This window comes from Pinus tabuliformis, chromosome 7 (genome assembly GCF_031772625.1).
Source record: "Pinus tabuliformis cultivar Carrire ecotype Pingquan chromosome 7, CPIR1, whole genome shotgun sequence".
Lineage (NCBI taxonomy): Eukaryota > Viridiplantae > Streptophyta > Pinopsida > Pinales > Pinaceae > Pinus > Pinus tabuliformis.
Genome location: NC_142293.1, coordinates 1,533,584,768 through 1,533,873,125, shown reverse-complemented (window position 1 = coordinate 1,533,873,125; position 288,358 = coordinate 1,533,584,768).

Sequence of the window (288,358 nt, the reverse complement as noted above, 5' to 3'; positions counted from 1 at the left end):
TGCTTATGCAAGTGAATGGCATGAAGAGATTCCTGGTTCATGAGGAATCAAGTGGGAAGAGTAGCTTGGCATATCTCTGAGCATGAAGTGTGACATGCTAGGATAAGAATGGATGACTGAGAGACACTGGAAGCAAGGTTTCTTGGTAGAGACAATGTGGGTTTGGATGTGTGGTACTATTGTTGTGCATACATTATATAGGTTGTACATGTTGCATTTGTGATGTTGTACGCATGTGCTATTGTGTATATATAGTGTGTGTACTTGTTGTTATCCAATGTTATGTACAGGGTAGTACAAATAGTGTTTTGTGAATATTTCATATGCAGTGTTGGGCATAGATGGTGCTATGTACATGTTGGATATGCAGAGTTGTGTGCATATGGTGTTGTGCGCATGTTAGATATACAGTGTTATGTATAGATAATGCTATGTACATGTTGGATATGCAGTGCTATGTGCATGCGGTGTTGCGTCCATGTTGTACATGTGGTTCTATGTACATATGGTGTTGTGTGCATGATTGTACAAGTGGTGCTGTGTACATGTTATACTTATGGTGTTATGTGCAAGCAGTGTTGTGTACATGTCGTGTCATGTACATGATGTGCATGTGGTGGTGTGTACGTCTAGCATTGTGTACATGTTGTACAGGTGGTACGATGTACATGTGGCATTGTGTACATGTTGTACAGGTGGTACCATGTACATGTGATGTTGTGTACATGTTATGTAGGTGGTTTTGTGTATAGGTGGTACTGTGTACATGCGGTACATGCAGTATTATGTGCATGTCGTACATGTTGTGTTGTGTACATGCGGTATTATGTATGTGCATGGTGTAGTCATGCTACCATGACACGTGTATTCATTGTGTTGTACTCTGTGTACGTATATGTATTGTGTTGTACATCAGGTGTAGGTGTATGTATTGTGTTGTGTTGTACAATGGGTGTAGGTGTATGCATTGTATGTAAGGTATAGGTGCAAGTATTGCATGGCGTTGTAAGTCATGTGTGTTCGTATGTGTGTGATGCACACTATGTGTATGTGCACATGGTTGAGGAGAAGGCATTGGGTGTTTTTCGGGTGTGGAAATTGATCCAGAGTGCGTACGGAATAAAGACAAAGGTAATAGTTAAGGATTGATTAAAGGATAAGTATCAGTATTTTATTTCAATTTTATTATGCGTGTGAAATATGATTCTCGTTTATGATGGTTACATGTGCTTTATGATTATGATCTATGATGGTTGTGTTTTGAGGTAACCTGATGTGATATATTTATACATGATGATTTGGTCAAAGATGCTAGTTTGGCTTGTTGTGGCAGGAAGTAAATAGGATTGAAAGTGTACCTTATTGATGAGCTACCAATGAGGTATGATTTGCAGTTATTTAAATTTATTTTAATCCAATGGAAGTATTTGATTGATATAGGAAGCACAAAAATTGATGGTTGGGTGGTTGAAATCGACTACAAGCATTAGCAGCAATGACAAAGGAACTTGGAACATGCAATAGTGTGGTGGTAAAGAACTTTAGCAGCATGGCCATTATGGGACGCTAGTACCCAATAGTGTCCATTGATTTTCACGAGCATGCTATGATCGACATGATGGTTTGAGGCAGGTATATTCATTGGTTGTTTGACTTTCCGATGCGAGGAAGCCTTGAAAAGGGATGGATTGCCCAGGATAGGGGATGTAGGGGAACTTGGAAGGTGAGTGACTATATGGAAGGGGTGATTGGATTGCTTGAGGGATTGTGTAACAGAGAAGGGAAGGTTGGGGATATATTTATTTTTGTCATTAGGATTTCCAGATTGAACCAAATTCACATTGGGAGTGCGCCCTAGAACAATGAGCCAATAATTGTTCGCTGAGAGGACAAGTGACATAGGATTATAGTGCTGGACATTGGATGCATTTTCACTGTGGTAGTGGATTCTGGAGTATCTAGGAAGGAAGTGAATCCTGGTATTACTTTCAGGGAAGAGGTGTCAGCCTACTGATTTCATTGTTGCAGATGCAAGCATCATATTCTTTTATTTTCCGGTTTAGAAAATGTGCATAGGTGTATATGTCATTATTGTAAATATCTTAATGAGATGCGTTACAAAGCTCTAGTAAGCAATATGGTTGTTATCTGATCATGTTGTCATGATGCTTTTCTTTTTAGAAGGTATTTCATTGTAAATACTAAAACGAGCTAAGTACTAAAGCTCCATGGGCCGTATGTTATTTTTTTCAGTGATTTTGTTGAGGTCTTGGTGTGGTTTAACACGAAGGATAGTGTTCCCTAAGGCAGAGGTTTCTATAACAACCCTCGTGAAAATTCCATCTAATAAAAGTTAATAAAGGAAAAATAAGACCATGGTTAATGGACACTTATTCCAAGATAAATGTTGGGCAAAGATATCCTAGTGGGCATCACTAGATGTGTTTATGACTAAAGGAAATTGGCAAAGGAAAAAAGGAATTTTTGGCACACTTATTTATGAAAATAAAGGAAAATAGGAGAAAAGGGAGGTGAAAGGTCACATATTGCATGTGAGGAGGAAAATGAAGGAAAATAATGGAAAATGAGGAAAATGGAGGCCTAATTGATAAAAAGGATTTTAAGGATCAGTTGGTAGGATTGGCTAGTGTAAGATTAGTTAGTTCAGTTTTGGATTTCTCTCATTATTCTCTCTCTCTCTCACTGTTGGACACTTAGATTTTTCTTGTTTCACACTAGATTTGGAGCAAGGAAGGAAAAGAAAGTAAAGGAAAGACAAGGAAAGGAAAGGAAAGAAAAGAGAAAGAAAGGAAGAGCAGGATCAGGTAGCTTCAGCAAGAATACTTGTAGGTGACATATTGCATGTGTAATTTCCTTACTGGTTTCAAGATGCGGCTTTTCATGTCGGTATACGGTTATTTTAAGGTCGATGGCATGATTTTTCTGGGTTATGCTAGTGGTTTTCAGCCTAGCCTTTACTTTTTTTAGATTCCATAGTGTGTTGGCATGTTGATCTTGGTTTTGAGCGTTGGAGTTACAGGATGGATTTCGGAATTCGGGGTGGAGGTGGTCTCAAGGTTAATTCCCAAAGGCTTAGGAATCCCTTGACTAGTTTTAGTGGGACACGCAGTAAAGCCTGAGGGAGGTGTCTCGGTTTAAGGCCTGGTGATCCAGGATTGGATTGTGGTAAAGCTTGAGAGACAAGGAGATGGAAAATTACTCAAGGATAGCGATGGATTCCTGATGGAATTCCATGTTCGGTTTTGTTTTGTGATTGAAGCACTGGTTTTGGTGTTATGACGGATTGGTAATGGTGGAGGTGGTTTAACCTATGGATTTCCTTGGTTATTTTTGGAATGTTTTTTCCATAAGAGCCCACATTCATGCTTGGAATATGTCATGGGAGTGACTAGCTGAAAGATTGATTTGGTTCAACCATTTCTATGGTTGGGTCATACGTGGAAGTCCCAAACCTGATCGAATCTTCCTATGTTTAATAAAATCTAAGTTCTATTTCTTTTTAATTATTAATATGTGGATTTAATGGTTGATATATCACTGTTATTTTCATGGTTTAATGTTAGTTATAAGCATGGTTATATGACTGGTTATTGTCATGGTTATTTCATGTATTTACTTGAAATTGTCTAAATGATGGATGCAAGACCTAATTGATGTCATAACAATTCAATGGAGAAGGTAGTGATCCTTCTTTTCATGTCTCGTAAGATTTTTTAGTCAGTCATGCTCTGTCTTGTATCCTAGACCTGTATATTGCATTTATGCCAAGTGTTTGACAGAATATTAGTCCTAGTTGGGGATGGCCAGGCTTAGTACTGGAGCTATTTTTTGGTTTATTAGCCTTATCATCATGTGTCTAATGGATTCTGAAAGTTACAACAAGTTCTGGGCAGTGAATGAAATTATGGGTTTAAAAAGTGCCTTAAATCTCATGGACTTTAGCATCGGTCTACTGGAAATAGTCCCTGGATGTAGGAATGTTGGCTTGTGGGAGCATCCAGAGCTTTTTCGATGCTGACATGCCCATAACATGGGAGCATGCAGAGGTTTAGTAGCTTAAAAACTCAGTGGGATGCAGGGGCATGATACTTGTGTGGTTGGGAAGGCTCCTGGAAGTGTTGCTGTTGATGTGGAAGGTATGTTTGATGTGTTTTCATCGATTCCACTTCCTTATGGACACCTAGGAGGTTGAATCATATCATAGTACCCTCTCATCACATGTTTACCGTGGTTGACCAGTTACTTGGGTAGATATGGGAGGATGGTGTTACAAATACAATAATAGAAATTTAATAAATCAATATCTAGGGCTTGGTAAGGGTATTCAGGGTTAACATGGGCATTGTCTATGGCTTAATAATATCTCTTGCCATAAGCTCTAGCTTCGGATATGATCTTAGATTTCATTCTTGAATCAAATTTACCACAAAAAAAAAGTTTTGTTATTAATTTTTAATGATCCCTAAACTATAGTAGATATTCCACTAGACATTTCATCATAATAGATTTGATAAAATTATATTTAAAATATGAAATTCTAGACTATTAAAATTTTATTTCTTTTGATATTTCTAGATATGTAGATTATTGTTGTAGTGTATGCATGTGACTTAAAATTATGCAAAAAATAGAGAACAATGAAATAAAATCTCACAAACACAATGACATAAGATATGACGTAGGAAACCCTTTGAGGAGAAAAACCCAGTTGAAAGTTAAGGTTGCTCTTCTCTCTTTCTCTGAATAGAAAATGGTTACAAGTACACTGAAGTATGGGCTATGGACCGTGGGCTGCTACAATGCAAAAATCCTCTTTGTGTAGAGTTTTATATCCTATCCATTTCAGCTATGGAAAAATGCACTCAAAAGAATGTGACATTTTCCTCCTAGTGGCTTGGTTATAATAGAAGTCAATAACCTACTACTGGTTAGGTTTGACTACCATAACTCTTAACTAGTGTTACAATATAAAGTCTTCTAGAGTATTATTCATCATTATCATGTGGATATCCCCCTTTTTCATGAATAACAAGGGCTGACATGGAATAGTCTCAAATTATGGTGTTGAAAACAGGAAGATCAACTTCTAAGTGGCATAATTTTTGCACAATCACTCTAATTTGTGGGTTTCTTGTGCATTAGAAATGTCTCTATATATACAATAGTAAAAAAAAAATGTTCTTGATTGGAAATGTTTTACCCCCAAAAAAAATTGTTTGATTCCTAAAAATACTCCCACAAGGTTTCATACCCTAATTTTCCCAACTGTGTCCCATTAATAAAATGGTCCCAAGAGTTATTTCCTCCACTTTTTCTTCTTTGAGATAATTGAGATGGATGAAAAACAATATAACATCAAATATGGGTCACACCACCCAATGTTTGGATTTTTTTGGTCCCCAAAAGCTTCTACTGAATGAGGTGAGGAAATTTCTCCTCCACCTTCTCGTAGGTGTACCATTTAGCTTTACGCGGAGATTTTCCTTTCAACTCAATCTACCAAAGGTGATGCTTTTGATGTCTCATAGTTCTAGACTTATTCTACAAAAATGTAAATTTTGTCAACTCTACCTAAGCATCTGGTGCAAAGTCCTCCATAGAAGGGATGACCTATTCTTCTTCCTGATCTAGCATGGAAGGCTCATAGAGTTTTAGATTCTATAAATTCACAACTGAGTAAATGTGCATGTATGGTGGTAAATAGAGTTGATATGCATTATCACCCACCTTTTCTAGTATCTCGAAGGGACCATATTACAGAGCCTTGATTTTCTTACTAGGACCCTCTAGCCTCTCTTTGTTCAACTCTAGCCATACTCTATCCTCTACCTTGAACAATTTCTCTATTCTGTGTTGATCATGCTTGGCCTTATATTTCTCCTACGACTTCTACACTGTCTCTTCTACTTGGATATGGATCCACCTAATATTTTCTAGAAACTTTTGAACCCTCAAGGCATCCCCTGTAAGATCCTCCCTCACTCCTCCTTTCTACCCATATGTAATATCCAAAGGTGAAGGCTAAAAATATCAAAAATACGTTTCAAATGGGGACTTACCAGTAGATGTGTCAATTGCTCTGTTATAAGAGTATTATATATTTACAAGAGTTTCATCCCAGGTCTTTGGTTTCTTCTAATTATATCCCCTCAGTAGTTACACCAAAGTCCTTTTGACTATTTATGTTTATCCATATGTCTGTAGATGGAATTCTATAGAAATCTTCAACTTTGTGTCCATATTTTCCGACAATGTAGTCCAGAATGTATTGATAAATATTATGTGCCTATCTGAAATGATTCTCTTTGATATCCTAAATTGCACCCATACTTGTCCAAAGAATAAGTTATTTTCTTCTTGTCCACTAATGGTATTTTTATAGGGCATCAAAACAAACATCATGCCGAACCTGCAAACTACCACGAACATGTAGTCATGTCCCTTCGTGGTTGTTGGTAAACCTCCTACAAATTCCATGGAAATTATTTCCCAAGGAAAAGTGGGTATAGGTAAAAGATGACATAGACCTTGTTTCCTATTGCTAGTCTTGCTAGTACAATAAAGTATGCATCCTCTTATGAACCTAGCTACATGTTCTTACATCTTGGGCCATTATACATACATGTACAAGTTGCCTTCTTCCCTACACTAAATTTCCCTTCATCCTTAGAGGTGTGAGCCTCTTTAATCAATTGAAAGTGCTCACCTTTAGGAACACATAGTTTATCTAGCCTATAGAGAAACCCATCCTAGAGATGGTAGTTAACAGTGATATTTCAATCATGCACATGAATTCGACCCTGAAACTACTAAAACACCTCCCTAAAGTCCTCATCTTTTGAATATGCCTCTATATATGCATCTTAAAACACCTGCCTAAAGTCCTCATCTTTTGAATATGCCTCTATATATGCATCTTGGGTTAATAGCTCCATGTGCATCAAAGGTCACAAAGTTATGATCTTTGATGTGGGTGGCATTGAAAGTAGGTTGGCTTGTTTGCACTTCTCTTCTTGTACTTAATCACTAAATTAAACTTCTATAGAAACCTCATCCACGTGTAATTCCTACTTTGTTGTAGCTTACTTTGGGACTATAGGTACCATAGTGGTTGGTGATTTGTGTGGTTTACCATTTCCTTTCCCATCAGATAGAGCTTCCATTTCTTTAGAGCTTGCATTAGGGCATAGAGCTCCTTATCATAGGTTGGGTTGTTAAGAAATTTCACTTGAAATACTTCAAAATGGTATCATAGAGGCCTTCCTCCCTACATCAAGACTACTCTTATAACATACCCAATCGCATATATCTCCACTTCAAAGGGTTGTTACAATTTTGTTAATGTCGGAACTAGTGCTTAACTGGTCTTCTTCTTTAGCTCCTCGAAGGCTGTCTACTAGCCCTTTCCCCACTAGAAACTCTTTCCACTCACTTTTATGCTGTGGAGTGGTGATGATACCACTGAAAACAAGGTTATGAATTTCCTCAGGTATTATGCTTCCCCAATGAAACTCCTAACTTGAGAAACATTAGTAGGCACTCTCCATTTCATGATGGCCTCCATCTTGGAAGGATCTATCTTCATATCTCTTCCACTTATCGCATACCCCAAATACACCAATGAATGATGTGAAAACTCATACTTCTTGAGATTTGATAGTAGCTGGTGCTTTTTTAATTTCTCCAACACCTACATTAAATGTGAGATTTTCTCCTCCCAAGTAGCATTGTATACCAGTATATCATCCAAAGAGATAATAACAAATGAATCTATTAAAGGGCATAGTAAATCATTAATTAATATAATAAATGTAGTTGGTGCATTGCATATTCCAAGTGGCGTGACTAACCACTCATACAAACCTTACCTAGTTTCCAATGCAGTCTTCCAGGTATCTTCTTATCTAACTCGAACATGGTGATATCCAGACTTTAAGTCCATCTCGATGAAGTAATTTTCTTGTTGTAATTGATTGAGTAGGTCATCTATCCTAGGCATGGGGTACCTATTCTTGAGCCCGATCTTGTTTGATTCCCCGTAATCTATACACATTCACCAAGTCCCATCCTTCTTTGGCACAATGATGATGGGTGATCCACATGTTGATGTACTTAGTTGAATGACACTTTGTTCTAGTAGATGTTTCAATTTTTTCTTCCCCTCACTTGATTATATAATGGACTACCTATAAAGCCCAATGTTTGGCAATTTGGAGTCCAAAAATAGTTAGATCTCATGCTCCACTTCCCTCTTAGGTGGTAACCCTTTAAGCTCCTAGAACACATCCTTTTATGCCTATAACAACTCTTCTAGTTTTTCTTTTTTTTCTTAGTACACCTCTCCAATGATTCCTTGCTTCTTACTCACTCTTCTACAGACTAATTTTCTCTTAAAAATAGTAAAAAATATTTCTCGTTGGAACTGATCCATTTCTTGGCTTTCTTGGCACTCATTAACGAAAATTTTGACTCGCCTTTGTGCACATTGATGGTGAACAATTTTCCATCCTTCATGAGATGATACTAGTTGGTTCTCTGCATGAATATGCAACCCATATTTATATGTAGGGGCTCCCAAAAATGACTGCACATACATCAATGTGAATCACATATAGTTCTACGTCATCAATAAAATAAGCACTAATGGAAAATCTAATTTTGCATTGCATTGTTACCTTCAACTCTTCATCCTTATTTACCCATCCCAATGGATATGGGCTTCGATGATCATGAACTTCCAATATGTTGATGGTAATGGATATTGCACCAATAGTTAGGGGGTGTCCCAAGTGTGAAGTCCCAATTATACCTCACAACATTTGGGATAGGAGCCCCATCTAGTTTGTGGGCCCAATGGCTGCCATGTGTGTGTGTTACTCTTAGCTTTAAAATGTAGAGAAAAAAAAAAGTGAGACCAACTGTAAAATTCCAAAACAGGGAGGATGATATTAGCTCTCCATTGATGGATAGCAGAACATAATACAAGAAAGTAGAAACAAAACATCGGGAAGGATCATATCTTATGGAAAAATCAAATAGTTGAGACTAAATAAGACATACATGAATAGGAAAGTGCTAGGAAACAACTGCAAATTAGTTCACAATTGACTGCTAACATTTACATGGAATGAAGAGAAAAGATTCAAAGCAAACATCTCAGCTATATTCGACAAATTAGTTCATAAACACCTAATCAATAAGTAGACACACATGGATACATGATTGGAATATTAGTTAGCTAATATAACCAATAGAGGAGTGCATAGGGACCAACACATGAATTGAAAATCTTCCCATTAATACTACTGAAAAATCCAAGAACATGCACTGCAAGCCTCTCAAAATCAAATAGTGGAATTAAAGCAGTTCATGTCATCTCTAAAACACAAACGCTAGCCTCACAATCATTCAACCTAATAACTACCAAGAGTAGATGCACTCAAAGCCTTTAATATTATAGTTATGATTAGATTCATGTGTCAAAAACCGCTTACGAATTATGCATAAGGGTATTTATGAAAATGGGTGGGTGACTATTCACCTCTCCCATGGCTTTTCAAATTCCCTTATTACTCATTCAACTCTAAATCTTTTCAATTCTAAATGACTCTTGGACTACTTTTATTTCTAATCATAGATCATTAAAGGAATTCTAATGTAAGAAATGGGCCTAAAAACAAATATGTACAACAAAATCAACTTTATAAGAACCAACAAGATTCAATATGATGATGTAAACCATGGGGGATGATTCACAATTTTTGGAGTAAAAAGGTAAAAAAAGCAAAACTAAAAAAAAAAATTCAACTCGTATTTTAAGGTTATCTCCCAATGGTTTTACTCAAATTTCTAGTGGAAGCACTCGATGGATGTAGAATTTAATTTTTAATTGAAGGAGTACCCATGTTTCATACTTTCGATGGACCATACTATGTGAAAAATGTAAAATACATCCTAAAAAAAAAAAAAACCCCATCATTGCAATAAAAATTTTCATGTATTTCACATTTTTCATGCAGTAGGGCCCATCAAAAGTATGCAACATGGTACTCCTTGGATGAAAACTTAAATTTTGCATCCAACAAGTGATCCCGCTTGAAATTTGTGTAAAATTGTATGGAGATAAGTTGAAAATACTAGTTGCAAAAGTAGTTTTTTCATTTTTCCTTCCAACATTTGATGAAATAATCTAATCTTATTTTATTATTTCCATTCTTATTTTAAAATATTCCTTAGGAGACCCACTTTAGACCTAAATTTTTTTCTAATGTATATTATTATAATATAATAAATAAAATAAGACAGGATTTCAAACTAGCGCACGCAAATCATTATAACCCACAACCTTCCAAATAATTTGACTTTTAAATAGTACCAAGTTCATCTTGTTGAGTATTTATACATTAGAGATCACATGAGAAACAACTTCAATATGTGAACTAGAGCAGTATGCACATTTGTTTACAATAATCCTACATACCAATTAAAATCTTGTTAGTTTATTCATCAAGGTTCATCTTGACACTACAAAAGTCTACATTTAAATATCCTAATGTTGTTACATGAATAGTTGGACTCTAATAAGTTAAATGATGAAAAGAAAAATAAGAAAGGGAGATGATCACTGCCAAAAGCGAAAGCATAGCCTCCAAAACATGTCACATTATGTTCTAATAATTTTTAAAGGAATTTAAGCTTCTAAAACCTTCTCATTGTTTCTCTATGCATCCCTATGACTATAGTCGTTAGGATTCATGACACTCTCATGAATAATAAATCCTTTACATGACTCCAAGAATTTAACCTTTTATAAATAGAAAACAATAGTGTTTATAATATATCAAGTAGGGTAGCCCACTGGGCTTTGGATTGATGGTGAATGGGTGCGCTGTTAAGGCACTCCTTGCGATAGGTCACCGGTTCAAATCCCCCGTGGGTACTTAAGTTAGTCTTAACTAAAAAAAATAAAAAAATATATCAAGTAGGGTATAAGAGATTTAATGCCACAATGAGCGAATCCGTGTGACGCAATAGGCTTCCAACCATCTTCATTCCTGCAAGCAATAGACCAATAATTAAGGCACTAGATAAAATTGTCAGGCCAGGAGGTAACTCCTCAAAAATGAGATTGTATTATTCATTTAGGTTGTTCATTATTATATATAAGAGGGAGTTACTATTGAGTTTCATCTCCCGATGACTCTCCATTTTCTCTATTATTTATTTACACTATTTACAATTGTTCACCCAATCCCTATGATTAGGTGTCAACATTCCCCCCCCTTAATCTGAAGGGATGTTGATGAGTCCAAGCATCGTTTTGAATCTTTCAAGATTTTCTCTCCCAAGTGCTTTGGTGAAGATGTCTGCAATCTGCTCATTAGTTTCTTTGTTCGATCATGGAACTTTGGGTTCTTGGCCAACTTTATTGTTGAGGTATTATCAATCACGAGTGGAGTCGAATGTACTTGTTTTACCTGCAAATATTCCAAAATTTTCCTGAGCCACATGATTTCTTTTGTTGCCTTAGCTGCTGCCACATATTTTGCCTCTGTTGTGGAATTTGTTGGAACTGATTGTTTGCGTGATCTCCAGGAGACGGCTCCCGATCCAAGACTCATAGCATAACCCGAAGTAGATACCCCAGTTTCTTTGTCTCCATCGAAGTCTAAGTCAGAGTATCCAATCAAGCTGAAGTCGCCCACCTGTGTATACTTGAGTCCAAAGTCTTGAGTTCCCTTCAAGTACTTTAGAACTCTTTTTGCAACAGACCAATGTCCCTCACAAGGCTTTTGCATAAACCTGGAGAGGATTCCAATAGCAAACGAAATGTCTGGTCTAGTAGTAGTCAGGTAGTTGAGACTTCCTACAAGTTGTCTATACTTTGTTGCATCCTCAAATTATTTTCCTTCAATGGATGTGAGCTTTAAGTTTTGTTCCATTGGAGTAGTCAGAGGATTGCATTTAGCCATGCCAAACTTATTCAACAGATCTCCAATGTACTTCTTTTGAGAAAGGAATATGGACTTCGGATGTTGAGTTACTTCAATACCAAGATAGTAATGAACATAACCCAAATCAGTCATTTCAAAACCTTTCCTCAGTTCCTTCTTTATGGATGCAATATAGCTCTCATTGTTCCCTATCATCAAGAGATCATCTACATATACCACAAGATATACAACGTTTTTGCCAATTTTCTTGAAAAACAAAGTTGCATCATCAAGATCATAATGTTTGAAATTGAGTTTCAGAAGATGCTCAGTTAGTTTTTCATACGAGGCTCACGGTGCTTGTTTGAGGCCATACAAGGATTTCACAAGTTTGCATACTTTATGTTCATGTCCTTTCATAGCAAATCCTTCAGGCTGGGACATAAAAACATTCTCTTTTAGATATCCATTCAAGAAAGCAGTTTTTACATCCATTTGATGGACCTTCCAAACATTTTGAGTTGCTAGGGAAAAGAGTGTCCATATGGTAGCCCATTTTTCTGTGGGGGAAAAATTCTCCTCATAATCGATCCCTTCCTTTGCAAAACCTTTTTCCACAAGCCTGGCTTTGTGCTTGTCAAGTGAGCCATCAGATTTATACTTGTTCCTGTAGACCTACTTGTAGCCAATTGGTTTGGTTCCCAATGGAGGATCAACTAGCTTCGAAGTGCCATTCTTTATCAAGGCATCATACTCCTTTTGCATTGCTTCTTTCCATTCATCATGAGATGCAGCTTCTTTGAAGGAAGTTGGTCCAAAATATGTAGACAAATTCAATTCACAATCATAAGAAACATCCATATCAACAGGTGAATCAGAGTCATCTACATCACCTCCATTTTTCTGAGTTGAATTTCTAGTTCCTCTCTTTCCAACCTCATTAGGATGAAAACTTTCAAGTGTCTTTGTCAACCACTTGGGGGGACCTTTCTAAGATGGTCCAGGCTTCTCAATTGATTGAATTGGGATTGAATCAAGATTAAGTCTCCCAATTATTTCAATCACATCACTCAAAGTATCATCCGTTGTTGAAGTTTCATGTGGGGGAGAGAGTGCTTCAGAAGAAGATCCTATAGGTTGATCTAGTATAGGAATCCCCCCTTCAAGATGAGGAATTTGATTATCAAATTCTTGAAATGATTTTTCATTTGTGAATCTATCCAAGCGATCAAGTTGTCGCTCAACAACATTGTCAGCTTTGGATGATTCAAGAAAGATTACATCTCTAGATACAACAAACATTTTATTGACTTCATCATAGAGATGGTATGCTTTGGAGGTGTTTGAATACCCCAAGAAGATACACTTATGAATCCTTGCACCAAGTTTGTTTCCATGTACCTTTAGTATCAAGGCATAACATGTGGAACCAAAGACCCTGAGATGCTTTACCGAAGGAATGTGCCCATACCACATTTCATAAGGAGCCTTGTTTCTAATAGCATTAGATGGACATCTATTCTTTACATATACAGCACATAGAACTACATCAACCCAAAACATCAATTTTACATTCTTGAAAAACATCATGGAGTGCACCATATGTAAGCTTGTCCTATTCATTCTTTCAGCTACTATGTTCTGTTCGGGATTATAAGGCATAGTTGTTTGATGTTTGATCCCATGTTGGTGAAGATAGTTTTCAAATTCATTTGAAGTGTATTCTTTTCCATTATCAATGCGAATAGAGCCAATATTAGATTGTGCATCATTTTCAATCCATGTATGAAAGTTCTTGAATGTTTGAAAATCATAAGATATGTTCTTCAATAAATAAACCAAACACATTCTGTTGTAGTCATCAATAAATGTCATCATATATTTATTTCCATTTGCAGAAGGAACAGGCATTGGACCACATAAATCTGAATGAGTTCAAGTTTTCTATGTTCTTTGGAATGTGAATCATGAAAAGACTGTTTGCTATGCTTTCCTAGAATGCAAGCATCACATTGCTTAAGTTTCCTAGGAATTGTAGGCAAACCAGTAACACCATTTCTTTTCAACAAGCAGAGGATGTCATAGTTCAAGTGTCGAAATATAACATGCCATAATAAATTTGATGGAAATGTACCTTCATCATAATGAGAATTGCATGAGAAATTTTGTGCACGAGCATTGGTACCCTGCAACTGAGAATCCTTTATTCTTCTATCCTTGTCATAACAAGTGAGTGGTCTGATGATTTTCTCACCTCAACCTTGCCATTAAACATGTGAATGGAGTGTCCTTGCTAGCAGATGTGGACCAAGGACAACAAGTTTCTCATTAGCTGTGGGAGATATAAAACATGATGTAGAAGAAAGTCTGGAAGACCAGGCAATTTAGGCCTGATTGTGCCAAGCCTTGATGGCTTGAGTTTTGATTTGTCTGTAAAGTATACTGCTCCATCAACATTGTCAGTAAATTCTTCAAAAAAATCTCTTCTAAAAGTCATGTGGCAAGTTTCTCCTGAATCAAGCATCCAATCGTTTTTCCAAGAAGCAAGTGAAACATTAAATAAGTCTTCATTTACTCCAATATTACAGTGTGCCACAAAATAGTGAGCGGATTTAGGTACTTTACCTTTCTCTTTGTCATTATTTTTACCTTTGGGTTGGTTTCTTTCCTGCTCAATTCTGTCCCAAGGAAACTTGCATGTGGATGCATCATGTGATCCATCTCTTTTGCAATGTATGCAATGCAAATATGACTTTTCTCCTTGAGAGTGTTTGCCCCCCTGCCTCTGAAATTTCTTCCTCTTCCTCTTCGACCACGTCTTCCTCTAGAAGAATCTTGAGCAAGATTCTTCTCTCTATGTGCAAGACACACAACCTCTTCAGAATACTAAGGAGCTACCTTCTTCCCAAAAGCTTTCTCTCTTTCAGCAAATTGTTTTATAAGGGAGTCAAAGGTAATATCTTTGAGGTTTCCATTTTCTTACAATGACTCAAGATAATTTGAGTAAGTGGGATAAAGTGCCTTGAGAAAAGTTATCAGAGGAATTTTCAGTTCAACATTAGTGACTTTGATATCATGCATAATAGATTTTACTTCTGATGCAAGAGCAAGTGGATCATCATTTTTTAATTCAAGGTTGAACAATTTAATCATAAGTTGAACAACTTCAAGTGCAGAGTGTGAGTTATAGAGTTCCTTCAGTTTTTGTAAGGCTTTGAAAGCATTTGAAAATGGTGAAATATGGTGACTCACCTCTTCATTTACTGATGTTGCAATCAATGCATAAGCCTTACTGTTATTATTTTCCCAAATGGTGAATTCCTTATCTGAGGTAGGTTGTTTTGGCTCTTTGTCTCCATCTCCAACACACACTCCATTCCACAGCTCATTAGAAATGAGAGTGTGTTTGATTTTCTGAGACCACTCAACATAATTTTCCTTCCCATTGAGGACCACTCCTACAATAGATATTAATGAGTGCATTTTAAAAAAAACTATGAACTGTAAAAAAAAATATACTTCTACTGTCAATGTATAAAATTGTACTTCTGGTGGAGAAAAAATGCAGTTCTGGTGTAAATATTTATTCAAACAATTGCACTCTGATATATAGGATAGAGGGGAAAACACAAAGCTTTAGAGAACCACAGAACCTCAAGCTAGAAAACTCCTGAAATGTACCAAATCGACGAAAATCAACCAATCTGAATGCAAAGAGAGGCAAAAGCTGGTCAGGATGCTGCTTATATGCAAGAGGTTATATCACTATGGAAGGTTATGGCATGAAATTGGGAGTGGATAGGCATAATGCCGTGGGGATAGGCATGATGTCTGCGAGGGTATTTTGTGAACTATGGAGGGGAGTCGACTGTAGAATCAATGGTGAGAGGGAGCATTGTATGGAAACGTTCAAACAATGCATATGAGAGCAGAGGTATGGGTAACGATCACACAATGCGGAAATTATTCAATGTTCAACGTAGGCCATACATTATGCCAGAGGCCAACGTTATTGGGAATGGAGAGAGTAGTGTATGGAGCGTGCTACAAAAAAGATACAAACAAGTGTATTTGGGAGCATGTTACAAACAAGCTGCAATGAAACACTGCTACCAGGGGAGAAATAGCGAAATGCTGCGTATGGGAATGCAACAGTCTAGTTTTGAACGCCTGGAGAATAGCAACACAGTCCAGTCTTGAACGCTTTTTGAAATAATTGGAGAGGGTGGTTTTCAAAATAATTGGAGCAACATTAACTTATGCGATATCACCAAATATGCACTCATCGCACCACAATACCATGTCAGGGATGTCAGTTCTACAATATGGGCAGAACATAGGCAGAATAGGCAAATAGGCAGAAAGGGAGTTACAAGGGCAGGAATGCTAAAAATAGAGCTGGCTCTAATACCATGTCAAGCGAAGAGGTAACTCCTCAAAAATGAGATTGTATTATTCATTTAGGTTGTTCATTATTATAGACAAGAGGGAGTGACTATTGAGTTTCATCTCCTGACGACTCTCCATTTTCTCTATTATTTATTTACACTATTTACAGTTGTTCACCCAATCCTTATGATTAGGTGTCAACAAAAATGTTCCAATAAAATATAAGGATAATAATAAGCATTATATCTATGGAGTGTTCCATTGAGATCATTATGAAAAGGTTGCAAAATATCTTGCATAAGGTCGAATAGGTTAGTAGGCATCACTTTCTCCACTTAGAATCTTGGACATAATTAAAATTCCTCATTCAAAAATTATTGTATAAATGACGAGAGTAATTCCCTTGTGAATGTGTTCATATTGAGGACTAACAATACTAGATCCATTGTCTTCTTCTCTTATGTTCATGAATACACAAATAAATATTGAAGAATTCTCCACCTTCCTTTTTACCTTTGGATAAGCCTTAGAATAACCAATATGGATATTGAAATGTATTTAGGGTTGTGGCATAGTTGGTCATGCCTAAATGGATGGATCACATTAGATGTAGAGTAGGTGAATCATCTTGCTGAGAAAGAAAGGGAAGCACTGAGGTTTACACATAGACATGTATGATTATCCAAAACCCTAATACTGGTTGCACTTACTTTACTATTGCCTTTCCCTAGCCCATTATTTTAAAGCCCTAAATGTCACATTGAGGAGAAAGGTTGTCGAGTACCTTGTCGTTGTTGTAAACTCAACAACTATCCATACAAGATTCTAAATATGGTTGCATTATAAGATTTTGTATGGTATTGTCACATACATGCATGTAAACAATTTTCCTTTAATATTGTTTTCATTACAGTATTTGATGACTTCCTTAATATCATTATTGCCTCTTTTAATATAATACCATGGTAATCTATTCCAATACATATTGGAAGCAATTATCCTCCAATATTATTTCAACATAATGCTTATATTCTCCCTCAACACAACTTGCTATCCTTTTCAATGCAATGTGATATGAAATCAATGCATTACAACCCATTGTTATATTGGATACAACCACATTGATACACCTGCGATGCATTGTTAATAGAGTACCACTCTTTCGATACCACTACAAAACATCCAACGCATTTGCTATCACTGGATCGATATACATGCATTTGTTTTATATATATTTATAACCACCCAACTACCCACCGCAATATGATAATACCCATGCACTTCAATATGATAATATCCAACTCACTTTTGATATAACACCCAACGCATTTGATATAACATATCAATGTAGATTCCAACATTTTAATAATATGATATATCACATAGAACAACGCTTTAATGATATGACATACCTTGCAGATAAATAATATATATCCAATGCATTAATAATCCAACTCCAACCTTAGGTGTACCATGCAGGTAATAAAGACATTTCAAACCAGATAATAGGAATTTCAACTCGTAGATGACACACCATGTAGGCAATGCCATATGCATGTTTTTAATATTCCAAGGTTGGCTTTGTAATAATGTTTAAGTGAAAGCTTTGTAATTGCTCCTTCCACGCTCTTTTATTTTCTTTCAACGGCCCTTTTAATTACTCACAACATTGTCCTTTTAAATTGCTTTCAACGTTGGCTTTTAAATGCTCTTTGAAAGCTGACATCGTGAACCTTTTATCACAATCCTTTGTATTATGCTTTCTCACCATTGATATAACTCTTATATTGCATCCTTTTAATAAAATCCCCATTGCATATTCACCTTGATTACGCACTCCAAATATTTCGACAATTATTTCTTCTACTTAAGATTGTTTTGTAAGCATATTACCATTGAAACACTATTCTTTATGCCCCTTAATTTCCCAAGAGCATCATATGCATGCATATCATTACTTTTATCTCCTTCTCAATAGAGTTGTTTTGTATTTTCGGTTGTAACTTTGAAATCTGGATCATGCTCAAAGTATTCAGCAAATTGATGAGTTTATTCATAACAATTTGCGTTTTCTGGCAGGTCAAATGTCATGTTATTTGAGTTGCCATACTACCAAAGGTTTAACAATATAAGAAATTTCATCACCATAAGTTTAGGGAGGCCATGGCAATCGAAAGGAGGCCAAACAATATAAACATGGACAATAGTTGAAAAATTAGCAGTTGTTAGATCCCCACCCTTTCCTCTTAGCATTTTTATTTCATTTCTTGATTCATTTGGTGGTATCAATTTCTATTCTATTATTTATATTTATATTATTGTTTTTTATTTTTTATTTTTTTATTTACTTTTATTTTTATTTATTTATCCACTCAAACCCTAAATCTTTCAATATGTTCCCTTAATTATTTGTTAGTTAATTTTGACCCTTTGGTTGATTCCCTTTTATTTTTAGTTTATTTAATTTAATTTATTCTATTTTTTGTATTTTTTATATTCAACCATTTGAATTTGGTAATTTATAATATATTTTAGGAATACTTATTAATTTAATTAAACTATGAAATAAAAATAATATTGAAATCAACATTATTTATGTTAAATAAAAAAAATTATACCTCCTATTTGGTCATAAAAAAGAATCCAAGACACTCATATTATGAATTAGGTGAAAATTTTATCATAATTCCAAAATATTATATATATCTATATCTATCTATATATATATATATATATATATATATATATATATATATATATATATATATATATATATATTTCGTTAGTTACTTATTTATATTTTTTAATTTAAAAGAAATATCCCTTATTTTTTGGTCCAGTCAAAAGTAATTGTTACATTCTAGTTGTTGGAATGATCTGTCTCTCCATCCAATCTCTCTATTTAACCTGATGCCAAGAATTGATTATGCAACTTTTCCTCATGATGAACCACACTGGTTTGTTTGAAATGTGACGACAAATGAATTTTGATGTGATTATCACCAAAAACATCTCTTAGAAATCAAGACATGGATCACATAAACCTAAATTCGATCAATAAAATAGTTATTATCAATACCATATATCCTCATTGTTAAAAAAAACACTCTGATATACCCTAGGAATACCATCTCTAATGTCACTCTTATTCGAAAAGAGAGAGATGCAAATTTTCAATGCTTAATATGATGCTTTATAAGAGACACAAATATGCATTTAATGAGTTGGAACGTGGAGGTTTCATATACATGATAGAGGAAAAGATTGAAAATGCAAGTTAGTTGATATGCCTCACATGCCTTTACAACTACAATACATAATGTGAAAATTGAATATTAACTCTTGAATTCATGACTATATATATATATATATATATATATATATATATAGATACTCTCTTCTCTATTCATATTCGAGTTGACTTATGGGAATTTAATTCTTTCATCATCATCACATTCCTTTTAGCACAACGATATGCAATAATAAAAAATAAAGTGCTAGAAGTTACATTAATTTGGAGAAAGATATTTGAGTTTGAAAACCAATTAATATTCAAGCACATGGACCAACTTAATAACTAGAAAGAATCAGTGTAGAATGAAATCTGCAAGAATGATGATGCAATAACATGACTTTACAAATTCCATGAAATGCTTATAAAGGTTGAGGCTTGAAGATGCAAATCAGAGAATGAAAACCAAAGTGAATAATAGCTAGCAAAAAAATATGCCTACCTATAATTTGCAATGCGTATTATGGAGACATAAAGTTTGAAGGTGCATCATGAAAGCAACAAATTCACAAACCCTAATCCATTCAAAAGAACATGAACCAAGATTACTCAAGAGGTGGATATATGTAATCTACATTATGAGAGCATGATCAATTATCATATTTGATGACAACTAGTTCATTGAAAGATCTAATCAATTTAGTACATATACATAACCATTGGAACCTTGTAAAGAAAAGGGGGACCGAAAATTTGAGTGTTAGGCTAACAGTTTTGGGTGTTGTTCTAACAACTACAATAAAATCCCAATTTCTTGAGAAAATATATTGCAATGGGATTCTACTACAATCTTGAGTCAAACAAAACATCAATCTTGGTCTTCATGACCTCTATCTTGATGTGGAGGAGTTTGGTAATTTCTCTTTCTTCTTGTTGTTGAAGGATACTCAGGTTCACTTCCATTTTCACTGATGTACAAACAATCTTCTTATCCATGTATCAGATACTTTTAAATCGGTTGCTCAAATAATTGGCCATGAGATTATTCTTCTTATTCTCTTTCTTTTTTTTCTTCAGGTTAAGCTCTAGATGAAACTTCCAATACTTCTCCTTTGTATGGTTGTAAATGTTGCAGTGGTTGCAATAGTTGTTTGGATTTTTTCACTAATGTGCCATGGATATTGTACCTTTATCTTTTCCCAATTTCTTCTTCTTACGCACCTCCTTAGAATCATCATGTAGCTCCTTATACTTTTATCAACTTTATTACCCTTTCTTCAATCATATGTTATCTAGGAATTGTTCCTGTACACAAGCCTCATCCACCGATATGAGATTGAATAACATCACTTTCTTTCGTAAACGGAAGTGCAGACCCAAAAATACTTGAGGATTACATTTTGGTTCTTTGTTGAGATACCCAACATTATGGCCATCATTCTAAACTCTATGGTGTACTCCTACATAGTTTGCCCCTACTTTTGCCTAAAGTAGTGCCATTGAATCCATTAGTTCTCTACATACCAAATAGGCTAAAAATCCAACTTTATGAGGCTTTTTAAATCCTCCCAATTCATCACCAGAGGCTCTTCCTCCAACCTCAAGGCCTCCGTGTGGCTTTCTCACCAAGTTAGGGCATGGCCCTCTAATTTTAGCCATGCAAATGAAATCTTATGTTCCTCCTCTATATGATGAAATCTAAAATACACTTCAAAATGTTGTAACCAATGATTTAGCTATAGAGCATCAATATTTATTTGGTATTTCTTGATATAGACCTTCTATTCCATTTGGAATAAGGACTATGAATGATTCATGGAACTCAAACTAGGTTGATACTTTTTGGGTCCTTTCTTCGACTCATTCTCCATTTCTTCCCAAAACTCTTGATCTCACCTCTAATTTTTCCTTTGTATTAGAACCCCCATATTATTCGAATATCCCAAGCTTATTTCTTAAGGCCATCAAAAGGACATTTAAATTACAATTTAATTCCATGACTAGTTGTTCCAGCCACAAGAACCTATCCTCTACAAGATCATGAGGGTTATTCACGAATTCATTGGCCATGATTAAGATTTATAAATTTTGACGCACCGATCTAGATCCCCTATAAATCTCAATTATATACAAAAGGAAACCTACTCTCATACCAATATGATCCGTAAGTTTCCATGGATACTCCACTGGATAGTTCATCACAACATATTTGATACAATTATATTTAAAATATGAAATTCTACATTATTACAATTTTATTTGTTTTTATATTTCTAGATCTATAGATTGCTGATAATAGTGTATGCATGTGAATTAAAATTATGTAGAAAATAGAGAATAACAAAATAAAATCTCATAAATACATTTGACACAAGATATGAACTATCAAACCCTATCAAGAGTGAAACTCTGCTGGAAGGTGAGCTTGCCCTGCTCTCTTTTTTTGAATAGAAAATGGTTGCAACTACGAAGAAGTATGGGTTGTGGTCTATGAGTTACTATAGTGCACAAATTATCTCTTTTGTTTCTATCTCCTATCCCTCTTGTCTAATTTTTTTTTAACTATGGAACAAATTAACTCGAAAGAATGAAGCCCTTTTCATCCTAATGGTTGAGTTATAACATAGCCCGATAGCCTACTAGTGGTTATGTTGCCTACCTCAACTCTTAATCATAGTTAAAATATATACTTTTCTAATTTTTTATTCAAAATAATCTTGTTTCCAACCCCTTTTTCATGAATTATAAGGGCTGATGTGGCATCCTCTCAAATTATGGTGAAAATAGGAAGGTCAACTTTTGAGTGGCATAACTTTCACATATGGACTCTGATTGATGCAATTCTTGCATTGTTGAAAATGTATCTATGTGTAGAATATGAAAGAGAGGTGTTTTTCTTGAGCGACAAATTTTTACCCCAAAAAATGTAATTTGATGCCTCAAAACACTCTCAAAAGGTTTCAAACCCCAATTTTCCAAACTGGGTCGCGCTGTTAAAATTTTCTTGAGAGCCGATTCCTCCAATTTTTCCACTCTTAAAGCATCAATACGGGTGAAATACAATGTAATGATCCAATATAGATCACTTATTTTTGCGAAATCCGTAGTTTCATACTATACAATCAAAATTCATTTCCATCACTCCCAAACTTGGAGTTGGTCCATCTTATTAGTCAATACAACCTTGTTGAATAATGGCCAATGTTTCTTCATTGAGATATTAATACATATGGGCTTATGCAACAACCCCACAAAAAAAGATATGGTCGACTTTATTTTACTAAGATAAATTTCTTCCTAGCATTGAAACAACTCTTTAGCACTTTCACATTATTAAAGGCATTTTGTCTCTATAACAATGCCATTTGGATGGAAACTTTTCTGTGCAGCCAAAACTTATCATCCAAAGTTTCCATGGAGTTCTCAAGAATTCCCCAAGGTCATCAACTTCCATGCATCAATCTCTAGAACATCATGATGAAAATTTTATTTTAATGTGATATTAAAAAAACAATTAGATAGTAGATACTCTTTCCATTAAAATAATTTTTTATATTATTGATTTCATTTAGTTCTTCCTATTCCACTGAATTAAGTATTGGTTTGGGGAAGTGTTCTTGCCATTACTCCTTTAAAAGAAATCTAACTAGTGGGATGTATCTTTCTTCCCTAAGTAAGATGTTGCAAGATGGGATTTCTTCCCCAAAAATGAGCATATCTTTAGGTGTTAATAGTTGGTAGCATTATGGCCTTTCCTCTAGCAATATTGACAAACAAGGGATTTCTTGTTTGATTTAGACCCATGATTTTTCTTCTTATTTTATTGACCAATCTCATTATTTCTTTTGAGTGTAGATGTAGGTTGATTCTTTGTACTCTTGTTATCAATACCATTCTATAATTTTCCATAAGAAGGCTAACGTGGTAGCAGGATACCACCTTCATGTACTATTTCTCTTTCTTCTAATGAGTCGGCCAACTCTGCCATATTCTTTTCCTTCACAAATGTGATCTTGGATTTCATGGTCTTTTCCAAAGGAACCTTGTCCTTCAAGTTTGGTCATTTATTAAATTAAAATGGGTCTTTTGGTTTTGTGTCTTATCTTTCCTATTAATTTTCCATCATGGATAATCTTCCTTAATAATTTCAATCTAATTTCGTTAGTATTCTTTTCAAAATCACCAAATTTGTATTAATAAATGTTTATGGAATATGAGCTTCCCATAGTTTCTTGGCCATGTAGTTGGATTCAATAGTGTCAACTGATTTGTAATTTTTTGTGGATATTCCACTATATAGTTTCTCACAACATATTTCATTAAATAATACTTAAAGTTTAAAATCTAGACTATAGGGGTTTATTTCTCCTTATATTTTTAGATCTATTAATTATTGTTTATTGTGTACGCATTCAAATTATAGTTATGCCTAAAAGAAATAATAATGAAATAAAATTCACTAAGCACAAATTAACATAAGATATAACCTAGGAAACCATTTCAGGGGAAAACACAACTGGAAGGTGAGGCTACTCTGCTCTCTTTCTCTAAACGGAAAAATGGATGCAGGTACAAAGAAGAAAGGCTTTTGACCCATGGGATGGTATATATATATATCTCCTCACTCACACTTACTCTACTCATATATGAAACAAAATTCACTCAAATGGAATCAAACCCCTTTTCCTCATAGTGGTCTGATTATTACATATCTTGATAGCCTACTAGTGGTTAGGTTTGATTCCTTCAACTTTTAACTAAAGTTGCAATATGGACTCTCCTAGAGTATTCTTCATTATTGTCATGTGGCTAGACCATTTTACATGAATAATGGGTTTTGACATGGCATCCTCTCAGTTATGGTAGTCAAAATAAGAAAGGAAACTTTTCTATGTCATAACCTTTGCACATACACTCCAATTGAGGTGATTCTTACGTTGTTAGAAAGGCCTCTATGTGTATAGTATCACACTAAGTTGTTGCACTTAAGAAAAAAATTATACCCTGCACAAAGCACCATTTGATTCCTTGAACTCCTCTACAATGTTTTAGAGTCTAATTTGCCAAAAGTGGAGCCAACTAGTAAAATTAGTCCCAGGAGTTGATTCCTCCACCTTTCCCACTCTCTAAGAATCAATATGGATGCCAAAAAATACAATTATTTAATTTGGATAAAAAAATCATCAATATCGATGATAAACAATATAGTGATCCAATATAGATAATGACCAAAAGAAGGATTTTCTTCACTATGATCTTGGATAGCTTCTTGGTCATTTAAATGCTTCTTCCTTCACTACCAACTATTATTGTCGTATAACTGAACATATCCTCCTACCAATTTTCCATCTAGATGACCGTCTCTCCCAAGTGTACAAGATGAACATTGATCTTATGTTAATCTACCATAACTATAATGAGGGAGTCTTGAATTCAAAAAATTCCTTCTTTAGCAATGGCAACAATTTGGTCAAGACATCAAGGTTCTCCTCCATCTCTACCATCCTCTAGTTAGATATATTTACATGTTCCTTCAAGTGTTTGTTATCATCATAAAATCTAACATTGATGGTATATAGGTCTTCCAATGCACTCTAGGTCTATATTTTTTTGGTAGCTGCAGCATAGTCAAGGATTAAGCTTATTTGATACCATATAATTCATAATTGAGAACCTTATAGTCCACTCACTTCACTAGCATGGATGATTTGTAGAATTTAAACTTTGGTTTTTTCTCTTACATTATTAGCACTAATATTATGCTTGTTCAATCACTATTTGGATATAATGCTTTTGTTCAAGACTTGGTTGGTTTCTTGGAATATTTATTATATTTTTAAGGCCAATTGTTAAGTTTTGGTATGTTCTATGCTAGAGCAATTTTTTTAAATTTTCACAGTTAGCAATCACATCAGTATTAACATAAACTGCAGATAGAACATAAATATAAATCGCAGAAGACAATCCAAGGCAAGAGGACACAAGATATGGCGCGAGCCAGGGACAAACCCCACAATGTGTGGGGAAACCCTTTGATCAAATCTTCTTTTATCTTCAAAGTTCAGCAGAGAGAGAGAGAGAGAGTACAATTACAATAGAAGTCAACACTTTGACTTTTGATATTTGAAGGCATATTGCTTCAACTGATTCTCTAAGGTGACTTCTTCACCTATCTTAGAGCTACATCTCGTCCATTTGCTGCACCCTGCTATGTAGCACCATCATGCTATCCTTATGCTGCTCGTACATCATGCTGCCCTGATCATCAGTATGCTGCTCCTTACTTAATGTGCCCATTATGCTGCTTCTTTCATCATCATGATCTGAGACTGTTCATCCTTATCATTCTCATTATGTTGAGACTGTGTCCTTTTATTGGTATGCCAAGGATCTCTTGACCATCATCGAAACCTATTTCGTTATCAGAGTTATAGATCTATCACTGTTGTTCATTGTGTTTGGGCTGCTACAGGTATGCCACCGAGGTTTATATACCAAGACAATATTATACCCTCGTCCGAGTTCTTCTCTACTTCAAGTCATAGGTATGTCGAGACTGTATTTGGTCCAGAACTTCAGTCAACACTGCGTCCTCATCACACCTCCTAGATCTGGTACACCATGTTACTGTTGTACAAGATGTTTGTATTGTCATAAGGATTTCACTAAGATCTGTATATATATAGACTGTTGTGCGAGATATCAACACAGTCCATTTGTCCGAGATCTTCATCCAACCGAGATCCTTACAAGTATGTCGAGGCCATTGGTTATTCTATTGTGATATGCCTATACAGATCCGAATGTTGTTATACCATACTGAATTACAGAGCCGTAGCTGGAGATATCATCATGTGCGATCCTTTGTCATGAAACAGGTTCAACGAGGATGTGATATATATATGAAGTCGAGACTGTAATAGATACACAGTCCTCTTTGTCCATTCGAGATTACTGAGCCATAGCTGGAGATATCATCATGTGCGATCCTTTGTCATGAAACAGGTTCAACGAGGATGTGATATATATATATATTAGTATGCCGAGATCAAACATGAAGTCGAGACTGCAATAGATACACAATCCTCTTCGTCCATTCGAGATTACTGAGCCGTAGCTATTGCTGTGATGAAGGACTCTTCATTAACTGCGTTGAATCGAGATGTCCTCACGTTGAAGTGTGTAATGATTCTGTAGACTGTCTTGTCTTCATGCTGTACGTATAAGTTCCTACCCTTACTACGGCTAGGTGGAGGATGGATCTTTATGACCTGCGTATTAATCTTGTGCCCTGCGAAACCCTAGACTATGTGTAACCATGAACAACTTCATGTCCAGCGCATGTATCTTATGCCCTGTGTAACCCTAGACGCGTGTATTCATTTCTATGAGTTGCTGCCCAGCGTATTGACTAGCATAACATATGACTGCGTGGTTCATTCCCATATGCATATTATACCTTTATGTATTGCGTTCTCCTCATGATCAGCGTATAATTGCTGCGGCTCTTCAATATGACAACGAAGCAGATTTATCATGAGACAGTCTTGCGTGTAAGGAACAGCCTATTCCCAGATCTGCGTATCAATGTACAACATCAGCTTATTCCCTAATCTGCGTATTAATGGTCTCCATTAACACCATACAAGGTCTCTGTGTGCATCCTCATAAGCCTGCGGCTGCGGCTAGGGCATTACAGCAGTTAGGGCATCATAGTGGCAACTACTCTTAGCGTTTTCTCCTTCTCCAAAAACCCAGATGTGGAGAGGAGATCACCTAAAGAGTGTGTCTAAATGACATCAAATCCTCTTATATTTATACTAAAATGAGGGTGATGAATAGACACGTCGGTTGGGCTTCTAGAGCCTACATAAGAGCTGGTTGGCTTGATAATAATTACATAAACAAAATAAATTTATATCTCCATAAATACTTATCCGAATCGGATGATCTTTGGATCAATCCTACACCTCTCGACGAGAGGGATCCAATAAAAATATCAGCTGCCATAAATAAACTGATCCACATGGAGTTTGGCCCTAGTTTCCAATTTAACACTCCCTCTCAACTAGGGAGAACTCCATCTGCTGATCCATATGTACGACTGTACTATCTCTGCCATCAGTGCCCTGCACTGCTCTGCCCATCTTTTCTCAGCCCTGCTGGCTCTGCTCTACTCTGCTGGCTTTGCTTTGCTCTACTCAACTCTGCTGGCTCTGCTAGCTCGGCTCTGCTCAGCTTTGTTGGCTCTGCTAGCTCTACTCTGCTTTGCTCAGCTCTATTGGCTCTGCTCAGCTCTACTGGCTCTGCTCTGCTCAGCTCTGCTCAGCTCTGCTGGCTCTGCTCTGCTCAGCTCTGCTGGCTCTGCTAGCTCTGCTCTGCTTTGCTCAGCTCTGTTGGCTCTACTCTGCTCTGCTCAGCTCTGCTGGCTCTGCTCTGCTCAGCTCTGCTGGCTCTGCTAGCTCTGCTCTGCTCAGCGCTGCTGGTTCTGCTAGCTCTACTATGCTCAGCTCTGTTGAACTATGAAGAAGAAGAATTGATCGAGAATGTCTCATACCATTCTCCACTGACCCAAAGTCAGACTCAGAGTGCGTAACACTAGTCCCAGACCAGTCTCAACTGACCCAAAGTCAGCATCATAGTATGTACGACTCTCACTGGTCCCAGACCAGTCCTGCACTGACACGAAGTCAGTCTCGGAGTATGTACCACTGGTCCCAGACCAGTCTTAGCCGACCCGAAGTCAGCGTCATAGTATGTACAACTCCTACCACTGGTCCCAGACCAGTATCATTGATCCCAGATCAATGGAGGTCATCCTAGCGTAGGGAGTACGGTAGATACAACGATGCGTCCATCGGTACTACTATGGTCACTAACTTCATTTCCCTACTCATTGATCAGATGAGAGGTACTTCCCATTAGTCCCAGACTGCATGGGTAGGATGCCTCGACAGGAGAACTTAATCAATCCTGTCCTCACAGGAGAACACATCAATCCTGCTACAATCGCCATGGAGAACACATCAATCCAGGCCTCACAGGAGAACTAATCAATCCCGCTACAATCGCCATGGAGAACACATCAATCCTGCTACAATCACCATGGAGAACACATCAATCCAGGCCTCATAAGAGAACTAATCATCCTGCTACACAAGAGAGCGTATCATCATGTCCCACAAGAGAGCGAATCATCTTGTTCCAGTACGCACCACGAGGGGAGGGTGAGTCACCCTGTGGTCGTATGTTGCTCCAATAGAACTGCAAGCCCCCCAGAGCTCCCAGAGCTCAATGTATGCAACATGCAGGACCCTTTTACAAAGGTCTCTCGATGACTCCAAGTCGTTCGGGAAAATCACAAATTTGATCTTTCCTCAGGGCTCTGTCCTGTACATCATCTTAGTGCGATGGAGCCTCCTTGATCATCGACTTACCATATCCCAGATAAGGCAGTATTTGATGTCTATCTGCTGGAGAAATTGTCGAATATGAGATTCCTCAATAATCGAATCCCACCTCTAGTTGTCACAGAGAATCACAGTGGTATTCATCATGTGTACAAATAGCTCACTGAAGAGTTTGAACAACCAGACTGCCTCACAGAAGGCCATGCTATCAGCAATGTATTCTACTCAGAGTCACTGACTTCTGCTTCCTGCTCATCCAGGATATCAAGGCAGATTCCAAAGAGAAACAGCACTGGGAAGTGCTCTAGTGATCCTCCATACTGCCTGCCCACTCATCATTCGAATAATCATGTGGTTTCATATTTCCGCCAGTGTATCTCAATCCATGAGAGATTGTGCCCTGAAGATATCTCAGAAGATTCTTGGCACCAATCCAGTGAGGCTCAAATATGAGCTCACCATGCTAACTGCATCCCATATGTCCAGACAGAGGTTCTCCAAGTACATCAATGTGAATGAGTTTATGAAACTCAAAGGCATTTCCCAAATCTGGTCCGACATCATTACCATATAACTTCTGAAAGTTAAGATCCTCGAGGCAGTCACAAGCTTGCAGCTTATCTTCTCACATTAAGAATCCAACTCCCTCTATCTCCTATAAATGAGAGGGTCTGCACCTGTCAGACATAGGTGCCGGTACGAGAGGTTTATCATCCACAACCTTCGAGTAATGGTTTGGATCGGTTTCACTCCTAGTGAATCTCAGTTGCATTAAACAACTATCAATCCTCTCATACTATGCCCAAGGTGTTTTTCTTCAAGCCATAGAGGGTTTTCTTCCATCAAACTCCTTGGGTTGTTCCAAACCTGTGAACCTACTGCATGAGGGGAAAGGTTCCCTTATAATATTTTCCTTCGGTACATTTCAGACATGTACTTTCATGCTTCTTTTTGAATTCAAGCATCCTAGACACCATCTGACTCACAGACCTCCAGTGCTGAGTCAATGGACATGGTCCCTAGTGGACTTCCTGCAACTTGATACAACCCTGAACTCAAAACATCTTTAAAAGATCTATTTTCAAACACATACCTTTCATCGATAAGTGCCACCCTGTAACCTTTGACTCCCATTTCCGAGATGGACATCAGGTTCGATCAGGTACATAAAAGAGATTTGGGGTTCCTTGCTTTCCTGGAAGAGCCGACCATTTCCTTGATGACCTGCATTACCAGTCATTCTTTTGATCATTGAAGATGTCCCAAGAATGATTGTTATCTTCATCAAGAGATGTGTCTTGGCCATTTGAACACTCCTTCGCATAATGGCCGAACTTATTTCAACAAGGCATCCGCCTTTCCTTTCACCCTTAGATCCGAACTTCCCAATGAAGTGATCTTAAGATGGACCATCATAATCTTCCGCTGCGCCATTCTGATAACATTCTCTACTTTGACTTCACCCTAGGTGAATTATGAGGAACCCATTGATCCTTCTGTCTTGTCCCAACTGTCTTCGGTGATTGCTCTTTCACTCTTGCTTGGGCATTGTCTTCACCTCAACTCTGATACCATGTTAAGTTTTGGTATGTTCTATGCTAGAGGAATTTATTTAAATTTTCACAGTTAGCAATCACATCAGTATTAAGATAAACTGCAGATAGAACATAAATATAAATCACAGAAGACAAGCCAAGGCAAGAGGACACAAGATATGGCGCGAGCCAGGGACAAACCCCACAATGTGTGGGGAAACCCTTTGATCAAATCTTCTTTTATCTTCAAAGTTCAGCAGAGAGAGAGAGAGAGAGAGAGAGAGAGAGAGAGAGTACAATTACAATAGAAGTCAACACTTTGACTTTTGATATTTGAAGACATATTGCTTCAACTGATTCTCTAAGGTGACTTCTTCACCTATCTTAGAGCTACATCTCGTCCATTTGCTGCACCTTGCTATGTAGCACCATCATGCTATCCTTATGCTGCTCGTACATCATGCTGCCCTGATCATCAGTATGCTGCTCCTTACTTAATGTGCCCATTATGCTGCTTCTTTCATCATCATGATCTGAGACTGTTCATCCTTATCATTCTCATTATGTTGAGACTGTGTCCTTTTACTGGTATGCCAAGGATCTCTTGACCATCATCGAAACCTATTTCGTTATCAGAGTTATAGATCTATCACTGCTGTTCATTGTGTTTGGGCTGCTACAGGTATGCCACCGAGGTTTATATACCAAGACAATATGGTACCCTCGTCCGAGTTCTTCTCTACTTCAAGTCATAGGTATGCCGAGAGTGTATTTGGTCCAGAACTTCAGTCAACACTGCGTCCTCATCACACCTCCTAGATCTGGTACACCATGTTAATGTTGTACAAGATGTTTGTATGTCATAAGGATTTCACTAAGATCTATATATATATATATAGACTATTGTGCGAGATATCAACACAGTCCATTTGTCCGAGATCTTCATCCAACCGAGATCCTTACAAGTATGTCGAGGCCATTGGTTATTCTATTGTGATATGCCTATACAGATCCAAATGTTGTTATACCATACTGAATTACAGAGCCGTAGCTGGAGATATCATCATGTGCGATCCTTTGTCATGAAACAGGTTCAACGAGGATGTGATATATATATGAAGTCGAGACTGTAATAGATACACAGTCCTATTCGTCCATTCGAGATTACTGAGCCGTAGCTGGAGATATCATCATGTGCGATCCTTTGTCATGAAACAGGTTCAACGAGGATGTGATATATATATATATATTAGTATGCCGAGATCAAACATGAAGTCGAGACTGTAATAGATACACAGTCCTCTTTGTCCATTCAAGTTTACTGAGCCGTAGCTATTGCTGTGATGAAGGACTCTTCATTAACTGCGTTGAATCGAGATGTCCTCACGTTGAAGTGTGTAATGATTCTGTAGATTGTCTTGTCTTCATGATGTGCGTATAAGTTCCTACCCTTACTACGGCTAGGTGGAGGATGGATCTTTATGACCTGCGTATTAATCTTGTGCCCTGCGAAACCCTAGACTACGTGTAACCATGAACAACTTCATGTCCAGCGCATATATCTTATGCCGTGTGTAACCCTAGACGCGTGTATTCATTTCTATGAGTTGTGGCCCAATGTATTGACTAGCGTAACATATGACTGCGTGGTTCATTCCCATATGCATATTATACCTTTATGTATTGCGTTCTCCTCATGATCAGCGTATAATTGCTACGACTCTTCAATATGATAACGAAGCAGATTTATCACGAGACAGTCTTGCGTGTAAGGAACAGCCTATTCCCAGATCTGCGTATCAATGTACGACATCAGCTTATTCCCTAATCTGCGTATTAATGGTCTCCATTAACACCGTACAAGGTCTTTGTGTGCATCCTCATAAGCCTGCGGCTGCGGCTAGGGCATTACAGCAGTTAGGGCATCATAGTGGCAACTACTCTTAGCGTTTTCTCCTTCTCCAAAAACCCAGACGTGGAGAGGAGATCACCTAAAGAGTGTGTCTAAATGACATCAAATCCTCTTATATTTATACTAAAATGAGGGTGATGAATAGACACATCGGTTGGGCTTCTAGAGCCTACATAAGAGCTGGTCGGCTTGATAATAATTACATAAACAAAATAAATTTATATCTCCATAAATACTTATCGGAATCGGATGATCTTTGGATCAATCCTACACCTCTCGACGAGAGGGATACAATAAAAATATCAGCTGCCATAAATAAACTGATCCACATGGAGTTTGGCCCTAGTTGCCAATTTAACACCAATGCTCATAAGAAAATCAAAGTGAACTCTGATCTAGATTCTTGCAAAATATCAACCTATGATAAATATAAATGGGCAATCATAGTGTTATCAATCAATGGAAATAGAATACGAACTTTAGGTGTTCTTAAAACAAAAATGCAGTAGTTTGAATGTATATTCCTTGCACTTGAATGAGGAATATATAATTTCTAGTTTTTACTAGCATAATGCCCACTCTATAAAATCATTCAAGAAAATAAGGACTATGTTATGATAGTGCCTTGTGGTTTTTATATTTTCACATAAAACTCCAATTGTTAATCCATCCTTGCACACATTTATGGTCACATATCCGTGAATAGTTTTATTATGTCGGCTTGGAAGAACTTTCTAACTCCCCTAAAAACACTTTAGTTTTATTATAGTTAAACAATTATCATGTATATAGTGTCTTTCCTTAATGACCTTGGTTGATTATTCTTAGACACTTTTTCAATGCAAGGCTTGACCAATAGAGTAAATTAACTCAATGCGCACTTTTCTTAGAGATTCTCCAAGTTCCATGTCTTCTATATTCAAACGAAATTCAAATTTATTCTAGCCACAAGTTACCAACATACACAAGATGAAATTATAATTTTGAAAATTCAACAAAGATCTTTGAGAGGAAAAGGAATAAGAGAATTAATTTTGAAGGAGTTCATAGGACATAAGTTTTTTTATTCATTTGAACAAGCCAAGCCAAAGCTAGAGATTCCAAGCTAAAAAATTAGATTACCCCTACACCAGTGTAATAATTACATAACTAAGTATTGTCATGGACGGCCCCATACATCATGTCAACCAATGAGATAAATGGTTGTATGAATTATAGTTTTGAGAATTGAGTCTACCACTTGTAGGATGGCTTCTTGAGGTTTTTTTCACAACACACTAACCCTCAATGAACTATAGATTGAAAAATAAAGCTTCAATATATTATATGTAGCTCATGGAGGACCTACAAAATCACAATGGTGGTTTTACTCATTTCTAAAAGTTAAATTCATTAGAGGAACTTATTTAGAAACTTCATACAAAATTATAACATCGATACAATTATGTCCACATATATATAATGTTAGAAATCAATGAATGATGGATGATAGGGATATGTTGGATTATGTATTTACTCATAAAATACTATAAACATGAATGAAAACTTCAATACAATAGTGATAAATGAAATCTTATCTCAATAAATAAAAGCAACGACCAATAAATATTTAGAGAAGTAGTTAAAAGTGCATAATAGATTCATTAGACTGTAATTACAAGTTAATCCAGCAAAATAAGGAACAAATACATTTAAATCAATCCACATGGATACATTATTTACCCTAGAAAACAAAAATATAAAAGCAACATTCAATGGTTGTTCTTGCCACTGTATATGTTTTCTAGTTTTTAAGAATTTGTTTGGAGGTAATTTCTATATAGGGTTACTACACAATGCATTATTTATTTAATTTTAATTAATTCATAATTTTCTTCTCATTTGTTTCTTTAAACAATACTTTTGATTACCTTCCAGATATTTTTTTTACTAGAGAAATCGACAACTGGGTTGGACCCATACTCACATGACACAAAGTTGATTTCGACTACTACAACCATAGCCTCTAAGTTTTCTGCACTATCCCTAGCATGTGGCCATGGTTAAGAATTCATGGATTTGAACATGGGATGTTGTACTCACATTTACTTCATATTTTCACAACCTTTCCAACTGAACTCGCCCGACGTGGCTATTATATTCTGGATAGTTATTAATGTTCCTTGACTAAAAAATTTCCTTGTATACTAAAACTTACAACCCATTCTTTATGTTTAGATCCATTTTGGATCATAAGTTTGATCTATTATTTCATGTTATTTCATATGAGATAGATATGCTTATTGTGGAGTACAAAAGAAGGTATGTTTTTATTGATTATTTTGTCATCTTTTCTTTAAAACTCACAACCTATTTGAATCATGAACTAGGTAGATAATAAGAAATCATGCTAAAATCCAATGGATTTATACACAACACAAAACTACTAATAATTTCCATTTCTTATGCAGAAAAAGGGAAAAATGAAAGATCCTTGTCCCAAAGGAAAAGACAAGGCAAAGTTAACTGTTGTCCCTTTGGCAGGGAACCACATGCAAACAAGGTGATCCAAATTGAAGCATATCAGCCAAGGAAGGGAAAAGGAGATATTGAATCAGTGCAAGAAAACAAATGAATAACTGGGAATTAACAGTTTGGCAAATCCCTAAGGATCCTTTGATCCTGAGGGATCGCTATCTTAACTATTTTTGCATCATTAATATCTCCACTCAACTGTTATAAAAAGGGGCAGCACTGCTAGCCTGGGGGGACAACCTGTTGTTGTTTTTATGTAATTTTCCTTTGTATTTGAAACATTGATCATCGAATCTCATTAAGAAGTGATCCACTGTAACTCTACTTTGATGCTTTATTATAAATATGGTTGCTGTTCCATATTTGATCCTGGAATAATCTCAAGCGGTGTGTCCCTGGAGGATAAGGGTCCGGCCCTGGTGGAACACTTGCTCCTGTACCACTATCTTTAATTCGTGCGTTGTTTTCATTATTAGCGTTGTTCGGTAATCTGACGTGGTTTGTTATTTTACATCATGGTTCTATTATATTTGATTTATGTTCGACTGAGTAATATCGTTCTTTGTGATAGGAATGTCGTATTTCTAACCTTGTAACATATTGTTGTTCCTTTAATCATTGATATAACATTGTTGGTCCTTACAGAATGCTATTGTTGTTCAATTGCAGAGTAACCGTGTTGTAACATTCATAAGTTGGTATTACTGTATTCATCTATGGTTTACACTTAATCATGATTGTTGTTCAATTGACATTGTTGTTCCATTACGAATTACAATCGTTATTCTTTGTAACTGAGATTGATATTTGTGGTATCAAAGTCAGATTACTGTTTCTCTCAATATTAAAGTGTGCCATGTGTGTTATTTATTCTGGTTCATTGTACATTTACATTTGGCTCTAAGTGCTGTTCAATATTTCATTGCTAATCAGTTGCCGTTCTATTTCTGTTTGCTGTCCGATTTATTCTTAGAGTAAAGATTGCTATCTGATTTCTGTAGGATACGATTGCCGCACCTATTTTTGTATAATAAGGTTTTGTTGTTTGTAAGAACTAGTTGTTGTTCCATTTCCTAGTTCCAGTTCCATTTCCTAGTTGTTGTTCCATTTCCTGTTATTTGCGTTATCATTGCTTTGGTGTGTAGAACAATCTGAAACTATAGTGAGCGTTGACATTTGTTGTCTAGTTCCCAGGTTGATGATCTGTTCCTTGATTATCTTTAGTTGCATCAGTTTATAGAGGGATGAGTTACTGTTACTGTACCCTTGAATGATAATTTACTTAGTTTTCTGAATACATGATTTAAGTCTTAAAGTGCTTTACTGTGAGTAGATCTTGTTTTAAGCATTCGTTTACTCTTGTATTCTGAACACTATACTACTAGCATTACTCTGACAAATGACCGCCTCAAACCGAGTACACTCTTTGAGATAACAAATCGTTCCTGGATTAATAAGTTAATGTGAGGTAAATAGAGGTGAAAAAGACCCTTTTTACTGCTCGACATTTTGGCGCCGTTGTCGGAGAAGAGTGTATCCATTTGTTTCTGTTCCAGAGTAGTGTAAGAACCTGTTAGGAAATAATTGGGTTTTAAAAACAGAAGGTAAGAACCTGCGTGTGGAGTATGTAATAGCCCTGCTCCCCTGCCCGCTTTCCTATAGATTTGTTGCTGTTTTTTTTGGGTAGAACTTAGTAGTTGATTTGTGTGCATGACTAAGCAGAAAAAGCCTGAAAAGAATCCTAAACCTCTACACAAGCCCAATAAAGCTAAGGGTCCAGTGACCCTTGGCCAATCGACCTCTATAGACGAAATCCCGAAGAAAGCAGAATCTCAGCCTTCAGTAGGACCTAGAAAAGTTACTTCTAGACAGCCTACTAGTTCCCTTCAGGCCCCAGAATCACCATCTGTAGCCTTTGCTGAGGTGCATAGTCAAACTGAAGAGCAAGATTTTCAAGAAATTGAAAATTCTGGCCCAAAATTATTACAAGAAGGGAAGCTTAGCAACCTTTGTGAAGGAAGAGGAGAAACAGGAGAGACTGAAGAACCAAGATCTCCTCTTGGGGTAATTCAGCTGCTAAGCAGCCCATATAAGGGAAGTGCTGCAAAAATCATTTATAACGAAGTTGAAGAAACTCAAGAACCTAAACCCCCCTAGACATTAGGCACTCTCATCATCCCAGATAAAGGAAGTGCTGTTAAGGCCATTCCCGTTAGAGCCATTCCCCCTCGACAACCTAGGAATACCCTCCTAGATATCCCAGAAGGTTATTGGCATATATTTGACCAAATGGCCCAGAACCAGCCAAACACCCAAACCTCTACACTGCAATACCCCATTGTGGATACTGTAGCTAATGCACCTATGAAAGAAATTCCTCTCCAGCATATCCCTACATTCCATGGCCTTACATCAGAAGATCTGGATGCATTCTTATTCGAATTCGATGTGTTGTGTAGAGGATATGACTATACCACCGATCCCCAGAAACTGAAATTATTTCCCTCTACATTAAAAGGGGCTGCTCTAAGATGGTTTATGGGATTGGGTGGTGGTGTTATAAATAACTGGGACCAAATGAAAGAGCCTTTTCTAAAAAAATATCAGGATTATTGTAGGTCTAGAGAGTTAAAAGATGAAATATTTCAGATGGTAGCTAGACCAAATGAAACATTAGAAGAGTACGTTGAACGTTTCTAGTATAATCTTCAAAGATCTCCTTATGCATCATTACCCTTACCTGATAATGTATTAAAAACATCATTAATTAGGGGAATGAAGGAACAATGGATTGAAACACTAAATATTATGGGAAAAGGAGATATTTATCAGGAAAATTTTGCTGACATTATTAATCTATGTATCAGGAGCTCGAGAGGCAACATGAGGTTGAAACTAACAGAACATGATGGATTTGCAAGAGAACAGAATTTTGGCAGAAGGAGTAACTCGTGCAGAAATTGGAAATTTATTAGAAAATTTTAAAACTGACATATTGGGGACATTGACAACACAACTTGATATTATGCAGGCCAAACAAAAGCAAGCAGAGGCAGAACAGAATTTGGCAATCTTCTGTCCCAGATGCAGAAAGAAACACAACCATAAGGAGTGTCCATTAGATGCAGTCCAAGTTTGTGCCATTTGTACAAAAGACCACTCTACAGAGAGCTGTCCCTCACTTCCTGGATTGAAAGCAGTATACAAGGAAGCAAAAGAAGAGCTAGAATCGATGTATCTACTCAATCAACACCGTCAATGGCAGCCGCGACAATCAGGTATGTTCTCAGAACTAGCTTCTTCTTTTCAACCCCCACAATATCATGCTCAACAATATAATACAATATGGCAAAATCAACCTCCCTTCCCGAATTGGTCTCAACAATCATTTCCTTCATCATCTCCATGGCCAAATCAAGCAAGCGAACCCAATTGGCCAAATTTTCACTATACCCCACCATATTGGCAAAACAATGTATATCCAGCACAATGGACCCCTCCTACTTCACAGAGTCAAGCCTGGCAGAAAAACTAGCAAAGACTGATGAATCAGCTAGTAGAAACCATCCTGCTCCATCAACCTACATTGCCAGCATTACAACAAAACCCCCAGTTTAACTTAAGACCACAACTCCCAGCCAACCCAACCCCAATCCAAATAACAGACCAGTCCAATCCATTCAAATCATTGAAACACCAGAGATAGGAACCGATCTAAGGGAGTGTAATGACCTTCAATTAAGATCTGGGCGCATCATTGAAATAGAGGGAGATAAAACAGCTCAAGTTGAAAAGCAGTTACCTATAGAACAACCGCTATAAGAAGAGGACATGACTAGACAAAAAGTTCATGATCCAGCAACCACATCCTCTCCCCCATTCCTAGAACAATTAACTATACCTCGACCTATACAATATCCTCATTTTGAAATTCTGGGAGAACTAGAAAACCTGTACATAAAAATCCCACTCCTCCAAGCCATTCAAGATATCCCGATATATGCAAAGACTATCAAAGAGCTATGTATAAAGAAACCAAGGAGGAAAATAAAAAATAACCCAAGAGTCCAAGTAGTTGGCACTTTATCTGACTTATTATCAGGAAAAGAAACACTCGTTAAATACGAAGACCCAGGAAATCCAATAGTAATTGTAAAAATCAATGGACAAACCTTCTCAAATGCCTTAGTTGATCTAGGAGATACAATTAATATCTTAACAACCACCACTTTCCAAAAACTGGGCATTACATCAGTAGAACTGACCTCCATTTTACTAGAACTGGATGACTGATCTGTGGTTAGGATAGAAGGCACACTACATGATGTCATGGTATCCGTTGACTCTTGGGAGTATCCGGCTGATTTTCTGATAATAAATCCCAAAAACCGACTTAATGGACATCCATTGATTTTAGGCAGACCTTGGCTTGCAACTGCCGATGCTTATATTGGCTGCTGACAAGGCAGTATGACCATAACTAGGGGGGAATATCAAGAATCTAGCTTTATATCCCCCAGTGAAGCCAAGTGTCACAATAATAAAAACTAACAAGCATCCTATATCATACCTCACCGAAAATATTAGATCTCCATTAACCATAGAAGAGGCCCTTGATTTCAAAGACCAAATAGAAGATGATGCCATTAACAAATTTATTAGTCAAGTTGAATCCAGATCCCACATACAATGTCACATGATAGAAGCAACATTTGATAATGAATTAGAAGAAGATCCTCTTAAAGATACACACGATCAAACAATACCTACTACCTCTGTCTCAAATAGCAAAATTGTAGAAATTGAGCCAGGAAAGACTTTAAATATTAATGCCAACCTGACTTCCGAACAAGAAGAGAAGCTCATCCAACTACTGAGGAAATACAAAGAAGCATTTGCATGGGACTATCCTGATATGAAAGGAATTGATCCCCAGTTATGTACACACCACATTTACATAGAAAAAGATGTGAGACCTGTTCGCCAACCACAAAGGAGACTTAACCCTCATCTAAAAGACATTGTAAAAGCTGAACTTCAAAAACTTTTAGATGTGAACTTCATCTACCCTATCTTCGATAGTAAATGGGTCTCTCCACTTGTTGTGGTACCAAAGAAGAATGGAAAGTGGAGGATTTGTGTAGATTATAGAGAGCTAAATAAAGCAACACAAAAATACCACTTTCCCCTTCCATTCATTGACCAAGTATTAGACACTTTGGTAGGAAAGAAATTCTTTTCTTTCTTAGATGGCTTCAGTGGATACAATCAGATTCAGATTGCCCCTGAAGACCAAGACAAAACCACTTTTACTTGTCCTTGGGGAACATTTGCCTACAGAGTTTTACCTTTTGGCCTATGCAATGCTCCTGCCACATTTCAAAGGGCTATCCTCAACATCTTTTCAGATTTAATAAATGAAGGGCTTGAAGTATACATGGATGATTTTACACCATACGGAGACGATTTTGACCCAGCATTGGACACACTGGAAAAAGTCCTGCAGCGCTGCATTGCCACCAGGCTTTGTTTGAGCCATGAAAAATGCTATATGATGATGACTGAAGGACTTATTCTAGGCCATTATATCTCAACAACTGGCATATAGGTAGACCCAGCCAAAATTCAAATAATTTTGCTAATTCCCACTCCTACCACTCAAACAGAGGTATGCAGTTTTCTTGGATTTTCTGGTTATTATAGAAGATTTATAGAACATTTTTCGCATATTGCTACACCTCTATATGCATTGATAGGTAATGTTGACTTCCTTTGGACAGAAAAATGTGACCGTGCTTTCTAGGATCCGAAGAAGCTTGTGTCAATAGCCCCAGTCCTCCGAGGTCCAAATTGGGACCTGCCATTTCAAATTTCATCAGATGCTTCAAATACAACTATTGGAGCAGTTCTTGGGCAGGAAGAAGATAAAAAACCATATGCAATTTATTATATTAGCAAGAATTTATCCCCTGTTGAATTGAATTATACTTTTACTGAAAAATAATTTCTAGCTGTAATACATGCTGTCAATAAGTTCAGGCATTACATTACTGGATATCATGTTATCTTGTATACAGATCACTCTGCCATAAAATATTTAGCAAATAAACCAATCACAAATGGTAGAATAACTAGATGGCTGATTTTATTGCAGGAATTTGATATCACAATCAAGGACCGACCTGGAAAAGAAAATCCTATAGCTGACTTTCTCTCGCGAATGCCAAAACTAGTGGACGCAGCAGCAGTTGAAGATCAATTTCCAGATGAGCATTTGTTTGCTCTCACTGTTAAAACACCATGGTATGCTAATGTTGTGAATTAATTAGTAGTAGGCAAATTACTCAAACATCTGACCCCCAATGAATGAAAACAGATTGTCCATCGAAGTGCTCGATTTTCTTGGATTGGGGGCTACCTGTTCCATACAGGGGCAGATATGCACATCAGGAGATGTGGCCGGGAGGATGAAATTTTCGACATTTTGAAAGCTTGTCACAACAGACCATGTGGCGGACATTTTTCCGATCGGAGAACTGGACATAAGGTGCTGCAAACAGGGTATTAGTGGCCCACGATCTTCAAAGATGCAAAGAAGTTCGTTTAAGCTTGTGATAGTTGCCAAAGAGCAGGACGCCCTGGTCAGTCTAATGAAATGCCGCTAAATCCATAACTAGTTATTGAACCATTCGAGCGATAGGCCCTTGATTTCGTTGGTCCAATTAACCCATCCTCGAACCAGAAAACATATATTTTGGTAGCAACATAATATGTCACCAAATGGGTTGAAGCAGAGGCATCGCCCAGAGCTATAGATAATTCCATCATACAGTTCTTGTTCCATATATTTGTGCGATATGGGCTTCCAAGAGATATTATTACAGATGGTGGACCACAGTTTGCTGGTAACAAGATTGTTGCAACACTAAAAGATTATCATATCCAGCACAAAATTACCTCTCCATACCACCCACAGGCAAATGGTCAAGTAGAAAGCAGCAATAAAATAATAGAAACAATCTTAACAAAAACCATTGCGTCACATAGACGCAATTGGGCTGCAAGATTACCAGAAGCCTTATGGGCTTACAGAACAACATGGAGAAGCACTACCGGCTATTCACCATACCAATTAGTGTTTGGAAAGGAACCCACCTTTCCCATAGAATTCAAAATCCAAACACTGCGAACAACACAAGAAGTCGGTCTAGATCTAAACCAGGCATAGATTAATAGATTACAGCAGCTCAATGAGTTAGATCAAATCAGGCTCTCTGCCCTTCAAAACACTACATTAATCCAACAACAGCGAGCTAAATGGAATGACGCTGTCATTAAAAATAAAGTCTTTTGCAAAGGAGATTAGGCACTCTTATACAATTCCAGGTTTCAGGATTTTCCCTGGAAGCTTCAGACTCGTTGGCTAGGGCCATATGAAATCCAGGAGGTACATGATAATGGAACCCTTACTCTAATCACCATTGACGGATCTAGACATACTTTCAAGTCAAACGGCCACCGAGTTCGACTATACCGTAAACCACTTACTCGGGAATCCTTCTACCAGCAACTCCGCGAAGACTCCGACATGCAAATTTTGGAGGAGGAAAAGAAATCTTCCTCACCTGTGGTTCATTAAAGTGAATCTTCAACTATTCTTACATTTTGTACATAATTCCTTTGTTTTGTTAACATAAATTATTCTCTGTAAATATTTTTTTCACTTTGTTGTTCCTTTTTGAAGAATCAACAATTCTATTGTTTTTGCTGTTCCTTTTAGAAGGAACAACACCTTCACTATTTTGTTGTTCCTTTTTTTTCAAAAAGAACAACACTTGCATTTTCTGCTGTTCCTTTTTTAGAAGGAACAACACTGTCGTTTTTGTTGTTCCTTTTCTGAAGGAACAACATTTGTGTCCACTTTCGTTTTTCTGTTGTTCCTTTTCCAAAGGAACAACACTTTCGTTTTGTTGTTCCTCTTCCGAAGGAACAACACTTTTTGTATTAGCCATTTCTTTTTCACTTTTCATTCCATTGTTCCTTTCCCAAAGGAATGGCACTTGCGTTTTCTGCTGTTCCTTTTCCAAAGGAACAACACTTTTGATTTTTGATGTTCCTTTTCCTAAGGAACGACACTTGCGTTTTCTGCTGTTCCTTTTCCAAAGAAACACCACTTTTGATTTTTGATGTTCCTTTTCCAAAGGAACGTCACTTGCGTTTTCTGCTGTTCCTTTTCCAAAGGAACAACACTTTTGATTTTTGCTGTTCCTCTTCCAAAGGAATGGCACTTGCATTTTCTGCTATTCCTTTTCCAAAGGAACAACACTTTTGATTTTTGTTGTTCCTTTTCCAAAGGAACAACACTTGCGTTTTTTGTTGTTCCTTTTCGAAAGGAACAACACTTTTGATTTTTGTTGTTCCTCTTCTAAAGGAACGACAGTTGTGTTTTTTGCTATTCCTTTTCTAAAGGAACAACACTTTTGGTTTCTGCTATTCATTTTCCAAAAGAATGGAACTTGCGTTTTCTGTTGTTCCTTTTTCAAAGGAACAACACTTGTATTTTCTTGCTCTTCCTTTTTGAAATGACAATATTCTCGTATTCCTTTTATTTATGCTTGTTCTCCTTGCTGTTCTAGTTAAAGGACTGTTGTTATTCCTCTCAATATATAATAATTTCGAGTCTTTTGGAGCACAACTATACACTTATGCAATGGATACAAAACTAGAGCATACTAAAATTAGCAAATTATATAAAATCACTATTTTTACAAGTAATTGCTTTGAATTGATAGGAGGAAAGAGGAAAGGACACAATTATTCATCTGTCATTATCTTACTAACACTGATATCATTGGATATCTTTATCATGATGGTTCTTTTTTATTTTTTTCCCATAATCTTCTTTGATCATTATTATGGAATAAGAACAAAGGGTATATTTTTCTATTGAGATGTTAAGAATTCTTCCACCATTCCTACTCTTAAGGAGTGCTAAACCACCCTTTATGTATAAATAGGAAAGTACTTTATAAAAAAGAAAAAAAGAGAAAAATGTTTATATGACTTGTCAAATGTAGGATAGGGGGTCTCATCAAGAGCCAACCTACCATTATCATAAGGAAGAAAGTGAAGTCACATTTCCACTATGGCCACCACACCAGGGATATGATCCAAGAGACACATCAGAAAAAATAAAGAGTCCTTGGAATAGGAGGTCTCATCATGAGCTGGACTACCCACCTTTCACTCCTTCCTGGTGAATGGCATTATGGTTTAACTGGTTACCAAGCTAGCATAATGACCTCCATTTTGACATTGCATAACACTTCCTAAGCATACACAAAGGATCATGGTTCCATGGGTGAAACAAACAACTCTATCAAGGTTATGGACACCTGTCGGCAGCAGAGCTCTATTAATGGTATTGAAGTCACATTCCTTATACACCAATAGCAATCATCAACACCCTTCTTTATCTTATACCTTTGTACTATGTCAAATAAGATTATGTATATCATTTCCCTGAACCATTAAACACGTGAAAATCTATTATAACCAATCATGACAGAAAAGTCGATCATGACTGCATTAAACTTTTTGTGCACGTTAGCTGTCCTATCTTCCCAGCCTCGCATCATACCACAACATTCTCTTATTTGTTATTGCGATCCTATTATACACCTTGATTTCGGCAACCTTCTCCTTTTGTAAACATGGCATTTCGGCATACATTGTTCCTTTATGACTCTGTACCATGGCAGTTCGGCACGCCGCTCCCTCATTTGACAGCCGAGGGCGGCCTATCACATTGAAGGGGGGAGGCAGGTGACCTCATAATTTGCTGGTATACGTGTCAGACTATTATTCGGAAAATTTTTACTTGGGATTAGCAAGGTTTAATGGTATATCATTTTTCAATTTGCATGGCTTGTTGTTCCTAAGCTATTTCCGTATTATGCTCTGCAGCAATTAGCAAGTGACTCAGGATTTGAACGAGCCTTGCTGTTTCGTTATTTTCTCTGTGTTTCTAACAGTTTGAACAGCCTGCTGTTCCATTGCTGTCTCTGCATTTTACAGTGAGCTAAAACATGGGAGGAAGATCAATTCGGAGAGAACCACAGGTATTGACAGTGTCTGATGCTGCACTAAAAATCCTGGCAAGGGCAGGATGACTAGTTTATCTTAATCGTTTACAGGAATCCAACGAGACCGTAGCAATAGAATTCTTGCAGAACTTGCAAGAATATCACTCCACAGTAAGGGGGAGACACATAGCAGTCAGCAATGACATAATTGCAGAGGTATTGGGATAGCCAGCCACTGGACCTGTGTGGACTCTAAAGAAGGAGAGGCTGCAAAAGATCATAAAAATATTCCAAGATGAAGGTCGAAACCTTATAGTCAAAGGGAAAGGGAGTTCTACCAGTAGCGTTAGGGGAGCCGTGGGCAGAATTGGTGAAGATCATCTAGAGATACATCACATGTGAAGGTAGGAAAGACGTGGTAAGACCATGACACCTTAAACTTTTAGCCATCTTAAAACAGAAATGCTCTGTGGACTTACCTACATTTTTAAATTCATTACTTCATGATGTTACCCGAAGCATAAAAAAATCACAGCATGTAGAATCAGTAGTAAGTCACCATGGGTTGATATGACTGATAGTTAGCCATAGTCTTGCTTAGCAACAGAGCAGTTGGGAAGAGCTAATTGCCACGATAGATGGGGGACTAACTCTGTCAGCCCCAAAATTAAAACATGCTACCAGTACACCAAATAGACCATTGAAACAAAGGATATTAGTTAGATTGGCATGGATTAGAGGGAGGTTGGAAAAATCCCAAGGGAACACCAGCCAACCAGTGGAGATAGATGATTCAGGGTATGAGCAACCCCCACAATTGGAAGGAGAAGAGAATGAGAAAGAATTGGAAGGAAACGAGGAAGGAGAAATGGAGGAAGATACCGAGCAACCCGGGCAGGCGGGGGAAGAGACAGAGCAATGCGAAGAAAGCCCATTGCAAAATCCATTGCAAGAGAACGAATTGGCCCAAATTCTGGCCAATATGGGTGAATATGCCCAACCTCTCAGCCCACTAGGCCTCCATATTGAAGAAGAACCAAAAGAGCATTCTGCTCAGGAAAAAATGCACTCAAAGAATTATGCGACGAGAAAGAAAAAGAAGAGAATCATTCCATTCATGATGAAAGTATGACAAGAGAGGAAAGTGATGAAGATGCAGAAGAGGAACAATTTTTTCCCAGCTAGACTACACCAGAAGAATTTCAGGGAAAAGAAGGGGTGGAAAAAGAAGTCACCCAAGAAATAACAGAACCAGCTAGGGTTTTTATTCTTGAGCAACCCAAACAGAATAATGAAGGAGCACCCCAAGAAGAAACCCAGGGAATTGGCCAAGATGATAGTCCAAGCCTGAGTAAACAGACAACTGTTCCTTCTAAGAAAATAGATGAAATTAAAATATTACAGAAAGAAAAACAAATATTGTTGAATGTGAAAGCATGAATTCGACAACAAATCAGGGTTTTGAAAATGAGAAAGAGAGCAAAAAGGACTTCGGGGGTAAGACATGCAACCACTTTGGCGAGACCCCTTAAGAAAAAGGTAAGGAGGACTCAACTCCAGCTTTCCGTTCAAAACCAAAAGGAACAACATTCAGCTATTACCCATGTTGAAGTGCAAACAGATGATATATCGGCCTGTGACAAAGAAGTTCAGATAGAGGCACAACCCTCTAAAGAAATGTGAACCATAAACACGAGATGACGCAATAACAAGATTCAAGTGAACCTTCTGCTTACCACTACCATGTGGGACAGTGATCCGAGGACAATAACCCTACAAGAGGGTTTGATGCAAGCTCAACAAGCAGTAGAAAAACTCACAGAACAAACGGCTTCTCGAGAAAGGTATGAAGAATTACAACAATAGCTAAGGAATGTCAATCTATCTGAAAGCCAGGCTTTTGAAGGATGACGAAAGGAAGAAGAAAAAGTTGCAAAGGTAACTCATAGATTAGATGTAGTTATGAGAAAAATGGATACCTTATGCTCTTTGTACACTGACGTCCTAGCATGTAGAGCTCCTGCTAAGAATTATGCCTTGTTTTTAATGGAACGATATTTGCAATTGAAAATTAAGGCTGTCAAAGCAGGAGTCCCTATACAAATTAATACTATTGATGATTTTATAAATTGTTGCAAGCACTATGGAGTAAAGGTTCAAAGATTATTGTGTGAATTCTATCTGCATAACCTTGTGTTAGATCAAGATACAGAGTAGAACCTTGACCCTTTCATTGGGGATATCCAACTGCAGGAATTTATTTTGTTTGGAGTTAATCAAATCAAATGGCTTAAAGCCTATAATGCCTTCCAAAGGCAAGAAAACGGATTAGATTTATGGGTAAGAGCTAAGCCTAGAGATCCATTACAGTTGTGGAATAAACATAGGAACCTCATGAGGACTCCAGGCATGATTGAAGCATTAGGACCCATTCATACAACAATCAATCGGCAAGGGATAGAATACTTCTTTACCATCAAGGACCTTGCCATTGCAGTTGCTAAATTTCGATATCAGACCTCTAATTCGAATATCAAACTTAGGGAACATTTAATTATGAGAAATTTAAATTAGCCGCTGATCGCTTGAGCCTCTATGGTGAAGTTATCTTGAGGGCAGGGCCATCTTGGTGAGGATATAGGTTCCGGAGTTCGATTATTTGGCACCCTGCACTTGGATACCAAGCCCTGTATGAGATGCCTGAGGGTCAGACAGGCCATCTTTCTAAACACCTAGTTAGGCATCATGGTTGTAGACCACCACATGAGATTCCGTCTCTGGCCTACTCTCTCACCGCCTTACATGTCAACTACAATGTTTTCATGAGGGCATGAAAAAGGGTAAGTAGGGGGGTGTGTGGAGTACAAAAGAAGGTACGTTTTTATTGATTATTTTGTCATCTTTTCTTTAAAACTCATAACCTCTTTGCATCATGAACTAAGTAGATAATAAGAAATCATGATAAAATATAAGGGATTTATACGCAACACAAAACTACTAATAATTTCCATTTCTATGGAGAAAAAGGGAAAAACTAAAGATTGTCGTCCCAAAGGAAAAGACATGGCAAAGTTAACTATTGTCCCTTTGGCAGGGAACCACATGCAAACAAGGCGATCCAAATTGAAGCGTAACAACCAAGGAAGGGAAAAGGAGATATCGAATTGGCACAAGAAAACAAATGGATAACTGGGAATTAATAGTTTGGCGAATCCCTCAGGATCCTTTGATCTTGAGGGATCACTATCTTAACTATTTTTGCATCATTTATATGTCCGCTAAGCTATTATAAGAAGGGGCAGCACTACTAGCCCAGGGGGACGACCCGTTGTTGCTTTTATGTAATTTTCCTTTGTATTTGAAACTTTGATCATCGACTCTCATTGAGAAGTGATCCACTATAACTCTTCTTTGATGCTTTAATATAAATCTGGTTGTTGTTCCATCTTTGATCCTGGAATAATCTCAAGTGGTGTGTCCCTGGAGGCTAAGGGCCCGGCCCTGATGGAACACTTGCTCCTGTACCATTATCTTTAATTCGTGCATGGTTTTCATTATTAGCATTGTTCGGTAATCTGATGTGGTTTGTTATTTTACATCATAGTTCTGTTATATTTGATTTATGTTTAACTGAGTAATATCGTTCTCTGTAACAGGAATGTCGTATTTCTGACTTTCTAACTCATTGTTGTTCATTTAATCATTGATATAACATTGCTGGTCCTTATAGAATGCTATTGTTGTTCAATTTCAGAGTAACCGTGTTGTATCATTCATAAGTTGGTATTACTGTATTCATCTATGGTTTACACTTAATCACGATTGTTGTCCAATTGACATTACTGTTCTTTTACGAATTACAATCGTTATTCTTTGTAACTGAGATTGATATTTGTGGTATCAAAGTCAGATTACTGTTTCTCTCAATATTAAAGCGTGCAGTGTGTGTTATTTATTCTGGTTCATTGTACATTTGCATTTGGCTCTAAGTGATGTTCGATATTTCATTGCGAATCAGTTGTCGTTCTATTTCTGTTTGCTATCCGATTTATTCTTAGAGTAAAGATTGCTATCTGATTTCTGTAGGATATGATTGTCGCACCTATTTCTATATAATAAGGTTTCACTGCTTGTAAGAACTAGTTGCCGTTCCATTTCTTGTTATTTACGTTATCATTGCTTTGGTGTGCAGAACGATCTGAAATTGTAGTGAGTGTTGACATTTGTTGTCTAGTTCCCAGGTTGATGATATGTTCCTTGATTATCTTTAGTTGCATCAATTTACAGAGGGATGAGTCACTGTTATTGTACCCTTCACTGATAATTTACTTAGTTTTCTGAATACATGATTTAAGTCTTAAAGTGCTTTGCTGTGAGTAGATCTTGTTTTAAGCATCCGTTTACTCTTATATTCTGAACACTATACTACTAGCATTACTCTGACAAATGACCACCTCAAACTGAGTAGATTCTTTGAGATAACGAATCATTCCTAGAATGATAAGTTAATGTGAGGTAAATAGAGGTGAAAACGACCCTTTTTACTGCTCGACACTTATCATCTATAAAATTGTCATCAAATATGGAGATATTGGCAACTTCTTATAATAAATAGTTTTGGTTGATTTTATGTAGCTTAAGTATGAAATTATGTAGCTTAATCTTGCAACCAAGGAAACCGCATAGATAAATAAGCAACATTACCATGTCCCCACAATTCTAGATCTATTTAAAAGCTATCTTACTGCAATTATGTAAGTTTTGAATCCACATAGAAAACTAGATTTTCAAATATCACTAGTCCATGCTACATTTTCAAATATCTCTATTTCATTTGAATGCTCCCATATTATTACAACTTTATAAATGTATCCATTTTTTTTAATATAAAATGCAAGTTTTATACATTTTTTTAATATAACAATGCTTTAATGTGTGTCTTTGTTAAACCATTACAACCATATTAAACATTGTTTGAAAAATATATATTCTTTGTTCTTTAATTCCAACACATATTTTCATCCTTCAATAATTGAAATCAATTCAATATATGTATTGTATGCAGAATAATGTTATCTAGTTGATGTTTAGTGGTTCAATAAATTTTCCATATCCCACAAGTGATATGATCATATGTGTTGATTTTTCAATAGGCCTTAGATCTAATTTGAGGCTAATCATGCACATGAACAAACTAGGAACCCCCAACACACTAGCACCTGTCATAATGGAAATATACAGTAGTGAAATCAATAAAGCACATGTTGGGTTGTGTTATATTCTTTCCATGACTAGTCCACATAGTTAACTGGGGGTTAGAGGGGGGGAGGTCACAGGGGGTTTGAGGTGTACTCGTAACCCCACTTTATGGGGTCTGGGGTAGCGCCCTGGAAAATTTTGGTTTTGGACCCTATGTTAGGTTGGGTGGACCCACCTATGGTTTTGTGCATGATTTTCGCACATGTTTTTTGGACGCGATGGTTTTCAGTCCATGGTTTTGTACACGATGGTTTTTGGTCCATGGTATTGGATGCTTTGGCATGTATAAATATGTATTATAACATTGAAAGGAACATAATTAAAAATCAAGCTGGTAGTCTCGGTTTTGGGATCCATGGGAAAATATCTGTGTATATGTTTTTTATGTGTTATGCTCTCACATTGTTTATTTTCTGTGTTTTTAGAATTCATATACAGGTAATTTCTGTACGAGGTTAGAACCTACATTTGGTATTGGAGCAGTTTTGGCTTCAAGGGGACACCTTTGTTGCTGAGGGGTTTCACTCGGGCCTGTGGTAGGTCTTGATTAGTGGGAGATCTGTGAGATTGATTCTAGTGGTGAAAGAAGATGGCGAGCAGTGGAAAGATAGAGATCGAGAAATTTAATGGTTAGAGTTTTGAGTTGTGGAAACCCAAGATGGAGGATTTGTTGGTGGATAAAGATCAGTGGATCATGGTAGATTCGGGTACTAAACCAACAGGAGTGTCCGATGAAGAATGGAAGAAGTTGGATCAGAAGGCAAAGAGCACAATGCGATTGTGTGTCTTAGATTCAGTATTGTTGAATGTATCAGGGGAAGCTACGACGAAGGCTTTGTGGGACAAGTTAGGGACTTTGTGCCAATCTAAGTCTTTAGTGAATAAACTGTTCTTGTGGAAAAAGTTGTATAACCTGAGGATGAAAGATGGAGACTCGGTGACAGAGCATCTGAACACATTTTATACTGTGGTCAGTCAGTTAGAATCTGTTGATATTAAAATTTCAGATGAAGATAAGTGCATCAGTTTGTTGTGTTCTCTACTAGATTCATGGGATAGTCTGCTTATTGCAATAGGTAGCAATGCAACTGCCTTGCAGTTTGATGAAATAGTCTTAGCCTTGCTGACGGAGGAGATGAGATGGAAAAATATAGAGAGCTAGAATGGTGATGCCTTGTCTGTACGAGGACGGTCCTGGAATAGAAACAAAAATAAATCATCGAGTGGGAGATCCAAATCTAGAGGGAGATCTAAATCTCCAGGAAAACCTGTAAAGGTGGTGTGTTGGAAATGCGGAAAGGAAGACACTTCAAAAGGGACTGTAAATATAAATCTCCTGAAAAAGGAAAGGGATCTGATGAGGCTCCTTCTGTAGAGGTGAAAACCACCTTAGATGAAGGTGAGGATGTGTACTTGGCTTCTTCAAGTACACATGTAGATCATGAGGCATGGTTGATTGACTCAGGTGCATCCTTTCACTTCACTCCCCATAGAGAGTGGTTCTATGAGTATGAGAAATATGATGGTGGTGATGTCTTCTTGGGGGATGATAGGAAGGCTAGAATCATTGGTCATGGAAAAGTAAAGTTGAAGCTGCAAGGTGGAAGGGTTAGAACACTTCCGGGTGTTCTGCATATTCTTGCATTAGCCAGAAATCTAATTTATGTTAGCAAGCTGGATGATGTAGGTGTAAGAACAGTGTTTGAGGAGGATACCTAAAAAATGGTTTGTGGAGCACTGGTATTAATGCGGGAGTTCGAATTGGAACTCTGTACAAGATGCAAGGTATCACTGTTATTGGTGGGTGCAACAGTTCTATGGTTCTTGAAAGTGGAGCAGAAAATCTAGTGGTCTCTGGAGAGAAGACCATGTTGTGGCATCAAAGGCTTGGACATATTGGAGAGAAGGGCCTTTTAATACTTCATGGTAAAGGTATGATACAAGGTATGAGTAATAGCTCTCTGGATTTTGATTTCTGTGAAAATTGTGTATATGGGAAGCAGAATTGGATGAGTTTCCCCTCTGGTAGTAAGAGGGCGAAACTGATATTAGAACTTGTGCACAGTGATGTGTTTGGACCTATGAAGGTTCCATCACTAGGTAAGTATGTGTACTATGTATCATTTGTAGATGACTTCTCAAGGAATACATGGATATATTTCCTTAAGAAGAAATCTGAAGCCTTTGATAGGTTTAAAGAATTTGAGGCTCTCGTGGAAAATCAGATAGAGAAGAAGATAAAGGTGCTGAGGACAGATAATGGTGTAGAGTTTTGCACCAAGAAATTTGAAGAATTCTATAAGAAGTGTGGTATAGCACGACAGAAGACTACTCCATATACACCTCAGCAAAATGGAGTTGCAGAAAGAATGAATAAGACGTTGATGGAAAGGGCAAGAAGCATTCTCAGTGGTGCTGGGTTAGGACGTGAATTCTGGGTAGAGGCGGTGGATACTGCATGTTACCTGGTCAACAGGTCACCTTCATCAGCGTTGGAGGATAAGACTCCACAAGAGATATGGACTAGTAAGAAACCCTCGCTTTCACATCTGAGGATATTTAGATGTGATGCATATGTACATGTTCTAAAGGAGAAACGAACCAAGTTGGATAGTAAATCTGAAAAGTGCATCTTTATTGGGTATAAGGATGGTTTAAAGGGTTATAAGCTTTGGAACCCAGTCACATGGAAGGTTGTGTATAGCTGAGATGTGGTGTTCATAGAGGTAAAAGATGTTATTAAACATGAAGTCCAACCAAAGGAACCTGAGAAGATAGAGTTGGAGCTTAAGGAGGAAGAATCAGACTCTACAACAGAGGAGGAATCAGAAGATGAAGAGCCACAAAATCTAGGTGTGAGAAGGTTAGTTTGAGAAAGAAGGCAGCCAGAAAGGTATAGTCCATCTGCTTTGTGTTCAAATTTTTCTTTATCTATTACTGACAATGATCCCAGAACTGTGAAGGAAGCAGTAGAATCAGAGGATGGCAAACTCTGGAAAGAGGCCATGGTTGATGAAATGGCATCTTTTCACAAAAATGAGGCTTGGGATCTGGTGGAGTTGCTGGCTGGAAGGAAACCCATTGGCAGCAAATGGGTGTTCAAGAAGAATACAAATGCAGAAGGAAAGGTGGAGAAATACAAAGCTTAATTGGTAGCAAAAGGTTATTCCCAGGTGCCGGGAATTGATTTTGCTGATATTTTTTCTCTTGTTGCTAGGGTAACTTCTATTAGATTAATTTTATCTGTTGTTGCTGCTTTTGATTTTGAGGTAGAACAGGTGGATGTGAAGACAACATTTCTTCACGGGGATCTGGATGAGGAAATATACATGAAGCAACCTGAAGGCTTTGCGGTGAAGGGTAAGAAAGAATTGGTATGCAAGTTAAAGAAGTCTCTATATGGGTTAAAACAGTCACCAAGGATGTGGTATCAGAAATTTGATACATATATACGGGGACTTGGCTTCACCAGAAGCAAAGCAGATCACTGTGTGTATTTTAAATTAATTTGTGACAGTGTTATTTATCTGGTCTTGTATGTGGATGATATGTTGCTGGTTGGAAATGACAAAGAAATTATCCAAGATTTGAAGACCCAATTGTCCTCCAAATTCGACATGAAGGATCTTGGTGCTGCAAACTATATTTTGGGCATGGAAATTAAAAGAGATCGGGCAAAGAGGAAGCTCTGGATAAACTAGAGGAAGTATGTTGAGACAATACTACAGAGGTTTAATATGCAGGATAGTAAACCGTTGAAGGTTCCTATTCCTGTAGGTGTGAGGTTATCTACTGAACAATGTCCCAAAACACAAGAAGAGGAAGAGGACATGTCCCATGTTCCATATGAAAGTACAGTTGGTAGCTTGATGTATGCAATGGTCTGTACTAGACCAGAAATTGCACATGTAGTGGGAGTATTGAGCAGGTTTATGTCAAAACCAGGGAAGGAGCACTGGACAATAGTGAAGCGGGTTTTTAGGTATTTGCATGGCACTAGTGATTATGGTTTGTGCTACCAAGGAAGATCAGGATTGGACACAATGTTTGATATTCGTGGCTTTTTTGACGCAGAGTGGGTTGGAGATATGGATCAGAGAAGATCTAAAAGTGGGTATGTGTTTATCCTATTTGGAGGTGCAGTCAGTTGGATGAGTAAGAAACAATCTGTAGTGGCACCATCAACTACAGAGGCAGAATACATGACAACCACTCATGCAAGCAAGGAAGCAGTTTGGTTGCAAAGATTGTGTTCAAGTATGGGGTTAGTATAGGAAGCTATAAGGATAGACTGTGACAACCAAAGTGCAATTTTCTTGGCAAAGAACCCTGCATATCATTCAAAGACAAAGCACATTGATGTTCAATATCACTTTGTGAAGGATAATATGATAGAAGACAAAAAGGTGTTGCTGGTAAAGGTGGACACTTTGAAGAATTCTATAGATGCATTGACAAAATCTGTGAGCTCTGAGAAGTTCTCTTGGTGTAGAGAGACAATGGGCATTTCAGGGCTGGATAAATGACTAAGCTCTCTTGTGGCCCCCTGTGAAAAGAAAACAACAAGCGGGAGAATGTTGGGTTGCGTTATATTCTTTCCATGACTAGCCCACATAGTTAACCGAAGGTTAGAGGAGAGAAGTCATAGGAGGTTTGAGGTGTACCCGTAACCCCACTTTATGGGGTCCAGGGCAGTGCCCTAGAAAATTTTGGTTTTGGACCCTATGTTAGGTTGGGCGGACCCACCTATGGTTTTATGCATGATTTTCGCACATATTTTTTGGATGCGATGGTTTTCGGTCCATGGTTTTGGACACGATGGTTTTTGGTCCATGGTATTGGATGCTTCGGCATGTATAAATATATATTATAACATTGAAAGGAACATAATGAAAAATCAATCTGGTAGTCCCAGTTTTGGGATTCTTGGAAAATCTTTGTGTGTATGTGTTTTATGTGTTATGCTCTCGCATTGTTTATTTTCTGTGTTTTTAGAATTCGTATGCAGGTAATTTTTGTAAGGGGTTAAAACCTACAGCACATAGATATTTGAGCCCAAATTTGAATTATTTTATTAGTCTATCAATAAAAGAATCATGCCGCACCCATACAAGTGATCATGGCGCTTGATCACTAGTACAACTAGTATACATAATATACAAAACTAGGGCTTGCGATATGCTTCTTCAAATCTACAAATCTACATAATTGAACAAGAACAAATACACATGAATTACTTGTTGATACAGTCCATTTAGCACCAACATTTCTTGTCCTAATTTGTTAATGTTACTAGGTTTGTGTTTTCCACTTTCACACAATGATCTGGCTGCTTCCAAATTTATGTCACATTAGTTGCTCACAATGATCTATTCCTTCGAATCTCACATATATCATCCTAAAAAATACGTTAGCTACATGCAATAAATTTCATCCATGAAAATCACTGCATATTTTCCTTATACACTTTTTGTTCAAGGGTACTTTCTTGAACATAATTTAAATACTACACTTTACAACTCAAATTCTTCAGAACAATATCTCTTACAGTCCTATGTTGGCCTCTTCTTAGCCTTATAATTACTCGGTCCTCTTTTACAGGTCCTAAGCACCTCTTAGCCCTCTTTCTTAACTATGACCTAGCTTCAAACAACTACAAACCTTCTTTGTATTTTCATCTGAGGCCTTTTGACCCGTCTGCATAGAATTCTAGGGCTTCACCCCCACACAAGACACAAATCTGAACTAGCAACATTGCTTCTCCTTGTCTAGGACCTCCGCCAGAACTTGGCAGTCGCAAGGACTCTTAACATTAGCTATTTTTGTACCTTCCATCAGACTAGCCATTGGAGAAATAATTTTAGCCTCCAAGGGGTGATATACTTCCACTTGAAATTTGCAACTTCCCTCTTATATTATGCTCTCACAATATGAGTTGTTATAATTTAGCATTGTTCTCAACCATGGAAAACCCTCTAATTCTCCCTTGATCCTTCCTCAACATTTTTATTCACACTAGGTGAGGTACTCATCCTCCTTCAAAGTTTGTAACAACATGGACATATCTCCTTCATTAGCTTTGATAATTCGCTAAACAAAACTTGGCCTGATCTTTAGCCCTCCAAAACCTCAACTCTCTTTCTCTTCAACTGATCTTTAACACAACCTCATAGAATAGATGATAACCTTGCTACAATCTTCCTCAAAGAGTAGATCTAGGCCTCCATGAGAAAAAATCATCCCTCCTAAGGAACTCCTAGCACAAGAGAAGTCACAACTCTCTTTCACACAATGAGCCTCTCATATATTCATCCTTTTCCTTTGGGTCATTTAGGAAACCACTAGAACTTACGATTTTCGCCTCTCTGCCCTTTAGGATAGGTCCTAAACCTACATTCTTGGGTCCAAAACCCCACTTTTGGGTAAATTACCCAACAAACTACTTTTTGGTGGGTATGCTTCTTTAAAATACCTTTCGAGCTACCCAAAAGTCCAACAATATGCTAGTGAAGAGGCACTTGATTTATGGTCCCCAATCATGTTTCCTAATAGACTTGACTATGTAGTGATGAAATCAATAACTTGGATCAATACACCTTGTTTTGGCCTAGTAGAGGAATAATGAAATATTCCAGAACCACATAAATGGTCGATGAAGCTTGAGATCATAAATTTGCTAATCATCTTATGAGGTTTTCCATGGAACAACTTATTTTCTTTACGATAAATTTTAGATAAAAAATGGGTCATATATATATATATATATATATATATATATATATATATATATATATATATATATATATATATATATATATAGATAGAGAGAGAGAGAGAGAGAGAGATATCTATATATAACCAACTTTAAGAGAACCAATAGGACCCAAGATGATGATGTCAATCACAAAGGTAAATATTTTTGGAGAGAAAAGAAAAAAAATATTTTTTAATCATATCATTGATATAACCTACCATAGGTTTACTCGAATGTCAAGTTTATATACTTAATGCATGTAGAATTAAATTCTACATTGAAAAAATACCTATACTTTTATTTGATTAAATATATAAAGAGATAATTGGAAAATACGATTGAAATAGTAGTTTACATTCTTTTCCATTAAAAATGCATAGCTCTTATTTTAATATTTTAGCTATTATTTTATTATTTTCCTTAAGATATCCCTTTTAGACCTTAATTTCCCCCTAATGGTCATTAATCACTTATTGTCACCAAACATTATCATTGTGCCCATAATAAATTAATAGAACAAAGCTTATTTATATAGTGTTTCTATAGTAGACTGAGACTTTCTACATGGTGGATGAACCTTAAATATAATTTCAAAGATTTAGGACCAGACATTTTAACGTCAAACATGGATTCATTAGGGGAATGGGAGTTCTAAATGGTCCTCCTAAAGAAAATAATAAAATAATAGTTTAAATGAAAAATAAGAGTTATTAATTTTTAAAGAAGAAGAAAGGAAACTATTTTTATTTTATTTTATTTTCGACTTATCTCCTTGTATGTTTACTCAAATGTCAAGTGTAGACACTCGTTGGATGCAAAATTAAATTCTACATCCAATGAGTACCCAATCTGCATACTTTTGAGGAGACGCACATCGAATAAAATTGAAACTACATGAAAAAACATGTTGAACACACCTTTTCATGTATTTTGACTTTTTTTCAATGTGGGCCCTACTTAGATGTATAGTGGGTACTTGCTGGATGTGGAATTTGGTTCTGCACCCAATGGGTGAATACACTTGATATTGAGTAAACATACAATAAGATAAGTTGAGAATACTATTGAAAAAATAAGTTTTCTTCTTTTCCCTCCAAAATAATCTCCCTTGAGGATGACATCATCAACTTGAGTCCTATTGGTTCTTTTAAAGTTATTTTTGTTAGTATATGTTTTGTTTTTAGGTCCATATTTTATGTGAAAATTCACCTAATACTTCCCAAGGAGTCGACCCTTGTGTAAAAAGAGTCAAATTATTTATATGTTTTCACCTTGTAATAATGGTTCCATTTGCAGGGCTTTATGATTTGTTTGGAAGTGGCACATGGCCCATGAGCCCCATAGTAAAATATTCATGTTTATGAATTTTGGACCTAAATAATGGCTTGGGCATTGGGAAACATTACCTTGTTATGAAACTTGAAATAATCACTACATTTTTCTTATAAGCCAAAGATTCCATACTAGGGCATATGTAATGGCCCATGGCTCTATATAAGGTTGAAAAAAAACCTAATACATTTTATTTTGGGTTTGAACCATGGAAAATACATTGATGGCCATCCCCAGTATGCCAATATTCAAAATCATGACCATATATTATATAAAGGTTGAATATTTGTTGTACATTGTGTATCTTGTGGAATGTGGCATCACATATTGCCCATAAATTCTTGAGGAAATTTGTAGACATTGGACCCTATATTTTCACTGTAAATTATAACATTGAACTTGGGATCGATCGATAATATTGAAAGTACTATTTGTCCACCATATCCAACTTTCAACACAACTATTATCCATGTATGACCTATGTGATGACTAGTGACCACATATATGGCCCATGAATTCCACAACTGAATTTGATGACTTCATATTCTTGATATTTACCCTAAATCATGGATCATGCCATGAGAGTCATGATGTATAAAACTTGAAATGAACACTATATACTACTCAAGTGGAAAATATCCTCTATGTAAGTTTTATTGAGTGATATAAGACCCTATGAGTGACATGTGAGCTCTGGAGACAAATTCCAGCATATTACCATATTTTTTGGCCTAAGCCTTGTGAACCATTGTTAACAAGATAATGACTACCTACTCAGGGAATGTTTGGTGGCTTATGACCTTGTAGATAATCATTAAGCTCACAAATAAATCTATGCCCTAAGACGTTTTATTTGGTCTTAAACTAATAAATATGCCCCAAATACCATAATTTCTGTGCCAAACATCTAAATGGTCACTTTATATCACTCTTAGGCCAAAGTTTCCCTATTGAGTGCATGTGTGATGGATTAGGGACCAACACTAGAAAATGATCCCTAAATGATGGTATTTTTGCCTAAAACTTTTGATTTTGTCCTTGGACCATATCATAAGCCCCAAGAACCATACACTTTCCATGCCAACATTGAAACTTGGATAGTATATCACTTGTAGGATAAAGATTCCATATGTAGTGGTTATATAGAGGTGAAAGGAAAATTGGAAGTCCCATGAGTCCTACTTGAAACTCATGTAGGATCATCTCAGTTGAAAGATGTTTTACGCACATGAATACTTTCCTTTTTGTAATTACTATAATTTGTGATATTTATCTAAGAGGACTTATGTTAGTTCACTTATGATGATGAGGTGTCATTATGGGACAAATGTAAATATTATATTAGGTGAAGTGGCATTTAGCTTCTAGAATAGGAACATTTATAGGAGTTCTACAGGGCTATTAGTTTTGTCTTAATGATATTTTTCTTAGCATATAGAATTACGAGAGAGATGAAGAGAGGGAGAAGAAATTTTCACTATAGCCTGTGTGATTGTCTAGATTTGTGTAGTAGAAGTATTGAACCTTGTGTAGTTGATTTTTTTTCAGAGTAATATTATAAATTCAGTTTGAGTTGTACTTTTTTTTCACTATGTTTGATCATTGTAACATTTTGTTAATATTTCATGGAGTGATCTATTGATTGGCTGACATGTTTATATTAGAGGCGGACAAATTTCAAAATTATTTAAGTCTTCACAGTTCTTAAGTTGAGTTCTTGTTTTACGCCGAGATGTAATTTCCAACTTTGCATCAGTTAACGTGAAGGGGTGATATTGTTAATTCCTCATATTTATTTCTTTTTGTATGTGTTTCTAGAGTCATAGGACCCAAAATGTTAAAACATCTAGTGTAGTTCATCTAGATACAACTACATCTAGTTTGTGGAGAATCTAGTGAATGAAGAAGTGACAAGAAACGTGTAAGGCCATATCCCTTGAGCTCCAGCTTAAAGCCTCATCATGAGGTGAATATATATCGAGTATGTCCCACACTGGATCATATAATAGTTATCCAGGCACAACAGTGAGATGAGGTTCCACTAGAATAATGTTATGAGAAACTAGAGTGGTTTCCACAGGAGGGTGTGAAAGCGGTAAGCCATAATGAGAGAGGGGGCCCCACAATAATTTGATACTTTCCACATATGCCCATAATATTTAGGGTGGTTTCCCACATGGATCCCATTAAGAGTTAAACCTTGACAATACTAGAGGCCCCGCAATTCATTGATTGAGTAGCATCATGATCACATTGTCAAATGAAGGTTGGTTGTTAATAGAGGATGATCTAATAGAAACGGGAGGTCTTGTCAATAGATAGTTTTGACATACGGAATATTCCCATTATTTTTCACTGCCCCCACTACCACATTGTGAGAGAGCACCAGTATGTGAGCATCGATGAGTGGTGGGTTGTCTTGCTAGTTAAGGAGATCGAAAGATATAATTTTTTACCCACAACTATCATCTAGTATTTGTAGTGAAAATTACATTGATCTACAAGTAATATGAGGTAGCACCCTATCAAGTGTTATCATAACATAATTTCTCTTACACATGGTAGAAAGGAACATAGAAGTAGTGGGAAAGAGAATTCCTATAGAAAATACAACCCTAGAAGAGGAGTTGAGTCACATTCAATGGAGCTTGGTTGTAATGGAACCACCCAAAACTGCATTATGGGAATTTTGAGGTAAAAAATGGGCCTTAAAACAAAAAATGTACTATGAAAATGACATTTATCAGAACCATTAGGATTTAATATGATGATATCATCCCCATGGGTAGATATTTCATAGGGAAAAGAAGAAAACTACATTTTTTAATTGTATTTTTAGCTTATCTCCTTATATATTTACTCAAATCTCATGTGTAGACACCTAGTCTATGTGGAATTAAATTCCACATCCAACATGTACCCACTGTGCATACTTTTGAGCAGTGTTGAAAAAAATGGCATCAACAAAAAATCAGTAAGGGCCGAGAAAACATACGTTTGGAAGCATCAACGAAACAATTTGTAAAATTTGGGAAAAATCATGAAAAATCAGAAAATTTTGGGAAATTTTGGCAAAAATCGGGAAAATTTGGCAAAAAATAGGAAAAGTTTGTCAATGGAAAAATTCACGATTTTTTCAGGCCGAACAATTAGTTGGATGAAAAAATCATGATTTTTCAGCACATCGTCGAAATATCAATGATTTTATCAACACTATTATTGAGTAGACCCATTTCATAAAAAAATTGAAAATACATGAAAAATGATGTTCAACATGTTGTTCTGATGTATTTTAATCTTTTTGAATATGATTTACTCATAAGCATGGAGATCAGGTAATCGTTGGATGTGGAATTTAATTCCACATCCAAGGAGTGCCTACACCTGACATTTGAGTAAACTTATAAGGAGATAAGCCAAAAATACAATAAATAAGTACCTTCCTTCCTTTTCTTTAAAAATTCACAAACATTATTCTATTATTATAACTATTATTTTATTATTTTCCTTAGGAGGCCCATTTTAGACCTGAAAATTCCCGTAATGAAGGTTCTTACACTAGAGATGCCAATGAAGTCGAGGAAGAATCTTCTTTTGAAGAAGTAGAGGGAGGAGAATCAATATAAGAAAGAATGTTGAGGATGATAGCGACATTAGGTGCCAAACCATAGATGAAAGTACTTGCATATGAAGGTAATTTGAATGTTGATGAGTTAATGGATTGAATAAATGCCATGGACAAGTATTTTGATTATGAAGAAGTAAATGCAAAAGATAAGGTGAAGTTTGTTGTTACAAGGTTGAAAGGACATTCAAATTTATGGTGGGATGAAGCACAAGTTGATAGGAAAACCACAGACAAACCTAACATTAGAAGTCGGGGTAGAATGATGGAAAAAATAAAAAACAAGCTTATACGTGAGGATTAGCAACTAAACATTTTCAAGCAATTAAAAAACCATCGACATATGTCTATGATGGTGAAATAATATACTAAAGGACTGTATAAACTAAATGTTAGAGATGGAAATATTGAAGAGGAATTTGAAAAGGTTGCATATATCTTAATGGTTTGAGGTGTGAGATTCAAGGTGATATTTTAATTTTAACTCCAGACATAGTTGGGGATAATTATGAAGCTACTTTGAAAACTAAGGTGAATATTTCCATAAAACAAAGTCAAAGGAGTAGAGGAAAAGGTAATGCTAGAGGCAAAGGACAATCAAGTAGGAGGGAAAGATTTCAGTATTTGAAAGAAAAAGGAGGGAGTCAAAGTAAGAAACCCCCAAGAGAAGTTCACTTTAAAGGAATAAGATCTTTCTCTGGAGGTAAAGTTAGAGGCAAAGACTAGAAACCTAGATGTTACATATGTGGGAAGTTGAGCCATATGTCATTGGAATTCCTAGAGAATACTCCAGTAGGACAAAGGAGTGTACATGTGGCAAAAGCTAGAGAGGAAAATGCAGGTACAATAACAACTAAAGAAGTGACTGAAGCAGGAGAATCCCTACTATTGAAGAAAGTTCTAATTAAACTGGAGAAGGAAACTAAAAAACCAGCCTAAAGGAGAAGTTTGTTTGAGATATGTGCAAATCAAGAGGTAAGTTTTGTGAGGTTATGATCAATAGTGGTAGTATATATAATATTGTGTCTATAGAGATGGTAGAGAAACTATATTTAAGAATAACGTTACATCCTACCTGTTATAAACTTTTGTAGTTGCAAAAATGTCATCAAAACTTAGTTGGCAGACAATGTAAGGTGTATTTCCTATTGATGTTTTCCATATTTCTCGGAAGGAAATGAAAGTTTAATAGGAGAAATCTCAATGATAGCACAAGGAACACTTACACACTTGAAAAAGATTGTCACATGCATACACTACTACCTTTGCAATATGAAGGAACAAAAGAAAAAGTTGTTCGTAGTGTATTGCTAATGAGTGGAAATGAACTATTGCAAGAGGTCAAAAGGAAGGAAATCCAATTGTCCTTGAATGGCAAGCCTAAGATAATTATCACCAACACAATTTTAGAGATTTTCTTCAAAAATTTAAGGATATTTTGGATGATTCAGTTGATTTAGTTATGGATGAATTACCAAGTAAATTAACCCCTTGTTTAAAGCATCAATTGTCATATATATTTGGTTCTCGAAGTAAGTCTTCCAAACAAGGTGACCTACAGAATAACTCCTCAAGAAAATGAACAGATAAGAAAACAAGTACAAGAGTTTTTAGATAAATGTATTATCATAGAAGGTTTAAGTCCATGTGTTTTTCCAACACTCCTTCATCCAATTAAGGATGGTGGATGGGGGTTGTGCATTGATTTGAGGGCCATCAACAAAATCAAAATTAGGTATATATTTCCTCTTCCATGCACTAATGATTTAATTGATCGTTTGAGTTATTCTAGATAATTTTTAAAAATTGATTTAAATAGTAGGTATCACCAAATTGGAATGAGAGAAGGGGATGAGTGGAAAATAACCTTTAAGACTAATGATCGATTGTATGAGTGGTTAGTAATTCCTTTTGGTCTTAATAACAAACCCATCACTTTTATGAGACTGATGAAGTATCACTCCCTTCTAACACCCTAGCTTAAACTAACTCAATGGAAGGTGTTACTTTCATTTAACCCAACCTCCATAGTCCTGTCATGGAAATGGGGTCATAAAAATTCCTCATTTTTCAACTTCTTCAAAACCTAAACCAAACATCACCATCACATCCAACTCGTTGAGAGCTTTATGGTGATATAAATTTATCGAAAACCAACTTGAAGATCAAAAGTTATTGATGTTTAATGTATGGCATTTTTAATCCTACCACATCATCATTCTCCACCACATAGCACCCATGTGAGATCCCACACAGTTCCGGCACGATTTCTCTACCACTCATGTTGGTCCACATCGTTCCAATAACCTGACGAATATATCCATGTAGCGTGCGCCAAGTCGGTTTACCCACTTGGCCCCACTAGTTGGCTACCACAATGGGTTTAAGTAATTATATATATATATATATATATATATAGACACACACACACACACACATATATATAGGTTCAATGTTCAGGTCTTAGGAGGGTCTTCCCGATGGTTTTAGAAATTAGGGCCTAAACCATACATCTATCTATATATATATATATATATATATATATATATATATATATATATATATATATATATATATATATATATATATATATATATCTATATCTATATCTATATAGATATATATAGATATAGATATAGATATAGATATATAGATATATATATATATATATATATATCTATATCTATATCTATATATATATATATATATATATATATATATATATATATATATATATATATATATATATATATATATATATATATATATATATATATATATATATATATATATATATATATATGCTTTTGGCCCTAATTTCTAAAACCATCGGGAAGACCCTCCTAAGACCAGAACATTGAACCCCTCAATAGTTTAAGGCTTTTTCATCTCTGAACAATGACCCATTTGGTCCTAAACAAGCTAGTTGGGAGTTCGAGCCCCAACGGGGAAACCACCAACCAATCACTCCTGACCCCAAACTCCTTATGCTAGGGATGAAGTGAAGTTGACATCACCTTGCCCATGTGTCTCATCATGCGAGCACCATGAGTCATGCATTTATGGTTCAATTAGCACTTCGAAATGGCCAATAATACTCGCCACGTTGTAGGCCATCTTCTTGCCACATCATTCTTGTGGGCACATCACTGGGCCACAAGGGCTATGGTTTGGGTCGCACTTGACTGGCCCTTAACTGGTTTTACAATGATTTCACATTATAAGGAAATTTTGAACCTTTTTATAGTTTTCATCCTTATGTCTTCCATCCTTGGACTTCGACCATTAATTGTGTTTGGGCACCACTGTAACACCCTCCTCCCACACTTAACCAAGTTTACTCGTCCACCAGGGTAAATATGTGATGAAGAGTTAATATGATATGATTCAACCTCCTAGGTCACCTTAAGGAAATGGAATGGAAAAAACAAAACCTTAACGGCCTTCCTTAGGTGCTACAGGAACCCCAAGGGCTAAAACCCCCTTTTAGGAGTCCAAACACTCAGTTAACTTGCCTTTTCACTGATCGATACTCCTAGTCGCATGCACAAGCCTGGATCCATGATATTGTAGGCCTACAGTCACATGCATATCCACTACCAGGGTGCCACTGTAGTCTTTTTCAGCCAATTCTATTCCTAAGACTGTGAAATGTGTGCCACCTTTTCAAGACTAGTTTCCAAACCACTGCACAAAACTTGATGAGACTTTCCAAGGTAATAAATGACACCAAGATAAATCCTCTAACATAAAACTTGATCAAGGACTTGAGCTAACCAAGCCTAACCATGACAGACATTCCGTCAAACACATGACGAGCATGAAATCTACAGGTCCTAAATACACATTTGAACATAGGGGTCTCATACTTATCTGTGAATCTTTAAGAAGGTCTAATTCCCCCTCATATTAAAGCTACAATAATATCTATTAGGTCATGAATTCGATAACCAATCACATATTCATCAAACATGTCAAGAACCATAAAACATTACATCATATAACCAACATATAACCATCTAATAACCAACATATAAACCAATAATAACTGTTGGGGAAATTATATGTGTTATAATTCCAACATTAAATTATCAATCCAGGACTCGTAAGCTTCGAGGCACAAGTGCAGGTAATGCAGGATCAAAGTGTCTAATTGAAACTAAGATCATGAAATTGAAATATATTCCTAGATTAAATACAAAATTTTTATTCCTAGTTTGAAATTAATCTATTGATAAATAAAGGAATAACTCCAATCAAATAATGAATTAATTAAAACTTACTGATAAATCAGGGAAAATAATGAATGATATATTCAAATGAGTGCTACTTGATTCAAAACAACTTGACATGCAAAAGATAAAATTTATGCCTAAAGCTAAATGTTAACACAACGCAATTTATTAACAAATGGTCTCTAATTCCATAAACTACACAATAAACAAATGATTAACTATGATAATTACTCTATTGAAATCACACAACTCACGCTTCCAAACTAGATTTTTCTAATTAACTAAATCGGAGCTATTCTGAGTACATAATGTAGTTGAGTACAGAATGTGGTCGAGTGCAGAATGCAACCGAGTACAGAACGTGGTTGAGTACAAAATATGATTGAGTGCAGAATGCGGCCGAGTATAGAATGTGATAGATTTCTTACTCCACAACCTCTAAAGTGAAACCAATAACAATGCACTCGCTGCCCTCTACTCTGATCTACAAAACATAAATGAATCTAGAATACAAATTGAAGTGCTGGAATTATGAAAACTATTTAGCGAACAACTTCAAAATGAAATATAAATCTATTGACTGAAACAAAACACACTTCCTAAAAATATTCTCGGGATCACATTATAAATCAGGAAGCAATTACATAATATAAAATGAAGAAATAAATTGCAAAAATAAATTGACAAAACAATTAAATATAATTCAATCCATTTGCAAGAAATTAAATATAAAAAGGAAATAAACACACTTACATAATCTATGTTAACCATGCAAACACGATGGGTTCAGGAAGCCTTTCCTGTCCATGTGTTGCAGGTCTAAACTCAACCCATAAAATGGAAACCAAAGCTACAACAACTTCATCATCCTTTATTCATCCAACAACAAATTTTTAATATACAACAACCACCAAATGTAATTGTGCTTCCTCTCCTATGTAACTCTATGTAACTCCTTGTGTCTCAATGAATAAAATATATATTGTGCTTTTACAATTTTAGATCCCAAGCTTAAGGGTCTGATCTGAACCAAATGATAACAAAATTAAAAAAATACATTCCAAATGATGTTTTTGGAAATGGTTATGGCAAATTTGTCTTGGGAAATCTCATGATCCATGCATATTATGACTGATCTATAGAATATATGATAAGGAACAAAATAGATCTTCAACCCAAAATGTATGGACATGTGGTTGATCCAAAATTGTCAAACCCAACGAATTTGTACTTAACTCAGAATTTCAGCACCAATTTTGTACTTAACTTTCACTAGAATATTCCCCTGACCATAACTTCTTCTCAATGACGAATTTTTCCAAACGATTTTTGGGTTACCTGAATGAGGGTGCTCTGAACAAAACTCGTGTGTCATAATTTAAATATTTTTCCTCATTTGATCATAAATTGAGATTTTAAGTTATAGCCATTATGTACCTAACCTGTAGAAACTAGTTTAATTGACTTATGAAGAATTTTGGCAATGAATCCCTACAGTAAATAAAATTGGAAAAACCATCATTAGTAAATCATGACAAAATAATGTCTAATGACTGAAAAGTCAAGAAAACTAACGATAATCAACCACGAAGTGTAGGATATGAATTAACGACAAAGTGTGGAATTAGTGTGTGAAATGAGTTAAAAACATAGGAATTTAGGGTATAAATAATGGTATCTGTATGGTGAAAAAAATGGTCATATTTGAGGCCCAACATCCCCCCCATGCCTGAGGGTTTGTATGTCCTCATGCAAACAAATCCCTTTCTTATTGACAAATTCTTGACATTGCTTTGCAAATGTTGGTTCTTGTGGGACAACATTGCTTGAATATTTGAAGGTTTTGGTTCTTCTGGAGAAGAACTACTTGAATACTTGGACGTGCTGGTTCTTGTGGAGCAATACTACTCAGATTTAATATATCACACTAATTAAAGAGCAGTACAAATTGAGGACAAGAAAGGGGTGGATGAGGGATAGATGATGGATGAAAATGTGATGATGATGGAGATGGTGAATGGGTGCTTACATACTCTGTCTTCATAAGGCCAATGTCTATAGGTGGGTTCCTTTATAATTTCATGGTAGTAATGACTTAATCCTCTCATTTTGTTTCATGGGAATAGAGGACACTAAAGATATTACTTTTATACAACAAGGGTTTTACTTTTAACATTGTCTTGTAGTCAGAGTATAAGCGTAATGAATGGAAGGAAATAAAAGGATAATGGTTTATGAAAGATGAAATTCGTGGAATGAGAAGTGGTGAATCATTAAGTTTCTTTAACCTTTATAATGAATTAGAGAATCATAAGCCAAATTTACCTCAAGTTTTACCTTGTTGTTGATGTGCTCAGTGCCGCAAGATGAAGTGGAGGATGGAATGGTTGGAGCTAATGTGACTACTGATATGATCTGTTGAATAAGGTTGAAGGATGAAGGATGAACTAAATGTTACCTTCTCCCCCATGCCTGAGGAGTTGTATGTCCCTAAACAACTGAGGAAAGGTGTTTGCTGCTATAAATGAAAATGGGATTTTTGATACAGAAAATCCAAAATGCTGCAAACATGTGTTGAGATCTCAAAACCATACAGTATTCAATCGTTACACACCCATGTGCAATATTTCATATGTGAATAAATGGTGTCGATGTCAAACACAAGAAAAAAACACTAGATTACCGACCATTGAGGATGTCGTTAACCAATGCAAGATATCCCACCTATGATGTTGATGGGAATCAAGGCACTAGGTACATTCTAATAGCCATGAATGGATTTGTCGAAGTCGAATGGACTGCAGAATTCATCCACCAACAAACATTGATGCATTTCCTTAGTAGATGACAAGGATACATGCCATTAAGGCATGCAGGCTCCTAGGTACCTTATGTAACCCTAACCTTGGTCCCTGATAATTTGTTCATGTTGATGGGACAAGGTTTGTTGGCAGGTGCACCTTAGGGGATCCCACATCAATTAGCACGAGTACAAGACACAATGACTTGAAAGATACATGATTTAAAGAACTCATATAGATTTACAAACTTTATTGGGAACTTTGCCTGCCAATTACCTGGTTTTCAAGCAAAGTCCCTGTCTAGTTGTGCCAGACAAGATGGTTTTCACCAAAGGACTTATTTTTCTCTTTTTTATTTTCATTTGTTTATTTACAATACTAACTTTGATAATATAATATAGAAGAAATTTCCTCCTTCAAGTGAAAGAGAACTTCTAATGAGGCCATGTGTGGATCAGGTACAAAGATATATTCATGCCCAAATTTAACATATAAAATTTAGAATGTACATGAGCATGAAAAATCAATAGGTTTGAAAGATGTGATACAAAGAGTACTTTAAGATGATAGTGGTACTTTGACAGGATTGTGATTTGGAACCAATTCTCGATGTAATCATGGTGGTATTGTCCCATTTCTTCATTTGAACCACTCTGAATTCCCTCCTCGGTTATGCCAGGAAAACCTGGATAATTGGTCTTCGAAATGCATATAAGGCTTGTTGTTGGGCATGGTGAGAGTTCTCCAATCTCAGGTTCAGAAGGATGCTCCTAATCATATTTGGTACATGATTTCTTGATCTCCTTTGTAGATAGGCAATAGGAACCAAGGGAGACTTCCAAATCCTTTTCTGGTTGTGGAGAGATAGATAATTTGCTGAATGCGGTTAGGATGAACTCTTCCTGAGAAGTGGATACCCCAGCTACTGCAAGGATTTGAGAAAGTGATTCGAGGGAAACTCTTCAAGCTCTCAATATTTCTTTGAATTTCTCATGCTAATTGATGATCCCTGTCTCGCAACATGGATCAGTACCTGGGGGTTCTTAAAACACCCCAAAAAATGTTTGATCTTTAAAGAGCTTGAATTTTTAATCTAAATGAATTAAAAAATGCTAATTACAATAAAACTCACCAAAGCTTTTTATTTAGACAACCAAACTTTGGATTAACCCTGCAATAGTGGATGTGTGGCTCTTCACTCACGCCTTACCATACACTCTCCGCCCTCTGATTTCCCTACAACTAAGATCACACAAAAAAATTGTGAAAGAAACTAAGCTCTAATCCCTTTAGCACCTCTTGAGCAGCGACGCCAAAAATGTTGGGGAAATTATATATCTTATACTTCCAACATTAAATTATCAAACTGGGACTCGTAAGCTTTGAGGCACAAGTGCAGATAACGTAGGATCAGAGCATCTAATCTAAACTAAGATCATGAAATTTGAAATATATTCCTAGATTAAGTACAAAATTTCTATTCCTTGTTTGAAACTAATTTATTAATAAGAAAAGGAATAACTCCAATCAAATAATGAATTAATTAAAAATTACTGAGAAATCAGGGAAATAATGAATAATCTATTCAAATGAGTGCTACTTGATTGAAAACAACTCGACATGTAAAAGATAAAATTTATGCCTAAAGCTAATTGTTCACACAACACAATTTATTAACAAATAGTCTCTAATTCCATAAACTGCAAAATAAACAAATGATTAACTATGATAATTACTCTATTGAAATCACACAACTCACGCTTCCAAACTAGATTTTTCTAATTAACTAAATCAAAGCAATTCTCAGCACATAATGCAACTAAGTACAGAATATGGTCTGAGTATAGAACGTGGCCTGAGTACAGAATGTGGTTGAGTACAAAATGTAGTTGAGTACAGAATGTGGTCGAGTGTAGAATATGGCCGAGTACAGAATGTGGTTGAGTACAAAATACGATCGAGTGCAGAATGTGGCCAAGTACAAAATGTAATCAAGTGCTTACTCCACAATCTGAAAAGTGAAACCAATAGCAATGCACTCACTTCCCTCTACTCAAATTGTTGCCCTCTACTCAGATCTAAAAAACATAGATGAATCTACAATACAAATTGAAGTATTGGAATTTTGAAAAATATTTATCAAACAACTCGGAAATGAAATATAAATCTATTGACTGAAACAAAACAAACTTCCTAAAAATGTTCCCAGGATCACACCATAAATTAGGAAGAAATTACATAATCTAAAATGCAAAAATAAATTGACAAACCAATTAAATGTAATTCAAGCCATTTGCAAGAAATTAAATATAAAAAAGAAATAAACAAACTTACATAATATATGTTAACCCTGCAAACACGATGGGTTCAGGCGGCCTTTCCTGTCCATGTGTTGCAGGTCTAAACTTAATTCATAAAATGGACACCAAAGCTACAACAACTTCATCATCCTTTATTCATCCAAAAAAAAAGTTTTAATATACAACATCCAACAAATGGAATTGTGCTTCCTCTCCTATGTAACTCTCTCTAACTACTTATCTCTGAATGACTGAAATATATACTATGCTTTTACAATTTGAGATCCCAAGTTGTAGGATCTAATCTTAGCCAAATGCTAACAAAATTACAAAAATACATTTCAAATGATGTTTTTGGAATTAGTTATGGCAAATTTGACTTGGGAAATCTCATGATCCATGCATAGCATGATTGAGATATAGAATATCTGATTGCAACTCCATATAGCTTGAAAAAGAAACAAAATAAATCTTCAACCCAAAATATATGGAACTACAGCTGATCCAAAATCGTCAAACCCAACGAATTTGTACTAACTCATAATTTCGGCACCGATTATGTACTTAACTTTCACTCTAATATTCACCTGACTATAACTTCTTCTAAATGAATTTTTGTTCCAAACAGTTTCTAGGTTATCTAAATGAGGGTGCTCTGAACAAAACCCATGTGTCAGAATTTCAAGATTCATCTTCATTTGATCACAAATTGAGATTTTAATCTACAGCCATTTTCTACTTAACCTGTAGAAACCATTTTAATTGAGTTATGAAGAATTTTGGCAATGAAGCACTGCAATAAATAAACTTGGAAAAACCATCATTAGTAAATCATGACAAAATCATCTATAATCAATGAAAAGTTAAGAAAACTAATGATAATGAACCACAAAGTGTAGGATATGAATTAACGATAAGGTGTGGAATTAGAGTGTGAAATGAGTTAAAAACATAGGAATTTAGGGTATGAATAATGGTATTTGTAGGGTGAAAAATGGGCATATTCAAGGCCAAACAATAAACAACATATAAACCATACCAATTGATCCATAACGTCACCATCATAATAAAAATATATGCTTATACATCACAATAGAAAATGTTGCTTATTGACATATGAAAATTCCAACGATGTCAGAGATTTCCACGTACCACATGACCATAGATTGGGCTAAACCAAAATTTTGTTTCAGCCAGTCACCCCCATGCCATATTCCAAGCACGAATGTGGGATCTCATGGAATAAATCAAACAAAACCAAACCATGGCTTCGAGAGTCCAAACCACCTCAAACCTCAACCAATGATTCCACCTCACTGTTGGACATCACTAACCATCACCAGATTGGTTTGTACCCAAGCTATCTAGGGTTCTATCAGATTTGTTTCTGCCTAACTCCAAGACTAGTAACTCAACCCACAGTTGTCACAGGGATCTAGATCATTTTTCTAACCAAGGCTTCAGGGCTCCTGATTCAACCCACTAAGGGCTCCAAACTGTTTGTCCAACCAAGGCTTCCAAGATTTGTAACTCAACCCAAGATGTTAGAGGGATTCCAAAGCGTTTTTCCAACCAAGGCTCCAGGAACTAATAACTCAACCTTTAGCCGTAACGAACATGAGCACCAGCTAGAAAATAAGGATAAAAACCACAACAGCATGGCTATCGAGGAAATGGAAAGGCTAGGCAAAACCATTGTCAATCCAGGCAATCCTCCATGCCAATGACAAATCATAACCATGAAACCACATGCATGATCCATGCATGTCAAACCTACCAAGGAAACCATACATTCAACTCGATACCTACAAAGCAATCCAATTGTAGTCACAGATCCATTGGCTCCCTTGCACTCTCCCTCTTTTCCTTTTCCTTCTTTCTCCAAATCCAAAGTATTCCACCATGCTCCAAGAGTGTTCCAAGAAACTCTAAGTATGCAAGAGTATGAATGAGAGAGAATAGAGAGAGAGCTCCAAGCTAGAACTAACAAAAGATTAACAAGAAAAAGCCATGAACTAATCCTCAAAAGCCTTTTTATCATTGAGGCCTTTATTTTATTTAGTTTCCTTCAATTTCCTCCTCACATGCAACCTATGGCCTTTCACCTTCATTTTCTCCTATTTTCCTTTATTTCATAAATACAATTCCAATTAATACCTCTTTGCCTTTGCCAATGACCTTTCCAATTTATTTACCCATAATAAACCCAAATGAATGCCCACTATTATGTTTTTCCCAACATTCAAATTGGAATATGTGTCCCATGACCTTGGTCTTATATTTGTTTTTAGCATGGAAATTCAACTAGGGGATGTTACAAAACCCTCCCCCTTGGGGGAACACCATCTTCAGTGTTCAATGACACTTATAATACAACAAACCAATGAAAACAAAACATATTTCCTATGGAGATTGATAACATGGCTCATTGCAATATTTATAATGACCACTACTCAAACATGACAAACATACCATTTGCTTGATTTTTATAACACATCTCATTATGATATTTACAATAACAACAACATCTACACTCATACATATTTGCTACAACCAAAAAATAACCATAGTGTCTATGGAATCCAGAGGCTCATGCCTCCACCCTCAAAGTAATACCAGAGATCACCTCCTTCCCAGGAAGCCCACAATCCACTTCCAAATTCAAAACTACATCCAATGTCCAATGCTACAATCATGCACAGCTTCTGCTCTCAATGAAAAGTTAACGACTCATTGTTCAAGGGCACACTTGCAATGTGCATATGATTCCATATGGAAATGCAAACGATCAAAATAAATGTATTCCCTGACCTTCCCTTCTATGGTACAAAGTCCCTTGGGAAATCCAGTCACCCCCTTCCATTTAGTCACACACATTCCTAGTTTCACAGGCATCCCCTTCTCTGCTACACAGTCCCTCGGGTGAACCCTCCCTTTGCGAGGCTTCCTTGCATCGAAAGGTCTGAAAACCAAGGAATATCCCTGCCTCAAATCCATGATATTGGTCATAGCATGCTCATGGAAGTTAATGGACATTATTGGGTACCAGTGTCCCAAAATGGCCCTGCTCCTGAAGTGTTTTACAAGAATAATTCTACCTTTTCCAATTCCTTCCACTAACACTACTAATTCTTGCAGTCGGTTTGAACCACCCAGTCTAGGGATTTCCATGATTTCCTCTACAAAGAACATAATTCCCATTAAATTCAAAATTATTTGAAATAAAATAAAAGCATACCTCATTGGTGGCATTCCAATAAGGTACAATTGCAATTTTGTCCACTTCGAGTAACAACAAGTCAAACTAGTTGTTTGATAAAATCATCATGTATAAACATATCACATCTCGTTAGCTAAAAACAAAACCATCATAAGTCATAATCATATATCACATGAAAGCATCATAAATCATAGTCATAGATCACATGCATAATAAAAATTGAAATAGAATATTGATACTTATCCTTCAATCGGTCCTTCGCTTCTACCTTTGTTCTTTGTCCTTTCTGTATACACACCAGATTGGTTGCAAACCCGATAAGCACTCATTACCTTCTCTTATCTTCAATCATGTACACATACATACATTTTAAATAACAAACATACACCCATGCACAACGTACAACACCACACCATACATACACCTAAACTCGATGTACAACACAACACAATACATACACCTACACCTGGTGTACAACACAATACATATATTTACAGATAGTACAACTCAATGAATACACATCATGATACAATGAATACACAATGCACATAACACAGTCGCACATGTATACAACACAACATGTACGTCATGCACACAATACCACATATACAACAGTACCACATGTACACAGAACCACATGCACAACATGTACACGACATCACAAGTACACGACACCACCTGCATAATATGTACACAACACCACGTGTACATTGCACCACCTGTACAAGGTGTACATAACAACACATGTATACAACACCACATTCATGACATGTACATGACATCAAATGTACACAACACCACATGCGCGAAATGTACACAACACCACCTGCACACAACACCACATGTACAACATGTACACAACACCACATGCACATAAAATCCCATGTACAATAATGCACACAACACCATATGTACATAGCACTACATGTACAACATGCACACAACACCATATGTACATAGCACCACATATACAATATGTACATAGAACCATATATTCACAATGTTGCATATTCAATATGCACACAACACCAAATATACAACAACCACACAACACCAAATGTACACAATAATAAATATTCTACATGTACACGACACCAATACTACACATCCTAAGACCACACTGTCCTTACCAAGTGACCTGGCTTCTAGTGTCTTATCCATGCTTGTACTAGCATGCCATAAAGCACACTACTTTCATTCTGTTGATGTATCCTTCAGTATAGTCTGCCCATAACATAAACATAGACATAGTATAGTCACATAATATCAATTCATAACCACATGAAATTGACCTCATATATTTTTCACGACTACTCTTCCCACTTGATTCCTCATAAGACCAGGAACCTATTCATGTCATTCACTTGCATAAGAAATCATTCCTCCACAAGAATTATGATGACCCCATCAGATAATGACATACATAGATACATATATACATATAAACATTAGAATAAAACAATCATGATTTCTGATGAACCTGTCATACAACGACATACATACATACGTGTATACATATATAGACAGCAACATAATCATGATCACAACATAATTACTAGATATCATAAGGTCAAGGTTAAGAGAACTCTCTTTATTCATGCATAACATGCATAACATTTAGAACAACCATTCCCAACATAGCCAAGGCATATGATGCCTCATATCCATTCGCTTTACCTTCCCTAATTACCTTCCTCATGAATGTCCTACCAAAATCCATTTACCACAATGGACTAAACGAATCTAATTGGTTGTCATATGCCTACCTTTAGTTGCCCTTTACTCTTGCATTGAGTTTCATCCAGGTCATACATTCCCTATTGAGTTTCATTAAGCTCCCTTGACCTCCATGAAATTTCCTCTTTCCCAACCAATTCCCAAGACCCTCAAACATAAAAGGCAAGAACAAGAAATAAAAAAGAAGAAAACCATGAAAGAAGAATAGCAATACAACACCAAAAACAAAGTGGCATGGCCATGCACCATACATAAACAAAACTGCAAGTCAAGTGCAAACAAATAACCTAGCACTGAAAGCATAAATTAACAACAGAGACCATGACTCACTCCCTACGGGTTCCAAAGCCTACAAGGTAAAGCTAAACCTAAGTCTTCTTCAAGATTTCATGGATGTCTCTCTTCCATGGAATTCCCCTACATCATACTACCATAAACACACAACAATAAGTGCATAAATAAATATAACAATATATTAGTTACCTTACCTTGTTGTGTCAAGCATGTTGCCTTGTAACTGAACTCGTGTGCATATAATTTCTCAAGGGATTCCTATTCCTTGATTAATCTAGCCATAACTAGAAACTAGCTAATATAGTCAAATACATGTTTAGGAATATAACATATATCCACATAATGTCAGAAAAAATCTAGGTTAATAAGGCTTCCTGTATTAATGAAAAGCACTCATTCATTTGGAATTATGGTTTCCAAACATAGCCAAAGGAATTCTCACCCAATTCATTTCCTTGAACCTTGCCTTACTGCTATTGAATCTTACTATGTACTATCAAATCACCCAACTATTACTTATATAAACAAATCAACCATTACCTTGTCATGCTATTACCAAGCATGTTTCCCTGTAGTTGTTCACACATGTCAATCATTTGTTCCAAAGATCAAGACATCATGTCAATTAATTATATTTTACCAAGACTAACAACCATGCCAAAATCAATAGTCAACTCACAATCATTAATGATAATACTAGAACTAGCACTCACTAGCATTCAAGTACATGTTAATTGTATTAGCACACATTGTGTTAGTATAACCATATTAAAACAAAATCATTCCTTCATGCAATGTTATAGACACACATACGCACATCATGCAATTAATAAAACATTCAAACAAACTATAAACGTACCATGTTAGATAAATTAACTAGATGACATAATTAGACACTCAAATACCAAATATATGACATAATCAAACTCATACCTCAAAGTCTCTAAGGGAAGGCTATCACATCTGCACAAGTCAGTCTATATTAGCATGATACATATAACATCAAGATACTAGTTGCAATGAACATCCTCATTATGCATATGACCGTAATGGATATAACAACAAGTTATCTACTAGACATGAATATCTAACGCACGTGAACGTGACCACACTTAACTAGCATATATCATGTATATATAACCACAAAAACAATAGATGATAGGCTTCCATATAGCCATAAGGCATATAAAAACCGTTAACAAACATACCTTCATGCCCAACATATAAATATGTATGACGATATCTTCTTAGCCTGATATCGAGTGTTGTAACCTTTCCTTTTGATCTGCATTTCCAACCCCATCTCAACCAACATTTCATCATGATGATGACCTAAGTTGCAACAATGATTATCAGAATGCATCTTTGACCTACTATATATGCATAACCATAACCATGAAAAGGAATGAATAACAACATATAGACACTGACATACATAAAAAATTCATATACAACTGACATGCATTCTGACAAACACATCCCAAAAAAATCATTATCAACTTCTACATGTCAACACAACTATAACAATGACCACTACCATGCATACGTAACAAGAACATATAAAACCTACATGCATGCAAGACAAACACATTCCACCCATCCAATCCAAGGGTTGAACCATGCTCTAATACCACTCTGTGGTATCAGATATGACCAAAGGAGAATGGAAACGAGACATCACCCAAAGAGAACAAAACCCGCCTTGATACTACTTTGTAACACCCTCCTCCCACATTTACCCAAGCTTACCTACCCACCAGGGTAAATATATGATGAAGAGTTACTATGATATGATTCAACCTCCTAGATCACCTTAAGGAAGTGGAATCGAAAAACAAAACCTTATTGACCTTCCTAAGCTGCTACAAGGACCCCAAGGGCTAATCAACCATTCCTAGTGTCTAAACACTGAGTTAACTTGCCTTTTCACTGATCTAGACTCCCAGTCACATGGACAAGCCTGGATCCATGTGATTGTAGGCCTCCAATTGGATGCATAACCATTGCAAGGGTGCATCTGCAATCTTTTTTAGCCAAATTTGTGCTTGAGACCATGAAATTTGTGCAACCGTTTCAGGGCTAGTCTCCAAAACACTACCCAGAACTTGATGAGACTTTACAAGACAATAAATGACACCAAGAAAAAATATCTAACACAAAACTTGGTCAAGGACTTGACTTGACAAAGCCTAACCATGACAGACAATCTGTCAAACATATGATGAACATGAAATCTATAGGTCATATATACACATTTAAACATAGGGTTCTCATACTTATCATAGAATCATCAAGAAGATCTAATGCCCTCTCATATTAGCTGCAATAACATCTATTAGGTCATGCATTCTATAACCAACCACATATTCATCAAAATTTCAAGAGCCATAAGAAATATACATCATATAACCAACATATAACCAGTTAGTAACCAACATATAAAATAGCAATAACCAACATATAAACCATGGAAACTTAGCCATAATGTCACTATCATAACCAGTACATATGCTCATAGATCACAATAGAAAATACCTCTTATGAACATATGAAAATTCCAACCAAGTCGGGGACTTCCATGCACGACCTACCATAGATTGGGCTAAACAAAATCTTTCTTTCATCTAGTTAGCCCTGTGCCATCTTCCAAGCATGAATGTGGGATCTCATGGAATAAAGAAAACAAAACCAAACCAAGGCTTCCAGAGGCCAAACCACCTCAACCCTCAACCAGTGATTCCACCTCACAGTTAGACATCACTAACCATCACGAGATTGGTCTCTACTCAAGTTGTCTAGGGATCTAAAGAATTTTTTCTTACCCGTCTCCAGGACCAGTAACTCAACCCATAACTATCGTAGGGCTCCAAAGTGTTTGTCTAACCAAAGCTCAAGGAATAGTAACTCAACCCACCAAGGGCTCTAGAGCGTTTGTCCAACCAAGGCTTCCAAGACTATAACTCAAATCAAGTTGGCAAAGGTCTATAGAGAATTTGTCCAACCAAGGCACTAGGAACTAATAACTCAACCCAGAACAATAAGTAACATGAGCACCAACCAGAAAACAAAGGTAAAACCCATAATACCATGGTTATCTAGGAAATGTTAAGTCTAGGAAAAACGACTATCAAGCTATAGCTGATAAAATCTTAACTAGAAAAAGCCATGAACTAATCCTCAGAAGCCTTTTTATCATTGAGCCCTCTATTTTCTTCATTTTCTTTCAATTTCCTCCTTACATCAAACTTGCGAATTTTCACCTTCCTTTTCTCCGATTTTCCTTTATTTCATAAATAAAATGGCAATTAATTCCTTTTTTCCTTTGCCATTTCCTTAGCCATAATAAAGCAAAATGAACACCCACTAAGATGTTTTTCCCAAACATTCAACTTGGAATATGTGTCTAATGACCTTGGTCTTATATTTTTTGTTACATGGAAATTCAATCAGTGGTTGTTACAACCACCACATAACCTTGAGGACCGAGACAAGATTTCCTTATCGAGCATGTCAAGTAAAATCTCAGTCTCGACCTTTGTCTCTTGCCACCACACTTATGCACAACACTCAGACTCTACGAGGTACAAGGACTTGAGTTCCTAAGCTAGGGATTCAATCACATTAATAGCCTAGAGATTTTCTCTATTTCAGCTCCCTTGCTCCGTTGAAACTTAGTATAATTCATTTGTGACTCCCTCTTTAGAATGAGGCATATACATACTTATATGTATACAATACAAGGACGTTGCGAAAGTTAGCCATTTTTTCTATCCATCCTAAGCTTATATATATATATATATATATATATATATATATATATATATAGATATATATATATATATATGAACAAGGACGCCCTTAGCAACCTTCCATAAAGGCCTACTATTACAACTCATTCTATCACAAGAATTAAATCAATAATAGATATTTACACATCTTGTAGTTCAAGAATTTAAATTGGATTCAAGCTCATAGATAAAACATATGAGTTAATCATTCCTCAAAAATCACATAGGAAATCAATACTCCACAAATTCCTATTTAGGAAATCAACATTCCTATTTATTAGCATATGAATCTTAATAGTACGATGAAAATTTATGTAACATTTGTAGACATAGGATATTATTAAAAATAGTTATCTTATAATGAGAGGTCTAGCAACTAAGATTGGAACTTCAACTCTCCATCCAACATTATATTGGCTTGCACTGCAATCTTTATTGTAATTGATAACCCCTAAGTGAGAGTCAAAGCTTGAGGAGTTAGTTTACTTAGGAATTCTCATAAATAGCTCACATATACTGGAAAAAGCATACTTTCTCAAGTGTTCTCAAGGTCTCCCATCCATTACACCATAGAGGCCTTTATCCAACAATGTTAAATGCATAGGTTTTGGCAGAGCACAAAGAATATAAGTCTAATACTAAATAGATATTTACATAAATAGAAAGGAGAGTTATCAATTGTGTTACCATTTTAGAAGTAAGAGAAAACATTCCCAACAACTTCTTAGTGGTTATACCCCCTTTTGTTTAGCCTCATGTTATTCTTGGTGTTATTAGCCCATCTATTATTGGAGTCGCTCAATCTACCAGCTAGTTATAAAGTTGGTTTATCTTCCTTAAAAGGATGTCACTGTTATGTAATTATCATCTACTAATCCCTCTCAAGATTTATTAGCTTGACTAACAGCATATCAACCTCATATCACTGAAATATATCTTGCATTCCCCTTCCTCACACCAGCATGCTTTGTATCTCCTCAAACAATATGCGTGTTTCTTCCTTTCTATAATGTTTTTGTCCTTTTGTTTCTAGACTTCCCCCAAGAGAATTATGGGCTCATACTCCCTATTGGATAATATCAGACACTTCCTCTACTTCATAAATGTGCAAGTCAACTTCATTTACATCCTTCCATTCATCCCCATGATTTTCATTAAATAACCAACTTCCTCCACTTTCCTAAGCAACGTCCTCCCCAAATCTCTGAAATCTAGGTCCCATCTCTCATCCATTTAATTGTGTTTATATTTTCATAATTTAATTACAATAATATTTATAATATTTACAAAAGGGGATTTCCTTAAAAGGGATATTACTGACCCCACCCCCTTGGAGGAATGCTATACTCGATTTTCTATACCTGAACACAATTACAAACATGCTTTGAACCAAGGATAAAGATTGTTGTGAGCTTTGTGTACTCATCTCTATACAATAATTTACAAGTTATTTACATTTGGTTAACTAGCAAATAAAAATGGATATGTTGCCTTCACTTGATCATCCATCTCCCATGTGGATTTATCGGGCCCAAATTCCTCCACTGCACTTTGAATTGCTCAATGACTTGATTTTGGAGCATGATTTTCCTCCAATCTAGGATGCACATAGGTTCTGACTAGAACCCTCCCTATGGTTCTACCTGTAACACCGACCGATCAATCACATGATTAGCATAATGTACATAATTATTTATAAAAAACATGGAAAACATGATGAACTTTAACTGCTAGTGGCAAGGCCATCTTATATGCCACTAGCCCTATAGTTTGAAGCACTTGAAATGGACCACAAGATTGTGGTGCTAGTTTAGCACATGATCCTACTTTTAGAGAAATTATTTTAGGTCGAATTAATAGTTATACATGCTCCCCATCTTTAAAATCCCTATCCACTCTATTTTGGTTCGCATAACTCTTCTATCTATGTTGGGCCACCTTTAAATTCTATCTGATGGTCACCATTTCTTACTCCATTTCTCTAAGCATATTAGGACCAATGAGGATATTTTTCACCAGATCAACCCAAATTATATGAGTATTACATTTTCTACCATAAAGAGCCGAGAATGAAATCATTTTCAATGACCGTTGGTAAGCGTTTTTGTAGGAAAAGTCTACTAGTGGAATAAACTCTTCCCACCTCGGTTTCTGCATGACATACATCCTAAGAATTTATTCCAACATTCTATTTTCCCTCTTGGTTGTTAAAATATAAAACTCCATAAAAGTTCCACTTGGATAGCTCATTTTAAGGATATAATTATTTCATTGAATTCCTCTTTTCGAGAGGACCAAAATCGACCTAAACATCACTCAAATCAAATAACAGAAACCGTACTTATTAAGAAAAGCCCACATGTGCATATTTGATAAGGTTGGCCCTAAAGAAAATTTGACACCATTGGAAGGTTATAAATACAAGTGACCTAAACGTCATTTTGAAATCATCGTGATACATTCTTCATTTCTATTTCTTGGCTTTTGGCTTGCACATATATGAGGCACGTCCGCAGAGGAATGGGTTCAATAGAAGACGAAGTTGCAGGGTTTAAAGCTAGCATCCATGTTTTAGGGTTTTGGGCCTAAGTCATAGACATGACACAGGAAGAACTAAATATTTTCATACTTCGCATGCTCAACGCCTCCTCCATGTGAACGACATCTAGGGTTTCTGAGTCTCAATTGCAAACTGCAATCACTGACTTAAATCCTCCAGGGAGTGATTGCAACCTTCCCAGTCACATGCATCTTGTTATGCTCTTAACCTGCAAAAAGATACCCAAATACAGAATATGCGAAGAAAGATACCCAAAACATAGAATAGTGAGAGACAACAGCAAACATTTTATTATTTAGAAAGCAATGTTCACTGGCCTCTTCGAGGGGGCAACCTCCAATAGAGCAGAGCTCGATTCAAAAATAAGACACGATGCTCCTCGCAGGGAGTCTATATCCTTTATATATGACTCATACATGCAATACCATGGATCAATACCATGGGTTTTATTAATACCATCTATCTAATACTACGGCCCTTTTGCAACTAACTGTGGTCCCATCAGTAATTGAGGGTTAACCACTTACAATTATTAATATGGGCTTTATTCACTCTTGACTATGGCTCGATCCCATTACATAAATAAGGGGGTTAGGGTGGGACCCTAACATGCCCTTCCCCTTAAGACTAGCCTTGTCCTCAAGGCTAAAGCTGTGGAAATTGCTAAAGAATAGTGGCTGCTTCCCAAGTTGCATCTTCCAAAGAGGTGTCTTTCCACTTGACGAGGACTTCCCTAATCATGCGGCCCCGCAGGTGCCTGTCTCGTGTGTCTAGGACCTATTCAGGTTGGTGCCAGATTGACCCTTCTTCGTCCAATTCAGGTAGACTGGTTTGAATTCTGCAATTGTTCCCAATCACTTTCTTGAGGCATGAGACATGGAAAACTGGATGGATTTTTGCAGTAGGTGGCAAAGCCAACTTGTAAGCCACTTCTCCAATGTGCTGAAGTACTTGATATGGTCCATTTTTTGGAGATAGTTTCTGACAACCCTTTTCTTTGAGTGATGTTTGCTTATATGGTTGCAGCCTCACAAAGACCTGATCCCCTTATTGAAATTGGTGCTCTAAGTGATGCTGGTCTACCTGTTGCTTCATGCGGTTTTGAGCTTGATGAATATTCTCTCTAAGATGGGCTAGCATGGTTGCGCGGTGTTGTAGGAGTTGATCCACTGCTTGTACCTTTGAGCACCCCTTGATATAAGAAGTAGGGGAAGGAGGGAGTTGACCATATACTGCTTCATAGGGAGTCATTTTTATACCACCATTCATCCAGAGGTAACCACTGTACCCAAAGATGTTGCTTTTCTGAAGTGAAACACCTAAGGTAGGTTTCCAGACATTTGTTGACGGCTTCTGTTTGACCATCCGTTTGTGGGTGATAGGAAGTACTGAGTTTTAGTTGAGTGCCTTGTAGCCTGAAGAGTTCCTGCCAAAAATTACTAGTGAAGATCGGGTTGCGATCGGACACAATAGAAGTGGGCATGCCATGCAATTTGAAGATCTGATCCATGAAAGATTGAGTGACCAAAGTTGGTGTAAACGGGTGGGGTAGGGCGCAGAAATGAGCATACTTTGAAAGTCTGTCCACAACCACCATGATGACTGACTTGTTGCCTGAATTTGGAAGACCTGTAATGAAATCCATAGAAACCTCCGTCCATATTGATGCCGGGATGGGCAACGGTTGTAATGTGCCTGGTGCATTAACGGTCTCCCCTTTGTGGCGTTGACAGACATCACATTCTGATATGAAAGTAAGGATGTCCTTTTTCATGCCTATCCAAAAAAATGATCTTCTGGTGTGAGCATACGGCTTCTGAAAGCCTGAATGTCCTGCAATGGGGGATGAGTGCAATTATGCCAAAATGAGACTTTTGAGGGTGGATGTTGGAGATATTACGACTCTGTCCCTGTAGTGAAGAATCTCATCCTGCCACGAGTAGCCCGGGATGTGAAAACCATTCCCTGTAAGCCTCTTCAATCCATTCTGGAATAGGAAGGGAAATTGCTAGCAGGGTACTTCCCTCCTCAAATTAGTGAGATAATGCATCTGCTACACTATTGTCTTGCCCTTTCTTGTAAATGATCTCATAATCATATCGCAGCATTTTGGCGAGCTATTTATTTTGTTGTGGCGAGGATAGGCGTTGCTCCAAAAAATATTTAAGACTATGATGGTCTGTGTGGATTTGGAAACGTCGCCCCAATAAGTAAGGTCGCCAGGTTTCTACTGTATGTAAGATGGCCATCATTTCCTTCTCATAGGTAGATTGGCCCAGATTCTTCCCACTTAGTTGTTGGCTTATGAAGGCCAAAGGTCGTCCTTCCTGCATTAAGACCGCCCCAATACCCGTACCCGAAGCATCACATTCAATGACAAAAGATTTGGTGAAAACAGGTAGTGCTAAGATTTGAGTGGAACACATGGCATTTTTGAGAGCTGTAAAGGCCTGTTGTGCATCCTCATTCCAGAAGAATGAATTTTCTTCAAGAGTTGAGTGAGGGGCTTCGCTATGCAACCATAATTGCAGACAAATTTGCGATAATAGCCTGTGAGACCCAAAAATCCTCTTAGGCTCTTCAATGTCCTAGGTTGAGGCCAATCCTGCATTGCCTAGATCTTTTTGGGGTCCACCTTGAAACCTTCACACCCCACAATGTGGCCCAAACACTCAACTTCTTCCATGCCAAACAAACACTTGGACATCTTAACAAATAATTTATGCTTGCAGAGCAGTTGCAAGAGTAGATCTACATGCTGAAGATGTGCGGCCCAAGTGCAACTATAGATGAGGATGTCATCGAAGAAGACAAGGACAAATTTCCTGAGATATGGTTTGAGAATGTGGTTCATAAGGCTCTGAAAAGTAGATGGGGCATTACAAAGACTGAATGGCATGACCAGGAACTCATAATGGCCTTCATGAGTTTGGAAAGCAGTCTTTGGAATGTTGACTTCCTTCATGTGAATATGGTGGTATCCTGAGCGTAGATCCAGCTCAGTGAAGAATTGAGCCCCATTGAGTTCATCCAGCAAATCATCAACCACCGGGATGGGAAATTTATCTTTGACTGTCAACTTATTGAGGGCACTGAATTCTGGACATATCCGCCACTCCCCATCTTTCTTGAGCACCATGACCGCCGGTGATGAATAAGGACTAATGCTGGGACGAATGACACCTGCTTCCAAAAGTTCCTTGATTATTTTTTCTATTTCATTCTTTTGGGTGAACGGATATCTGTATGGGCGCACATTTGGGGGTTGGGCCTGGAACGAAGGTGATGCTATGATCATGTTCCCCTCTCGAGGGTGGAAGCTCATGAGGCTTGTCAAAGACTGGCAGATGGTTATTTAAAATCTGTTGCATCTTAGGATGAATCTACAGAGACTTGGTTGCGACTACCTGGATGGCATTAAATTGAGCTATAACTCCATGATGGCCCTTTTTTAGCAATTTTTCCATCCTGTGCGAGCTGATGATAGAGGGAGCTCCCGCCTGGAGTCCACGGAGGGTATGTGTGGAGTTGTTTTGCTTAAAACTCATATATAACTCCTGGAAATCCATTGTGATTGGCCCAAGAGTACGGAGCCATTTAGTGCCAAGGACAATGTCGCACCCTCCCATGTGTATGGCAAACATGTGGGTCTTCAACTGATAATCCCCCATTTGAAGTTTGACATTTTCACAGCGGCCTTCACATTTCATTGTGCTCCCATCCGCAATTTGGACTTGGAAGTTAGAAATTGCTCATACAAAACAATGCATTGCTTCCGCGACTTTCTGATGGATGAAATTATGTGTACTTCCACTATCAATCAAAACTACTACTGGGCGATGTTTAATAAAACCTATGATTTTGAGAGTTTGAGGTGAAGAAATCCCTGCCAAAGCATGAAAAGAAATAATTGGTTCATCAGGGACATTGTCCTTTTGGTTGTCCTCTTCTACCGCCTCATGTTCCTCAAGTGGTGGATCTTCCTCCAATGAGCTGTAGTCAGTGGCATCAATTTGAAAAAATTTGGGCTCCTTGCATTTATGACCTGGGGGGTATTTTTCATCATAGTAGTAACATAATCCTTTCTTTCTTCTTTCGGCCATTTCTGCAGGTGACACCTTTTGGACCTTAAGTGTTTGAGTCGTGTTGTGAGCATGTGGGGGGCAACCCTTAGCGGAGAAATTTCGGCGACTCTACTAGGCTGCTAACGCACGTTCCATGTTATGAGCTACCTTGCAGGCCTCCATCCATGTGGGAGGGTGGTGCAGTAGGACTTGGGCTTTTATGGCTTCTTTAAGACCGCTGATAAAACATTCCATGTAGAACACATCTGAGAGACCCCTAGTGCAGAAGGCTAAAGCTTCAAAGGCTGTAATATATTCATCCACTGTGCCAGTCTGTCGGAGCTTAGTAAGACGACCCAAAAAAGAAGATTCCTGGTCAAAGCGGTCTGTAAGAGCTTTTTTGAAGTTGGTCCAAGCCAGGAAAGGTCCATTGCAACGTTGATGCCATTCCCACCATTGCCACCTTTAATTGTCCAAATACATGCTCCCCACCATAAGCTGAGTCTCATTATCTAAGATGTTATTCAGATTGAAATACTACTCCATTTGTGCTATCCATGCTGCTGGGTGAGAACCGTCAAATTTATGCATATCCAACTTGGGAGGTCGCTGAAGGGATTGTTGGTGGGTGCCCCAGATGCGAGGAGAGTGGCTAGACTCACCCTCACTGTGTCCATTGCCATTATACGCCTCCTCGTGGGCTTCCTCCTTACCCTTCGAGATTAGGCTAGATAGTCTATCAAGTTGACTTTGGATGGATTGCAAGGTCAGTTCAAGTTTGTCAATCCTCTCATTGGCCATAGCTTGAGCTCTAGTTTCTACCATGCACCGAGCAGATGTTCTTGAGATTTGGGGCCGCCGAAATTTTTTTTTAGTAAGAATTGAATAGTACCACTGTGCTCAGCTCGTCGTCCTGATTCTGATGGGATAGATCACCAATATGCTTTTTTCTATTTCTGAAAACTCCTGACGGAGTTTTACTCCTTCCTTATGAATACTGCAGTCGTGAAATCCTCAAAATGTCAATGCTGCCAAAAGTCCTGCGAAAATTATGCCCCGGTATAGGAACCCCACACAACTACTCAGATCTGGTGGATCTGAGAGATCTGAATGGCGGATCGGATAGCTCTGGGTGGCGGAACAGACTGCTGCTGCGGATCTGATGGATCTAATAGATCAGAATGGCTGGTCTGCTAACTCGGAACTACGGGACTGATGTCTGCTGCTGCTGCACCCCTTTGCACGAGCGGATCTGGTAGAGATGATGCGTGATCCCAAGATAGAAAAGGGAACTATGGTCTCGAGGAGTGTCAAGTGCTACAGATCGCAATATACATAAGGGTCTGACAGTAGTACTCGGCCCAATGTTTCAGGGCTCTAACTAAGGAGGATCAACCGTACCCTTAGCCATACAACCCGGCTACCCTGTCGTACGGGCAAGTAATCTTTCTGAGTGCTATTCTCGGTGTACTGTAGCAGCAAGACGATCGACAGTTTATCTATGGCGAGGTTGCGGAGGAGCTAAGGGGCTTCCGATATACCCAGAAGGTACTTGGAAGACAGTCCGTACACGGTTCTGTCTAATGCGCTACTACTCGAAGGGGTACCCACAGGGGTTACAAGGGAGTCCAACGAGCGTGACCACCACTTGTATTTCTTGCATGCATGCCTCCCCAAATCCCCAGGTTTATGCGCTTAACGACGGATGCCGTGGTTTAAAGACGCCGGAACACGTCTCTAGCCAAAAATTTTTTTTGCTAAGAAATGAAGATCCCACAGGCCCTGGAAAGTGCTCTGATACCACTTGTTATGCTCTTAACGTGCAAAAGGATACCCAAATACAGAATATGCGAAGAAAGATACCCAAAACATAGAATAGTGAGAGACAACAACAAATATTTTATTATTCAGAAAGCAATGTTCACTGGCCTCTTCGAGGGGGCAACCTCCAATAGAGAAGAGCTCGATTCAAAAATAAGACACGATGCTCCTCGCAGGGAGTCTCTATCCTTTATATATGACTCATACATGCAATACCATGGATCAATACCATGGGTTTTATTAATACCATCTATCTAATACTATGGCCCATTTGCAACTAACTATGTTCCCGTCATTAATTGTGGGTTAACCACTTACAATTATTAATATGGGCTTTATTGACTCTTGACTATGACTCGATCCCATTACATAAATAAGGGGGTTAGGGTGGGACCCTAACATGACTCCTCCTCCATGTGACCATGAGCTAAATGATGAAATTTTAGTTGTATGGATATTTCTCTTAGTGACCCCAATGTTCAGAATTTGACCGTAAACATGGACATTTCATTACAAGCTTCAAAATAAGTTTTTTTAGTATAATCATTGTTGTGTTCATTTCATGGACATTGTGTAGTTTTTATTTCTTGGATAGTTGTATGGATGAAGATATGGATCATTGTACTCTCTTTTTCTAAATCAATTGATGATAATCTAAGAAGAAGAAGATATTGAAAGGGTTTTCCCCATAGTGGGTTTTTCCCTAGTCTCTGACCAATCTTGGTGTCTCGATGTGTGAATGATTTTCTTCTATTATTCCTTTATGTTCAGTTACATTGATGGTGATGATATTTTTCTTTATATAGTTGCATATGCTTCTCAATAATGATGTAAATATGAATAATATTATGATGTTATGTGGTGAACTTAATGTGTTAATGAAGAAATGCAATCATCAAAACAAAGAACAATATAACCCTTAGAAAAATTAACGTGGTATTAGAGTTGGGCTGAAGAAAATTCATGGAGATCACCCATATGATGACACCATTGATGGAAGCAAGAGAGCATGGATGTGACCTAAAATATTTCTAGGGTTTGAATGAAACCTTATGTTGAGTCATGGAAAAGGTATGTATATATTATTTATTTTACTATCCTTTTCCTTAGTTATATCCCTTCTACACCCTAAAGTGTTAATATCACAAGGGATTATGGTAAAACTAAGGAAATTTTCCATCATCATGATTTAGCTAACTATTATCACTCTTCATGCAGGAAAATGACAAAATGGAACAACTACTATTCCCTAGCCAGGAAACAGTGTACAGGCAGCAAGCCAAGGATGGAGCGCACAGTTATGGATAAGAACAAAGAAGATCACATCATCACCGCAAAGATAGAGAGTTAATTGAAGATGGAAGATTGCGTGAATCCTTGAGGATCTCTTGATCTTGAGGGATCGCTGTTACTATTTCACCCTTCTTACCACTTGGCCATTATAAAAGGTAGCGATTGTAAAGAAAATGGGGATTGGAGATTATTCATAAATTACTATTGTATTTTTACTTTGATAATCGACTCTCGTTGTTGAAACATAGTATGAACTGGCTGTAACTATTTTGCAAATGATTAATATATGATACAATTGTTGTTCCTTCTCTCATACTGAAGTAATCCGACGGTGTTCACTGGTGGCTAAGGGCCCAGCCCTGGTGGATTCACTTGCTGTTCCTGTATCATTCTTTTACAATTTCTGTCGTGTGATGGTTTGGTTTGATTTCCATTTATTGTAATCACATCTCTTTTCTATTTCGTATTCTCAGAATTATTCTGTTTTACATGCTGCAGAGGTATTGGTTCAAGTCATTATTCAATTACCTATTTCAATATTTCTTTATTATTATTTCAGATTTAGTCATTTGAGTTTAGCATTCTATTTCCAATCTAGTAATTTAGTTCAGCGTGCTATCTTGAGACTCCCCACTGTAAAGAGCATTGACTACTATTGTCTACACTCTCAGACTGAGATCCCTGCTGTTCAGATTAGAAAATACGTTTGGAACATTGATCAGTTAAAAGAGAAATGAGTTATTGTTACTGTATTCTTGACTGATACTTGAATGAATGTTTGATTTGGTTTGGTTAGCAGGTTAAGCCTTCTTTTAATTGCAATTTGAGTTTACTAGCTGCATCCATTTATTCTTGCATTTGAAAGCACTGTACTGCAATCTAGAAACATTACTCTTGAGTAAATAGCCACCACATACTGTGTACACTCTTGAAATAGAAAATCTTGCCCGGATTGATAACTAATGTGAAGATAATTAGGAGTTAAAAAGACACCTTTTATACCTCGACATTTTTGCGTCGTTGCCAGGGAGAGTGTAGCCATTTCTAAGGAGTAGTGTGCATCTGATGAGTGCCTATGAGGAGAGAATCGAAAATTAAAAATGGGAAGTAAGAACCTGCATACGAAGCATGTAAAAGCCCTGCTCCCCCGCTTGCTTTCCAGCAGAATTGTTAAGAACTTAGGGTAGAAATAAATACTTGAGTTGTGTGTATGACTAAGAAGAAAAAACTTGAAAATAATCCAAAACCACTACCCAAACCCTACAAAGCTAAGGGACCGATGACCCTTGGTCAATCAACCTTCATAGACGATATCATTAAGAAAGATGAATATCAACCATCAATAAGCCCTAGGAAAGTTGCTTCCAAACAACCTACTGGCTCCCTTCGGGCCACAGACTCACCATCTATAGCCTTTGCTAAGGTGCATAGCAAAACAGAAGAAACTGAGCAAAATTTTTAAGAAATTGAAAGTTCTTGCCCACTTTCTTTACAAGAAGGGAATTCCAATAATCTTCGTGAAGGAGGACAAATAGGGGAGACAGAGGAGCCAAGATCCCCTCTTGAAATAATTCAAACACTCAACAACCTAGATAAGGGGAGTGTTGTTAAGATTATCCAAGAAGAAACAGGAGAAAATGAGGAGCCAAGGTCCCCCAAGGTGGCAGTTCAACAATGAACACTTATTGTCCCAGACTAGGGAAGTGTTGTTAAGCTCATTCCTATTTCTTCTAGTCATCCTAGGAATAACTCTTTGGAAATCCCAGAAGGGTATTGGCACATATTTGACCAAATGGCCCAGAACTAGCAAACACCTTAGACCTCCACACTGCAGTATCCCATTGTGGACACAGTAGTCAACGGACCTATGAAAGCCATTCCTCTCTAGAATATTCCTACCTTCCATGGGCTAACATTAGAGGATCTAGATGCATTTCTATTTGTGCTTGATGTATTGTGCTGGGGGTATGACTATACCACCGATCCCAAAAAACTAAACTTATTTCCCTCCACATTAAAAGGAGCAGCTTTACGATGCTTTATGGGGTTAGGTGGGGGCATTATAAATGACTGGGATCAAATGGAAACTGCTTTTCTAAACAAATATCAGGACTATTGTAGATCTAGGGAATTGAAGGATGATATATTTCAAATGACAGCAAGACCTAGTGAAACACTGGAGGAATATGTAGAACGCTTTCAATACAACCTCCAAAGATCTCCTTATGCATCTTTTCCCTTGCCTGATAATGTGTTGAAAACTACACTAATTAAAGGGATGAAAGAACAATAAACATTAAACATTATGGGTAAAGGTGACATATATCAAGAAAATTTTTCTGACATTATTAATTTGTGTGTCAGGTGTTCAAGAGGTAGCACAAGACTGAAGCCAGCAGAATGTGACATGATATAACAAAATCTTCGGTGGAGGTATAACCCGCGCAGAAATCGACAATTTACTAGAAGATTTCAAAACTGATATTCTAGGGACTCTGACAATGCAGTTGGCCGTTATGGAAGCCAAACAAAAGCAAGCAGAAGTAGAAAAAAACTTGGCGATATTATGTCCTAGATGCAGAAAGAAGCATAGCCATAAAGAGTGCCCGCTGGATACAGTCAAAATATGCATCACCTGTATGAAAGATCACGCCACAGAAAACTACCCATCACTCCCAGGACTAAAAACAGTTTACAAGGAAGCAGAAGAGGAAACAGAACCATTGTACCTACTAAATCAGTGCCACCAATGGCAGCCACGACAAATAGGTATGACCATTGATCCATCCTCTTCTTTTCAGCCTCCTTAGTATAATGCTCAGCAGTATAATGGAATGTGGCAGAATCAGCCACCTTTCCCCAGCTGGTCACAACAGCCATTCTCCATGTCACCATGGCCAAATCAAACAAATCAAACCAATTGGCCAAACTTTCCTTATTGTCCACCATTTTGGTAAAATAACGCATATTCAACACAATGGTCACCCTCCAACTCACAGAGTCAAAACTGGCAGTCGAACTGGAAAAGACCCATAAATCAACCAGCAGGAACAATCCCTCTCCCTCAATCCACACTGTTAGCACCTTATACATTGCAACAAAACCCCCAGACCAACTTAAGACCACAGCTCCTAGCCCAACCCAACCCGAACCCCAACAACAGACTGGTTCAATCTGTGCAAATTATTGAAGGACCAGAACCAGAAACCGAGTTAAGGGAGTGCAATGACCTTTAATTAAGATCTGGGCATATAATAGAATCAGAGGGGGATAAAAATGTTCAAATTGAAAATCCATTACCTATGGAACAAACACCACACGAAGAGAATCCGGTTAGACAGAAAACTCATGAACAAGCAACCACCTCTTCTCCGCCATTCCCAGAACGACTAATCATATGTCACCCAATAGAACACCCTGATTTTGATCTTTTGGGAGAATTGAAAATTTTATGTATAAAAATACCACAACTCCAGGCTATTCAAGATATCCCAATTTATGCAAAAACCATCAAGGAATTATGTATGAAAAATCCAAAGAGAAAAATAAAAACAAATCCGACTGTCCATGTAGTCGTACCCTATCTGACTTACTATCAGGAAGAGAAACACCTGTAAAATATGAGGATCCAGGAAATCCTATAGTCATGGTGCAAATAAATGGATGCTCCTTCCCCAATGCCTTAGTTGATTTAGGAGTAGAAATCAATATTCTTACAACCACCACTTGTCAAAAGCTTGGCATTACATCATTAGACCCAACCACAACCTTATTGGAGTTGGCTGACTGATCGATAGTAAGACCAGAAGGCACATTACATGATATAATGGTTTCTGTAGATTCCTAGGAATACCCTGAAAACTTTCTGATTATCAACCCTAGAAACCGACTTGATGGACACCCCTTAATTCTAGGTAGACCTTGGCTAGCAACTACGAATGCTTACATTAGCTATCGAACAGGTAGCATGACTATAACAAGAGGAAGCAGTGTAAATAAGTTAGCCTTATATCCTCCAGCTCAGCGAATTTTAACAATAATCAAGACCGGAAAACAACCTGTATCATATTTAACTGAAAACATTAGATCACCACTAACCATAGAAGATGCTCTCGAATTTAAAGATCAAACAAAAGACGACATCATTAACAGCTTCATTAACCAACCAGAGGCCGGATCCCATTTAAAATGTCACATAATCGAAGTAGCATTCGATAGTGAAGTAGAAGAAGATCCCCTAAAATATACTAACGATCAATCAATACCAACCACCTCTATTTATAATAGAAAAACAATAGAAATTGAGCTAGGAAAAACTTTGAACATTAACAAAAACCTGACTGCTGACCAAGAGCAAAAGTTGGTTCAACTCCTTAGAAAATATAAAGAAGCCTTTGCATGGGATTACCTAGACATGAAAGGAATTGATCCCGAGTTATGTACACACCACATCTATACAGAAAAAGGATGCTAGACCCGTTCGCCAACCCCAATGGATATTAAATCCTCATCTTAAGGATATGTGAAAGCTGAATTGCAAAAACTTCTAGATGTAAAATTTATCTACCCAATATTTGACAGCAAGTGGGTCTCTCCATTAGTAGTGGTGCCAAAAAAGAACAGAAAGTGGCGGATATGTGTTGACCATAGAGAACTGAATAAAGAAACCCAAAAAGACCACTTCCCCCTTCCATTCATTGATCAGGTCTTGGACACTTTAGTAGGAAAGAAATTCTTTTCTTTCCTAGATGGCTTCAGTGGATACAATTAGATTCAGATTACCCCTAAAGATCATGATAAAACTACCTTTACCTGCCCTTGGGGAACATTTTCTTACAGAGTCTTACCCTTTGGGCTGTGAAATGCACCTGCCACATTTCAGAGGGCTATACTCAACATTTTTTCAGATTTGATAAATGAAGGGCTCGAAGTGTATATGGATGACTTCACACCTTATGGGGATGACTTTGAGCTAGCATTACAAACATTAGAAAAAGTGCTGCAAAGATGCATTGCCACCAGGCTCTGTTTAAGCCATGAAAAGTGTCATATGATGATGACTGAGGGACTCATCTTAGGTCATTATATCTCAGCAGCTGGAATACAGGTAGATCCGGCTAAAATTCAGATAATTCTGTTAATACCTACCCCTACCACACAAACAGAGGTACGCAGTTTTTTGGGATTTTCTGGTTATTATAGAAGATTTATAAAGAATTTTTCTTAGATTGTTGCACCTTTATATGCACTAACATGAAATATTGATTTCATTTGGACAGATAAATGTGACAGTGCTTTTGAGGATCTAAAAAGGCTTGTATCAACAACCCCAGTGCTAAGGGGCCCAAACTGGGATTTTCCATTCCAGATTTCATCTGATGCTTCAGACACAGCAATCAGAGCAGTTCTTGGGTAGGAAGAAGATAAAAAGCCATATGCAATATATTATATTAGCAAAAATCTATCTCCTACTAAATTAAACTATACTATGACTGAAAAGGAATTTTTAGCTATAATATATGCTGTAAATAAATTTAAACATTTAATATTTAGCAAATAAACCTGTTACAAATAGAAGAGTGACAAGATGGTTGATTCTCTTGTAGGAATTTGACATCAAAATAAAGGATCGACCTGTAAAAGAAAACCCTGTAGCTGATTTTCTCTCACGAATACCAAAGCCAGCTAATGCAGTAGCAGTTGAGGATCAATTTCCTGATAAAATTTATTTGTTGTTACTGTCAGAACACCATGGTATGCGGACATTGCAAATTACTTGGCAGTAGGAAAATTACCCAAGCACTTATCACCTAATGAAGGAAAACAAATAGTGTAGCACAGTACCCAATTCTCTTGGATTGGGGGCTACTTATTCCACATAGGGGTAGATATGCACATTAGAAGATGCGTCTGAGAAGATGAAGTGTTTGACATTCTAAAAGAATGTCATGATGGGCCGTGCGATGGACATTTTGTAGACTGTAGAACCGGTCACAAAGTCTTACAAATAGGCTATTATTGGCCCACTATATTTAAAGATGCTAAAAAGTTTGTTCAAGCCTGTGATAGCTGCCAGAGGGCGGGACGCGCTTGACAATCTAATGAGATGCCTCTGAACCTGCAATTGGTAATCGAGCCTTTTGAGCGGTGGGCACTATATTTTATTGGTCCTATTAACCCATCATCCAATCAAAAGACATACATACTGGTTGCAACAGAATATGTTATTAAATGGGTTGAGGCAGAGGCGCTACCAAGAGCTAATGAGGATTCAATGATACATTTTCTTTTCCAATTATTTGTGCGATATGGCTTGTTGAGAGACGTAATTAAAGATGGAGGACTGCAATTCATGGGTAACAAGATTGCTGCAACATTGAGGAATTACCATATTCTCCACAAAATTACAACTGCATACCACCCACAGGAAAATGGCCAAGTAGAAAGCACTAATAAGGTAATTAAGGAAATACTTACAAAGATAGTTGCATCACACAGACGTGACTGGAATAAGAAAATAAAAGAGAAATTATCATTTTTAATGATATTTCTTTGTATTGATTAGAAAAGGGGAGGACACAACTATCTATATCACTTTGCTGTCCTTATTTTCACTATAACTCAAATTGATTGATTACTTGTACCATGCTGGTTCTTCCCTAATTCTCATAATTCTCTTTGCTTATTATCATTGAATAAGAATAAGGGCATATTTTCTTCTATTGATATGTTCAGACTTCTTCCACCATCCCTACTCTTAAGGAGTGTTGAGCCATCCTTTATATATAAATAGGAAGTGTTATGTAAAAGAAAAGAAAAAAAGAAGGAAGGAAAAAATATATATACGATTACTAACAATTCTATGATTTGTTAGATGGAGGACAGGGGTCTCATCATGAGCCAACCTACCATGATCATAAGGAAGCAGTGAAGTGGCATTCCCACTATGGTCACCACACTAGGGATATGATCCAATGGACACATCAGAAAAATAAAATGTCCTTGGAACAGGAGGTCTCATCACGAGCCAGCCTACCCACCTTTCACTCCTTCCTAGTGAATGGAATTGTGATCCATCTGGTTACCAAGCCAGCACAATGGCCTCCATTTTGACATCACAAGGCACTTTCCTAAGTATACATAAAGGATCATGGTTCCAAAGGGTGAAAAAGCAACTCTGTCAAGGTTATAAACACCTGTGGGCAACAGAGCTCTGCTAATGGTATTGGAGTCATATTTTTCAACATCAATAGTAATTATAACCCCTTTTCTTATTTCTTTATCTTTATTTCAAAAGAGATTATGTTCCCAATTCCTTTTGAACCTTTATGCATGAAATATCGTTTAAAAAGTCAATCATAATAGTTTAAGTGGAATAATGACCGCATAGCATCTTACCTACATCAGATGTCCTTTCCCCTTTTCACATCACTCCATGGTATTTGTAATTCTCATGCTATGCATCGATTTTAGCAACTCGATATTTTTGTGATCTTGTCATAAATATGTACATCATGCCATTTTTACCACTCTACGATTGCCATCAGTACGTTATTCCTCCATTTAACAGGTTGAAGGCGACCTATCATTTTTCAGGGGGCGCGGGTGACTTCCAAAGCACTTTTGCATATGTTTCAGTCTTTTATTTGGTTGTACCGGGCTACATGATATCCCATAATAGCAGGTTTTTAATGGTATCTATGTTAAAAAAGTATTATCCGAATTTAACAACTTGTTGTTCCATTGCTGGCTCTGTGTATTGCTGTGTTACCTGTGTTAAAGCTAACAGTGTGTAGAATTCAGAAAAAATGGGAGGATGATCAGTACACAGTGAGCCACAGACACTAGCTATTTCTGATGCCACCCGAGAAATTCTAGTACAAGCCGGATGGGTCACATATTTTACACGACTGCAACAACCCAATGAAACCGTGGCTATTGAATTTTTACAGAATTTGCAGGATGATCATTCTATAATAAGAGGAAGGTGAATGACAGTAACAGATGTAGTAATAGTGGAGGTGTCTGGATTACCAGCAGTCAGACCCATATGGATGCATAAAAAATTGAGGCTACAAGATGCCATTGCCGCCTTTCGGGATGAGGGACAAAACCTGATTGTCAAAGGCAAAGGAGTTCAACCCTCATCTCTGGGAGAACCATGGATAGAGCTGGCTAGAATTGTTCAGAGATATATCACATGCAATGGAAGAAAATATGTGGTAAGACCATGCCACCTTAAATTATTAGCAGTTTTAAAACAGAAATGTTCTGTAAACTTGCCTGCATATTTGAAATTCTTGTTGCATGACGCTGCTCAAAGCATAAAGAAATCTCGGCATATAGAAACTGTTGTAAGTCATCATTGCTTAATTATATTGATAGTAAGCTACAACCTAGCCCAACAACAAACCAGTTGGGAAGAATTAGTGTTTACTATGGGGCGAGGTTAGCCTTACCTGCCCCAAAAAAAAAGAACTACCAACACAGTAAATAGACCACAAAAACGAAGATGATCTGCCAAGACAAGTCAAGGAACAGTTGAAAACCTTCTGGGTAGCAGCAGCCAACCCTTAGAATTATCTAGCCCTGAAAATGAGCAACCTTTACAGTTGGAAGGAAGAGATAACCTAGAGTCAGAACTTGAGGAGGAAACAGAGCATACTAGTGAAGAGGAGAGGGATGAAACGGAAATTCCCTTAACTCTCACCACAAGTCCACCACAATATTTACTTCATGATGTAGAATTTGCCCAGTTTTTGACCAATATGAGTGAATATATACATCCTGAAAAGTCCGCTCAACCTCAATGTTGAAGCAGCACAATTGGAAGAAAACTCTGCCCACAATAGGAATATATCAGAAGAAATAATTGGTGAAGCAGAAACAAGGGTAGAAGCCACTCAAGAAGAGGTGGACCAAACTAGGGATACCCCTCTAGAAGAACCTAGTCAGGTCAATTTAAACACAAAAGATGTGGTCCAAACGGAGGAAATAGAAAACAGTCAGGGGAGAAACACATCCCTTGAAGAGAAAAGTCTAAATGAGCAATTGAACTCGGTAAGAGCAGAAACGGTTAGTGAAATAGTTGTTCCTCCCAGAAAGAATAAAAGCGAAATTCAGAGGTTGAGAAAGGAACAACAGAAGCTACAGAATCTAGTGAAAAGACTCAGAAAAAAGATAAGGACATTAAAAAGGGGGAAAATTTCAAGCAGAACCCCGAAAACGGTGAATGCAGCCATCCAAACTGAATTCCCTAATACAAAGGATATTGGAACTCAAACCGGGCCCATATTCATTCAAATTGGTAAGGAAGAGCATGCAACTATTACAGAAGTGACTGACCAAACAGAGAATGTACATTTTTTTAATGTAGCTATTAAAACGGAGGCAATATCCTCCAATAGCGCGGACACCCAAACAGATATCCAAGCCAAAGATGTTTTGATAAGCAGCAATCCTAGTATAACAAATCTTCAAGAGAATCTAGCACAGGCTCGGCTGACCATAGAAAGGCTTGAGGAAGAGACTATTCCCCAACAAAGGTACCAGGAATTATAGAGGCAATTGTGGGATATCAACGCATCAAAAAGCAAGGCCTTCGAGAAATGTCGGAGGGCAGAAGAAAGAACTGAGAAAATAAAGATCAGACTGGAGGTAGTCATGCATCAAAGGGATACTCTCTGTTCCCTATACACAGATGTTTTAGCATGCAGGTCCCCTACCAAGAACTATGCTTTATTTTTGTTAGAAAGGTATTTAAAGTTAAAAATTAAGGCTGTCATGGCAGGGAAATCCATAGAATTGAAAACTGTGGAAGATTTCATAAATTGCTGTAAACACCATGGAGTGAAAGTTCAACGATTACTCTGTGAGTTTTATTTTCATAATTTTATATTGGAAGAAGAAATGGAGAAGAATCCCATCCCTTTTGTGGGGGATATACAATTTCAAGCTTTCATTTCACTTTCTATTAACCAGTTGAAGTGGTTCAAAGCCCATAATACTTTCCAAAGGCAGGAAAATGGGTTGGACCTTTGGGTCATGGGTGAACCCAAAAACCCACTACAAATGTTGGTCAAACACAAAAGTTTGATGCAAAAGGAAGGAGTAATCCAGGTATTAGGGCCCATTCACAAAGAAATTGTCCAGCAGGGAGTAGAGTATTTTCTGTATATCAAAGACAACTCCTTGGCAGCAGCTAAATTTAGATGGACAGTTTCCAATCGTAATGTGCAAGATAGAGAACCATTCAACTATACAAACTTTAAATTGGCTACAGATCGCTTTGTTACGTATAGTAACCTCATCTTGAGGGAAGGGCCATATTGGCTAGGCTATTGATTTCATAGTCCTATTGTCTGGTATCCCGCAGAAGACTATAAAGCTATATATGAATTACCTAAAGGATAGACAAGACACATTTTTGAAACTTTGGCCAAGAATCATGGGTTCAGGCCACTTCATGACATCCTTCTCCAGCCTATTCTTTGACTGCTTTGCACACTGTTATAGACATATTTGGGCACATCAACACCAAACTTATATGTTGATGAACTAAGGCTCATCAACCCCTAAAGGAGTTGTTTCATACCCTAAAGGAACTTAGTCATCTAAGTGCATCATTCCCTAAAAGCTCCACTTCAAAAATCATCTAGAAAGAGCCTAAATTGGACCATACTAACTGCTCCACTAATAAACTACAATGCATACTGACTAGTACACTGTCAAGGTGCATGCATACTGTTTAGGCCTTCTATAGGGTGCGATGGGCGAGGATGGACCAATTTCAGGGACAATTTGTTAGTTGGTTGCTCATGGAATCTTCTAGAAACTTCTCTTGTGCCACTTGCCTCTCTAAATTTGCCCAAGGATGATCAAAGGAATTAGGAAACCATCTCCAATTCCCCTCTCTTGTGGCACAAATTGTAACAAGTGGAATGACACTAATCAAACCCCATGTGTTATAGACATTTTTGTGCCTTACAGCTATAAGCATGAAATGTCCATAATCTAAGGGATCCAAAGTCCCTAATCATGTTGTTCCTACCCCTAGAGGAACAAGGCTAACAAACCACAGCAATTCACAGAAGTTCTCCACCAGAAACTGCTCAAAAACAAGTCAATTCAGGATCAATTCAAGAGCTCCACTAGCTGTCTGCGTTGAAATGCAAAGTCTGAACTGGCTACCTGCACTGCAACGCAGGTAGAAGCACTACCAGGGTGTGCTGAGCGGGAATTGACAAATGGCAAGTTCATTCAACGAGGTGTCAAGACCCTGGAAGCTTCCAGAATCTTCCTCAATGACACTTGCCTCAATGAATTCGACTCATGATGAGTAAGAGGTTCTCAAACTCCAAGTGGAAGCAAGAACCTCCAAGTGGAAAGAAGAACTGACAGAGGGAGAGGACACTAGTCAGATCTCAAGCTGACTCATCCTCTCTCCAAACATCTATATATGGATCTCTCCTCCATGAGATCTAGGGGCTGGAATTTGGTTATTGCAAAGAATTGTTGTTGGTTTGAGATTGGACTCATTGGGTGCTTAATGCTTTGAAGGGAGGTGAAGATAGGAATTCCATTTGCTGGGAAGGAGATGCTGGATTGGAGCCTTCTTGGTTGTATCTCTTCCTGAACCTTGTTATTCATCAATAAAGCTATCTTGGTTTCTCCTATATACTGATGTATCTTTGATGTATGATTGCATTAGTATGTTTAGTTCATTTCTAATCCTGAACTAGTTATGAATATGAATCTATGTCTTTGTGTAGTGTTCTCTTCTTGTGATCTTGCAGAGACCTGTTGAAGCTGGGCGAGCGAGAAGGCAAGTAGCTGGGAACTCTCAAAGAGAAGAGAAACCGGATCGAGGGACAAACGGAAGACACCGGTTAGTCCATCCATCTCTCTTCATTCTTAATTCATAAAGGAAGAATACTAGAATAGCTGTCTCTGTTTGTTGCTAAGGCACTGTCACACCTTAGGTGGATAGGATCGTCCTGCATAGGCATTTTTCCCCACAACAAATTGGCGACTCCACTGGGGAGATCTGTTTAGTCATTTTATTTGTGTCTCTATCATTGTTTGTTTCATAGACTCAACAGCAACAATCGAACTGCATCTGCTATTCTCAGATGCAAAGTAGACAGCTGCTGCTTTGATCCAATCACTGGATTTGTCTATGATCTGAACAATGGACTCACAAATGATTTGATGATCCTTTGTGATAGATCTTAGTCCTCCCTCAAAGCATCCCTTTGATTGTACCTTGCTTGTTGCTTTTATTTGGCCTGAAACCGTAGATTAATCAGCAAACTGTGACCCAGAACCCAGTGAGAAACTCTCGTTTCTCCCTCAGCGCAGACCCTGTGAAGAAGTTCTGCATTTCAACGCAGGTCCCGTGAAGGCTACCTATGCTGAATGTCAAAACCCCTGTGTTGAGGGTGCGTTGATCCAGTTAGGCCTTGTGCAGCTAGGGTTCTCTGCTCTGTTTTGCCTTGTTTTGATCTCTGATTTTTGCAGCCTGTAACCAGCATAGGTACCAGTCTGATAACTCCTTTTCTCTGCTTAAATTCCGCCTCCTTTTGTACAAAAAGACTGTGAGTGTTTTTTTGTGTTTGTGGCGTCATTTACAGTTTCCCTTTGCATGAGTGAAATAATCATCCTGTAGCCCTTGATTCAGATCTATTGATTGTGATCTTAGGAGAGAGTTCATTGGCTGTTTACAGTTGATTATACATTTACTTTTGCTTTTGGTTTGAGTTTGTCTCTTTTAAGTGTCGAAACAAGTGTTCATTTCGAAAGTCGTAAAGTGTTGTATTCTCTTCTACCCTTTCTGATTTCGAAAAAATAAACTTGTTTGTATTTTTCATTTAAAAGCAAATTCAAAGTTGTACAGAAAGCTTTCTTTTTAGGCATCAATATTAAGAAAGCGGAAAACAAACACCTGCATTGTGCATTTGCATTTTGATAGTTTGCATGCTTGATTTAGGAAAAGTGCATTAGAGTGTGCTGATTGCTCTTTGAGAAAAGATGGTGTCTTTCTTTTCCCTTTGTAGCTAGGATTTTCATAGTTGAAAAGATATAAAGCTTGCTTATCATCTTTAGACTGCATTTAGGAATTGTATCATACATCTCGTGGTGATCCAGAAAGGCAAACTTCTAAAAAGATCAACCGAAAATAAATCGAATGAACTTAACAACGCTTTGCAACATAACGCACAACATAGAGGTCTAGGCTAGAGACGTGTTCCGGCGTCGTAAAGCCTGGTGACTGTCGATCTCGTTGATGGTGGGTGATTCCTCTTGAGGGACGATAGCGCCAGTACGGATTGTGCTCCCATGTACCGTCGCGTATATATTGGGAGACCCCTATAGGAATATAGCCTTTATCCATAGGAAGCCGTATCGGCCGCCCTACTGATCGCAATGCACTGAACACAGCATTCAGGAAGATCGACCGCCCGTACCCTAAAAAGTATTCTGCGGTTTTGCGAAAAGTTTGGCACACCCTCTGCCTAGAACTCCAGAGCAGTTCCTTTTGGCCTTTTTCAAACTCTATAACGGAAAAAGTCCATCCGAGCATTTGTCACTTCGGGCTCGTTAAAACATCGAAGGAGACTAGAGTCATCTTTAGCTTTTTCTCGACTCTTTAAAAGTGAAAAAGCAAGTTGTGTCTAAAGCATCTAAAAATTCATTTAATTCGGAAACACACTTTCCCCTTTTTGTATTTTGGTTGATTGAGTAATCCGCAATCATGGAAGAAAGTCAATTGAAACCCCGTCGTTCGCGGAGGCTTACGAGTCAACCGTCTTTGTCTCCGGAATCGAAAACAGTACGGACAAAGCGAACTCGTTTAACCGGTTCGAAATCTCCTATCAAAGTTAGAACAAGTGTTCCAACAACATCTGAGATTCCGGTTACTCCAAACATTTCTGGAAACCCTGCCTCTATAGAAGAAGTTCAACAGCCGCAGAGGGACAGTGACACTGATCCTAGTCTGAGAGCAAATACTTGCGTTACTGAACCAGTTCCATCTGCGACCGGTTCAGAGAGTCTTGCTCCTCAAACAACTGTCTCTGTCGAATCAACCCCTTCTTCGGCACCAAAAATATTTTACAGACCTGACGGTCTTCCTCTTCCACCTGGTTTGATTGCGATAGAGGAAATTGTAGAAGATCTGCAAGCAAGTACTCCAACACATTTTGGAGTCGGGGTCACTCTATTTCCTTCGACATCAGAAGTTAGTCTATCACCAGTGGAAGTTCCTGTAGAATCGCTAGGCAATCTATTGGATAGAATCAAAATGTCTGAACAACTGTCAACATCTAGGACTATGTCGAATGACACAGCGACAACAGAACTCCCTGCCGTCACTCCGACAATGTTTGCCGGCGTACCATCTGTCCCAACTAGCTCACAACCGCTAGAAGGAGTCCATCCAGGGACTTTTTCGACAGTGTGGTCCGTTCCTGTTTGTTCCTCTGGAATAATATCCGGCAACTCTTATGTTGAAACTCGACAAATTGATCCATTTGGAGGTCAATTTGGGTCATCCAGTCCCCAAGGGCAATCAATCCCCTTGAGTTCCGGGTTACCACCGTATGGGGGGCAGTATGCCCTTTCATTACCCCCTCCGAAAGGATATCCATACGGGAGTTCTCAATAGTATTCAGGTTATACTGGAGTTACGACAAGTGGTTGGGTACCTATGCTACCCCAACAACCAAGAGTTGTGTATTCTATGCAACAATGTGTACCTATGTCGAACATCCCGACAACGCCAGCTATTGTAACAGTGTCACAAGTTCAAGCGATGACTGTTGTATGTCAGCCTCAGATTTCTCAAGTTGTAATGCAACAGCCCCTTGACCTTGTGACTCAACCACAATCGCCAACTGGTGGGGCGACACAAGTCCAAACGGGTACGATTACCCCACATCTTGGTCCGACAGTTAGTATAGCACAACAGAACATGGCTTCATAACCGTGGCTGGTGCAATACCAACAACCACAATTCCAGCAAGTGTACCAAGGTTCTGAGCAGCAGATCTTTGCGAACAGTGGACAACCGTATATTCAAAATGGTCAAAATCAACCACTTTACAGTGGTCAGGTCCACCAACCGTATCAGTCATACCAGCATCAATTACATTATGCTGGTATGCAAAGGCCAACTGCTCAGGCGATTCCATCGTATCCTGGGTATGCTTCACCTAACCTGAATCAACAGTTACCATTCGTGGCAACTTTAGAGTTACCCGATTTACACCGGTTAACGAACGATCCAATTGCTTACGCCCCTTGGTGGCCAGCGATTCCTCACAAACTTCCATCGGACATTCCTAAATTTAATGGAAATCCAGGCGAAGACCCATCGAATCACGTGATGACATTTCATCTGTGGTGTTCATCAAACACCCTAAACGATGATTCGATAAGGCTTCGCCTTTTTCAGAGGACGTTAACGGGTCCAGCGGCAAAATGGTATATTGAATTACCTAGAGCTTCGTTCGACAATTTCAGCTCCCTAGCCACGACTTTCTTAACCCATTTTCAATTACCAATAAGGTATGAAACGGGAACGGAAATCTTAACCAACTTCAAACAGACAACGGCCACTCATATATCCGATCATATACATGAGTGGCGTCGTCGTCGTAGGATGGTAAAAACGTACGTTCCCGATCAGCTATTAGCTGAATGGTTCATCAAGTCGTTACTTCCTGCCATAACGGAAGATGTGGCCAAGGGGGGAGTCGTGACAGAGGAGCAAGTTATTGCTCGTGCACAATATCTAGACTTGGTCTACACTCAGTCTGGCACGCTCTACGAAAAAATACCTGACGCCCCTAGACCGGAATTCTCAATTCCTCCTCCTCCTAAATCAAATAGTGACTCTCATGCTGGTGATGGTGTGATTGGCACGACAAACGCGAAATCGACAAAGGCTGCCTCCAAGAAAGCCCGTAAGATTTTATATCAAAATGCAAAAGAAGAAATTCTTGCTTCGGAAGTAAATGCCGTATCAGCAGATAAAGGCAAAGAAACCAATCAACCAGGAAGCAAGAAGAAGCAAAACAAAGGGAAGAAGAAGAAACAGGGTGAGTCATCTCCCGGAAAAACTTCTTCAAACCCTCCTGGGAAAGGGAAACCGAAATATCCATGTCAAATATGTGATGAGGATCATCGGACGGGAGAATGTCCATACAAAGCTGAGATTAAAAGATTCTTTAAGAGTCCGAAAACCTCAGCTGTGTTAACTAATCCGTTCCCAAATCCAGGTACAAATCTGGTTGATAGTGGAAATGTTTCCCCGTCGCAAGTGCTAATGTTGTCGATCTCCAAGCAACAAAATGATGCTTTGATTTCGACAAGGAACAAAGATTACGGGAATCCGCAGCTGTCGAACGACAAAGGTAAAGATCAACCAAGTAGTTCGACAACAACTTCGACAGAAGTTGTACCACCCATCACTCCTGAATTAACAATAAAACCGCCAAAGGGAGTAGTACACAAGTTGACATTTAATCCTCGTGCCAGAGCGGCGCAGCATTATAACATAGTGGAAGATTTGGCCCAATCGCCATCCGCTATGTCAACTCTTGAAGTACTACAAAATTGTCCATCCCAAAGGCAGGCTTTGTTATCAGCCATTGGTGGGGTTGATCCAAAGGATTCCAATCTTGTATCCTTCGACCACAGAGGATACGATCCTCAGTTACCAGCTCAACTAGCCTTCCTTATTCAAGTGAAAGCCCTCAACAAAACTGTTCACAGAACAATTATTGATGAGGGGGCATCTACATGTATTATGTCGATGAGTTGCTGGAAAACTTTAGGATCTCCAACCTTGTCGCGATCTTCGACGACATTGAAAGCATTTGACGGAAGGACATATACCCCGTATGGTATCCTAAATAACTTGAAGGTTGAACTAGGGGGAAAAATAGTAGAAATAGATGTTGAAGTCATCGATGGGAATCTTGACTACAACATCCTACTGGGAAGACCATGGATATATGCCATGGCAGCTGTAGTGTCGACCTATTTTAGAAAGATCGCATTCCCTTTTCAAGGAGGAATTATGATCGTCGACCAACAAAACTTCCTCCCTAATGGTTCACAAGTTACAGGAAGCATTCCCATGATCCATGGAAGCAACCATTCGCTTCAGGATATCGGAGTAGGCCTACTGAAAGACCCCATATTAATGGGAACTTTCGCACTTCCACCTCCAATCTATATAGGAGAAGTAGCGTTGGTAGGAGCCTGCAACATGATATCTTCCACGAAGATCTCAAAATACGATATCGACATGGATCATGCAATGGTTCTGCCCCCAAGCCCAATAGAAATATTGTAGCAATCAATGTTTCGGGCATGGGAGGCGAACCCAAATCAACGCTCATCAAGCGTTTTGGTAGGTCTAGAGAATATGGTACCCCATTAGATCCTTGGTCGAGAGTGCATGGAACCGACGAAGGAATCTTACAATCAATGTTGATTGAGGGGGCACCATGGAATGATTGCCACCATCGTTCCCTTCTTCCAAATTATGAAGAAGATACTCAACATGACCTTTATCACCCTTCAGTTTTTGAATTCCTATCAAATACTGTAAATACGGTGGATTCCGAGCGAAACTTATCCAATATTGAAGAGACTATAGCCATAAATATGTCAACTAAAACAAATGTTGTAGAGAATATTTATGTCGGCAAAGGTTGTTCTCCTTCAGAACTGGAAATATATAACGCTCTTTTTCGCGAGTTCAGAGATGTCTTTGCTTGGTCATATGATGAAATGCCAGGCATTGACTCGAGTATCGTTGAACATGAAATTAAGATGTATCCTGATGTCAAACCAGTAAGACAACGGCTTCGGTAGGTGCACCCCAAGAAAGCCGCTGCCATTAAGGCAGAAGTTGAAAAACTTCTCCATGCTGGTTTCATCTACCTGGTTCCTCTAACCGATTGGGTATCGAATATTGTCCCTGTTATGAAGAAACAAGGAACAATTAGAGTGTGTGTCGATTATGGGGATGTAAACCAAGCTTGTCTGAAAGACAACTACCCTACACCCTTCATCGACCAGATAATTGATGAATGCGCCGGATGTGAGATCTTTTCATTTATGGATGGATTCTCCGGGTATAATCAAATAAATATCCGCCCACAGGACCAGTCAAAGACTGCATTCATTTGTCCGTGGGGCACATTCGCTTATCGAAAATTACCCTTTGGTTTAAAGAACGCAGGGGCGACGTTTCAGAGGGAAATGAATTATGCCTTCCATGACATCAAGAACATCGTTCAACCATACCTCGACGACCTTCTGGCTCATTCGCGAAAGCGGACTGATCATCCGCAGCATTTAAGAGCGATATTTCTACGTTGCCGACACTACAAGATAAGACTCAATCCACACAAATGTGTGTTTTGCATCAGTTCTGGTCGTTTACTTGGCTTTGTAGTCTCCAAGGATGGGATTCGTCTCGACCCTTGCAAGGTTCAGGCAATCATCAATTTGCCTCCACCTTCAAATTTGCTTCAGATTCAGAAACTCCAAGGGAAAGCAAACTTTCTGAGGAGGTTCATTCCAAATTACGCAGAACTTGCTAAAGGTTATACTCGTCTTTTGAAAAAGGATGTACCTTTTGTCTGGGATCAGGTGGTGCAAGCTTCCTTTGACGCTCTGAAGGATTCTCTAGTAAAAGCATCATTAATGTATGCCCCAGACTATCAAAAGGATTTTAACCTGTATCTGGCTACAACGGATACGACCATTGCGATGGTTTTAGTTCAAGAAGTCGACGGAATTGAACATCCTATATATTATTTAAGTAAAAACTTAAACGATACAGAAAGAAAATATTCTTATGTTGAAAAACTAGCGCTTGCAGCTGTTCAAGCGATTCAAAGATTTCGACATTATGTCCTCTTTCGGAAAACTACCATTTTATCAAATTGCAACCCCATGACTTATATATTGTCGCGACAGTTGCTGGGGGGCAAATATTCAAAATGGATAGCGATCCTTCAAGAGTTTGATCTAGAATTTGTAAAATCCAAATCAAAGAAAGCTCTAGTTTTCGCAGAATTATTGTGCGATCTCCCATCGTCGTCCAATGATGAAACATCCGAAGAATCAATCGTGGACGAGAATTTGTTTCTGATATCTGCAAGCAATGAGTGGTATGGAGATATAATAATTTATCTCCAAACCCAAAAGTTCAGGCTTGACACCTCACACTCTGAACAAAAACATATACGATACCAAGCAAAAGACTACATGATCATCGGTGATACGCTTTACCGTCATGGTATCGATACAGTTCTGAGGAGGTGCCTCACCCATGAGGAGGCCGAAAAAGCCCTGAATGAATGTCATTCAGGCGCGTGTGGGGGGCATCAATCTGGATATGCAACAGCACAAAAAATATTACGAGCAGGATACTTCTGGCCAACCATGTTCAAAGATTGCATAACCGCAGTCAGAAGTTGCCATGCTTGTCAAATTTTGATAGCAAAACTAGAAGACCACCCGCACCTTTACAGCCAATAGTTGCTGTTGGGCCTTTCGCCAAATGGGGCATCGATTTCATGACATGTAACCCCACCTCGATCGGGGGGCATGGGTATATTATAGTCGCCGTTGACTATTTTACCAAATGGGCCGAGGCGATGCCTACATTAGATAACACTGGTGAAACAATTGCCCTTTTCTTTTTCAATCATGTAGTCGCCAGGTTCGACATACCACAGGCTATAGTTACAGATCATGGATCGCATTTTCGCAATCACATGATGGTTGAATTAGCTGCCAAGCTAGGGCTATCTCACGACAGCTCTACCCCGTATTATCCGCAAGCCAACGGACAAGTTGAAGCGATCAACAAGGTCCTGAAGCGTATGTTGCAAAGGATGATTGGAGTTCACAAAAGAAGGTGGCACCTAATCCTGTACTCAGCCTTGTGGGCTTACCGAACATCAGTAAGAAATGCGACCGGGTTCACACCTTTCCAACTGGTATATGGCCTGGAAGCAGTCTTACCAATCTAGTGCGAAATTTCGTCTCTTAAACTCGCAATCCCCGGAACTTCAGAAGAAGAGGCCCTTTTCTTGGAATTAATCCAATTGGATGAAACCCGTCGTGATGCCGCTTTGGCTAACGAAGCCCATAAGAAACGAGTCAAGGCGCAGTTTGACAAAAATGTCAAACCCCGTGTCTTCTCAGAAGGTGACTTGGTCTTGCTTTACGACCAAGAATCCGATAAATTGGGAGCAGGTAAATTCAATTCTTTATGGATGGGCCCCTATATTGTTAAACGGGTGTTAGCAAAAGGAGCCTATGAGTTGATGGATTATGACGGAATTCCACTGGTGCAACCTCGCAATGGGTTGTACCTCAAGCGTTACTATGCTTAAATAGTAACCTATATGCTTTTGTTGTATTTTGTTTTCGCTAAAGTGTTTGTTTTGGTCGAGTAATCCACCTTTTTACATTTATTGCAGATGTCGAACCTTTTGGAGACATGTGTTGGATATGCCGACGAAGCGAGTCGTAGTTCGCGGAGCCTGTCCTCCGCAGCCTGGGCCATTTTTGATCCAAACGGCGAGTTAGTAAGTTTCAGAGGTGTATGTATTGGGCAATCAACGAATAACATCGCTGAGTATAGCGCGTTGATAGAACTACTCTCTGATGCCATCACCCATGGTATACACCGACTAATCGTTAGGCTAGACTCACAACTCGTAATACTACAACTCAATGGTATATATTCCGTCCGCAATCCAGCTATTTATTGTATGTTTCTAAGGGTTAAGATTTTGGAAAGACAGTTTGATTTAATTCAATACCAGCATATTTCCAGAAACTTAAACACATTAACCGACTCATTAGCAAACTATGTGTTAGATAGACATTTACGACATTTATAAAAAGAAATGCGTCAATCAATGTCGTACAAGTGGACCATATAACTCAACCAGAATAAACCCCGAAAATCAAAATATATATATAAGCTGTTTATCGTTTACATATAATGTTCTGTAACCAAGACAAAATTGGTCGCATGACCCAAAAATTCAAAAATGCTAGGGGGCACCCTAGCTTAGTGATGCTCATGATAGCACATCACGGCCTGTGCAATCATACGTAAGAGACGAGTCCATCGTCTAGGCACACCAGTAGTATGCCGCTGCAACTGTAGAGGTAACTCGTCAATCCTCACATCCGGAATGCCGAGAGTAAGGCTCTCAACCTGCTCCTGCACAGTGGTAAGGGTCTCGGCCACGTCAAGGTCGCAAAGAATAACCCTCCCAGCAGTCTCCCCTGCTGGGGCAGCGACTGGCACTCTCGGGCGAACTGCTGGACGAACAGGACCAACATCTACATGCACACATGAGTTTGATTAAAGTCTTGATAGAATAAAGCACAAGGACATTATAAATAAAAACAGTAAATATTGAAATGGTCGAAAATTTTACCAATAACGCCCCACTGTTCGCCATCCGGCAGTGCCAAATCCGGATCACCTCGGAAATCCATGCCAACATATGGATACTCGGAATAGACCATCTCCTGACGCTCGAACCACCTGAAAAAGGTATCAGTGAAAGAAATCTGAGATTGACCAGCATGCCTAGACATGTGATCAACCCATCTCTGCATGCGTGGCTCGGTAGGAGAAGGCAAGTCGAGTGCAATGTACTGAGGCTGCATCAGTGGTATCTTCTCCAAGGCAAAGGCAGTCAAAATAGAACCAAATCCAAAGTTCTTCAACTTCCCGTCCTTTACCTTGGTCAACTGACTTTTCATCTGAAGAAGTACTGCATCACACCAATTGAATATTTTCGGTTGGAGGCACTCCAAGGCGTGCTGCACATAGGATCTGTTGGCAACATGAAGAGATGCACTACCGGCCATCCTACCAATAGTATACAGAATGGACCTGAGAGACCTGTCAGTAATCTCACGGATAACGACCTTGCCGTCTCTGCTCGGCTGAGATCCTTCCCTGCAATACTGTCGGACATAATCTCTCACGGAGTCACTCCCTTGGGCCGAACCTGACAAAGAAATGGGGGCACCCCGCCTTGACAACCCAGTCAAGAAGTAAATGTCTACTATGGTCAAGGGGATGGATTTGCCCCTAATCTGGAATACTTGGTTGATAGGATCCCAAGCATCGAGAAAATACTGCAGTAGGGAGATCTGCGCTCTCATACTAGAGATACGGAAGAACTTCAGCAGGCCACAATTCCGCAGCGTGTTCACCGTGACAGGATCATGTAGGGCAATCATGTCCTCTTCTTCATGTTCTCGTTCTCGCCATGTAAGGGTCATTTTGCTCAAAGATCCCTGCAAAACAAACAAGAGAAGGAGTAAGATCCTGATTTTGATGCAAAACAGGCAAAATTTTCATCAAAAAATGAGCAACAAGTTCCTCTTTTTCGCCCAACGCACCTGCAGGAGTGGTTCACCTGCGTTGAATGTCAAACTGCCTTCATACTGGCTGACATTCAATGCAGGTTTCGCTAGGCACAGGGTGCGTTGATAAGAAAACGAGCTCATGAAACCCCAGGGGCTCAGAAAAACAGGAAAAGAGGCACATAATGCAAAAAGGAAACCATGAAAAGAAAGAGCTAGGGTTTAGCTCCTACCTAATCCAGACGGCGCCGAGAATCGTCCACAGAATCTCCCGAAATTAGCTGGTGAAAATCAAGGGGGAAGAGGCACCTCCAAAGCTTCAACAAACCAAGTTCAAATGAAATGGTAAAATGAGAGGTAAAAACAGTTTTTAATTGCTTTTTACGTAGTTCAAAGTGAAATATTAGGGTTTTAATCTCATTTTCAAACAAATGTTATTCATTTCTAACTAGTTTGATGCAGCAATTGAGGATACAGTACTATCTTTGAAAAGGGCAAAGCTAGTTATGGTAAAAATCAAAATTTGACCATATATTCGAGCAGTTTTAGCACACAGTTCATGCTCGTTAAAAAATAAATGCAAGATCTGAGCAGTTTTAGCACATAGTTCATGCTCGTTAAAAAATAAACATAAGATCGAGCAAGTGTTTCAATCCGCGTTTAAGCTCGTTAAAAAATGAACTACCCGGTAAATAACCACTGCGAATGAAAATTATCAGCCATTAAAGCCTTGGTCGTGTTTGCACCATCACCTCCACTTTTCCATTGGCCGATCATTCACCTCCATTTGATTGTTTACCCATTTTGAGGAACAACTGCGAAGAGTGATTACACTAGCCATCCTTGTGACACCGCCGTGATTGGAAAATTCCAACCTGTACCTGGAATCAGCTGCTAACCCATTTTATCACTCGTTCCTCAAAAGACGAGTCTTCTTTAAGCTCTTTTCATCTGACTCATAAAATATGAAAAGATTGCCGAATTTTGGCCTTCCAACTCGTTAAAGCGATCGGAAGTGCTATCCCTCCTCTAGATTTTAATCTTTTTGGACCTGAGGGATTATTGCACAAAAAGATCGAGCGCTTGTTTTGTTCGGCTCATTAAAACTATCGAAAATCCATCCCTTCTGTATTGTTTTATACTTTTTCGGACTTAAGGGATTAGATGACGAAAAAGGAACTTTGGAGTTATCTTTACGTACCTTTTCAGACTCTCTAAAAATGAAAAGGGACCGAGTTATCTTTGTCGTTAAACTCGTTAAAAAACATTAATAGCGACAAACTTGTCTTTAGACGAGAACGAGTTTCACTATCGCTAGGCTCGTTAAAACATAGCGATGGGCTTGCCCGAAGGGAAAGTTATAGAACAAGCATATGTTATCCTCCTCAAGCTTGACAAAAATAAAGAGGTACTGGTCAGCAATGACTGGGGAAAAATTGGGAGAAACTCAAGAAAACTTTGATGGTAGCAGGTCGCTCTTGAACATGACACTTTTCCTCCGTACCACAATCGGGTTGGGTTGTTTCATTCACCGGTCACATCACCATGGTCTCGCCATACCATCCATATTTGGGGTAATGCTACCGATCCATCGCATAAGTGTCGCCATATTTTCAAGAGAAGTCGTTCAGAGAAGTCAACCGTGTCCCATCCACTGCCATACATTATCCTTCATCCTTTCATGACTGCCACCCTGAATCATATTTCATCAGATCGTTTTCACCTCCATCAAAATCATTAGCTCCGTTCCGTGTCACTGATGTGGGATTCATCAAGGCCCTCCTTTGACGGATCGCTTCTTGTCGACATCAGCTCATTATCCAAGAAGTTGATCTAGGAACACCCCCTTCAGTACTTTGAAGCTTTCATGCCTCAATGGCAAGTTTCTCACTTCTGGCGACAGGTATACATCAATGACCTTCGACTGAAAGATTTTGCGTGGTGTTTGACACCAAGTCCTTTATTCACACCACGTGAATTGTACTGCAGTACCTTGAGGGTCATTATCATTATCGGTGATTCCTCTCGCGCTTGTTAACGGTTTACCTCATTGACCGGTAATCAAGCGATGTCTTTCCATGTTCGACTTCAGAACATTTCTCACATGGATCGACTTGTACTTAGAGTGAAGATCGAACGAGTTTGAAGACCCCGGATCTAGTTTCATCCATCCGGGCTGCGATATATATTCAGGAAAGATAAATACATTGACATGTACATCATTGCAGCAGATAATCATCCTATCAAAAAGGATGATGATTTCATCAAAATCATCAGTCTACCATCAGACGATTGTCTGTTCTATGTATAGAAAAATGAATTTATAAAGATGAGCATGGGAATGCCCGCCTCAGCTAGATCATGAAAGCAGTATGAAAAATAATGTATTGTATTGTATCTTATTACAGGTCTCCTCCCAGCATTGGATGAACTTCGGATCCTCCTGATAAAGCATTTCACCCGATAAACGACCTCATACTTTAGGGGGCAACTGTTATAGACATTTTTGTGCCTTACAGCTATAAGCATGAAATTTCCATAATCTAAGGGATCTAAAGTCCCTAATCATGTTGTTCCTACCCCTAGAGGAACAAGGCTAACAAACCACAGCAATTCACAGAAGTTCTCCACCAGAAACTGCTCAAAAACAAGTCAATTCAGGATCAATTCAAGAGCTCCACTAGCTGTCTGCGCTGAAATGCAAAGTCTGAACTGGCTACCTGCACTGCAACGCAGGTAGAAGCACTACCAAGGTGCGCTGAGCGGGAATTGACAAATGGAAAGTTCATTCAACGAGGTGTCAAGACCCTGGAAGCTTCCAGAATCTTCCTCAATGACACTTGCCTCAATGAATTCGACTCATGATGAGTAAGAGGTTCTCAAACTCCAAGTGGAAGCAAGAACCTCCAAGTGGAAAGAAGAACTGACAGAGGGAGAGGACACTAGTCAGATCTCAAGCTGACTCATCCTCTCTCCAAACATCTATATATGGATCTCTCCTCCATGAGATCTAGGGGCTGGAATTTGGTTATTGCAAAGAATTGCTGTTGGTTTGAGATTGGAATCATTGGGTGCTTAATGCTTTGAAGGGAGGTGAAGATAGGAATTCCATTTGCTGGGAAGGAGATGCTGGATTGGAGCCTTCTTGGTTGTATCTCTTCCTGAACCTTGTTATTCATCAATAAAGCTATCTTGGTTTCTCCTATATACTGATGTATCTTTGATGTATGATTGCATTAGTATGTTTAGTTCATTTCTAATCCTGAACTAGTTATGAATATGAATCTATGTCTTTGTGTAGTGTTCTCTTCTTGTGATCTTGCAGAGACCTGTTGAAGCTGGGCGAGCGAGAAGGCAAGTAGCTGGGAACTCTCAAAGAGAAGAGAAATCGGATCGAGGGACAAACGGAAGACACCGGTTAGTCCATCCATCTCTCTTCATTCTTAATTCATAAAGGAAGAATACTAGAATAGCTGTCTCTGTTTGTTGCTAAGGCACTGTCACACCTTAGGTGGATAGGATCGTCCTGCATAGGCATTTTTCCCCACAACACCATGGATGACTCACACCCTTGCAAACATCTATAAAAGGATCTCCCATCCAAGAGATCATGAGGCTGGAATGTTTTGAATTGCAAGTAAGTGCCCATAGTTTGTAATTGAGGAGAGAGCATTGTATTCTTGTTGGTGTGATCTTGCCATTTCATGAGGTGAAGAAGGATTGAAGCTGGGAGGATGGCGTTGGATCAGACAACTGGGTTGTAATTCTCATTTCTATTAATAAAGCTCTTCAAGTTTTCTCTCATATGATTGTGCAATTGTGAATGCTATCATTTTGTTCATTATATATATGATTATGTAATGTTTATGTTGTAATAGATCATGATGCTTTGACGGTTCTTTGTTGTTGTACTTGTGCAGGTACTCTCCAAGTGTATTAAGTACGGGGAGGAGTTGCAGGATCTACCAAAGGAGAGAGAGATCAAGCAAAGGATTAAGTGGAAATTCTAGGTTTGTTCCACTATCTTTCTCTTATCTGTTACACATAGGAAAAATCATTAAATTTATTTAAACTGTTGTTTCTAGGGTAGCTGCCAAACCTAGAGGGTTAGTTGTTCGATAAGACACTAATTTTCCCAGAAACAAATTGGCGACTCTGCTGGAGAATGAAAATATGTTTGTTTGTTGTTTTTGTTTGTTTTATGTTCAATTTTATAAACTATAGACAAATTCTGAAGCCAGCCAGGTAGCTTTCGAACTGCTCTTGCTCTGCAATAGCATAGTAGATAAATGCTGCTTTAGTCAATCTCTGGTTTAGTTTATGAATTAAAAATTTGACTTGAAAGCACATCTAGATGCCCTTTTGGTAGCTCAGTAACCTCTTAGGACATTCCATCATACTTTTCTTATCATTGTTCATCAAATCCAAGCTTGATTCATTGAAACCTACTCCAAATTTGAGCTAGAACACTTTCAGAAATCGCTCCCTGGACCATCGCACTGTCTTCCACTATGACTCACTATACATCTCACTTCCCGAATGGGCAACATGAGATGCATCTCATCCTCTTCAAAGGCCAGGTGTGATGATCATATTGTTGTCTCCAAAGGCCAAGTGCGATGATTGACTAAACTCAATTTCCCATCTAAGAGTTGAGAGTTTTTGACTTGTTTTCAGATTTGTTTGGTTGTTTTGCTGAATATGAACAATGTCTCTTCACTGAAGCTTACTTGCATCACTTAATTCAGCCCCACTTAGACTAGGATTGTTAAATGTTTCTTATGTATTACTTTATCATTTGCAATCTTTAGTCGAAAGTTGTTTTTCTTGTCGATTGATCTTTGTCGAAAGAAGTGTCATAAAGTCGTTCCTCTTTCGAATTCTGAATTGTTGTAAAGTCTTCATTCATTAAAGATAAATTGATTTATATGTGCATATGATTTATCTTTTCATTTAAAGTGTCGTATTTCTTCATCTCTTTAAAATCAAAAGTGTCGTAAAGTCTTCCTTTTCGTTTAAGAGAAATTGTCGTAAATCGTCGCTTTTATGAAAAGAGATTTTTGATCATTTGTGCATTAATTTTCCTTTCTGTATCATTCACATTAAGGGAAAATGAAAAGAAATACATGAATTTTGCATTATTCATATTAAATTTTATGAAGGATTGATAGGAATAGCTAGGGAAATTGCATTAGATGTGCTCTTTGCTCTTTGTCAAAGATCTTATTTCTCTATCCTTTAGTAGCTGAGGTTTTCATCATTCAAACTAAATCAAAAGTTTGTTTATCATGATAGTTGCATTTTAGGAATTGCGAACATACATCACGTGGTGAACCTTCAAAGGAAAATTTTAAGCAAGATCAACTTAAAATGAACCTCAATTAACTTGACAACGCTTTGGAATTTAACGCAACACATCTAGATGTTTAGGCTAGAGATGTGTTTCGGCGTCGTTAAAACTAGTGGCTATTGTTTTCATTGAAGGTTGGGTGATTCCTCCTTGTTACGAAAAGTGCTAGCATGGATTTGTACTCCCCGTAACATCATGTATATATTGGGAGACCCCCATAGGCTTAAATCTTTATCCATAGGAAACCGAATTTGCCACCTTATCGATCGCAATGCACTGAACATAGCATTTGGGAAGATTGACTGTCGTACACAAGTCCTTGGTAATTTCTCTTTAATTTATCACCAAGGTGTATATTGCAGTTTTGCGATTGGTCTGGTAAACCTTTTTGTCTAGATTCTCCAAAGTAGTCACTTTCATTCCTTTTCGACTCCTTAAAAGAAAAGGTCCATCTAAGCACTTGTCCTTTCAGGCTCATTAAAAATCGAAGGTGACTAGAGTCATCTTTAGCTTTTTCTTGACTCTTTAAAACTAAAAAAGCAAATTTGCGTCTAAAGTGTCGTTAAAATTAATTGACTACGAATAACATCCCTTTTCCTTAGTTGATTTTAGGTTGGAAAATATGGTGACAAATCCAGAATCCACCGATCAAGAATCCCTTTTGATGGAAATCCTAGTCCCTTTCCTTCTTTCGGAAATATTGATGCTCCTTATATGGTTACATTGTCCCTTCCTGGATTTACCATTGGCCTACCAGTATGGCTATTTTCAACCTCTTTGGTTCAAAATGTCGTGATTTCTCCACAATCGAGTACACCTCCAACTGGACAAAATCAACCTCCAGTTGATCCTAGAGTTGACCCTTTGCCTTCTTCCTCGGTTGTTTCTTCCTCCCCTTATTCCTCTTCGCCTGATGAAAGTATTGGTACTAGTAACCAGGTGGCTAAGAAGAAGAAGAAAGGGAAGAAGAAGAAGAAGAAGCAAATTCAGTAGAGGGGCAACCAAGCAGTCATTGCTTTGAATGCAACCACTGATGAGAAACCATCCGTTAAGCCACACAAATTTTGATATCCATGCATAATTTGTGCAGAAGACCATCTTCATCGAAATTGTCCTTACATTCCTCTGATATTGGAAGCATGGTCTTCCCATTCACACCATCTTGTGTCATCAACCGCTGGAGATCATGTTGGTAACACACCATTAACTAGTGATAGTAAAGTTCATGGATAGAAGGGAAAGGTCAAGTTTCCATGTAGGTTATGTGAAGGGAATCACCCCATTCACCTTTGTCCCTATCTGGATGAAGCCAAGCAAGTGTTGGATAATCGTCCTGCTTCACCGCAGCGACTTCCATCTAGTTACAGGAAACTCTCCCTAAATCCTTCACTAATTGATAAACCGACTGACCAAAATCAACCGTTGGTCAAAACCACTCTCTCTGAAAGTGAATCCAATGATTCTATACCTAACCCAAATCAATAGGTCAAGGCAAAAGTTGACCTGATTTCACCTTCAGCAAATCGTACCCTTTCCGAAGAGAGTGAAAATGATATCGCTCAAGTTCTTTTTGTTACTTCGGATTCTAACGAGCTTGGGGGCAATCCACCTGTTCCAGCAAGATAGGAGGAAAATCCTCCAGTTCTGGTAACTCAAGGGGTTAATTCTCCTGTTTCTACGGTACCTCCTCCATGTAGTCTAGTCACTTCCTTTGATTGGAATCGACTGGTAGGATTCCGCTTTCCTTCTTATGTGCCTTTCCAGATCATAGTACAAGTTTGTAAAATGATTGTATCTGGCACTATTATAGATGAAGGTGCATTAGTGAGTATCCTTTCCTTAACTTCTTAGCAAGCACTCGGTTTGCCATCGCTTGTGCCTGTTACACAAAATCTGTTGGGCTTTAACAAAGGAACCAGTCGACCGTTAAGGATCCTTCCTTAGTTACCTATCACTTTGGGAGGAAAAACCGTTTATCTGAATGTGATGGTAGTCCCAAGACCTTTAGATTACAATTTACTTCTTGGGAGTGACTATGTTTATCACATGGGAGCTATTGTTTCAACACTCTTTCGAGTGATTTTTTTCCCACATGAAGGCAGGATTTTCACTGTTGACTAGCTTTCATTTCCCGGTTCAAATATGGCTCCTAGTCAACCATCTTCCCTAAATGGTCCATTTGTACCAATGGTATCATCCCCGCCATGGGTTAATTATGTGACAACCTGTTCCATACCTACATCGATTGACGATCAATTCAATGATGTTGTACATTATGTATTGGGGGAATTGGAACCAGATCTCTCCTTCATGACCACTTATGAGTTCTGAACAAGGAGTCTGAGGATAGTTCATTGTCTTGTGTCAACCTAGTCAAAAAATGAAACCAAGGGTCTTCGAGGATAGTTCGTTATCTTGTGTCAACCTCGTTAAAAAATGAAACCAAGGGTCTCCGAGGATATTTTGTTGTCTTGTGTCAACCTCGTTAAAAAAAGAAACCAAGGGTCTCTGAGGATAGTTCGTTGTCTTGTGTCAACCTTGTTAAAAAATGAAACCAAGGGTCTCCAAGGATAGTTCATTGTCTTGTGTCAACCTCGTTAAAAAATGAAACCAAGGGTCTCCGAGGATAGTTCATTGTCTTGTGTCAACCTCATTAAAAAATTAAACCAAGGGTCTCCAAGGATAGTTCGTTGCCTTGTGTCAACCTCACTAAAAAAAGAAACCAAGGGTCTTCGAGGATAGTTCGTTGTCTTGTGTCAACATCGTTAAAAAATGAAACCAAGGGTCTCTGAGAATAGTTAATTGTCTTGTGTCAACCTCGTTAAAAAATGAAACAAAGGTCTATGAGGACAGTTCTTTTACTGTGTCAACCTCGTTAGAAAAAATGAAATAGGCCAATGAGCATAGTTCCTTGTCTTGTGTCAAGCTTGTTAAAAAATGAAACAAGGAATCTGAGCAGATTTCCTTGTCTTATGTCAAGCTCATTAAAAAATGAAACAAGGACCCCTGGAGAAAAGTTCCAAGTCAAGTCTTTGATTAGATATCGTAAAATCCCAGTCAAGTCTTTCACTTGATCTCGTAAAAGAACCTTCATTCCATCCACCTGATAGCCATGAGTAGTCTACTTAGGTGAATGTAATGAAGCTTGGGGGGCATGCACCTAATGGTAAAGATAAGTTTCCCTGTAGGTTATGTGATTGGTCTATCACACCATTCACCTTTGTCTATCTGGACGAAGCCAAAGAGGTGTTGGATAACCATCCTGCTTCATCACAGTAACTTCCATCTGGTTACAGGAGACTCTCCCTTTCATCAAGCTGAGGGCATGCAAACCAACTCAAGCATAATTTTTCGTTTCAAGCTTGTGTAAACATGAAACTGAATCCAAGCATAGTTCCCTATGGTTCAAGCTTGTCTAAAAATGAACCCATTTTCAATTTTTAACCCTTGTGATTTCCATTCTATCAGCCTTTTGAGCCTTGGTTGTGTTCATCCCATCACTACAATCCCTTTGGCCAATCATACGCTTTCACTTGGTTGTTTTACCCATTTTTTAGGAACAATTGCAATGAGTGGTCTTATTAGCCAACCTCTTCACATAAATCAACATGTTTTGAGAAGTTCCAACATCATCAGAACTAGTTGCTACCCTAGACACCACTCATTCCTCAAAATAGAGTCCTCTTTAAACCCTTTTCAAATTCATTAAACATGAAAAGATTTTTGAGCGCTTATCTTTTCTGGCTCGTTAAAGTACTCGAAACGTCATCCCTCCTGTATTATTTTATCCTTTTTTGGACCTGAGGGATTACTTTACGAAAAAGAACTTATGGAGTTTTCTTTTCATTCCTTTTCAAACTCTCTAACATGAAAGGGACCGAGTTATCCTTGTCGTTAAACCCGTTAAAATGATAGCGACAAAATTGTCTATCTAGACGAGACCGTGTTTCACTTTCGCTAGACTTGTTAAAACATCAAATAGCGAGGGGTTTACCCGAAGAGTGAACTATAGATCAAGCATATGTTATACTCCTCAAGCTTGAAAAAAATAAAGAAGTACTCGTTAGTAATGACTGGGGAAAAAGGGAAAAATCTTGAAGAGTTTATGGTAGCAAGTCGCTCTTGAACATGACACTTTCACTTCATCTCCATGATTGAGTTGGGTTGGGTTATTTCGTTCACCGGTCATCATACCATTGGTCTTTCATACCATCCATATTTTGGGGTTAACGCTACCAATTCATCTCAGTGTCGCTGACATGTTCAAGAGAAGTCATCCAGTTAAATGTCCCATACATTGCAATACCTCCAACCCTCATATTTTCATGACCGCCATTCCTGAACCTTGTGTCGTCAGTTCATTTTCACCTCCAAAAATCATTTGCTTCGTTTCGTGTCATAGATGTGGGATACATCAAGGCCCTCCTATGATGAGTTGCTTCTTGTCGACATCAGCTCATTATCCAAGAAGTTGACTTAGAAACACTCTTCCAATGCTTTGAAGCTTGTTTACATCAATGGCAAGTTTCTCACTTCCAGCGATAGGTTGACATCAATGGCCTTCGACCGAAAGATTTTGCATGGTGTTCAACATCGGATCATGTATTCACACCACGTGAAATGTATCATAGTACCTTGAGGATCATTATCATTATAGGTGATTACTCTCGCGTCTATTAACAGCTCACATCATTAGCTGGTAATCAGGCGATGCCTTTCCATGTTCGACTTCAGGACATCTTTTCACATGGTTTGACTTGTACATCGAGCAAAGATTGAACGAGTTTTGAAGACCCCAGATCTAGTTTCATCCATCCGGGCTGCGATATATTCAGAGATACAAAAACATAAAATGTACAAAGGCTCTACATAGATGGTCATCCTAATGATGGATAATGACTCTATATATGTAGAATCACCAGTCTGTATCTGCAGATGACTATCTGATCTATGTACATGAAATGAAATTTATAAAAGCTGAGCATGGGAATGCCTCCCTCAGCTAGATCATGAAAATCATATTATGATTATGTATTGTATTGTAACTTATGTAGGTCACCTTCCAGTTCAAAACTTCGGATCCTCATGATAAAGCATTTCACCCGACATGAATATTTACGACCTCATGCTTTAGGGGGCAACTGTTATAAACATATTTGGGCACATCAAACCCAAACTTATATGTCGATGAACTAGGGTTCATCAACCCATAAAATAATTGTTTCATACCCTAAAGGAACTTAGTCACCTAAGTGCATCATTCCCCAAAAGCTCCACTTCAGAAATCATCCAAAAAGAGCCTAAATTGGACCATACTGACTGCTCCACTAATAAACTGTGATGCATACTGACTGGTACACTGTCAAGGTGCAATGCATACTGTTTAGGCCTTCTATAGGGTACAATGGGTGAGGATGGACCAATTTCCAGGATAGTTTGTTAGTTGGTTGCTCATGGAATCTTCTAGAAACTTCTCCTGTGCCACTTGCCTCTCTGAATTCACCCAAGGATGACCAAAGGAATTAGGAAACCATCTCCAATTCCCATCTCTTGTGGAACCAATTATAACAAGTGGAATGACACTAATCAAACCCCATGGATGAATCACACCCTTGCAAACATCTACAAAAGGATCTCCCATTAAAGAGATCAAGAGGTTGGAATGTTGTGAATTACAAGTAAGTGATGATAGTTTGTAATTGAGGAGAGAGCATTGTATTTTTGTTGGTGTTGTTAGCGCTCAAATCTGCCTCAGGCTGAGGAAGGCAAAACTCGAGGCCACATCAAACCATGCTCAACCTCGTAGCTAGCCCTACAAGGACAGGAGAGGGCTCTCTCCAGTCAATCTTGATAAAATGAGCAATAGGGTGCGAGATGACTCTAGAATGGGAACTGATTTTAGGCTAGTAAATTGATAGGAAAATTTGATTTAGATTTTTTGGGTTTTTGTTGGAGAAATGGGAAAGAACAATTTTGGGTCCGGGGATTGAGGTCAGATCTTTGCAGAATTCGAGTTGGGGCGAGGTAGGCAATAGTCTTGATGCCTTTGATCAGGTGTATGGATGGATCAGAATGACAAGGAGCTGAAGAGGGCAAAGGAGAACATGGATCCTCTCCAAACTGGCGAAAACATGTAAAACTAAACAAATTTAAAGGAAGAGCACTGTAAACAATGAATTCAACCTCATTTACTCATTCATTTAGTTTCAGAAGCATAAGAAGGGAATGGAATACATTAAACATGAATAAACTTACAATAAACTGAGAGATAACACCATCAAGAACTGAAAGCCACAAGAATCCCAACAGGTGCTGCAAAACCTCTGATCTTTCCTTAGCCAAAATATGAAAAATATGTACAATAGTGTGCCAAGATCTTCCCAAGAGTCCAACCTGTGCTACTGAATGAAAATTTACATATATAGATCAAGCTAACCTCATTCCCTAACCTCTAGGGGTCGAGCTCCTCCTTCTAGGAGTAGTTTGAACAAATTCTAAACATGGAGCAAGAATCTAGGTGACCAAAACAACCTGCCTCTAAAAAGAAGGAAACTGATTCATTACATTAATTTCTTGCTAATTTGTGAATGAATCATCTAGAAGAAGGTAGACAAGTGCCATGTTACCTTACATACATCAAATTACATCATGTTGAGTCAAAAATCACATCAAGGAGTGAAACTGGTGAAAACTGGCCGAAATTCTGAGTTGGAAGGTGAAAAATTGGCCAAAATCCTCTATGCGCAGCGCACTTTTCAGGCTGATTTTGAGGCACTTCCCAGCATCCAAATTGAGCTCACGATAGCTCGTTGGAAAGCCCTGGATGTCTACTTTCCAACCCAAGTGGAATTTTCCAATTTGGAGCTCATTTTCCCTCTCAAAACTGCATTCTCCCAGAGGTACTTCCTGCTGTTGCAAAAGGTGGCAGCAAGGTGGTTTTCATGGTGTTTTTGTGCCTTTTGACCATCCAGAACTTGATGAAATACTTTGGAAATAGCTGAGCATACGTAACTTACCATGAAAAACCCAAAAATATAAAGTTTTCCTCCAGCAAGTGTCCCAATCAAAAGTGAGCGTGCATGCGCGCTGCGCGTACAACCAAAAAACTTGTTTTTGGGGACCAAAATTTTCAAAATGACAAAATTTTCTCCGAATTCGCTCAAATTTGGAGTGAAGACCCTCCATCATGTTTCATGCTCAGCCAGTGAAGCCTCGGCCAAAACTCGAAGTGGATCTAGCCTCTTTCGCCGTTTTAGTGCTTTGCTCAACCTCCTTTGCAAAATCTTCATTTTTGCTTTGCCAACATGCATGCGAGCCCAATAATGATTTTTCATGTGACGAAGCATGTCTTTGTCTCTATTGGCCTTCGCCAACAACTCCTCCAGATGTCGATTGACTTTCTCAAGCCAAAATTGCCGCTCAACAGGTGTCAAATCACCAGGTCTTTTTCGGGCTAGCCTTCGGTCCTCACGGATTTGTTGCAACTCTATAAGTGTGTGCTCATCCTCTAATTGTTTATTGTGCTGCTCCAAGTATTTGATTAGACATTTTGCCTTCAGCAAATTCTCATTCAAGCTATCAATCTCGGTATTTTTCTCTTGGATGATCTCTTTCAGCTTCGAGCTAGGAGAGCTCCTATCCACATCACCCAATGCAACATCAACATCATGACCACCTGAATGGACCTCCTCATAAATTGGCCTCTTGCCTCTGTCCTGAACCTGTACCTATACTGAAGAAGAAGGCGAGACCCCTTCCACACCATGTGGAGATAGTACTCGTCGTGTAGCTGCAAATAAGGCCTTGTGGCCTCGCTGATATGTCACATATGCTGGAGCATTGACATGCTCGGTCTCAGGAATGTCAAACTGATGTGAAGACCCTCCCTCATCATGAACTATCTCGGGAGGTGGCTGTGGCATTGTGAAAAAGTCACGAGAAATAAAATCCTCCCAAGTAATGCCCTGCTATGCCAACTGATGAACCACTACGATCTTGATCAACGCATAATGATAAATACTCCTATGCTGCTGTGCTGGGGTCTTCCTTTGTACTAAAACAACCATCCTCTCTATGTTGCGAAACATGAAGTATGGAATGTTCATCAGACGTACCCTTGTAAAATGCATCAACAAATGAACATGGTATGCATAAAGACGGGAGAATCTGCCCTCACAACTGAAATACCAAATGATGAGTTTCATCAAAGGTGCAAACTGATCATTCAGGTATTGGAAAGGAAAAACCCTTCTCAAGTGCCTCATATACCCAGGTTTGATGTATGGCTCATAATAGGACTTCTCTAGCTGCTGACACTTATTCCATTGCTCTCCAATATTTGGTATCCCAGTGGCCTCTGCAATAGTCTCTGGTGACAAAATGAAATTAACTCTGGCGAGGTTTACATGGCCATCATGTAAATGTAGAACAAACAAGCGAGCTAATTCACGATGATGCTGAATTTGTGAAATTAGCTCACAATAATGATAGCATGAATGACGACGAAAACAATCCATTGCAAGCGGGAAAGCCTGCAATTGAACCAAAGAAATAGGCTCTTCCCTGAGAGGCTTACCACCTTTGCCACCTCTGCGAGACCTTCGTGGCACATTACCCTCTGCTGTAGAATCACTGTCATACTGCTGCTCATACTCTGACTCCGTGTCTGACATGGCTTTGGTGTCAAGATGTCTGTGATATGTATAGTGATATAGGTGTGGTGGAGTCAAATTTCAATGTATACTCAAAACTCTACTATGTTTACCAAAGCATCATACAAACTATGCCATAATGATAATGCTCTATTTTCAATGAACTGGCACAAAACAGTCACTGCTTGACAAATGAACAAAAATATAATGTGTTCCCTTTAGAATGTTGACTAAGGTTTACAAATGAGCATGGAGCTGGTTTTCATCAATGGAGGATGAGAAATGTTCACCAAACCACCCACATATCTTTAAAAAACCCTTAAAGAATGATTTTATCATGAATCTAGGGTTTCATTTTCCAAGGCCCAATACATCAAATTCCTATTTTTGAAACACACTTCAAACATCCTAACATTGACTAAGCAGCAATAAAATATCTACTTGCAAGCTTGGAGTGGATTTGGTGTGATCTGGGCGCATGTACCAAGTTTTTTTGTTGCTGCTACCCAATGCGCAGTGCGCAAACCAAATGCGCAGCGCACCCTTCTATGCGCAGCGCCCTTGTAAATATACACTGGCCAGTGAGGCCCAATGCGCAGCGCACCACCCAATGCATGGCGCACACTTCCAACTCTGTCCACGGGTATGCAATCACAGTTTTCGGCCTTCAAACACTTGAACACGATCTTGCTTTGGGAATTTGTGAACAAATAGACTTGTTTTCCCTTTTATATACAAACAAAATATCTCACCAAATCTGATTTGATTTAAATTGATCCAATAACCCACTTTGTAATGTTTGGCACTTTTTCACCTTTGGTCTTTTAATACAACACTGCTTTTTGATTTTCTCATGCTTTTCTGAGGTTTGGACTAATCATTTTTTGTTGATTTTTGCAGGGATCTGGAATTTTGGCTTTGGAGAAGATCAGAGGCTTGCTCTGAAACCCTTTGAGATAAAACAAATATAATTTCTTACAATAACAATTTTTAGTTCCAAAACAGAGTTTTGGACCTAAAATGTTTTTAAATGCTTTCTGAGGAAACATATTAAGTGAAAATCTTGCGAAACCAACCTCATGGCCTGCGGGCTTTTATTATGTGTATGCACGGGACTCAAAACCCTAGACTCTAGGACTAAAGACCCTTTTTTAACAAAACTAATCATGTATGACGATGAATGAAATGACCATGTACTTTGGTGATTTTTTAAGAAATTTTTGACTAACCCTGCAGGGACAAGCATGAGGGAACACAAGACAACCAGACCCCCTCGTCAGTCAATGGCATGCCCCTAACGAAATGCAATGAAGTGGAACAAGTGAGACACCTAAAATGATATGCAAAAGCGAAAAGATCTCTGACGGAGGGCTGTAAGGACCGACTCTAACAGGTGTGATCTTGCCATTTCATGAGGTGAAGAAGGATTCAAGCTGGGAGGATGGTGTTGGATCAGACAACTGGGTTGTAATTCTCCTTTCTATTAATAAAGCTCTTCAAGTTTTCTCCCATATGATTGTGAAATTGTGAATGCTATCATTTTGTTCATTATATATCTGATTTTGTAATGTTTAGGTTGTAATAGATCATGATTCTTTGATGGTTCTTTGTTGTTGTACTTGTGCAGGTACTCTCAAAGCGTGTTAAGTACGGGGAGGAATTGCAGGATCTGCCAAAGGAGAGAGAAATCAAGCAAGGGATTAAGCGGAAGTTCTAGGTTGGTTACACTATCTTTCTCTTATCTGTTACACATAGGAAAAATCATTGAATTGCTTTAAACTATTATTTCTAGGGTAGCTGCCAAACCTAGAGGGTTAGTCGTTCGAAAAGACACTAATTTTCCTAGAAACACACACAAACTACATGGTTTTCATGAGGGCATGAAAAAGGGTAAGCAAGGGAGTGTGTTGAGTCATGGAAAAGGTATGCATATATTATTTATTTTATTATCCTTTTCCTTAGTTATATCCATTCTACACCCTAAAGTGTTAATATATCAAGGGATTATGGTAAAAATAAGGAAATTATCCATCATCATGATTTAGCTAACTATTATCACTCTTCATGCAAGAAAAGGACAAAATGGAACAACTGTTGTTCCCTAGCCAGGAAACAGCATACAGGCAACAAGCCAAGGATGGAGCGCGCAGTTATGGATAAGAACAAAGAAGATCACAGCATCAGCGCAAAGACAAAGAGTTAACTGAAGATGGAAGATTGCGTGAATCTCTGAGGATATCTTGATCCTAAGGGATCGCTGTTACTATTTCATCCTTCTTTATAAAAGGCAGCAATTGTAAAGAAAATAGGGATTGGAGATTATTCAGAAATTACTATTGTATTTTTACTTTGATCATTGACTCTCGTTGTTGAAACAGTGTACGAACTGGTTGTAACTATTTTGCAAATGATTAATATATAATACAGTTTTTTTTCCTTCTCTCATACTGAAGTGATTCAGCGATGTTCACTGGCGGCTAAGGGCCCAACCCTGGTGGATTCACTTGTTGTTCCTTTATCATTCTTTTACAATTTCTGTCATGTGATGGTTTGGTTTGATTTCCATTTATTTTAATCGCATCGCTTTGCTATTTCATATTCTCAAAATTATTCTGTTTTACTTGCTGCAGAGGTATTGGTTCAAGTTGTTATTCAATTACCTATTTTAGTATTTCTTTATTATTATTTCAGATTTATTCATTTGAGTTTAACATTCTATTTCCAATCTAGTAATTTAGTTCAGCGTGCTATCTTGAGATTCTCCACTGTAAAGAGCATTGACTACTGTTGTCTACGCTCTTAGACTGAGATCCCTACTATTCAGATTAGAAAATACGTTTGGAACATTGATCAGTTAAAAGAGAAATGAGTTATTGTTACTGTATTCTTGACTGATACTTGAATGAATGTTTGGTTTGGTTTCATTACTAGGTTAAGATTTCTTTTAATTGCAATTTGAGTTCACTAGCTTCATCCATTTATTCTTGTATTTGAAATCACCGTACTGCAGTTGAGAAACATTACTCTTGAGTAAATAGCCCCCACATACTGTGTACACTCTTGAAATAGAAAATATTGCTCGAATTGATAACTAATGTGAAGATAATTAGGAGTTAAAAAGACACCTTTTATACCTCAACACCCAAGGAAATTTTTGTATTAGTGTTTGATGGATATTATGAGGTTAGGGTTTGAGAGAAACCCTGGTTGATAAAAAGGATATTTGAGATATGAAATCTAGAAACCCTAGTAGGTACAATGTGAAGATGCTCAAGCACTTGTGTTAGAATTTATGAAGCCTTAGATGGGATAGTATTTATTAGTCCTGGTTGCTGATAAAGTTTGTTGAAATAATGAAGGAAATATTGACATATAGATAATAGACAGTGATGTCTCTTGAAGGTTGGTTCAAGAGGGGGATGATCACCTCTCATTGAAGATAAATACTTTTTGACCTATGATGCTAAATTAGATAAAATTTCAACTCAAAAATAGCCACCTAATGAAAAATTAATAATTTAATAAAATAATGTCACATAACCAATTTTTTAATATATCATTTTTATTATTTTACTTGTATCAAAATGACTCAAATAAAAATCACATTTATCAAAATAACCATATATATATTGTATTTAAATTAATTTATTAGCACAAGTTTTAATAAAATTTAAATTAAAAAAGTAAATTTAAAATTGAAATGATTTATGCATCATTATATATATATATATATATATATATATATATATATATATATATATATATATATAGAAAAGATGAGAGATATTTGAAATTATTTGAGACTCAAAAATGGCGCTGCTGCCTGTGGAGGAGTTAGGGTTTTTTGACCTACTGCCGCCGTTGCGCCTGCGGCAGCAAGGCCACCTCTGCTCTGTAGTTCCTGCTCTGCCTTGGGCGGGGACATCTTCGGCCTTCCCTTCTTCCTGCTAAACTGAACCGTTGTTCCATAGCGCGGCTCTATTCCTTTTTCTCGACTTCGGTTTTGACGTTCCAGGTTTGGAGGTCCACACTTCCTGCTTTCTGAGATCATCTGTAGAGTTCCCGGGGACTTTCTTCATGCATTAAGTCGGGAGGCAGCGGCGTGGGTTTTTACTTCCTGGTTCTCAGCGGATACCGCTCGCCTCTCCCCGCTACTCTGTTTTGGCGGACTATACCAAGGTTTTTGGTCTTTGGCGTTATTGGAACTGGTGCCGCGGCGCGGGTGTGGAGTGCTTCTGATCTCTAGTTTTTCTCTTCTTGGGGGCGAGGTGGCTGCCCTAGCCACCTCTGCCCCCGGAACGCCTCTGCTCTGGCTGGGACCTGAAGGTTTCCCCCGCTGAGGCTTTTGGTCCTATTTTTGGTCGAATGCAAGCATTCCTCTATAGTTATCTGGAGTGTTGAAGGAACTGGGATGTGGAGTCTATCTCTACATCGTTTCGTGCCACTTCATACAGCGGTTTCTGGTTTGTTTTTTTTGCGGGCTGCTGAGATATATGGGTGGCATCTTCCTATGGTTTCTTTGGTATTAGGAGGAGAGTTTTGAGGGGGTGGGGGAGGAGTGGCTATCTTGCTGCTCTCTACCTCATTTTGTGCCTCTCCTCCTTGTCTTGGCGGCCATTTGAATCTTCTACTCATTCCTCTAGAGCTGTTTTACTTTTCTGCTGTTTTTGTTTGTAATGGGTATGGCTATCCTCCTGGTCTGTCTGGAAACTAGTTTGGGGTTTACATAACCTTTTTTCTTGTTGCCCTATCTGAGGGCTTTTCTGTATACTTCTCTTGAAGTATAGTTATTGTAAGTGGCATTGCCCACACTTCTGCATATGCGCAAAGCATCTACAACATGTAATTTTCTGAAATTAATGGAAATTACGGATTCTTTTCCTCGGAAAAAATATATATATAGAAAATATTTAATGAAATTTAAATTTAAAATTTAAATTACCAAAATAAATGCGCTTTTAACTAACTAATTAACTAACTATATCATCATTACGAACTCACTCAGCCCATGATTTACCCTTCATTAATTTTTTTTTGATATTATAACTTTTATAGAATAAGATATTATTCTTATTTTTAATATTTAATGCAGTCTTGGGTCACTTGGGAACCATTAACACTTAACATAGGCAAATTATATTATTGAAAAATTTGTCAATGCCTAGTCAACCCGTATCTCTTTTGAATTTCAAAGGATTTTGATTGGCTTACACATTATGACACACAAATTCAATATTAATCTTTTCAAATCAAATTTCCTATAATCGTGCCTTTATATCTCTACTTTTAACTTATGGATCTAATTATTGATTTGATTATTGTATTATTTTACTTCCTACATTTATATTTGTGTATTTGGATGCTTCTAAATTCTTCATGAGATTTGATAAGTTGATACCTCTTGAGGATGATCTCAGATGTAGGAAAGATGGCAAGTGCAGGAAGAGAAGAAATAGCATTGGAAAAATTAAAGAGACACCTAATTAAAAGGTGACAAAGTGCTACAATCTGCCCGTGTTTAATAAGAAGGTGCATAGGTATTTAAATACTACAAGCTATGCATGGTATATTGTTTCAATGTTATGTTTCAGCTGTAATATTGAATGATAAGGTATGCCCTAAGGCATGATGAGAATGTCTCCAAAAATGGCTCATGTATGCATATGAAAGTGATTTGACTTCATGGTTCTTATGATGAAATGATGCACTAGATATTGAACAATTATCTTACCTTTTAGAGATGACGTTTGATATATTGGTATACTTGATGGCTAACATCTATCATCTTGGATATCTTGATATCATAATTAAGATTAGCACCTTGATTCTAATAGATGGTAACTTAATTCTATTGATATTGTTTGTGAAAAGCATGGTAGCCATGATGATAGAAGTATAACAATGAGATTTATATTCAAGATCTTTTGTTGACCATGGTTATGTTTTGATGTGTTTGGTAATTATGACATATGGTAAAATTGAATGCCTTGAATTGATGGATTGGGTTATGTGAGAAATAAGTAATGTTGTGATCATGACTCTCTAATTATACTCCTATAATATATTTGACACTAACCATTGATTTAAGATTGATGTCATGATGTAATGGTGAAATAGATTCTATGACCATGATGAATATGTGATATAGTCTGACTTTACGATCTAACAGATCTGCTGATGCATAAAAATTTTATAGACATGTGGATGACTTGAATGAAGATGACTAAAGTGGCTTCCCATTCAGAGGGAGAATCTCTCCATAATATCCTTACTCCTACTATCATTTGCATTATATGTATAAATTTCCTTTACTATTGAAGTATGATTTATGGGCATGAATAAAAAAATATTTGATATTGATTGATCTGTAGCAAAGTTATGATTTGAAAAGAGATGGTTTTCCCTTACTCCAGACCTCTAAGCCACACGAAAGTAACCTCAAGGGTGCGCCTGTACCCTCCCAACCACTCCGAGGAAGGCCTATGGGTGTGACTATGCCTATAGAACACAAGAGTGAAGTTTTGTTCTTGAAATAAGAAGTTCACCTGAAGGATGACAATCTTATAGACATGTAGCAGAAAACAATAAGTTCTATGAGTAGGGAAGTTTTGATGTGAAGGTGTTGACTAAACTTGTGTTTGTAGGTGACCAAGATATGCATATGAATATCTCATTATGATTTTGTATTTGACTTGTTGATTCATAATGACTTAGAACATTGAATTGATGTTTTGATATGTTTTGGGCTATAGATCTCTCTATGATAGAAAATTTGGACTTTACCTAATGACTAATGATTTGATTTGATGATTGATGATTTTTCTTGATAATAATGCTAAATGGGCATAGTATATTATAGTGGATAATATTGATAACGGTTTCTTTTTGTCCTGATTGTCCTTAGCACAATGGTTGAAGTATAAATAGGTGTGATTCAGTGTGAATTAATCTTACAATAAATGGACATAACTTGCATGACTTATCTTTGGTCTATGCATTTGCATCTAGTGAATTATATTATTATCATGAGGATGGCATGATAAGTTTGGTTTGATACTGATTGGTAAATGACAACTTGATGGCATGATAATAGATAAAGTCATAACTTGATACTTGAATGAAAGCTCTACCTGTCACCTAGCCTAAGGAATTGATACTGTGATATTGATGATTTTGATATTAGTTCTGATGTCATCTAAACTAGGATAAGATGGCATAATTTATTTGATTTCACAGTATTCACTTGTGTAAGGCTAAACATATTTATTTGATCAAGTGTTATGATTGTAGAAAGCATAGTTTGAAGAAAGCTACCTGATCTTGATATGTCCACATTAAAAGTTATCTGGTGTATCTAGGATTATGTGTAGATCCAAACCTCTACTTCAAAAATGGTCCAAGGTATGGCTTTGATTTTGATTTTATATATTTATGGTCTACTATTGACAAGTAATGAGCCTCTCATGATCAAAGTAAGAGGATGTTGGCTTTGAAGCTAGAAATAATGAATCATGACATGATGAATCAAATTTGAAATTGGGAAAATAAAATCTATATTGCAAAGCTATTAGAGAATTCTTGGAATGTGGAAATGAAAATCCTTGGACACTCTAATTGAATTTCAAGAAGTTATGAAAAGGTATTGTTTAACTTGTCTTGGAAATCGATAGTTGATTGAAGCATTGATGTTCCATTGAACACCTGTTCGTATATGTTGAGCATAGAACATGAGTGAATTCATGATTGAGCCCGATTCATACACATTGAGTTTCCACCAAGAACCCTTTGTGATATTTGCATGGGATGATCTATTTTTGGTCTAAGACATTCTTCCTATGTTGTGTGATTACATGGATGTACTGATGATGATTAGATCATTATTTATGAGATGAGCACATCTAAGTGCTGCCTTAGCATGAGATCTACCATGATGTTTTTGGATCTTAGGTTTGTAGCTTTAAGCACAACTGAGGTTGAGTATGATGTTACGAGCATGACTACTTATGAGGCAGGATACAAAAATCCTTTTGATATATGTTTGAACATGTTCTAGATGTGACATGGATACATTGTGATGAAAAAGGTTGGGAACCAGTTGGTAGATAATCCCATATATATGGATGGGAATGAGATACCTTCATTGAGATACTTTTGTTGTACAAGACAAGCTTAGGGTTGTGCTTGGCACCTCCTCGAGAGGGAGGATGACTATGACATCCTTTTTGTCATATACATATTTTTGTTCTAACTATTTGATTTGATTTCCTGAATGACCAGAAGACTGTTACTATTGCAGTAGATGATTAATATGATATCATATATGAGCATGATGATATGTTTGTGATCTACATAGAGTAGGACTCATTGAAGACACTAAGATAGATCTTCCCCCCTCTCTGAGCTCCCAGGGCGAGGAATTGAGATGGAGGGCTCATATGGTTGAGGGATCTCTGGAAAATAGAGTCGTAGATGTTGCTCCCCTATCTGTTACCCATAGGGTTGGAGATGTTTCTCCCCTATCTTGGTATTTGTAGAGTAAACCTTAGTTTGTATCATACCCAGAATTTGGGCTTGTTGGGAATACTACTCCCCAATTTGCCAACAGGTTGAGAGTGTACTTGGGGGTGTACATCCTAAGCTAATTATGACGCAAGTGTTTGACCACATAACTCTTGATTGTCATTAATGAGAATATCAGTGGGTAATAGGATGGTTCGACTAGTAGCTCCCCTATTTCACCAGTTGTTTGATATCGGGTTGTAGATGTTTAGCTCCCCCATGATATTTTAGGTCAAGATATGCTCCCCGATGTGGTTCTAGGTTGAGATGTTCTCCCTAATGATATTCTCTCCAATGTTGTTCCAAATTGAGCTAAGCTCTCTAATGTTGATTCAGGTCATAGATTTGAATCCCTGCTAATGTTTTTCTGGTGGTAGCATTGGGATCCCCACTGGAAGACATTTTGGTTGGTAGTAATGTCTCCTTGATGGATAGAGGGTGGTAGATTCAGTTTCCCTCCGATGTCATTTTATTCCTCTTTTAGATTAAAAAATATCCAACATATGAGTAAGGAAAATCAATATATAAGAAGCAGTAATAAAGAGATGAATCCATATGAACAGTGATGATACGAGATGATGAGATACATGAGATTGGATATGATTTGATGACAATATAGACATGACATGATGCAGGTTGAATTCTCCCTAGTTGAGAGGGAGTGTTAAAGTATGAAACTACGTTCAAATTCCAATTTGGACATTTAATTTTATCTATATAATTATTTCATTTAATTCCTATTTTTGAGAGGACCAAAATCGACCTAAATATCACTCAAATTGGATAAGGGAAAGTGTACTTATGAAGAAAATCCCACATGTGCATATTTGATAAGGTTGACCCTAAAGAAAATGGAATACCCTTGGAAGGCTATAAGTATAAGTGGCCTCAACCCAATTTTGACATAATCATGAGATATTATTCTATAATATTTCTTGGTTTTTAACTTGCAGAGGTCTGAGGCACGTCCATGGAAGAATGGGTTTGCTCGAAGATGAAATTGCAGGGTCCGAAGCTCACATCTCTGTTTTAGGGTTTTGGACCTCAATTATAGGCATGAAACAAGAATAACTCAACCACATTCACATGATAACCAGCTCATTCATGCGACTAAAGCTTTTCAGTTTCATCTCAACACCTCCTCCATGCAACAAACATCTAGGGTTTCTGAGTCTCAATTGTAGACTACAATCGTTGGCTTATAGGCTCTAGGGAGTGACTGGAACCTTCCCAGTGGCACAGATCACTCCTCCTTTGTACGAAGAAGACCTAAATGATGAAATTTTAGTTGTCCAAGTATTTCACTTAGTGACCACAATGTTCGGAAGTTGACCAAAGATAGGAATATTTCATTATAGGATTCATAATCAAAATTTTGAGTATAAGCATTATTGGGATCATTTCATGGATATTATGTATTTTTTTTTAATAGTTGTATGGATGAAGATATGGATCATTGTACTCTCCTTTTCTGAATCATTTTATGACAATCTAATAAGAAGAATAATTTGAAAGGGTTTTCCTTGGTCCCTGACCAATCCTGGTGTCTCTATGTGTAAATGTTTTTTTTCTATCATTCCTTTATGTTTCGCTGCATTGATGATGATGATATTGTTCTTTCTATATAATTTCATATGGTGATGAATAATGATGTAAATATGAATAATTTTATGATGTTATGCAGTGAACTTAATGTGTTAATGAAAAAATGCAGTCATCAAAGAAAATAACAATATAGCCCTTAGAACAATTAACATTGGTATACCCATATATATTTTCGATGGTATGTTGTATTAAGTGCCAATTTTGTCCCTAGGCCAATAAACAATTCCTTCAAAAAAATTGAAGTAAAATTTGCATCTCAGTCAAATAATTTTCTTAGGTGCTTCCTGCATCCTCACAATCTATTTTATAAATATGTTAGCCACATAACTTGCTTTTTAAGTAGATTTTACAAACACAAAGTGAGATTTGTTGCTCAATTTTTCGACCACAACCATGATGCCATTGGTTTGCTTGGTTGTCTTTGGTAAAAATGTGATAAAATGCAAGGTTATTACTTCCTATTTCCATTTTGCAATGGGTATCGGTTGCAATAGTCCTACTGCATGTTTGCATTTAGCCTTTACTTTCTAGAATTCTGTGCACTTGGAAATAATTTTGGCCATGTCCCTTTTCAAACTAGGCCAATTGTATGACCTCTTGATAGTGGTCATCATCTTTTGATATCTTTGGTGGTCAAAATAAGGCTTTTTATGAAACTCATTTAATAGGAGCCTCTTCAAGTCACTTTTGCAACAAATGTATACTTGGCCCTTAAATCGTAATAATCTATCCTTTGATAAGGATCAATTGTTAATTATCTTTTCTTTAAGATATTGTTATGATGAGCCCTTGTATTTCATCAAGGATGTTGCAAATTCCAAGGCTCTCAACTTAAAGTATCAACCCAGGGTTCGTACAATCTTAGAGGTGACAGTGGTATAGGCACAGTAGATTCAGTTTTACTCATGTCACCCTCAGTCATTAGTTCATATCAAGGTATACAGAGACCACTCCTTCAACTAACTACAAAGATAATTTCTATGAAATCATGTCATGATTGCAATGAAATGAACATGATTCTAACTAGAAAAATGAAAATGACATTCATTACATGTAAAGGCTAATTGTAATTGCATGAAAGGAATAAAATATTATAGTTGCATAAATAAACCATGCTACTCTATTTCACACTAATAAAATCAATATTATACTTGCATGAATCATTTATATAATTGCAACTTTCTTGAAAAGGAGGAATTCAATTCTCAACACAACCATGGAATTCATAAAACTAAGTTTAATTCTACTTGTTGTTTTGTGTTTCTAGTGAAGAAAAGATTGGGCCAGAGTGGTATGGGAGTCTCCTTAATCATGAAATCGAATCCTAGGGTCCATTATTCAACTTCAAAATGAAAGAATCAAGTTCTAGGGAAAATTTGGTTAGATTTAAGCAGTGATATAGGAAAACTATTTTGCTACAAGAGTGCCTTGTTGTGCTACAGGAGTTGGTCTGAGAGATTTCTGAGGTAAAGTATGGTGTCTTTAAGGTGGATCAAGGTGGATTAAGGTTAATGAAGTATGTGGGTGCCCATTTTCCAAGCCTAGTACCTCTCAGAAGCCTATTTTGCACAAATTTCATGCCCATGGCGTCCTTCATTGGCCCTGTAAGGGTTACCTTGGTGGTAGAGTTTGAGAGAACTATGAGGTGTCCAAAAGGGATATGAAATAGTCTAAGTGGATATCTATAAGTGTTTCAACCCCTAAAAGTCAGAAATAATCCATGTAGACCAACTAAGTGCATGCATTGAATGAGTAGATCAATATTACAACAAAATAAATCAAAGTGGAAAGGATGAGTTGAATTTTGTTTCTTTAAGATCTACTCTATCCTCACACATATACCTACACTAATTTCCAAATCAATGCTACTAACTTCTAAGTTGTAGGAACCAATCATGTAGAAGAGTTACAATCCAAAACTCAACAATTTCCAAGAAACCATAAAGACAAGTTTTTGGTTTTTTGTTGTAGATCCTCCAACCACACTTTTCACAATAGAGGTGGTGGTAAAACCTATAACTACAATTTTTGTAATATAATTCCTACTTAAAATAAGAAAAGAAATGCAATGACTTGAACAAGAACAAGGAAAGAATACATGATAGAGACTAAAGCATCTGGGTTGCGCCCAAACGCAAGGGTTTTAGCCCTACAAATTTAACTTAGGTGTATTCCAACAATAAGCATTTCACTGACAGAAAATAAATTTCACATACATCACAGGAAAGATGAAAATAACTGTATCAAGCACTAGGATCTCAATAGTTACTACTATCTCCAACAAAAGTTTGAATCCTAATGAGTCTTTAAGCTTTATTATTTATACAAAAAGTGGCTAAGGGGTAGGTCCCTTAAAAGAAGGGTTACTTCCCTCCAAAATATCAAAATTGGTGTATCTGGTTGCCTTGGATCTTCACATGCACTTTAGTTCTTTGACTTCCAATGGATTTTAGTTGTTGGTGTGGAGTTGTTGATCTCAAGCCGAGTTGGAGAGTTAATGTAGTGGAAAAACCTCTTATATTCTCTCTACATGTCTCCAACAATCCCTTGCATGGTGAATATCTCCAACATTACTTCTTTTGACTGCATATTAATGAAATTAAGCCATGAAATATGATAGACACCCTTTAGTCTTCCTACTAAGCATACTATGGATAAAAATGCAAATTAATGTGAGAAAAGGAGAGATTTAAGGGTTGGAGGACAGAAAAATGGGCCTCAAAATATACCTATTGATGTGACCCATAATGTTGCAAAGCCTCTTTTAATTGTATGTATTTATTATTATGTTAACCAACTATTTTAATATACTCTTATAAATTGGTTTCATATAAACTCACTATTGCTATATGAGAAAGTTGTAGCCTCGTGTTGAGTGCATCAATAACTTGGTTCTCATTTCCTTTGATGTATTTAATTTTGGAATCAAATTCACTAATTGTGGCTAGCCATATAGCCTTTCTGGAATTTAGTTTATGCTGATCAAATAAATACTTTATCCCTCCATGATTAGTAATCAAGGTGAATTTCCTTCTAATGAGATAATGCCTCCACGTCTTTACTACATGAACGATTACCACCGATTATAAATCATGTGTTGCATTATTTTTCTCATACGCATTTAACTTCATTGACTCATATAATATCACTTGTTGATCCTCCATCAAAACTTCTCTTAATCCTTCCTTGCAAGCATCTCTGCATATTACAAAATCTTCCTTTGAGTCTTTTATTCTTAGCATTGATGCATGAGTTAACAAATACTTCAGTTGCTCAAAACATATAGCACATTTAAATGTCTAGTCAAACTTGCAAGCTTTATTTTTTAAGGCTTGATTGGGTAACCTATCTTGGAGAATTTTTTTATAAATATCCTGTAGTAACCTGAAATTCCCATAAATGATCTTATTTCATATACATTTCTCGGTGTAGGCCATTCCATGGTTTCTTTAACTTTCTCTAGGTCAACTGTCACACCCTCATTTGAGAGAATATGTCCTAAATACTAGATATGGGACTCAAAGAACTCAAACTTGCTAACATTTTCATAGAGTTTGTTCTCCCTCAATAGTTGTAACACTACAGTTAAGTATTCTTCATACTCCTCATTTTTTGAATAAACTAAGATGTCATCAATGAACACCAACACAAATTTTTCCACATACAGACTAAGTACCTTATTCATGAGACACATAAAAGTACCAGATGCATTGGTAAGCCCATATGGCACAACCACAAATTAATAATTCCCATACATTATACTGAACATTGTCTTATAAATGTCTTCATCCTTAATGTGCACCTAGTGATACTGAGACCTCAATTCAATATTTGAAAACAATACTTCTTCCTGTAATTGATCACAAAAATCATCAATTCTTGGTAAGGGGTATCTATTCTTGATGGTGGTTTTGTTAAGATATCTATAGTCTATGCTTAGCCTAAGAATTCCATCCTTTTTCTTTACAATAAAGACTGGTGCTCTACAAGTTGACAAACAGCCTAATGTATCCTTTGTCCACCATTTCCTTGAGCTATAACTTCATCTCTATTAATTCTAGAGTGATCATCCAATAGAAGGACTTGGATGTTGGTGTAATTCTAGGCAGAATATCTATGGAGAAATCCACTTCTCTATGTGGTGGTAGTCCTAGAATTTCCTCAGGAAATACACATTTGAATTTTTTTAGGATTGGATTTTCCAATACATCACTATGACCCTCAATTTAAGAGTTGTTTCTAATTTGGAAAGAAAACAACTTGCAACCCTTTAAACAACTCCTTTTGGCATGCATCACTATTATTAATTGGATTTATATCACCTTCAAATTTTGTTGTAGTGCCATTATTTGTCCATCCTCCATGAGGAATTATATTGAATTTTCCAAATAGTTAGGTTTAGTCATGTGAAGGGCTAACTAGTCCATCCCTAGTAGTGTGTCATTTGCACCTAGTGGTAGTAAATGGAATATTAAATTTGTAGGCAATATTCTCAACTCAAATGCGCATGATTTTATAATGTGTTCCACTCACCTCCATGTCATTATGGCTAATTGAACTAGTCAAGATTCTTGGTGTGGTTCTTTGGTCAAGGAACACTTTTTGACAACTAGTTTACTGATATCAGTAAAATTTGATTTAGGATCAACTAGAACAAATATATGTTTAGTGCAAATCTTACCTTTGATCTCAATAATTGATGTTTGGTGGTTACATTTCCTATTTTCCACAACAACATAGATTTTGGGCATGTTCTAATCCACGTCCTGAACTGTCTTGGATTCCTTTACTCTCTAAAAAAATTGGTTAGTGTCCTTGCATTAGGGATAGTCCATTTGGAGATGACCTCCTCTACACTCCCAACATACCATCAGTTTCTTGTTGGGTCCATTCACTTATTCTCCAATAGTTTTAGAGGACTGGTCACGACTAGAAGTAGTGACATGGTTGCAGTTCTACCTAGATGATGACCCACAATTTTCTACCCTTTTCCTTGATAGCCATGATTTCCCTTTGCTTTCCCATTGGCCTTTTAACTATATTTATCCTAAGAATGTTCAAAACAGTGCTTCAACTCCTTGATTGCATCCTCAAGGGTCTGCAGTTCATAAAACTTGATTATATCATTGAATGAATGTGGCACCCCACAAATAAACCTATGAATTTCTTCCTTTTCATCCCTATGGTAGGGTACATTCCATAGTAATTCTATAAATTTTCTAGTGTATTCTTCATCTGATAACTGTCCCATCTTGAGTTCATATAACTTGGTTTTTATATCATAATACCTCTCAGATAGGTAATTCTCTCAAATCTCATCTAGGGTAGCTCTTCTTCTTGAATGTCCTTAACATGATTTAGGTCTTCCCACCATATATGAGCTTCGCAACTTAGGTTGAAGGTGGACACCTATGATTTCATATTTTTAAAGTAGTTATGAACTTTAAAGAACTTATTCGTCCCTAGAAGCCATGGCTCTAATTATTCAATATTCTTCACCTCTCGATCAATTTCAGGATGCTTTTCCTTCAATTATTCTAGCATGAATTCCTTCCCTTTCCTTTTTTCTGACAATATCTTTTTGATGTAGCACTAGGAAGATCTTGGGAATTCTCATTCTCCTTTGTGGAGTACTTAAAGAAGTTACACCCTTCATTGTGTCTTCAATTATTTATCGATACCTTTCCTTGGATCTACTACCTACTCCACCATTAATACTCATCTCTTTAATTCCTTTCCCTGAATAAGTTTGTTTGAACTAGTAGCTGGCTCCTAGTTCATGCTCCTTTTGTCATTATAAATCTGACAAGCTTCATAGTAGGACCACATTTACTTCAGTCTATTTCTCCTGAGCTCTGACAATCCTCATTGTTATCCTTGCAACTTCTTAGCTCTACCTTAAAACTTCTCAGTGTATCCATCTAGTTAGGAGAGCCTACCTATTCTCTCTTGTCAATTGATTCTTCCTGCTACCCATGTTGTGACTTATTAGTTCTAGATTGTGCCATCTTATTACTCAATCCATTTTATCTTTTTGCATTCGCTTAGTGTCATTCTATGTGTTGTCATACATGCTTATCTATTAACATAGTCAAGAAAATCAATATGTACTCATCATTACCTTGGAAATCCTACTGTAACACATGGCTGCGAGGCTGTCTAAAATATCACATTTTAAGTCAGTACAACTATCAAGAAAATATTGTAATGAACATGCAATATATGGTTCAACTATTATAAACATTATATAGCAACATTCATGATTAGAGAATGCACCCTACAATCATCACGACATCACATTGGGTCTTAACACGTTATCACATTGGGATAAATCCCGTAGCTCACCTTTGGAGGTCTAGTGTTGAACCTTTTCTCTGATACAACTCTGTAATGCTCCCTTCCATCACCCTAGCTTAAACCAACTTAGTGGAAGCTGTTACTTTCATTTAACCCAGCCTCCATAACCTTGTCATGGAAATGGTGCCACAAAAATTCCTCATTTTTCAAATTCTTCAAAACATAAAACCAACATTGCCATCAAATCCATCTTGTCGATATCTCTAAGAAGATATATAATTTATCAAAAACCAAATTTTGAATCAAAAGTTATCTCCATTTAATGTCTATCCCTTTTAAATTTTTCACATCATCATTCACCACCATGTGGAACCCAAGTGAAATCCCACGTGATTCCCACATGATCACTCCACTACAGTTGGTGGCCCATGTCATTCCAATAACATAATGTGTATATCCACATATCATTTGGCATGCCAGCTTCCCCGCATTGATCCAACAAGATGGATGCCACGGGGAATTGACATAAGTATATACATATATATATTATATTCATGGTTTAGGCCCCTATTTCCAGAAACATTGAGCAAGCCCTTTTGGAGACTCAAACACCAAATCCTTAAAATGTTCAATCGTTTAACTATCTCCATAGTCAAGAACTCATTTTGCCTCAAACAAGTTAGTCAAGAGTTTGGGAACAATCAAGGAAACAACCATCTAATCACTCCCCACTGTGAACTTCTTACACCAGGGATGACATCATGTTGGAATCACCTCGTCCATGTGTCTTGCCATATGAGCACCACTTGTCATGCACTTATAGGTCTTCACTTTTGAAATGATCAATAATACTTTCCTCATGGTAGGCCCTCTCCTTGCCATATCAACCCTCTAAAAACATCATCGGACCACATGGGCTACAATTCTAGTCCCACCTGAATGACCCTTAACTAGTTTTATGATGGCTTCACATTATAGTGAATTTTGACCCATTTGAATGGTTTTTGATGTTAAGCCCTCCATCCTTGCACTTCTACCAATAATGTTATTTGGGAACCACCACACAACCCTAAGGCCAGAGACATGATTTCCTTATGGAACTTATCATGAAAATATCCATTTGAACTTCTATCTCTCAGCATTGTGCTTTTGCACACCTTTGAGGCTCTCTAAAGTCTAAGGCCACATGGTCCCAAGACGTATATTCATTCACATTAACAATGAAAATATTTTCACCATTTCAGCTCTCCTTCTCCCTTGACAGTTATTTAAATCCATGTTGTTGGGTGTGGAGCTTGATTATCTTCGTGATTGTTTAGAGGTTTTTGTTCTAGTCGCGTTGGATAAGTGTTCCTAACGGGGTGGAAATGCTTCCCATTTAATTTCAGTCACGGGGGTCCACGAGGGGTGACGATGGATTTTATGAGCCCAGCCCTTGGTAGGGGTTCAGGGGTACAGCCCCTGAAGCTAAAAATAGATGAATATTTTCCTTCTAAAATATTGTAATTTCATAGTCAATCCGAGCCATTAATTAGGTGGATGATCTGATGGTAGAAGTTATGTTAATTTAGGGCTTTCTTCCCTAGAAGGATACCCTCAGTTTATATGAGGGAATTGTATTGTGGTTGTGTATGATTATTCTGAGCTAGAGAGAGAGAGAGGAGATTGTGTGAGAGTGAATAGGAAATTACAACGCTATGTTGTAGGTTGTAACTCTTCATTTTGATGGATAATATAAAAGGAAGGAATGGTTATTTCTCTGTGGATGTAGCCCAAATTCGGTGAACCATGTATATATGTATCTCTCTTGTTTATGGGTTTGATTATTTGTGTTTCGGAAATACTTTTTTTATTTAATTGATCGATTAATTAATTTCTAACAACTAGTATCAAAGTTGAAGGTATATTTGGCTAATAAACTCACAGGAGAGAAGGGTTCCTAGTTCAAGTGGGAGTAATGGCATAAGATGCTAGGTTTAGGGTCAAGAAAATTAATGGCTAAAACCACCAGGTGTGGAAGATGCAGATGGAAGATTATCTGTATCAGAAAGATCCATACCTACCATTGAGTGGAAAAATAAATAAGCTGATGAGTATCACAAACGAAGAATGGGTGATTCTCGATAGAAAGGCGCTAGCAACAATATGGTTGTGTCTTCCATTGTTGGTGGCATTCAACATTTCAAAGGAAACAAGAATAGAAGTTTTAATGATGGAATTGGCCAAACTATATGAAAAAGCTTCTGCCTCAAATAAGGTATTTCTTATTAAGAATCTATTTAACATGAAGATGTCATAAGGTGCACCAGTTGCTAATCATTTAAATAAATTTAACATGGTTACCTATCAGTTAAGTTCTATAGGGGTAAATTTTGAAGATGAAGTTAGGGATTTGTCATTTCTGTGCTCATTTCCAGAAAGTTGGAATGGCCCAGTTATGGCTATTAGTAACTCTATCTCTGGATATATTACTTTAAAGTTTGATGATGTTGTCGGTGCCATCCTTACCGAGGAAATATGACAGAAAAGCTTTGGTGAGACATCGGGTAATGCTTTGACTGCAGACCCTAGGGAAAGAAAAATGGAAAGAGGAAGGAGCCTAGGAAATTGCAGCAAGTCAAGAAAAGGTAGATCCAAATCCAGATCATTGATAGTGTACTAGAAATGTGAGAGGAAAGGACACCTGAAGAAGGATTGTAAATCTCAGAAGGGAAAACAAGGAGATGGACAACAAGAGGACAATCATGAAGTTAATCTGACAGGTGATGTGTTGCAATATGATTTGATTATTTCATTAGAGAATATTATTATTGTTTGGGTGGTAGATTTAGGGGCCTCATTCCATGCCATACTAAATAGGAAACATTTTCATGACTATGTTCAAGGATATTTTGGACAAGTTCGTCTAGGTGATGAAAAACCTTGTAAAATAATTGGAATGGGTAAAGTTTTTATAAAGAAACAAAATGGAAACTAATGACTATTGAAGGAGGTAAGGAATGTTCCATATCTAAATAAAAATCTAATTCAACACGGAAGTTAGGTAGTGAACGTTGTGTAACTACATTCACAGACAAAATGTGGAAGGTCACTAAAGGAGCCATGGTTATACAAAAAGGAGAAAACCTTGGTACATTGTATTTATGCAATGGTATTTCCAATTTTGTTGATGTCTTAACCTCCAAACGAGTAGACACAAAACACTGGCATCATAGGCTCGGGCACTTGTGTGAGAAAGGGATGCATATTCTTCACTCAAGAAATTTTTTTCCATGTTTATAGCATGTTGATTTAGATTTCTGTGAGAATTGTGTTTATGGAAAGCATAAGAGTGTCATATTTTCAGAGCTGGGAAGGAAAAGAAGAGAGAAAAATTTGAGCTTGCATACACAAATGTATGGGGACCATATCTCAAGTATCATCTCTTGGTGGATCTCGCTATTTTGTTACATGTATTGACGATGAAACTAGAAAAACCTGGGTTTATTATATTCAGAATAAATATGGTGTATTTGATGCATTAAATAAATGGAAAGCTTTGGTTGAGAATGAGACAGGAAATAAGTTGAAGTGTCTTAGATTTGACAATGGAGGTGAATATTGTAGCAAAGAGGTTGATAACTATTGTTTAGAGCATGGAATTCATAGAGAGAAGATAGTTTCAAGAACACCACCAGAAAATTGTGTCATAAAGGATGAATAGGACAATCATGGAGCATGCAAGGTGCATGAGATTGCATGCAGGATTTCCCTTACAGTTATGGGAAGATGTTGTATATATTGTTATTTATCTAACAAACAGAGGGCCTTCAAGTTCCTTCGATGGTGGTATTCTAGAGGAGTCATGGACATGTAAAAAGGTAAGCTACTAATTTTCAAAGACTTTCGGTTGAGAAGCCTGTGTCCACATCAATAAAGAAAATAGGACAAATATTGAGGAAAAATCCAAGAAATGTACCTTTATTGGATACTATGTAAATGATTTCATTTATCGCTTATATGATTATGAAAATCACAAAATCATTAGGGGCAGATATGTCATATTCACTAAAAAGGTCTTGTATAAGGATCAAATGCAGGGAAAGAAATAGGAAAAAGAAAACAAAGAACATTTAGTGCTTGATGAGATCACAGAAAAGGTAAAGGTGCCTAAAAATCATAATGATCAGCAGACACATCAACAACAACAATAGACACCTCAAACACCTGAAAGTGGTGTTAGAAGATTTACTAGGATAAGTAAACCCCCTGAACGATACTCTCCTTCATTTTACTATGTATTGTTGATTCTGGTGAACCAGAAAGATATGAAGAAGCAATGCAAATAGAAACCTGGAAGAAGAGATGGTCTCCTTGATGCATAACTAGACTTGGGACTTAGTCAAGTTTCTTGTAGGTAAAACAACATTGTAGAATAAATGGGTTTACAGGTTTAGGGAAGAAGAGGGAGGAAAATAGAGGTATAAGGCTAGATTTGTGGTGAAGGGGTTTGCACAAAAGAAAGGTATAGATTTTGATGAAATTTTTACTCATGTTGTTAAAATGACATCAATCAAAACTATTTTAAGTCTAGTCACAACAGAAGATTTTCATCTTGAGCAGTTAGATGTAAAGGCACCCTTTATCCATGGGGATTTAGAGGAAGAAATGTATATGAAGCAGCCACAAGGGTATGAGGTCAAAGGAAAGGATAAATTAGTGTGAATATGAAGAAGAGTTTGTATGGCTTAAAATAGGCTCCAAGGCAATGATATCTAAAATTTGACAAGTTTATGGGTGCATAAGGTTATACTAGATCACTCTGACCATTGTGTTTATCTTAAAAGGAAAAATGATGGAAGCTATATTATATTTCTATTGTATGTAGATGACACGCTTGTTTCAGGGTCTAAGATGTAGGAAATAAATGTGCTCAAAGGAAAATTGGCAAATTCATTTGCAATGAAGGATTTGGGTGCTACAAAACAAATCCTTGGAATGAGAATAACTAGAGATAGGAAAAATCACAAATTAACATTGTCTTTAAGTGAGTACATAGAAAAGGTGTTGGAAATATTTAAAATGAAAAATGAAAAACCAGTTAGTACACCTTTGGCTAGCCATTTCAAAATAAGTAAGGAGATGTGTCCCAAGACCCAGGAAGAGATGGATTATATGTGTAAAGTTCCATATGCATCAACAGTTGGAAGCTTAATGTATGAAATGGTCTGCACAAGGCCTGATATTACACATGTAGTGGGAGTTGTAAGTAGGTATATGAACAATCTAGGAAAAGAGAATTAGATGGCAGTGAAATGGATTCTCAAGTATTTGAGAGGTATCACAAATCAAGCATTATGCTTTGCTGGTTCAAACATATATCTACAGGGATATCTTGATGTATATGTTAGGTGGTAGAGATAACAGGAGGCACACCAGAGGGTATGTGTTTACTATAGGTGAAACAATTGTCAGTTGTGTTTCAAGTTGAAAAACATTGTTTCACTTCCAAAAATGGAAGCAAAGTATGTTGTTTCTATAGAGGCTAGTAAATAAATGATTTAGTTACAAAGGTTTATGGATGAGTTGGGAAAGAAGCAGGAGATGGGAAGGTTATACAATGACAACCAAAGTGCCATTCATCTTGCAAAGAAATAAACATTTCATGCCATGACTAAACATATACACCTCAAGTACCATTTCATATGGTTAGTGTTGGAGGATGGAAAATTGAAGTTGGAAAAGATACACACTAGCCAGAATCCTGCAGATATGTTAACGAAAGTTGTACCCAGGGAGAAACTAAGATTATGCTCAGTTTCAATTGGTTTTAAAGTATGATTATGAAGATGAGAAACATCCAGGTAAAAAGTGGAAGCATCATCCAACAATTGAAGCAAAAGTGGAGTTTCTATAATTAGTCTCCAAGCGGGAGATTGTTGGGTGTGGAACCTAATTATCTTCGTGATTGTTCAGATATTTTTGTTTCAGCCGCGTTGGATCCCTATTCCTAATGGGGTGGAAGTGTCGGCCATTTAATCATCGTTAGGGGGGTCCATGGGGGGGAATGACTACTTTTATGATCCCCCCCCCCTCATGGGGGTTCGAGTGAAGTGCCCTTGAAGCTAAAAATAAATGAAATTTTACTTTGTAAATTATTGTAATTTCTTATTCAATCTGGGCCGTCTATTAGGAGGATGATCTGACGGTAGAAGTTATGTTAATTTCGAGTTTTTTTTCCCTAGAAGGAAACCATTGGTTTATATGAGGGGATTGTATTGTAGTTTTATATCATTATTCTGAGGGGGAGAGAGAAAGGAGGTTGTGTGAGAGTGAAGAGGAAATTACAATGGATCTATTGTGGGTTGTATCTCTTTATTTTTCTGGATAATATAAAAGGAAGGAATGATTGTTTCTCCGTGGATGTAGCCCAAATTGTGTGAACCACATATATATGCATCTCCCTTGTTTTATGCATTTATGTATTTGTGTTTCCACAATATTTTGTGTTTTTCATTGCTCTAATAATTAATTTCTAACACATGCATGACTCCTTACTAACCTTGATGCATATACATATTCATGTGTATGCAATATAGGGATGCCATGACACTGAGCTAACTCACTTATATATATATATATATATATATATATATATATATATATATATATATATATATATATATATATATATATATATGGTTTCCTTTGATGATCTGCCTAGAGGCCTACTATTACAAATAATTATGACGCAAGAGTTCAATTAATAACAAAGATTTACATATCTCACAATTTAGGAGGTTAAACTGGAATTAAGATCATAAATAAAAAGCAGGAGTTAATCAGTCCTCAACAATCACATTGGAAATCAACACTCCACATTTTCCATTTAGGAGTTAAACATTCCTCAACCATTACATAGGAAATCAACATTCCTATTTATCAACATATGCATCTTAATAGTACGGTGAGAATTTACATAACATTTGTAGACACAAGCATTCAAAGAAAACACTTACCTTATAATGAGAGGTTTGACAACTAAGATTGGGACTTCAACACGCCACCCAAATTTAGATTTGATTGCATTGCAACCTTTCTTGCATCCAATCACCCCCGAGCTAGATTCATAGCTTGAGGAGGTAGTTTACATAGAAATTATCAATTGTAGCACACATGCAGTAAATAGAGCCCATTTTCTTAGGTGTTCTCAACAACTGCCAGCTATTACACCACATATTATTTTATCCAACAACAACAAATTCAAAGATTTTTGTGGAGCATAGAGAGTCTTAGTTCAATCCTAAATAGAGATTTACATAGATAGAAGGGATACTTATTAGCTATATGACCATCATAGACGTAAGAGCACACCTTCCCAGTGTCTTCTTAGTGGTGCTACACCCTCATTCTTAGCCCCAGTCTACACCATGATCTAGATTTATGAAGGAACAAAATGAAATACATATTTGAAACAAAAACATGGAGATAAAATGAACTAAACTTCAATTATTTGAAATTTTTTACATGTAGAATGAAAGCAAACTAGCTTGAGTGGTGGTAGCTTAACTCTGAGAAGAGATGTCACAACTAATTTCCTTCCTAAAATGTGTTACAAAGAGGCTAAAAGTGCTTTTCATTATAATGAAACAATGATTAACCCTAAACATCCAAAACCCTTATCTTAGGAGATGAAGCACCAAAGGTTTATGGGCCTTGATGGGGTAAGTTGGAGCATGAATTTCCCAGCATTGTGACCTTGGCATACAATCTTCGTGTGCCATGCATGATAGCCCATTAGAAATTCCTATCCAAGGAGAAATATTTTTTACTGCAAATCAGAAAATGAATCATGTTTGTTTGTTTCCTCCGAAAACACCATTTAATGCCTCAAAATGGCTCCGGAAGTTCAAGACCTGAAATTGCCAAAATAAGAAAATTATGTTACGAGCCAGTGGAATAAGTGGGTGACCACAAATAGCTACTTGGGTGAATCCTCTCCCCTTAGGAATAAATGTTCTCTATTGTGTTGAGTGTCTACATAAGATGAGGAAACATTTGCTGAACTTGGACCCTAGTGAGCTACTTGCCTTGGTGCAAGAGCTAGCCTACCTTAGAAACCCAATATAGTTGGATTTTCTATTGTTGGGTGTTATTAATATTTGTGTACATTATATGATCAATTATGTCCAATTCAATGTAATATGGGTTGATCTTTGTTGTTGCTAGCTGCTCTGCAATTTTTGATTTCCAATAATGGTGGAAAGAGTGGCCAAAGGTGGACCACATTGAACATTAGGTTCAGTCCAAGAAATGGGTAGATACTGAGCTCAAAATTATTATCACCACATCCTTAGTGATGGTGTCAGGTCCATAAAATAATGGCCAAAGCTTCCAATGGGCCACTGCAAGGCATTCCTTCTGTAAATGCAACCAAACATTGTCTCCCACTTGAAGCTTAAGTGGCACCAAGTGTTGATCTTGATGATATTTGTAATTAGTGTTGGCTTTATGCAAGATATCATGAACCTACTGAAGGATGTGCTAAATTTTTTAAATAAACTTGGTGGCTTTATCAGCTTCAGATTGAACATGTGCAAATTATGCCTCTGTAGTTGCAAGGGCCATTACAACATCAATGGGACACAATGGTTGAAATCCCATGCCACCTTGAAAGGGGTTGTGGCCAGTGGATATATGGAGATCTTTGTTGTAGCTATGTTGAAAATAGGGAAGACTCTCATCCCATAATTTTTTATTCTTGTAATGGTACATGGATAATATGTGTAGAATAATCCTATTAATTACCTCTCATTGGCCATCATTATGGGGGTGGAAGGAAATCGACTTGGTGAGATTGGTATCCAACAATGACCAAGGCCTCTACTAGAATGCACTGAGGAATGTACTATAATGATATAATATGATGGTCTTTGGGATCCCAAAATGTACCCACACCCATTTGAGGAAGAGCTTGGCAGTGGCTTCTGCAATGACAATCTTCTTGCAGGCAACCAATATGGCCATCTTAGAAACTTAATCAATGACCAAAAATATATGGTCATTGTAAGAGGCCTCGTAAAAAAATCCATGTAATAATGTTAATAAGGGAAAAATAATAATCTAGGTCATGGGACACATATTCCAAGATAAATGTTGGGCAAAAACATAATGATGGGGATCACTTGTGATTAATTAATGGCTATGGAAATTAGGAAAGACAGTGGAAAAGGATTTGGAAATGAAAAGTGGCATTGATTGGCATTTAATTTAAAAAAATAATGGGAATTAGGAGAAAATGAAGGTGAAAGGACATATGTTGCATGTCACGAGGAAAATCAAGGAAAATAATGGAAAATGAAGAAAATAGAGGCCTCATTATTAAAAAGGCTTCTGAGGACCAGTTTGTAGATTTTTGTCACTTCAATTTAGAGCTCTCATTTTCTATATTCTCACTCTCTCATACTCTTGGACACCTAGACTTTTCTTGGAGAACTCTTGGAGGAGTGTGGCATACTTGGGATTTTGAGCAAGAAGGAAAAGGAAAATAAATAAATTTCAAGAGGACATCGGGATCAACAACTACAATGGGTTTTTCTTGGAGGCACCAAGTTGCATGTATGATTCCTTGATAGTTTTGGCATGCATGTGGTTTATTGGTCATGATCTATTAGTGGCATAGATGATTTCCTAGGTTGATAGTGGATTTCCCTAGAATTTCCATTTCCTAGATAGCCATGATTTTATGAGTGTCTTTGCTTTTGTTTTCTGGTTGGTTCTCATGTCCCTTACGTTATGGGCTGAGTTATTAGTTCCTCGATGCCTTCATTGGAAAAATGCTCTAGAAGCCCTGTAACAACTTGGGTTGACTTATTAGTCGTGGAAGCCTTCGCTGGAAAAATGCTTTAGAAACCCATGGTGGGTTGAGTTACTAGTCTTGGAAGCCTTGGTTGGACAAAAGCTATAGATTCCCGGTAATAGTTGTGGGTTGAGTTACTAGACTTGGAAGCTTTGGTTGGAATAAACGCTCTGGATCCCCAGATAGCTTGGGTAGAGACCAATCTGGTGATGGTTGGTAATTTATGATCATGAGATGGAATCACTGGTTAATGGTTGAGGATTGAGGTGGTGTGGCCTCTAGAAGCCCTAGTTTGGTTTTGATTGAGTTTTTTTATGAGATCCCACATTCATGGTTGAAAGAGAGATTTGGTTCAACCTAATCTATGGTTGGGTGGTAGATGGAAGTACTAAAACCGGTTGCATTTTGTATACGTTAATAAGAACTTCTTTAGTATTGTATTTTATTGGTAAATATACTAGGTTATATGTGATTCTTATGGTTGTTATATCCTTGTTATTTATGTTGGTTATATGTTGGCTATGAGTATGGTTTATGACAGACTTGATGTATGGCTCTCATAATGTTTTGAATTGAAAATGAATGTACAATGAATATATGACCTAGTAGATTATAATGCATCTATTGTGATAGAGAAACAATTCTTATTTATGAATCTCATATAAGTATGAGACCCATATCTATTGTTATGACCTACAGTATGTATATTTGTGATATGTTTGACGAAATTCCCTTCATGGCTAGTAGGGGTCTAGTCAATTCATTGATCAAGTGTTTCCATTAGTCCCTTTTTTTCGATGTTATTTTTCAATTCTAGAATTTTCATGAAGTTTTGGACAATGGCTTGGCATTTTCTCTTTAGCTAGGGGATTGTTGGAAGGTTGGGTCAGGTCATCATCAATTTGAATCAGAAAAAGACTGAATTGCAAGGAGGAAAAAAAACTGGAACTAATGGTCTCATAGACTATTTTTAGTCCCGTAGACCTTAAAATATCATTTCATTTCATTTCACCTCAAAAAGAAGGAATGATAAAATCCGATCTACCTGTTAACATTTGAAACCATCCGTTTCAATGTAACTGGAAATAGTACACTGTCACCACGTACTCATTCGCTGTTGTTAACATTCGAAACCATCCGTTTCAGTGTAACTGGAAATGGTACACTGTCACCACGTACTCATTCACTGCACTTTGGGTTAGTGTTTGTTAACTACGGGGGAGAATCCTTAGATGACTTGGTGAGTTAAACTATAATGCAATAAATGGTCACTGCCACCCAATTCAAACTACCAGCGACTGTCCTAGACAAGTATTTTCGTAATAATGGAAAACACAGCAAGCAATAAGTGATTAAATGGATAAAAATTCAGATGGCAAATGGTGCAATATTTGCCTATAATTCAGAGGACGAAGTCTATTGCAATTACTCTATGAAGGATATGCCAAAAGCAACAAAAATGAATTTACAACAAACTGTAAATTGACTGTTTAGAGGCTGAAAAGTACACATAAACCACAACAAATAGTCAACTGTTTTTATGAATTGAAGGTTATTTTTATGTAATTTTTTGAGTTTTTTAAATGATTTTTTACGATTATTATGCATGAAAACTGAAAAACACACACACTTCTATTTCTGCGCCATAATGCAAGCTAATCTTACTGTAATCTATCTAAAACAGAACGAAAATGAGCTAAATGCCTACTCAAATATGCCTAATAGTGCATCTTATTCTATAAGAACTTGTTGTTTAGTAAACTAGAGCCTTTTAATGGAGTCAAAGAGATAAAAGGAAGATAAAGTGAATAGGGAGGAAGACAATTTGAAGATTATCTCTCAAATCCAATTAAGATCAAGATTAAATATTAGTGAAAGCATAAGAAAATAGAATTTTCACACGTGAAGAACTTGTAGTATTTTCCAAAGAAAATCTGTATTTTTTTTATCTAAAGTTGTAAATTGAACTAAGTTTCGATAAGTTTTCACAACTTGTAGTATTTTCCAATGAAATTCTGTATTTTTATTATCTAAAGTTGTAAATTGAACTAAGTTTTGATAAGTTTTCGCAGCAAGACTCCAAGGTATGAACTAGCTTTGCTAAATGGGGAAACACTTATCCTGATCCAGCAAAACAGATCCACCACCACAGGTACTCCATACTAATCGTTTTTTTTTTTTTCTTTTTTTTTTTAAATCTAGGATAATCGGTAACTGATGAGAGTTATCCTGAATAGACCCAGGATCAAATCTAACTGGCTGCCACTATAAACCTAGGCTACGTGCAACAGCCTGCAAGCCGCACAATAGCAGGAAACTTATGCCTCAACAAGAGCCGAGACGTCTGCTATGGGGTCGCCTATTCTTCTAGCCAAGACACAACAGGTCATATATATACTCAATGAGATTTGAACGCTCATCTCGTGGGTTTCACCCAGCGAAACTTACCGTTAAACCCCATATCAATCTCAATTTTCAATTTCTCTAGGGGAATAAGCAAAGGCTAAGGGGGAGAAGAAAGCACAAGCACTGAAGATCTCACAAAATAAAATTGAACTCTTCTTCTCTTTGCTTGTAATAATGTATAGAACCAGAATGAGGAAAGAATGGGGGAGACAAAAAATAAGACAGAGTATCAAGAAAGGAGTGCTATATTTTCAAGCAATTACCAAAACAATGAAGATCACACCACAACAAAATACACAAGATATAGGCTCCAAGCTAGGGCAAAACCCCTCCAAGGGGAAAACCCAGAAAATGCTTCTCTTCTTCTTTAGAATCTACTTACAAAGAGAATTCCAAGACCCAAAGACTAGAGCCAACAACCCCACCAAGCACCATGTCATCCTCCAGCAAGATCTTCTTCAAGGTAACTTCCAAACTTCAACCTACAACTTCATCCCAAAATTTCGGCCCTGCAATTTCGACTTCCTACAATTGCAGCTTCACGGAAATCCTAGCTTCATACATGTAAGAGAGAGAGAGAGAGAGAGATATTTTCCCAAGAAACTTCACTCTTTTCTTCCTTTCTTCATCCTTCTTCGCACTTCTTCTTCTTTGCTATTTCAAATCAAATTGAGTCAATTACATCTATGTCATCACAAATGATTGGAATGGGTTTATCATAAGTAGCTTACATATCATGTAGATTTTGTTTCAACCATGAAATCTGACTACAACTAGTTGTAGCTACTATATATTCAAGTTGTAGCTACTATATATTCAACTTCAATAAAAGAAAGGAATATAGATAATTTTTTTTTCCTCAAGCAATATACTAAGTGATTCCATCATTGCTCTTACTAAGTATTGCATGGATCTATTTCTTCTTTCAACCACACCACTTGGAGTCTCAGTTCTTCTGAGCCCACATAAATTTGTGTGAACTAGTTGTAGTCGCCTACTTCATGAATTTTCTTTGGGTTTGAAGGGCACTCAAATTTTCTTTCCAATTTGACATTATTTACAGATTGTGTTGCTTGGCTTGGAAATTTCTTGCAAGTCCCATACAACTCCATTTTTGTTGAGCTTCACAATATGGTCAAAATTTAGGTGTCATAGTTTGTTGTTTTAGCCTGTCATCACAACTCCTGGTCTTACGCAGTGAATAATGAATTTCGGTGTTGAAGATTTAATCTAAGTCAAAAATATCTGATGTATTTTAATTTACAATGCTCATAAGGTCTCAGATCTATATTTTTATAGAATACAATCACATCATATGGTTTCATGCAATTCAATTTAAGCTCCAAAGAATTAAGGAATCAATCTATATTTGGGTCATTTGGGCAAGATTTCTTGTAAGAAAAAAAATAAAATCATAAAGCTTGATACTTGGCCTTGCCATTTCTGATCAATCCAGTAAAATATAAATAGGAAAAAGAGATTGGCATTTTTTGGGGGAAAGTAATATTCGATCATCTGCAAAGTTTGTGAAAAGGATTGTCTGTCGTATTTTATGGCATGAAGGAACAAAGTAAAGGATGAAATGAAGTCTAGATTAGAGACGTGTAATTGTAGAATATTGTTAGAGAATGTTTGTGAAGCCCAGTAGAGGGCCTAGAAGAGGAATCGAATCATAAAATAGGTTAAATGTAAAATGACCTTTCAAGTTGATTCATCCAATTTTTTCCACTCTAAAAGAATTAAGATAAATGAAAAATAATATGATCTGATACAAATCATGCCTCCCAATTTTTGAAGGCTTTTGATCCTCAAAATTCATACTGAATTAGGTGAGGAAATTCTCTCTACCTTCTTCTTGGAGTACTATTTGTATTTTCTTGGTATTTTTCCTTTCAAATCATTCTACCAAAGGTAATGTTACCCCTATCTTCTAATTCTTGACCTCTTTTGTAAAATTGTATGCTTTTCAACTCTGCTGGGGCATTTGGAGGTAAGTCCTCTATGGAAGGTAACACATGATCCTCTTCTTATTCCAAAATGGAAGGCTCATAGAGTTTGAGACTTTCCACATTCATTATTGAGTAAATGTGCATGTATCAAGGTAGGTTGAGTTTGTAGGAATTATCTCCCACCTTTTCCAATATCTCAAAAGGTTCATACCACAAAACCTTGATCTTCTTACCATCAGGACCCTATAGTATTTCCTTATTCAACTGCAACTATATTTTGTCTCCTACTCTAAATAAATTCTTTGTTACATGCTAATAATTCATGGTACTATATTTTTATTTTGATTTCTTCAATGTCTTATGTACTTGCAAATGGATTTATCTAATCTTCTCAATAATTTTTCTACTCTTAATGCATCCCCTATGAGATCCTCCCTCACTCCTCCTTTTTGTCCATGTGTAACATCCAAAGGTGAAGGTTGCAAATCTTTAAAGCAAGTTTCAAAAGGGGACTTACTAATATAAGTATGTACTGCTCTAATATAAGTGTGTTGTATATATATTAGGTTTTCATCCGAAGTGTTTGGATGTGTCTCGTTGTATTTTTTCTAGCTGGAATGAGAAAATATATTAAAAAAAATGTGTTTAGGTCACAAATTTTGCATCAAAATGGGAAAGAAATAAATGAAAAACCAATGTTTGGAAGTCTATTCCAAATTCCCAAGAGCTCAAATATCCAGTCTTCAGATATAACTGACCTATGATATTTAGTGGTAAATGTTTTCCAAAAAGCGCTTAAAATTTGACAACAGTTTCTAAACATGCTAATAAGTGGGAGTGGATTAGCCTAAACCTTCTTGCTATGTATCATTTTCCAAAGCTAGGGTTGGATCATTAAATTTAGAAAGGATTTCCTTCTTAGAACAAAGTGATTTATTAGATGTAGATAAATCTAAAGGTTGTTGGTTGAGAGTCACTTGTAGGTCCTCAAACTGCTCATGAGGGCTAGATAGTTCATCTTATATCTTTTGAAAAATGGATCAATGATCAATAAAAATTTCCATTGTATATGATTATATTTTAACAATAGAGTAAAAACTTCCTCATGAAGTTGTTGCATCTACTCCATCAGTTGACACTAAATTTACCAAAATGGTGAGGCATAATAGAAATTCCTTGAAAAATTCTCTTTCTTAGGAGCATCAACTTCAAATTCAAATTAAAATTCCAAGGGTTTATACCAACCTAAATACAGGCCCAAAACAAACTCAACAAAATTTCAATGACAGAATAAAAGGGAATGAAAGAACCCAACATGACTGCCAGACATAAAGCATTTCTAAATATTGCATTGAATTGACAAAGAAGGGGCTTACCACTTGCATGAATAAGTAGAAATGTTCATATATTTGTATTCCCATTGATGCATTGGTTTTCATCCTAAATGTTCTACCTCAACCACTCCATGTGAAATATCAAAAAACGGCAACAAAATTCTACTAATCTAGGCCTTACTTTCCATTAAAAATCCAATGGAGTCCAAAAAACAAGTTGAAGAGAGGAGCCTACACTGGGGAAAAAAGGTACATAGAAATAAATTGAAGTGAATTATAATGAATAATAATGTCGCACACCTTGCAACGCTGAAGAACTGGGAGGTAATATATGTGTACCCATAAATCTATCTACCTTCCTATGGTCATTGCGATGTTTTTTGCAAGGCAATAGTACAAACCACAATTAAAATTTAATTCCTAATCATGATATAATCTCTTCCAAATAACCTAAATCATGGAAATGACATCTGAAATCACTACCAAAATATTTCCACATGGAAAGCTATGCCCAAATCCCTTGTAATACTCAATCAAATAGGGCCCAAAAGCCCTAAAATGTGTCATTTCTAAGATGACAAAAGACCATCTTGAATTATTATTCACAGAGTTAATGAAATTAGAAAGGAGGTGGTCATGAATATTATTTGATATGACCCCTTACATGTTGTTGGAACCAGATTCACATACCCAAAACTCAAACAAGCCCTAACAAGCACTGGGAAGAGGAGACTAATATTATCTTTTTGAAACACCACTTGACACACTTTATTTTCAAAATTTGATAATTTTTAACCCAAAACAATTTCATTAAATAATGTAATATATTTTTTCTTTGTCATTGATTAATATTTTACCCAAGGCCAGGGATGTGCCTTGATTATCATACTTATCATCTTCACTATTATTCTACCTCAACACATGGTACAATTTGTAAGAATGAAAATTCATAATAGGGCTCAAACTCGCTTGAGAATTTTCTTCAGATACATATCCTTTGGAAGAATTCTTAGTACCATATGATAATTTTAGAGTCCCTAATATTCACAAGGTTAAAAATATTGTGAGAATGGGCCAAAGATAATACTTGAAGGAGAGCATAGGCTTGAGCCTAATTATTTGATCTCAATAGTAGACCCCAAGAAAAGGTTGATTATGTAGTTCGATTGGAGTAAAAGATAACCTTTCCCCCCTCTGCCTCTCATTCCTACCACCCCTTGGATGCTTCTGATTGTAACCCCTCAAAATCTACATAAAAGATAGGTTGAATAGTTATGTTTTTTCATATTTCTATGGATGGAATGTTGCCACTTTAGTAGCCATTGTAGCTAGCAAAGCATTGATTGCAACAACATTCTCAATCATAAAATAATCCATGGCTCTTAGCTGCTTCCCTCGAGTGAAGATTTTGCATACCTCCCAAAATTACGAGGGTCAAATCTATTCACCTGAAGTTAACTATGTTCTCATGGTTATCTACATTGCAATTATCGTAGGATTCTGGGATGGAACACAAATTGGTAATGCACATGGTAAGAATATCCAAATTTATATTTGACAACAGAATTTGGTATTTCTTATGGATTCTTTTGAGTTTCCAAGGATAATTTTAGGTGTTTGGTGGTGCATGGGTTGCAGTTGTTGGGGTTATGTTCATTACAGTGTGCATAGTAACCTTGGTCATGCTTGTGGTTTTGAACATACATGTTTTTCTTATACTACCCTTCATTCTATTTTTTTGCTATCTTTGAAGGCGTTTATCTATCATCTATATTGAATAAGTTTCCACAAGGAAGTTGGTGTCCCTTCCTAATTTTCTGACCATAATCTTCTCTTGGAAATATGGAAGGTAGAAAAAGTATAAATTTTTAGCACGAAGAAAACTCAGCATAGAAGTTTTGAATGGATTGGTTACCCGAGTGAATTCACATGTACCAGGAACTTGTTTCTTCTACAGTGACCTTATTTCTGGCTTACCATCAATTATTGAACATTATGAAAAGAATGTGGGGTCTCTGCATGAAGTTCTTGTCATTATCATCATAAGAATGATTCCAGTCAAGACAATGATTTTTTCGGAGAGATTTATAGTTGGAAAACTAGAGCCAAAGAGTGTATATAAATGCATAGCCCAATATGGCTACAAAGATGCCCCAAACATTGAAGGATCTGAATTTATCAACCAGGTTGTTGAAAGCATAAAAGACTATCTCAAGCTCAGAGGAACTCATTCCTCCTCACATGACAGAAGTTATGCAAGCAGAAATACATTGGTAGAAAGTAACTACTCTGTAGATGAGGAATTGCAGTAGCTTGAATTGGCAAAGAATACAAGGGTTGTGTATGTTCTAGGAAAAATCACATTGAAGACTAACAAGAGCACTGGTCCTTTTGAAGGATTACTGATTGACAAGCTCTACAGATTTCTCCAAAACAATTGCAGGTTTACTCTGTCTACCTACCATATACCACCTGCACATTTAGTTCAAGTCGGAATGGTGCAAGAAATTTGGAGTTTGTTCACACAAAACTATTAGAAGACAATGAAAACATAATATTTTACTCATAATAAAGATTTTAGGGCCGTAAAGTTCCTAATCACTGGAAAATAGGATATAATTTTGTAATATTGTTACTATTTTAATAGATTTAGAAGATTTTAAAATGCGAATTTCCGGTGAGATCAAAAGAAATGAGCATTGAGTTTTTTACCATCTCTGCAATAAATCATGCATCATTTAGAGTGAACTAGTACATACATGTTTTGTGACGCTGGTAGAATGGAAAAAAATGATAATAGTTCATTACTTTTCAGTTTCAATCCTTCTTTTACACTAATGCTCTTATCTTTTGATGAAATGAAGAGCCTGGTAAATTAAAATTTTCAAGAAATCCCAGGTAGAGTTTTTTAAGAGGGTATTTTAAATTCTAATAGTAACTCCTTTTTATCCTTTGTCCTTCCAAATTTGTACACTCTTGAGTTGTCTGGGGCTAAGTACCAGTTCATGTGTTACAGGCAAGCCACCAAACAACACTTTTCCCATGTTGGGTCCCTTCAAATTCTGAATCTAAGAAGCCCCATAGGAGCAACAAAATAAAAATGATACCTAGAAAATCACTCTTCTTGCCTAAGCCACCAATCCTAGCAAGGCTTAAGGAGGACCAACAATAACTATAAGGATCCCATGCTTCCACTATACTCTCTATTGCTTTATGATCCAATATTTTTCTCATCTTATCTTTCCATTTTGTTTTGAATGCGGAGTCTTTACAGCCTGTAATATAGTGTGCTCTAAGCCCCTGTAGCAATATTCAAAATGTGGCTACGTTTGCTTTACAGTATCTGTAGATGAGGGTATGCCCCATTTTTCTGCTATAACGGAGAGTTGGGCTTTTGCTATGAGTACCTCATAAAACTCACCCTCATATGTCAGTTGCAGTTTCTTATTTGGGGACAAGAACACAATTCCTTGAGCTGCAGCCATGGTTTTAATACCAATTTGCTTTTGACTTCTTCCTTGCTTGGTAGCAATTTACAAAAATCTCTATAACCCAACAACCAGTATGTTCGAAACCTGTTCAGATCAAACACTGATATATCAAGGGTTTTCAAATAGGCATCTCTGAAATTCTGGAAAAGAAATTGAAGCATTTGGCAAGTTTTGGCCTACTACTCATAAACATCAATCCGAAAAAGGGGTATGTGTTGTAGTATTTGTAAATGAGTAAATATTTAAAATTTAGTTTTATATGAAAAAAATATTTAGTATGCATAACGAAACATTAAATTAAAATAATAATAATAATAAAACAATTTAATTCAATTTATTATATTAATTTTTCACTTTTATATTAACAAAATTATAAACAATTTTTTAGAAAGGAATCATATTGTTAATGCTTCATCTTCATAACCATTAGAATTTCATATTAAAATTTAATTAACATGTTTTAAATTTAATCTAAAACTTACTATAATGGATATATTGTACTCAAGAAAAAGGGGTTTGGTGCAGTGACCATTCCTATTCTACCCAGCACGTAGAACAATGGAGTTGTGTTAAGACTTCATCTGTAATACTGGGTAATTGGGTCTCTCAGACACATTTACTGTATATGATATGTGGCCTTTTTTTGGAGTTTTGTTAGGACTTGATCTATAATATTGGGTAATTGGTTCCCTCAACTGATACATTTACATTTATTGTATATGATATGTGGCCTTTTTTGGTCTGTGACAGGCAGGGGAAGATAGTATTTGTATCGTATGTTGTCGGATGGGGTCTTTTTCAACTTATTTCATCGATGCAATTTTTTTATTGGTAGGCACTTTAGGCCTTGCTGCCATGGGATTTGAATGGAAATGAGTGGGCAGAGGTTGTCAGTTAAGCTTATGGTTGCTACTTTCTAGCATTATTTTTAACTATCTTTGACAAAAGTGTATCTTTATGATACATTTCAGCCATCATATACAATCATAGGTATAGATTTTCGATGATATTTCAACTTGTTATTTCATTCTAGTTGCTCTTTCTTGGGCAATCTCAGTATTGTCAGAGGGGTTTAGTTGAAGATAGACAAATTGGAAATTTGATAGCTATCACAAGTGTTTCTACTAAGCAGGATTTGCTAAATAATGCAAATATAATTTGCATTGGTTGTCCTAAGCATGTTCTGTGCATATGTTCCTTATAAATTTGTGGCTTGAACCATAATTTGCATTTCAAGCCTTTAAAAGTGAGTGTTACAGAACATGAATAGGGATATTAAAAACACAGTCAAATTTTTATCCAAAATAAACTTCACAACATCTCATATGAAGTTAGTAGAGAAAAATGTCATTTTAATAGAGTTTTGGCAAGTTAAGGAATTTGTGCATCCCTATATCTACGAAAATTTCACCGAGAGTTTGATTTTAGTGAGGAGTTTGATGGCATTCACTTGTATTTTTGGAAACCCCTAGTTGACAGAACCACGTAGTAGGAAAAGGACATTTAATTTTTACTCGCATGATGGTAAATCGAATTATACAACAAATAAAATCATATTTATAGTCAGTGGAATATTTTGTGACAGCTAGCAACCTTGTGTGCCCTCTTTAAAAGTGACAATTCATTCTTAAATATGTAACATATGTAAAAACAAAATCTCTAAATACAAAACAAAAAACTTAAAATAATGTACAAAAACATGTTCACATAAACAACAACTGCTACATGAATAATGGATAACCTCTATATGACATTGACTATAGCTCATTATCATCCACCCTTGCTTTCAAGAATGTCCATTCACATGTTTCTATTCTTCCACACACTACTATTACTTATCCATATTCAAAACACACATAACTAATAGTTTCAAGTGTAACTCAATATCATCCACCGTTGCTTTCAACAATGTCCATTCATATGTCACTATTCTTCTACACACTATTATTTAAAAAATATCTATATTCAGCATACACATAACTAACAATTTCAATTGCAACTCATTATTATCCACCCTTGATTTCAACAATGCCCATTCACATGTCCCTATTCTTCCACACTCTATGCCTTACGGTGTTTTCTTTGCAACATCAGGTGCAAATGCTAGTTTATGAATCTCATATAAGTATGAGACCCATATCTATTGTTATGACCTACAGTATGTATATTTGTGATATGTTTGACGAAATTCCCTTCATGGCTAGTAGGGGTCTGGTCAATTCATTGATCAAGTGTTTCCATTAGTACCTTTTTTTCGATGTTATTTTTCAATTCTAGAATTTTCATGAAGTTTTGGACAATGGCTTGAGTTGTTGCCCTGAAAACGTGGTACATAATCTAGGGTCATTGGGATAGAATAGCCTAAAAAAGACCCCAGTTGCCTGGATGCCTTGTTGTGGAAGAAAATCAAGGGTGTTAGCCACATGCATGCCCTTGTCATGGGAGGAACTAAGGCTCTAGTTTAGTAAAATTACAAGTTTCCTTAGGGGTTGGTTACCTGAGAGGGTTGGTTGGCTCCAGAAGGTTCTGTAGCATGTGTGGAAGGTCAAATTGGTTTTTTCATGTTGGTTCCACTTCCCTAATTGTACACGGTAGATGAATCATATCATAGTAACTCTTCATCACATGTCTACCCTGATTGGCCAGTTTACTTTGGTAAATGTGGTAGGAGGGTGTGACAAAGTGGTATCAGAGCATGGTTCTATTCTACTTGGGTAATTTCTAGTTTATGTTCTCCTTGGATAAATGGGTTGTCATATGTACATGTTGGTTGCATATAGGTCCTTGTGCTTGTGGTCTATGTGCTTGTTGTGTATGCATAACGATGGTCATGGTTGTCATTGTGATTTCATCTAGAAGTCAATGGTGCTATTTTCGGAACGCGTTTTTCATGAATGCATGTTAGTGTTTGTATGTGTTGTGTATGCTTGTGTATCGTACATATGTTGTTCTGCATGCATTGTATCTATTTTGTGTTTTAGTTGTGGCATAATTCATAGTAATTGGTAATGGTTGAAATAATGTTTATATATTGATGTGATTATGATTAAACATACATTATTCTAATTTGATTGGTCTTGTAGATGTGATATCCTCCATGAACTATACTAAGGTACGTTGGTTTGTTTATGATTTGGTTTAGCTGACATGATATACCTTGGAGGAAGAGAAGATCAAAGATGACTAGTAGAATGGTAATCTACAGTTCATGAGACTCTTCGTATGGATCAGATGAGAAGCATGGTGTTGGGAACTCTTTTGACATAGCAGACACATTGAGAAGTTTGAAGGAATAAATAAGGACTTGCAAAGTAGATAATGATAGGATTATGCAGGCACGGGAGAAACAAGTAGAAGTCAATACAATTATCCTTCAAAGTTTGTCGACCTTGTAGAGACAAGGACCACTTAGAATCAATAATGGATAGGAGGATAGGACTAATAGGGCATATGGAGCAGGTCACATGGTGGGAACATGTTAGATAGAGATGACATGATCAGAGATGGAAAATTATTGGATACACCTAATAGGCGAGGTAGTGGACATGGACATTATTCTAGTTCTGGTTCAGGCATGCATCATGGTCATCATCATTATAATCCTTATAGGAGGAGTGATAATGGCTATTTGTCAGATGAGTTCAAGAAAGAAAAGCCACCACATTAATGGGGAAATGAAGAAGTCACGAGATGTTGAAGCATGGTTGCTTGGAATAAATATGTTCTTTATATTTGATGATTACTCAGCGAACATGAAGGCCAAAATAACTACATTCAGTCTTAATGGTAAAGAATATATTTGCTGGGAAAATATAAAATAATTGCAGAGGTATTCATGAAGAGGAGTTGACTTGGAATGAGTGTGGGAGACTATTTAGGAATATGTATCTATCAAGGAGATAGTATGACAATATGAAAAATGAATTATATGAGCTCAAGATGGGATCTATGATTGATGAGGACTACACTAGGAGATTCTTGGAGTTATTGAGGTATGTGCCTTATCTTTAGAAGGAGAAGGCCAAAAGGTAGAAATTCATCGATGGGTTTCAGGTAGCATTCAAAAACAAGATTGATTTTTAATGAGCCTAGATCATCAGAGGAGGTCGTCTAGAAACTAAAGCATGGTTATGGGAAATCAAAGCATAGATCTGAGACTAAGTAGGATTGGAGAGGTAATGCAAAGAATAAAATAAAATGGCCTCAGGACACAAGTAACAAAGAGAATGCAATACCACATAACAATTTGAGTGCATCTGATAGAGGATGAGAATTTTAGTCTGAGGAGAAGAAGGAGGGTGCAGACTAGAAGCCTTTACGGTGTTGGACTTCTGGCAAGGATCGCCGTCGAAGATATTGTCCAAAACATGAGGGTGGTAGAACATAGATTTACAGTGCCCAAAAAGCACAGATAGTGGGGGGTGTTGGAAAGAGTCTTCCTCAGATTTATGCAGTGTTAGATAACATGCCAGCATATCACCAAACATCTACTATGGATATGGATCATAAGCTTTTTGATCAAGTTGTTTCTATTTTTATTGACCTTGGATCTAATTATAGTTATTTTAATCCTGACCTAGTGGATAAGTGTGGTTGGAATAGAGAAGTGCATGCACAATCTTGGTTAGTGTAGTTGGAAACAGGTAAAAATAAGAGGGTTCATCATTGGGTAAGAGCTTGTGTATTTGAGTTGAATGGTATGCCTACCTCAATACATTTGAATGTACTTCCATTGGGATAATATAGTATGTTGTTGGGTATGGACTGGTTGTATCTTCATAGGACCAAGGTGGATTGTTATGATAAGTGCATTTAATGTCTCAATGGCAATGGGGAACAAAGAGTTTTGTAGGGTAAGAGAAAGGAAACATCACTTAGAATGGTGACAACAATGTAGGCCAAGCATAGTCATAGAAAAGGGTGCGTGTTATTTGCAGTGCATATTTCTAGTGACAAAGGTAACGAAGTTGAGAATGTACCCAGTTCTACAACAGTTTCAGGATGTGTTTCTGATAAATATTTTAGAGTTTCCACCTCATAGGGAAGTGGAGTTTTCTATTGAGTTGGTACCAAGAGCATCACCAAAATCAAAGGCACCATACATGATGATAACACCAAATTAGTAGAGTTAAAGTTGTAGTTGAAGGAAATTATTGACAAAGTATACATTAGGGCAAGTGTATCACCTTGGGGCGCACCAATGTTGTTTGTGAAGGAGAAGGATGGTTCTATTAGCTTGTGCATCGATTACAGGTAGTTGAGCAAGGTAACCATCAAGAATAATTATCTGTTGTCGAGGATTGATGGTTTGTTTGATAAGTTGAAGGGAGGAGCAGCATTCTTGAATATTGACCTGAGATAAGGATACCATATGATATGCATTAAAGAAGAGGATATTTAAAAGATAGCTTTCCAGACTAGGTATAGACATTATGAGTTTGTTGTAGTTCATTTTTGTTTGACTAATGCTCCAACTATTTTTATGTGCTTGATAAATAGTGTATTGCATCTTTATATGGACAAGTTTGTTATTTTTTTCATTAATGATATATTGGTATATTCTAAAAATGAGGAAGAGCATGTTGAACACTTCGCAGTAGTGTTGATATTATTGAGATAGCATCAGTTGTATGCCAATCTTAGCAAATGTAGTTTCTTTAGAAAGAGGTGCACTAGTTGGGGCATGTGGTTTTCATGAAAGGCATAGAAGTGGATCTAGAAAAGATAAGGGTTGTCCTAGAGTCAGAAACTCCTAGGAATGTCGATGAGGTAAGGTCCTTTATGGAGTTAGCAGGTTATTACAATAGGATCATCAAGAACATCTCATATATTTCTTATCCTATTACATCGTTGCAAAGGAAAAGGAAGAAATTTGAATGGACAGAGGAATGTGCAACAAATTTTGAGTAGTTGAAGCAGTTGTTGACAAATTCTCTAGTGTTAAATATTGTGGATCAAGAAAAATAGTTTGTGGTATGTACAGATGCTTGAAGGAGAGGCCTTGGTGGATTCCGTATGTAGGAAGGGCAAGTAGTAAGCTATGAATCAAGGAAAATAAATGATCATGAGCATAATTATCTGACACATGATATTGAGTTGGTAGTGATCATCCATGCATTGAAGATGTGGAGGCACTATCTTCTTGGCATGAGGTTCATATTGATGAGTGATCACTATGGATTGAGGTATCTATTCGACCAACCAAATTTGAATGCCAGACAAGCTATATAGTTGGCCACAATCAATGAGTTTTATTTTGAGATCAGGTACATTAAAGGTAAAGAGAACATGGTTGCAGATGCTCTTAGCAGGTGGAGACAGGAAAACCACATAGTAATTATGATTTCTTATGGGACAAATTTACATGATAAGATCTTGCAAGCAAGACAATGGGATGATAGGTACATGGAACTTATACACATGTTACAACAACGTACAAGTGATCAGGGTGTGGATTATTATCTCATAGAAAATGGTTTGGTTAGATTTAGGGAAAGATATATGTGCCAGACAACAATGAGCTCAAGAAACTTATCTTGAGGGAGTTTCATGCTAAGTTCTATTTAGGTCAGCCGAGATATCATAATAGTTGACAACAGTAAAGAAGCTCTACTATTGGCAGAACTTGATGAAAGAAGTGAGAAAGTTTGTGGCTAGGGGCTTGGATTGTCAATAGGTAAAGGAAGAGTGTAAGCATCCAGGTGGTCTACTATAGCCGATTTTGATTCCAGAGTAGAAATGGGAGGTCATTTCCATGAAATTCATTACATGTTTTGGGAGGACATCTAGATATCATGATTATATTATGGTTGTGGTAGACATGTTGAATATGGTAGCACACTTCCTTCCAGTGAAGTCTACATATTCAGCTAATGATGTAGCACAGGTATTCATTACAAATGTAGCGAGGTTGCATGGTGTACTGAAGAAGATTATATCAGACAGGGATGCTAAGTTCACTTCTATATTCTAGAAAGAGTTATTTGCAAGTTTGGGTACAGAGTTGGCCTTCATCACAACATATCATCCACAAATAGATGGACAAACAGAGATAGTCAACAGGATATTGGAGGACGTATTGAGGATGTATATGATGCATCAGCGGGGGATATTGGAGGAGTACCTTCCATTGGTTGAGTTTTCATATAATAATGGTTATCAGGATTCATTGAGGATGAGCCCGTTTGAGGCACTATATGGGCGGAGTTGTAATACTCTCATCAGTTGGAGTGAACTAGCGAACATGGTGTTCATTGGATTGAAGATGTTGGAAGAGATGGAACAAGAAATGTATGTAATCAAGAAGAGTCTGAAGGAAGCACAAGATAGACAAAATATTTATGCGGAACAGAACAAAATTTTTAAGAAGCTTCAGATTGGGGAATAAGATTACTTGTGCATCAAGCTCGAGAAGAGCTCCTTGAGGATTGGATCATGTGCGAAGATGGCACCTTGGTTTTGCAGACCCTTTAGGATACTTTATGGTATTGGACAAGTAGCTTATCAAATTGAACTTATTCTTACAATGAAAGTCCATGATATTTTCCAATTGTCATTGCTTAGGAAGTATGTTAAAAATTTTGATCATGTGATTGACTGGTCTATATTGTAGGTGGAAGCAAAAGGATAATTCTACCTAGAACTTTAGTGCATTTTTCATATAAATATGCTCATGCTCCTTAACCGAGCAATCGAGCAGATTAAAGTGTAGTGGAAGAACTTTCGGCCTAATGAAGCTAAATGGGAGATGGTGGATCAAATGCAGGCTATGTATCCTTCTTTATTCATTAGACGAGTGAATGTTTCCGCACATGTTTTGGTGTGATTTTTTGGTATATGTATATAGGTATATGGATGTAAATATCACCATGAGCTATTTTATAAAGATACAATAAGTGGTATGGGTTTCATGTCGTTATCGTTTTCATGTGGTTATGTTTCTCATGTTGGTTTTCTTTTGAAAAGGATGATCATTGTAAATATCGTAATGAGGTAAGTTATAAAACTCCATGGGAAGTATGTTTTGGTTTCAGAAGTCTTGTTGGTTGTAGGTGGTATTGAACACCAAGGACAACATTCCCACAAGGGGGAGAGTTCTGTAATATCCCTGGTCAAGAAGCGATGTCATAAAGTTAATAAATGAAAAATAATAACCAAGGTCATGGGACAGGTATTCCAAGCTGAATGCTGGGGAAAAAAACACAGTGATGGGGATCACTTGTGATTAATTAATGGCCATAGAAATTGGCAAAGGAAATGATAAATGCCAAGGAAAAGTAAAGTGGCACTAATTGGCATTTTATTTATGAAAATAATGGAAATTAGGAGAAAAGGAAGGTGAAAGGTCACAATTTTCTTGTGAGGACGAAAATGAAGGAATATAATGGAAAATGAAGGAAATATAGGCTTCATTAATAAAAAGGCTTCCGATGATCAGTTTGTAGCTTTTTGTCAGTTAATTTTGGAGCTATCATTTTCTATACTCTCTCTCTTTCATACTTTTGAACACTAAATTTTTTCTTGGAGCACTCTTAGAGGAGTGTGGCATACTTGGTATTTGGAGCAGGAAGGGAAAGGAAAACTAGGAAAGCATAAGAGGACATTAGGATTAGTATCTACAACGTGTTTTTCTTGTAGGTACTAAGTTGCATGTATGATTTCCTTTCTAGTTTTGGCATGCATGGCACATGCATGTGGTTTCTTGGTTATGATCTATCAGTAGCATCGAGGATTTCCTAGGTTGATAGTGGATTTGCTTAGCCTTGCCATTTCTTGCATAGCCATGATGCTTTGGGTTTCTTTCCTTTTTATTTCAAGTTGGTTGTGATTTTTCTTAGGTTGTGGGTTGATTTATTAGTTATTGGAAGCCTTGGTTGGGCTAACGCTCTAGAAGCCCTGTAACATCTTGGGTTGAGTTACTAGTCCTAGAAACCTTGTATGAAAAAACACTCTGAAACCCCTTGGTGCTTTGACTTACGAGTCTTGGAAGCCCAGGTTGGATAAATTCTCTAGAAGTTGACAACATCTATGCGTTGAGTTACTAGTCTTGGAAGCCATAGTTGGAACAAATGCTCTGGATCCCTGGATAGCTTGGGTAGAGACAAATTTGGTGATGGTTGGTGATGTCTGACCGAGAGGTTGAATCACTGGTTGAGGGTTGATATGGTGTGGCCTTTGGAAACCCTTGTTTGGTTTTGATTGAGTTGTTTTATGAGATCCCACATTCATGCTTAGAATATGGCATAAGGGTGATTGGTTAAAAGAGAGATTTGGTTCAACCCAATCTATGGTTGGGTGGTACGTCGAAGTCCTAGACCTAGTTTCATTTTCCATATGTTAATAAGAGATTATTTCCTCTTGTATTTTATGGGTAACTATATTGGCTTATATGTGATTCTTGTGGTTGTTATATCCTTGTTATTTCTCTTAGTTATACGTTTCTTATGAGTATGTTTTATGACATACTTGATGTATGGCTCTTCTCATGTTTCGAATTGAAAATGAATGTACAATGAATATAGGACCTAATATATGATAATCCAGCTATTGTGATAGAGAAACAATGCTTATTTATGAATCTTAGATAAGTATGAGACCCCTATGCTCAGATCTACTGTTATGACCTGTAGAATGCATATTTGTGATATGTTTGACAAAATTCTTGTCATGGCTAGTACGGGTCAAGTTGGTTCATTAATCAAGTGTTTGCATTAGTACCTATATTTTGATATTATTTTTCATTTCTAGAACTTTCATGAAGTTTTGGGTAATGGCCTAAGTCATGGCCCTTAAAAAGTTGCACATCATCCATAGTTGCTGGAACAAAATTGCTTGAAAAATACCCTAGTTGCATGGATACCTTTCTATGGGAGGGACTAGAGGCTCCTAGTTTCATGCATTCCCTTTTCATGGAAGCGATTGAGGCCTTAGATGATTAAAATTACACATTTCCTTAGCAGTTGGTCACATGGGAGGGTTGGTTGGCTCTTGAAGGTTCTGTAGCATGTGTGGAAGATTATATTGGTTTTTTCATGTCGATTCCACTTTCGTAACTGTACATGGGAGTTTAATCATATCATAGTAACTATTCGTCATATGTTTACCTTGGTTTTCCAGTTTATGTGGGTAAATGTGGGAGGAGGGTGTTACAATCATTACCATGCTTAGGCTAGATATATAGTCCATAGATATGGATTACCAGCATGGCTAGGAGTAGGAAGAGGGGTGTACAAACCTTTCTTCTTAATGGTTGGCTTGATAATAGAACAAGTAGTGCAAGACTAGATATTTTTGCAAACATCTTGTTGGAGTTTTTTCTAATAAAAACACTTCTACAGTACCACCAATATCTTCTCTACACCAAATTTCCATACAAAATGATTGTAATGCACCTCCCAAATCATCTTGGCATGCTCGTTTGAAGGAAAAAAAAGGTGTCCCAAGTACCACAATAGTGCATCCTGGAAGTGGAGGTATGAAACTTGTTTTCCTTTCATCATCATCAGGTATGTCGTGGCAAATTTTGGATTTCTATCCTATAGTTTTGGCCATAAATAGGTCTTGTTCCTGCAACAGTTGAGAAAAATGGTCAATGCCACAACTGGGGGTTCACTAAGGAAATTTACAACATGATTGGTGCTACCCTTCTTGTATTTATGGTTCACATGTAATTTTTGCAAATACGTGGACAATTTCTTATGGAGATCATTCTATAACTTCCCTGATGTCTGCATAAATTGAAGAGGTCAATGATCCATGTGGATGATCATCTCCTTCTCTAGAATATAATGTTTCCACCACTGAGAAGAATGAGCGATGGAATATATCTCCTTATCATACCTGGGGTATCTTTGAAGAGTATCAGAGAGTGTATCATTATGATAATCTAATGGATTCCTTTGTTGAGTGAGGACTACACCAATAGCATAGTTAGAGGCATCTGTCTCAATTTTGAAATGGCTATTACAAGTCTTGCAAGGTGAGGACTAGCATAGAGAAAAGGTGATGTTTGAGTTGAACCATTGCCTTTTATTGTGACATTGACCGAAAAAAAAAAATCTCCACCCTTCATAACTTGTCTTCAAGGCCAAGTGATTAGAGAGAACCCAAAGATGAATCTTCGGTAGAAATTAATAAGGCCCAAGAAGTTGTGAATCTCTATGAGAGTCATTGGGGCCAACCAACCTCGAATGAATTGGATCTTAGTTGGATCCATATCCACACCTTGCTCATCAATAATGTAACCAAACATTGGAACTTCTCCATGCCAAAGGAGAATTTTCCCATGTTAACATTATCTTATGATTCCACAATGTGTAAAGGATCTACAAAATATGTTCCAAGTGCTCTTCCCAATTCTTGTTGATGATGAGGATATCATCAAGATATGTAACCATGAATAAGTTGGTTAAAGGTCACAATATATCATCCATCAACCTCATAAAAGTTGCATGGGAATTCATCAAATCGAAGGGCATGAAAAACCAATCAAGAAGACCCTCCTTGGACTTGAAAGTAGTCTTCCACAGATCCATGGGTTTTATTGGAACTTGTTGATAGATGAACTTGAAATCAAACCTAATGAAGTTCTTGTCTCCCTTGAGTTTGTTAAGAAGGTCATTAATCTATGGAATGAGGTACCTATTCCTCACTGTGATTTTGTTTAGGACCCAATAATAATGAAGATCCTCCAATTCCCATCCTTCTTCTGCATGAGTACAATTAGGTTTGCATAGGGTGAGAGCTTTGTCGGATGTGCCCTTTTTCTAGTAGCTCCTGGATCTTCTCTTGATTTCGTCATTTTATAGAATATGGTGGTGATAGACTAGCCCATTGGGTAGGGGTGTTGTAAAAACCCTAGGTTAAAATTTCATGTAATAAAGTTAATAAAGGGAAAATAAGACCAAGGTCATGGGACATGTATTCCAAGATGAATGTTGGGAAAAGCATCCTAGTGGGAATCCCTTGTTGTTTATTATGGCTAATGAAATTGGAAAAGGCAATGGAAAAGGATTTGGAAAGGAGAAAAGGCATTATTGGCATTTTATTTACGAAAATAAGGAAAGTAGGAGAAAATGGAGGTGAAATGTCACAAGTTGCATGTGAGGAGGAAATTGAAGGAAGATAGAGGAAAAGCGAAGAAATTAGGGGAATCAATAATAAAAATACATTAGAGCATTAGATTGGGGAATTTTTTCAGCTTAGTTTTGGAATTGGTTTTAGAGAGGAGAAGAGAACCAATGAGGAGAAAGCAAGAAAGCATGCAAATGAAAGCAAGGATGAAGCAAGGAAGAGTTGGATCAACCGGCTTCACCAGGAATAATTGCATGTAACAGGTTCAATGTATTATTTCCTAGTTAGTTTTGGCATTGTAACAACCCTCGTGAAAAATCCACGTAATAAAATTTAATAAAGGAAAAATAATAACCATGGTTGATGGGACACTTATTCTAAGTTGAATGTTGGGAAAAATCCTAGTGATGGAGATCACTTGTGATTGTTTAATGTCTAAGGAAACTGGCAAACACAATAGCTAAGGCTTTGGAAAGGAAAAATGAATTTTTTGGCACATTTATCTAGGAAAATAACTGAAATTAGGAGAAAAGGGAGGTGAAAGGTCACATGTTCCATGTGAGGAGGAAATTGAAGGAAAACCACAAAAAATGGAGAAAGTAGAGGCCTCAGTCATAAAATGGTTTCTAAGGATGAGTTGGTACCCTTCTTTCAGTTCATTTTTGGAGCTCTCTCAATACTCTCTCTCTCTCTCATACTCTTGGATGCTTAGTGTTTTCTTGGAGCACTCTTGGAGAGTGTGGAATACTTGAAGTTTTATATCAAGAAGGAAAAGGAAGAGAAGGAAAGTGCAAGAGGACATTCGGATCAACAAGTACAGTGGGATTTTCTTGTAGGTACTGAGTTGCATGTATGTTTTTCTCACTAGTTTTCGCATGTATGGCATATGCATGTGGATTTTTGGTCATGATCTGTCACTGGCATGGAGGATTTCCTAGATTAGCACTGGATTTCCTATCCTTTCCATTTCCCAGATAGCCATGGAGTTTGTGGTATATTCCCTTATTTTTGTTTTGGTTGGTTATCATGTTTCCATAGCTTGGGTTGAGTTATTAGTTCCTAGAAGCCTTGGTTGGACAAACGCTCTGGAAGCCCTGTAAAAACTTGGGTTGAGTTATTAGTCCCGGAAACCTTGGTTGGACAAACACTCTGGAATCCTTTGGTGGGTTGAGTTACTAGTCCTGGAAGCCTTGGTTGGACAAACGCTCTAGAAGCTTAGACGTAGTTGTGGGTTGAGTTATTAGTCATCGAAGCCTTGGTGGGAACAAATTCTCTGGAAGCCCTCAAAGGCTTGGATAGACACAAATCTAATGGTGGTTTTGTGATGTCAACCTGTGAGTTCGAATCATTGTTTGATGGGTTGAGGTGGATGGCCTTTGGAAGCCATGGATAGTTTTGGATTAATGTGTTCTATATGATCCCACATTCATGCTTGGAAATTGGAATATAGCACATGGGTGAATGGCTTAACAGATATTTGGCTCAACCATTCTACGGTCGGGTGGAATGTGGAAGTCCCATGCCGGGTTTGGATTTTGCGTCATCAATATGAGGTTATTTCTCCTTGTATTTCTATGAGTATTATAATAGTTTATTTGTGGATCATATGGATGTGATTTAACTGGTATTTATGTTGCTATTATGTTGGTTATATATGTGTTTTATGAAAATAGATATGTATGGCACTCATCATGTTTTTATTTGTAAATGAATGAAAAATGTATCTATGAACTAATGGATGAAATGGAAGTTTATGTGTTGAGGAATCAATGTTTCTTAGTGATTCTTAGCTAAGTATGAGACCCATATGCTTAGATTTTTTATGTACACCTTTTGATTACATATTCATGATATGTTTGACAAAATGCCTGTCACGGTTAGGAGGGGTCCAGTCAAGGTATTATTCAAGTAATTGGTTTTGCACTATCATTTCCTTGTTATCTTACTATTTTGAATATGTCATTCCATTTTGGGCAATGACCTAGGCTCTAGGCCGGAAAATGTGGCTTAATTCCCAGGGACGCTGGCACAAAATTGACAAAAAGAGTCCTTGGAGGCTAGCTTGCAAGCTTGTGAGAGCATCTGGAGGTCTCTGGATGCTGGCATGCCTATAGCATGAGAGCGTCCAGAGGTCAAGTTGTCCAAAATTTAAGCGGGACCCAGAAGCTAGCTTCTTGAAAGGTTGGATTGGTGCCTAAGGGTCCTAATGCTAATGTTAAATGTTTGTATGGTGTTTTTCCGTCAGTTCCACTTTCCTAACATGACTAAGGAGGTCAAATCATATCATAGTGGCTTCTCGTCACATGTTTACCCAGGCTAGTCGGTTTCTTGTGTAGATGTGGGAGGAGGGTGTTACATAGTCATATTAGAGCACGATTCACCCCTCAGACTAGATAGGTTGTGTGTTGGTCATGAATGCATGTCAGTTACATGTGAGTCTCTTACACTTCCATTCCATGTGCTTGTTGCATTTGCATAATGTTGATCATGGTTTTAGTGATTTCTTCATGAGGTACTTGATGTTGTTATTGTGGAGTGAATCGTCATAAATGTATGATTGGTTGCATGTTGTTATATTTTTCTTGATTACATTCTTGTATGTTTGGTTACATGTATCATTCTTGTAGGTTTGGATACACGTATTGTTTGTTTATGCTTAGTGACATGTACGTATGCATGTCTATGGTTGGTTACACATTGGTTATGCATGTTATTGTTTGCATGTGGTCAAGTGTACATTGATGTAGTGGTGGTTGTCATGGATGAGGTTGTGGTATGAGTTGTTGTTAAGGTCATGCATTGATGACTGGACCCAAGCTAGAATCATGGTTTCATGGTCATATTATTATGTGTTATGTTTCTATATGTTGTCATGATTATATTATACATGTATCACATTGATTTTTTGACCTTGCAGACAAGGTATCCTCCCCAATATTTTAGCTAACATGATATACCTTGCAGGAAGAAATATCAAATGACTAGCAAGTTGGCTAAAAAGACTCTCCCTATGAATCACAAGAGAAAGATGGTGTTGGGAACTATTTCGATTTGGCAGTTACAACGAGAATCTTGAAAGGAAGAAATAAGGAGTTGTAAGGCCTATAATGACAGAATCATGCAAGCTCTAGAGAAACAAGCATAGGTAAATGTAGTGATACTTTAGATTTTGTGAGATTTGCAATGACAGGGACCACGTCTGATTAACCATGAGCAGGATGATAGAACTAATGGGGCATATGATAGTAGGTAGCATGGTGGTCACAGGTCAAATAGAGATGACATGGTCAGAAATGGCAGGTTGTTGGACACTCCAGATAGGAGAGGGGATAGACACGGTCATCACTCTAGTTCTGATTTAGATATGCACTATGACCATCATCATTATCATCCTTACAGGAGGTGTGATAGGGGGTATTTTCCGGATAATTTTAAGAAAGCAAAGACACCTAATTTGGATGGAGAGGTGAAGAAACCATAGGATGTAGACACATGGTTGCTTGGCATGAGGAAGTTCTTCATGTTGCATGACTATTCAAAGAACATGAAAGCTAGAGTAGCTACATTCAGTCTCAAAGGTAAAGCATACATTTGGTGGGAATATGTAAAGAATTTCAGATGTATTCATGAGAAGTATTTTACTTGGAGTGCGTTTGAGAAGTTATTCAAGAAGAAGTACCTATCATAGAGATATTTTGATTACAAGGAAAAATCATTTTATGAGCTAAATATGGGATCGATGACAGATGATGAGTAAACTAGCAGGTTCTTGGAGTTACTAAGGTATGTGCCTTATCTCATGAAGGAGAAGGGTAAGATTCATAGGTTCATTATTGGATTGTTGGTTGCATTCAAACACAATATTGAGATCGATGAGCCTAGATCATTGGAGGGGGCCATTCAAAAGTTAAGGTATTGCTATGAACAATCGAAGCGCAAGTCTGAGACTTAACCAGATTGGAGGGGTAATACAAAAAGGAAAGGAAAATGGGACAAGAAACAAGTAATACCTCAGGGTATAGATAATAAAGAGAATGCAACACCATATAAAAAGTTCAATGCATCAAATAGAGGACAAGGATACCAATCAAGATAACAAAACAAGGAGATAGGGTGGAAGCCTATAGAGTGTTGGACTTGTGGTAAAGATCATTGCAAGAGAGATTGCTCAAAAAATCAGGGTAGTAGGCTTTAGATATATAGTGCGTAGGAGGCATAGACTATTGGAGATGTTGCTTAGAGTGTTCCTCGCATATATACAACATTGGATTACAAAAAGGAAGACCATCAGGCATCCATCCTTGAGATGGACGATAATCTTTTTCATCAAGTTATTTCTATTTTGATTGACCCTAGATCTAATTATAGCTATGTTATTACTGAGTTCATGGATAAGTGTTGTTTGAGTAAGGAATTGCATGTGAAGTCTTGGTTAGTGGAGTTGGATATGGCTACGAAGAAATGAGTTCAACATTGGGTAAGAGCTTGTGCATTTGATTTGATGACATGTCTACCGCAACACATTTGAATGTATTACCGTTAGGATCATACAGTATATTTTTTGGGAATGGACTCATTGTATCTTCATAGAACCAAGGTGGATTGTTATGACAAAACTATTGAGTGTGTTGATGAAAATGGAGAACCAAGAGTCTTATAGGGAAAGATAAAAGCCACATTAGTTAGGATGGTGAAAACTATGCAAGCAAAGCGTAGCCAGAGGAAAGGGTGCAAGTTATTTGCAGTACATGTTTCTAGTGATAAGGGTAAGGAAGTTGAGGGTACAGATGTTTTGAGCAGGTATCTAGTTTTACAGAAGTTCAAAAATGTATTTCCTAGGGACATGTCAGAGTTTCCACCTTACAGGGTGGTAGAATTTTCTATTGAGTTAGTTCCAGGGGAAACTCTAGCATCAAAATCACCTTAGAGGATGAGCACACCAAAGTTGGTGTAGTTGAATCTACAATTGAAGGAAATGTTGGACAAGGGGTACATTAGGCCAAGTGTATCACCATGAGGCGCAGCGGTATTTTGTGTGAAGAAGAAATATGGTACTCCCAGATTATGCATTGACTATAGGCAGTTGAATAAAGTGACCATCAAGAATAGGTATCTGCTATAGAGTATTGATGACTTGTTTTCTTATTTGAAGGGAGAAATGATGTTCTCGAATATTGATCTAAGATCTGGAGATCATCACATATGCATTAAAGAGGAGGGAATTTAGAAGAAAAAATTCTCGACCAGGTTTGGGAATTATGAGTTTGTTATATTTCAATTTGGTTTAACTAATTCTCCAGCTAAAGTTATGTGCTTGATTAATAGTGTGTTGTGCCTGTACTTGGATAAGTTTGTTAGTGTGTTCATTGATGAAATATTGGTATACTCTAAAAATGAGGAAGAGCATGCTGAGCATTTAGTAGTAGTGTTGAGGTTGTTGGGAGAGCATCAATTATATGCTAAGCTTAGGAAGTGTAGCTTCTTTCAGAATGAGGTACATTACTTCAAGCATGTTGTCTATAAGGAAGGCATTGTAGTAGATCCATAAAATATGAGGGCTATCATGGAGTGGGTAGCGTCTAAGAATGTTAATGAGGTGAGATATTTTATGGATTCGACAGGATATTATAAGAGGTGTATCAGGAACTTCTCACATATTTCTTATCCTATCACATCATTGCATAGGAAAGGTAAGAAGTTTGAATTGACAGAGGAGTATGAGGCTAGTTTTGAGCAGCTCAAGCAGTTGTTGACACATGCACCAGTGTTAAATATTGTCGATTCAGACAAAGAGTTTGTAGTATGCACAGATGCTTGAAAGAAAGGACTTGGTAGAGTCCTTATGCAGGATGGATAGGTGGTATTCTATGAGTGATGGAAATTTAATGAGCATGAGCAGAACTACCCCACATGTGATCTTGAGTTAGAATCAATCATATATGCATTGAAGATGTGGAGACTATCTTCTTAGTAGGATATTTGTATTGATGAGTGATCATAGCAGTTTGCGGTATATGTTTAACCAAGTGAATATGAATGGTAGGCAAGCTCGGTGGTTGTCTATGATCAATGAGTTCGATTTTGAGATCAGGTATATCGAAGGCAAAGAGAACAGAGTGGCATGTGCTCTTAGAAGAAAAGTACAAGTAAATCACTTAGCAACTATGAGCTCCTATGGAATAGATCTATAGGCTAGGATCTTGTATGGAGGTTAGCAGGATATCAGGTACATGGAGATTATACACAGGTTGCAACAAAGTCTAGGTATAGGTACATGTTATAGTACATGTGCAGGTGATAGTACATGTACAGGTACAAGTGATAGTATAGGTACATGTACAGGTGATAGTACAAGTATAGCTATAGGTCATGGTACAGGTGCAAGCGCACAGGATGTGGATTATTTCATTATAGCGGATGGATTGGTTATATTTAGAGACATGATATATGTGTCAGACAATAATGAATTCAAAAAGGTGATATTGAGAGACTTTCATGCGAAACCATATTTGGGTCACCCAGGTTATCAAAAGACATTGACTACAATAAATAAATTTTATTATTGGCCAAACTTGAAGAGGGATGTAGCAAAGTTTGTGGCTAGATATTTTGATTGTCAGCATGTGAAGGTAGAGTGTAAGCATCTAGGTGGACTACTACAACTGATTGTGATTCCACAGTGGAAAAGGGAGGTCATTTCCATATACTTCATCACAGGTTTGCTGATGATGGTGAGACAACATGGTTCCATCATGGTTGTTGTGGACAAGTTGACAAAGGTTGTACATTTCATTCTCGTGAAGTGCACATTCTAAGATAGCAATGTAGAATAGGTATTCATCAGAGATGTGGTCAGATTGCATGGTGTTCTAAAGAATATTGTGTTAGACAAGGATGAAAATTTCACTTCCAAGTTTAGGAAGAAGTTATTTCTATGTTTGGGCAAAGACTTGACCTTTAGTATAGCTTATCATCCGCAGAAAGATGGACACACAAAGAGGGTCAATAGGATATTGGAGGACATGTTGAGGATGTATGTGATGCATGAACGGTGAAAGTGGGAAGAGTACCTTCCACTGGTGGAGTTTTCTTACAACAATGTGTATCATGAATCGTTGAGGATGAGTCTGTTTGAGGAATTGTATGGCCAGAGTTGCAATACTCCTGTCAATTGGATTGATCTAGTTAACAGGGTGTTGATTGGACTAGACATGTTGGCAGACATGGAACAAAAAATGGAAGTTATAAAGAATAATATAAAGGTAGCATAGGATAGGCAGAAGAGCTACATGAAGATCATAAAAAGTTGTTAAAGGAGTTCTAGGTTGGGTAACAAGTGTACTTGTACATCAAAGCAAAGAAGAGAACCTTATGAATTGGATCATGTGCCAATATGGCACCATGGTTTTGTAGACCCTTCAGTATCATTGAGAGGATCGGGGCAGTAGCATATCTACTTGCACTTCCTCCGACAGTGAAAGTCCATGATATTTTCCATGTATCATTGCTTAAGAAGTATGTTAAGGATGTTGATCATGTGATTGACTGGTCTGTATTGTAGGTGGAATCAAATGAAGAGTTCCAGCCGGAGCCTCAGTATATATTGCAAAAAAAAGTTCTCATACTTTGAAACTTGAAAATCGATTAAGGTGCAATGGAAGCACTTTTGGCCTGATGAAACTACATGGGATATGGTGGATCAGATGTCGATTATGTATCCTTCCTTGTTTGTCGATTGAGGCAAAGCAAGTTTGGCTTGGTGTTTTGGGTATGGTGATTTGGTATATGTCTTGTTATATGCTTTGGTATATGTTTTGGTGATGTTGGTTTATGTACATATGTATATGGATGTAAATACCTCTATGAGATATGTTATAAAGATCCAATAAGTGGTATGGGTGTCATATCATTATGATGTTATGTTGTTATGTTTTTGTATTGGCTTTCTTTTCAATAGGTTGATCATTGTAAATATTTCATCGAGCTAAGTTACAAAGCTCCATCCACAGTATGTTTTGCTTGCAACAACTTTTTAGTTATAGGTGTTGTTGAACATCAAGGATGGTGTTCCTCCAAGGGGGAGGGATCTGTCACAACCTTGGTGAAAATTCCATGTAATAAGAGTTAATAAAGGAAAAATAATAACCACAGTTGATGGGACATTTATTCCAAGATAAAGTTTGGGAAGAAGCCTAATTATGGGGATCACTTGTGATTGTTTAATGGCTAAGGAAATTGGCAAAGGCAATGGCTAAGGCTTTGGAAAGGAAAAATGGAATTTTTGGTACATTTATTTATGAAAATAATGGAAATTAGGAGAAAAGGGAGGTGAAAGGTCACAAGTTCCATGTGAGGATGAAATTGAAGGAAAATAATGGAAAATGAAGAAAATGGAGGCCTCACTCACAAAAAGTATTTTGAGGATCAGTTGCTACCCTTTTGTCATTTCAGTTTTGGAGCTCTTTCATTATTTGCTGTCTCTCTCATACTCTTGGATACTTAGAGTTCTCTTGGAGAATTCTTGGAGAGTGTGGCATACTTGGATTTTTGGAGCAATAAGGAAAAGGAAGAGTAGGAAAGTGCAAGAGGACATCGGGTTCAACAACTATAGTTGGATTTTCTTGTAGGTACCAAGTTGCATATATGTTTTCTTCACTAGTTTTGGCATGCATGGCATATGCATGTGGATTTCTGGTCATGATCTGTCACTGGCATGGAGGATTTATTGGATTAACAATGGATTTCCTAACCTTGCCATTTATTGGATAGCCATGGAGTTTGTGGGTTTATTACCTTGTTTTTTTTTGGTTGGTTTTCATGTTTCCTTAGCTTGGGTTGAGTTATTAGTTCTTGGAAGCCTTGGTTAGACAAATGCTCTGGAAGACCTATAAAAAATTGGATTGAGTTATTAGTCTTGGAAGACTAGGTTGGACAAACACTCTAGAAGCCCTTGGTGGGTTGAGTTACTAGTCCTTGAAGCCTTGGTTAATGAAAAAAAGTAAGGGGGTATAAATGTTAATGAAAAGATGGATACCTACAATATCTAGTGAAAGTAGGGGTTTTTTTAATTGGGAATGTTTATTGGGTTCGTATTCGTAGGAGGTTAAATAATCTCATTTGTATCTCAAGTTGCAGAATAATTCTCTTTATTGATATCTCAAGTTTAGTACCAACTCTATCCGCCCTGCGCACACAGCTGCAGGGGTCCGCTCACTCAGCTGCGGACTTCCACCCTGGACCTCTGCGTACTCAGCCACAGAGCCTCTACCTACACTAAGACTCGAGAACACTTATAACTTCTTACCCAAAATCCTTCTTCTTTTCATCTCTCCTCCGACCTCAAACTCTTCTAAGACTCCCTTGGGAGATGATCTTACTGCATTTCTTAGTAGAGATTAGAGAAATGGTAGTAGGTGGAGCTACCTCTCAGATCTTGTACAATTTTCTTGCCAAAGTAATAATAAAAATACAAGTTCTAGACACAACATGATGCTTCCAAAAGTATGGTAGGCCTAAAAAAACATCACAAAATTCAAGGGGAGAAACATCACACAATACCTCGTCTGTGAAAGGCTTGATGTTGTAGGGTAGGAATAATTGTTGGCTGACATAGAAATCTAACCCTTGGTGGAGCCACTTGATGATGTATCACTTGCGGGTGTGGTGTTTTTGGAAGGCCTAACCTCTAAACGATCTCTTTTGAGTTGATTTTCTTTTGATTCTTTCTATCTACAATAAAATCTAGCAAAGCACCCTTCACCCACATTTTTGAGCAGAAGAGACTCTCACATTCCTCTAAATCTTTGGTCTCACTTTGCTAGACCTTGGTGGTAGAAACAGTGGAATTGGGTTATACATCGATGATTTTTTCCCCTTATCAAGGTCTATTTTAGAGTTAGAACCTACATATGAATTTGAAGCTTTAACCTCGGTCACTAGTGACTAATTTGCACAACTCTCATTTGTGTTATGAGTGGGGGTCTTGTCGAAATCACACCACTTTCCTGTGTGTTTATTCATCTTCCCATAGTTATTCTTTTCTTGTGACTTCTATGGGTTGATCCCGTCTATTCCACCATGGATTTATCTTTTCATATACAGTTTAAGGGTACCCTTATTTTGCTTCAGATTCCCAAATTTAAATTCTCACTTCTTCTATTTAAAATTTTTCTTGATTCTAGTATCATATTGGTATGTTGCACCAAGAAAGGAGATGTCCAATAACTCCATTTCTATTTGGATGTATGTGTATAGACATCCATAATAATTGAGCACCAAATGTCATTCAGAGTCCTTGTTACCTAACTTCATGCTCAAGGTATGAAAGATATTTGTGAACTCTAGTACTTCTTAGTCCCTTTCTTGTCATAGTGTGGTCCATTTTATATATTTGTCTTCGTAGCTCCCAACAGGGTAATATTATTCCTTAACAACATGGTTAAAAGGATTCCAAGAGGGTGCAACTAAAAATAGTGTGAACTCCTCCATGGACCTTTTCACACAATAAGTTTCCCACTAGTCCTTGACATGGGGGGAAAGTTTAAGCAGTGGAAAAGTAATATTTTCTCTATCATAAAAATTATGGACTGAAAAATGTCCTTCCAGTAGATTCATGTGAGGTTCACTCAATGAACCTTTGACATATCATGTGCGTTTATGGCATACTAAATAATACCCTTAATTTGGCTATATATTGAAAAATACCTATACAAATGAGATTATTTAACCTCCCACAAATACGAACCCAATACACCTTCCCCATTTAAAAAACCCCTACTTTCACTAGATATTGTAGGTATCCATCTTTTCATTAACATTTATACCCCTTTACATTTTTTCATTAACTTTAAGCTCCATTTCTTATACATGCCAATATAAACACCCTTTATTCGTTATTATATGCTCAATATATTAGGCCACTTTCCCTCAACATATATCCCCCAATATGAATGCACATGGTATAGTATTGCTCGCACAATTAAGCCTCCATGAGAAATTTTAACCATTCATGTAGAGCATCTACATCTATCTGGCATTTGGATAGGAACATCGAAATTAATTTTTACCTTAAAGAGCGTGGTGCCTCCAAAGTGGTTGTTGGATAAAGTTGCATCACCTATTGGCATCTTGTGAAGGATCTGAGAAAATTTATCCATCACTTCATTCCTTTTTCACTCAAGGACTTATTTGAGCAAGAATACGTTAGTATCTCCTACTCCCTTGTCTTTCTTTTCTTCTACCATGGGAGGTTGTTGGGGTCGGCAAGGACTGTCTTGCAAAGGCTCAAGTAGTTTTAGTTCTAACTCCTTATACCCCAACCTCGTTGGGGACATTTCACAGTAAAATAGAGAAAGAGCAGACTACTCTCATACCATTGATCCAAATTTATGAAGGAACAAAATGAAATACATATTTGAAACATAAACATAGACATACAATGAAACTAAGCTTCAATTCATAAATAGCGAATTATGGAAGTGTTTACATGCAAAAGGAAAGAAAACTAGCTCGAGCAATGGTATCTTGTCTATGAGAAGAGATGTGATAGCTACTCACCTTCCTGAACTATGTTATAATGAGGCTCAAAGACCTTTTTACCCCAACCTCATTGGGGGAATTGCACAATAAAGTAGAGAAAGAGAAGACTACTCTCATACCATTGATCCAAAATTTATGAAGGAACAAAATGAAATACATATTTGAAACAAAAACATAGAGATACAATGAAACTAAACTTCAATTAATAAATAGCGAATGATCGAATTATTTACATGCAAAAGGAAAGCAAACTAGCTCGAGAAGTGGTATCTTGTCTCTGAGAAGAGATGTGACAGTTACTCGCCTTCCTGAACTATGTTATAATGAGGCTCAAAGAAATTTTTATCATGATGAAACAATGAGAAACCTTAAAAATCAAAAGCCCTAACCTTAGGAGATGAAGCTCCAAAGGCTTATGAGCGCCAATGGGGTAAGTTGGAGTCTAAACTTCCTTAGGCGGTAAATTTAGCGAATGATCTTTATTTGGCATGGACGATAACTTGTTAGAAATGTCTATTTGAGGAGAGTAAATTTTTATTGCAAATTCTATCCAAAGACTTATGTTTTCTCATTTCCCCAAAATATGTCATTTGGGGCCTTAAAATGGGCCTAGGTGATCAAGAGCTCAAAATTTCTCAAAACTTCAAAGTTGTCGGATCGGTGTGGAACCTAAATGACTATGTAGATCCCATCATCCTTATTTTGACGTAACTTGTTTCATGGAAAACCGATATCATATGCTCAATATATTGCGTTCGGATCATTTTCCCAAACAGGCAAAAAAAAATTACACACTGCCGACTGGTCTTCTAACTATGCATCCGTACAATTGACAATGCAAGGCACCAGGATGAGTTGGAAAGATGACTGTACATCTCTGGAAAATTGGGTGGTTCCAAGTGGCAAGTTATTGTGTGGTCCATGTGTTTTTGTTGTGGCCAACCATGGGCTAACACATGGCCCAGCCGAAGGCCGCCACGTGGCAACCTAGGAGGCCGCCAAAATGTTGTTATAGATCAAGGGGAGGAAACAGAGCTCGAACCCATGACTACCCAACACACAAAGTACACACTTAGCATTACACCACACCGTTATGAATTAACCATATAAATATTGTAGTGTATTTAAAGTTTAACGTTGTAATGATTGGGGGTTGGGCGGACTCATCCTCCCATGTGAATGCTCCTAATCTTAACCACCATCATTTACCATAATTTGGAGGGGTGCTTGACTATCAGGGTAATGGCCAGAATCTTAAAACTCTTGTAGTTAGCTGCCAACATTATATGTGACCGCTCAGAGGATGTCGTCGCCTAACCGTCGTGGTAACGAATTCTCGTGTAACATTTAATTTAACTGTTGGTGGGTTTTAGTGGGCCAGTTACCAAAAATCCACCAAAAATTTGGGGGATTTGTCCCCCAGTTACCGAAATTTCAGGAAACAATGTGTGTTTGTTACCAGATTTTGGTCAATTTGTGGACCGAATAGTGGGAAAACTAGGAGAGGTCATAACATCTCTAGGTTTCAGCCAAATTGGGTGCACAAAGAAGCTAGGTAGCCAGTTTTGAACATTTTGGACTCATTGGAGCAGGTCTCAAAATCAAAGGAGCACTTATAGATAGGAATTTTTCAGATTGAAGTCTATGGTTGCCATGGTCAACCAGAGTGTTGAATTAGTTTATGGAGGAGTTTGAAGATGGAGATGACATTGCAGGGATTTTCCAGCCTCCGTATGTTTTCTGCAACAACTATTACATCAGTGCTATATATTGTATTCCTCTTTTATCGATGTGTTTTGGAGAAGAGACTTGTTTACGTACGTCAATTCGATTGTGGTATTGTTTATGCTCTTTCAAGTTCAAGTATGGGGTCTTGGTTCAAGATGCCTTTTTTTTTTGAAATTTTACAGGTTTAACTATAGGTTAACATGTATATGGAGTGATAACTCTTGCACAAGTTTGTTTATTTGAAGGATAAACTAACCACTCCATTTCTCAGCACTTTATGTACTCTTATTTTCCTAAACATTGAACATAATGAGAAGCGGTCATGCCATTAGTGTTGATCCAAGGAGATGTAGCCTAGGAGGGGTGTACTCCTTCAATAATGGTTGGTGTATTATTGATTGATGCATACTTCCATTCAGGTTTTTGAATTCATCTTCAAAGTTTTCATCAAATTAACATAAAAACACACACACATAAAAACTCATGCTTTTAGTTGCTATTTTGGAGTACCAATCTCAAGAACATTTTTGTATTCCGATGAGGATCTTAGCATAGAAAAAGAAATATTCCACATTCAGATCACTAGAATTCACTACCTGAAACTGCCAAAAAATATAAAACTATAAAAATAGAAAAATTATGATATTCCACTGGAATATATGGGTGGCCATTAATATCCACCTAGATTGCATCAGGTGTTATCATCCCATCTAGTCCTGGAGCACCTAAATCTACTAGCAAGTTTCATCTAGCTAGTTTCCTAGTCGGTTTATAAGCCTCAAAAGTAAGACATTTCTTTGTGATTCTTAGCCAAAAATCATTCTCAGGTTATTAGCTTGAATCCCACCAAATCTATCTCCTCTCTTAAAATTTCTCTCGTGTCCCCCCTCTTTGCACTGTCATGATTTGTCTCTCCTAATATGATATGTACGTTTTTCCCCTTTCTTTGATGTTTTTGTCCTTTTTTTTGCATACTTCCGTCAACAGGAGTATGGACCCATCCTCCTTATTGGGGAAGACCATACACTTCCTCTACTTCTTAAATGTGTAGGTCATCTTAATTTAAATCTTGCTAGTCATCCTCATAATTGTCATTAATTAATCAAATTCCTCCAATTTCATAAGCTACCTCCTTTCCAAAGCTCTGAAATCTATGTCCCATCTCTCAGTCATTTAATTGTGCTTATATTCTCATAATTTAATTAAAAGAATATTTATAAATATTTGCAAGAGGAGATTTTCCAAAACTGTCTATCACAAATGAGTGAAGTCTTGAAGGAGTTTATAAGTTAGTTTGTTGGTTTTTTGGATGACATGTTAGTATAAAGTAGAGAAAACTAAGACCATCTACGATATCTCATATTGGTTTTTACCACCTTGCAATAAGAAATATTACTGATAACTAATTTAAATAAATTCAACTTCATGAAGAAGGAGTTGATATATTTGGGCTTTGTAATTTTTGAAACTGGTTTGAGGATGGGCCCTTAAAAAGGGTCAGAGAAATGATTCATTGGCCTCTCCCATGAAATCTATTTGATGTCAGAAGTTTTCATGGTCTTCAGTGTTTTTATAGAAATGTCATTAAAAATTATAGCATACTTTGTGCACCTATTATAGAAACTATCAAAGAAAAAAAGCATCCATTCAAGTGGATTGTAGCAGCAGATAGAAACTTTAATTCTCCAAAGAGAAAGGTCAAAGAACAACATGTTTGGTCTCTCATAGAGTTAAACAAGTTTTTCCAAGTTGAGATATATGGAAGTGTAGTTTCTATTTGAGGAATATTAAGTTAGGAAGAAAGAAAAATTTCTTATTTCAGCGAGAATTTAAATGAAGTTGTAACGATGCCTCCCCTCATATATACCTACTTTCATTAGCTTACCCTGGTAAACATGAGTTTAGGGGCTACAATGAGGATACTCGACATCATATGTGACCTTCAGGAAGTGGAATCGATGAAAACCCATAATAAATACCTTCTATACCTACTACAGGACTCCAAGAAGCCTTCCTAGTCATCCCCATGACTAGTCCCTAAGTCCCACTCATTTTTAGACCATTAAAATCCTGGACGCTCCATTGATATGGACAAGGGTACATCTGGGAGGCTCTAGTTGCTCCCACAACAAGGCATGTGTGTGTCTAGGGGATTTTCTCCTCAAACCTGTGCCAACGATTCTAGGATTTGTGCCACTTTTCAAGCCTAGAATCTAGGTCACTACATAGAAAGCCTTGTAGCTTTTAGAATCCATAAATGACATGAAAACCAGAATTGCAAGCAAAAACCTGTCTCTAGGACTAGGCCTCACCATCCCCAACTGGTACTGACATTATGTAAAACACGTGGCATCAATTCAATCTACAGGATATGAATACAAGACAAAGCATAAATGATTTATAACTCATATTAACTTGACAAGGAGGATAACCACCCTCTTCGCTTAACTATTTTGACATCAATTAGGTCTTGCATCCATTATCCTTTCACTGATAAGCAAATACATGAAATAACCATGACTATAACTAGTCATATATAACCATTCTTCTAACCAGCATTAAACCATGTAAATAACAATGAGATAAAAACCATTAACGCCACATAATAACAATTAAAAAATCAAGAGAAGTTAGATTTTATTAAACATAGGAAGGAGCCAACCAGGTTTGGGACTTCCATGTACCACCTGACCATAGACATGGCTGAACCAAATATTTCTTTCAGCCAGTCACACCCATGCCATATTCCAAGCATGAATGTGGGATCTCATGGATAAACCAATCCAAAACAAGCAACAGAATCCAAAGGTCACAAAAACCAAATCGACCTTGGAATGCATCCTAACTCCATCATTATCCTTGAGGAACTTTTCATCTCCTTGTCTCTCAGGATTTACTGCAATCCACACCCGACCACTAGGCCCTAAATCGAGGCTCTGCCCTCAAGCTTTACTTTGTGTCCCTCCAAAACCGGTCAATGGATTCCTAGGCCTTTAGGAATTTTTCTGAGAACACCTCCACCCTTGATTTAGAAACCATCCAGCAATTCCAAAGTTCAAAACCGAAAAAAAATCCCATCACAATGGCTATCTAGAAAAAGGCAAGGAAAGGCTGTAAACCTCTATTATAACCCAACAATACCATGCCATTGACAACCAGAGAACCAAATATTGACATGAAAAGGCAGGCATGTCAAAACTAGCTAGGAAATCACACATGCAATATCTTACTTGCAAGTATTCTTGTTGAAGTTGCTCGATCCTACTCTTCCTTTCTTTCTCTTTACTTTCCTTTATTTTCCTTGTACTTCCTTTGCTTTATTTTCCTTTCCTTGCTCCCTTCCTTTCTCTAAATCTAGAATGCTCCAAGAAAAATTAAGTTCCCAAGAGTGCACGAGAGAGGGAATAATGAGATATCTCAAAAATTGAATTGACAAAAGGTTACAAACTAATCATCAGAAGCCTTTTCATCAATGAGGCCTCTATTTCTTCATTTTCCATTATTTTCCTTCAATTTCCTCCTCACATGCATCTTGTGACCTTTCACCTTCCTTTTCTAGTATATTCCATTTTATTTTCATAAATAAATGTGCCAAAATACCTTTTTAATGCCTTAGCCATTACCTTTGCTAATTTCCCTTAGCCATAAGCAAATCTAGTGATTCCGACTAGGATATCGTTTCCCAACATTCAACTTGGAATAAGTGTCCCTAAACCGTGGTCTTAGTTTGCCTTTGTTAACTTTTATTACATGATCCTTTAATCAGGGGTTCTTACAAACACCTCCCCCTTAGGGAACATCGTCCTCATTGTTGAACCACATGAAGACCTCAACAAAATTGCTGAAAAGAAAACATACTTCCCATGCAGCTTTATAACTTATCTCGATGCAGTAATTACAATGAGTGACCTTCTCAAAAGCAAAACATCATGACAACATGACAAGATAACAACCATACCACTTATTGGAGCTTTATAAGACAAATTGCAGTGGTATTTACATCCATATACATATGTAAATATACCAAAACATCAACAAAACATATGACAAACATATACTAAACATCATACCAAAATTGTTTTGCCTCCACTGGAAAACAAATAAGGATACATGGCCCACATCTGATCCACCATCTCCCATGTAGCGTCTTTAGGCCCAAAGTGGTTCCATTGCACCTTAACTTTCTCTATGGCTATGTTCCTAATAATGAGCTGCTTCCGTTGAAATATGCACCGAGGCTCCAATTGGAATTCTCCTTTTTGATCCACCTACAATACAGACCAATAAATAACATGATCAACATCCTTTATATACCTTTTAAGCAATGAAATATAGAAAACATCATGGAATTTCGTTTTTGGAGGCAGTGTAAGTCAATAGGCTACTGCTCCAATCCTCTCAAGGATCTCAGAAGGTCCGCAATACCATGGTGCCAACTTGGCACATGATCCAATCTTAAAAGAGCTCTTCTTGGGCTTGATGCACAAATACACATGCTCCCCAACTTGAAAATCCTTGAATTCCCTATGCTGGTCTGCATAAATCTTCTATCTATCCTATGTTTCCTTTATATTATTCTTTACAACCTACATTTCCTATTCCATGTATTCCAACATATCCGGTCCAATCACTACCCTATTCACTGGATCACTCTAGCTAGTGGGAGTATTACAACTCTACCCATATAGTGCTTTGAAAGGACTCATCCGCAATGACTCCCGATAAAAATTGGTGTATGCAAAGTCAACCAATGGAAGATACTCCTCCCATCTTCTCTGCTTGTGCATCACATACATCCTCAACATATCCTTTAAGATCTTGTTGACCATGTTTGTCTATCCATCTATCTGTGGATGATAGGTTGTACTGAAGGGAAAATTTGTACCCAAAATTGCAAATAGATCCTTCCAAAACATAGAAGTGAACTTCATATCCTTGTATAACATAATATTCTCTGTAAAACCATGTAATAACACAATCTCCCTTATGAAAACCTATGCCACATCACTATTTGAATATGTAGTCTTCACTGGAATGAATTGAGCTACCTTGCTCAACCTATCGACTACGACCATAATAGAATCATGTTGTCTCACTTTCCTCGTAAAAACTATAATGAAATCAGTGGAAATGACGTCCGATTTCCATTCTGAAATTAGAATAGGTTGTAGTAGGACACCTAGATGCTTACATTCTGTCTTTACATGTTGACAGACCAAACATCTAGCCACAAACTCTACCACTTCCTTCTTCATATTCAACCAATAGTAGAACTTCTTCACCGTAGTCAATGTCTTTTGATATCCTTGGTGATCTGAGTATGTCTTGACATGAAAATCCCTCAAGATAATCTTCTTGACTTCACTGCAATCCATCACATAGATCTTGTCCCTGAATCTCACAAAACTATCTGTCGTAAGATGATAGTCTGCATCCTAATCACCTGTACTTGTACCTATACTTGTACTCTGTTGTAACCTATGCATAATCTACATATACCTATCATCCCATTGTCCTACCTGCAACATCCTATCCTATAAATTTTTCCCATAAGAGCTCATAGTTGCTATATGTTTCACATGTCCCTTCTTGTTATGATCATCTGCAACTCGACTCTCCTTTCCCTTAATTTATCTGATCCTGAATTCAAACTCACTAAGGGTAGCCAACCATCTAGCTTTCCTGACATTTAGATTCGGCTGGTCAAACAAGTATCTCAACCCACTTTGATCTCTCATCAATACAAATATCCCGCTAAGAACATCATGCCTCCAAATCGTCAAGGTGTGAATAATAGCTTCAAAATCAAGATCATGAGTCATGTATTTATGCTCGTGCTCATTCAACTTCTTGTCCAGACTCATATAACACCACCTGTCCCTCCTGCATAAGAACTCCACCAAGTCCTCTTTTACATGCATCTTTACACACTAGAAATTCTTTATCTGGATCTGCAATCTTAAGGATTGGAGCATTGGTCAACAACTGCTTCAGCTTCTCAAAACTAGATGCGCATTCTTTTGTCCATTTGAACTTCTTACCTTTCCTTTGCAAGGATTTCATAGTATATGCAATGCGTGAGAAGTTCCTGATGAACCTCTTGTAGTAACCTACCAATCCCATGATTGATCTCACCTCATGCACACTCCTCAGAGATGCCTACTCCATGATGGCCCTTATCATTTCTAGATCTGCTGTTATGTCTTCTTTGGAAACAACATGTCCCAAGTAATGCACCTATGTCTGAAATAAGTTGCACTTTCTAATTGATGCTCTCTTAGCAATCTCAACATTACTACTAAATGCTTGGGATTCTCTCCATTCTTGGAGTATATCAAGATGTCATCAATGAATACAATAACAAACTTGTCTAGATAAGGACGCAACACACTATTAATCAAACACATAAATGTATTCCGTGCATTAATCAAAACAAATAGAACTACAACAAACTCATAATTCCCATACCTGATCCTAAAAGCAGTCTTGTAGATATCCTCTTCCTTGATGTGTACCTGATGGTATCTTAATATCAATTCAATCTTAGAGAACATTGTTTCTCCCTTCAACTAATCAAACGAATCATCAATCCTCAATAATGTGTACATGTTCTTGATTGTCACCTTTCTCAGCTACCTATAATCAATGCACAATATGAAAGTATGATATTTCTTCTTTACGAACAACATTGTTTCACACCAAGGTGATACACTTGGCCTAATGTATCCCTTGTTAAGCATCTCTTTTAACTAAAATTTCAACTCTATTATCTCTAGGGTAATCATCTTGTAAGGTGCCTTCAATGCTGGTGCTGCCCATGGCACCAACTCAATAGAGAAATCTACTTCCTTATGAGGAGGTAACTCTAGAATCTCTGCTAGAAACACATCCTGCTACTGCTGCAATACAGGGTATCTCTTGAATATTTCTACATCCTCATCATATTTACTCTTTTCACTAGATATATTCATTGCAAACATCACACAACATTTTTTGGAACTATGATTATCCTACATAGCGGTAACCATCCTCACTGATGTAGGCTTCTTCTTTCATAAAAAAATTCTCTTTTCCCCATTTTCATCCAGGCACTCAATGGCCTTGTTGAAGCAATCCAATTTGGTCCTATGAAGGTACAACCAATCCATACCCAAAAGCATGCTATACGATCCCAATGGTAGTACATTCAAATATTTTTTTGTAGGCATACCATTTAACTCAAATTCATAAGCTCTTACCCAATGGCGAACTCTCTTCTTTATGCCTACAACCAACTGTACCAAACAATATTTTGCATGCACCTCTTTTCTCAAAATGACACTTATCCATGAGGTTAGGATTAATATAACTATAATTAGATCCAGGATTATTCGAAATATAAACAACTTGATCACAAAGATTATCATCCTTCTCAATGATAGATGCCTGATGATCCTCCTACCTATTGTGCACAACTGCATAAATTTGAAGAATGCTATTATGAACATCCCAAATGATATGTGCCTCCTAAGAACTATAGATCTGGGGTCTACCACCCTGATATTGCAGAAAATCCCTCTTATGATCATTGTTGCCACACATTCAACACTATAAGGGTGCTCTACCATCGCCTCTATTCCGCTGCTTTCCATGTCCCTTCTCAGCTATATTGACCTTCTTGTAAGGGACCACATTTTCTTTCTCACCTACATCTTGAGGTATTCCCCTCTTTGGTAGCCATTTTCCTTTAACTTTCTCATTTCCTTTCAAGTCGCACTTAGGCTCAAATTTTCACTTCGACTACTCATAACAATGTTTCAGCTCTCGGATGGCCTCCTCCAATGATCTAGGCTAATTGAACTCAATCTAGTCTCTATATGTTACTATTAGTCCACTGATGAATCTCTGAACCTTGGCCTTCTCCTCCTTGAGGTAAGGCACATATCTCAACAGCTCCAAGATCCTCCTAGTATACTCATCATCTATCATGGAACCCATCTACAACTCATAAAACTCCTTAGCTCTTTCATCATGGTATCTTTGTGAAAAATTCTTCTTCTTGAAGAGCCCCTCAAACTCATTCCAAGTCAAGTCATCCTCCCGAATACCTTTGTCGAGTCAATTTAACATCTTAAATCGCTCTACATAAATTATCAATCTAGGTATTGTAAACTAATGAAGTGTAGTGCACTATATGTGCTTAGTTAACCCTTCTCTTACTTCGTTGTTTTATAGTTTATGTTGTTTTTGGGGGTTTTGTTTCTTATGATAAAGGAAATTAATCTAAGAAAGAAAAGTTATGCTTCTAGATGAAATCTCTAAATGTTAATGGACAACTAAATCTAATGACTTTTAATGTTAAAATCTAATTTCTAAAGAACAAAGAAACCGGAATGAACATTAGATAAAAACAAATCAAAACTTTGAATAGTTAGATTAATCTAGGTCGGCAAACTATCTATGAAATGAAAGCAAAAATGATAATGCTAGTTTAAAACAATACAAAAACAACTATGATCTACTACAGGCTCAAATACCATTGGGAACATTCAATATAGGAAGATGTTGAAATCATCTTCTTGAAATGACTTAAGCAATTGAGTATACAATAGATGTGATCTTAAGAAAGCATGGGAAATGAATCTATCACCGTTGCGTGAACAAACACCCAAATTCAGTCCAATTAGAAAATGGTAGAGCCACCTTCTTGAGACGATTTAGCGAGCATAGGAAACATAGTCAGTTATGCTAATTTGAAATGGAAAGCAAATACAAAACATGTAAAGGAAAACTAATCTACTGTGTGCTCTAATGCTCCAAGCACCAATTGGAAAATAGGAGGACTACTTTCTTGGACTATTTTCTTAAGCATAGATTACACAGTTAGATATATCTACAAGAAATCGGTTGAACACACTTGCATGAATGGAAAATCTAAACTATTAAACTTGAAAACAATCATAAAAATAAAATGACATACTTGAATGAAATCAAAGAAAAATTAGAAAATAAAAATATACTCTACCTTACATTCTAATATGCTCCATGACATCTCCTACTTCACATCTCCTTCCATGTTGGGAACCTCAAAGCTTTATTCAAATTCTTCAAAATTACAAAGTACAAAATAATGACAAGTTGAGCTAGCAAAGCAAAAGCTTCCAAATAAAGGAGAGAGATCTCCTATTTATACAAAAAGATGAGAAGTTATCTCATTAATGAGAGTCCATGAATCTTTCCCTATATCTCTGGAGTTATAATCGAAATAGGAAATGATAAGACACATGTCTTCTTAGAGTTTCAATACAAATAGGAAGTGTGACACATATCCTCGTGATCCCATGATCTTATCCACTCAAATTCGAATTTGGCCTTAGGATGCCACATAAAGGACTTTTAGAAGCTTCCTTTTGACCTACACATGTCAACAATCTCATCCCACTTGTTAGGTATAATCATATGCACATTATTTTATAATTTTTAACTACAAATTCACTTAAAAATGCTAAGAATTAATAAAGTTTGGAAAAACATAAATGTGACCCAATAATTATGAAAGTGAGATAAATGTAGTGACATGGTAGTGAAATGAAGGTGAGATGGAGGTGATATAATGGACATGATAGTGAAAGTGTAATGGAAGTGAATGACAATTTCAAGACCCAAAATACCCCCCAATTGAAGCTATTGCATGTCCTCATGCAATATATATTACATTAATTCTTTTGATCCTTAAGCTTTGGGTTAAATTTGCATGATATCATTTCAGATAAGTTCATACTTCTGCAAAGTTCTTTACTTAAATTGCAACATGGTTGGTTCTTGTGCTACAACCATATTTTGTTGTTGCATTCAATTTTGATCTTTGAAATTTGCATAATGATAATTTGATTATTATTGCAAAGTATATCTTTATTGGATTGCATCATGGTTGGTTCTTGTGTGACAACCATGATTGTGTTTGTATCCAATTATCCTTTAAGCACTTTTGAAAAGCCATTGTATGCTCATAATAATAATGTAACAGTTAATATATTTTGGAAGTATGTGGGCTTCTGAATATGATATGAACATAACAAGATATGAATATGAATGTATTCCCCCCAACTGATAGTATTGGCAATTTTATGAAATGAGGAAGAGAAATGTTTTTCCAACAATTATCATTCTAGCTTTTTATGGAATTCTATGGTAAAAAGTTAGAAAATGACGTACCTTGACTTACCCATTGGAGATGGATGAGTTGTATGTGTGGTGGCTACAAAATTCTGATCATAATCTTCTTCAAGTGGTTGGACAAAAAGAGTCATGGATAAAAGAGTCAAGATGTCTTTTTATTGCTTCTACTAAAACTTGTTGAATCTGCTGCTGAATGGTGCTGATCGTTTGTAGCTACATCTCTTTTATATCTGCTCCAAAATGCTGAAAATAATAGTCTTCATGTTTTCAAAACTCATTGGCACAATTCCTGCTATGTGAATAGATGTTATGATGTCGAACATAGCAGGAAGTTGTTGACTTAGTGGCCATTAATGGATGCCACTAGTCAACACGGGAACTCTTACCATTGATGACAATCAGAGTCAAGATGCCCAAACACATCTTGCTAGGTACGAATAAATTTGCTGATGTCGAGTCACCTACAAGATCCTATGAACAAGGGACATTAATATATTCCCATTGTTCGTCGGCATGAGGACTTGCCATTAAGGCATGCAAGCCTCAAGGTGTTTTTGCAAGGAATTTAGACTAATAGAACTATGGACTCAATAATTTGCATTGAAGCAAGGTTTATTTGTGAAATGAAAATGATAGGAAAGGGAAAATGAAAATGGAAGATGGCAATGGAAAGTAATAATGGTAATGGGAAATACGCATGTAACTAAGCCTGTTGCTTTTATTTGTGGGTTAGGAGTGGACAAAAAGTAATGGAAAGTGTATGTGAATGTAAATGGAAAATATGAAGGGAAATGAGGTGAATGGTTTATTATGAAGTATGGATGTGATGGAGACAATAGTATCTGAAAGTTTTACAAGTGCTTGGACCTGATTTTGCATTAGCATGTGCTCATGCATTTATGTTTCTTCTTTGTTGTTGATCATCCTCTTATGAAACAAATTGGTCTCTAAGAGAGACATTATTCACTTGAAGTCATCTGTCCTTCCTTGTGGAACCTGTAAAAAGACTAATACACTTTCTGCAATGGAATGTAAGACTATCAAAAGAGAGAGGTGACCAATCTCTCTAGTTATGATATTTATACACAAAACCAAGAATTCGTACTAATGAAACAAGTTCACAAAGGAAAACCAAAAGAATTTATACTTGCTTCGGAATTTGTGCCTCAAGTTAATTGTTATATCTTTTGAGAAATTTCTTCATTCTTGACTATTTCACACTCTGATGATGGATTTGTCATTGTGTAGATATCGACGATATCTTTCCAATGATACTTGAATCGTCGAAATCTGATTTCATACGAGAAAGTTAGAATGATTTGAACAATGAGGTTTCTCAGCTGCAGAATTGATGTTTAGTTGCAGAATGGCTTTCTAGCTACAGAATGTGCACAATTTCTGTAACTAAAAATCTTGAACAAAAGGTTAGCTATTCATTTTTCATCATCAGTCCAAAATTAATCAATACCTTCCAGAAAAGTGAGCAAATAATCTACTTATTTCATTGATTCATTTTTTTTATTTTTTTTTTACCTGTGAACCTTTTGTTTTGTTTTTCATTTTTCTCCCTGAAGTCAGGAAGAACATGTGGCGACATAGTGATAACACACACTTCTGCTCCAGATCAAAACACATAAATCTATGATTGTGTTGTCACTATAATATGTGTCAACATGAAAGCCTTGTTTCTACGTGAAAATAAGTTCATGTACCCAACTGAAAATGGTGATGGCTTCTTCATTTTGAGACAATGAACCAGATCCATCAACCGGAAGAAAAACTATGATAATGTAAGGAGCTATAGGTAAAACACACAACAAATCAATACTCTATGAAATCTTAAGGACAGAAGTTTTCAAAATTTGCACAAGAGTACCAAAATTCCTTGATTTTAATAATATTTGCTGCACAACAGGAAACTAGTTGTTGATATGCCTTTTTACACTACCAAATATAGTACACTGGGGTACCTCAATAGTAAAGGCAGCCAAGACATTAGATTTCTGATTAAGTTATTGGAAAAGAAATTTTATGCAGCCAAGTACCAGGAAGAATGTCCAGGACCACCCATTTGATCTAGCTAAATCTAGTATGACATCTACCTTCACAAGATGGATATCATTAAAAAGATGAGCTTTCCCAGCATAGAATATTGTCAACTGGCGACTGATGTTATAAATTTCGGGCCAGCTGGAATGCTGGATTCTTGAAACCCATTCTCAGGAAAGTATTTTGAACTACCAACAAAAAGGCTTTTCCCACTTCTGTTTCCGGTAGCTGGTGCACTTGGACCAATCATTTATGAGTTTGAATCGAATTGGATTCTTAGATTTAACAAAATATCATGCCATATGGATTGAATGCCACAACATGATTAGTTTTTAAATTGAATTTTTCTTCTTGAAGCATGCTGTGTTCAAACAGTGCTCTGTTCATTTAATGAAAATCGTTTTTTTTCTCATGCAACATGCCAAATGGGCTCCAAAGAACTAGAAAATTCTCCCAAACCATTGCAAAATTATCAAAATTGTTTCTGGGTTATATAGTTGACCCCGTTCCCAAAAAGAACCCATGTTTTTTTTTTTCCTAATTTGCCCCAGTGTGCTCAGGAAATTTGTTTTAAAATTAGGTGTTTAAAATGTTGTGTTTTCTATCAATTACGTCTTCTGTAAAAAAATCAATTTCGAATTTGATTGTTGTCTATCATGCCATTGATTTTTTTTAAATTTTATTTCGAATATTCTATTGCCCTTCACTGGATTCTCCTTTGAAATGTGTTTTAATGGAATTTGATTGCTGTTGCAGGGTCGAGAAATGTTGAAATAGATACATTTGCGTGACTAACAGTAATATGGGCATAGGTGTTTGTCCAATAACTCATGCAGTAGACAGAAAGAAATTTGGGACCAATTGGTTTGGGTTCAAAGATTTCACTGATTGAAGATCTTACTGTCTAAAAAAATATTGAGACGAAGGTTCTCCTGGGAAATCCGTTCTTCACCATGCTCGTAAAATTTCCAGATCTTCTTTCTCCAATTTGATAATCTCAACCTAGAAGAATGGATCACGTGGCTGAATTTTGACTGGGAAATTGATGAATGATTGCTGCCTAAAGTAGATTGAGAGTTTGAAACAAATGATACAGCTACAAACTGAATAACGTTTCAGTCTTGCTATCAAATGTTGAAATTGAAATTCGCTTGGAAGTATCTAAATTTGCGTTTTCATCAAGAGTGCATTTCGGCCTTTTGCAAATGATGTATTTTTATTTGTTTTATTATGTGAAACGTGGATTTTTTTATTAATATTTGTTTTGTTAATAAAATACATATGTTATATTTTCAAAAATTAAAAATATACATATATATTTTACTAAACAAAATAATTTATTGAAATTAAAGTTTTTCATTAAATCAAATGAAATGATGAAAATAGTTATTTATTTATTTTAAATATAATTTTTTTTTTTTTTTTTATCCTTGAGGTCACACAAAGTGCAGGAGGAGAGCATACTCGAGAAATTATTAATTTTTTTTAGATGTAAGAAATAAAGTCTCCTAATTACATTTCCTCGGCAACGACGCCAAAATGTTGAGTCAATTTAACGTCTTAAATTTCTCTACATAAATTATCAATCTGGGTATTGTAAATTGATGAAGTGTAGTGCACTAAATGTGCTTATTTAACCTTTCTCTTAATTCATTGTTTTATAGTTTATGTTGTTTCTGGGGTTTTTGTTTTTTATGCTTAAGGAAATTAATCTAAGAAAGAAAAGTTATGCTTCTACATGAAACCTCTAAATGTTAATGGACAACTAAATCTAATGAATTTTAATGTTAAAATCTTATTTCCAAAGAAGGGAGAAAAGGAAATGAACATTAGATAAAAACAAATAAAAAATTTGAATAGTTAGATTAATCTAGGCTGGCAAATTGTCTATGAAATGAAAGCAAAATGATAATGCTAGTTTAAAACAATACAAAAACAACCATGATCTACTGCGGGCTCAAATACCATTGGGAACATTCAATATAGTAAGATGTCAAAATCATCTTCTTGAAATGACTTAAGCAATTGAGTATACAATAGATGTGATTTTAAGAAAGCATGGGAAATGAATCTATCACTGCTACGTGAACAAACACCCAAATTTAGTCCAATTGGAAAATGGCAGAGCCACCTTCTTGAGACGATTTAGCGAGCATAGGAAACACAGTCAGTTATGCTAATTTGAAATGGAAAGCAAATACAAAACATGTAAAGGAAAACTAATCTACTGTGTGCTCTAATGCTCCAAGCACCAATTGGAAAATAGGACTACTTTCTTGGACTGTTTTGTTAAGAATAGATTACACAGTTAGATAGATCTAAAATAAACCGGTTGAACACAATTGCATGAATTAAACTTGCAAGAATGGAAAATCTAAACTTGAAAACTTGAAAACAATCATAAAAATAAAATGACATAGTTGAATGAAATCAAAGCAAAATTACAAAATAAAATCTACTCTACCTTACATTTTGATATGCTCCATTACATCTCCTACTTCACATCTCCTTCCATGTTGGGAACCTCAAAGCTTTATTCAAATTCTTCAAAATTACAAAGTATAAAGTTATGACAAGTTGAGCTAACAAAGTTAACAAAGCTTCCAAATAAAGGAGAGAGATCTCATATTTATACAAAAAAATTAGAAGTTATCTCATTAATGAGAGTCCATGAATCTCTCCCTATATCTCTAGATTTATAATCTGTTATGGAACCAGCTCAAGAAAAGATAGAAAAGATAGATCAACGCCTTAGAATTCAGCCTCTTCGAGGGGGCAACCTCTTTTACATTACATAAATGAACAATTATTGGATGATACAAATGACAAAACCTCCTTTCTATATATAGGAGTCTAAGGAGTCACAATATAATCCAGCCGACCTAACAATAATAATATAAAGCCACAAAAATAACAATAGAGGGATTCTATGGGGCACAGAAATAACAATATGGGGGTAATAGGGGCACAACAATATAAATAAGGGGTATAACTACAATAGTAATGGGGTAATCACTAGTATTATAGGGACCCAACATGCCCCTCTCCTTCAAAAAAGTGTTGTCCTCAACGCTTGAGTAGTTCTGGATACTTCTGCATAAAATTCTCATCCTCCCATGTGGAATCTTCAGCAGATTAGTTCTTCCACTTGATAATATACTCTGAAATTGATCGATTTCGTAGCTGTCGAGTTCTTGTTTTTGTGACTGCTTCCGGTTCCAATATAATTTTTCCTTCCTCGTCAAGTTCTGGCAATATTATTTGAATTGGGAGCTTGTCACCTATAACCTTCTTTAAACATGAAACATGGAAAACTGGGTGCAATCGAGAAGCTGCAGGAAGCTCCAATTTGTATGCCATAGTACCAATCTTTTGCAACACCTTGTACGGACCATAATACTTTGGTGATAATTTATTATCCTTCTTAGCTTGCTTTAGGGACATTTTCTTATATGGTTGTAGCCATAGGAATACCTAATCACCTACATCAAAACTTCTTTCATTGCGATGTTGATCTGCCTGTTGTTTCATTCTATTTTGTGCCAACACGAGGTTATCCTTTAAGAGTTGGAGGACTTGTTGTTGATGTTCGATGTGATGTTCCACTGCCTGAACCTTAGAATTTTCTCTTAAATATGATGTGATGGATGGTGGTTGATACCCATAAAGTGCCATAAATGGGGTCATTTTTGTTGCTGTATGGAAGCAAGTGTTATACCACCATTCAGCCAGAGGCAACCATTTGAACCATTGTGTCTGTTTATCAGATACAAAGCAACGAAGATATCCTTCCAAACATTTGTTTACTATCTCAGTTTTCCCATCAGATTGAGGATGATAAGATGAGCTATGAGCTAACTGAGTACCAAGACAAGAAAATAATTCTGTCCAAAAATTTCCAGTGAAAATGGGATCTCTGTCACTTACAATAATCTTTGGGTTTCCATGTAGCTTTTGAACTGTTTCCATAAATGTAGTAGAAACTGTACTGGCTTTAAATGGATGTGATAATGCACAAAAGTGTGCATACTTGGTAAGTCTGTTAACTACCACCATGATGACACTCTTTCCCTCAGACTTGGGTAAACCTGTGATAAAATCCATTGAAACCTCCTCCCAACATTGGCTTGGAATGGATAAAGGTTGTAATAGACTCGGTGTCTTAATTGTTTCAACTTTATTTTGTTGGCAAACCAAACATTCCGCCACAAACTTTTGAATATCGGATTTAAGGCCATCCCAAAAAAATTCCTTCTTAACCCTGTGGTAAGTTTTTAAAAATCCTGAGTGCCCTCCTAAGGGAGAAGTGTGCAATTCCATAAGAATCTTTTGTTTTAGCTGAGAATTCTTACAGAGGTATAAGTGATCTTTGTACCATAACGAATCATTTTGCCAGCTAAATGTATCAGAAGTACTGGAATCTTGTTGTAGCTTTCGAATAAGTGCCCACACTTCTTCGTCATTCTTCCATTCCTCCCTTGCTTCGTTTATCCAATTTGGTTGGATAATAGAAATGGCACACAACAATGCTTCCACATCCTCATCCTTTCTTGAGAGTGCATCTGCCACCACATTTTGCTTCCCTTTCTTGTAGATGATTTCAAAGTCATAACCCAACATCTTTGTGACCCACTTTTGTTGCTCTTCAGAGGATAATCTTTGTTCTAAAAAGTATTTAAGGCTATCATGATCCGTTTTTACCTTGAAGTGTCTTCCCATTAGGTAGGGTCGCCATTTCTTAAGTGCATGGAGTATTGCCAACATTTCCTTCTCATAAATAGCTTTGCTTAAAAACTTTCCCTTGATTGGATGACTTTCAAAAGCAATGGGTCTTTCATCTTGCATTAGAACAGCACCAATTCCATTTCCTGAAGCATCACCTTCCACAATAAAGGTTTTTGTGAAGTCCGGTGTAGCTAAGACCGGTGCTTGGCACATTGCCTCTTTAAGATGTTCAAAGGCCTTTGTTGCTTCCGGAGTCCATGAAAATGAATCTTTCTTCAATAATGTTGTTAGAGGTGCTGCTATTCTCCCATAATTCTTAACAAACTTGCGATAATACCCTGTCAACCCAAGAAATCCTCGCAGATGCTTTATGGATGTGGGGATTTTCCATTCCTTAATGGCTTTAATTTTGCTAGGGTCTACCTTAACTCCTTCATGAGATACAATATGACCCAAATATTCCACCTCCTGGACTCCAAAGAAACATTTGGATCTTTTTGCATATAATTGTTTCTCCTCCAATAGTTGTAGCACCCTGTCAACATGTTCAACATGATCCTTCCAAGACTTACTGTAGATTAGTATATCATCAAAAAATACTAACACAAATTTTCTAAGGAATGGTTTGAAAATTGAATTCATCAAACCTTGAAATGTTGAAGGTGCATTGGTAAGGCCAAAAGGCATGACCAAAAATTCATAATGACCCTCATGAGTTCTAAATGTCGTTTTCGGAATGTCTTCAATCTTCATTCTGATTTGATGATATCCCGAACGAAGATCCAACTTGGTGAAGTAAATTGATCCATGCAATTCATCCAGTGATTCATCAATGACAGGAATGGGGAACTTATCTTTAATAGTGAGCTTGTTGAGCTCCCTATAATCCGGACACATGCACCATGATCCATCCTTCTTGTGCACCAATACTACTGGAGCTGAGAAATAACTTTGACTCGGTTGAATTATACCAGCCTCTAGCATTTCTACAACCATACGTTCAATTTCACTTTTTTGGACATAGGGATATCTGTACGGCCTGATGTTTGGAGGAACACTTCCTGGAATCAGATGAATAGCATGATCATGATCACGCATAGGTGGGAGACCTTTGGGAGTCTCAAATACCTTGGAATGATTGTCCAGGACTTTTTGGAGATCTAGAGAAATAGATGATTCCAATGTGGAAACATCTAGTGAACATAATTGTGCAATTACACCTCTTTGCTCCTTTTTTAGAAGCTTTGTCATGCCATTAGAGCTGATTATCTTTCCTGGTTTCCATGCAATACCCCTTAATTCAACTTCCTTTCCTTCTGTAGAAAATTTGATGAAAAGTTCTTGAAAATTAAAAGCTATTGTACCCAAGGATTGTAGCCATTGGACTCCTAGTACAACATCAGCACCTCCCATTGGAATGGAAAGCATTGGGCTAGTCAATACATATTCTCCCATGGATAGCTTGATATTATGGCACTTTCCAGAGAAATTTATTGTTCCTCCATTTGCAATCATCACTTGACACTCTGGTGCTGGATATAGGAAGCAATTCAATTCTTTTGCTACCCTACAATGAATAAAATTGTGGGTGCTTCCTGAATCAATCAACACTATTACCTTTTTCTTCTTGATTTGTCCTTCTATCTTGATGGTTTGAGGAGTGGTAATTCCTGCCAATGCATTACAAGATATAGTCGAATTTATTTGTTCTTCATCTAGGCTTTGTTCCTAGAGTATATCCTCTTCTTTTGACCTTTCTTGCTCATTTTCTTCTTCCTCTTCACAATCTATGTAGAATAATTTCTTCTTAGCACACTTATGACCTTTTGTGTATTTTCTATCACAATTGTAACAAAGCCCTTTTGCTCTTTTTTCTTCCAATTGTTGTGGTGTCAACCTTGTAGGTTGTGGAAGACTAGGGGCAACAACACTTCCATCTTTATAGTTGTGAATGGTATGCTTCCTAGTTGCCATAATTTTGCTTTCCATTTTTCTTGCTAACCTGAATCCCTTCTCTAATGAATCAGGTTCCCAGAGGTGAACATCATGTTGGATATTATCCTTTAAAGACCCTATGAACACATCAATCCTATGCTCCTCTAGAATATCTTTTACCCTTATGTTCAATTTTTGGAACTCCTCAACGTGCTCCATTATTGAACCCTTTTGTTTGAGACTTATCAATTGGATAAAAAAAGTGTTGTTTTTTGTATCCTCATAATGTGCTATCAATTCTTCCGTAAAAATTGCCCAAGTGATAAATTGTTTACGAGAACAAAGCCATTGATACCATACAAACTGATTTGGTTCCAAATATACAGTTGCCATATGTACTTTTTGTGCGTTTTGCACATTATTGAGATCGAAGAATTGCTCCATCTGTAATATCCATGTGGCAGGATCCTTGCCATCAAACTTCCTCATATCGATTTTTGGAATATGGTGATTCTTCAATCCAACATTAGCGTCTATGGAATCATAATTAACATTTCTTTTGTTCTCATCATGTGTTTCCTTTACTACCTTTTCACCATTAGTAAGTATTTCTTGTAGAAAATTTGTCAAATCTGTCTTCAAATCTGCCATGCCCGTCTTCAAATTTGTGTTCAAATCTATCTTCAAATTGTCCATCTTAGCTTCCATGCCATTCATCTTAGCTTCCATGCCATTTATCTTAGCTTCCGTTAAGTTTTGTGAGCGTGACATTTGTTGCACTTGTTCTTGTAATTTTGATATATCATGTAGCATTTCTTCCTCTTCTTCATGAGTCATGCTAGAGCTTTCAGGTTCCTTACTAGGTGTTTGAATTTTCTTTCCTCAGGGCATCAGTTACCGATAATAATGCTCTACTATGCCCTTTGAATTCCTTCAAAATAAATTTTCAAACCAAGCTTAAGCAAAAATTTAAAAAAATCTGCACACCTTTTTTCACTTTGTAGGAGCTTGATATTGCCTCTGATGTATCTCTGTACTTTCCAGTCATCTAGTTCTGAATTTATGGTCTGTAGTAGCTCTCTGTGTCCTCTTTCCAATGCCACCAGTCTGATACAAATTGGATTCTCCAAGAAATAGTTATGCACAATCTCCCAAGATGACCCGATTATAAACCTTTCGAGAAGAGAAAACTTGTATGAAGTGCCACGTGTACAATTTTCGATCTTTGGTTCTGCAAACGATATACAAGAAACTACAGTCTGTCCTCTTTGTGTACCTTCTTACGAAATTTCAATATGATTCCTAGAGAGAAAGTTATGATGATTTTCCCCAAGTCACCTATTTTGAATGTAATGCAGGTGTCTGCAAAAAGACCAACTTGCTCAGATCATATCTCCGCCAATATCGTGCGAAAAGCTCTGAAATTTGGACCCAAGGTTCAATGCGATTTATTCTCAAATGGGTTTTTTTTTGTGACTTCTGAAACGTCATAGAAAAAAGTTATAGATAAAATTCCACGATGACCTGTTTGGAGCAGCGAAACCCTAGAATCCAAAGCTCTGATACGAAATGTTATGGAACCAGCTCAAGAAAAGATAGAAAAGATAGATCAACGCCTTAGAATTCAGCCTCTTCGAGGGGGAAACCTCCTTTACATTACATAAATGAACAATTATTGGATGATACAAATGACAAAACCTCCTTTCTATATATAGGAGTCTAAGGAGTCGCAATATAATCTAGCCGACCTAACAATAATAATATAAAGCCACAAAAATAACAATAGAGGGATTCTATGGGGCACAAAAATAACAATATGGGGGTAATAGGGGCACAAAAATATAAATAAGGGGTATAAATACAATAGTAATGGGGTAATCACTAGTATTATAGGGACCCAACATAATCAAAATAGGAAATGATAAGACAAATCTTCTTAGAGTTTCAATACAAATAGGAAATGTGACACATATCCTCATGATCCCATGACCTTCTCCACTCAAATTCGAATTTGGCCTTAGGATGCCACATAAAGGTCTTTTAGAAGCTTCCTTTTGACCTACACATGTCAAAAATCTCATCCCACTTGCTAGGTATAAGCATATTCACATTATTTCCTAATTTTTAACCACAAATTCACTTTAAAATGCTAAGAATTTTAATAAAGTTTGGAAAAACATAAATGTGACTCAATAATGATGAAAATTAGATGAATGTAGTGAAATGAAGGTGAGATGGAGGATATATAATGGACAGTATAGTGAAAGTTTAATGGAAGTGAATGAAAATTTCAAGACCTAACAACCTTTAACAATTTTCACATCCTACCACGAGCTATCTTCTTTCCCTTTAAGACTAAAAGTTCCTATCATTTCTTTCATGTTCTCTATATGGCTATGCAATCTAAAGAATTTCTTCAACCCCATCAACCATGCCTCGGCATCTTTGGAATTCTTCATCTCTCCATTGAATATAGGTGGCTTGACTTTCTTAAAATCCTTAGGTAAGTACTCACCGTTCTTGTAAGGATGATGTCGGTAATGACTATGATAATGTCTCCTAGAAGAGGAACTAGAATGTTTCCCATACATACCAGTCCTCCTATCAGGTGTGTCCAATGATCTACCACCTCTAACTGTGTCCCCTCTATCCAACCTCTATCGAGATCGAGACCTGCTACTAGAGGCTCCATTGGTATTTTATTCCTCCTCCTGAGTGATCCTCATCTATCCCTATTTCTACAATTCTGACAAGCTCTGAAGGATAGCTGCATTAACATTTATCTGCTTTCTCAAGCCCTTGCAAGTATTTCTTGATCCACAACCATCCTGTCATTATCTCCCTTGCAACTTCTGATTTTAGTCCTCAAGCTCCTAAATGTATCTTCCATAGCAGGATAATGATCATCTCCATGTTGCCCAACTGGTCTGTAAGGAGAGTCACGGGAGCTATAGTCTACCATTTTTCTCATCATCCTTAATTCTCTTCTTCTCGCAAGTATATCATGTCAGAAAAACCAAATAGCTACCAAAATAAAGTCCATACCTTTTTTTTTTTGGTAGGCGAGGCTTTTCTCATCTGCAAGAGTAGTACACATTAGCATGTACACATATAAATGTTGAAGCCCAAATTTATCTCTTTTTGATAACCTTGTTATACTCCATCATCCTTTTTTACTCTAATAACTCTAATTGAGCATAATTTTACAAGGTTCAAGGAAATATTAAGTAATTAAACATGTTTTATTTCATAAGTTTCACTGTTCTTTATTATTTAACTCAATATTTGCATAACCTACTAAATTGTGACAATTCTACAGCTAATGACTGATTTTGCAGCATAGTTAAATGTTCGATGGGTTCTGAAAATCTAACTGAGGAAGGAGACATATGGGCACCTCAAGATAAAGATATTTACCTATCTTCATGACCTATATCGATCATAAGAAGACTGTATAAGTCTAGTCAACACAGAAGTCAACTAATGAAGATGGAGCCAAAGGCGAACCAGGCGAGTGAGAAAATTAGTGGAAGCAGATATTTAGCCTTATGATTTGCTTCTCTGATAGAAAATCATGAGGAAATCATGTCATATTATCTTCTTATGTTATTTTTAGTCTCTTTCGAGTAGGATAGGCTCGTAAATATCTACAACAATTATTGATAGAGGATATAAATCTACCTCTCTGCATGATAGACCTAAAGACCTAAATATTATTTTTGAAACTCTCTTTACAATTACACAAACTGTGTTTTGTTTGATACCTTTGTTTTGTGTTATCTCATTGCGTATATAATCCTTTGCAAAAGTAATGTTTTTACCTACATCTCGTAGGAGAGGCCCCTGCAGTTGTAATGTTTTATCATTTTCATTAACATTTCAATTCTACATTTTATATAGTGTTCAATTAGTTCATCTAATTGTCGAGTCTCGATTTAGAATGAATGTTTATGAATGATTTTAAAGTAGGTTTTGTTTAAGCATTTTTCTATAGGATGAATCATTGAAGCCAAGATCTCTGATGCACATGAAAAGTAGTATGACAAAGTGTGGATTGATTTTGGATTTGTAGTATAGTTTGAGTTACATCTGAGTTAAATTACATTTGAGTGAAGAAGATTTCAATTTCTAATTAGTTTGATTATAGAGTTAATTTCTCTTCTTTCTGTGAGAGTGATTTAGATTTAGTTTCATTATTTAGTTAAGAAAGTGTGATATTTATTTCAAGCAAAGTTTGATATTTATTTATGCAAGTGTGATAATTCTAGTGTGATATTTATTTCAAGCAAAGTGTGATATTTATTTCTACAAGTGTGAACTCTCTTTTGAGGAAGTGTGATAATTCTAGTGTGATATTTCTTTCAAGGAAGTGTGATAAACTTAGTTTCATTTTTGTTAAAGAGTGACATATTTACTTTCATGTAAGAGTGATAGTTGTTAAGAAAAAATGTGCATCTCGATATCTCAATTTAATCTAGGAATCGCTTGAATAATAAGAATACCTAGCACAAACAATACACATACATTTCATTAGTATACTAGCCCTGGTTGATAATTTATGTTATAATTTAACATCAATTAAATTACCAAACATTTTGGTGCCATTTCTGGGGAAGTGTATATAGGAGTATTTTACTTTTTATAAGAAAATGATAAAGAATATTTATGCATAGGGAAAGAGATTTTAGAGGTAGATGCGTAAGTAGAGGTAGGAATTCAATTCCAACATCACACTCACCCCACCATGACCTCGTAGTACCACACCATCCACCCAAACTCATATTCCATCAATTTCAGGGAGACATATACTTCCTGAGGTACATAGATATGAAATCCAGCCTAGAGATTCCCCAAATTCCTCTACTAAAGCTATAGTAGAAGAAGAAGATCCTACATCCGCAACAGAAGGAGTAATATTTATGTCTTCAACTAGAGAAAAACTTCTAGGACAAGAACTCAAAATACCTAGTGGAGAAGAAGAAGAAACCAATTTTAACATTCCACTGATAGAAGAACAAGAGGAGGAACTATAAAATCCAATTTTGGAACCTTATATTAGCTCTCATGAATCTACAATGGTAGAAGGGGAATGAGAAGTCACTAATTTGAATGGTGAACATATGATTGGATGTGGAAGAGGAGGAAATCGAGGAGGTGGAAGAGGTGGAGGAAGAGGAATAGGAGCTCATAGAGGAGATCCAAAACCTTTTGGATTCCCCATCTTTGATGAAGATACTGCAACCATAATGAAAAATATCTCACCCTCTATCCTTCCTGACTTCCATGGATTAAGAAATGAGGATCCTGAAACATTTCTCTTTGAGTTTGAAGTCTTGTGTAGATCCTATGACTACTTGCTTGATACTCAAAAGTTGAAATTCTTTTCAGCCACTCTTAAAGATGCAACATTAAAATGGTTTATGGGCTTATGAGCACATTCCATAAGAACATGGGAAGAAATGAAAAATGCATTCTTAGAAAAATACAAGGATTATTGCATGCCCCATAACCTTAAAGATGAATTCTTTAAAATGATGCAAAAAGAAAATGAAAATATTGAAGATTTCATTGAAACATTTGCTTATATGTAAAAAGAGTTAAAATGCATACTCTAGATGAAGAATCTTTGAAAGCTCTCTTGTTGAAATCTATCAAAGATGAGTGGATAGATCTTCTCAAATTGATGGGTAAGGGAGATATTTCAAAGTTAAACAATGTAAACTTTGAAACAGGAACTCATATTGTTACCTGTTTTGTAGAGATACCAAAAAAGTGACCCGATTTTGAAAAAGGGTGATGCAGAACACATGTTTTATTTAGAGCATATTTTTTGGCACTATAACTTGTTTTATGTACATTGCATTTTAGAATGGTAGTGTTTTTTATGTTGATTTAAAAAAGTGGTAATTCTACAACAGGCCCTTTTCTTAAAAGGTTTTTTTTTTTTGTTATGTATGAAATGTAAATAATTATTTTGTAAATTTAATAATTTTTGAAGTGGTCTTTTTCTTCATATTTTCCTGTTTTTATTTTAATTTTAATTTTTTTGTAGTAAGGTTTTTATTGTTTTTCATATTTAAAGAAGAAGGTCGATATTTTGAATTTTCGATATTCTACATATTTATACATCGTTAATTAATTTTTCAATCCACATGAAATAATTGTTTCTAAAAAACAATAATTTTTAACAATTGACATAAAAGTAACCACTTTTAACATAAATATAACTAAAAAACTACACGTTTTGATATTTTTTTCTTCTAGAAATGACATGTCAAAATCACAATTTTTATACGAACATTTTAACTAAAAATGGTTAAATACTAGTTTTTTTTTTTTTTATGAATTTCATGTCAAAATAATAATAATAATCACTTTTTTTTCAAAAAATAATGATTAACTTAAAAATTAGTGCGAAAATCACATATTACAAATATTAAACGCATAACAACCTTAATTGAGTGTATATTCTTCTCATAAAATGTCAAAGTCAAAACATTACAAGTATAACTACTTAATAGTTACAAAAAATCAGTTTGATTTCCAAGCATAACTTAAATTTAATCAACAATGTCACATAATCCAAATTCTTCGTCCTCTAGAGTTTCATCATTGTCTTCTTCCACAATATTTTCTACTTCATTTTGCTCATTTTCCTCTTCTAATGGATCTTTGATGTCTGCAAATCTACCGTTGTATGTCTTTCCAAACATTCTATGTAATGGTGGTTGAGGTTCCTTTGCCTTTTTTGCCACACGTGATTCACTAAATTCCCCTTTCTTCAACTCAATTTCGTGCATTGCATCTGGAAGAAATTGAAGAACATTAATTCTTTGCTGAATGAAATTGCATTGTATTGAATCTTTTTCAATTGCAATGCAATTTCTTCCTTTTTGAAGGCAACATGCTAGTGTTATACCTAATTATCAAGCACAAAAGAAATAATGAAGTAAATTAGTACAATGATATATTAATTAAAAAATAACATATTGAAATTCAATTCCATATAATAAAACTTACTTGAGCCAGAAAATAAATCCAGAACCCAATTTCCTTTATTTGAACATATGTCTATAAGATAGTTAATCAATAATTGTTGTTTTTGATAAATGTTAACTATCTCTCCTTTTGCTTCTTTATCTTCATATGTTAGTTTTCTCACAACAACATCATAAGTCAGTATTTGGCTATGACTCTTTCCCTCTACCCGATTAAAAATCATAGACATATAGCTATCATCTTTTGCCCAACTATCAATATGAATGAACTCACTATCATTTATAAATAGCTGATCTTCGCGGTTAAGAAGATTTGACTTTTGCCTGTAACATGAAATAATAAAAGTTCAATTAACTTGTACATAAATGATTTTTTCAACATTAATCAAATATACATTTTAGACGTCTTACCATGTAAGCTGCATCCTTGAATTTGTTTTCCCCTTGAAGCTTGACAATACCATTGCCAATTGTGTGCCTGAATGAAATGTCATAAATCTCCATAATGGTGATGATGTGACTTCTAGAAATCCCGCAACCACTTTAATAAGAGCTTGATAAGTATAAGGGTCACTACTATAGTCAATGTTTGGAATATTGAAACCATGGAGAATATCTGCATTAACTAGGGCATAATCCCTTTTAGGTATGAGTTTAGCAATGTCTTAACAATCGCCTTGTATTACTTGATATTGAATAGTGTCTAGCCCATTCCAAATGAAATGAGTAATATTTGGATCAAGTTCAACATTCTTAATACATTGATTCTTCAATCTTTCGATCTTTATTTTTTCAATAAAGGTTCTGAAATTATCTGGTGCTCCATTATCATCATTTTTCATCTTTTATAAAATAAACAAATATATGTGTAAGTTATAGATTAAAAATAGTACACAAATGAATAAAAATGATTGTATAAATGAAGATACCTATTTAAATGAAAGATAAAAAACTTTTAATGTTGATGTAGAGAATGAATATGGATAGTTGCGTACAACATCATCCCAACTATCTTCATTCAACAATTTAACCATTTGTTCTTAAATTTTCATGTAAAATTTGTGACTGCATAGATAAAGTAACAAAAAATTAATATAATGATATGCTTAACAAATACTACCATGAATAATATGTTTTATTTAAAAGAAAATTATAATCTAGAAATAAATAAAAATAATTCAACAAACTTACTTTTGAAATTACTCAGACATTTCCTCCAATGATAATTCCCCTGACCTCAGACGAAATAATATTGTTTTGACAATTTTTCCATATTTCACTCCTTGCATTGCTCTCCAAGGTGTGATAGTCATATCTTCTAGAAGTTGCTTCATTTCAGGACCTGATTTACTACTGTTACATATCAATGGCTTAGACTTTTTGACCTTCTAGTTTTTAATGTCAATGTTTTCCCACATGCTAAAAATCTCATTAATCAACTCCCATACATCTCCAGTTCTAAATGCCAATTGGAAAATGTTATCAACACCTCTGAATAAATCACTAATTTTTCCGCCTTTTCCACCTTTTGAATTGATTTTCTCTTCAATTTGATAGCATATTTCCATACAACATTCCTTTCAAAAATCTGCAGTAACATTTATCCTATCCCCACCACATTTTTCTTGAAATTCACTATGAATAAATCTAACCCTTTGGATGAAAGTCATAGACATCCTATATTCATTATCTGAATTATGATCCCATGCCACTAACTTTGCTTCTGTATCTGATAAACCAACATAAATGGTACATTTCATTGTTTCAAAACATGGGTTATTAGGATATTCCTGCATCAATTGTCTTTGAGCTTCTACAGAATGGTTCCCCCCAAGCACGTAATAATTGTATTCAAAACATTTTGACTTATCAAATTTTTCTTTGTTGGGAACTTGAACTAGATCAACAAGAAGCACATAACTAACCACATGAGCATATGGACTATACCTCATCAATGTCTTCAAGTTGTGAACATGTAGATGATGTGGCTTTTTGACTTGATATTGACATTGTCCTTCACTTGCCTTATAGGTTTCTTTGACATTAAGATGAAATATACGACCACCCTTAATTAAGTTTCTCTTTTTCAAATTTTGTCAAATGGCATTTTATTTTGTTTTGATACTGCCATCCTCTAAATCAGCTCCTGGTGTAATGATTTCTCTGCTTTCTTTTGAAGTTTCACTAGGTTCTTGACTATTGGTAATGACTACTTCAAAATCTTCAACTTTACTTTTATTCTTCATAACATTCTCATCATTAATTGTAACAGATTTATTCTTGGGCATTGTTACTTTTGGTCCTTCATGGCTCTTCTTAGTTCCAATGTCATCTTCAGTAACGACAATATGTGCTTCACTGTTAGTTTCAACTTCATCATCTTCCAAAGTAACATGTCTACCCTTGCTAGTTTTATCCACTAGAGGCCTTTTTTTCTAATCCCTTGGATGTAGTTTTGTAGCATCATCAATTACTACATTTTGATTGTTTTCCATATCTTCTTCCGACACTGAGTAGAAACTGATGACAACTTTCATAATATCATGCTCTATGAAATGAATTCTTCCCAACCTAATTGAACAACTTTCAACAAAATTCCGCCAAAGAAAATATCATATGTCAATAAAAACAAAGTTAAAAAAGTATAGTGAGACAGTTACAAGAATGCAAAATACAAATATAAATAACAATACTTGTGATATTTTGTTTCATCTCATTTACGATTTGTTTACAAAACTTTGTAGATGTCTCTCTTGTGTCATACAATGAACATGATAACCAGTATTTAATCCTTTCATGTGACTTGGACGGTTTTTTAAGTATGTAAACAACTTCACTGTCCGGTACCGAACACATGTCTATGACCTTTCCCATCACCTCATAAATTCTATTATCATTAGGTATATCAACATATAGGTATATCCCACCCCGGAATCACCCAATAGCCCTCGGGTGGGCGAGCGGGTCGCCGGGGTGGTGCGAGGTGGGGTTGTTATCGTGAGCTTTACCAGGCCCACCATGTTCACGACAGACATATTGGTTAATTTGGCTCACAAAAAACATTAATTTAAAAAAAAAGATCTGCTTCATTAAACTTATTTAATATTAAAATTTTCAAGGAAAAAAATGAACTAGCCTTTCAATTGCGAGAATTCTTCGTTGAATATGTTGTTGATAGCAATGTAGCTGCTCCATAAATTCACTCCAAGTCTTTCAACGAACCTTAGAAAACCTTGATGTGATGTGAGTAATAGTGATAATAGAATTTATTATATAGGTGAAATTGCGGAGATGTTTTACCATACGATTAATGTGGAATTAATTTGTTTTAAAAAAATTTAACATGTTAATTTTTTTATGGCGACGAAGGAAAATATGATAAAGCGAATATTATGGAATTGTTTTACAGTGGGGTGAATGTGGGATTAATTTGTTTTAGAATGTATTATAAAAATTAAAAAAAACATCCAATTGTTTAGTAAATATTATATACTTTAACTATTAAAATCATTTAGGTAGAAGTTGTAGTTTACAATTTTAACTTTAATGATTTATTTCATAAAAAAATTTAGTTTACATTTTTCAATAAATTGTAGAATAAAATCATGAAGGGAAATAAATCTAACAAACATTTTGGAGGGAAATATTTTCGCGAAACTTTTTGGAGGGAAAATTTCATTCTCTAAGCTATATAATATCTTTAGGAGACTCTCCATTTGTATCATTCAACATCTTCTATTTGAAAGGGATGGATTGTCCTGATAGTGAAGTTTCGATTTATACAACATCAACATCTTCATCGTGTAACAACTCTATTCATATTGATGAATATAGCAGGAATTCTTCCACTATGAATTGAAAGTCAATTCTTCCACTTAGTCTGATCCTAAGGACTATGAGAGCAGCATTGATGAAAGAGAGGATGGAGAATTTCAAATAAATAAAGAGTCACAGATTCCACTTAGTCCTAATTCTAAGGACTATGAAAGCAGCAGTGATGATGAGCTTGATGACAAATTTCAAAAGAATGGAGTGTCACAGTGTCCACTTAGTCCTAATTATAAGGACTATGAGAGCAACAGTGATGAAGAGCATGATGGTGAAGTTAAAAAGAATGGAGTGTCATGGTGTCCACTTAGTCCTAATTTTAAGGACTATGAGAATAGCAGTGTTGAAGAGCATGATGACGAATTTCAAAAGAATGGAGTGTCATGGTGTCCACTTAGTCCTAATTCTAAGGACTATGAGAGAAACAGTCTTGAAGAGCATGATGACGAATTTCAAAAGAATGAAGTTTCACGGTGTCCACTTAGTCCTAATTCTAAGGACTATGAGAGCAGTAGTGTTGAAGAGCATGATGACGAATTTCAAAAGAATGGAGTGTCATGGTGTCCACTTAGTACTAATTCTAAGGACTATGAGAGCAGCAGTGTTGAAGAGCATGATGACAAATTTCAAAAGAATGGAGTGTCACGGTGTCCACTTAGACCTAATTCTAAGGACTATGAGAGCAGCAGTGGTGAAGAGCGTCATAACAAATTTCAAAAGAATGGAGTTTCAAAGTGTCCGCTTAGTCCTAATTCTAAGGAATATAAGAGCAGTAGTGATGAAGAGCATGATGATGAATTTCAAAAGTATGTAGTGTCACGGTGTCCACTTAGTCCTAATTCTAAGGACTATGAGAGCGAGAGTGATGAAGAGAGGGATGATGAATTTCAAAAGAATGGAGTGTCACAGTGTCCACTTAGTTCTAATTCTAAGGACTATGAGAGCAACAGTGATAAAGAATGTGATGATTGATTTCAAATGAATGGAGTGTCATAGTGTCCTCTTGGTTCTAATTCTAAGGACTATTGAGAGCAGCAGTGATGAAGGAAAGGATGATGCACTTAGTCATAATTCTAATGAGTATAAAGGTAGCAGTGACAAAGGACAGGATGTAGCATTTTTAGTAAGTAAACAGTCACATTTTCAACGTAGTCCTAATTCTATGGACTATGAGAGCAGCACTAACAATGCACACGAGGAAGAATATCCAATAAACATCGAGTCAAATTTTCCATTCAGTCCGAATTCTAAGGACTATGATAGTAGCACTGAAGAAGGGGAAGATGAATAATATCCTCCAAGTCAATATTTGAAAAGCACAATTGATCATAGTGTGGATAAAATTCCTCTTAATGATGATGAAAATCCTTATACAAATGATGATCCAATGATGGAGATGTTGCCAAGAAATATTGTATTAAGGAGTAGGAGCAGACCTTTTCATATCAATGCAAGACGTTCTAGTTATACAAGGAGTAGAGAAAGATATCTGATGAGAAGAAGTTCTGTCAGTGCTCTCATTTCAAGTGAATATTGCCAAAAAGATTGCTTGAAACATATGGATTTCAACTTTTCATTAGAGAGCAGGAAGAGATATTTGTCAATGAATAAAAGCATGCAAAATTCATATTTAGTTGGGTGCATGCAATCTACATTGTCAGGTTATGATTATCATATTAGGACTTTATTTATTTGTAGAAAAGCTTTCAAAATGTTTCATTCGATTAGGGATTTTCGTCTCTCGAGAATTCAAGAAAATTTGGAAAATTATCCCACATTTTATTCAGAAGTATGTCATAAAAGACAGTTTGGGCCATTATCAAACACTACAATGTCATGGATGAAGGATTTCTTTTCAAAGCATGTAGAGTGTATGCCAAATAGAGAGACAATACATATTCCAGATAATTTTTCAAGATGAGAAATCTACAACTTATACAAAGAATATGTATAAGGTGCTCAGGGACAGGTCCGGTTTATTACATATCAATATTTTGTGAAGGTATGGAAGAAAGAATTCAACAATGTCCGTATTCCTAAGAAGACAAGGATGGATATTTGCAGTACATGTGCTTCTCTTAAATAAAAAAAGGGACAAATGTGAAGGGTCAGAAAGAGGTAAGCATTCATAACTTTAATTTTTAAAATCGTATAGTCATCGACTATGAAAACATATTTCTTAATGGCTTTCTTTTATGTTGTCTAGATTCAATTGTCAAAGAAATTTAGGAGCATCGCAAACAACAAACAAATGAAAGGAAAAAGTTGTACAAGAATCGAAAGAAGTGTTATGATAATTTGAATAAATATTTGGGTTTGATAATTGATGGTATGGACCATAAGAAAACACTTTTACCAGATTTTGTTCGCTCACCCAAAAATTTGCAGGAGGAAAATTTTATTCAATATCACTTGGTTGGTTGTATGGTCTTCAATGGGAAAATGTTGTCAACGGTGTACTTCACATCTCCAAATATTGATGTAATGATGCAAATCTGACCATAGCCATAATTCATTATGTGTTTTCTCATTGGTCTGGTAATCTTCCTGAAGTTTTGTATCTACAATTTGACAACACTTGCCATGAAAACAAAAATCAGGTTGTTTTTGGATATCTAAACATGCTTGTTGAATTGAGAAATTTTCAGAAGGTAAAGGTTGGTTTCCTTCTTGTTGGGCACACTCATGACCATATTGATCAGATGTTCAATCGTTTTTCAGTCACATTGAGGAAGAAGGAATATAGGAGCTTGTCATCATTAATTGAATGTATTAAGAAACCATATGTATGCCAAAGCCTACTTTTGATATGTTGAAAGAAACTGTTGACATGTGAAGGTTTATTCTAGGATCATATGTTGAGGGGAAATGCATTGAACAACTTAATGACATTAGCTTCCAACATCAATTTCGTATCAAAAAAATTGATGGGAAAACACTAATATGGGTCAAGAAGTATTCAGTTACTGCAGAATGGGCATCCTCATCAGGTTTGCAATTTTTGAAGTTCATTCTAGATCATCTAATATTTTCATCAGAAATTTTGTTATTACAATCAATTGGTGAAGTTCATAATGCATGAAGACAAAATAGAAATATAAATTATTTTGATTGCCTAGAAGAAATTAAAAAATGTATTAGATATACATATAAGTACTTTGACATTGTTGATTCAATTTGGTGGGAGTCATTTTTCAATAATCAAAGTGATATCATTTCAACAACAACAAATGAAGATATACCTTTGAAAAATCCTTTTATTTGGCCAAAAAATGTGTCGAATGAACATGAGGAAATAAACATTGTTGAACAACAACAATCTCAAGGTATTATTAATTCTTCACAGGTAGAGGAAAGAGAGATTTCTATTAGTTCCAAAGATCTCGTGCACAATGTGAAGCCATGGAAGACCTTTACAGGGGTTCAGTACATGATATTAAGGAGGATTGCATGATCTTAGTGCTAGAAGATGGAGATCCCAATGGCTATCCATTCTAGTTGCTAAAGTTATAAAGGTATTTACAGAAAATGAGGATGTTACAAGTGTTAAAATACATTGGTATGCCACAAATACACACACATTCAATGGTGTGTATAAGCTAAAGATGGTAGTTGACAAAAAAATGGCAGAAAGAGAAAAATAAAGGGTACAAATATAAATCTCCACCGCACAGACATATTAAAATTGGAGGATGTTGACATACTTGTTTATGACTTCAATTTAAAAAAGAGAGGAACTCTTTGCTTTAAGATGATAGAGATTCTGAAAAGGTTGTTACCAGAAGGAACAATGTTGAGATAGGAGTCTGCTGAAACTAGTCGTAGATCTAGAATAATTTTGAAACCTGAAATGGTGGGCATGCATGTGGACTCAGATGGGGCACTAGTTGACGAAATAGAAGAATATGGAACATCTTAGTCAGCATCTAGTCACTCATCTGAAGATGTGAATTCTCATGGTGTGCAATATGAGTGATTTTGAATAATTGTTTAAGATAGTTTATATAACTGATGTATGCATAGTTTATATAACTGATGTATGCATCATATCTTGAAATAAATTTTTTGATTTCCATATGGTGTTAAATGAGAAGTTATGAGTAATTTTTATGTTGTTGGATTATATGTCTTAATTATGATAATTTTTATTGTTTAGAATATCTACAATGCAACATTAAGTTAGAGATATAATGTATGTTTCATTCAATATACAAATAATTACTTTTGAATTCATTTAGTGATGTACTTTGTTCATAATGTCATGGTTTTTTAATTTTATAGTTGGAAAATTTTCAATTTCTTTTGTATCTAGCATGTTATGGTTGAGAACATGTTGAATTTATACTTAGGAAAGAAAAATGTTATTCTACCAGAAACATTAGTGTGTTTTTTCCTCATAAACAACTTTTTTTGGCACATAAAAATTCGGTTTTACTAGCATTTTTTAAAAATGTTGAAGATTGACCCTAAAAAAAACCATCGTTCTAGTATACACACTTTTCTTTTTTAGCACTGTTTTTGATGTTTTTTCGGGGTTTTTTTGGCCAAAGTTCCAATTTTGAGTATATAGTTCCCATTTCAAAGTTTACATTGTTGTTATCATTCAGAGATATTTTTGAGTTATGCATACACATTTCGAGAGGAAAGGTAAGAACTTGGAAAAATACAAGAGATCTTGCTATGTCTAAGATTAATAAATTTGTAGTTGGGACAATAAGTAGGGCTGAAATAGGATATTTGCTTGACAATTTCAAAATAGGTATTTTGGGGAGTCTTAATGAACAAATAGATACCCTTAAAATAGAAAACAAGCAAAAGGCTGAAAATGTTGCATTATGTATCTTTTGTTCAAAATGTAGAAAGAAGCATGCCTTGAGTGAATGCCCCCTTGACTTAAAATGTGTAGAAACATGTGTTATATATGCAGAAAATCATGATACAAAGGAATGTCCTTCAATATCGTGTCTTAAAGTTTTTTTCACAACCACCACAAAGTAATTGGATTGCACCCATGCCTTGGCAACCTTGGCCTCAAACTTGAGCACGCGGATAGAGAAATACTTATGGAAAGTATCCTCAATATCCTCAATTTCAACAATGTTACCTTGTTTTTCCACCACAATATTTTCCTTAGCCCTTTACGCCCTCTCAACATCAAAATCCAAACCCATAACTTTCATTACCATTTCCACAAAAGCCAAATCAACTACCTGGTTAGCCACTTCCAAATTCAAATAATAAAAACTCAAACTGTTTACAACATAGAAGGGAAGAATTTTGAAACTTACATGATAACTCCATGAAATCTAAACAATGTCCAACTTAGATCTGGTAGAGTATTGGAAAAGAATTCACCATCCATTGTTATCCAGGAATCTGAGAAGGATGACCTCTTTGAGAAAGAGACATCTCTTCACCAACAGGAAAATCATAAAAAACAAACCACACCTATACATTCTGATAATACTGTAATAAACTCAATTCCCATTATAGAACAACCTTCAGTTTCTGTTCAAAATCCACCTTTTCCTGAAAGATTGAAAATTGACAAAGGGGTAGAAAAACATATTGTGTTCCTTGATTATGATATGATATATGAATTGAAGAATGTTTGTATAAAAATTCATTTGTTACAAGCTATCAAAGAAATATAAATATTTGCAAAGACAACCAGGGATTTAAGTATTAAAAAACCAGGAAAAAAAAGAAAAGAAGTTAAAAGAATCTAGTTAGTTATGAAAATTGCGGATATCATGATGGGAAAAACAACAGTTCAGAAATATCTAGATCCAAGAAGTCCCATTGTGGAAACACACATTAATGGTATTGAGATTCCAAATGCATTGATTGACTTAGGAGCAGCTATAACTATCATGAGTAAACAAACTATGAATCAATTGAAACTTCCTAATATTCAATATACACCAACATTATTGCAATTAGAAATTAGATTTTTTTATCAAACCTGACGGTGTATCAGAAGTTGTATTTGTATCCTTATATTCTTGGGAATATCTTGTTGACTTCATGATCTTGACACCCAAGAATAATGTAGGATGACACCCATTGATTCTACGTAGACCATGGTTAGTTGCAGTTGATGCTTTTATAAGTTTTAGATCCGTTGATATGTTCATCTATGATGGAAGTTCAACAAATAAATTCACATTATATACTCCTGCAAAATTAACAATAGAAGTAGAAGGTGAAGTATGGATAGTTGATGATAATGAAATATTTGATATACGATGAATTTTTTCTACTTCACAAATAGATGAAGAAGATCAGATTTTGAATTTAATGGAAAATAATGAATCTTCATCATATTGTGAACGAAATCAAAGTTTTCAAGAACAATGTAATATTTAATATCTATCATCTTGTCAAATGGTTTTACATTCTATGGAGAAATTTGGAAAATCTTTAACAGAATTTTTTCCATGGAAAACTTGGAATATTAATGATAATATGGAAGAATCCCAAAAGAAAGAATTAGTAAAGATGTTACAAGAATATTCCTCTGCTTATGCATGGGAATACACTGATATGAAAAGAATTGGTCCTAACACTTGTCTGCATCATATTTATATTGAAGAAAATGCGAGACCAATATGATAACCCTTGAGGAGGATGAATCCAAACCTAAGGGAAATTGTTAAATGTGAATTTCATTTATCCAATATCAGAAATCCAGTGGGTTTCAACATTGGTAATTGTTCCAAAAAAATGGAAAATGGAGAGTATGCATTGATTATAGGGAATTGAATAAAGCTACTTTAAAACATCATTTTCCACTTCCTTTTAGAGATCGAGTCCTTGATACATTGGTAGGGAAAACATATTTTTCATTCTAGGACGGTTTTAGTGGATATAACAAAATCCAAGTAGCTCCAGAAGATCAAGATAAAACAATCTTTACCTATCCATGGGTAGCTTATTCTTATCAAGTACTTTATTTTGTGTTATGTAATGCCCTTACAACATTCTTGTTGGGTAGCAGATACCCCCATAGCATGTTTTTGGGACTTGAAGCTCAAATTTTGGCCAAGTGTAATGTAAAGACCCTGCGAAATGTAAGCGCAGAGCGCAAGAGTCTAGGGTTGTCCACCCTAAGATAATGTAATTTAATGTAAAGTGTGTTGGCCTACCCATGGTCCGTGGACCATGGGATTGTATAAATAGAGTGAGGCTCTAAGTGTGAAGGTAGTCTTAGTTTTGAGAATTAATAGATAGATGCGAAGGCATGGTTAGAAGTTAGAAGTAGAGGTATTGGGTCATAGTGATGGGTAGAGGCTCTGCAATTGAGTGTGTAGAGGCCTAGTAGAGTCTGCAGCTAAGTGCACGGACCCTTGCAACTGAGTGCGCAAGGCGGAGTTGGGATTTTACTTGCACAGAGAATTAATAAAAGATAATTTGATTTTGAAATATTGTGTCTATGCTTCTGTTATATTTATGCATATGTTTACAATTTTATGATTGCGCGCACTTGTTATGAATGTTGAATGATTAATGAGAATATTGGGCCCACAAAATTAAGTTAAAATCTATAATAATAGCACAGTAAGGATAAAGGATATAGATAGCCCCTCTTCACGCTCTTTACAGAGCTGCGCGGAAGGAGTTACATAAGTTGCGAAGGATAGACGGCTATGTGGAGCAGCGCCCGTGTGCAGGCTTAGTTTGCGAACCTCCTAGATTTCATCAAGACATCCCTAAGGTATAGAAACCTGGTTCCATCACCCTCCCATACTACCTTGAGTGAGACCTTAGTCTGCGCATCGCAGAATGTTGTCGAAAGGGCCGGTAGTTTCGGGATTTGTTTGGCTAAATCACTTCTAAACCTAGGTCAGGCCCCAACAAGCCAAGAAATGGTTCTGTTGATAGGACCAGGATATGCCTAAGTGATGTCTGATGTCGTGCCACTAGAACCCAACAAAGAAGGAAATTGAAGAGTGATTAGACAAGAAGATTCACGAGTTCGTGACACAGGAAAATAGAACTTCGTAGGTATCCGAGAAAAGGTGGCTGGATCACTACGTGTATATGGAAATCCACGAGATCTTCTTCGTGTCCTTTCCTTCTGAACTGTATGAGTGGATCGCGAGGTTAGCCGACAGCCAAGGAAGGTGTAAGCTCGACCAAATGATAGTGTGGACTCTAGAATTAGTGTGCAGACTAGAGGCATTAGAAGATAAGATCGTGCGTGCTATGGACCATTGGCTTGACCAAATAATAGGGGGATTTATCACTGAGTTTACGGTAGATACGACTGTGAGCTACTATGAAGAAGAACGACATTTTCTCAAGGGACCATGAGGTAAGTACATTAAATCCTTGAATACCTAGATTAAGATGTTGTTATGTGAAAATTGGGTTATGCAAATATATTAATGTTTGGGATGACGTGGAGTAGAAAGATCTACAAAGATAGCGGGGAATTAGGAAACAGTTCCTTAATTTCACCTTCACGAGAGAGCGAGGAAGAGCTCACTTGGGTCTCTCCGAGAAGTGTGGTTAGTTTGATAAGGTAGTGCATTCCACAGTTACCACCTCTGCCCATGCCACCACCTGCCTCACCTCCTTCACCTCCATCTCCAGCCACTCCACCTCCACTAACCCAGAAGTTCAGTATAGTGAGCATGATCAAGCTAGCTATATTTAGAGGAGTAGGGAATGAGGATGCAGACCAGTTTTGGTTCGTGGTAAGAGCAATGTGGGAAGCGCAAGAGGTCACAAATGATGACATTAAGAAGGCTACATTAGTGATCACACTACAGGATCGCGCATTGACATGGTATATCAAGCACTCTAATGATCACCCAAATGCAGGAATAGCAAAGATCTAGAATGTGTTGAACAGAGAATTTAGCCGGCCGAAATCAGAGACACAGTCAATCATTGGATTTGAAGAGATCATGATGCTTCCAAGCGAGACCCCCTGAGACCGGGATCAACGACTTAAGAGTATGATCCATGAGGCTAATATGACGCTCACAGATGCACAACATCGCGCATGGTTTGTAGGATCTCTGACACCACACCTCAGGATGGCGTTATCACAACAGAAACTTTCTACCCAGGCCGAAGAGTTGGAAATGGCGATGAGGTTGCACGAGACATTGATACAAGATCTAGGGCTGGGAGTTCAACAAATCCACGCCCAACTATAGAATCTCTGACTAGAAATGTAGAGCTTGAAGCAGGATAGGGCACCGCAACCAGAGGTGGGCAAGGAAGTATGGTGCGTAAAATGCAAAGGCCAGGGCCATGACAAAGACCATTGTCTAGTATTCGCGAACTACATGGCAAGAGGGGGGCCAATGCCATTGAGACTAGAGGCATAGGCAGGGGCAAGTGCGATGCCCACATTATGGTGCGCGATCTGTCATATAGGAGGAAAACACATGACAAATAATTGTCATCTACTGCAGAAGTATACGCAGACTCCCCAACAGTTGTTTTGTAATTTTTGCAGGTCAATAGGCCACGACGAGTGTACTTGTCGCATCTACGAGTTAATGATGGATTAGACCCCAGCCTATCAGATGCAAATAGAGATGTAAATCCTCGACCCAGCTACAGGGATGACATGCGCCATATTTTAGGGGCGAGGTCAAGGATGAGGAGGAATGGGGCCAAAAAGGGGATGCAAATGTTTAATCTGTTACAATTGCAGAGGTTCAGGGTACTACACCCACGATTGTAACAACCCGACGAGAATATCCTATTCATACTGTGCTCAGTTTGATCATGAAATGATATATTGTCCTATGTTGATCGCCCAGATGCACAAGAAAGGGGTACTTCAGCATCCTCCGACTCAAAATATCCAAATGATGAGGTCTGAACCACACGAAGAAAACCCAAACGTGAACATGATGCTCAGAAGCGGTGTGACTACAAGGGAGGATAAGGGGAAGCAGCCCGAGGAAGATACATAGGTTTGGAAGGCCCCTACAAAGGATCCTGAGTTTGACCTAGAACGCGCAAAGGAGATGTTCATTAAAGCTAAGAAGAGCTTCACAGAGGCCTCCACTTCAGGTAGTAAGGATCAACCTGAGCCAGGGATGGATCCTTTTGTGCTTACTACCTTTTTGGAGACGTGCATGAAACTACTGCATGACAATAAGGTAGTTAAGGAACTACATGAGTTAATTACCATATGCGCAGGGTCAGGGGAACCGAACGTAGTTCAGAAATTGGGAAAGCATGCATTGCGCACAAGGAGGGAAATGAGATTGATGGCACAAATTGGTGAGTATGAAATGGATCAGGTAATCCTAGACCTGGGTTCAGATGCGAATGTATAACCAAAGCAAACATGGGAAAGCATGGGTAGGCCCACATTATAGTGGTCCCCTATTCAATTACAAATGGTGAACCAACAGAAGATTTTTCCCATGGGGAGGTTGTAAGGGGTAACAATTGATATCGAAGGCGTGAACAAAAAAATGGACTTTGAAGTAATAGAGATTGTCGATGACAGCAATCCTTATCCTACGTTGTTGGGAATAGACTGGGCCATTGATATGAATGGAGTTATCAACCTGAAGAAGTGGAAGATGATCATCGAGAAAAGGTCCCTACGCATAATAGTTTTGCTATACCCTGCCAAAGGAGTGCACTACATTGAACCTGTGCGTGACGATGAGCTGGATTGTATTTACCAAATAACCGTGCGAGATCAGGAGTGAGTGAACCTGACTACATATGGGAGAATCTCATGGGAGTGCGACGGTTCCTGTACTTCAGATTCACTCGAAGAAGTAGAATGCTGGCAGAATCGGTTGCACAAAGTGACACTGGTGAATTGCAACATGATGATTAGATCACTATGTTGCGTGATGACAGAGGCAAGGGAACTGCCAACATATGATGGAGTAACAGTAGTGGATGAATTCCTGGACAAATTTGAAAGTACAGTACCGGAACAGCAACAGTATGGTGCGCTCGAATGGGCGTTGCACGCAACACCTGCATGATGGTGGAGTACACATAAGGAGACCATTGTAAACTGGTATGAATGTAGAGGGTGGATGCGCTTATAGTTTGGAAGCCCCCAGCGTCGAATGAGAGCTAGTCAGCCAAGATGAAGCAGCTTGCGCACCTACCTGTGTCGATGGGTGCAGACGTGTGTTGTGCAAACACATCCTAGACTATGCATCAAAAATTAAAATCCGATGCGGCAGCAAGATAAGCGATGCACACCACAAATATTCCATGTAGGAGCAGTCAAAAAGCTATGCAGAATCATGAATAGTGTTCACCAAGCAAGACGAACTGACTGGGACTTGCACATACCAACAGCTTGATGGGCCTATACGGCCATAAGCAAAAACCGGAACGCGGAAATGACTCCAACACTGACAAGAAGAGATGAAACCATAAGAGCAGAGAAGAATACCCATACAACATCTCCCATAGTTGGGACAATATGCGAGGACCCAGGTAAAGGAATTATGCAGTTACAGGAAGCCATTCGGCGAGGGAACTTGGAACTTCACAAACTCAAGGAAGAGTGGGTATGGCTAAGAAAGAAAAGCATGATGTTGGATAAAGAAATCAACAAATTGGAAAGCAAAGTCACGCAACCATGCTGTGCTGAGAAACTACGCATGATGGGGCAAGGTATATCTAGCTATACTACTACATTAGAAGAATTTGTGACGCTGCTACCATGGCTGTGACCATACCTTACTAGACAAAGTAAACAAGGGAGCACACCATACAAGGAAGAATGCAACGCACTGAAGGACACGAGGGTAATTGAGGGGTGTTCGCAGACTGGGCTGGCAGGGAAATTGAAGCCTCGCACCGGTGGTGCGACCACCTGACTATCCTTAGGAAGCACAGTCTCAGTGCTCCAAGCACTTGAAAGAGAGCGTGAGACTATAAAAGAGTCTGTATGGGAGATGCACGAGATGGAGGTTGCGCATAGGATCAGGATGTCACAGGAGTTGTAGCCGCACATAAGGGGTTGCGCTGCCACATGGGTAGGCTGGGAGATGACCATTGGTGTCACTGTTCATGACAAGAGGTCTAATTTAAGGAAAAAAAGAGCGGGCGGTGGGAAATTAAGACACGAATTAAGAACAATATTTGGGATGATCTGCTGCCAAGAAGGCATTAATGATGCGGAAGTGGGGGGAAGGGTCGAATTCAAATTCAAAGGATGCTATAAAACCCCTAGGGCCAGCTCCAAGGCAACACTTAGTTGTTTGAGAATTTATCAAGCACAAAGTAGTGAGCACCGCATACTTTTACCATCCTCAAGTGTAGACACAATGAGAGCTGCTAGAAAAAGAGTGGAATTTGCCGAAGTTACCACGGAGCTTGGTATGGCACATGAGGAGCCTGGAGAGGCGACAAATGCACTCAAAGTTCCAAAATCACCACGCACGCCGCTTCCACAAAAAGATAAACAAATGATGGGGCCAATCTCGGTATCCCCAAGAAACCCATGGTTTGGCAAATTGTCAATGGTGGAGAAGGAAAAAGCCATCACCATTGAAACAACAAAGGAGGAGGAAGACTTGCAGGCCTTGATCACCCAAATTCAGGTGTAAGACGATGACGTGGAGGATGTCTCCCAAAGGCATTCTGCGACAAAGTTGCCTCCCTACATCCCCCCGTGGAAGGGGAAAGCCAAGGTATTGAAGGACCTGGAGGCCACGAAGAGTGTGCTCCAAAGCCCACTCCTCCCCAATGATATACGGTTTGAAGGTCCTTTGTTGGGACGAATACCTATTATGAAGTTCAAAGATTATGACCTTGTGGACATCGAGAAGTTCCCACGGTTGGCTGCAGAGAAGTTATTAAAGCAGAAATGGTTGCGGGGTGTGGAGAAGGTTGGGTTACTCCATCTGCGATAGATACCCCACTACCTCCGCACGCCCATCACCACTTTTATCATCAGGTAGCTACTGTGCCTGGTGCATGATGGGTATCTTTGGCTGTAGGAGCCGATTCCCATCACGGTAAATCTTATTCACCGAATTTCTTGACTGCCAGTCGAAGGAAACGACCCTGCGGCCATAGCAGGAAAAAGCAACGACTTGGCCCTCGCAGAAGCTATGAAGGCCAAGTATAAACTAGAAAGGAGAAAGTGGGGGTACATAATAGCAACTATTAAAGACCAAGGGGTGTGCATAGCCACCCAGCTGTTGGCTGGTAAGCTAATGAGGAAATGTTGTGCCGACGAAGTACCAACGCCTGTGATTGCGTTGGCAGAGCAATGCGCAGAGGGGGTCTGGTTCAACTGCACACAGTTCCTCTGTGACAAGTTCTTGACAAACTGCAGGGAGGCCTAGGAGTAGGGTAAGACCTTCCACTATGCGTGGTTGCTCTTATCCATCCTAATGGTTGCAAGGGAGCTGCCAGCGGACAACCAGTTTCCCACTAATGAGGGTGACCTGCTTGAAGCCGCGAGGTACACCTCGCTCTGAGCTACAAAGACGCGAATAGGATTCGAGAGATAAAGGTGTTCTGGGTGTTCGTAGAGGTGAGCATCTAAACATGGATCAATTGTAGGCCGCGCTTGTCCCCTATAATTCATAACAGCCTACAAAGTGTGGCAGAATTCAAGGCAGATATGCATAACCTGTATATCCAGGTGTGCAAGGATCCAGCACGACAATGGGTGAAGCTTCTTTTCATTGTAATGGATGATGCGATCTTCGCTATGATGGAGTCATGGCCTTCAGCGTGGTGCACCCTAGACTTGGTGGAAATGGAGAAGATCGCAACTTAGCAATGAAAGAAGGACACCAAGTTGTGCCTTGCACATCTAGCTGAGAGGAAGCGCCAGGAACAAGAAGTAGCCACACGGTAGAAGGCGGCCGATGCAACAACAATAGCACAGGCGGTAGAAACCACAACCACACCAACCAGAGACGCTGAGGAAGACCAGGAGATGTCCTCAGGGCAGAAGACTGGGGAAGTGGATAGGGAAGAGGACCCCGCAAACCCAAGCACGACATCAACATAACTCAAGCGGTTGCACGGCCCAGAGAAAATAGCCCCAAGGAAGAAAGCAAAAACCACGAAGACGTCTGTCAACCTGATCACGATGACAGAAGGTGATCTATTGGATATCAGCAAAATAATTCGTGAAGTCATGCAGGATGCACTCCAAGGATTACGGATGGAGTAGAACACTGTGTTGGGGTCACTCAGTGCATAGCTACAAGGTTTACAAGTACAACACCCCCAAACAAGCAAATGACCTAGTATTCCGCAGTAGGAACTGCTAAGGCCGAAGAGATGTTGTGCGCCCGTATGGGTAACACCTTCATATTGCACGAAGGTACGCTAGTAGCAGCAATCGAGGATGACTGGGCTGCGATGAGCAGCATGAGAGGCATTGACTTGAACTTGGCCACCCTGCTACGCGAAATATTGTACCAGCTGTAGGATGGGGTCATCGCTGAACTTTGTGCTCAGGAAGGCTGAGCGATCCAAGTCCTACATGAGCAGAAAATCAACATGGACTACCTCAGCATCCAGAGGGATGAGTTGGTTATGCAGGCTACTGTATTGGAGCAGGCCATAGAGGATGCATGCAGGGGTGTTCTAGAGTTGGTCATGCCGGGAGAGCTACTAGCAGCAGAGAGGGTCCATAGATTGGTGGCCGGAGTCTGTGAGACCCGGGACAAAATGGCAAAGGTTCAGTTGGAGTTGAACCCGCAAATCGACAAGCTTTGATTGACGGCGTAGCCCTCCACACCCCCAGAAGTCAGAGAGAAGCACGCCTGCGCTATCCAGATGGGGTTGAAACAAATTTTCCAGGCGATACAGGGGTGCACCGGGATGTTGGAGCAAGCACTAACCATACTTACGCACCTTCAGGAAGACCTAAACCTACAACGCCTAGAGACAGAGGTGTGCAAGTTGCAGTAGGAGTACGACAATGTCTGGGGCACCGTGCAGATGGTTGTCATTACTCAATGACTGGCCAGACCACTTAGACGCCGCGCACCAAAAGGAAGCCCTACTTAAAGCACACATCCAGCCATGGATCGATGAAGTGTTCACAATCACAGCCACCATTGAAGGGAAGCTACTAGCACACATGTAGGAACTGTACCCAGTTGGATAGGAATGTGACCCTACTCATGAAAATTCAGAGATACGTGTCCAACAAGTACAATAGGCGGTGGAACAGTGTGCCACAGATACCCAAGCTGCGCGAGACCTACTGCATGGACTTCACACAAAGATCACCGCACTAGCAGAGTTGTTAGGATATTCCGACACATAGGAAATAGTTAAGTACAACTTGGTCTAGTATAGAGTTAGGTAAAGTGTGTTTCTTTACCTTGTACATTTTGTAACTTACAATCCGACAGTCACGATATGTAGTGATCCGACGGTTCATTCTCTCCTCGGTATTACCGACACTTGATCTGTGGCTTGACACCCGATTGGTCCATGATTTCTATTTAAAGCGCATGGAGGGTCATTTGTAGGGTAATCCGTGCATGAGAGAAGCATATGTAAATTTTCATTCTTTTATTAATAAATTGCCTGAAGTGGCCGCGTTGGCTCAGGCCGTGGACTGTTTCCCTCTTTGAGGGTTTTAACCACGTCAAAAATACTGGTGTATTGATCTACGATCTGGTTGTGAAAAGTGTCCTTTGGTGTTCTGTATGAGGAACTTACCCTGTAAATTCCTACATGGTGTCGGAGCTATTTGAGGGCCGCGTCCGTTGGTGATCCAAATCTGAAACCGGTAGAACTGCATCCAACTGTCGTTTCCTAGATCTACTGTTTCTGACTACTTTCGGGCCGAGAGGACTGCTCTGTTGTGTTGGGAGCATCTGTTCCAGTGAGGAACCCCTCTCGTTTCACGCGAAAAGGTTTCCAGTAGCCCTAGCTGCGTCATTTTTAAGATCTGGAGGTATACAGTGTTTATTTGCAATTTACAGTTATTTTCTCTCTGTTTATTTTGGTTTCGGTTTATTTTATTACCGGATCTATACCTTTCATTTCTGCGTATGCTCTTTGCCCTGTGACTCTGTGTGATCTGGGCAAATCAGAAACAGAAAGGAAGAATTTTTTCTCATGCGTATGCTCTTTTCCCTGTGCCTTAGTGTGATCTCAGAAAATCAGAAACATTGAGAAAAATATTTAGTTTCTGGCTAAAGCTAACTTTGAGCCGCAAGGTTCATTTTTGAAAATATTTAGTTTTTCGGCTAAAGCTAACTTCGAGCCGTAAGGTTCGTTTTCTTTGCATGTCCTTGTTGGGTTTTGTGTTTTTTGTTTTGTAGGGAAAAAGAGCTTTCTCAAAGCAAGCACGCAACCCAAAGCACCCCCCCCCCCCCTCTCTCTCTCTCTCACAAATGTTTTGTATAGCTCAATTGGTTCAAAGCTATTTTAAGAGAGTAGAGGTCTTGGGTTCAAGTCTCCATTTTGTGGGGGCGGACTTTTTCATTTCCGCACATTCCCGCACTTCGTCGGCAACTTCATCAACTTTTTTTCAAAAAGCCATAACTTCTTCATCCGGAAGCCGTTTTTTTTAAACCAGCCTAATTTTTCGAGATCTATCCATTGGAACACTTAGTTTCAGCATCTTTAGCTTCAGTTTCCATTGAAATGGAAAGTCAATACCAAGTTACCCTTAACAGCACTAACTACTTCCAATGGTTGTCCTACATTGAGGATTTACTTAGAAGTAAAGGTCTCTACAGAATAGCCTCAGGCCAAGAAAAGAAATCGAAGGATGAAGATAAGGCTGCTAAATGGGAAAATAAGCAAGATCAAGCACGTGGATTGATAGGGATGTCTATTTCTCCAGATCTTAGATTCCATATTGCAGAACTTGATACTCCTGATGAAGCAATGAAACAAATCAATAAATTTTTTGGGATTAAAAATGAACTTAGAGCCCATCAACTTGAAAATGAGTTGCTTACATTGGACCCTAATAATTTTTCTTGCATTGAAGATTTCTTGTCCAAGTTCAAGACCCTTAGATATCTCTTGGAAGGTGTTAAAGTTAAGAAAGAAGATAGTAACCTTATCTATTCCATTCTTACTAAGTTGGGACCAGCCTACTCTGTGTTTGTTTCCACCTTCCATTCTACAAGAGAAGCCTTCATTTCTCAAGGAACAGACTACAAGTCCCCTTCCTTTGACTCTTTTTGTGATTCTTTAATAAGAGAACAAGAAAAACTCTTACACCTTGGTCTTCTTAATCTTGGAAACTCTTCCAAGAAAGCGTTAGCCGCCCAGCAGCAACCAAATTCAAAGAATCCTAAGAAGTCATATCCTAAAAAGAATTGTCCTAAACCAAACAAGGGTCCTAAGCAATCTCAGCCTCAAAATGAAAAATCATTTCAACAAAATGATAAGACAAATAAAAACAAATGAAAGAAGACTGATAGACATTGCAACTTTTGTAATCGAGATGGCCACTTAGAATCCAAATGCTTTAAGAAGATGGAAGCCTTGGAAGCAGCGATGAAGAAACATAACATCCATTTGGACCATTCTTCACCTTCAACTTCATCTTTAGGAATGGCACTTTCTGCATGTGGTTGTCAATCATCTCGGTCTGGTTATGCACTAAATGTATCTTCTTCTTCTCATTCTCATGAGTGGTTGATTGATTCTGGAGCTTCTTATCACATGGCCAAAAACAAAGCCATGTTTTCTTCTTTAGATGCTTGTAACACCAAAAATATATATGTTGGTGATGATAGATCTCTTAGTGTTGTAGGGACTGGAACTATTCATCTAGACAATGGTCAGTTTAATGATGTATTATGTGTTCCAACCTTATCCTGCAACCTTCTATCTGTATATCAGATAACTCATTCAGGTGAAGGTAAAATCGTTGAATTTTCACCTCATGATGTTGTAATCAAGGACCTAAGAGATCCTAAAAATATTTTAGCTACTGGCATTGCTGATGATTCTACAAGGTTGTATAAGTTTCACAACTTTGGGTCATCAAATATTCCCTCAGTATTTGTTGCTCATAATGATGAAGTGAGCAAACTTTGGCATGAGCGATTTGGTCACTTAAACTATCGCTCCCTTCAGCATCTATGTAAAGAAAATATGGTGACAGGTCTTCCTATGGTATCTTGCAGAGATGGTGTTTGTTCCAGATGTGTACTCGGAAAACATCATCGGGAGAGTTTTGAAAAATGTGCCTCTTGGCACGCCTCAGCCCCTTTACAGCTTGTGCATAGTGATTTATGTGGTCCACTTCCAGTTGTGTCATTCTCTGGCTGCAAGTATTTCTTAACTTTCATTGATGATTTCTCCAGACGCACTTGGGTATACTTCTTAAAACTCAAGAGTGAAGTATTTAACACATTTTTGGCCTTCAAGGCCTTTGTTGAAAAACAATCTGGACATCAAATTCTTAAGCTAAGATCTGATAATGGTGGAAAATATGTTAAAAACACATTCATCAACTTTTGCACTGAGAATGGAATTCAAATGCAACATACTGTTCCATATACTCCACAACAAAATGGTGTAGCTGAAAGGAAGAATCACACCTTAAAGGAAATGGCTAATTGTATGCTACAATCTAAAGGACTTGGTCTTAGTTTTTGGGCAGAAGCAATTAAATGTGCAAATTACATAATAAATCGCACTCCTACTAAGGCTTTAAAGAATATCACTCCATAACAAGCATGGAGCTCAATCAAACCAGATGTAAGTCACTTTCGTGTTTTTGGAAGTGAAGCGTGGGCCCGTATTCCAGATGAAAAGCATAAAGCTTTAGAACCTAAGAGTGAAAAATGTACTTTTGTTGGATATTCTGAAGATGTCAAAGGCTATAGACTTATTCCATTTAAGTCCAAAAATGTTATCATTAGAAGAGATGTAGAATTTGATGAAAATATATCGGCCTGCGAGCTTAGTCCGGCGGATGTGCCACCTCTCCCTATCTCTTCTACTTTTGAAAACATTTCTTCTTCAGATGATGAAAGTGAGGATGACAATCCTCCCCCACCATCTCAGGATCCTCCTTCAGCTTCTTAGCTTCCAAAATGGGTTCGTGCTACTCAAGATGCAGCAGGTGATCTTGCCGGTGATCCTACAGATCAGTGACGTACACGTTCTGAGTTCGAGAGAGCCTCTTCTTTACTGGCTCAAGCTCCAGTAAATTATGATCCTGACACCTTTGCAGAAGCTTCAGGCCATCCAGATTGGGAAGAAGCTATGAATGAAGAATATCATTCATTATTGGCAAATGATACATGGGATCTTGTTCCTCTACCAAAGGGATGAAAACTTGTTAGATGCAAATGGGTTTACAGAACCAAGTATGGACCAGATGGGAAAGTTGATAAACATAAAGCTCGTCTTGTTGCTAAAGGTTTTTCACAGGTTGAAGGCATTGACTACACTGAAACCTTCTCCCCTGTTGCCAAAATGAACTCTATCCGCCTTGTTCTTTCCCTTGCTGCCTCGTTCAAATGGGAAGTCCATCAGATGGATGTTAAATCTGCCTTCTTGCATGGGGACTTGCATGAAGAAATCTACATGGAACAACCCATTGGCTTCATAAAAACCGACTCCAGCCTTGTATGTCGGCTTAAGAAATCTCTTTATGGTCTCAAGCGAGTTCCTCGAGCTTGGTATGCCAAAATGGATAGCTTTCTTTTAGAATCTAGCTTTTCTAGGTGTCATTCTGACAATACTGTCTACACCAAGAAAGTGGGCAAGTCCCTTATCATTCTTGTTCTTTATGTTGATGATCTTATCCTGACTGGTAGTGATCCCAACCTTATAAAAAATGTGAAGTCTAGCCTTAAAAGGAAGTTTGAAATGACAGACTTAGGACACTTACATTATTTTCTCGATCTTCAAGTCTTGCAATCTAAGGAAGGTATTTCCCTTTCTCAGTCCAAGTAGGCCTATGATATTCTACGCCACTTTCACATGGAAGACTGTAAGCCAGCCCCTTCTCCCTTTCAGTCTGGAGTCAAACTTTCAGTCACTTGTACTTCTCCTGAAGTTGATGCCACCTTATACCGTCAACTTGTAGGAAAACTTTTGTATCTAACCCATACTCGTCCGGACATTTCCTTTGTTGTTGGCCTTGTTGCTCGGTTCATGCAAAAACCGCGTGAAAGTCATTGGAAAGCAGCTAAAAGAATACTTCGTTATGTTCGAGGTACAGTTCAGTTTGGGATTCATTACAGTGCCGAAGCATCTCCTCTATTGGTTGGTTTCACTGATTCCGATTGGGCTGGTGACCCTGATGATCGGAAGTCTACTGCCCGTTATGTGTTCACTCTTGGTTCAGGACCTATTACATGAGCTTGCAAGAAACAAGGTGCCCTTTCTCTTTCATCAGCAGAAGCAGAGTATCGTGGTGCCGTAGAAGCTAGTAAGGAAGCCTTGTGGCTTCATCAGATCCTGTCAGAGTTTGGCTTTCAGCAGCAGCATCCGACTACACTTTGGTGTGATAGTCAAAGTGCCATTCAACTATGCAAAGATCCAGTCCAACATCAGCGCAGAAAACACATTGAACTGCACATGCACTTCATCAGAAAGCTCATTCACGACCATGTTCTTGAAGTGCAATATTGTTCAACAGATGATCAAGTTGCAGACATCTTCACAAAGGCTCTCACAGAGGCGAAGTTCACTAAACTTCGATTTATGGTTGGAGTTCAGGAAGTTGTCACTAAGGGGGGATAGGCTCTAGTGCCTCCTTCCTTCTCCTATTGTGTCATATTTGTAAATCCTTCAATCCTATCCCAAGTTGTTCTTAAGGGGGGATGTTAGGATATTCTGACACATAGGAAATAGTTAAGTACAACTTGGTCTAGTATAGAGTTAGGTATAGAGTTAGGTAAAGTGTGTTTCTTTACCTTGTACATTTTGTAACTTACAATCCGACGGTCACGATATGTAGTGATCCGACGGTTCATTCTCTCCTCGGTATTACCGACACTTGATCCATGGCTTGACACCCGATTGGTCCATGATTTCTATTTAAAGCGCATGGAGGGTCATTTGTAGGGTAATCCGTGCATGAGAGAAGCATATGTAAATTTTCATTCTTTTATTAATAAATTTCCTGAAGTGGCCGCGTTGGCTCAGGCCGTGGACTGTTTCCCTCTTTGAGGGTTTTAACCACGTCAAAAATACAGGTGTATTGATCTGCGATCTGGTTGTGAGCGGTGTCATTTGGTGTTCTGTCTGAGGAACTTACCCTGTAAATTCCTACAAGAGTGACTCGGGTCGAGTCATGATGATTGTGTTGGGGGCCTGTTGGGCAGCAAATCCCCCCCATAGCATGTTTTTGGGGCTTGAAGTCTGAATTTTGTCCAAGTGTAATGTAGAGACCCCGTGAAATGCGAGCGCGGAGCACAAGAGTCTAGGGTTGTCCACCCTCAGATATGTAATTTAATGTAAAGTGTGTCAGCTTACCCATGGTCTGCAGACCATGGGATTGTATAAATAGAGTGAGGCTCTAAGTGTAAAGGGAGTCTTAGTTTTGAGAAGTAATAGACATATGTGAAGGCATGGTTAGAAGTTAGAAGTAGATCTGAAGGTATTGGGTCGTACTGATAGGTAGAGGCTCTGCAGCTGAGTGTGCAAAGGCCTAGTAGAGTCCACAGGTGAGTGCGCAGACCCCTGCAGCTAAGTGTGAAGGGCGGAGTTGGGATTGTACTTGGACAGAGAATTAATAAAAGATAAGTTGATTCTGAAATATTGTGTGTCTATGCTTCTGTTATATTTATGCATCTCTTTACAGTTTTATGATTGCGCGCACTTGTTATGAATGTTGAATGGTTAATGAGAATATTGGGCCCACACAATTAAGTTAATATCTATAATAATAGCATAGTAAGGATAAAGGATCTAGACAACCCCTCTTCACGCTCTTTACAGAGCTGTGTGGAAGCAGTTGCACAAGTTGCGAAGGACAGACAGCTGCGCAGAGCAGCGCTAGCGCACAGGATCGGTTCGCGAACCTCCTAGATTTCATCAAGACATCCCTAGGGTGCGGAAACTTGGTTCCAGCACCCTCCCATACTACCTCGAGTGAGACCTCAGTCCACGCACTGTGGAGTGTTGCCGAAAGGGCCGGTAGTTTCGAGATTTGTTTAGCTAAATCAGTTCTGAACCTGGGTCAAGCCCCAACAAGCCAACAATTCCAAAGGGTAGGTTTAGGCATTTTTTCTAATCTAAGTCTTGATTGTGTGGAAATTTACATGAATGATTTTACTATCTATGGAAACTCTTTTGACGAAGCTCTTAAAATTTTTGAAAAAGTTCTCATTAGGTGTAAAGAAGAAAATATTTCATTAAGCGATGAATTTTTTTTTATTATGTTCACTGACGAAATTGTTTTAGGCCACCATATTTCAGGAAATGGAATCAAAGTGGATGCATCTAATGTAGAAGTCATTTATAACTTATCAATTCCTACTTGTCGAAGCGATGTTAGAATTTTTCTTGGTTTTACTAGCTATTATAGAAGATTTATAGAAAAATTTATGAAGATAGCCTCTCCACTTTTCAAATTTTTTACAAAAGATTGTGAATTCATCTAGAATTCTGACTGCGAGAAAGCCTTTGAAACATTGAAAGAAAAGATTTCCGAAGCACCCATTTTAAGAGGACCAAATTGGAAACTACATTTTCACATTTCGAATGATGCCTCAGATACAACTTTAGGAGATGTATTAGGACATAAATATTTAACTCCTCATGCCATTTACTATACAACGAAAAACCTAACCCCTGCAGAGTTGTATTACACTGTAATAGAAAATGAGTTTTTAGTTATTGTACATGCCATCAATAAATTCAGACATTAAATCACTGCTTATGAAGCCTTCATTCACACAAATTGTTATCCAATTAAATATTTAATGAATAAATCAATTACTAATGGCAGAATTACAAGATGTTTATTATTATTACAAGAATTCAATATTACGATTTTTGATAGACCTAGAAAGAAAAACACAATCGCTGATTTTCTATCTAGAATGCAAAATGATAATAAATATGTTCTTGTAAAAGATGATTTTCCTAATGAATATATGTTTTGCAATATCTATTAAATCTCCTTGGTTTGCATATATTGATAACTATTTGGCCACAGGGAAGTTACCTTCATATTTATCTCTCCGATAAAAAAAGAAGGTTATTCAAATTAGCGCATCTTATTCATGGATAAATGAAGCATTGTACAAAACAAGACCTGACTTAATCATTCGAAGATGTGTTAGAGATGATGAAGTAATAGAGATATTAAAAGTTTTTCATGATGAGCCATGTGGAGGACATTTCATTGATAAAAGTGTTATGTGGAGTTTTGCATCTACGGATAAATACAATTTCCCTATGTGGGTAGCTACACATAGAACGACATATTTAAAGCATTTAACCTTTTTCTGTAGAAGATAAGTAAGACAAGGGACCTACTTGTTATATTTTTCTTTCCCTTTGTCTCCTTTGTATGGCTCATGTCGCTCCTTCTCGAACTTAATCTGCTCAACAAGTACATGCAATCGTAAATAGAGGACAAAAACCAATCAAAGCAAGAGATCTATCTACTATAAGAAAATGGAATCGAAAACATTTACACATATAATCAACATACATAAAGACAAGAACATGGGAAAAGGTGTAAAAAACTTTATTAAGTAGAAGGAATAATTACAACCATGAAGTCTAATCCATTGTCACTCTTCCAGCTTGGGTTCCAACCAACATCACATCAAAAACACAACACTCTGATAGCATAACAATACTTGCTTACAATCTCAAACCTCACACCAATAGTATCTCCTTACAAATTCTCAAAGTCTAGCCCCTGGTCACTTAGATGAGTGCTCAATTTATAGGAAAATGGAGGAGGTTTGGTCATAAATGAGGGTATTGAATGGCCTTCCAAACTTAGAGTTAGTTTCCATGGAGGAAGGGATGAGAGGATAGGAGGTTACTTAACTCATTCTCTATCCAATTTTGAGCTCATAGGAGATGATAAGTGTGGGAATCTTCTAGATGGCTCTAGAAGATAAGAATATTCCCAGAACCCTATGATGCTTTCATTCAATCTCGCCCAACGCAGGTCAAAGTGGGCCTAAATGCTCTAGAAAGAACCCTGACATGGGCATCCCTGCACTGAAGCACACTTACCCCTGACCAAGGCTACATTGGTCCCTCAAGGAGGCATTTCTAGAGGGCTTCAAGCTAAGAAAATCTCAGGGAAGAAGGCATTCAAAATGATGACTTGTCTAGGGCATGTAGCAACTGAATTAGGGTTTGATGAGCCCTAAAAGTACTGATCTGAATGATGGGAGTGATGTGCCCAAATAGATCTGTAACAGCTGCCCCCTAAAGCATGAAGTTGAAAATAATGATGTCGAGTGATATGCTTTACAATACGATGAGGAGGTTCCGAAGTGGATGGTGACCTGCATCGATTACAATATATAATATCATGATATTTTGATTTTTTTCATGAATTGTTGAGTCAAGGAATACCCATGCTCAACATATAAAATTTCATTACAAGTACATAGATAGTCATCTACAGATATAGACCCATGATGGAATGACCATCAATGTAAATCCATTGTATGGATGATTTGGTAGTTTCCTGAAATCACAGCCCGGATGGATGAAACTAGATATGGGATCTTCTATCTCATTCAATCGTTCACTCAAGTACGAGTCTAACCATGTGAATATGTGATCTGAAGTCGAACATGGGAAGACATTGTCTGATTACTAGCCAATGATGTAAGTTGTTAACAGGCGCAAGAGAAATCATCGATAATGATAATGATCCTCAAGGTACAACAATACATTCTGCATGGTGTGAATGGATGTTTTGATGTCGAACACCATACAAAGTCTTTCGGTCGAAGGCCAGTGATGTCAACCTATCATCGGAAGCAAGAAACCTGCCATTGATGTATGCAAGCCTCAAGGTACTAGAAGGGTGTTTCTAAGTCAACTTCTTGGATAATGTGCTGATGTCGACAAGAAGCGACTCGTCGCAGGAGGGCCTTCATGTATCCCACATCAATGAAACGAAACAAGTGTAATGATTTTTAGAGACAGAATGTGATTAACGACGCAAGGTTCAGGAATGGTGGTTATGAAAATTAAGGTTTATGAGTATTGCAAAGGATGAATTTTGACTGTGTGACTTCTCTTCAACATGTCGGCAACATTAAATGAATTGGCAGCATTGACCCAAAACCAAAGTAATGGATGGTATGATAGACCAAGGTATGATGACCATCAAGCAGATAACCCAACCCATGTAGTCACAATGATGAAGTGAAAGTGTCATGCTCGAGAGCAACTTGCTACCATAAAGTGGTTTACCCCTTTTCCCATTTTCCCTAGTCATTGTTGACCAGTACCTCTTTACTTTTTATCAAGCTTGAGGATGATAACATATTCTTGTTGTATAATTCCACCCTTCAGGTGAATCCATCGCTATGTGATTTTTTAATGAGTCTAGCGAAGGTGGAACTCGGTCTTGTCATGATGGACAAGTTTGCTTCTATTTGATGTTTTAACGAGTTTAACGACAATGATAACTCTGTCCTTTTCATGTTTAGAGAGTTTGAAAAGGGACAAAAAGAAAACTCCATAAGTTATTTTTTGTAGATTTGTCTCTCAAGTTTGAAAAAGCATAAAATAATAAGAGAGAGAACCCATTGACCATGTACGATCAACGTATTCCTTTTTTGTAAATAATCTATCTTCGTCCGGAAAAGGGTTAAACTTATATTGAGTAGATGTTGTTTCCAATCCGTTAACAAGCTGAAAAGGACAAGCGCTTGACAATCTTTTCATATTTCGAGAGTCTAAAAAGAGCTTAAAGAGGACTCCAATTAGAGGAATGAGTGGTGTTTAGGATAGCAACTGGTTCTGGTGATGTTGGAACTTCTCAAAACATGTTGATTTATGTGAAGAGGCTGGCTAATAAGACCACTCATTGCAACTGCTCCTCAAAAAGGGTAAAACAACTAAGTGAAAGCGTATGATCAGCCAAGTAGATAGTAATGATGGAAGGAGAAAAACCAAGGCTAGGCTCATATGATGGAAGAGGCTGATAGAATGGCAATCACAAGGGTTAAAATGGAATAGGGAACTATGCTTGGATTCAGTTTCATGTTTACACAAGCTTGAAATGAAAAACTATGTTTGGATTCAGTTTCATATTTACATAAGCTTGAAATGAAAAGCTATGATTGGATTCAGTTTCATTTTTACATAAGCTTGAAACAAAAAACTATGCTTGGATTCAGTTTCCTTTTTACACAAGCTTGAAACAAAAAACTATGCTTGAGATTGGTTTACATGCCCCCAACATGATGACTCGATTCTAGGTGCATGCCCCCCAAGCTTCATTATGGTCACCTAAATAGACTACTCATGGCTATCAAGTGGATGAAATGAAGGTTCATTTACAAGATCAAGTGAAACACTCAACTGGGATTTTATGAGATCTAATTAAAGACTCGACTTCGAACTTTGCTCCAGGGGACCTTGTTTGATTTTTTAATGAGCTTGTCACAAGACAAGGAACTCTGCTCAGATTCCTTGTTTCATTTTTTAACTAGCTTGACACAAGACAAGGAACTATGCTCATATTCCTTGTTTAATTTTTTAACGAGCTTGACACAAGACAAGGAACTATGCTCAGGGACCTGTTTCACTTCTTAATGAGGATGACACAGTAAAAGAACTATCCTCATACTCCTTGTTTCATTTTTTAACGAGGTTGGCACAAGACAAGGAACTATCCTCATATTCCTTGTTTCATTTTTTAACAAGATTGACACAAGACAAGGAACTATGCTCATACCCTTTGTTTCATTTTTTAACAAGGTTGACACAAGACCAAGAACTATCTTCATACCCTTTGTTTCATTTTTTAATGAGGTTGACACAAGACTAGGAACTATCCTCATACCCTTTATTTCATTTTTTAACGAGGTTGACACAAGACTAGGAACTATCCTCATACCCTCTGTTCCATTTTTTAATGAGGTTGACACAATACCAAGAACTATCCTCATATTCCTTGATCACAACCCATAAGAGGTCATGAATTCCAATAGGTTCTCATCGGATGGGAGAACAATGCTATGGAAGAGATACGTAGCAAGGAATCCATTAGAGAGATTTGGTTCCAATGCCCCCAACACAGAATGTACAACATCATTGAATTGATTGTCAGTTGATGTAGGCATGGAACGGGTTGCCACATAATTGACCCATGGTGGGGAAGATACCATTGGGACAAAAGGACCATTTAGGGAATACGGTTGACTAGAAGCCATATTTGGACCAAGAAATGAAAGCTAGTCAATGGTGACAATTTTTCCTTCATGCAGGAAACACATCACTTGGAAGAGTGTTGAAACAATAGCTCCCATGTCATAAACATAGTCACGCCCAAGAAGTAAATTATAATATAAAGGGGCTGGGACTACCATCGCATTGAGATAAACAATTTTTCCTCCCAAAGTAATAGGAAACTGAGGAAGGATCCCTAATGGTTAATTGGTTCCTATGTTAAAAGCCAATAGATTCTGGGTAACAGGCACAAGTGGCAGCGAACCAAGCACTTGGCAAGCAGTGGAGGAAAGGATACTCAAAGATGCACCTTCATCTATATTAGTTATAGGTACAATCATATTACAAACCTATACTATGACCTGGAAAGGCACATAAGAAGGAAGACGACATATTATTAGTCGATTCCAATCAAAGGAAGTGACCAGACTACTTGGAGGAGGTACCATAGAAACAAAAGTTTTACCTCCTTGAGTTAGGAGAATGGGAGGATTTCCCCCCTGTCTTAATGGAACAATAGGGTTGCCTCCAAGCTTATTGGAATCTAAAGAAATGAAAAGAACCTAAGTGGTATCATACTCACTCTTTACAAGAAAGGTATAATTATCTAAAGGTGAAATCTGATCAACTGTTTCCTCGACCTGTGATTGGTCAGGTATAGACTCATGGTATTCACATTCAGAGAGAGTGGGATTGACCGACTGTTGATTTAGGTCAGTCACTTTATCAATTAGTGAAGGACTAAGGGAGAGTCTCCTATAACTAGATGGAAGTCGCTGTAGAGAAGCATGATGGTTATCCAACACTTTTTTGGCTTCATCCAGATAGGAAAAAAGGTGAATTGGGTGATTCCCTTCACATAACCTACAAGGAAACTTAACTTTACCCTTCTTTCCATGAATTTTACTACCACTAGTTGATGGTGTGTCACCAGCATGATCTCGAGAAGTTGATGACACAAGATGATGTGAACGAGAAGACTATTCTTCTAAGATTTGAGGAATAACAGAACAATTTCGAAGAAGATGGTCTCCCGTACAAAGTTTGCAAGGATACCAAAGTTTGTGAGGCTTATCATATGGTTTCTCATCAGAAGTTTCATTCGAAGTAATGGTTGCTTGGTTTCCCCCTGCTGAATTTTCTTCTTCTTCTTCTTATTCCCTTAATTCTTCTTCTTAGCCAGCTGGTTACCAGTGTCAATACTTTCATTAGGCGAAGAGGAAGAAGGGGAGGAAGAAGGCAAAGGGTCAACTTTAGGATCAATTGAAGGTTGATTTTGAAGAGTTGGAGGAGTACTCGATTGCGGAGAAATCACGACATTTTGAACCAAGGAGGTTGAAAACAACCATACTGGCAAGCCAATGGTAAATCTCGGAAGGGACAATGTAGCCATATAAGGAGCACCAATATTTCTGAAAGGAGGAAAAGGACTAGGATTCCCATCAAAAGGAATTCCTTGATCGGTGTAGTCCAAAGTTGTTTCCATATGTCTCAACCTAAGATCAACTAAGGAGTGAGCGTGGAGGATGTTATCCATGGTCAATTAATTTTATTTTAATTAAAAAAACATAACAAAACAAAAGAGGGATAATCTAGGCAAAAGGATTACCAAACAAATATGAACTGCAATATATTGCCTCAGTAAACCAAGGATTTAACATACATGCATGCAATCTCCCCAAATGCTATGTTCGGTGTATCACAGTGCACAAGGTAGCCGATTTGGTTACCTATGGATGGATAGCAACCTAATGTAGTCCTCCCATATATACACGAAAGTACGTGGATGCCCAATCCATGTTAGCATTGTCTAATGCAAAACCGCACAGTGAGAGCATTCCTTTATACTTTACGTACTGTAACACCGCCCTATATACCCGAAGGGATGTGGATGAGCTACGATATACTTATGTACGTGGAATGAGGTATCACATTCGGAATGTATCACAGACAAGTTAACAACAACTGTTATGTTTTACGATGCCAGAACACATCTCTAGCCTAGAACCTCTAAATGTTATTCGTTAGGTGACAATGCTCCATTAGGTTAATTCAGATAAATTTTAAGTTGATCTTGATTAAGAATTTTCCTTTCAAGGCTCACCACGTGATGTATTTGAAATTCCTAGAATCCAACTCATATGATAAGCATTCTTTTTATTCAATTTTAACAATGAAAACCTTAGCTAGTAGGGATAGAGCAATCAAATTCCTTTAATCAAAGAACAAAGAACACATCTAATGCAATTTCCCTAAACTATTCCTCTGAGCACACACAAACTCTTTCAATGCACAATGCAAGTTTTTATTTTCAATTCCCTTAATGTTGAAATGAACAAAAGGAAACTAAATGCACATACAATCAATCAATATTTTGTAAGAAATGAAGACTTTACGATACTTCCTTTTTGAAAGAAATGAAGACTTTATGACACTTCCGTTTCAAAAAAGACTAATAGACTATAAACTAACTTTGACAATGAATTGATAATGATAAATAAAACTCTTAAGAAACACTAAACAATCAAGGTCAAACTAGGGCTAGGAGAAGAGATACAAGTTGATTTCAGAACCATAGAAACATTGATCTTTAAACAAACAACTTCAAAAGAAAAATTGGAAAAATCCAAGTCAAAGGATGGTTTTTGACCTAAGGAGGATCAAAGCAGGTCAAAGTGGGAGTAACTACACTGTAGAGCACTATCTCTAATCCAAGAGTGCTTTGCATAGCACTGTCCCCTGACCAAGCCTGTGCTGGTGCCAGAGAGGCCAATCAAAAGACATCTAACCTTAATTTTTTGACCAAAAACACTTCAAAAGGATTGAAATAAGATTAATGAAAGAAATTAAAGTCTACTAGGGTGTACTAGGATGAAGATAAACTACCCGGAATGATGAGCTTCCCCAGTGGAGTCGCCAATTTGTTATGTGGAATTTTGCATCTACGGATAAATACAATTTCCCTAGGCGGGTAGCTACACCTAGAACAATAGATTTAAAGCGCTTAACCTTTTTCTATAGAAGATAAAGAAGACAAAGGACCTACTTGTTATATTTCGCTTTCCCTTTGTCTTCTTTGTATGGCTCTTGTCTCTCCTGCTCGAACCTAATCCGCTCGAAAAGTACTTGTAATCATAAACAGAGGACAAAAACCAATCAAAGCAAGAGATCTATCTACTATAAGCAAATTGAATCGAAAGCATTTACACATATAATCGTCATACATAAAGACAAGAATATGGGAAAAGGTGTAAACAACTTTATTAAGTAGAAGGAAGAATTACAAACATGAAGTCCAATCCATTGTCACTTTTCTAGCTTGGGTTCCAATCAACATCACATAAAAAACACAACACTCCGGCAACATAACAATACTTTCTTACAATCTCAAACATCACACAGACAGTATCTCCTTACAGATTCTCATAGTCCAGCCCCTAATCACTTAGATGAGTGCTCAATTTATAGGCAAATGGAGGATGTTTGGTCATAAATGAGGGTATTGAATGGCCTTCCAAACTTAGAGTTAGTTTCCATGGAGGAAGGGACGAGAGGATAGGAGGTTACTTAACTCATTCCCTATCTAATTTTGAGCTCATAGGAGACGATAAGTGTGGGAATCTTCTAGATAGCTCCAGAAGATAAGAATATTCCTAGAACCCTATGATGATTTCGCTCAATCTCACCCAGCGCAAGTCAAAGTGGGCCTAAGTGCTCTGGAAAGCACCCTGACATGGGCCAACTTGCACTAAAGCACACTTACCCCTAACCAAGGCTACGCTGGTCCCTCAAGGAGGCATTTCTGGATGGCTTCAGGCCAAGAAATTCTCAGTGGAGGAGGCATTCAAAGTTTTGACTTGTCTAGGGCATGTAGCAACTAAATTAGGGTTTGATGAGCCCTAAAAGTATTGATCTGAATGATGGGAGTGATGTTCCCAAATAGATCTGTAACAAAAAGAACTGCATATAAAGTCCTTCTCTTAGGATACTATTAGCCTTCTATTTTTAAGGATGTCAAATAATATGTTAAGAGATATGGAAGTTGTCAAAGAATGGGAAAGTCTGTTTCTTCGGATGAAATTCCTATACAACCCCAGGTACTTATTGAACCTTATGAGAAATGGGCTTTGGATTTTGTTGGTCCAATCAATCCATCATCAAGGCAAAAAAGATACATTCTTGTTTGTATAGATTATGTCACAAAATTGGTAGAAGCTAACAAACTTCCTTTTGCTACTGAAAATGCTATAGTTTCATTTCTTTTTGAAGATATTTTCACTTGTTTTGGTGTCCCGAGGGAAATTATCACAGACCAAGGTACTGAATTTACATCCAAGTTGGTGCAGAAGATAATGGAGGAATACAAAATCAAACATCAGAAGTCTACTCCATATCATCCACAAAAAAATGGACAAGTTCAATCTACCAATAAAGTAATTGAAGTAATTCTTACCAAGACTATGCATCTTCATAGAAGGGATTGGGGAGAAGAGCTTCCATAAGCTTCATGGGCATATCGTAGAACATGGAGAAACACAATAGGACACACTCCTTATGAACTTGTTTATGGGAATAAAGTCCTCTTTCCTATTGAGTTATAGATAAAGACTTTTAAAACAAAAACCAAATTGGGTCTTGATCTATCAGAAGCCTAAAGACAAAGAATGGAGCAATTGAATGACCTTGATGAGATACAACAATATGCTATTCATAGAACCAATATAGTCCAAAAACAACGATCCATGTGGCATGAAAAGTTTACCAAAGAATGAAAATCCCATCCTAGTGATCGGGAATTTCTTTTTGATTCAAAGTTTAAAGATTTTCAAGGAAAATTTCAAACTCATTGGCTTGGCCCTTATGAGGTTGAAACTCTCCTTGATAATGGAGCAGTCAGAATCAGAACTATTGATGAAGAAAAAGTAATTTTCCTTGTAAATGGTCATAGATTGTGAATATATCATAAACCATTAACAAAGGAAGAGTTCATAAGAAATATGAAAGATAATCTTGATTTGAAGTTGGTCAAGGAAGGCTCTTCTTCCTCTACAACATAACCTTCTACTTTCTATTTCAAAAAAAGAAATTGTATAAACATGAAAGCCAACATTGTTGAAATGTTTATATAGAAAATCTAAGGTGAAAACCAAGAACTCTTGCCAGCATATATTTTATTTTTATTTCCCTATTCTTTTCCCATTTCTTTTTATTCCTCTTTTGAAAAATAAGACAACTACAAAATTGTCAATAATCTACAGCTCTCATGGAATTCTGAAACTAACTTGAAAGATTGCAACCGGGGAAAATGAAGATCATGGCAAAAGCAAATGGAATGAAGATCACAGCTTAAGAAACCTGAGTACAACCTACAAAAGGAAAAAGCCAAAAATTAGTAAGGCAATATAGAAGGTATGTAAATATTAGTTAGATAATAAAGGGAAAAACATTGAATTATGAAATAAAATACATGAATGATCGTTGCTACTCCAATTTTGTATAATGATTACCCTCATTACGACATGAATTTGATTCTAACAAAAATATGTTTATTTTCAAAAGGATGTGAATTAAATATGAAAACTTGTTATCATTCAAACTCACTCCCTTCCTTCGGTATATCATCCGACTTCCTTCACATATCATCATAGTTCCTTGCATCATATCCATTCCACTCGGCCTTGTTCCATTGCTGAAAATGCCTCACCTATTACCAAAATTCCATCTCTTTGACCTAGTCCATCACCAAACTCCTTCCATAACCTTTTCAAAAAGATAATTAGGGACTAAGACATCTTCAACATGGGAGTAATTGTACACTCAGAACCGAATGGGTCTAAATTTCTTGAAGGATACCCAGAGGTGAAACAATAGTTGCAGCAAGCGCAGTGGTAAGGATTTGTTCAAAAAAATTATGGGAATGAGAAATAAGTTACAAAATCATTTGCTCGGGTATATGATTATATAGAAGCAGAGATTGGAGACACTAAATTGGTTCTGATAGATTCAGTTGTAGAAGAAGCTACCATATTACTGAGAATTGGGGAAAGTTGGTCCAAAAACCAAAAGATTAAGGAGAAAGAATGGGATGTATTTCTTAAAAATACAGGTATGGATATCTTTGTATTTAAAAAGGGAATCATAGTCACAACCTTAAAGACTAAATGGCGAAATCTGTTATTAATTATTCAAAAATTCGTAACTTATGAAGGTAGGTTTGGAAACATGTTCTTTTACTATGCTCGCTTGAAGATGAATTTTATTGATGGTAATGAAATCCACTTAACATACTTCTTACTTCATAGTTTGAGAAAAATGGATGGGAACATTCAGAGGAAACTATAGTCCATAGATAATGCCTTGTATCATCATGGGTTAGTGAAAATTTTAATTGAACCCTATATAAAAGGCAAAGGGGATAATTCGGAAGATTTTCTAAGTAGAAATCATTTCAAAGAAGTTGAACAAGAAGAACCTAGTAATAAAACAAGAAAGTGTAGAATAAAGTTGCCCTCAAACCCTAAGGAAAAATAACCTGCATAAGAAACACAACAAGATCAACATTCTAATGATGAAACACCTCTTGTAAGTGTGTTGGAAACTCTTAAGTAGAAAAAAGTTAGAATAAAGATAGCCATCAATAAAGAGGAAAGTACATTAATGGGAGAAACATAACAAGAAAAGGTTAAAAAGTGTCCTCATACTACTGAAAAATCACCATCAACTATAAGAAGAAGTGCAAGGCTTAACAAACCAATACAAGCACAATCTAAGCAATCTTCGGAATTCATCAATTTAGAAGAAGAAAAGGAACCAATACTTCCATCATCAGTTGCAAGTCTAGCTAAGAGAACCCCGAAAATTGATCGTATCCAACGAAAAATATGCGACTACATAGAATCTTTGGAACAAAGAGCTAAAGGAATATTTTTTTAATCATCATCAAATTGAGAAGACATTTTAAGCGAAGGAATTCATTTTGATTGTTCAGAAGAACCCCATATTGTAAACACTCTTTAGAGGGAAATATATGAATCGGAGGTATTAAATAAATATTTGAAGCAAGAACATGAAGCACTAGAGGTACAAAATGAAATCCAAAGAAATCAAAATGATAACATCTTGTTACATCTTGGTTTATGGTATGAGAAAAATAAGAAATTGAAAGATAAAAAAAAATCCTTAAGAAAAAGGTCAAAATTTTGTAGAACAGGATCTTAATGAAGAATCCAAGGATGGAAGCAGTCAATATCACGAAAGCAAGAAGGACTAACTTATATGTTCTTGCTCAGGCCACTGGAGAAGCTCAATAACTAAGAAGAATTAACAATTTTGAAATTTTGTGCATGAGGACGTGCAATGTCTTATGTGTGGGGGAATGTTGAACCCCAAAATTGTCTCTTTTAGACAACCTTCTTATACTCCATCCTCCTTCTTTTTTACTCTAATAACTCTAATTGAGCATCAATTTATAAGGTTCATGGAAATAACAGGTACTTAAACATATTTTATTTCATAAGTTTCATTGTTCTTTATTATTTAGCTCAATATTTGTATAAGCTACTTAATTGCACCAATTCTACAACTAATGACTCATTCTGTAGCATAATTGAAGGTTTGATGGATTCTGAAACTCCAACCGAGGAACGAGACATATGGGCATGTGGCTAATAGCTGGAATAATGATATTTACCTATATTCATGACCTGGATCGATGATAGCGAGCGAGAAAATTAACGGAAGCAAATATTTAGCTGTATGATTTGCTTCTCCCATAGAAAATCATGATGAAATCATGTCATATTATATTCTAATGTTATTTTTAGTGATTTTCAAGTAGGATAGGCTAATAAATCTATAAAATAATTATTGATAAAGGTTATAAATCTACCTCTTGGCATGATAGACATGAAGACCTGAATATTAGTTTTGAAACTTTGTTTAAAGTTATAAAAACTTTGTTTTCTTTGATACATTTGCTATGCGTTATCTCAATGCGTATATAATCCTTCAAAGAAGTCGTGTTGTTACCAACATCTCGCAGTAGGGCCCTTGGAGTTGTAAGGTTTTATCATTTTTAATTAACATTTCAATTCTACATTTTATATAGTGTTTAGTTAGTTGATATAATTGTCCAGTTTCGATTTTGAATGAATTTTTAGGACTGAGTTTAAAGTAGAATTTGTTTAATAATTTTCTTGTACAATGAATGATTGATTATAGAGGTAATTTCTCTTTTTTCTATCAGAGTGATTTAGATTTAATTTCATTATTTAGTTAAGGAAGTGTGATATTTATTTCAAACAAAGTGTGATATTTATTTCTGCAACTGTGATCTCTCTTTTGAGAAAGTGTGATAATTTTAGTGTGATATTAATTGGAAGCAAAGTGTGATATTTATTTCTGCAAGTGTGATCTCTCTTTTGAGAAAGTGTGATAATTCTAATGTGATATTTCTTTGAAGCAAGTGTGATAAACATAGTTTCATTTCTGTTAAAGAGTGACATATTTACTTTCATGTAAGAGTGATAGTTGTTAAGAAAACATGTTCATCTCAATATCTCAATTTAATCTAGGAATTGGTTGAATAATAAGGACTCCTAACACAAACAATGCACATAATTTTCATCAGTATACTAGCCCTGGTCCATACTTTATGTAGTAATTTAACATCAATTAAATTACCAAACAATAAAAATAAGCATATTTGGATATGTAACATTATCAACACATAACATCATGCATGACCATACCAACAATATACCCAGATCCCATGCATGACCACAATGACCTTGAAAACATCAAACGCTTCCCATAAAGAGAGCAACTCGATCTGATACGACCCTGTAATGATGCCTCCCCTCATATCTACCCACTTTCACCAGCTTACCCAGGATAAACATGAGTTGAGGGGCTATTATGACAAGACTCAACCTCTTAGGTGACCTTAAGGAATTGGAATCGATGGAAACCCACAACAAAGACCTTATATACCCGCTACAGAACTCCCATAAGCCTTCCCAATCATCCCCACGACCAGTTCCTAGGCTCCACTAGGTTTTAAACCTTTAAATGCTTGGAAAATCCCTTGATATGGGCAAGGGTGCATCTGGGAGGCTCCAATCGTTCCCACAACAAGGCATGAGTGCATCCGGGGACCTTTCTCCTCAGACCTGTGCCTGCAACTTTGAGATTTGTGCCACCTTTCAAGCCTAGAATCTAGGTCACTGCCTAGAAACCCCTGTAGCTTTTAGAATCCATAAATTACATGACAACCAGAATTGCAAGAAAAAAACTGGCTCGAGGACTAGGCCTCACCATCCCCAACCGGTACTAACATTCTGTCAAACACCTGGCATCAATGCAATCTACAAGATATGAATACAAGACAAAGCATAAATGACTGATAACTCATATGAGACTTGACAAGGAGGATAACCACCCTCTTCATTTAATTGTTTTGACATCAATTAGGTCTTGAATCCATTATCCTTTCAGTGATAAGTAAATACATGAAATAACCATGACTATAACTAGTCATATATAACCATTATTCTAACCAGCATTAAACCATGTAAATAACAATCATATAACAACGATTAAGGCCACATAATAACAAGTACAAAATCAAGATAACTTAGCTTTTATTAGACATAGGAAAGAGCCAACCAAGTTCGGGACCTCCACATACCACCCAACCATAGACATGGCTGAACCAAATATTTCTTTCAGTGAGTCACCCTCATGCCATATTCCCAGTATGAATGTTAGTTCTCATGGATAAATCAATCCAAAATAACCAAGGGAATCCGAAGGTTAAACCACCTCCACTCTCACCAAACCATGATCTCACCAAAATCAACACCGAGATCACAAACAAAACTGAGCTTGGAATGCCTCCAAACTCCATCATTATCGTTGAGGAATTTTTCATCTCCTTATCTCTTAGGTTTTACCGCAATCCACACCAGATCACTGGGCCCTAAATCGAGACTCTACCCTTACAATTTATCATGTATCCTACCAAAACTGGTCAAGGGATTCCTAGGCCTTTGGGAATTTTCTTGAGACCACCTCAACCCCAGATTCTAAAACCATATGGCAATTCCAAAGCTCAAACGAAGTAAAAATGCCATAACGCACTCGCCATCCAGAAAAGGGAAAGGCAAGGTTGAAAACCGTTGTCATAGCCCAGCAAAACCATTCCACCAACAACCGGAGAACCAAATACCAACATGCAAAGCCATGCATGTCAAAACTAGCTAGGAAATCACATATGCAATATGTTACCTACAAGTATTCCTGCTAAAGTTGCTTGATCCCGCTATGAAGGAAAAATTTAAGGATGGAAATTTATCTTTAAGTTTAAAAACATTGGGGAATCTCACTAATCCCTAATATGCAAAATATAAAATGTTTATTGTTATATTTGTAAAATTATTCAAATTTAAAATGATTTTATATATAGTCTCTATATAATGTTGGTGATTTTTAAGATAAAATAATTTTATATTGTAAAATTTAGCGAATCATCTTTAAAAAAAATGGAAATTGGCAAATCTGTTTTTCGAAAAACATGGAAAATTAGCCCACTTGCAAATATTAGCCCTAAAATATTTCCATGCCTGCTATTCCTTGCTTTCTGTTTGCTTTCCTTTCTTTTCATTGTTCTTCCTTTCCTTGTTTTTCCCTTCCTTTCTCCAAAGCTAGAATGCTCCAAGAAAACTCTAAGTGTCCAAGAGTGTGAGCGAGAGAGAAAAATGAGAGAGCTCCAAAACTAAACTAACAAAAGGTTACACACCAACCCTCAGAAGCCTTTTTATAAATGAGGCTTCTATTTCCTTCATTTGCCATTATTTTCATTTTATTTCCTCCTCACATGCAACCTATGATCTTTGACCTTCCTTTTCTCCTATTTTCCTTTATTTTCATAAATAAATATGCCAAAATACCTTTTTTCCTTTTTAATGCCTTATTTATTGCCTTTTCTAACTTCCCTTAGCCATAAACACATTGAGTGATGCACACTAGGATATCTTTTCCCAACATTCAACTTGGAATAAGTGTCCCTTAGTGTAAACTTATTTTTCCTTTATTAACTTTTATTACATGAACTTTTAACGAGGGGCTATTACAGAAGCCAAGAAAAAATATTCCTGATATGAAAAGGAATTTTATCCTATAGTTTAGGATTTGAAAGAATAGAGACACTACCATGCTCTAGAGTTCTTTAAAAGCCAACCAAAATTAAATTAGAGGCATGTAAAATGGGTTGAATTCGTACATAATTTTTCTTTTATGATTATGCATAAGAGTGGTTCATCAAACAAGGTAGTTAATGCCTTAAGAAAAAACAACTTAGTGCTGCAAGAATTCCAAGTTAATATCTTAGGGATTGATGAGCTACGAGAAATGTACAAGGATGATGTTGATTTTAAGGAAGCATATATAGCCTATGAAAACCAAGCCAACATGAATAGAACATAATGGTAAAGCTATAAGATCCAAGATGGTTTTTTGTTCAAAGAAAAGAAACTTTGCATACAAAAATGTTTCATGAGAGATAATTTGATAAAGGAGAAACATAGTGGAGGATTCTCAAGTCACATTGAAACTTGCAAATTTCCTTGGTAAATTATTTTTATTATTAGCCATGTATGAAAGTGTTCCATTATACCGAGGGAAGAAGGAATAATACATGATTGTACCAACCACTACCCATTTCCAAGCAAACCTTGGGATTCTATTAACATGGATTTTGTTTTTGCATTACCTCAAACAAACAATGGTAAAGATTCTATTTTTATGGTTGTGGATTGGTTTTCGAAAATGGATCATTTTATACACTGCACAAAAACTACCAGTGCAACCAATGTTGCAAATTTATTTTTTAAAGTAGTTGCCAGATTGCATGGTTTTCCTAGAATCGTTGTTTAAGATCAAGATATGAAGTTTGTAGGATATTTTTTGAGGACCTTATAGAAGAAACTAGGCACCAATTTAAATTTCATTTCAACTTACCATCCATAGAAAATGGGCAAATAGAGCTGGTGAATAGAAGCTTGGTGTTATCGGGAAATCTCGTGTCTATGCAGAGATGCTAGTCCCACTAACACTGGTAGCTATCTTAGAAACAAACAAACTAAAACTACTTTCGTTTTCCTTTATGAGAAGTAGATAATAGGGGAACAAAGGAGACCAACCTCTGTCTTGCGCTTGGTTCCTTGCTTGATTCCTCTCCCTTCTGATAGATTTTTGCCACTCGCTTCCTCGTCTACCCAGCTTCAAAGAGCACCTATGGTATCAAAGCAGCATAACACTATCCAAGAACATAGATCTACTATCATAAACAATATAGGACCAGATATATATTGACCACACAAATGAATATATCATCAATCATACAAGAATGTGGAGGAAAACTTGAATAGCTTTATTAATAATCAAGAATAGCAAAGAGGATTACAATCAATTGTTCTGACCCAGCGTCATCCTCTCAGCAAGAAAGCCCTTCTTCACCTCATGAAAAGCTTAGATCACCCAACACTATGATGTTACACCAAGAAACTAGCAACACTTCCTTACTACATACAAAATTTCAGCCTTTGGATCTCTGAGATGAGGGATCCATATATAGATGTTTGCAAGGGGGGTGAGTTAGCTTCTGAGATTTGATTAGTGTCCTCTCTCTGATAGTTCTTGATTCCACTTGGAGATTGATGATCTCTTACTCATCCCTAGGCGAATGCAGAGAGGCAAGTGCCACAGGAGAAGTTTCTGGAAGATTCCATGATCTTCCACCTCGCAAATTGACCCTGCCATTTGTCCACTCTCACCCATCGCAACTGATAGAAGGGATTTTCAGTATGCATCGCACCTCCCGTGTGCATTTAGGTGGGATGCAGCGCACTTTGACCATGGAGCAGGTGAGATGGTCCAATTTTGACCAGTTCTGAGTAGTTTTTCATGGAGAACTTCTGGGAGATGATGTAATCAACTGACCTTGATCTTTTAGGGGTCGGAACAACACTTTTAGGGACTTATGAGCCCTTGGTTTATGGAAATTTATGATTGGGGTTACAGTGCCCAAAAATGTCTATAACAGTTGCTTTATCATGAGGATCCAAAGTTTTTTCGAGCTGTAAGGCGACCTGTAATAAGATAAAATACAATACATTATCTTCATAATATTTTCATGATCCAGCTGAGGCAGGAATTCCCATGCTCAGCTTTATAAATTCATTTTCATGTACATAAGATAGACAATCGTCTGTGTGCAGACTGATGATTCTAGTAGAGCCATCATCCCTTAGGTTGGATGATTATTTGTGCAGCAATGATGTACATTTGACGTCTTTATTTTCCTGAATATATATCACAGCCCGGATGGATGAAACTAGATCCGGGGTCTTCAATCTCATTCGATCTTCACTTAGAGTACAAGTCGATCCATGTGAGAGATGTTCTGGAGTCAAACATGGAAAGACATCACCTGATTACCAGCCAATGATGTAAGCTGTTAACAGGCGCGAGAGGAATCACCGATAATGATGATGACCCTCAAGGTACTATAGTATAATTCACGTGGTGTGAATAAGGGACTTGGTGTCGAAAACCATGCAAAATCTTTCGGTCGAAGGCCATTGAGGTAAACCTGTCGCCGGAAGTGAGAAACTTGCCATTGAGGCATGCAAGCTTCAAAGTACTAAAAGGGTTGTTCCTAGATCGACTTCCTGGATAATGAGCTAATGTCAACAAGAAGCGATCCATCATAGGAGGGCCTTAGTGAATCCCACATAAATGACATAGAACAGAGAAAATGATTTTAATGCAGGTGAAAACGATCTGATGACATAAGGTTCAGGGTGGCGGTCATGAAAGAATGGAGCGTAAATGTATTGCAGTGGATGAGACATAGGTGAATTCTCTGAGCGACTTCTCTTGAACATATCGGCGACACTGACATGATGGATTGGTAGCGTTAACCCCAAATATGGATGGTGTGATCGACCAATGGTGATATGACCGGTGAACGGAACAACCCAACCCGACTCGGATGCGGAGTGAAAGTGTCATGTTCAAGAGCGACTTGCTACCAACAAAGTTTCTTCAAGTTTTCTTCCCAATTTTTCCCCAGTCATTGCTGACCAGTACCTCTTTATTTTTTTCAAGCTTGAGGAGGATAACATATGCTTGTTCTATAATTTTCCCTTTGGGCAAACCCATTGCTATGTTTTAACGAGCCTAGCGATAGTGAAACTCGTTCTTGTCTATATTGACAAGTTTGTCGCTATTCGGTTTTAAAGAGTTTAATGACAAAGATAACTCGGTCCTTTTCAATTTTAAAGAGTCTGAAAGGGACATAAAGAAAACTCCAACAATCCTTTTTCGTCATATAATCCCTTAAGTCTGAAAAAGTATAAAATAATACAAAAGGGATGAATTTTTGGTAATTTTAACAAGCCGAACAAAACAAGCGCTCGATCTTTTTGTGTAACCATCCCTCAGGTCCAAAAAGATTAAAATCTAAAGGAGGGATAGCACTTCCGGTCACTTTAACAAGCTGGAGAGGCCAATTGCTCGGCAATCTTTCCAGATTTTACGAGTTATATGAAAAGAGCTTAAAGGAGACTCGTTTTTCGAGGAACGAGTGATAAATTCGGGTAGCAACTAATTCCAGGTAAGGTTTGAAATTTTCCAATCATGGCAGTGTCACAAGGATGGCTAACAGGATCACTCTTCGCAGCTGTTCCTCAAAAAGGGTAAACAATCAAATGGAGGTGAATGATCAGCCAATACAGAGTGGAGGTGATGATGAGAACATGACCAAGGCTTCAAAGGTTGATGATAATGCATTCACGATGGTTATTTACCGGAAATTGGTTCATTTTTAAATGAATGAGCTTAAATTCTGGGGAAAAAATTTGCTCATTGCTTATGTTTATTTTTTAACGAGCTTGAATTCCACGTTAAAACTGCTCGATATAATGGTCGTTGATTACCTTGATTTTACCATTGACAACTTTGTTCCTTCAAAGGTTGTACTGCATGCTCAATTGCTTCATCAAGCTAGTTAGAAACGAACAATATATGTTTCAAAAATGAGCCAAAACACTAATATTTTACTTGAATTACGTGAAAAGTAATTTAAAAGTGGTTTTACCTCTCATTTTACCATTTCATTTGAACTTTGGTTTGTTGGAGCTTTGGAGGTGCTTTCCCCCTTGATTTTCACTAGCTGATTCCAGGAGATTCTGTGGACGATTCTTGGCGCCATCTGGACTAGGTAAGAGCTAAACCTAAGCACTTCAGTTTCATTCTTTCCTTTTTGAATTCTGAGCATGTTTTCTGGTTTTTCTGAGCCTCTAGGGTTTGAAAAACTCGCCCTGGCTCCATCGCACCCTTTCTATATCGAAAGGTGTGATGCATGCTAGCTTGGCCATTGGCCAGTCAGCATGCATACCACCCAGAACACTGCTGCGGGTGCGATGGGTGCAAGGAGGGAAACTTGTACACATTTTTTCATGGAAATTTTTGCCTGTTTTTCACCAAATCAGGATCCTGACTCTCCTCTTGTTTGTTTTCAGAGATTCACCAGAGCAAAATGCCTGTTACATGGAAAGAATGTGAGCATGAAGAAGAGGACATGCTTGCTTTACATGATCCGGTTACGGTACATTCACTGCGGAACTGTGGCCTGTTCAAGTTTTTCCACATATCTAGCATGAGGCAACAAATCAACTTGTTGCAATATTTTCTCGATGCATGGGATCCTACCAACCAGGTGTTCCAAATTAGGGGCAAATCTATCCCTTTGACTATCGTGGACATCTATTTTTTGACCGGCTTATCCAGGCGTGGTGCCCCTATCTCATTATTAGGTTCGACCCGTGGGGGTGAATCTGTGAGAGATTACATTCGTAGGTATTGCAGAGAGGCATCTCAGCCGAGTAAGGATGGAAATATCAATATCCGAGATGTCACTAATAGGTCCCTGAGGACCATTCTGTTCACTTTTTCTAGACTGGCTGGTAGTGCGGCTCTTCATGTGACCAACAGGTCTTATATGCAGTATGCCCTGGAGTGCCTTGAGCCAAAGGTGTTCAACTGGTGTGATGCAGGACTCTCTGTGATGAAAGAACAACTAACCAAGGTGAAAAATGGAAGATTGAAGAACTTTGGATATGGTTCTATTTTGACTGCTTTTGCCTTGGAAAAGATCCCGCTGATGCAGCCGCAGTATGTTTCACTTGGTTTACCTCCACCGACTGAGCCACGGATGCAGAGATGGGTCGACCTTATGGCCAGACATGCTGGTCAGTCCCAGGTTTCCTTTTCTGATACCTTCTTCGAGTGTTTCAACCGTCAAGAGATGGTTTTTTCTGAGTATCCATATGCTGGTATGGATTTCCGGGGTGACCCGGATTTGGTACTGCCGGCTGGCGAGCAGTGGGGTGTCATTGGTAAATTCTTTGACCATATCTCTGTTTATCATTTCTCTTTATAACATTCTTGTGTTTTCTTCTATCAGGACTAATCAAAACTCATGTGCTCGTGCAGATGTTGGACTAGTTCGACCAGTAGTATGCCTGAGAGTGCCAGCTGCCGCTCCAACAGGAGAGGCTATGGGAAGGGCTATCCTTTGCGACCTTGATGTGGCCAAGACTCTTTCAGCATTGCAGGATCAGATCTAAGGCCTCACTCTTGGTATTCTGGATGTGAGGACTGACGAGCTGCCTCTGAGGTTGCAGCGACATACTACCGGTGTGCCGAGTTGATGGACTAGGCTTTTACGCATGATTGCACAAGCGGTGACTTGTTACCACCAGCATCATTAGACTATGGTGCCCCCTAGCGTTTTGAGTTTTGGGTCATCTGACCAATTTTGTCTTGGTTACAGAACATTATGTGTAAACCATAAACAGTTATATATATATATATATATATATATATATATATATATATATATATATATATATATATATATATATATATATATATATATATATATATATTTTATTTTCGGAGTTTTATTTTGGTTAAGTTACATGATCCTGATGCAAATATTGATGAAATGCTTCTTTTTATGAATGTTGCAAATGTCTATCTAACACATAATTTGCCAATGAGTCTGTTAATGTGTTTAAGTTTCCGGAAATATGCTGATATTGAATAAAATCAATTTGCCTTTCCAAAATTTTGACCCTTTGGAACATGCAATAGATTGCTGGATTTCGGACGGAGTAGATACTAGTGAGCTGTAGTATGACGAGTTGTGAGTCTGGCCTGACGGCAAGTCAGCGTATGCCACGTGTGATGGAATCAGAGAGAAGTTCTATCAACGCGCTATATTTAGCGATGTTATTTGTTTACCGACCAATACATACCCCTATGAAACTTACTAACTCGCCGTTTGGATAAAAAATGGCCCAGGCCGCAGAAGATAGGTTCCGCGAACTACGACTCACTCCGTCGGTATATCCAACAAAAGATTCCAATAGATTCGACATCTATGACAAATGTAAAAAGTGGATTACTTGACCAAAACAATTACTCTTAGCGAAAACAAAAATGTAACAAAAGCATAGGGGTTACTACACTAAATCATGCGTAGTAATGCTTAAGGTACAACTCGTTACGGGGTTGCGCCAGTGGAATCCCGTCATAATCCACTAACTGGTAGGCCCCTTTTGCTAATACCCGCTTAACAATATAGGGGCCCATCCACAAAGACTTGAATTTACCTGCTCCCAATTTATCGGATTCTTGGTCATAAAGTAAGACCAAGTCACCTTCTGAGAAGGCATGGGGTTTGACATTCTTGTCGAACTGCGCCTTGACTCGTTTCTTATGGGCTTCGTTAGCCACAGCGGCATCATGACGGGTTTCATCCAATTGGATTAGTTCCAAGAAACGAGCCTCCTCTTCTGAAGTTACAGGGAGAAGGTTGACTGCGAGTTTGAGGGATGAGATTTCACAATGAACTGGTAAGATTTCTTCTAGGCCATACACCAGTTGAAAGGGTGTAAACCCGGTTGCATTCATTAACGATGTTCGGTATGCCCACAAGGCTGAGTACAGGATCAGGTGCCAACTCCTTTTGTGGACTCCAATCATCCTTTGCAGCGTCCGCTTCAGGACTTTGTTGATTGCTTCAACTTGTCTGTTGGCTTGCGGGTAATATGGAGTAGAGCTGTCATGGGACAACCCCAATTTGGCAGCCAATTCAACCATCATGTGATTACGAAAATGCGATCCATGATCTGTGACTATGGCTTGTAGAACGCCGAATCTGGCGACTACATGATTGAAAAAGAAAAGGGCAACTGTTTCGCTGGTGTTGTTTAATATAGGCATCGCCTCGGCCCATTTAGTACAATAGTCTACCGCGACTATGATATACCCATGCCCCCGGGTCGAGGTGGGGTTACATGTCATGAAATCTATGCCCCATTTGGTGAATGGACCAATAGCAACTATTGGTTTCAGGGGTGCAGGTAGTCTTCTGGTTTTGCTATCGAAAATTTGACATGCATAACAACTTTTGACTGTGGTTATGCAATCTTTGCACATTGTTGGCCAGAAGTATCCTGCTCGTAAAAAATTTTGTGCTGTAGCGTAACCAGATTGATGTCCACCACACACGCCTAAATGGCAATCATTCAGGACTTTTTTGGCCTCCTCATGGGTGAGGCACCTCCTCAGAACTGTATCGACACCACGATGGTAAAGTGTATCACCGATGATCATGTAGTCTTTTGATTGGTATCGAATACGTTTTTGCTCTGAGCGAGAGGTATTAGACCTATATTGTTGGGTTTGTAGATAGATGATTATATCTCCATACCACGGATTGCTTGAAGATATCAGAAACAAAGATTCATCCACGATGGTTTCTTCGGATGTTTCATCGTTGGACGCCGATGGGAGATCGCATAGTAATTCCGCGAATAACAGGGATTTCTTCGATTTGGATTTTACAAATTCCAGATCAATCTCTTGAAGAGTTGCTATCCATTTTGAATATTTGCCCCCCAGCAACTTTCGCGATAATATATAAGTCATGGGGTTGCAATCTGACAAAATGGTAGTTTTTCGAAAGAGGATGTGGTGTCGAAATCTCTGTATTGCTTGAACAGCTACAAGAGCCAGCTTTTCAATGTAGGAATACTTGCTTTCTGTATCATTTAAGTTTCTACTCAAATAATATATAGAGTGTTCAATTTCGTTGTCTTCTTGAACTAAAACCATTGTGATGGTTGTATCCACTGTAGCCAAATACAGGTTAAAGTCTTTTTGATAATCAGGAGCGTACATTAATGATGCTTTCATTAGGGATTCTTTTAAAGCATCAAAGGAAGCTTGCGCGACCTAATCCCAGATGAAGGGCACTTCTTTTTTAAATAGACGTGTATAACCTTCAGCAAGTTCAGCATAATTTGGAATGAACCTTCTCAGAAAGTTTGCTTTCCCTTGGAGTTTCTGAATCTGAAGCAAATTTGAAGGTGGAGGTAGATTTATGATTGCCTAAACCTTACATGCGTCGAGACGAATCCCATCCTTTGAGACTACAAAGCCAAGTAAATGACCAGAACTGACACAGAACACACATTTGTGTGGATTGAGTCGTATCTTGTAGTGGCGGAAACGTAGAAATAACGCTCTTAAATGCTACGGATGATCGGCCCGCTTTCGCGAATGACCCGGAAGATCATCGAGATATGGCTAAACGATGTTTTTGATGTCATGGAAGGCATAATTCATTGCCCTATGAAATGTTTCCCCTGCGTTGTTTAAACCAAAGGATCTAAAGGGGTGTCATATTCCTTAGACCTATCTATCCAAATGCTTGATGAGCGTTGATTTGGGTCTGCCTCCCATGCCAAAAACATTGATTGCTACAATATTTATATTGGGCTTGAAGGCAATACTTGCAGATGATCCATGTTAATATCGTTTTCTAAGATCGTTTGAATAGAAGATATCATATTGCAGGTTCCTACCATCACCACTTCAGCCAGATTAATTGGAGGTGGGAGAGAAAAAGTCCCCATTAATATAGGGTCTTTTAGTAGGCCTACTCCAATATTTTGAAGCAAATGAGGGCTTCCATGGATCATCGGAATGCTTTCCGTAACTTGGGAACTATTGGGGAGAAATGTTTGTTGGTTGACGATTGTAATTCCTCCTTGAAAAGGAAATGCAATCTTCCTAAAGTGGGTCGACACAACCACAGCCATAGCATATATCCAGGGCCTTCCCAGTAGGATGTTGTAATCGATGTTTCCGTCGATTACTTCAACATCTATTTCTACTGTTTTTCCCCCAGTTCAACTTGCAAGTTACTTAAAATCCCATATGGGGTATATGTTCATCCATCAAATGCTTTTAATGTCGTCGAAGATCGTGACAAGGTTGGAGATCCTAAAGTTTTCCAGCAACTCATCAACATAATGCATGTAGATGCCCCCTCATCAGTAATTGTTCGATGAACAATTTTGTTGAGGGATTTCACTTGAATGAGGAAAGCTAGTTGAGCTGGTAACTGAGGGTCATATCCTTTGTGATTAAAGGACACAAGATTAGAATCCTTTGGGTCAATCCCACCTATTGTTGATATAAAGCTTGCTTTTGGGAGGGGCAATTTTGCAGTACCTCGAGTGTCGACATAGCGGATGGTGATTGGGCTAGATCTTCCACTATATTATAATGTTGTGCCACTCTAGCACGAGGATTAAATGTCGACTTGTGTACTACCCTCTTTGGTGGTTTTATTGTTAGCTCTGGACTGATGGGCGGTGCAACTTCTATCGAAGTTGTTGTCGAACTACTAGGTTGATCTCTATCCTTTTTGTTCGACAACTGTGGATTCCCGTAATCTTTATTCCTTGTTGATATCAAAGCATCATTTTTTTGTTTCGAAACTGACAACATTAGCACTTGGGACGGGGAAGCATTGTCACTAGCAACCAGAGTTGTTCCTGGATTTGGAAACGGATCAGTCAATACCGCCGAGGTTTTTGAATTCTTGAAGAATTTTCTAAGCTCAGCTTTATATGGACACTCTCTTGTCCAATGATCCTCATCACATATAAGACATGGATGATTTGGTTTCTTATCTCCATAAGGGTTTGCAGAAGATTTTTCAGGTGATGATTCCTCCTGTTTCTTCTTCTTCCCTTTGTTTTTCTTCTTGCCTCCTAGTTGCTTGGTTTCTTTGCCTTTGTCTATTGAGACTGCATTTACTTCCAAGGCGAGAAGTTCTTCTTTTGCATTTTGACTATAAATCTTATGGGCCTTTTTAGATGTAGCCTTTGTTGATTTTGTGTCTATCGTACCAATCACGCCATCGCCGGCATGAGAGTCATTGTTCGATTTAGGAGGAGGAACGAAAAATTCCGGTCTGGGAGCGTCAGGGATTTTATCGTAGAGCATGCCAAATGGAGTATAAATCAAGTCTAAATATTGTGCACGAGCAATAACTTGCTCTTCAGTGATGACTCCTCCCTTTGCCACATCTTCTGTAATGGAAGGCAATAATGACTTAATAAACCATTCAGCTAAAAGCTGATCATGAACATACATTTTTACCATTCTACGACGACGTCGCCACTCATGAATATGATCGGATATGTGAGTGGCCGTTGTTTGCTTGAAATTGGTAATAAGTTCTGTTCCCGTTTTGTACCTTATGGGTAATTGAAAATGGGTTAAAAAGGTTGTGGCTAGGGTACTGAAGTTATTAAACGAAGCTCTTGGTAATTCGATATACCATTTTGCTGCCAGACCAGTTAACATTCTATGAAAAAGGCGAAGTCTAATCGAATCATCGTTTAGGGTGTTTGATGAACACCATAGATGAAAGGTCATCACATGATTCGACGGATCTTCACCCGGATTTCCATTAAATTTAGGAATATCTGACGGAAGTTTATGCGAAATCGTTGGCCACCAAGGGGCATAAGCAATTGGATCGTTTGTTAGCCGATTTAGATCCAGTAACTCTAAAGTCGCCATGAAGGGTAACTATTGATTCAAGTTTGGCAAAGCATACCTAGGATAAGATGGAATCGCCTGGGCAGTTGGTCTTTGCATACCAGCATAATTCATTTGATGCTGGTAACTTTGAGAAGGTTGATGGGCATAACCATTGTAGAATGGTTGATTTTGACCATTTTGAATATACAGCTGCCCATTATTTGCAAAGATTTGTTGCTCAGATCCTTGGTAAACTTGTTGGAATTACGGTTGTTGGTATTGCACCAGCCATGGTTGTGAAGCCATGTGTTGTTGTCCAATACTGGCTATTTGACCAAGATGAGGGGTAATTGTACCCGTTTGGGCCTGTGTCATTCCACTAGTTGGCGATTGTGGTTGAGTCGCAGGGACAAGAGGCTGTTGCATTACAACCTGAGAAACCTGAGGTTGGCATACAACAGGCAACGCTTGTACTTGTGACACTGTCACAATAGCTGGCGTAGTTGGTATATTTGACATAGGTAAACATTGTTGCATCGAGTATACAACTCTTGGTTGTTGAGGCAGTATTGGCACCCAACCGCTAGATGTAATTCCAGCATAACCTGAATTTTGTTGTGAAATCTCGTATGGTTGTCCTCCTAGAGGAGACAATGAGAGGGTATATTGTCCCCCATACGACGGTAATCCGGTACTTAAAGGAATGGTTTGTCCTTGAGGACTGGACTGCCCAAATTGACACCGTGAAGGATCAATTTGCTGAGATTCAACATAAGAGTTCCCAGATATTATTCCAGATGAACAAATGGGAATGGACCATACTATCGAAATAGCCCCTGAGTGGGCCCCGTTTAGCGATTGAGAGCTAGTTGGGACAGATGGTATGCCGATGAACATTGTCGGAGTGACAGCAGGAAGTTCTAACGTTGCTGTGTCAGATGACACAGTCCTAGATGTCAACGGTTGTTTAGACATTTCTAGTCTATCCAAAAGATTTCCTAGCGATTCTACAGGAGCTTTCGATAACGGTAGACTAATTTCTGATGAAGAAGGATATAGGGTGATCCCGACTCCAAATTGCGATGGAGTGCTAGATGGATGATCCTCCACAATCTCTTCTATAGTAATCAGACCAGGTGGAAGAGGTAGACCGTCAGGTCCGTAAAATATTTCTGGTGCCGAAGAAGGTATAGAATCTGTAGCGACAGATGTTTGGGGCATAACACCTCCCGAATCAGCTATAGATGGAGCTGGTTCAGTAATACAAGTGTTTACCCCCACACTAGGATCAGCTCTACTATCCTTTGGTGGATGCGGAACTTCTTCTGTAAAGGCAGGGATACTAGAAATGTTTGGAGTAACCGGAGTCTCCGATGGTGTCAGAACACTTGTTCTAACTTTACCAAGGGATTTGGAACCGGTTAAACGAGTTTGCTTCGTCCGTAACAGTTTTGATTCTGGAGACAAAGACGGCTGACTCGTAAGCGTCCGCGAATGACGGGGTTTCAATTGACTTTCTTCCACGATTGTGGATTACTCGACCAACTAAAAGTCAAGGGGAAATATGTTTCCGAATTAAATGAATTTTAGACGCTTTGACACAACTTGTTTTTTCAATTTTTAAGAGTCGAGAAAAAACAAAAGATGACTCTAGTCTCCTTCGATTTTTAATGAGCTTGAAGTGACAAGTCCTCAGATGGACCTTTTCCTTTAAGGAGTCTGAAAAGGAATGAAAGAGACTACTCTGGAAATCTAGACAGAGGGATTACCAAACCAATCGCAAAACTGCAGAATACTTTTTATGGTATGGTAGTCAATCTTCCCGAATGTTGTATTCAGTGCATTGCGATCGATAGGGCGACAGACAAGGCTTCCTATCGATAAAGAATAAAGCCTATTGTGGTGTCCCAATATATACTCGACGGTACGTGGGAGCACAAGTCTGTACTGGCACTTATCGTCTCAAAATGGAGGAATCACCTAACCAACAATGAAAACAACAGTTACCAGGCTTTACGACGCTAGAGTACGTCTCTAGCCTGGACTTCTAAATGTTGTGCGTTAGGTTCCAAAGCGTTTTTAGATTCATTAAATTTATTTTACAGTTGATCTTGCTTAAGAAATTTGCCTTTCAGGTTCACCACGTGATGTAGATATACAATTCCTAAAATGCAATCTAAGATGATAAACAATCGTTTAATCTTATTTTTGCAATGAAAATCCTAGCTACTAAAGAAAGAGAGATGATATTCTTTCAACATAGAGCAGAGAGCACACACTATATGCACTGTCCTAAATCAAACCAACAAACAGTCTAAATGCAAATGCACATGCATGTATTTGTTTCTAGCCTTCTTAATGTGTGAATGATAAAAATAAAGATAAGCGCAAATCTGAATTATTTTTCAAAGCGATGTTACTAACAGGCTTCTTTTCAAGACAAAATGAAGATAATGACGACACTTTGTGATTCGGAATTGAAAACTTGCTTTCAACACTTGAAAAACTACTAATTCAAATCAAATACAAGAGTGACAGTGTAATCGACTATCAAGAACAATCGGATTCTCTTCTATGACTGAAAACGACACTTGCGACACTTCCAAATCAAGAAACGACACTTCAATTACGCTACTTCTTTGTAAAAGAGAACTGAAAATGGCTCACAATACATAAAAACATTTACAGTTCTTTGTACAATGGAGGCGGAATATTGGCAAGGAAGGGGGTTTCCAACAGAGGTATACTGACTATAGACAAAAAAACTCTTTAATAGAGCTGAAAAGAGTGAAAAAACCAAAGTCTGGAGGCAAAATTAGCCCTTTCTAATCAGCGCACCTATTACACAGGGATTCCAGTATGCATCCCACCTACAGCACATGGGAAGTGTGTTGCATACTGATATCCTTGAAGAGAGGGTGCGATAGTACAGTGTGAGACTTTTGATCCAGTTCTTGGTCACAGTTTGCAGCACAGTTCAGGGATTTAGGCCGACCAAGTGATAATCAGTAATTAAATCACAGGGGTAGATCTAAGGAGGTTACTAGAGCCACCACAAGGGTAATTAGAGAGTTTGCAAATCGATTGTTCAGTTCATAAAAAAAACCCGGAGATAGACTGAAGCAGCATTGATCTACTTTGCACTTGCATAGCAAATGCAGTTTTAAGGCTAGCTGGCTTGACTTTAGGCTCCGTCTGTAAGTTTATAAAGCAAACAAATATAAACAAACAAACAATCTATTCACTCCCCAGTGGAGTCGCCATTTTGTTATCGAGAAATCTAGTGTCTATGCAGAGCTGCTAGTCCCACTAAGACTGGTAGCTATCTTAGAAACAAACAAACTAAAACTACTTTCATTTTCCTTTATGAGAAGTAGATAAGAGGGGAACAAAGGAGACCAACCTCTATCTTGCGCTTGGTTCCTTGCTTGATTCCTCTTCCCTCTGATAGATTTTTGCCACTCGCTTCCTCGTCTACCCAGCTTCAAAGAGCACCTGTGGAATCAAAGCACCATAACACTATCCAAGAACAGAGATATACTATCATAAACAATATAGGACCATATATATATATTGACCACACAAATGCATATATCATCAATCGTACAAGAATGTGGAGGAAAACTTGAATAGCTTTATTAATAATCAAGAATAGCAAAGAGGATTACAACTAATTGTCCTGACCCAACGTCATCCTCTCAGCAAGAAAGCCCTTCTTCACCTCATGAAAAGCTTAGATCACCCAACACTATGATGTTACACCAAGAAACCAGTAGCACTTCCTTACAAGATACAAAATTCCAGCCTTTGGATCTCTGGGATGAGGGATCCATATATAGATGTTTGCAAGGGGGGTGAGTCAGCTTCTGAGATTTGATTAGTGTCCTCTCTCTGATAGTTCTTGATTCCACTTGGAGATTGATGATCTCTTACTCATCCCTGGGCAAATGCATAGAGGCAAGTGTCATAGGAGAAGTTTCTGGAAGATTCCATGATCTTACACCTCGCAAATTGACCCTGCCATTTGTCCACTCTCACCCATTGCACCCCATAGAAGGGCTTTTCAATATGCATCGCACATCCCGTGTGCATTTAGGTGGGATGCAATGCACTTTAACCATGGAGCAGGTGAGATGGTCCAGTTTTGACTAGTTCTGAGTAGCTTTTCATGGAGAACTTCTGGGAGATGATGTAATCAACTGACCTTGTTCTTTTAGGGGTCGAAACAACACTTTTAGGGACTTAGGAGCCCTTGGTTTATGGACATTTATGATTGGGGTTGCAGTGCCCAAAAATGTCTATAACACTCGGGAAACATCTTAAGATGTTTAGTAAGTGAACACCCCAAATAGTAGGGCCAAGTGCTTGATCAAGTTGAATTTGCTTGTAATGACCCTCCTAATAAAAGTATTAGATTGTCCCATTCCATATAGTATATGTAATGCAACCAACAAGAGTTTAGGAGTTGAGGAACTTATGAAAATAGGAAACCAAGAGTGCTAAAGGTGAATATTTTGCAACAAGAATGTAGGAGTTGGAAGAGAGGATTAATCGACAACTAAAAGAAGCCAAAAACAAGTACAAATAGAAAGAAGAGACAAGGAAGAAAATAGACTTCAAATTTGGACACTTAGTGATGGTTAATCTCAATAAGAAAAGGTTTCCTAGAGGGACATTCAATAAATTGAAGCTTAATAAAGTTGGCCCATGTAAAATCCTAAGGAAGTTTTCTTCCAATGCTTATGAACTAGAATTTCCAAGGGATATTGGGATTTCACCAATCATTAATGTAGCATATATGTACCTATTTAAGGAAATTGTAGATGCAACTACAAGTGGTGAAGACCAGACCTACAGATGGGAGGATCAGCTGCCAACCATAGTTCAAAAGGATATTGAAGCAGTACTGGAAAAGATGATGACCAAGAGGACCAGAGGAAAAGAAAATTTTGAGTACTTTCTTAGATGGAAAAATCAGCCAATAGAAGATGTTAGTTCATGAAAGCTACAAATATTTCCAAATTTGGCATGAATGTTGAAGACTTGATGGAGAAGTCTTTTCTTCCCTAAGAGTTTGATGGAGAGGAATCTCATTTGAATTTTTTTTACTCACGTGAACAATTTCCTTTTTATAATTACTGTAATTTGTGATACTTAGCTATGAAGAGCTGCGCTAGTTTGGAGGTTATGATGAGGTGTCCTTATGGGATGTATGTAAATATTCTATTAGGTGGAGTGGAATTTAGCTTCTAGAGTAGGGACAATTATAAGAATACTAGAAGGTTGTTAGTTACATACTTTGTTTTATCTTAGTGATATTTTTCTTAGGCCAAAGAAGGAAGAAAGAGCTAAAGAGAGTGAGGAAAAAAAATTCACTGCACCTTGTGTGGTTGTTTAGCTCTGTAGTAGAAGTATTGAACCCGGTCTAATTGTTCTTTTTCTAAAGTAATATAATTTTAGTTGTACTCTTTGTTCACAATGTTTGATCATTGTAGCATTGCACTAGTATTCTATGGTGACAATTATTGAGTGGTCACAGGTTTTATATTAGAGAGGGAGAAATTTCAAAATTATCTAAGTCTTCATGGTGCATATGCTGAATTATTATTTTTGGTCGAGGCATGATTTCTTGCTCTGCACCAGTTAACGTGTAGAGGGAAGATGATTAAATCCTTGTATTGATCACTTTTTGTAGAGGTTTCCAATGTCATAGGACCCACAAGGCAAAGACATCCAGTGCAAATCACTTAGATCCAACCACATAGGATTTGCAGAGCATCCGACGATTGAAGGAGTGTGAAGTGACATGTAACGACAAATCCCAGAACCTTCGGGTTGATGTCTAAGAAGGTGAATGTATCCAAAGTAGGTCCCACATTGGGACAAACAATAGTTATTTGGGTACGGGAGCAAGATGACGATCTGTTGGCGCAAGTTTTCGAGAAACCAGGGTGCTTTTTACCGGGGGTGTGGGTGAGGGTGCAAAATAGGTAAAGGTTAATAAGAGAGGGGTCCCTTCAATAAATAGAGACAATCCACATACGCTAGAATTATTAAGGGTGGTTTCCTCTCCAACCCCCCTTGAGTGTTAAGCCTTGATGGGACTAGAGGCCTTGCAAGTTGTTGATCGTGTAGCCCAACGAAAGCATCATTGAAAGAAGGTTCGTCATTAACATAGGTTAATCCAATAATGACATTTGATCCAATCAATAAACAATCCTAATAGACAAGAATATTCCTGTCAGTTGTTGTCACCAACACCACCACTCTGTGAGAGAGCATCGGTCTACGAGTGTCGACGAGTGGTGGGCGGTCACAATGGTTAACGAGATTACTAAAATTACAAAAATTCTTAATAAACATAACATTAATGTAGCCTTCACCCCTGTTAACACCATTAGACAATTAGTCAACTCAGTCAATGATCCCATAAACCCTAACCTTCAAAAAGGTGTTTATGTGATTCCGTGCTCATGTGGTAAGGAATACATAGGTGAAACAGGTAGGTCTCTTAATATTAGAATTAAAGAACACATTGCTGACTTAAGAAGAGAAAGGACCTCAAAATCGGCCTTAGCAGAACATGTTCATTCTTCCTCTCATTACATCTGCATGGAAGAAGTCAAGCTGGTTAGAAGAGAAGACCACTATCTTAAAAGGAAAATCAAAGAAGCCATTGAAATAGGAAAAAGGAAGAATAACCTAAACAGGGACGATGGTTTAAAGCTAAGCAACACATGGAAACCTTTACTTGAAATCATAAAAAATCAATAAATAACTCATTATTAGGTCATCAATTTATTAATTTATTTATTTATTTATCAATTAATTCATCAATCAATTAATTAATTAATTAAGTTATTAATTGATTAATTTATTAAATAACAATTAATTAATTAAATTAATTAATCAATAAAATAAATTAATCAAATAAAATATATAAATAATTAATCAAAAAAATAAATACATAAAATTAAATTAATAAACATAAAATAATATAATAAAATTAATTAATTCTTTTAATTAATTAATCAAATAAATTAGCTAATTAATCAAACAAAGCATTGAAACTTTTAAGCAAATTAATTTTACATAAAATTACTAATAAAAAATTAATTAAATCAATAAATAATATAAAAAAAAAATTCAATTAATTTATCCCTTTACCTCATTAATTAATTAATTAATTAATCGAACTAATAAATTAATAATTAATAAACAGATTAATAAATAATAAATAATAAAATTAATTAATTAATCTATTCTTTTATCTAATTAATCATCTAAACAAATTAATGAATTAACTAAACAAATTATTTAAATAATTCATTTTATATAAAATTAATAAACATAACAATTAATCCAATAGATAATAAAATTAATTAATTAATTTATCCCTTTAATCTTATTAATTAACTAATTAATTAAACAAATTAATAAATTAATTAAATAATAATAATAATAATAAATGAAAATTAATAAGACAATGGCCGACTAAATTTCATATATCTTTCTTTTAAAAACCTATATATACCCTAAATTGAGCTCTCGGATAAATCATTAAAATCTAGTGAATATCTATTGACGCATCCCCTGATGATGGACTCACTTTGTAGTACGAAACAATGGGTTCACAAAACTCTATAACAGGTCATTCCTCATTCCTCATCTATAAATTTTTTTTCTTATCTATGTTTTGAAAATCATAATGAACTACCAGTAATCTAAAGCAATACCACATTAAAAACTCTTAGGATTTATGCTCTCGATTTTGAGCTTAAGCCATGACCTAGATTTTGCAAATTTTACATGGCGTAACCTTAAAATGGCCACAAAATCTTGAGTATGGGCCAAAAACTCATAAATCAATATTTGTGTCGTGGCAATAAGCCTTGGACATGGCTCGTCAAGCTTTTAGACAAATGAAGCCTTGGACATGGCTCGTCAAGCTTTTAGACAAATGAAGCTCGTAGACAAACAATATGACCTGAAACCTAAATCTCAATTAAATAATTCATTATGTAGGTCCTGCATGACAAGCTTATACGACCCACGTGGCTCATCATCATGGTAGATCAATATAATAGACTAAAAACTCAATGTTTATATCTTGACGATCTCATGGCCGTCCAGGGCCGTTGTTTTTAGTTCAACCATGGCCTATAATCTTGCACTGCATCATGGCCTTATATTGTGCACATGGCTGATCATCCTAATAGATAAATATGATAGAATTAAAAAAGCAATGTTTATATCTCAACCATCTCATGAGCTTCGAGAGCCATGGCTTTTAGTATGAACATCGCCTACGAGCACATCTTGGGTCATAATTGTCCTGTTAGGTTGTGCCATATTCCATGGCCTATGAAGTTATGCAGATTCTAAATAATTGTGTGAAATCAACCAATGTTATGAGGGGATTGAGTCGTAATGCGCCATTCAAACAAGCGAGTCATGGATCCAACGAAGTAGATATTTTCATAGGGTGATAAATTTTATCAAATCCATGATTCGGGACAGGAAAAACGAAATTATTGCCCCAAACCGTTCATATGGTCGTACAGACTAACCAACAAAAATCCAACGCGTCACGGAACCTCCTTTAACTTGTAGTTTTAGTTTCTCTAATGGCAACCAGGTGCGACATGTGGGTACTCCTAACGCACGCGTTCGCATATTGTCCAAATTAGAGGTCACGTGATACGCATTATCAGTTTTTTTTTCTGGTCAACAAGAATTTGATGAAGTCAGTCGAAGGGCCCGCGAAATGATTGGTTATAGAAATCATTGGAAGATTTTTCCAAATAATCCTGAAATCAGAAAGCACGCTAAAAATCTCGATGTCGACAGGTTTTGATTTTTATTGCGCGACATGTTCTCTTTGGTTGGCCTCAACTCACCAGAGGTAAATCAATTTACAATCCAGCTAAGTCAGCTAGCAAAAATTGCTGCGAACAACCAGTGCATGGGTGGGTCATAGATTTGATGGAATTGGAAGGGCGACCTCAGTTCGCAGTGATTGCCCTCCGCTGCCATGCGAAGATTTCAAGCAGAAATGAGTAAAGCCACGGAGAACGACCCTTTTCAAGGTTCATCTCTTTAAGGCCGTCGCAAACATTAGGATCTCGGCTAAATAGGATTAGGTTGACGCAATAATTGAAAGGCGCCTTGAACCGGAGTTAAATTGCTTCTGTAATATTCTTCATATTGAAGATTTCTCGGATTAGGTTTGTTTTGCATTTTATTTATAAAATTTATTAATGGTGGGTTTTGTATTTTAATTGGGTTGATAGGTATGTTTATTTAATAGAATTTTAAATTTTTTAACTTAATTATAATGAATAGATTTGGGTAGTAAAGATTTAATTTTGTGTTATAAGTTATATTATTTAAAAATATTAATATGGAGTTTATAGTATTTATTAATTAAGAATATTTATTATAATACAGGATGAATTGTTAAAGTAAAGAAATTTTTTTATTATATATATATATGATGATGATGACAATGGTGGTTAACGTCCACTCAGACCAAATTTATATATAGTTTGAGTGAGCCTGATGGTTAAGAGTGTGTTTTTGTCTAAAGTTGAAATTTTTCTTATGTTGGCTTAAATAAAAAATTTAAAAACAAGGTGGTAGAGTATGTATGCCTTCCTTTATTCCACCTACTTGTCTTCATATTGATTTCCTCTTCTTCATGTTGATCAAAATTTTAAAATTTATTATTGAGTCGAGAGCCTCATTCTACAACTGAGTATGATTCATTAAACTTGAAATTTTGGTCGTGTCGGCCTATATAAGAAAATATAAAAATTTAAAAATAAAAACAAATTAAATAACTATATAAATTATTCAAATAATGTTAGTTCATAAAAAGAATTGCACATCAAAAAATTGGATCTCTCTCGGCTCATGTTAGATCCATATTTAAGATAGATCTATACTGGTCTAATTTAAATTCAACTTAATCTTAATAAATTCATAATATTGTTAATATTATTAGATATTTCAGAAAACCAATTATATAATGGATTTTCAATCCATCCAACATTTCAGATAATCACTCCATCCATTATCAAGAACAACAGAACAAATTTAAAATTTAAGTTTTGAAAAGCAATATTTTAATAACCATCTGTACAATTATCTGTTAAGGACCATTTTATGCAAAAATTCTTAAACCACATACCACAATGCATCATAAAAATATATACATAAAATTATAATTTAAAAAATTATAATCATTAATTTTAAAATAAATTAATTAATTTATTCTGATTAATATTTTAATAAATTTATATATACATAAAAAAATGATTTTTTTTATAATCAATAAATTTAAAATTAATTAATTAATTAATTTTCATTAATATTTTAATAAATTTATATAGAAATTAATTAATTAATTTTCATTAATATTTTAATAAATTTGTATATAAATTTAGAAAAAAAATGTTTACTCAAGCAATTCACATAACTGATCCCACCTGTGTTCATTAGGGATAGAAAGTTTTATTAGCTTTCTATATGTTTCATCAACCTCGGTATATTTCTCAAAGGTAGGTTTGTTGATGAAAATATGCTTAAACTCATGTTTGATGATAAGATAAAAATCTAGAGCTTCCAAGAAAGCTTTGCTTGTCATACTTCCTTTAACCCCTACCACCTTGGATTTATATATGGAAATAGTGAAAAATCTTTGATGATAGTCACTCAAACTGATTAACCTGTCATTTAAAGCCAGTAAACCTAGCAGAGCTCTCATATTCAGCAGATTAAACCTGGTATGAAATCTCTGGACAACAGTTTCTAGAGTCTGACATTTGTTCTCTAATTGAACCATCAGGTTTCTCTTCTGCAAAACCTTCTTGATTTCCAGGATGGTTTCAGTCCTATCTTTAATCTGAAGCTCCTCTAATTCTTCTCTAGTCTTAGAATTTAGGACTTTGATCAATGTTGTGGCTTCACATGGTCTTTGGTCCAACATTTCCCTCACTTCTTCTATTAATGTTTTTGACCTCTGTATCAATTCTTCCTGCTCAAAAATGATTTGGATTGATGGCCAAATTTCAATTATAGCTTCATTGATATCTGTCCATATGTTTTCTTTAGCCCGTGCTAGAGTTTGAGCCATTACTGACTCACTCTCTAAAAACTCTATTCTCTGAGTAAGCCTGTGAGTTTTTTGTAACTCTGCTAAATAAGCGTTATCATTCTTCAACTTCTATTCCTGTAAATTCTTCAACTGTTCTTTCAAATTCTCAATCTCCTTTCCTTGAAGGGAAATATCCTTCATGGCTCTGATTAATTCATTAGATGAATCTGAAGTATGTCCTGGTACTGTTGTTGGTGTTGAAGCCTCTACTGCTCTTGCAATTGAAATTGGTACTATTGTAAGTGGAACAATGGCTAGTTGTGAGGATTGCTCCTTTTCCTTGAGAAACTTTTCTAATTCTATCTCCATCTTTCTGATATATACATTTTCTTCAATTATTATTTTAAACATGTCCTCCTTCTGTTGTTCAATTTCTCCCAACTCCTTAACCTGTGGACCCTCTGTAGATGGCATCTTCAGTTGTTTTTTCAATGATGTTATGTCAGCATTATTTTTTCTTGTAGCTTCCTCTATTTCCTTTACATCACTGGGCTCTTAACCCAGCTTAATAACTAAATCCTCCAGTGATTTAATTTTAGTATCCTTCGCTAAAGATGAGATTTTCTCTAGCTTCAATTGTGACTGTATGTTTCTGATGGAGGCTTGCAATTTTGAAGTTGTCATGGCAGTGTTAGTCAATGTAGAATACAACATCTCTCCAGGTTGTTTGTGCATGTCCATCTGATCAATCAGATGGATCTAATTTGTACCAAAGGAGAATATGGTATTCTTGTAATATGCTGATGATTTAGGAAAGGGAACGTGTGCTTGCAAGAAATCCATCTGCATTCTCCTTTTTCAGTGTAAAATGCCGACAAGAGCTTGTCTTGAGATGAAGTATGTTTCTTCCAAAACTGAGTGTAAGTGTTGGCCTCTAACATTTCATTCTTCTCTTGATTTTTTTATACTTTGCAAAGATGTTGGGCTCTGTTTGGCCTTGATCCAACTATGTTTGGCCTTGATCCAACTCTATTGTCTGAGATACATCTACAGGGTCTGGTGAGGTTGAGGTAGACAGAGAGCCTACAAAAATATCTTCTTGCCTTGTACTTGCAAAAATGTCTTCTAGTGTTGATGAAACATGTGAATCTGTCATGACTATAATAACCTGTCCTTCTCCATCCTGCATAAAAACTGGTTTTGGATTTGTTTTAGGTTTATTTTTAGAAACAAAGAACTACTTGGCTCCAATTTCTATCACTGGAGAAGACTCTTCTTCTTTAGGAATTTTATCATGCTTCTCCCGAGGGACTAATGTTTGTGAGGTGGTTGTAGATAAAATCTGCTCCTCAGCTTCCTGCAAGGTGTTCTCCTCCTATTAATCTTTGTTCATAAATTTCTCAATTTCGGGCCTGGGAGTATGAGAATTAGGAGTGTTCTTCTGCTCCACTCTTAGACTGGAAATTATGCTTAAGGGATCATAGGAAAAAGTGAAACATAACTAAAACTTCATCTACTTGAGAAGTGTATCTGCTTCAATACTTACTACCCTGCTATTGCATATAAATGGTCCCACCTATTTTTCAATCTTTAATGGGGCCTTCTCCTTGGTTGAGACAAAATGCATATCATCCATATTGATCATTTGCCTCATATACACCAATAAGAAAAATCTCATAGGAACATATTTGGTCAATCCGTATGGTGTCAACTCATAACCATACACTTTGATTTCCGTATAATTCTGGTACAAGTACCTGTCTCCTGTTTTGGCTTGATCACTGAGGTGTAAGGTTCTTTGAATCACATAACCTATTCTGGGTTCTACACTGTTATTTAGAGGACACACCACTATATAGAAAACTAGTCAATGAAGTCATTGGAGATGAAATCACTTGAATTCTTCCTTACTAAAGAGGTCCACTCTATAACTGACTGTGCATTACCTTGATCATCCAATTTCTACAAGGTCGTTGGAAATTTGTCTGCCTAATGAAACAAAAACCTGTACACTAACAATGATGAATGTTTAAACATTACTTCTATTCTGATCTTGAGTAATTGGTCATGGATGTTGTCTGCAAGGAATTGACTAAAATTAAGTATTAGAGAAGGTTTTTCTTCTGTGGAAAATATGTACAAAAAACCTAAAATAGGTTCATCTACCCATTGACAAGAGTGGTATCCTAGTAGACAAGACACTAATGACATAATTTTTTTATTTTTTTCAGGAAACATAGAGGTTGGGTATGGTGGATTCTTCTTTGGGAATTGAACATCTTCTAGTAGGAAAATCTCAAATATCTTAGCTCTCTAAGGGAAGGTCAACTTCTGGTATAGTTCCATGAGGGAATCTACAAAAAAATGGCTCAAAGAGTCATTCTAGGGTACATGCAGCCTTTCGTTAATGGACTATGGGGTTATGGTCAATAGAATGTCACCATTCTGGGCCACAATGGCTCTCTAGCTAGGAATATATCTGGATTGACACCATATGACAAAGTCTGAGAAAGGGTGAGTCTAGGGAAAAGCAAATTGAGGAAAAAGGATTCCCATAGGTTTATTTCATCACTATGGTCCAAGAATATTGGCTTGAGCCAATTGTGCAGTTCAAATAAGTCAAACTCATAATTGGTCTTTGCAATTTTGTAGTGTTGGTCTGCCAATGGTATTTGGTCTAAGTCAATTGCAGGAGGGATCATCAAATTTTCACTGGTTTGCTTTGAATTTCCTTTAGGTGCTATTTTTCAGAATAATGAGGAACAGATGTGAGGAGTTTGGTCTTTTTCTTGGGAAGATTTGAATTCTTACCGAGTAATCTTCTTTACTTAACAGGTACCTAGCTAGACAGTAGTTGTCTAGAATCTGCAATTGTAACAGGGCGCTCTAGTTGATAATGTGGCGATCTGTTCTTCTATACCTGCTATCTGAAATGAATGGGGGGAACAGAAAGGGACCACACTGGGAAATTTAGTGGTTTTTATAAGAAAAATGGGAATTTCCCATTATCTCTGGTCTGTTATGGAGCGGATCGGCTGCTAGGTGGTGAACGTTTGGGAGGTAATGGGCATGGTGTAATGGAAATGGAGGGGTCTCAATGGGAAAGACAAGTGGTAGAGGGAAAATAACAACATATGGGAGCGGGGAGGATACATGGAGGAATAGGAGTGGAGGAGAAGTGTAGAGGACATGGCGGGGAAATGATGGGACGAGTGCATATAAACATTGGCGAGAAGATGAGTGGTTTTCGGGGGGGTTAGGTAGTAAGTAGTTTAGAGCGGGGGGTGCCAAATAACAAGTGCCTACCACATATCATGGGGCCTGGGGATTGGGAAACAAATTTTCAAACCCCTCCCACTGATAAAGATAGAATGGACAGGGGAGGTCCGAAATTGGTTCCCCATTGTTGATCTGGGCAGGGTAAATCATCGGTGGATGATGCATGCTAGATTCCATCAGCCAAAAAAACAAGTCTTGTCACTTTTCAACCTTATAATAAAATTATAACTTTAGCGCCCGAAAATAATATTACAAATTTTATTAATCATGTTTAAATGACATGATTAATCGAATTAAACTAAGATTAATCTATTCAAAATATAGCTAATGTATTCTAAGGGCGTATTTAATCTAGCAAACCCTTTTTATTTTCTAAGGTTACTTCTAACGCTATCCTAATGCATATTTATGCAATTAACCAAGTTTAGACACTTTGGTCAATATTCATCTAATCTACCTATTTATTTCAACCGAGATTAGGCTTGATGGTTGATTTATTATCTAACCTATACAACCTTTTTATTTAGCTTAATCATGATTAAACAATATGATCAAACTATAAAATTTATTCCTATGTGGCATTTAAACAAGCTGCACACTTTTATTTGAAAAACTTCTAAAGTAACTTCAATGCATTTTGTTCTCTTTTTTTTATATATATGTTGGCATTTAGACTTGCTCACCTACATACATATATTTTTTCTTTTTTTCTATTTATATTTTATTTTTTCTTTTCTCTTGAAGGAATTTCTAACTTATCAAAACCATTTATGTTACAACAGAACCCAACTCGAAAACCCTCTACTTGTTTGAGAATTTTATTGATAGAAACTGAGCAATAGATCTCTTACAAATACAACTTGTTTCAATAGAGAATACAATCTGATTCCTTCTACTTGTACTAAGTTGAAACACTCCTTTAAAAACCCTTGATATGCTCCTTGATTTCTTCCTAATTCCTTGCACATAAACTACTCCTAAATTAGTGTGCAATTTCCAAGGAAATTCCTTTCTCCAATAATGCACACAAGCTTCTCTTGAAACCTAAGCCTATGTAACCTTCTCACAAACCTATGAGCTCTATTGTCTTGTCTCACCAACTGACACTCATAAGACAATGGTCAAATTGTGCCTTCATTCCTCCTAATAAGCACTTTGATTAGGCTATTACTAGCAAGTTATATTTGAGGAAAGTCAAATTGTTGATTGACTAACTAACAAAAGCTTACTAGTTGTGTTAACTCGTCCTCCCTATAGATTAGGAGCCAAACTCAATCAACTTCAACTTTACCCAAAATAAATTTCACTAGAATGAAATTAACTCGTCCTTCTATCTTAACACATTGGTTAACTTCTTCATAACTCGTCCTGGACTCCTATCTTTTAGGATATCGAGAATTCTCAAGAAGAAACTCACTCTAGTTCCTTTGATTAAGGCGCAAATCAACAAACCCTTTCTCGATATTGTTTTCAACACTCCCTCTTAGCGAGGAAGGTCTTCTTGGAAGAACCTCATCACCTAGATCTTCCTTTGACACTACCACGTTCTCTGTTGTTGCAACTACTTGCTCTAAACTAAAAAGATTCCTTGCTTTCTTTTGTAGAACCTTCTTTGAATACCCATTCTTTACCAAAATGTTCTGTGAGCACATCACTTCTATATTTTGAGCACTTTCTACCTTGTTTCTCAAGGATTCTCCCTCTGAAGGCATGCATCTCGAGCTCCACAATCTGTCACTATCAATGAACACATATCCTTTAGGACACTGGTCGTTAGCCAAAAATGTCTACCTCTATTTGTTCCTTTGTACATCAAGGATGCCAACTCATAGGGTCTTCAACCTTCTCACTACTTGCCTCACTACTACTCCTTAGGGGAATGGAGGCTACCCACTCTCACTGTAGAAGTCCATCTCTACACAATGAACTAGGGAGGAATACTAATCCCTCTTGATTGCTTCCTTTATACCTTCAAGGATCAACCCTAATCTTCAAAAATTCTGTTGCTCTAACCATATTTGATGTCATTCTCAAATGCTAGACTTAGGGAACCAAAGACACCTTCTAACTGCCCTCCAAATAGTACATAAAATGTCCACCAAAATTGTCCTAAATATGGACTAAAAAAACTAGAAAATTCATCAACTTCATAAGGTTTACATACCTCAAAAAGTATCATTCTTCTTGTTGTTTGAACTTCTTAAGCATGTGCACTTCCTTCTGAATTTTGGTCCTTTGGTTAGGGTGCCATGTGGCACCACAACACATGCTCCTACTTGGTCTAATTTCCCTTCTATCCCTGCACAATTCCCTTATTAGAGACCTCGCCTCCTGCATTGTTCCTTCAGGTGTTTCTACTCTTGACTTAGGTCTTCTCAAATATAGAAACCATGCCTAGGTCTGCTCCTAATATGGCTCAATCCTTCTTGAAAAAACCAAAGATATTGCAACCTTTTCCACATGGAATTACCACTCTTAGAACATGCAAAAAAATGTCATTAAATCTACCAGCGAGTTCCTCTAGCTAGGCCTACTCCAACATAGAAGGAACCCTCAAGAAAACTCATCTTTCTCCCTTTGGACAGACTCCTATAGAGGTTATGGCTCTCCTAACTCAGACGACCTTCTTGAAGATTTGTACTGGTGTTGTTCTTAAATCTGTTCCAAAAGCTTTGGTACCATGTAGAAAATCCATAAAATTTTGCAACTATTAAAATGAACAATCTCAAAACTAGTTTCTTTTCATATAGACACATAATTTCTTTATCAAATTTTATAGCAGACTAAGAACATAATTAAACGCACCATCACAATAATCAATATGAAATTCTCTAGGGAACCCAACTCCGAAAACGCTCTACTTGTTTGAGAATTTTATTGATAGAAACTGGGAAATAGATCTCTTACAAATACAACTTGTTTCAATAGAGAATGCAATATGATTCCCTATACTTGTACTAAGATGAAACACTCCTTGCAAGATCCCTACTCTGCTGCTTGATTTCCTCCTAATTCCTTACGCATAGACTACTCCCAAATTCTTGTGCATTTTCCAAGGAAATTCCTCTCTCCAATAATGCACACAAGCTTCTCTCAACACACCTTTCTCTCACAAGATCCACATATAAACCTTTGCAACCTTCTCACAAACCCATGAGCTCTATTTTCTTGTCTCACCAACTAGTGCTCACAAGACAATGATCAAATTATGCTTTCGTTCCTCCTTCTAAGCACTTCGATTAGGATATCACTACCAATTTTTATTTGTGGAAAGTCAAACTGTTGATTGACTAGTTAACAAAAGCTCACTGGTTGTGTTAACTCGTCCTCCTTATAATTCAAGAGCCCGACTCAATCAACTTGACCTTTACCAAAAATAAATAACACTAGAAGGCAATAAACTTGACCTTCTATCTTAACACATTGGTTAACTGCTTCATAACTGATACTTTACTCCTATTTTTTAGGAGCTCAAGCACCCAGAAAATGTTTGTTGCTCAAAGTCAAAAAATGTTTGTCACTTGACACCCATCATGGTTTCCAAATTATAGATTTCTCGTCGAGTCTCAAGAGGGACCACAATGAAGAAGGCCTCATAACTTCCTACACATATACACAAGTCCTATATTGGCCGTGGGGACCCCTGCTTTCGCCACCCCTACTGTTGCACATACATTTCCTAGGTGGAATGATATGTAGGAAAGGAACACTTTTAAAATGCTCACAAATAATCCCAAAACCAGGAGTATGTGGTTTCCACCAAATTATATCAATTTCTCTAAAAACATATAGGATACAGTGTTTAGACTTATGACACTCGCTCAAGCTAAGAACTGACCTATGATTGTTAGGCTCACAAAGGCAATGAAAACACCTAGACTTAAATGATTTAGTACCCATATCACTATACCAAAGCCACAACCAGACCTAGAATAAAGGCACATAAGGGTTATAGCCTCCTTTTTTATAACAATTATACACAATAGAAAAAACATATAGAATTTTCTTAGACATGACCTTACAAATCCACATACAAAATAAGACCACCAGAATTTCAACCCAAAGTAGACCTAACTCAATATAAACTTGAACTCTAAGACAAAACCACATTGTTCCTGACCCAATGATTAGTGGATAGAGGATTAACAACTATCCTAATTCACTAATCACCATACCACTATAACAAAACCACACAATACTAGAACAATTAAAAGGAAAGAGTAAGAGTACCAGAGATATCATGAACATGATGACCAAGAGAAGAATGGCCTAGAGAGATGACATCCACTTGTTGCATCCAATTTCCAACCTCCTCTACAACTTCTCCTAACCTCGATTTTTCACCGCCACTTGTGAGCCCATGCAACCACATGAAAATTTATCGTCCAATATTAACTCCTTTGTATCATTATTATTAACCTCTTGGACTCAAACATCATAACTCAGACCAAGCTCTTTGCAATGGAAATGAAAGTCAAACCCAATTTCTTGATGCGGTGCTTTCAACTCCTCACCCCTCACTCAAGTGCAAACCTTCCTCACCCTCCAAAGAAATCATACAACCCAACTCCTCCCCACACTACAATTTTAGAGACATTTGGATGCCTCAAATGCTTATGCATGTAGGGGGTGAACCACGTCCCTTTGACCATTAATGCCTATCTCTTTAGTATGGTGGCAAGATTGCCTCTGAAGTTCCCCCTTGATTTTTGAACCCACCTTGATCGAGGAATCTACTTTTATTTTTATTTATATTACACGTATATAATAAATAAATTATAATAATGTATTATTGTAACCTTGACATTTCATTTTAAATGGACATAGTCATCAAATAATTTTTCTTTTGTTTTTCTTATCTATGTAACTTAGATTCCCATTATTACAACAAATATATTATTGAATATGTATTCTCTTCATAATAATAAGAATTCAATATTTCTCATTATTTTATTTTGTGTAACCAATTGTTCATGGTAGAAAGGAAACCTTGGGAATGATATTGTAATGCCCCTAGGTTCATAAGAATGCATGCTCCCACACTACACTCATCATTCTCTCAATCAAGTGCCTTAGGTGTGAGAGAATCACATACTTGAGATGAGACCATGACATACCAGAGCATGCCCAACACATGTGGACAAGGACACATGCCAACACACAACCAACCAATTTGCCCATAATTGTTGAGAGCAAGTGGTGTTCAAAGAGAATTTGTGTATCACAACGAGATGAACACACAAGGGTGCACATTAAAATAAAGAGAGTGTTGGGTTGTATTTCCTTGAGTGGGAAAGCATATTGACTAGGCATGCGTTTTTTTGGTTCATTGAAATATTAGTTATGAGTGGACACACATTAGGTTCGCTTGAGTGACATACAAATAGGTGTGGCCATGTGCCACATCATCTTGCATGGAATCAAATGGTGATGCTAGTTGACATGAAAGGGTGGATGTATATACATAGTGACCAAGAGTTGGAGAAAGATACAAAAAATGGATTGGCATCACACATCACTTGCACAAAGTCTTACCATAGAATTAGAGTAGGTGCAAGACAAGCTACATACTTGGGGTAACCAAAAAGGAGTTTGTGTTATAGAATTTTGGGGTTTCTCATATGAGCCAGTTCGCTTTCTTATCCATGAGTAGAATTTAAGTAAGGAAAAGGACTAAAGTTTGTGGATATGATTTGTTTGGGGAGTAAAACTATGAGAGTCTCATTTTAGGTTTTGTGCAACCTAAAATATCAACCGAGTTGTAGGTTGAGGTAGGGTTGGGTGGAGACTTGTACCTTCTGTATTTTGATGTATTATGATGTTTCGCACATAATTATGGTTTTGGAGTGTTATGCCACGAGCCTCACCTTTCCTATTTTGTCTCCTGTGTATGCTTACATGTTATCATTTATGTTATTTGTTGAAATGAATGTTGTGGATTTCTTACATATGGTGAATCTTTTCATGTTGTAATGTAATGAAAAATAATGATACTTGGAATTTTTTTCAAGTGTTAATTCGAATGCATGCCTAACCAGGAAAAATATTCTAAGTGTTGGATTTGTAAAGCATAGTTCTAGTGAAGTGTAACTGACTAAGTCTCACCTTCGGTTAGAAACAAGTGAGTGCCACACGACTAGAGAATGCCAGTGTGCCTTATTGAGTGTGGTCTCTAGCATCATGTGAACTAGTATAAAAGTAGTATAATAGTCTAGATGTATGGACAACAATTAGGTCAGGGTCTGTTCTCAAGGAGGTATGCTAGTTTCTTATTGTATTTTTTCACTTGATGCTTCACATATGAGGATTAGTGTGTTAGGCAAAAATGAAGAAAACTAGTGACATAGTTTGTGTTGTATGAACATGTTGATAAATGTGAGGATAATACATTCACATGTAGACATAGGTGCATTACACAACTTAATGAGAGAATATTTGGAAATGTAATATAGGTTTAACCTATAGGTAACTTACAAGGAATCACAACTAGAGTTGCAGAGAAGGAAGTGAACTCCAATTCCAAAGAGGCCAAGGGATTATTGTCGATGGTATAGATACATATTAGTGCATGCAATGGATGTGTTGAATTCCTTATGTATGAATGGATGATTTCATTGTGATTTTGGGAAATTACTTTGTCAAAGGGAACAAAGTGATTCTAGTACTATCGTTGGATCATCTTTTTGTAGTTAGTGACAATGAGAAATGGATTGTGTGCATGACTACATACAAGCAATGAGGGAAGGTATAGGTGGTTTCTACGTTAAACATGAAGAGGTAAACATGGTGACTAAATGCCTAGCTATATGCCACAGTGGTAAGGAAGGTGGTAGACGATGGAGTGGGGATTCCTATTCCACTTGAATTTATTTATTTATTAGAGGTATGTGAAAATCAAACACGGGGGCTTCATTGGGGAAGAAACGCCATACCATGTGGTTTCATATTGGGGGATATTTATTGAAGAGAAAATGGCATAATATATTGAACATATAATACGGGGTAAAGGGTTTTTATATTGGCAGGTATAAAAAACAGAGCTCAAAGTTATTGAAAAATATAAAGGGGCAGAAAAAATGTTGATAAAATAATGGATACCGACAATATCTAGTGAAAGTAGGGGTTTTTAAATTGGGAAGGTATATTGGGTTTGTATTGGTAGGGGGTTAAATAATGTGATTTTTAGAGGTATTTTCCAATATGTAGTCAAATTAGGGGTATTGTTTAGTATCCCACGAACACACGTGATATGTTAGAGGTTAATTGAGTGAATCCCCCATGAAATCAGATGTCAAATGAGTTAAAGGAATTTCTCCCACTTAAGAGCACTGTAACCCATCACATTAAGCATAAGCTTATATTGTAGCCACCAACACAAGCTCCTTGTAGAGGATCACTATGAGAGTTGGAGGAATTAAGATGTAGTTGAAAGAGTTGCTTCATGTAGGTTTCATTCATCCCTGATTATCTCTTGATGGTGCCTTAGTGCTCTCCTAGAATAATAAGGATACTAACAAGTTGAGGATGTGTCTAGACTAGAGAGTTTTGAACAAACAAACAATGAATAATACATATCCACTTCCACTTGAAATAAGTTGCTTTCTCAAATTGGCTAAGGCCAAGGTGTTCACA